At 43.5% G+C, this 288,358-nt stretch overlaps 3 protein-coding genes across 7 annotated transcripts; 1 reads left to right on the plus strand and 2 right to left on the minus strand.

Annotated features, from left to right (window-relative positions):
• Positions 1-10,973: 10,973 nt before the first annotated feature.
• HMGCS2 (3-hydroxy-3-methylglutaryl-CoA synthase 2) lies at positions 10,974-43,498 on the minus strand. The gene is made up of 10 exons (XM_029618831.1): positions 43,340-43,498; positions 37,293-37,747; positions 35,008-35,133; positions 22,864-23,028; positions 19,479-19,647; positions 17,439-17,609; positions 16,994-17,100; positions 15,411-15,536; positions 14,333-14,472; positions 10,974-14,042 (listed from the first exon to the last, which is right to left on the minus strand). Exons 1-9 carry the CDS (start codon positions 43,456-43,458, stop codon positions 14,342-14,344), a joined length of 1,569 nt encoding a protein of 522 aa, XP_029474691.1. The 5' UTR covers positions 43,459-43,498; the 3' UTR covers positions 10,974-14,042; positions 14,333-14,341.
• A 25,725-nt stretch (positions 43,499-69,223) lies between these two features.
• On the plus strand, positions 69,224-215,989 carry ABL2 (ABL proto-oncogene 2, non-receptor tyrosine kinase). 5 transcript variants are annotated; one of them, XM_029618317.1, is made up of 12 exons: positions 69,224-69,676; positions 170,224-170,394; positions 171,517-171,812; positions 183,456-183,728; positions 186,171-186,255; positions 187,788-187,965; positions 188,670-188,854; positions 191,218-191,370; positions 191,745-191,834; positions 204,461-204,634; positions 212,684-212,917; positions 213,236-215,989. In XM_029618317.1, exons 1-12 carry the CDS (start codon positions 69,505-69,507, stop codon positions 214,354-214,356), a joined length of 3,132 nt encoding a protein of 1,043 aa, XP_029474177.1. In that variant the 5' UTR covers positions 69,224-69,504; the 3' UTR covers positions 214,357-215,989. The 5 variants fall into 5 exon arrangements, with proteins under 5 accessions (XP_029474177.1, XP_029474174.1, XP_029474175.1 ...); XM_029618316.1 differs by lacking the exon at positions 69,224-69,676 and adding an exon at positions 165,919-166,119; XM_029618314.1 differs by having other exon boundaries at positions 212,684-215,989.
• Positions 215,990-243,649: 27,660 nt separating this feature from the next.
• TOR3A (torsin family 3 member A) lies at positions 243,650-281,578 on the minus strand. Its single transcript, XM_029618165.1, has 6 exons — positions 281,183-281,578; positions 272,979-273,092; positions 265,082-265,347; positions 264,359-264,531; positions 248,378-248,502; positions 243,650-246,862 (listed from the first exon to the last, which is right to left on the minus strand). The coding sequence occupies exons 1-6, from the start codon at positions 281,430-281,432 to the stop codon at positions 246,612-246,614; spliced, it is 1,179 nt and encodes a 392-aa protein (XP_029474025.1). The 5' UTR covers positions 281,433-281,578; the 3' UTR covers positions 243,650-246,611.
• Between the last annotated feature and the right edge of the window lie 6,780 nt (positions 281,579-288,358).

Genomic DNA, 288,358 nt, shown 5'->3' on the forward strand with positions numbered 1-288,358 from the left:
CACCCCAGAGTTCTGAAGGAACTAAAAAATGAAATCTCAGACCTATTAGTAAAAATTTGTAACCTATCATTAAAATCATCCATTGTACCTGAAGACTGGAGGATAGCAAATGTAACCCCAATATTTTAAAAGGGCTCCAGGGGCGATCCGGGAAACTACAGACCGGTTAGCCTGACTTCAGTGCCAGGAAAAATAGTGAAAAGTGTTCTAAACATCAAAATCCAGAACATATAGAAAGACATGGTTTAATGGAACAAAGTCAGCATGGCTTTACCCAAGGCAAGTCTTGCCTCACAAATCTGCTTCACTTTTTTGAAGGAGTTAATAAACATATGGATAAAGGTGAACCTGTAGATGTAGTATACTTGGATTTTCAGAAGGCATTTGACAAAGTTCCTCATGAGAGGCTTCTAGGAAAAGTAAAAAGTCATGGGATAGGTGGCGATGTCCTTTCGTGGACTGCAAACTGGTTAAAAGACAGGAAACAGAGAGTAGGATTAAATGGACAATTTTCTCAATGGAAGGGAGTGGACAGTGGAGTGCCTCAGGGATCTGTATTGGGACCCTTACTTTTCAATATATTTATAAATGATCTGGAAAGAAATACGATGAGTGAGATAATCAAATTTGCAGATGACACAAAATTGTTCAGAGTAGTTAAATCACAAGCAGATTGTGATAAATTGCAGGAAGACCTTTTGAGACTGGAAAATTGGGCATCCAAATGGCAGATGAAATTTAATGTGGATAAGTGCAAGGTGATGCATATAGGGAAAAATAACCCATGCTATAATTACACAATGTTAGGTTCCATATTAGGTGCTACAACCCAAGAAAGAGATCTAGGCGTCATAGTGGATAACACATTGAAATTGTCTGTTCAGTGTGCTGCGGCAGTCAAAAAAGCAAACAGAATGTTGGGAATTATTAGAAAGGGAATGGTGAATAAAACGGAAAATGTCATAATGCCTCTGTATCGCTCCATGGTGAGACCACACATTGAATACTGTGTACAATTCTGGTCGCCGTATCTCAAAAAAGATATAATTGCGATGGAGAAGGTACAGAGAGGGGCTACCAAAATGATATGAGGAAAGACTAAAGAGGTTAGGACTTTTCAGCTTGGAGAGGAGACGGCTGAGGGGGGATATGATAGAGATGTTTAAAATCATGAGAGGTCTAGAACAGGTAGATGTGAATCGGTTATTTACTCTTTCGGATAGTAGAAAGACTAGGGGGCACTCTATGAAGTTAGCATGGGGCATATTTAAAACTAATCAGAGAAAGTTCTTTTTTACTCAATGCACAATTAAACTGGAATTTGTTGCCAGAGGATGTGGTTAGTGCAGTTAGTATAGCTGTGTTTAAAAAAGGATTGTATAAGTTCTTGGAGGAGAAGTCCATTACCTGCTATTAAATAAGTTGACTTAGAAAATAGCCATTGCTATTACTAGCAATGGTAACATGGAATAGACTTAGTTTTTGGGTACTTGCTAGGTTCTTATGGCCTGGATTGGCCACTGTTGGAAACAGGATGCTGGGCTTGATGGACCCTTGGTCTGACCCAGTATGGCATTTTCTTATGTTCTTATGTTCTTAACAGACCAGATCATAGACGAAAGACATGGCGCATTTTTTGGGGTATATGCAATCATTGAATATAAACAACGATGATATCATGTTGGTTACAATGGACATTAGTTCTTTGTACACAAATATTCCCCAAAACAATGCGTTGCAGATTGTATGTCGCAATTTAGAACAGCGTCTGATCCCACAAAGGATTACAACTGATTTATTATTGAATCTTACGAAGACAGTACTGTTTAATAACTATTTTTTATTTGGGCAACAATATTATCATCAGATACAGGGCACTCCCATGGGTTCACCATTGGCACCTTCAGTGGTGAATTGATACGTTGCAGATTTTGAAGAGTGACACATTTTTCATCAAGATGGTGAGCAAAGATAGAAGGATGGTATTGGTATATTGATGACATTTTATTTATACGGTCAGGTTCTGAAAGTCTGCTTGAGGAGTTCCTTAGTTGGATTAATACAGTAGATGAACATTTACAAATCACAGCACAATTTTCACGTCATCAGGTCACTTTTGTAGATATGGCAGTGTCATATTATAATGGTCAGTTCCACACTACTGTATATCGTAAACCAATGGACAGAAATAATCTGTTGAAATTTCATAATCACCACGCTCGGAGTTACAAGATGGGCTTACCTGTCAGCCAGTTCTTCTGTATTAGAAGAATTTGCTCAAGTATGGTGGAATTTGGAATACAGGCTAAGATATTAAAAGATAGACTTTTTGTTGAGAGGATATCCCCATAAAGCAATACAACGGGCATATAAAAGGGCTAAATATAGTGATGGACAACAACTTCTCCAATATAAACCAGAGAGAGAACAGTCTAGGTTGGTTTGTTTTTTAAAACAAACCATAGCGGTGGGCACTATATCACCATGATTAAGAGACACTGGCATGTGTTAGCACTCCACAAGATTTTTCAAGAACTACCACTGATTGCTAGTACCTCGAGAGGGATAAATATCAGAGATAAAGTGGTACACTCCCAACTGGAACATTGAATCCAACCAGTGGAATGTTATGGCCATTCTGTATGTGGGCATTGCAATTGGTGTGAACATTCTATTACAGAGAAAGATTGGACGGAGTCAGTGACAGGATATAGAATTTGGAGGAAGACAAACACAGATTGTAATTCTTTGAATGTCATTTACGTGATTGTATGCCCGTGTCCCAAGATCTATGTGGGGCGCACAACACGTTCCATCAGAGTGAGGCTGGTGGAGCATAGATCATGCTTTAATACAGCAAAAACTACTGCACTGATGGTTCAGCATCTAATGGAGGCTGGACATGATTTTGCCCAGTTGAAGTGGACTATAATAGAGCAGCTTAGTGCCCCAGCCCGTGGAGGAGATCTAAACGCCAAACTTAACTATCGTGAAGCCTTTTGGATTTACACTTTAAATACCGCTATTCCGAGGGGGATGAATGAGGAACTCAATCTCGCAATGTTAATTTGACTTTGAGGAGGGAGGTATAGCAGACATAGTTGCTCCTATTGGTCAAAAGTGATATTGTGGTAGCTGATTGGTCGGCTTGAGAAGTTTAGACGACACATAAAGCAAGCTAACGTTAAGGATCAGCTGATTTTGAATGGCATACTTGTTGAACAACATGTCGCATTAAGAGAGGATGCTTCGAAGAGATATGGTTCATGGAGAGGACCTGCTGAACATCATACAGATCAACACCCCCTGAAGAAGGACAGTTTGTTTGAAACGTGGACACGTTGGGATCGTTTATATCAATATGGGACTTTAGGCAGGGTTCATTCATAATTTATGTTAAAGTGTGTGGAATAATAGAAAAAAAAACATTTAAAAAGAAAATATTTAAGAAAATTTATGCCATTCAATTGAAAGCACATTAGACATTAGAATTTAAAGCAAAATATGGAGGTGGTTGGTAGTTGATGATTATATTACAAACTATAATAGTGCCGGGGGCACTAATAATTATATGAAATTTACAACCCTTTCTAAAAAATATTTTTGTGTTTGAAAATTCTTAAAATTTTAGAATAATATTAGAACCAGATTTTCTGGTATGACATAAAAGTTGATATCAATTAATGTAAATATTAGCATAATATAGCGGTGATGGGACATCTTGGTCCAATTTGATATAACGTGAAGATCACTCAAGTGGTGGAGTGAATTAGGTGTGTCACAGAGTTTGCTACATTAAAAGAAAGGTAATCTCTGAAATGGCTGGTGGCCTGAAATAGAATGTTCTTCCTTTACTGCCAGAGATGAGAAAATGTGAAACGTATGAGAGGTATTATCAAATGAATGTTATGTCCTTGAAATACAGTATAAAGAACAAAGGACAAAGCTAGTATGTAATTTAGTTAGGTGGTTTTATTTAGTTTTTTAGATATCACGTTATAGTGAGAGAAAGGTATAACACTAGTGACAGGCTTACAACAGGTTAGGAAAAATATGGAGGAATTTTAGGGCAAGCAGAGAAGTTAGGCAGCATGAGCTGAATCTTAGAAAGCCATTTGTGTGCATAGGGCCTGATCTTGGAAAGCATTTCTGTGCGAAAAATGAGGTTTTTGAAAATTGCCCAGAAGGTTGTGAATGTAAAAGTACACGTGGAAGAAGTGATTGCACGTGTACCTTTGCATGTAGTTGAAAGAAGTCCGCTTTGAAAATTTGGGCTAAAGTCCATGTGTACTTTCTACACTTTGACTTCAGCCCTGTTTGGACTGTTGTAAAATTATCCTCATAAAACACAGTTTTACGCATGTGAATAGCTGTTCTAAAATTTCCCAGGATTTGGTGTGCATAAAGCTATGCATATAACCCTATTTTGGATGTACTGATCTTTCTTTCACAGAGCACCAGCAAGGTCGGTCCTGGCCCTTCTTGGACATTTGACTGGTTCAGCATATATAATTCCTCTGACATCTGCACATTCAGGGCCTCCAGTGGGGCTTTTGCAGCTAATGGAATTAGTTTTAGCAGTCATTATCCCACCAAATCTCAATAACCTTGGGATAAAAGCATCCCCTCAGTGGCGGATGACTCCAGAAGTTCTAAAGGTGAGCTTCTTGCACGTTCCACTGCATTAAGTGACTCTATCTACTGATGCTTCCACTAAGGGGTGAGGGGTACATATCACTTTGGTATGGATTCAAGGATTGTGATTCTCACTGGAGAGCCATCTACAAATCAACCACCTGGAGCTGCGAGCCATCAGCTATGCTCTAAGGGCTTTCTTTCACCTTCTTTTGGAAATCAAAAGCTTGATCTAGATGGACAGCCAAATGGCCTTTTTGTACATAAACAAGCAGGGCTTTTATGCATTCTGCCAGGAGATTCACCGAATCTGGTCATGGACAGGACATCACAATGCCCATTTCCAGGTGAAATGCCTTCCAGGACTCCAGAATATGTTTGTGGACCACCTCTGCAGAGTGTTACAATTGCACAAGTGGACCTTAGATTGCGGATGACTAGTTCAGTCACTGGAGAAGGCCAGTCATCAACTTGTTTGCCACAAAAGACAATAGAATGGTTGAAAAGTTCTGCTCCATGCTTCCAAGCAACTATAGATCAGCTCCTAATGCTTTTGTGCTAGATTGAAGCAGCAAACAATTCTATGCGTACCCACAAATTCCCCTAATCACCAGGACTGTCCTGAACATTCTTCAGGACAAGGTGAAGATAATCCTTATAGCACTAGCCTGGCCACAGCAAGTATGTGAATCTGTGAATTCAGTCTCCAGTTCCATTGGTAACTTCTCTGACTCCATCAGACAGGAGGAATGGAGACTTTACCATTCAAACCTATCATCAGTGACCCTCACAGTGTAGTGTTGAACATGCAATAGTTTCCTCCTTACTCCTTCTCAAAGAAATAGAATATGTTCTGATTTCTACCGGGAAACCTTCAACCAGAAGATCCTATGGTTTCAAATGGAAAAGTTTCTCAACTTAGTGTAGGCTCAACAGCTGGAACACGTCTCTTGTGGCCTGAAGGACTTGCTTCAGTATCTATTCTGCCTCTTGTGTTAATGCTACATATCACCAGCAGGTAGAAGGGGCTCCAATCTCACTCCACCTTCATAGTCTTAGTTTAAGTCATGAAACCTCCTTTCAAACTTCTCGAGTCGGTAGACTTGAGGTTTCTTACCTGGAAAGTGGTGATTCTCATGGTTGTCAGTTTGCCAGAACTACAGGCTCTGTTTCATATTCACCATACCTTCATTTTTTTTTTCATGATAGAGTGGTTCTACAAACTTACCCCAAGTTCCTTACGAAAGTTGTATCTGTATTTCACATTAATCAATCTATTGTACTACCAACATTCTTTCCAAGACCACATGTGCACAAAGGAGAATAGGCTCTTCACTCCTTGGATTGTAAGGGAGTCTTAGTGTATTACTTAGCCTCACTGTCAAACTTCTCAACTGTTTGTGTCCTTTGATCCCAATAGATTGGAAGGGCAATTGTCAAATGAACTATGTCCAATTGGCTAACAGACTATATAGCGCACTGTTTCATGCTGGCTGGCTTACAGATTACAGACACTGTCAAGGCTCATCCATTGAGAGCCATGGCAACTTCAGTATCTCATCTATGGGCCACATTTATTGAAGACATTTGCACAACTGTTACTTGGTCATCTGTTCACAACTTAACATCCCACTACTGTCTGGACAGCATGTCCCAAGAAGTCAGTATCTTTGGAAAAGCTGTTATGCACAGTCTGTTCAACCAGTAGACCACTATCCACTTAGTGGGGCCAGGTTGTCTTTAAATATCTGCTCTGATACAGTTTGCTTATCTGTAAGCAAGTTTGCTTATCTGTAAGCCGGGTTTCCCCTAGTCAGCAGAATGAATTAGCTATATTTAATATCTGTCTGCCTCCTTGAAAGGGCAATTACCTTACTAAAGCTTAAGCTCTGGAAGAGGCTGATGGGCTCATGAGGTACTATGTGCAAGCAGGAACTCCTATGCATGCTCAGTAAAGTTTTTACTGAGCTCTGACAGCTGGCTTCCTATTGACACCATCGGATGATGTCACATGTTTTGGCTAATTCATCCTGCTAACTATGAAGAATCTTATTTATAGGTAAGTAAGCTTGTTTTATTTTCAATTTGTTATTGGAACATTTGAATTTAAGGTCTTCTTCTGTTGGTGCAGTGTGTTTCAATTTAAGGTATTGGATTTTTTTTTCTCATTTTTATTATTTATTTATTTAAAAATATTTATTTCCCATTTATCTATAATCCTAAACAGGTTACAATAAAACACACATAGCTACATAGAACAAAGGACAAAGTAAAATCACTTTCCAGAATAATTACTGTACATTAAGGTACTGGAGATATTTCCCTGTCCCCAAAGGGCTTATATTCTAAGTTCCTGATTTTCAAAAGCATTTATATGCTCAAAATAACTCCTAAATCACCTTGCCGTTTGTTTATAACATTTATCTATTTTGTATACTACATTTAAATTGTATATTGTTTAACCATTTTCTATCCTCTTTTCTATTTTTCCTACTCCAAGTTTGGCCACCTTGTTAAATGTAACTGTACCTTCTGTCACCACAGTTCTAGTTCTTTGTTCTTAAGTTCTATGTATTTTATTGCACCCCCATTCTATGTAAACCAGCAAGATATGTTTTCATGATTGCCGGTATATAAAAACTCTAAATAAATAAATAAATAAATAAATAAAAATTGAGTTTTACATGTATAAATGTACTTTACCTGTGTAAGTGGGCTTTTGAAAATTGATGCAATTTATGCCATTGAATTATCCATAAGGTACTCATGTGTAATGGCACTTTACATGCATACATGGCTTTTTAAAATTGCTATGAAAGTAAGTCACATTTACACATGTAATAGTTTGGGGGGGGGGGGAGAGAGCCTCTTTATAAGGCTTTTATATTAGTCAAATATTTGTATCTCTATAGGAGGGCCAGTTAGTAACTCTGCAGATTGAGACATATGTATGAACAGCACAGTAGACCTCGGTGAAGATTTGACATGATTTGGAGTGAGGAAAGTCAGGCTAAGATGAGATTACTTCAGTGTTTCCTCACCCTAGCTTGTCAAGCTAGGGTGAGGTGTCCTTGTCTACCAGTGACACCTCTGCTCACAGTGACTCTTCTACTTGTCAAGCTAGGGTGAGAGAACATGGTAGAAATCTCATCTTTGTGTGACTTTCCTCACTCCAAATCATGTCAAATCTTCGCCGAGGTCTACTGTGCTGTTTGTACGGTACACTCTGCATGTAAAACTGGCCCCATACTCCTAGCCCACAACCAAAACCTCACCTCGAGTTACTAGCTGGCCCTCCTATAGCAGTATAAATAGTTGACTACTATGTGTACCACCCCAGAGGCTCTCCCTCTCTCTCTCTCCAGTCAGCATCTGTTATGCTATCTCACAGTGCTATAATGCCCCTCATTTTCATTAATCCCGCCCAAACCCCTCCCATTTGAATAAATTTGTCAGATTTATATTTGCGCTACGTATTGCAATAACTATCGCGGGCATTAGCACCATAACGCATTTTGATAAGAACATAAGAACATGCCATACTGGGTCAGACCAAGAGTCCATCAAGCCCAGCATCCTGTTTCCAACAGTGGCCAATCCAGGCCATAAGAACCTGGCAAGTACCCAAAAACTAAGTCTATTCCATGTTACCATTGCTAATGGCAGTGGCTATTCTCTAAGTGAACTTAATAGCAGGTAATAGACTTCTCCTCCAGGAACTTATCCAATCCTTTTTTAAACACAGCTATACCTGTTAGTTTGTACCTGAGGCAATGGAGGATTATGTAACTTTTTGGTGTCCTTGTCTACCAGTGACCCCTCTGCTCACAGTGACTCTTCTACTTGCAAATAATTTTTAGCTCTGCACATTTTTTTCCAAGGAGTTATCTTTCTCTTTTTCTTCTGGCCTTGTGTCCTTGTTGATAGGACTTTCTCAGTAATGATTTTCACCACACTGTATTGTATCTGATTTGTTTCTGTCATATCGATAGTTGATACCTTTATGTTGATCTTTCTTATCATGCTTTTTACTTTGGCCGTTAGATTTAACGTACACCGTGTAGTCTTTCCCTCTCCTGGACCTTAACTACGAATCCATTTTCACTGAGGCCAGGAGCTCAGCTGCCATCTCCTCCATTTCCCGGTCTGTCTCCTTCCTTTCTTCTTCACTTGCTTCTTGATGTGTTTTACATTGATCTCATCCTCCAGTGTTACACTTTATCGTTCACTTGCATCTCACACTTTAGCTTTTCCAGTTTCTCTGGCTGTTTCACACCTTTCTTCTGCCGCTCCATTGCTGTTCTAACACCTTTTTTCCTGGTACCTCTTTTCAGCTCTCCTTTTTCTGCATCAGCTCTCAGTTATTTTAAGATGTTGTCATTTTTGCCCTTTTTTGCATCAGTTTTCCAGTTAGAGATCTTAAATGTGCTTCAGTTGCTTTTTGCAGCTTTTCCTTTGGCAATATTGCTCTTCCTTCCAGTTTCTGGCAAGCTCTCCGTGAGCCCTCTTGATTTAAATGGAGGGTTTGTGACATAAAAACAGCAGTACATTAACTCCTTTTTTATCTTCAGGAGTCCACCTAACTGTAGTTAGTCCTCTTCATTTTTTTTTTATTATTTAATTTTTTTAAAAAATGTATAGACTGCATGATCTAAAATTCTCAGTGGTTAAGTAAAACATTCACAATATACAATGATAAAAACAACACAATGAGTATACATAAATTGCCTCCAGCAACACATTTAAATCACATTTCATGCTTTCAATATAGCTTAAGCACATACAAGATCACAGTCAATGCAAAGGGCCCTCTTTCAGATTGCATAAGAACTAGAACCTGTCAGCATTCCACTCTAAGCTTCTTTAAACAGCTATGCTTTCAGTTTCTTTCGAAATGTTTGCTTGCACTCAGTATATCTGATGTTATCTGGGCGTGAGTTCCATAACTGGGGGCCTGCAACTGTAAAAGCTCTTGTTTGTATTTCATCAAGGCGTACTAAGTGCAGTGAAGTGATAACTAATAAGTTTCACTTGGTTGATCTTAACACTCTTTAGGGTTTTTAGATTTTAAGTAACATACTTAACACAGTCTGGGGTTTTTACACTCCGTGCTTTGTGGATTAGCATTAGCATTTTAAATGTACTTCTCCAGCCAATAAGTAACAAATATACAGGTCTATCCAGTAACGAGCGGTAGGAAGAACTGCGTTAGTGCCCGGCGCACCCGCGGTTGCCGCACGCACAGTGCAGCTCACCTACTGCTCGATCCTGTATGTAAATAGCTTGCAAATGCAAGCTGCGTCTAAGAAGCGTCCGTGAAGCGTTAGGCCCGCGCAACCCATTTTACTGTATAGAGCGCCTATACAGTATCCTGGGTGCGCGGGCCTAACGCTTCATGGCCACGCTGGTATCTGTCATTTCAAATGTCATTTGAAATGACAGATACCAGGAAGTCGGGATTGCCAGTCCCCTCTCCCCTCCTCCCGAAGCAGGGCGCGAAAAGCAGCCTTGCTCCGGGAGGAGGGAAGAAGGGACTGGCAGTGTAAAGCGACGAAGCGGCGAAGCGACTTACTTTTTGCACCCCCCTCCGGACATCGGACGACCTCTCCTGCCTCCAGCTGCTCGCGAAGATGGACGCCTGCACGGCCGCTGAAGACGTGACGTCATGACGTTTGGCGTCACGGCATGTGATGTCACGTCTTCAGCAGCCGTGCAGGCGTCCATCTTCGCGAGCAGCTAGAGGCAGGAGAGGTCGTCCGATGTCTGGAGGGGGGTGCAAAAAGTAAGTCGCTTCGTCGCTTTACACTGCCAGTCCCTTCTTCCCTCCTCCCAGAGCAAGGCTGCTTTTCACACCCTGCTTCGGGAGGAGGGGAGAGGGGACTGGCACGGGGGAAGCCATGATGTCCGGAGGGGGGCTGCAAAAGTAAGTCGCCGAGCGTCGGATTGCCCGTCCTCTCCCCTCTCTCTCATGCAACTTTTTTTTTCGCTTTTTTTTTGCATCGGGAGGAGGGGAGAGGACTGGGGCTGCCCCGGAGACCAGCATCCATGGACGCGGCCAGGGCAGGTGAGCAGGGGCTGGGGGAAAGCTTGCCGCCTACCCTTACCCCTGCCTCTAATGCAGGGGTAAGGGTAGGTGGTAAGTTAGCAGGTTAAACGCAAGGCAAAACGGCAGGGTAAAATAGCGATAGTCGGGGCGCAGGTTACTGGATGCTAGGGAATAGCTAATTCGCTCGTTTGCATGCAATATACATGCCACGTGCGGAAGGGGTTGCCCGGGGATTTTAGGACGCGGTAAGGGTAGGTTAAAGGGGGTTGTGGATCGCAGGAAGGGCTAATGCAGCCGGAAAGTGAGTAGAACGCGGGTTAGGAGCGGGGTAAACGCGGCCGCTCTTTACTGGATAGACCTGATAGAGAGTATAATATTGGGGTGATGTGTTCCCTAAAATGAGTACCCATTAATAGCCTCACAGCCACAGAGCTCGTAACATCGATCCTGTCAATCCTATATAAAGTGAGTTGCAGTAGTCCAGCCCTGTAAGCACTAAAGATTCTAAAATAGTGTAAAGTCGTTGGTTGGTAAATATGGTTTTAGTTTCTGAGAACATGGAGCTTACAGAAGGCATTTTGAACTACTGCTTTCACTTGTATATTCAATAATAAGTTAGGGTCAAGCAGAACCCCAAGATTCTTTACTTGTGAAGAAAATGGAATTTTGCAATCGTCAAATTGAAAGGGTGATGGAAGATCTGCTTGTGGGTAGCTATAGAGTGAGATCATTCAGCCTTATTAATATTCAGTCTCACTCTATTGTGTGTTAGCAATTGGTTTAATTTTCTCATACAGTCAGCTATTAACTAATAAGAATCATTTAATATGCTTGTGACTGGTATGAAAACTGAATGTCTTCTGGATGTCTTGCACATACAGTCTGTAGCCTCCTGTATGTGCAAGGAGGCTACAAACTGGCACAGATAAATATTAAAAGGAGTAGCCAACAATAAGGATCCCTGAGGGACACCAATCTTAATAGGATGCTGTTGGGAAGAGGTTTGGCCAACTCAGACCTGGAAGCTACATCCATTAAAAAAGAAGCAAACCACTTAATGACTGTTGAGGATATCCCTAGATTCTGGAGACACATCAGTATTATCTGCTGACTGATAGAATCAAAAGCAACAAACAGGTTTAATAACAAAAGAATTAATTTAGTGTCCATTTCAAATCTGCGTCTAAAAGTATCGAAACTGGAGAGTGGCTGCGTCTCAGTTTTATGGGCTGGTCTAAAGCCCAATTAATATTGGTCAAGAACATCATGCTCCTCTAGAAATTCTTGTAATCGTTTATGGACCATTCTCCCAATCACTTTTGCCAAAAAGGCAGCAGTGATACAGAGCGGTAATTAGAGAAGTCGGCAGCTTCTAATCTCTGATTTTTCAGACTTGGTCTCACGGGGCTGGAAGGAGCTCCCTAAGAGGAGAATTAACAATCTCTTCTGTTCTCTGTCTCCTCCTGCAGTGGGTGCGTGAACACCGTGGCCTATAACTGCACTAGGAGTGTTGTCTTCACCTAAAGGTCTTCACTGTCGCTACTACCATCATCAGCTCTCATGACGAAGCTTTTTATCTTGGGTGATGGGCCAGTATACTTTTTTTTTTCTTTCCGTTTATACTTCAATAGTAGCAGTCACATGGCTGAGATTTGGTCTAGATGATCAGCAGGGAAGTCAATGTGAAAAGGTACTCGCTAAGACTTGGTGAGAGCAATTTCTTCTATTCTCCTCCCCCTCGGAAATGCACAGCAAGTCTTAATCACCAGCATCGCCGCCATGTGCTATGAAAGCCCTGTAGGGATTCACAAATGCTGGGAGCTTTGCATATAGAACAGCCAACAAACTATGGAGAAAATGAGTCCTCTTTTAAAAGTTATTCCCCCACCCCCAGTGCATATAATGTATTTACATGCATAACACCTGGTTTTATGCACGTAAATTATCTTTCAGAATTTCTCGGGTTGTGCTTGTTAAAGTACATGCAAAAGTGCCAGTTTGTAGACTCCTTGCAGAAGTGGACATGTACACAGTGAATTGTAACTTTCTGCATACATGTTGGCACCGGCTCTGCGCACACCCACAGATTTTTAAAGTGGATCTATGTGCATCAATCCATTTTGAGAATTCTGCTGAGACTTCAGCCTCTGTGGCCTCTTGAAAATCCCCCTCACAGGGCCAGATTTTCAAAAAGTAGGTACACACGTAAGGGGTAATTTTCCAAAGGATTTACACGTGTAAATGTAACTACTATCATAGCAATTTTCAAAAGTCATTTACCCACTTAAAGTGCACCTAGATGTGTAAAACCTATGGACAATTCAATGGCATATAGTGTAGCAATTTTCAAAAGCCCACTTGCAAGTGTAAAACCCATTTTTAAGCGTGTAAATGCTTTTGAAAATCAGGCCTATAAATTCCAGGCTTTTGAAATGGCCTGTTCTTACGCACACGCGAGATATTTTTGGGATGGTATTGGGGCGGGGAAATCATTTCTGCCCATACTTTTGATTTTTTGCTGTTCACATGTACATGTACACCTGCAGTGCAAGAGGGGTAAATGTGTGCCATACGTCTGGCAGATTTTCCAAGCACAGCCCTGATTTTCAAAGTGGATTTACACATGCAAGAAAATCGGGCAAAAGTCTGCAAGTGCTTTCTGCTTGCAGGTTTAAGCCTTATGTGTGCCTGTGTAAAATTGGGCTCATAACATTTACTTTCCGGTACTTATTTCACAGATTTATAGTCCGCAATTTGCAGACCATCAATGTAGATTACAACTAAAATACACAATGAAAAATGCTGAACTGCTGCTACTAATTATCATACCTAAAGCTCTACTAGACAGCACTGTGCGGATATACATAAGAGACAGTCCCTGCTCCATGGAGCTTACAATATTTATACCTCCTGGAACCCCCATCGCTTCTAATGCACAGAGAGCAAAAGAGACAAAGATGAAAAAAGAGATTCTAAGATTTAAAATAAGCAGAGAAGGGAGACCAAAGAGTAAGCACTACCTTAAATTCAGAAGGTGTAATTACTGAATTATTTGTTGTTAGCCACTTTGGGCATTATTTTTTACTGGAAAGGTGGAGTATAAATCAAATGTCACACACACAAAAAATCCAAAGGGAAAGTCCTGGAAGCGGGGAGTAGTACAGAGAAAAAAGCGACAACAAGACACCTTCTGCAAGAAGGCACAGGATGAGGTAGGAGCTCTAGGACAGGAATGAGCAAAAGCCGCCAAGTCATCTGCAGCTTAGTGCTGCTGCTTTATCTTCTTGTGGGGCCTGGATTTGCACTTGGTTTCCTGTGGCTGAATTAATCTCGTTTGAGATGGATACACCCATTGGGCTGACTGTTGGATGAAAAAAAAAGACAAAAGAGTGACATCTTCAATAGCATATATTGTAGGAATTTTCAAAAGCTTGGTTGCTTGACAACCAAGTTACAAAATTGTTAGTACCCAATGACAGTTGACATTCAGGGAGAAGGATAGCAGTTGAGCAGAGAGATCTGAGATTAGGTTCATGCTATATCAACAGTTTTAGCATCACATAAATCTCTTTTGTCGATCCCTATTTCACATCTGGAAGAATGTCCTGCTCTGCTGATATCCGGAAATAAAGCTGGCAGCAGAAGAGTTACCTGAGTGTGTCAGGACTTGTTGACTCCTTCCTCTGTGTGAGGATGGCGGGAATATACTCGCCGGTATTTATCGTCAATTTTATCCAGGTACCAGGTGCCAGGGAACAGATCTGTCACTGACCCCTGTGGGACATAGTTCACTAGAGAGTGGGGAGACATGGTGAGAAAAGGCCACATTAGACCAAAGAATTAATGTTGTGGGAGAGACACTGCTGGCCAAAGAACCTGAGATGAACATTATTAGTCTTCTATCTGCTCCTTAATATTATCATCAGTACTGGCTAACATTCAACAGGGTCCAGGAGGAGCTTTAAAAAGGACTGAACATTCCTACTGTAGACAAGTTCCTTACTAAGGCAGTTTTAGTTGTACTGGGAATAAATTGTCCACTTTGATAGCCATGTGAATCTCTGGTGAGAAAAAAAACATCAAAACGACAAGCTGGATCAGACCAAACTCCCATCAGCATTCTGTTTCTGACAGTGGCCAATCCAGGCCGCAAGTACCTGGCAGGATCTCAAAGAACAGATCCAATCCTTCTTGCTCATAAGCAGGGATAAGCAGTGGCTTTTCCACGTCTACAGGGCTAATAATGGTACACAGACTTTTCCTCCATAATGATGGTACACACAAAGCAGTTAATGATAAAGAATAATTCAATCAAAATTCAAGAACATAATCAAGCTAACTTAAAATATCTGCAACACAAATCAGTAGGAATTAATTTTAGAGTCTAAAAGTAGTGGACAAAACCAATTTCAGAAAAGTACTCTCTGCAAAATTTGGTATTTGTCATCTTAATGTGTAAAGAAAAAGAGAGGGTATGTTAACTTTTGGGTGTCTGTCTATCTGTGGATTTCTACATACTTAAAGAAAGGACTGCCGCAGACAATTTTTCCTTACTGACTGCAGCATAAGGAAGCTTGGCATCATTTCATTCTCATGGCCATAGCAGAAACCTGGCTCCTGTCCTAGAACTCTGACTTCTCCATCCTATCACCCACATAAACATTTCCCATTCAGGAAAAGCAGGCAACACCTCTCCTGTCATCTTCTTCCAACCCTAGGGCTAACTTACTTAAGTGATGAGTTTCCTCTCTTAGCTTCATAATCTCTTCAAACTCCTTGGGCTGAACTCTTTTTCTGGAGGCCAGGCGAGCAGGCAGGTCAGACAGGCTGGATACCAATTTATCCAGAGGTGAACCTAGGATAGACAATTCTCAAAGTGGGAAAAAATCACAGGAAGGAGTGCACGTCTCGTTAAGGGTCTTCCTACTAAGCTGCACTAACACATTTAATGTTTGTTAAAAAAAACATTTGCACGGAAGTAAGCATGGAATGCGCAATTTCCATGCATTATTTCCTGGCCCATAAACCTGGTGTAATGCAGGTAGGATAGTGATCTGCAGCACATGCAAATACTTGCAAAGCAGCTCATTACTATGCTAATTGAAAAAGGCAGCTTGCATTAAACTTTGCAAGTTGTGTTATTCGTTGAAATGTAACTACAACTCAAAGGGCCCGATATTGAAATCATGTTCAGCACTTGATAGCCAGAGCAGGCGTTAATAGCTGAGCGCATTGAAAACTGCTTTTCTGTACTTCTTTTTTAAAGTAACAATAAATAAATAAATAACTCGGCAGACTGCCGAGTTATGAAGACCGACGCCAGTAAACTTGGCATCGGTTTTCATAACCGGCCATCTGCCAGTAATGAAAATGGCCGCCGATTTTCATTGCTGGCATTATCGGCAGCCATTTTCATTACTGGCAGATGGCCGGTTATGAAAACCGATGCCAAGTTTACCGGCGTCGGTCTTCATAACCGGCAGCCGCAGTGGGTCGCATAGCAAGAAGGCGCTAAGGTCACGCAAGCGACCCTAACGCTTCCTTGCTAGCGCGACCCCCTAATTTGAGTATTACATGGTGCCCCCCTTGTGGACACCATGCGTGCGTTAGGAAAGCGGGCACTGACTTTTCAGTGCCTGCTTTCCGTGCTTTATATTGCATCAGCCCCTCAGTATCTAAATGAGTGAAAGGCAGAAACCATCAATGCCACTCATGCATCTGTAGGACACATTTCTACCAAGCATGCTCAAATCCTGCCAGCTCTGATGGGCAGGATTAGATTTGCTATTAGGCATTGTAGGCAGAGTGCTGGGGTTAAAAGTGGCAGAGTCCTGTGCATCATAGGTCAGCTGTAGATGGACAGATTTACCGCACTGAAGATTCTGCGCCTAGGGGGCGTGAGATGTAAATCCAGCTCTGCATGTTTTTACTTTACAGCAGTCTACAGCACTGATGCTAAATCAGGATTTGCACCAGAAAGATTGTTTCGGCAACACTCTGACATCACAAAGCAAATCTTCTGGATGAAAGCAGGAAATGTGGCACGAGATGAGAAAGAGGGGGATGGGGAGAAAGGATAAAACAGTGGCACAGAGGGAGTATAAGAGCAGGAGAGTAGGGTGGAAGGAGAAAGGATGAAGCAGTGACAGAGAGAAAAAGATGAAGGAGGGGACAGACAGTAGGATGACAGGAGGAAGGATGCAAGAGAATGGGATATAAGGAGAGAAAAAAATACGACTGTGGGACAGAGGAGAAAAAATGACGAAACAATAGATGGAGGTACAAATGGATGCAAGAGAAGAAGAAACTCACCTGGTGCAGAATCCTGAGAAACTCGAATGGAAAATAAAGTAGCAGCTAAACCAGACCCATAAGAGAAAGCACCAATTCTGGAACCAGCCAGCTGCTGAGCTGAATACCTGCAGGAAAAAAAGAAAATCCAGCAAAGACTCGATGCTATCTGATGGAGCACTAACATTACAAAGTTAGCGCCAAGTGTGAAAAAAATTGTTCTGCACTCGCTGGTTACAGATAATGATAAATTCTCTACATTTTCCAGCCTGGGAAAAAACCTCAGTCTTTCTGTCTTAACCTGTATCTGTGGAATCTTTGGAGATCATGGTAAAAATCTTTGGGGCTTCTTCCTGCGTGGCATTTCTATGGTAGATAGTAATATTCCAAAGCCACTGATGGTTTAACCTTACACACCAGATGCACTTGAACATCTGAACTAGCAGCAGGAGAGGACCTTACTTACTGTGCCAAGACCGACGTGAGGCAGCCGTACAAAGACGGCGTGTACATGTTGCCATTCTGGGTTGCGAGGAAGAGCGATGGTTTGGTTTTCTCATTGAAGGCTGGCTGGCTGGCTTTCAGAGTAGCCTTCTCCACATCCTTGTCAAAGTAGGTATCTTCCAACTTGTGATTCCTGGCCATGGGGGAATAGGAAAAAGTGTCTGAGTCTCCAGACATCTTACCTGCTGCCGGCTATTTACTATTAGAAAGAGCCAGTGCACTAGGCATGTTTCCCCATAAACATAAAATGAAGAATGTTGAGATTCCAGAGTTAATAGCAACAGTTAACATGTGGGGGGTTTTTTGTGGTCTGTTGTTGTTGTTTGATAGTTTCCTCTTTCTCCTTTGAGCTTCCAGCTCAATTCGAATTGGCCTCTGTTAAGCTACAGCATCACAAGCCTTCATTCACATACATTCCACTATTCTTAAATTGAATTGAACTTCTGTCGGGTCACGCCTTTTCATGATAGAACCCATACACAATGTGTGTTAAAAAAAAACCCCACCAAATAATATGAATATCATAAATAATTAACTACATATAAAATAAAGCAATAAATCTTTAAAAACAAAAAATAAACATCAACTATCATAATAACAATAAATATAGTCCCTAATAAAAATGTCCCTACCAATTTAGTTCAGCCATTGTGACGACAGTCTTCAGCAATGGCCACAAGTTGAAGCTTTCTCTGGAACCCAGCTTGAGTAAAGCCCCAAAGTGTTGCCATTGCTCAGTGATTGGGACTCACATCACAACATTCCCAGCCACAATGAACTTCAGGAACAAAAGATCTGGCATGGGAATCAAACCTAACAGGCTAATTTTAAAACAAGCACATGGGCACCCATGCACGCATGTATGGGTGTGCAAGTGAACATACGCTTGAATTTTAATTCATGCGTGCATTTACGCACATAAGATTTAAAATACACCTAGCACATGTAAGAATGCTCCTAATTTTAAGAGGTTACTCAAGCAAACCTACTTCACGTATTTTCCAAAATACTTTGCTGGCTTTAATGCATGTATGTAAGCAGATTTTAAAATGTGCTTGTGCGAGGGACATTCCCAGTTTTTCCAATTAGCTCACAAGTTTGCCCAGTCAATCTCAAGGTCATCCGGATCCCTCTGGTTCATTAACCTGCACTGCTCCCCAGTTGACCCAGACCCCTCACCCTGTTGTTTAAGCCCAAAAATGTGAGATCTGCAGACTTGCACATCAAGAGTAGCAGTAAATATATATGGTTAACAAGCAACTATACGCTGCGGCCACCAGATTTAAAATATGGAGTTATGCACATACCTGTTGACCCTGCCCCAGAGTGCTCATGCCCCTGCCCCTTTTATATATGCCCATTATTTCCAGCTTTTAAAATAAGCATCACTCCAGCACAGCTCAGATACTCGTATATATGGGCATTTTGGTGCAAGCAACGCTTTTAAAATGTAGTCCTAAGTCTTTTGCATGGTAGTTTTATTCATGATGATATTTTGGGCCACATTTAAGGATCTAGCAAAAGTATTGCAAAAAACCTGCAAGCCAGTTGAATGTACTGAATTTAGATAGTTTGCCTTTGCAGATTTCACAAAGTATTTGACAAAAATAAAGTATTTTTTCACAGTTATTTAGTTATTTTATATACCTTCGTTCCAAGGGAAGATCACAACGGTTTTCAAAAGTAACTTTTGTGAACCAACCAATAGGTAGTATGAACTTATCTTAGTAGCCCTGGGATGAGGTTTCACAGAGTGATGGAAATGAGAACATAAGTTGATATTGTTGCCCAGTCCAGTACTCCTCCCTTACTCTCTTTTCCCAGAAACATCTCCCACACTGTACACATGTACCTTGCACCGGCCATGCTTGGCCCCATCTCCTGGCAATGTATTCTCATAATTCTTCACTTACTGCTAGGCACCGTTCAGTTGGGTGCTGTCATGCTGTAACTTTCAGAAGAAGGACAAGTTTTGGTACCATACCAGAAGAGCTTTACCCACCTGAAAGACTGCAAGTCCTGGAAGATGCCATTCTGAGAGTTGGGATTGGGGTCACAGAGGAAATCATTTAGTAACAACCGAGCCACAGACTTCTGCACCAGTTTACAGAAGGGAGTGTGGAACACTAAGTGCTGGAAGTCATCAAGAGTAAAGGGCCTGTATATTCCAGCTGCAATGACAGAAGAGGACACACTCAGGAAACACGACTACTGTACGGGAAAGAAAGAGAGTCAGAGATGTAAACCCGCAGCCCAACCACACCATTCATTCCTGGAGAGGCATCTGAAAAATGACTGCTACTGCCCGGAGAAAGAGAAAGAGACGGGGGCGACATGAGCATGAAATCCAAGTTCTTATTTTATGAAACAGAGAGAGGCAGAATGACCAAAAAGCTGCCAACCATTCCATGGCAAAGGGGCTAGGCTAAACCAGTTCTGGTTTTATCCCACTGCATGCAGAAATATAGTTTTAATTTCCTTAAGGAAAGCAGCACTATGTCATCTTTTGTTAATAGGGTAAAACTAGGACTGGTTCATTATGTCCCACATGTCATGGAATGGTTGTCATCCCTATCAGCACAAAATACCAGGGTACAAATTATATCACAATCATTGGATCAAACTGGTGGAGAGGTGGCGCTATATGTTAAAGAGGGCATAGACTCAAACAAAATACAAGTTCTACATAGGAAACCAAATGCACTGTTGAATATGTAGGGATAGAAATTCCATGTGAGAAGGGGAATCTGGCCAGAATGAAGGGGAATCTGGCCAGAATGAACAGACAGATGATGAAATGCCAACAGAAATTAGGGAAGCTAACAAAAATAGCAACACAATAATAACAGGTGATTTCAAATACCCCAGTATTTACTGATCAAATATCACTTCAGGACATGCTAAGGAGGTAACATTTCTCAATGAAATAAATGGCTGCATCACGGAGCAGCTGGTACAAGAACCAACAAGGGGGAGGAGCTATTTTAGACTTAATCCTTAGTGGAACAAATGATTTGGTAAAAGAAGTAACAGTGTTAAGGCCACTTGGCAATAGTGATCATAACATGATTAAATTTGACTTGATAACTGGAGGGAGGACACTAAGGAATTCTGCATTTAATTTTAAAAAGGGAGATTATGATAAAATGAGAAAATTGGTTAGGAAAAAACTGAAAGGAGCAGCTGCAAAGAGTTTATATCGGGCATGGACATTGTTTAAAAATCACACCAAAAAGTCAATTGCAATACTCACAACAATGATAATGATATATTGTCTGAAAAAGCGTTGCCAATACAATTTCAACTAATGTCTGTCGGCAGGAATAAAAGATGAGGTGAGAGAGCGGCTATTCTAGCCAAAAGGACATCTTTCAAAAAATGGAAAAGGGATCCAAATGAAGAAAACAGGAACCAGCATAAGCACTGGCAAGTGAAATGCAAAGCATTGCTAAGGAAGGCAAAGACAGATTTTGGAAGTTCTGGGCGCACAGCAAAAGGTGTCTGGATAGCATGGGTGGGTGAGAATGGAAAAGGGACTGAGCCAAGAACTCAGCCCTGAACACAACGTGCAAAGTGGACAGTCCCGAAAGAGGCGAGTGAAAGGTAGAGAGCTCTTCCCATGTATGTCCTAAAACTAGAAGACTCCCAGCTTCCACAAGTCCAATAAGAGGAAACGAGAACATTTGTTCTCTTGCCCGCAAGGATGAGTTGGTCCTAAAGAAGTGAGGCAGCTGAGAAGGAAAAGAGAGCTCTGATAAAAAATGAGAGAGAAATGGAGCTACTAGATCAAGAAGTCTAATAACGTCACACATATATTTAAAACAGATTATTATTGGGAAATACAAAATGTGATTGAGAAAAATGAATATGCAAACTATAAATGCCATGGAAACCGATCGATGCAGAATATTGGACATTTTTATCTCAAATAATATGGCTGACGCTATATGGGAGGGTTAAATAATGTAAAAGTAAACCCTGAGAGACAAGGAGGGTCAGTAGTTTTTTCCATCTGGGTCCTCCCCATAGGAAATGCATTTGTATAAGTCCCTGGTAAGTGTTACACAGAAAAGCAACATCCCCAATCCTAGCTCAAAATAAGCTTCATTCTACCAGTAAATTACAGCAGATATGCACTTTAGACACAATTTTGCTGGGGTGCAGCAAAAATATCACATTCACAGGCTTCAGCCTCCAACTCTGAGGAAAGGGGCAAGTTTGCAATAGGAATATATATCGGACACAGGGCATTTTTATTCCTAACAGCAAATAGACAGGAAAGCCACACCTAGGGGCCGATGCAATAATGTTCGCGGAAAGCAGGCGCTGACTTTTTAGTGCCCGCTTTCTTAACGCATGCATGGTGCCCGCAGGGGGGGGGGGGCGCCATGCAATATGTAAATTAGGGGGGTCACGCTAGGAAGGAGGTGCTAGGGTCACTTGCGCGACCTTAGCGCCTCCTTGCTAACGTGACCCGCCGCAGCTGCCGGTTAAACTCGGCTTCGGTTTTCATAACCCGCCTGTCTGCCAGTAATGAAAATAGAACGCCGGGTTATGAAAACAGGCGCTGAGTTTACTGGCGTCAATCTTCATAACTCGGCGGTCAGCAGAGGTTTTTTTTTGTTTTTTTCTTTACTTTAAAAAAGAAGTACAGAAAAGCACATTTATCTTTTTGCATGCGGAGTGAATGAGTAATAGGCTCATTCACATGCATTTGCATGTGATGAGCGCTATTACATTCACTTCGCGTCCGACGCGGGTTAAATAGGCGTTAAGCCCCCTATTGCATTAGGGGGTGGATTAGCGCCTATTTATCCCGCTCAGCTGACCGCACTGTATTGCATTGGCCCCCTAGTGATTAGGGCAGAGGGCTATGAATCAGGAAAACTAGAGTTCAAATCCCACTGCCACTCCTTGTGACCTTTGGACAATTCACTTCACCCGCTATTGCCTCAGGTACAAGATTGTGAGCCCTCTGGGAACAGGAAAAACATAAAGTACCTGAATGTAATCTGCTCTGAAGTGTAGAATAGTGGAATATAAATCAAATAAATAAGCCATGGCTATAGCTTGTCGCTGTTCACCTAAGGGGAGATCCAAGAAAGTGAACAGTGAGAACACAAGTGTAATATAATTATTACAACTCTGCCTGCAGAGCAAAAGCAGGACTCTAGAGTGCCAGGTGCAGCTTTCAGTGAGTTGAGAGAGAAATGAATGCATTTAGTCTTGATTTTGACTAGGAGTTGGTGCTCTGATCATACTAAACGCTTGTTATTACTCCGATCTTCGTTTCAGAGTAGAGTCAGATCCTGAGTTTGACTTTGTCATCGGTCATGCCCACTTTTTGAAAGAGAAGTCATTCCCACCGCAGGTGTGGTAGTTCCCACCTTCCTGCCACTGAGTCTGGATTTTCTTCCGGTACACAGCATAACACTGATCCAGTGCACTTAAGTAACACTGAATGGAGAGCTTCCCATCCACCACGGGGTACTCCGAGGACAGGTCTGGTTTGTAAAAGTCGTAGACGTGCTGCATGTGGGTTCCCCGCAAACCTAAGGATCAAACGAGAGAAACATCAAAGGACAAGAGTAAACATGGCTTCCAGCAGAGCCCTGTCTGTGCCCGAGAGGGCATCAAAAAAAATTAGTTGGATTTGACCGATGATTAAATATAAGGTTACTCATCTAAGCGAATTTATGCATAAGATGAAGCCTATTATGACAGGTCATTAATATCCTGCGTCTTTATCTTAATTATGACACACTACTGGCATTTGTGATTTTTGATTTGCTGTGCAGCCATAGTAGTAAAATTGATACTATTGGGGATTCAGGTGAATTATTGGTGAGGGTATTAATCTCCACATCCCCTTAACATATTATATACTTTCTTAATCTCAATCAAAATGCCAGGAAGGGACACTCCTCAGTTTATGGTTCTTACTTTATACTTGGATCTTAGTCGAAAGGCTGAGAAGTATGAGGGAAATCTCTGGCTTGGGGTTTGATTTGCAATCTAAGATAATGATCACTGACCTACCTGTAATTTATACCTCCTATATTTCCTATTATTCTATGTACAAAGCATCATTTGAAAAATATTTAAAATGTATTATAGTGCCCTAGGGATGTGCAGAGGGACCGCATACGTTGCATTCGGTATTCGTATTCGTGGGGGGGGGGGGCAGATACGTTGCATTAGGCAAGGGGGGCCCCCGATACGTTCATGCATTCATTCTTAATCGTTTCCTGGCTAAAATTTAATTAACTATAATCCCCCACCCTCCTGACCCCCCCAAGACTTACCAGATCTCCCTGGTGGGCCAGCGGGGGTCTGGGACTTTTGACAAGCCTTGTGGGGGTCCCCCACAAGGCTTGCCAAAAGTCCCTGGTGGTCCAGCGGGGGTCTGGGAGTGACCTCCTGTACTCGGGCTGTCAGCTGCCAGTAATCAAAATGGCACCTAATTCCCAACAGCTTTCCCTTCTGATCTCAAAATTCTCCGGAATAATCCTATACAGATAAGCCTCCATTCCTAAATGGAGAGAAAAAACTTGCCAAAACAGAGGTCAGCAGTTTCTTATTCCCCTATCTTACCTGGATGCTGAGATCCTATACGAAATTATTGGAATTATTCTCCCATTGTCAGTAAATTCTAAAATGACTTCAAGATAGTAAGTTACATGACAAAAGTGACTAAGCCAAAATTACTGTCTCCTTGTTTCCATTCTTTTGGGGAAACCGGTCATATCTCACTTAGTCCAGATAGCTAATATGAATAATATAGGATACATATTTTAACTGAAACAAGCCCTTAGCATACTGAGACCATGTATCTCATAGTACGGTATTCAGATATTTTCTACAGTGATCTGTGTAAGATTGAGAAATTACTACTTATCTGATAATTTCCTTTTCTCTAATGAAGACAGGTTAATCCACAACCAGTGGGTTATGTAACTCTACCAGCAGATGGAGACGGAGAAAAGCTGATATCATGGTATATATACCTCTGCTCTGATATCAGCCTGCCAGTATTCTCTGCAAAAGCCAATTGTGGACAAACTAACAATCTTGATTATAAACATTAAACACAACAATTCAAGACTCAGTTACAGAAAACACTGAGCTAAGCCAAAGAGTGTAACATCACTAATCTAGGGTCTGAAATGACACTTACCAGTTATCCCCAGAACGCAGCCATTCAGGAGGACAATAGAACCACAAACCGAGAGCCAAGGGTGGGAAGGCAGATAAACCTGTCTTCATTAGAGAAAAGGAAATTATGAGGTAAGTAGTAATTTCTCATTTCTCAGCATTCAGACAGGTTAATTCATAACCAGTGGAATGTACCCAAGCTGCTCCCGAAAAGGGTGGGAGGCTGCCTGTGGTCCAATCAATACCGCACATGCAAAGGCTGTATTCTCCTGGGCCTGCATATCCAGACGGTAATACCTGGAAAAGTGTGTAAGAAGGACCATGTCACCACTCAGCAAATTTTGATGGGAGACAACAATCGAAGCTCTGCCCATGACACTGCCTGAGCCCTAGTGGAATGAGCCAAATACGCAGCCGTTATAACTTCCTTAATCCAGCGGGCTATTGTAGCCCATGATGCTGGCTCACCCTGTCTACTCCCACCATGGAGTACGAACAGCCAGTCATTTTTCCTAAGAGGTCTAGAAACCTCCAAATACCTCAAGAGATGTTGCTTGACATTTAAAATCCATAACAGATGATATTCCTCCACATCTCTTTCCCTATCCAGCATCAGCAAGGAAATTGATTGATTCATGTGAAAGTCTGAAACCACTTTTGGCAAAAAAGATGAAACAGCAGCTGGACTGCCCCCGGAGACACTTGCAGGTCCAGCAAGAAAGAGCCTGCAGTTCAGAAACTATGCAAAGAACAAATTGCCATCAGAAAACCCTCTTCAAGGTAGTTAACCTCAAGGAGAGGGTACACAGTGCTCGAAAGATGGAACCCGCCAGAAAATCCAGAACCAGATTAAGGCTCCACAAGGGCACCGGCAATTGCAAGGGAGGATGAAGATGCTTCACCTCTTCAAGAACCTGGCCACACCCGGATGGGCCAACAAGGATCCACCATTCACCTGGCCCTGGAAACAGGCAATAACCACCACTTGTATCTTCAAGGAATTAAGGGCCAATCCTTTAATCAACCCATCCTGCAAAAAGTACAAAATGAGTGGGATCTTAAGCGAATGAGGTTGAATCCCTCATTCCTCACACCAAGTCTCAAACCCTCACCAAACCTGAGCATAGGCTAAGGATGTTGAGCTTGAAGCAAGGTAGAAATCACAGCAGTGGAATATCCATGCTTCAGCAACTGAGCCCTTTCAAGGGCCATACCATAAGACAAAATTGAGTCGGATCCTCATGAAGAATAGGCCCCTGTCACAACAGATCTCTTTGGAGTGAAAATCAGAGAGGAGAGCCGGACAAGAGTTTCCCTAGATCTGCATACCATGACTTTCTGAGACAGTCAGAAGCACCAGAAGCACCATCTCCATGTGCCTCTTGATCCTTCAAACCAACCTGCCCAACAAGGGCCATGGGAGGAAGGCATACAGAAGCTTGCCCTTCTCCCACTCCTGCACTAAAGCATCAATGCCCAAAGACTTTGGATCTCACCTGCGACTGATGAAATGAGGTACCTTTGCATTGCGTGATGTTGCTAGTAAGACTAGATATTTTAAGCCCCAGCAGCCCACTATAAGCTGGAATGCTTCGTCTGACAATTCCCATTCTCCTGGATCCAGACTCTGCTGAGAAAATTGGCTCTCACATTGTCTTTTCCCACAATATCGGAGGCAGAGCTCTCTTGGAGATGTACCTCCACCCATACCATGAGCTGGTCTATTTCCTGCGATACTTGTTGACTCTTGATTCCTCCATGTTGATTGATGTAAGCCACTGTCATCGTATTGTCTGACATCACTCAGACCACTTGAACCTATAAGCGGTCGATGAACAGCAAGCATATCAACCAAACGACTTGTGTTTCTAAATGATTGATGCTCCAGAACGACTCTTCTGCACTCCAGTGCCCCTATACAATCAACTCCTGACAGTGAGCCCCCCAGCCTTGGAAGCTTGCATCCGTCATGAGCACCAGCCAGTTCGGAGCCTGCAAGGAAACTCCTTTAAATGGTCTGCCTGCAACCACCATTTCAGTTGGATGACGATCTCCACCAGTAACAGACGCCAAATCAAATAGTCCTGAGACTGTGGACTCCATCGGACAAGCAGAATGCACTAAAGAAGATACATATGCGCCCTTGCCCATGGAACCACCTCTAGGGTAATCGCCATCAAACCGAGCACCTGCCAGTAAGATCATACAGTTGGGCAAATTGCTTCTATCAATAGTCACTTGTTACGATTCTGCTCGCGGGCCTAGCCGCGAGCAGCATCTCATCTCTTTCTCCAGCCAGCCAGCTCCCTGATGCCACTGCCGTGCTGGCCAGGAGGCCGTTGATGCCGTCTTCAAGCGGCAGGAGCCTGGAGGCCACTGCTGAGGGTTCCCTACGGCCTGGAGGCCACCCATGTTGTCTCCTGCAACACCCATGTTGTCTCTTTGGCCGTGCTCCTATGGCCTGACGCTGCCGCTTACCTTCTTTCACGGCCAGGAGGCCGTCATTGAAGCTACTTTCTACAGCGGACAGAACCGCCATCGTGGGTTCTTCCCACGGCAGGGAATGCCGCCATCGTTGCTCTTTTCCATGGCCTGGAGGCCGCCCTGGAACTTCTCTTCCTTTGCGGCAGGAAGCCGTCTTTTCAGCTGGGCCTGTTTCCTTCAGTTCCATCTTCTCATCATGGCTGCTGTCCCGGGTCCTGCCTCCTACCTCCTTAGGCGCGAGGCCATGCCTCCTCTCTGGATTTAAAGGGCCAGTCCTTTGGCTTCTCCTAGTGATGTCATCTTGGCTGTTCCTTTTCAGCCCTACAAAAGGGCTCAGCCTTCAGTTCCTTGTCACCTTTGCAAGGAGTCAGTCATGGAGCCGACTGCTCCTGAATCCTCCATTCCAGCTCTTCGGTCCAGGAGTTCCTGATGTCCATCTCCGCTTCTTCAAGGCACTCTGTTCTTTGTGGGAATTCCTTGTCTCCCTTTGTGGTTCCTGATTCTTCATCTCATCTTCATTCCATGTTTGGTCTCTCGCCGGATCCTAAGTCCTTGTCTTCAGATGTCTTCGTTGTCTGACCCTTCTGATGTCTTCACATCTTCCTGAAGCCCTCATCTTCTGATGATGTACTATGCTTCCTAAAGTCCATCATCCTGTTGTCCTGCCTCTTGGAGCCTTCTCGCTGCTCTTGGTTGGGTGACCTGGGGGGTCAGAGGTCCAGATGTCTCAGATGTCTCGTTCTCCAGTTCACTTGACACCTCCTTGATGCTCTTGACTGAGTGTCCTGGGGGTTGAAGTCCAGATGTCCTGACGTGCCTGACGTCTTTGTGTCAAGTTGTCATCTTCTTCAGAATCCTGGCAGACTGATGTCAGAGCAGGGGTATATATATATATATACCATAACGTCAGCTTTGCTCTGTCTCCATCTGCTAGTAGAGGTGCATAACCCACTGGTTGTGGATTAACCTATCTGAATGCTGAGAAATATAGAATATGTAGATGCTAGATTGTCTCACCCCAGAGTTTATCCCAAAGATAAACTGTTCATTGGCTGAACCTCACAGCAAAACTCCCTTCCCTGGGTATCAAGGCAAACCTAAAAATGCCTAAAACCTAAAATCACATTTGTCATTTGTCAACATGCTACAAAACTCCCAAATCACATGCATTTCTTTAAACATGGATAGGGCAAGGACAGAGGGTCCTCTGTGCTAAAGGAACGGAAAAATTCCTTCCTTACCAGGGAACAACACATAGACCCCCCAGAAAATGTTGTGGGCACTTCCCACTGCAAGAATAAACACTGAACACCGACCCCAAGCAAAGAGAAAAATCTTTATTAGTAGGATATCTTAGGAGCAATGCAGATTTGCCATAACAGTATAAAACAAATGCAGAGCTTGAGAGTTTTTCGGTTATGCAATGGAAGTATACATCACTTCCCCTAAATCTACACATTAACCCATTTGTAAGCATAACATTTTTTCAACTGTTTAGTACTGTTATCTTATATATGCTAATAAAACTGCATTATTGGAAGTCATATGATTTCTTGTAAGTTGAGCCCAGAAGACAGAAGCGAAACTTAATATTAACCTTTGACATACTTTAGCATTCTTGCTAACCTTTACCATTTTTACAGCCTTGGCTATTTCCACATGTTTGATCAGTTCAATCTTATTATGTTGCTATAATCATTCTGCTTCTTCACCACCAACAACTGATCTGTCTTCACAGAGAGCTTCTTAAGCACCTTTATAACTACTTTGTGTATTGGAACATAAAGAAATACTAACTTAATTCACAGTAATTGTGTAACCCAAGTTCTTTACTAATATTGTCTTTTCATTGATGAAATGGACCTTTGGTGTATTTTATTGCAGGATAATCTCCCTTCTATGGTTTTGGTTCTACATCCAGACAGTTAATTCAAACATCAGCAAACTGCACCCCAAATGAGGTTCCATACTGTCTGACTTTATTTTCATAACTGCATTCACAAACTTAGGCCTCGATTCACCATTCTAATGCGCTACTGGCAACGATAACGGTGTTTACCTTATTGCCGCCAGCGAAAACATTGCAGCTTCTGCCTCCTCGCCACCCCGACTCCTCCCCTCGCCACCCTGACTCTGCCCCCGGCAAGCTATTGCACGTGATAAGCAATAGAAAATGACCCCCTTAGAGTCCATAAGAAATAGATTTCCAATCTTTTACATGAATAACACTCTTGAACTGTTTCTGCTTGTACACCCTGCTGAGAATAATCTCCTGAGTGCTATACCACCACTCTACTCTCTTCAAGGGCTTTGGTATTCAAAATCTATCTCTTACACTCCAATTGGAAGGACCTCAGAGTACTTGCTGATTTAGACCCAACAACTATAATACTCCAGGATGGAGAAAATCTCATATTTGCTCATAGTTGACTCTCTAGGAGCATTAGATCTGCTCAAGCAAGGGAGTCTGCACTCTGCCTCTATGTCCACCTGAGGCTGTCTGTTTCCACATTCTGCTGCCTACTCTCTGTCTTCCTGGACCTGTCACTGTGCCTCTCCGTGAGGGCTAGCCCCTCCCACCGCTGACATCATCTCTCAGCACGGGTGATAAGCATGATGTCGGAGGCCCTGTCATCATTATCCCTCCCTGAGACTGCACTCTACCTCTATGTCCACCTGAGGCTGTTTGTTTCCACCATCCTGCAGCCTGCTCTTCATCTCCCTGGACCTGCCGCCGTACCTCCCCTTGAGGGCTAGCCCCTCCCACCACTGACATCATCTCTCAGTGCTGGTGATAAGCACGAGCGTGACACCGGAGGTGCCGTGAGCTGGTACCGCCCGCCAAAAGAGCACATCAAAGGGGCTTGCCCCTTTGTGCACACAATATTTCCACTGGTAAGAATATTTGACCTTCAGACTCTGATGAACTGAGAGTAACATGGATGGAAAGCAATAGCATCAATACCATTTTAAATAACAGCAGATATGGGTCACGTTATGTGAAACAAATTTAAAAGAAATAGAACATTGAAATCTATACCACTAAATTTGAGTCCCAATTTATCATTACTTTAGTTTTAGCTTTATATTTAATTAATGCCCAATCTGGTAAAAAAAAAAAAAAAAAAGATGCCTGTAATTAATGACTTGCTTGCAGATTCTTATCCTGATATCTGTTGTATTACTGAGACATGGTTTAAGAATATTGATTTAGTTCTAACTAACCAATTCCCACAACATAGATATTCTGTTTTTTTTCTATTCCAAGAGAAAAAAAGAAAGGGGGTGGTTTGTTCTTAATAGTTAATAAGAAATTTAAAGTAGTGTATCAGACCTTAGATATAGCTTCTCCATTCAAAATAGGTCTGTTTAAAAGCAGTTTTTTTCAGATATGCCTTGTCTATGCCCTCCAGGTTTATTAGAGCATAATAGTTCTCCTTTAACTGAAGCCTTATCCGATAATATAGAGATGGATAGTCCAGCTATAGTATTGGGTGACTTTAACTTACATGTAGACTCGATCCTGCTTTCCAGTTCTTGTGAGAATTTTTAGCTACTATGACGGCACTCAGTTTACATCAAATTGTTGACTAACCCACACATAGGGCAGGGCATACACTTGATCTGATTTTCATTAATCAACATCTTAACAGTAAGACATCTCTACTATGTCTGCCGGTACCCTGGTCTGATCATGACATAATTCACACCACTTTATCAATAAACCAGGCATTTAAGGAGTCCATACACCAGTCTACCAGGTTTGAATATCATCTTTCTTTTGCCACTGATGATTTAGTTGAGCTATTGCCAGATGCCCTACTGAAATTAAGTCACAACAATATTGATTCATCTGTTAGGTCTTGGGATCCTATTCAGCCACCATTGCTAATAGTATAAATCCCATTATTAGACAAATGTTTAAGGGTAATTCTAAAGTTAATGCCCCCTGGTATAATTCTGAATTAAAGAAGATGGTAAGAGAAAAGGAAATAGTATGGCAGAAGAATTCCTCCTGTCAATCTTTAGCAGTCTATCAAGCTTTATTATCAAAATACAGAATTAATATTTCAAATGCAAAAAAAAAGATTTTTTTGGGAAGAAAATTCACAAAGTTTTAATCCAATGATGTTATTTGCATTTGTGCATGAACTTATCAAACCAGCTCAATCAAATTTCTTTCATGATACTTTAGAAAAGACATGCAATGATTTTGTTATTTATTTGAAGAATAAAATTACAAATTTAGTTGATAGTATATCAATAGTGTCTCAACAAATGATTCATCTTCCAAAGGTAATAGGGCGTGACTGGTCAACTTTCGAAACTGTTTCTTCCTCTGAAGATGAATGTTAATTAGGAAAATGAATCTAGCAGCCCACCTGATTGATGTAGGCTCATAAAATATCTCAAAACAGTATCAAATGTTATAGCAAGACCCTCTGCTGATATTGTAAATGTATCTCTTGGAGAAGGAAAGTTCCCTGATAGCCTTAAGAGTGCTATTATTAAACCCATTTTAAAGAAGAAAAATTCAGATGTATCTAATTTTAGTAATTTTAGACCAGTTTCAAATCTCCCATTTTTAGCTAGGATAATTGAAAAGGTGGTTCAAATACAATTAACAGAGTATTTAGAGGAAAACCATGTGCTTTATCCAGCTCAATTTGGTTTCTGTTAATTTTTTAATACAGAGACATTGTTATTATTATCACTGACAGATATAGTACTTAGAGGCTTGGGCTCTGGGCAATCATATTTGCTAGTGATGTTAGATATTTCTGCCGCATTTGATACCGTTGACCACTCAATATTAATACAGAGACTTACTGAAATCAATTTAGCTGGAAAAACAATTCATTGGTTTGAATCGTATCTTAGAAATTGGTCTTTTAAAGTCAAAATAGGAGTTTCAGAATCTGCACATTTTTCATTATCATCTGGAGTACCACAAAGTTCATCTTTATCTGTGACACTGTTTAACATATATATGTTACTGCTGTGTAAATTGTTAGCTGCTTTAGGACTTACATACTACATATATGCTGATGATGTTCAGATGTTGATACCAGTTAATGATTCCATTGAAAATATGTTGAAATCACTGGAGATATATATCTCCTCTATTCAAAAGCTTCTGACACACATGAAACTTGCTTTAAACGAACAAAAAACTAAATACTTTTAATCTGTAACAAGTTGGACAATAATATATCAACTAACTTTAAAATTAAGCATTGTGATTTCACTTTAGTAAATGAGACCAGGGATCTTGTGGTTATGTTAGACAGTGAGCTCACCATGAAAAGAGCAGTTAATAATATGGTTAGAGACAGTTTTAATAAACTACATATTTTTAAAAATTTAAAACCGCTTTTATATTTTCAGGATTTTAGAACAGTTCTACAGTCTTTAATATTTTAAAAAATTGATTATTGTAATGCCCTATTATTGGGACTTCCCTATAATACCATTAGACCATTACAACTCCTTCAGAACGCGGCAGCAAGAATATTAACTGGATCCAGAAAGTATGACCTTATCACTCCTGTGCTGATGAATTTGCATTGGCTGCCGGTCCTGTATAGAATTCAATACAAAGTTTTATGCCTGATCCATAAATCTATGCATAATGAGAAAACTGAACGGTTAAATGCTTCACTTCATTTAGATACCCCACAGCGGAATTTGCGGTCGAGTAATATGGGTCACTTTCTATTCCACCTCCAAAACTGGTTCACTTGAATAAAGTAAGGGAGAGAGCTTTATCCCTGGCTGGCCTGATACAGTGGAACTCGATCCCAAGTGATTTAAGGATAGAGACGAATTTTCAAACTTTAAAAAGAATCTGAAAACCAGTCTATTTAAACAGGCATTAGGAGTTTGAGCATGGTCTTAAATCTGTTTTGACTAAATGGGATGTCTGTTATCAGAATGGAGAGCAAGGAAAGGATTTTAGTATGTCTATTGTTTTATTATTTTCAATTTTATTTTTTTCATTTTAAAATCATTGGAGTGGATTTTAAAACCCCTGCGCGCGCCGGCGCGCCTATTTTGCACAGGGAAATAGAAAACAGTCAGGAATAGCACAGCACTTAGAAACATACAGTAGAGGGGTCTATGAACATAATTGTAACACTATGAATAATGAATTTTACCCATAAACAGTACCTCCCTGGTACACTCGGTCATGACTTACCTCACTAACAACTATCTGTATTTAATGATTTATTGTTACCGAACCTTTGATGGCACCTGTTAGAATGTACTATAGTACGCTTCTCCCTACATTAATTTATTTGCCAACATGTAAACCGTTGCGATGGTAGATAACTTAGCGACGGTATAGAAAAGATTTTAAATAAATAAATACTCTGAAACTCATCAAGTAAAACTCCCTTTGGAGCATACTCAGATAATTCAAGCCAGACATTTACAGTTCCAGCACAAGTTTATCTGTAATGTTCTACAGCAAAAAAATATATGTAGGATTACACTTTAATAACACAGTGCTCAAAGGTTACTCATTTTGCTACTCTTATGTGAATTCTATGTATGAAACAAGTTGGCTTGTTTCATACATAGAATGGTGAATCCTGCAAAAATGGGGGGCGGGGGGCGAAGGGAGGGGCAGGCCTTTTGAAAGCCCGCAGCCTTTGCACCACTGCGGTGCGCCAGCTGCTGGCTTTCGAACCGAATAGCGACACCATAAAAGGTGTAGTTATTCGGTGCGCTACTGCCAACAATAATGTTAGTAACATTATCGCCGGCAGCGAAAACAACGCCGACTCCGCCCCTCCCCACCCCGACTCCTCTCCTCCCCCTAATTTGCATAATATCGCATGCGAAAAGGCCTTATCGTGTGCATTAGGGCCCTAACGCATGCGATAAGGGTTTAGAAAATAACCCCCTTAGATTGGCTAGCTGCCTGGATTTGCAAAATATAAGCTCCACAAATAAATAAATAAAATGTAAAATGGTTGCAGGTCACTAACTGGCAACATTATGATCAAAATTCCTGAAGTGAAATAAGCCAGGTTTATCCTGGGATTCCAGCTACTAGTGCAATGTATTCTGTAACTTGTAGTTCCACTTGCAAATCTTTTGTCAATGACAAATGTAGGTTCTGCTATAGCTATAGATTAAGATAGGTGCGAGAGCCAAGGAGAGGCGCTCTCCACTCTTGTAAAGGTTTGACTTGGCCAGAGTCTCCTTTCCAGAGTGAGAAAGGGGGTCGAGGGTTGGGGTCTGATAGCACTCACTGAAGCAATCAAATATTTAAATGAGGGGGTCATGCTAAAAAGGAGGCGCTAGGGACAAATGTGCGCCCCTAGCCCCTTCCCTAGCAGTGGGCGCCCAGGAGAAGTGGCTATCAGCAGGTTAGGAAAATGGACGCTCATTAATTGAGAGCCCCTTTTCCTAACCTGACCACCAGCACACTTTTTTTTTTTTTTTTAAACATTCTTGTCCTTTTGGCTCCTCCGACTTAATATTGCCATGATATTAGGTTGGAGGAGATACAGAAAATCAATATTTTCTCCTTTTCTGTACACTTTTTGGGCTGCTCAGAAATGAATGCCTGCTTTGGCCAGGAGTTAATTTCTGAGGGTAAAAATGAGCGTGTCAAGGGCACATTTATTTTTTAATCGGGGAGAATAGCCAATAGCCTCATCAACATACATTTGCATGTGATGAGCACTATTAGATTCACGGGGGGGGAGGGGTCAGATGCACATTTTAGACGCACTAATCCCTTTATAGAATAAGGGATTGTGGATGCCCGTCCAAAACCTGCGTCCAACCACGGGTTAAACAGTGCGCTCGGCTGAGCGTACTGTATTGCATTGGCCCCTAAAGAGAGAACTGAAATATATGTTGCTAGCAGAACAAACCTTTCTCTAATATCAGAGGAGCATTGGGCCCAACTAGCATGGCCACAGCTCCCGCTCCTCCAGTGGGCCGAGCACTCCCAGTAGCATAGACAGCAATGTCTCCACAGACCACCAAAGCATATCGCCCTGCAGAAAGAGGGGAAAGAATTCAGTAAAAGAACAAAGAGCACAAAAGCCTGTCACTCTGTACTGAAGATTTCTATCATCCACTCCAGCTTCTTTCCTTTCCATTCAGTTCATGCACCACTCTGTCTCAGTCATCTTCTGATCAGTGGGGAACATTACAGATGTCCAGGACATTTGGTAGCCACTTATTTATACTAAGCATTCCATTTTTAAATAGCATTTTGCTATTTAGTTTTCATTAGTTTCTATCCAGGTGTACCCATTCAGTCTATTGGCCTCAAATACCACCTCTGCACAGATGACATCTCTTCTACCCCCATTGTCTCTCTGTCATTCTGAACCAGTTTTTTTGATTGTCTGTCTATCATTTCCACATGGATGTCTTTGTCATCTCACACATAACATGCCAGAACATTAATTCTTCATCTGTCCCCATGCTTTGTTCCCTTTCTTCATCATAGTACAGCACCACTGTATTAGTTTCACAAGCCCATTACCACAGTTATATTCTACTCCTTCCTTTGTTTCCCTACCCACACATATTATTTTAGCAAATTTCGTAAGTTCTTCCTCCACAGAGAGATCAAGGCTTCCTTCTTCTCTCTTTACACAGGCAAAATCTCGATCTGTGCTCTGATCAACTCTTGCCTTGACTTATAACCAAAGTAACATGGGTAGGTTGTCAAGTAATGAGGAGATATTTAATGTGGATATTCAGGGTTGATGCTTCCTTTATGTGAACTAGGTAGTTGCCTAGAGCGCCAGAGCTTAGGGGAGTGGCATAAATTCAACTAGCGCCAGAAACCTGGCCGCTGGCAGAGCCCATCTTGCCAGCAGATGAAGAGAAAGAAGAGGCCTGCCCCAGGGCAACTGGCCAAGCTTATCCCATGGGCAGCCAAAAAGAAAGAAATGCTGCCGCCATTAGGTGAGTCTTGGGGGTGGGTTGCCTAGAGCGCCAATTAGCCTTACATCAGCCCTGTGGATATTTTATTATTGATTTGTATTTTATGACTGTTTTGGATTGTTTTGTTAACTTGTAATCCCCTTTGAAGCGGCTGATAGACAATGTGAGGTGAAATTTAAATAAGTAAATTCTAATCTCTGACTTCCCCATATCCCATTTCTGCTCCTATTCAGCCTGTTCAGAACACAGCAGCAAAAATAATTTTCCTCTTCTGCAAACTATTGTTTTCCTTCTTCTTAAATCAGCTCTACTATTTCTCCTCCCTTTCCACATTAAGTTTTAGTTTTCTCTCTCTAGCCCTTTGTTTCCCCTACCTTATAACTTAGCTGTCATTATTTCTTACATTCATTCTCACAACCTCTTTTTGGCCTGAGATTTTCACTTCTCTATCTCCTGTCTCCTCGGTTCATTCTCACCTCTGTGACTTTTCACATTTATCTTCTGTCTCTGACACTCATTTTCTGTACATCGGATCCTTTTCTCTCCACCTTCAAGGTCAGTGTAGAGATCCACTCTTCAGTGAAGCATTCTCCTAGTCTCCATACAACCCATCATGTTCCCTGTGTTCTTTCACCACATCATCCTTGCAGCCTTTACCACCCTCATATCTCTTACAAGTTTATTGCATATTTACAATCAGAGAATGCAAAGTGTAGTACAATAAAACAAATACACTAACAAGTTAGGCTCCACTCAACAGAAAATTAAAAAATAACCCTTTTTTTCCCATTTAGACTACAGGTCTTTTTGGGTCAGGAATTCACTTCCATATTCTGTTTGTGTTAAGTATGTATTGTGTTTCTGTATTGATTTACCTAGTTCTACCTTGTACTATGATATATACACTGAATGTTATAAAAAAAATTAAATAATAAGTCATGATCATCATTGGTAATGAAGCTCCAATTTGCTTGCGGTCATGAAATCAAGACTAATTACTGGCTAGGAAACCCAGTCTGGTCACTGACCAGAGTTCAAGCTGATAATTGTTCATGGAGCCTCGTTCAGGAACATTTAAAATGTTTAACTATCTACTATGGCTACTTCGTTGATTCTTCGGTATAAGTGAGAAACCAATTTTTCTAAATGTAAGTAGATCACATCCTAGGCACCAAATGTAGAGGACCTTAGTACTAATTTTCATCATGCAAATCGTTTAAATAAATAAATGCTGAAATTAAGAAATAACACTTACCATCCCATGAACTAGACTCCACCCAGTTGGTTGCATTGAAAAGGGAAGCAGTACCTCCATAGCAGGCATTGGTAGTATCTATGCCCTCAATGTCTGTATTTCCTGAGTCCTCAAAGAGCTGCATAAGCACTGTCTTGACAGCTTTGGATTTGTCAATAATGGTCTCAGTTCCCACCTCTAGCCTGCCAATAGAGGCACAGGGCACATGGTTCCTCTCCAGCAATCGCTGCACTACTGTCAAACAGAGGGAGTTAATATCCTCCCGGTCTGAGCAGAAACCCATCCTGGTCTGGCCTAGACCCACTGTGTACTTCCCAGCTTCAACACCATCATGTTTCTCCAGGTCTGACTGCTCAACATACTGGGAAGGAAAGTAGATTTCCAGAGCAAGGATGCCCACATCTTCTGGCCATGGATTGGCTGTAGTCATTAGTGACCTTGAATCTGTAGCAAACCTGAAGAAATTAATATTATGTCACTTTCTTATTGATCAGCGAGGTTCATGGGATTGCATGATTCTATGTATTCTTATGGTATCCATGGCTACAAAAGTTTCTAGATCTCTCTGCCTCTCTGAGAAGAATCATTTAATCAGTATAATTGGAAAATGCTTGAGAATGGACAAAAATGTGTAAAAAATGGATAAGGTTTAGTTCCATATGCTCTTCTTATTAATAGTATACAATGCTGAATGAAAGTCAAATACTTGGTCATAAAGATATGTCTTTCAATTGTTTATGCTCTGTAATATGTAATCAGTGTTATGAAGTAGATAATAGGGGTATGCAGGAGTACAAAATTCATTTTGTTTTTGTTTCATTTTTGGGGGTTTTCCCACATAAATTTTATTTCATTTACTGTTTAATTTGTTTCTTTTCTTAAAAAAAACAAACGCAGGCGCGCGCAAGTTATAAAATCGGGGATCGGTGCGTGCAAAGGGGTGCACACTAGTGCACCTTGCGTGCGCTGACGCCCATGGGCTTCCCCCATTCCCTTCCCCCTAACCTAACCTTCCCACCCCTTCCCCTAACCTTTACCTCCCTAGCCCTACTCTAACCCCCCCCAAAATTTTTATCAAACCTTTTGCACCTGCCTAGAAGCAGGCGCAGGTTGCACACGTCGGCAGCCTGCTGGCACGCGATCCTCCGACACAGCAGCAAATGGCTGCTGTGTAGGAGGCCTCTGGCCCCGCACCCGCCCCAGACCGTCCCTTTTTGCAAGCCCCAGGACTTAGACGCGTCCCGGGGCTTTACGCGTGTCGCCAGGCCTTTATAAAATAGGCCCGGTACACGTAAGGCTCTCTATGCGCGTAAATCCACTGGATTTACGTGCGTAAAGCTTTTAAAATACGGCCCTAAATGAATTAAAAAAGGCATGGGATAAACACTATGGATCCGTAAACACTAGAGTGGAAAGGGGTGGGGTGGGGGGTAACCAGCATGGAGCAGCAGCTACTAACTCTAACAGAAGGCATGGGGATCACTACCCTTAACCAATTAGCTGACATGATTTTGACACAACTGCAGCATCGCTCTCCACTTTGTTGGCGGAGGTGGGGGGGGGGGGGGGGGGGATTGGATTCAGATGACAACCAACGCTGGGTCCTGGCTTTTACGGTACTGATACGCAGACATTAGGGAAAAAGTGCAGGACTACTACGGCCAAGTCCAAAAGCAAAGCATGTTCAAGCAGTAGCATTGTATGAATTATCAGGAAGGCTGCTCACCCTGTAAAAATGATGCTAGCAGTAACTTTGCTTGGTTTTGATTTTTAATGTTACTGCCCTTTATATAAGACTTGGGGGTAACCTGCACGGAGCATCAGTTACTAACATAAGAAGCTTGCTGAGCAGACTAGATGGACCATTTGGTACTTTTCTGCTGTCACAACTATTCTTATCATTATCATGAACCTATGCTATTATGCTTGCATAAAGAGAGAGGAATATGGAAAGAAATATGAGAGGTCTGTTTTATCAAAGCCTTTTTCCATTTTGGGCCCATAGGAAAACTTGACAATCAGGCCTGATATTTTCAGTAAAGTTACTTCAAGGGAATAATAGTTCTTTTGTTTTCAGTTTTGCATCCCTTAAGTTGAAGTGTGTTGTGTCAGAGCAGAGGCAGAAATTCCTTGTTCTGCAGTAGCACAAAGGAATCCATGGCAAAATCATAGTATATCTCAGTTTTGTAGATTATTTTCTTTCTTGTAGGTCACATATTTCAAGCTTTTCTATCTCATTTAGAGGTAGATGTAGTAAAGGGCTTTGCCCATTTCATGACTATGGTAAAATGGGTAGTACAGCTGGCCTTCCATACATGCAAATAGGCCTCTGTTCTGAAGATCTGCAGCTTTTTATAGTACATCAGATATTTAAGCCAGTTTGGAGGTCATTGGTCTCTCTTCAGCAGAGAGTCAGCTCCTGGCTGCACATTTCTGAATTTCATGGAAGAGAGGCCTTCCCGTCTCTGATAAGTATGAGAGAAAAAATGTGTGAAGCTTGCTGGGCAGACTGGATGGGCCGTTTGGTCTTCTTCTGCCGTCATTTCTATGTTTCTATATGTTTCTATGTCCTTGCCTGACGGTAATATTCAGACATGCCCACCAATTGTGTGGCAATTTTCACCTTCTTCCCTTGCAATGAATCCTGAGATTTTGAGGCACTGGGAAACTGTCCTCATTTCATCATTTTATGAACTGTTGAGGGGTTTTTGTCAGTCAGGCAAGGCATTATAAAATGATCTACGTACCTGAGAGATGTCAAACACAAGGCAAGGATTTTTCTTTGTTTTGCTTTATAGTTGGTGAGACTTTTTTTTAAAGAAATGAATAGGATGGCCTGAATAGGAATGAAATGACTCAGATTGCCAGAGGCTGTAAGCCCCCAAATACTGACTGAGAATCTACATGTTCTTATCTCTGATGATGATGGGGATGCTAAAAATGCAAACAACAACTGCTATGCTTGCTTGGCACTAACTGCAGTTTATACATTATCCCTGCTCCTCAGGTATTCCAGAGGTTTAGAAACAGCTGTGCTGATAATTTCAGGGTGGGGGGGGAGAGATGGAGGTTAATACAATTCAATGGGCATGGATTGCTCGAAGCCTAATGAGTCTAGCACTGCTATTAATACCATGAATCATGAGTCGAAGAACAAAGACAAAATGAATACAGAGGACAGCTTATTGAGTTTCTGTGAAATATCTACTCATCTGATAACATTAACTGACATTATTTCAAGTCCAATTGACTGATGGGAAAAGCACAAGATAGATTCAATGTTTGCAATCAGATTAAAAAAAAAAAAAAGGCTTGCAAAGAAGCAGAAAGAACAGCAGATTATTTATGTACTTTTATAAATCTTTTTATTTAGCAATCCTATGACTCATGCAATGACAGAACATTGCCCGGCACCATCGAATAGGACAGCAGGTTCTTAGCAGCAAGTGTTTCTAACACCCACAGGCTGCTGCTGCTGCTCCTGGCGTCTTTATAAATCGCTGTAATTAGTGGTTAGTGTTGCAGCAGAGTTATGATAATAATAACCTCTGTTGGCTTTCAGAAGAAATATTTTCTTGTAAGGTCACTTTCAGCTGTTTGATGCTGGATATACTGAATAGATGCAGAGTTTTAAACTTGCACTTAAGAGGAGAGAAACTCCCAGAGAGGGGAGAAATCTTGAAGGCAATTTTCAATAAATCAGCTGTCTGAGAACTACCCATAATGTAGGTGAGTAAAAGTACTTTTTTCCAGCCAGATAAAGTATCCAAAAAAAAAAGCAGGAGCAAATCCCTCAGCTACTTTGCATTAAAAAGCCCATGTCTGAAGAGTTTCCCATATCTGATTAAGGGTGTACACACTCCATTCTTTTCAATTGCATTTTAGATGCTCAGGCTGAGCTATTTATGTTAGTTTACTGATGGCTTAGGTTAATAGCTGAACAATCTACGTGTTGGTTGCTTCAAATTAAGAAGGAGAATTAATTACCCCTGGTTATTTCTCAGTGTACTAACAGAATTCTCATGACATAGAAACAACTTAGTTTTTCTGTATTACAGTTATGGAATGAGGAGCTCTCATAAAGATCAAGTCCTGTGCCTATAAGTGATGCCATCATAGAGCACCTCGTCAGCTGGGAGATGCAGAGCCACTCCGGGTTTTATTTGCAATGGGTGGAAAACCAGGACCGGCTCTGCTTCAGAGCTTCCCAAACCTGACTTGGTGACTCCCCAGCCTGCCGGGTTTTCAGGATACAGTATTCATAACGAATAAACATAAAATCTGTTTGCATACACTAAGGATTCAGTGTATGCAAATATCTTTCCTGTGTACTGATTGTGAGTATCCTGAACACCTGATTGACTGTGAGGTCATCAGGACAGGTTGGGGAAGCCCGGCTATAGGTGATGTCAGATATTCCATCATTCCCTCATTACAAGCTTCTCAGTGAAAAGTATAAACTCCCCCTTCTCCTCTCTTAGCCTTCCGGTACTGTCCAATGATTTCAGGGTAAACTAGGGCACACATGAGAGCTACAGGGATGAAATTAGCAAGGAGTAGTATCAGGGCACCCAGATGGCTTCCATGCCTGGAGAACCTACTCCACCCTACCTAATTCTCTAACTTTAGGCTTCTGGCATGTCCCTATTTTACCCCCAGCATTGTTAGGCATCGGTGGAAACAGAGGAAGGAGATATTTGCCTATAAGAAGGGGCACTTCATATTTTTAGGGGGCACTTTTCAGACTGTCTGCACCAGGACAGAGATCGCCCACCCATACATTTTCATCTCGCCGGCTTTGCACCAACAATTATCAAAGCAAAGAAGTGCACCCACGCTGGCTTTGAACCTCACTGCAGGTAACAAAGCTTCCTATGCTGGAAATGTACAAGTGGTGATCTGAATATGCCGCCTACTTGCCCCGAGGAATGCCTCATCTCCATGCAGCCGAAAGCCCTCACGCTCACGAGGAGCGCGCGGGCTTTTAGCCACCTGGAGGGAACATGGCTAATTAAGGCTGGTGCCTGCGTGTATCACACGGAACACTGTCCTCTTCATTTACAGAAAAGAGAAAGAAGCCTGAGATGGGAGAAGGATGGAGCGTTTGACAGATCTGTCCCAATGACAAATGATGCAAATTCATCTCACGCATATTTATTATGGATATCCTGAAAGCCTGATTGGCTGTGGGATCATCAGGACAGGTTAGGGAAACTCTAACCTATAGAAACAACAGAATTCTTTTTTCTTTTCTATTTCGATTAAAAATTGTCATTGACTTTCCGAATCAATGGTGAGAGGCAGTTTATTTAGACATTTATATGGCACCTTAAACCAGGGCCGAGCATGACAAATTTTATATAAGTGCTTTGGGTTCCTGCCCCCAAAAGCTTATAGTCTAACAAGCTCATGTACTAAAGCAGTGTTTCTCAGGCAGATCCTGGAATACTCCTCCCCCCATCCAATCTGGCTTTCAGGATATTCCCAAATGTATATGCATGAGATAAGTTTGTATGTAATGGAGCCAGTGCCTGCAGATCTGCCTCCTGCATGTTCAGTGTGGATATCCTGAAAACCTGACTGGTGAGGGGGAACTCCAGGACCGGCTTGAGAAATGCTGTGCTAAAGGTTTTCTCCCATTTTGAGTCTACGGGAAACATGCTTAGTGTATAGGGACCTAAAGAGTACCAGAGGCTTGTCCGACATCACGACAACAATCAGTGTAACAAGCAGAATTTGAACCCAGGTCTTCTTGTTTTCATTCCATTACTCTCACTACTAAGTTACCCTCCCCACCTCATCCCAAAAAAAAATCACTTCATATTTGGGCTAGATTCCAAAACTTTTGCATGTGAGATGAATGCGATAAAATGAGTACACTATAGAAACCCAGCTGCATGACAAACAAGAGAGCTGCATTCCTCTTTCCCCAGAGAACTGCAGACCCTCTGCATCTCTTAGAAAGACACCAGGTCCAGGTTCACTTCTCACTGGCTCTTGGGTCCCCGGGCTTTGCCTTGCCTTCCAGCTGATGCTATCAGACTCACCTTTTTGCGGCAGATGGGGTGCGCGTACTGAGGTGACTCTTCCATCCCTTGCTCCCTGCTCTCTTCAGCACTTGATTCAACTGCAGAAAGCGGGCTGTTTTTGAGAAAACTTGAAGCATTTCTTCACAGTTTCCTTCCAAGTCACAGAAATGGCTGAGAATCTTTTCTCTGGTGTGGTATTTATACTAATGCAGGCTCCCCTCCCGCTACCTCCCCCTGTCCAAGTCTTATCACTCTCTGTTTGAGCTTTACCTGTGATTCAGCTAAAGGTCAAGGCCCATTGCCCAACTTAGCAAATGATCTACTGTAGCCCTCTTCTCCTTACCTTTCTAGCCCTCCTCCTCTCCCAGAAGCTCACATTTTCAAGGGAAACACCCCACAGCAACAAGCAATCCAGAACGACTGGTTTCAGTAAGTCATGGAGTTTGCTGGATGACAAACTCAAATGCCTGCTTTATACTACAGCCAGACCCCTTCCCAGCTTTGCCCTTGGCACATGAACCCTAATTGCAGTTCCCTTCCCCACTATTGGCTCCCATGCTTGTAATGAAAAAGTGTAGATACTCCTAAAGTTCATGGCGGTGTTGAGTTAGGAGTAGCATGTGGGGAAGGGACATCATATGCCTTGATAAAGTGGAACAAATGACAACTTCTGTATTGCAGTGCACAACAATCAGTTAGAAAACACTTCACAGGAGGGAAAATGCCAACCTCCAAAGCCTAGGCTGAGACGGAGAGGCTAAGATCCACAGGAATATTGGAGAATTGTTGTCTTCTATCATCAAAAGTGGAACTGAGGAACAGTGACAGACATTCAAATCATACTGTAAGGCTGAGTTGGGAAGCAAAGCACACTATACAGGGAAACTTCCTGTTATACAGCACTATAGATGCCATCTGTGAAGAGCAATGGATGATAGGGAGATTCTTCTAAAGCTACAGAAGCCCAGATAATGTGCAAAGGATGCTCTGCTCACTGTGCTGTTTGATGTCCATTTTACTCCATTCCATATATGTTGCATGATAGCACCCATCAAAGAATGGCCCAATAGTCCGTAGAATCCAGACAGTGACATTTTATTGGGCACACTGCTTAGCTCGATCAATGATAAGAAATAGTGTGCTGAGACAGGCAGAGCTGATGGTGGTGAGGATGATGATGATGACCTTTGCATTAAAGGGTGATTTTATCCAGTTTAGGAAGGCATGCATGCATATGCAAAAGGGGTCCTATGTACTAAGCATCTTTCCCAGAAACACAAAATGGACAATACCCTTTTGCCCAAAAGGGCAAAGATGTGTCTTAGTCTTAACAATGTTTTCTCGTCTAGAGAGAGGATTTAAACAGGCCACGTGATACAACAAAGAAATACACTGCACTCCTAGTAATGCAATATTGTTTTTATTAAATCATAGTACCAGTATACCAAGAATATTGATCAATGTCCATCCATCACACTTTATGAATTAGGTTCAAATTCAGCTTCACGAGGCTCTGCTGATGCAGAGACTACTGAGTGTAGGGCTCTATAGCACTCACATCAGCACAAGACACTGACCTACTACTGACGTCCACCAAAGCTGTACAACCTGTATTGGAAGAATGTGCGTATGGCATCTGGGCCAGCGTTTTGACTTTTGCAAAAGGGCCACAGGGTATTTAAAGGAGGTAGGATCACAGTAGAAACCGGTATTGAAAGCTGGATAGTACTCATAATACTTTGTCAAGCATTTTGTTATATAAATTGGCTTCCCTGGAGGCTACAGAGGTCAGCGTTATGTGACATGTTCAAACAACCTTCCCATCACCAAAGAGATGTCCCAGACAGTGTGCCAGCAGAGGTCCATGCTAGACAAAAGTCTTTACGGTTCCTTACATCATGGAGGAGAGCATTGGAAAGAGCAATGCAGAGCAGGGGTCAGCACTCTGGTCCTCGAGGACCTGCTAACCATTTGGGTTTTCAGGATATCCCTAATGAATATGCATGAAAGATTTGCTTGCACGCTGCCTCAATTGTACGCAAACCTATCTCATGCATATCCATTAGGGATATACTGAAAACCTGATTCTTCAGGACTAGAGGGCCCACCATCCCTATTGTAGAGAACCTTATGCCTGCCATTAGATCTGAGGAGAGAGAGTTATAGTGCAGTTTTTAAATCACTGGGTTAGATCTAGAGAAAGATAGTCCCAGGGAAGAATAGGAGAAAAAAAAAACCTGCCGCAGTAACTTTTCTGCACTTGGGGGTATTTGACCAGAACAAACCATTACAGACTCATCCACATTGTCTGTGAGGAGGGTGGAAGACCAGGCCAAAGCTGCACAGAACGTCTGCAGAGAACTTTCCCTTCACAAAGCAGAAGAGCAGAGACTGCTGTAAAAATGTTCCAGATGCAGAGGGGTCACTGCTGGGCCTGGCAGCAAGGTCGCAGAGTTCTGGCATGGAGCAAGCTTTCTTTTACTGAATCTCAAAAAAAATCCCACCTTCTACACGACTACCTATCAGAAGACAAACCAGACTGCTGCGCTATCACCGAATCGTGGTTGAAACCTCAGGATACTGCACTAATTAACCAACTCCCTACACAAGACTATGATATATTCTCCATACCCAGACCTAACAAACGAGGTGGCGGACTGCTTTTAGCAGCCAAAAAAGAATTATGCCTTTCCCTTCAGACATCTAACTCATCAACATCACTCGAAGTTGCTATCTTCAAATCAAAACACCTACAAATTTGCCTAACATATGCCCCCCCTGGAAGCCTTGAATTAGATCCATCCCCTATAATTGAACTCATAGCCAAACACATTAACACCGCCATAATAATGGGAGATTTTAATCTCCACGTGGACCAATCACCACAATCTTCCAGCTGTGCAACATTTCTTAACACACTTAAATATATGGGCTTCAACCAAATCATCAAAGAACCAACACACAGAGCGGGTCACACCCTGGACTTAATTTTCATTAACGAATACTTCACCCCCGCATCCTCCATGATCTACACACCGGTTCCATGGTCAGACCACAAGATGATATCAGTTACTTTGAAGAACCTCCAACCATCCCTCAAAACCACTCAAAGATCCGCGATTCAATACAGGAAGCTATGCAACCCTGACACCATCAACAATCACCTATCATCAGCATTAAATAAACTGGACCTTACTGACGCTGACTCTGCCACATCCTCATGGTTCAAGATAACAAAGAACATAGCAGACCTGACTTGCCCTTTAATCACAAAAAGCTCTACTACCAATCAGAACAACAGAAAACCTTGGTACTCGCCACAACTGAAATCCATTAAGCAAGAACTGAGAAATAAAGAACTTCTATGGCGAAAAAACCCAACACAATCTAACAGGGACTCATACAAGTCGCTCATGCACCGCTACCGGACATCCATTCTACAAACTAAAAGGGATTTCTACGCCCAGAAAATTCACCACTTCACCTTCGATCCCAAAGCTCTTTTCTCTCTTGTCTCGTCGCTCACTAAACCCACCCCCCCATCCATCCCAGACGATCAAGCTGCCAAAAAAGCCACTGAATTAGCATCTTACTTCAAGAAAAAATCACAGACCTTATATCACCTTTAAAAGACAACAAAAGCCCACATGTGACCAACCTCTACTCAATTCACCCCCAACAGAACTCAACTCTGAATAAATTTGATCTTATATCCTCCTTAGAGATCGAATCAATTCTAAAAAAACTTAAACCCTCCTCCCACCCCACAGATGCGATCCCGGCTAATTTACTCATAGCTATCCCCAAAACAGTTGCTAAAGCCATCGCAGACATTATCAATTGTTCGCTACTTCAAGGATATGTTCCAGACCCGCTGAAACTTGCAATACTCAAACCACTCCTAAAAAAACCTAACCTTTCCTCAGACAACCCAGCCAATTTCCGACCCATTGCGAATCTCCCATTCATCTCTAAAATCTTGGAAAAGATAGTGAACAGACAGCTTACGGAATACCTTGATGACTACAATATTCTAGCACCATCTCAATATGGTTTTCGAAAAGAACGGAGCACCGAAACTCTCTTAATCTCTTTATCTGACACAATACTCCTGAATCTTGAAAAAAAACAATCCTGCTTACTCATACTCCTCGATCTATCAGCCGCATTTGACACGGTGAATCACTCCCTACTCTTGGAACGTCTGACAGACATTGGAATCAAAGACACTGCACTAAACTGGTTTAAGTCTTTTCTACAAAACAGATTTTACAAAGTTAGAATCAACAACAATGAATCACACCCCGTCGATTCTTCTATGGGAGTCCCTCAAGGCTCTTCTCTATCGCCGACTCTTTTTAACATATACATGTTACCGTTATGCCAGCTTTTATCCAACCTCAATCTTAAACATTTCATATACGCAGACGACGTACAAATTCTTATACCAATTAAAGAATCCCTCCAAAAAACACTTGAATTCTGGAACTCCTGCCTGTTGTCCATTAACAATTTACTCTCAAGTCTTAATCTAATTCTCAATTCCAACAAAAACGGAAATTCTCCTTGTCTCTCAAGACAATAACCATACAAGGCCAAATTTAAACCAAACAAATCAACCTTCCTTCTCTGCACAAGTGAGAAACCTAGGAGTCATTATGGACGACCAACTAAACCTAAAGAGATTCGTAAACAACACTGCCAAGGAGGGCTTTTATAAATTACAAGTCCTTAAACGCCTCAGACCACTACTGCACTTCCAAGACTACAGATCAGTACTCCAAGCAATCATTTTCTCGAAAATCGATTATTGCAATTCCTTGCTAATCGGCATTCCAGCTAACACCCTTAAACCCCTTCAAATGCTGCAGAACGCCGCAGCCAGGATACTAACCAAGACCAACAGGAGAGATCATATCACCCCCATTTTGGGGACCTACATTGGCTCCCAATTAAGTACAGAATACTTTACAAGACATTAACTATCATTCAAAAAACCATATACAAGGGCAGTCCGCTTGAACTCAACTTTCCTCTTCTACTTCATCTACCATCCAGACCAACGAGATCAGCTTATAAAAACACTCTCCAAACAACACACGTAAAAACTTCGCTTAGCAAACGAGCCTTGTCCTCAGCAGGTCCATCCTTCTGGAACTCGCTACCTTCTTCTCTCCGGACAGAACATTGCCCAATCAATTTCAAAAAAAGACTTAAAACCTGGCTTTTCGAGCAAGCGTTCAAATCATGATAATAAATCACATCAACTTCCACACACCGGCAAATAATCCATCCAAAGACTCTCAATCAAGCCCGAAACATAACACTTCACATTCAAAGATAATTTTAAGTTTCCCATTCTTCCTTTATGTTTAAGTTATTTTACCCATGTATTCTGTTCCAAGTTTTAAGTCCCTGTTCTATGTAACTTGCATTCTACATGCATGTCTTGTTCAGTTATAATGTAAACCGAGCTGATATGCAATCCTGCATGAAGCCCGGTATATAAAAATGTTAAATAAATAAATAAATAAATATATTGCATGATGGGAACAGTGCATGGCTGTTTTCTCCTTTATTAAAAAGACTTTCTTTGAGGTTAATGAGAGAGGTGAAGATAATTATAGGCATAATGCACAGCACTGACACTGATATTACAGACTATAGACAAAGAGCCTGAAGCTATAGGTAAAAGGACATATGATAAGCCCTGCCCAAAAAAAACACACTCGGACTTTATAGGTAAAAGGTGAAGACTGAAGGTAAACATGAACTGGAATTTAAACTGAAGTCACTGATTATTGAAAACAAATCCTGAAAACAGAGATAAGGTTTTCTGGTCGGGTTAGTCTGTATTTGCTGCCTTTATATCTTTACAATACCAGAAATCTCTCACAGTGTACGGAGATCCTGGAGCACTAACGCTGCAGGAATGAATGAGACAACTGCAGAATTCATAAGAGAAATGCCTGCTGTGTGTGCCTGCCAGTGCGATATAGGTAGCTGTATATGGACACCAAGTTTCACTTTATCTCATTTTGAAGGAAGTGGATGAACATCTTTGTAATGAAGAGGTGGCTATGTAGGGAGGAGGTGTGTTCTGCCTGTGATGTAGAAGAAGCCCTAGCCTAAGGCTCTGAGCTCAAGATTCCCTCTTCTGTCAAATCACCTTGGACAAGCCACGTCACCTCCCTGTGCCTCTGAGACCCAAATGAAAACACTTTATGAAAAAATATGTCTGTATATGTATGTGCTCTATACCCAGTACAAATCCCCTACTGCCTTCTCTGGCACCTTTGGGCAGCTTTATTGCTGGTGACAGTCCACTTGGACCTTTCCACAGCCTCTTGGATTCACAGACCCAGAAACCCGATTGGCAGCATTCTCCAAGCACATTGGTGCAGACTACCAAAGTGCCGGGGCATGGTTGTGCGCCTTTAATAAAGATCGTCACCTTAGTATTTCAGTGAAGTTAACAGCATTCTTCTCAGAAGTGAAGATCGCGCCGGCAATATATATAGAGATGTGAATTCCCAGACTATTCTTGCCATTCACATCTTTTTTTTTTTTACTTTACTTATGCAAGAGACAAATCTTATTACTATCACAATGTTTTGTTTTGTTTTTAATTTTCTGTATTTTCCCCTCTTTTGTAGAATTCCCTCACCAGGGCCATTGCAAGGGTGGGCAAGAAGAGTGACCACACTGGATGCTAAATTGGGGGTGGAGGACATCACATCACTCTTTTGAGTAAAGTCTGTGAGTCTGCGGGCATGCAAGCCCGAAAAGGAAGGGGGTGACGAAAATAACCCTTCCCCCAGGGTGCTGCTTTGTCCAATGACTGCCCTGCCCCCACCGTGAATGACATCACGTGCAATGCTTATCACAGTAGCCATCTTCGCCTTTCTCTCTGGGACTGAGTATGTTACTGCCATGGTTCACCTAACCCCTGTCATTCCCATTGGGCGGAAGCCCTAAGCTTAAGTCCCCTACAATGTAGCTCACAACTAAAAGCCTGAGCCACTTGGCAGCACCTAACTTTTTTCATTTATAAGATATATACATATACACACATATATTAGGACTAGAGTAAAATAAACGAAACACAGAAACCTGGGCTCATCTCTCCTTCCCATTGTCCTTTCCTGCCGCATACTACAAAATCTACTTGATCTTCTGTTTTATCTTCATTTTCCTGCAGCTAAGGATCCTCTCTGCAAATCTCAGGTATAAAAAGGCTAAATAAATAAATAAACCCTACACTCACTATGCCATGCATGACATCACATATGTTAGACAGACTAGATGAAAAGCATGTATGAAGTTATTTCCACAGAAAACATTCCTCGGCTTTTCAAAAGTTATCTTTCTTCTTCTAACATTACTTCAAAGTAGTTGGCTACAAATGCCATCTATACTAAACTATCTTATGCGAATGGGGTGGGGAAAATGTGCACACATGCTTTGATTTTTTAATTATGTGCGCAAATCTACATGCAGGAAGTTGCATCTGCTGAAGAGTAACTTTGTGTGCGTCCGTCCGCACCCGTACTGGGGACAATTCTTAAAGCAGACTTACACATTTAAGCCAATAACTCCACCTCTCAGCTGTGTGGTTTAGAAGGGGCCTGTGTAGCATGCCCACATAACTAAAGGGATGGGGAGGAGAGACTGGAGTGGAAAAGAAAAGAAAACACACAAAACTTTATTATTCCAAGTAACATGAGAAAAATCAGTGCATGCAGATTTATATATCTGCCAGCTGCAAAGCTTCTCCTAGGCAGTCTCTCCTTTCCGCCTTAACGGTCGGTAGCTTTTTATTTGAGGGTGTGAGTCCCTAACTGCACTCATACTCTCCTCCTCTGGATCGGATCTAGTACCACTGCTGCCCAGTCAGAGATGAAGAAAAATTGAGCAGGCCTTGGAGCAAAACTTTGATTTCCATTTATCTGAGGGTCAGTGGGCAGACATTTGGTCAAATGTCACAAGGTATTCATTTGAGATAAGATGAAAAGCCCTCATCTGGCTGTTCTACTTTTACATGGTATACGGGGGGGGGGGGGGGGCTCCCCACCTCCCCACCTCCCCACCTCCCCACCTCCCCAGATCTGACCAGATAATCAGTGTTACTTGCGAGAGGGGACATGGTTTACAAGGCGCTCATTTACATGCATGCTAGTCCTGTCTCTCGGAGTCTGAAGTTTGGCAAAGAGCGATAGAGTGAATTCATTGGCTTCTTGGGGCTGACACCGGCCATCACACTGGACCCTGGGGTGGGGTTGTTCTCTTGATGCCTGCATTAATAAATAGGTTTTGACAGGCTGCCAGGCCTACAGGGGGCAAATTGCAAATAGCTGCCAACTACATGGGTACTGTTAGTGGGCATGCTTTAGGGAAACATTTTCCAAAAGAAACTACCCAGGCTGTTTCTCTGAAAATTAGCAGTCAGGAAGCGAGTACATTAAAAGCTTTCACGCACTTTTTGCCTGCTGTTTGTATGAGGTAGGCAGGAAAATAGTGCGCATACATTTGGAAATTGAGTACATCAGCGCAGTTTTGTCACCCACCCCCAACTTAAACACACCCACAGAAACACCCTTTATAACGTGGTAAATGTGTGTGGTCTTCGGCAACTGCTGCTTAATTTGAGCTGGAGGCGCCTGGTGAAGGAAGGTGCCCTCGTGATTCCCTCCAGCAGTGTTGGAAGGGCGTCACAGATTGTGGATCTCCCAAGGGCAACGTTCCTGCCTCCTTACAGGCCGATGCAGAAAGGGGCGTTCAGCTGAATGCACTTTTTGCACAACCTTCATCATAGATTTTCTGCGGGCAAAACTTAAAGCCGATGCAGCAAGGAATTTTGCTTGCAGAAAATGCGCATTTCCAAACAGAGAATCATATATAAAACCTTAACCATTATCCATAAAACAATTCATAACGTCGCACCTATATCTCTACAAACCCAACTTCGTCTACAATCATCGGCCAGACCCATCAGAAGTGCCTACAAAGGCACATTAGTCGCAGTTCCCGCCAAATCAACGTTAAGAAAAAGAGCACTATCCACTGCGGGACCACATCAATGGAATGCGCTCCCACCAGACATAAGACTCGAACCCAATCTACCAGAGTTCAAAAAAAGGTTAAAAACCTGGCTCTTCAGGCAAGCATTCCAATTCCCAGAGTGAAACTAGGCACCTCCTCCTGTCTTTCAGATCCAACCATTGCAAGGTGTCACAAACACATTGACACTCAATTTCATACACGGACTTGATTATTCACAATATCTATTTATTTAAGTCATCCTTTCATATTATATTATTTAACCGATTACTTGCAGACTATTTACGCTACCAAAGTTCCTTGTAAAACGTGAACACGAATAATGTTATAATAATATTATATGTTTGTTAAATACTATTGTTACTTTCACTGTTCCTTGTAATAATGTTCAATAGTTGATTGTTATTGTTCTATGTTCTATGTAAAAAAACCCCAGTCTAATCTACCAGACCAGGGCAACCTTTTCGTTACTTGTAAACCGGACTGATTTGTATTGCATACAGGAATTCCGGTATATAAAAATTAAAAATAAATAAATAAATAAATAAATGAGGGCATTAAGAGATACTGCATCTGGCCAGGGTGCCTTTTTTAGGACCTAGTACCAGATAAATACTGATTTATCCATCTATCTGGTAGTGGAAAGAAGCTGCTAGACAGTCACATAGATCAATATTAAACAGCTATACAGATAAGTAGCAGCAACCCGTGGCAGATAGCTGTATAAGTACTGATTTATGCAGCTATCTGGCGGCTATTTCCCACTTGCAGATAGATGGATAAATCAGTATTTATCTGGGAATGTGGTGGTGGTGGCTGCCGCCATTTACCCAGATAGCTGTTAGGGATGCCTTCCCTAATTAAAATGTGCGTTCGATCTGTGCCAAACACACGTTTTACAGTTTTTACGCATCTTTTAACTCTCGATGCATTAGCATGTCATTAGCTTACTGCACAGGGAATTTAAAAAAAATCTTGGGGTTAACAATGTGTGATGAAAACCAGTGCACATTTTATTGGCGCCAAGATTATTGCATCGGCCTGTTAATGTTTACATTCTCTTCACCCTGAACTGCATACCCTCCTCTTCCAACCTAATAATGCTCTCTGGACTTGATATGCTTATTTCTGATATCATTCAAATTGTTTTTTTTATTGTTGCACTACTGCTAAGAAAAATGTATATTTTTTGAAAACCGTTATGATGGCTCTACCGAATGACGGTATATAAAACTCAACAAATAAATAAATAAATGTATTGTCTGTGCATAAGAGGTTACAGCAGCAGCGTAGAGTGCCAGAGTCCCTGCTCCTGGGGATCGGCATGCGACTGGGCCATGCTCAGAGAGAGAGCGAGAAAATGACTCCATGATACATAACGTGTACATAAACATCCTTCTCTCTCCCCCACCCCGCCAAGGTTAACCCGCATTTTCAGACCAGAGACTGAAAGCTGAAGAGATATGGGGAAGTGAACTCAAACAGAAAGAAGGACATTTATCTGTTTGATTTGTCTAAAATCTCACAATAACACAGTACAAGTTATTTACCAGTTTAAAAATTACAGCAAAAGGCAAGAGTTCAGACGGGTCAAATGCTAACCTCACACTGCTTGAAAACTGATCATAAATTAACCCCTCTGGTAGGTGATAAGGGATTAGGTCAATTTGTTTATATGTTACCATTTATGAATGCATTAATTCACTCTCTAACTCAGCTCTCTACTCTGTCACCTGGTTTTCTATTCTGTCTTGTTAATGATTAAGGCTTAATAAATGCAGTTATGGTATGAAAGAAAGCTGATCTCTTGGTGATGTGTGGGGAACAAAGGAGCACTTAACCCTGTACTGCAAACTCAACCCTGAAACATAAGAAATTCCATACTGGGTCAGACCAAAGGTACATCAAGTCCAGCATCCTGTCTATGACAATGGCCAATCCAGGTCACAAGTTCCTGAAGAATCCCAGATCCAATCCTTCTTGCTCATAAATAGGGATAAGCTGGAGCTTTACCAGTCTACATATTTAATGGTTTATAAATTTTGCTCCAGGAACATGTCCAAACCCTTTTTAAACCCAGCTATACTAACTGCTTTCACCACATTCTCTGGCAATAGATTTCACAGTTTAATTGTGCACTGAGTGAAAAAATACTTTCTCTGATGTGTTTTAAATGTGCTACCTATCAGCATCATAGAGCATCCCCTAGTCCTAGTTCTATTTTAAAGTGTTAAAAAAGCATTCCCAGTTTACCCATTCCACCTCACTTAAGATTTGATAGACCTTTATCATATCTCCTCTCAGCCATTTTGTCTCCAGAATAACCAGCCCTAACATATTTAGCCTTTCCTCACAGAGAAGCCAGTCCATCTCCTTAATCATTTTGGCTGCCCTTATTTGTACCTTTTCTAGTTCCGCTATATCTTTTTTTAAGATGGGGGTGACCAAAACTGCACACAATATTCAAGGTGTGGTCTCACCTTAGACTAATACAGAAGTTTAATGATATCCTCCATTTTATTTTCCATCCCTTTCCTAGTAATACTTAACATTCTTATTAGGATTTTACCTGCTACACAGCCTCATCCTACTTTGCTGCCTCCTGCTATGACACCTCGTTACCAGCAGAGGCCTCTAACGAACTCTGTCCTCAGCCACTAGAGCCAGCTCCGCAGTGACCAACCTAACTCAGCCTGTGGTGGAGCCTTCTCTCCACTAGGAGTCCTCAGCAGGCTTGGCTTGCAGAACTTGCCAGGCTCCTCTTTTCTGCTTGCACCACACCCAGACCCAGCTCTGTTTAGAGTTGCCTTGCCAGAACCTCCTTGTTGGCTCATTAAGTCATTCATGGCTCTTTGTCCTGGATTCTGCTTCTCGTTGCTTCCATGCCTTGCCTTGCCTTGCTTTGTGGTCTAAGGGCCTTCTTGCCCCTTGCCTTGCTCTGCAGCCTACCTAGGCCTTACTCTGCTCTTTGGTCTATCCAGGCCTCGCCTTACAGTGGCCTATCTAGGCCTTTCCTGACCTTGCCCCCGGGGCCCCTTGCTTAGTGGTCTTTGGGCCTCCTAGACTTGCACCTTTGGGCTTATATGTTCCTTGTTATCTTTGAGAAGAGGAGTTGATTATAAATGATGAAAAGGAGTTGATTTGTATACTGCAGTGTCTGCTAGCTGCATTGTACAAATCAGCTCCTTTTCATCACTTTTAAGGCCTCACATTTTTTAATGATGTCAATTTTACAATGAATACTTCTGAATGTGTCTGTAACACCCACCCCCCGAAAACTCATCCCAAATGAAAGTGCCCCCTTACAATGGTCCATATATAGAGTATCAGACTAAGCTCTCTCCCTCCCTCCCTCACCCGATGTTCACCAGACTCCTGCACCTAACGGGGGGCTCTATCAAAGTGCCATGCATAACATATGTATGCCAGCTGAGGAAAATTTAGAGTTACGCGTGTCAGGCTTGGCCTTGCCTCTGGAAAACCCATGCCCTGCCTCTTTTCCACTTACTTTTCACGGCTATTTAAAATTCATGTAGTTCCCACTCCGAGGCCCTTACGCACATATGTGGCTGTTTTTGCACACGCAAGGCTTTTAAAACGTGTAGCTCCCACTCCGAGGCCCTTATATGTGGCTGTTTTTGCACATGCAAGGCTTTTAAAATCTGCCTTTGAGGGTTTTATGCATACTGTGGATTTTCCCTAAATATGTTTACAGCAAAAACAGAGTTTTTAGAAAAATTTTCAGAAACATTAGGGGTGATTAACTTGCTAAAGCTGTCCAAGTCTCCTGGGTTTGTTGGCTATGGTCCAGAATTTTACAAAATACTAAAACAAGACATTAGTAAATCTTTACTGCTTATGCAGTTAACTAAGGCTGTATGGTCCACAGATATAAAAATAAACTGGGTATTATAATTAGTTTAGATGCCAAAAAGGCTTTTGATAGGATATAGTACCAATATATGTTTTGGGTATTACAGAAATATAGCCTTCCTATTTGTTTTTAGATTGGATACACTTACTATATCCCAACCCTCAGGCAAAAATACTTGTAAACAGTACTACATCTCCAATTTTTTATTTACAGGGTGGTACTAGACAACGATGCCTGTTGCAGCCACTGTTATATTTATTAACGATTGAATTTTTAGTATTAAAAATTAAGCAGACTCCAGGTATTGAAGGCTTTCGGTTGGGTACTTCAGTTTTCAAAATGTGTTTTATTTGCTGATGACATTTTGTTATTTTTAAGGAATCTAAAATACTCCCTATCTCAGACTTTGGCCTTGTTTGAAGATTTTGGATCTTTTGCAGGATTAAAAATAATCCTTCATAAATCTGAGGCAATACCTCTTTGACGTAGCACAATTACGAATTAGGAATCAGAGTTTCCACTAAAATGGAATACCACATCTCTTAAATATTTGGGAGTTTTAATTCCCTTTGCCAAAAACCAATTGTATAAACTAAAAAATTTCCCAAACTATTGATAATATTGAAAATCAACTGCAAACAGGGTAAGATTTGCCCCTTACCCTGTTTGGCCGATGCGCTTTATTCAAAATGACACTAATGCCAAAATTACTGTATAAATTACAAATGCTCCCTTATTGGATAACAACCAAAGATATTAAAGATCTTTAGTATCTCATATGAAAAGGAAAAGGGGCTAGTATTAGCTATTCAAATTTACAAAGAGCTAAAAATTTTGAATGACTAAATATGCCTTTCATTTTTACAATATAGCATGTCAAATGTGATATTGATGGGAATGGTATATGAAGAAATACAAATTCGATATTCCAAATTTAATAAACTCAGTTATAATCCCATATACTCCTATGGGAATCTTGCATTCTAAAGATTCATTACTTCAGAATATAAGATCACTTATTTTTATAAGGCCGGTATTATTAGCATGGCGATATATGGGTAAAGAATGGAAAATGTCTCCTTATATAATGGAATTGCTTCCATTACTGGGAAATCCCAATTTTATTGCAGGATAACATCAACAAGTTTTTCAATTATGGAACACACTAGGCATTAGAGATATTTCAAATTTTTATTGTAAAGGTCGGAAAACATTATACTCTTTTATACAATGCAATTGTCTTCTGCACAATTTTTTGCATATTTACAAACCAGGCATTATATAATGTCTTTGTTGTCCAAGAATCCTTTGCTGTATCATCCTAATTTGGTGATAAGTTCACTCCGTTTATTAAACAAACAGCAAAACAGTCTTTTTTATTGGTATAAGCTAAGAACTTTGCAACACTCCTCAATGCTCTTCTCATCGATGGCAACAACCTGGACAGAAAATATGGGATCGTTAGTTAATCTGGAAGATATGGTTGATTATTTTTTACTTGCAACACAGCTTCTTACTGCTTCTAAATATCAGGAACTTCAATTCAAGCTATTACATCAAAGTTACATTGACTATGTCTTAGCATTTAAAATAGGGAAATTAGATTATGAATTGTGTAATAAATGCCATATAGAGAAGCACATTAATGCATAATTTTGTTTCATGCATATGGCTTTTCCCCTACTGGGATACAAATTTGAAAACATTAGGAGAACTGGTAACGGTGGATCCGCCATACTCCGGAACTTTTCTTATATTTGGCTCAATGCGGTGGGCATCACAGCAACCAAAAGGATGTGTTAAATTTATGGGAACACCTGTTCTTATAGCTAAATTCTGTATACTGAAATACTGGAGCCAATCTTTAAGCCCTCCCCCAGATTTATGGTTCTCACAGATGGTGGATTGGATGCAATTAGAACGATTAGATGTAAAATTTAAAAGACGCATATCTACTGATTATGTTAAAGTATGGGAGAAATGTTATTTACTTCCACAGTCTATACAACTGGCGCTACAAAACTCAGAATACTCTACTATCTGGCTGTAATCTATATTATATAATAATGTGATAGCTCTGGTATTTCTAGTACGAATGGATAAATGAATGGTGAATGTGTGGTAAGAATCAGTGTCTGTTTGCTAGAAACAGCAGGTTTTGAAAATGTATAAAAAGACGCATAGTATGATTGTACAACTGTAAAACCTTTTCTGGATACATTATGTTGTTGAATAATTTGCTGTTTGTTGTATAATGCGCAGGTTATATATAAAGATATTTTTAAAAAACCCCTCTAACACACCAATTCTCCAGGGAAAGAATATGTTTCCCTCTCTCTCTTCAAACTGCTGGGGCAGAACTTCTCTGCTCCACTCCAGGGATCTAATTACTTTCCTAAGGGTCTCTTCATGCCTTCTGTTTCTCAGCTATCCCAGGAAAGAGCAGAACTTGCAATGTTCCCACAAAGGTCCAGGTACACCCTCTGCTGGCAGAAACCAAAATAGAAACATACAAAGAAGTGATGGCAGAAAAGGACCAAATGGTCCATCCAGTCTGCCCAGCAAGCAGTATCAGCCGTGCCTTACAGGTTACCCCGATGCTTAATAAGTTTCCAAAACCATAAAAGTCAGGGCCCTCGTTGGTTACTTGTCTGCATTAGAATTCCCTGTTACCCCTTGCCGTTGAAGCAAAGGGCAATGATGGAGTTGTGTTAACAGTATGTAGGCTTATTGGATAAAGGCTGGATTTTAAAAGGCCCACATGTGTAAAAACTGGGGTTAATGCATGTGGCTGGGTCTTGCGCACACAGCGCATTTTAAAACGGGCCTGGCCTCGCACGCAAACCCCGGTACATGCACAAGGGCCGGGCCTCTCTAAAGGGGTGGACTGGGGGTTGGGTCTGCACTGGGAGGGAAGCGGGCCAGGACAGCGTCATGGGGAAGCACACACCAGCATCTGGCCTGCGCGCGCAGATTACTTCTGCTCCAGAGGAGTAGTAACTAATAAAACAAAAAAAAAAGAACATTAGTAGACAGGAAGGGTTTAGGGGGTGGGGAGGAAAGGGGAAGAGGGAGGAAGTTTAGGTAGGGAGGTAGGGAACTGGGGGAGCCCCGGTTGCTTCGCTGCACGTATTAATGGAAAATTCACTTCCCTGAGTGCGCGGCCCGCACATGTGAGTGCATATTTTAAAATCCGGCATACATTGTGCACGCGGCCATCCGATTTTATAACATGCGCGCACCGGTGCACGCATGTTATAAAATCAGCACATCCATGTGCATCCATGGATGTGAGAAAAACAAAAACAAGACCGATGCCTTGGAAATAAAATGTATTCAATATAACAATACCCGCCTGACTCTGGCCGAGTTTCGCCCTTTCGGCTGCAACAGGGGCTCTTGAAATTGATATCATTTATAGAGTATGTACTCGGGCACAATGTGTTGTATCGGATTTGTCAATTCAGAAAGTTTTTATCCACGGTTTATATAGGATAGAGTGCTGCAGTCTTTCTATCCACGGTTTGTATAGGATGGAGTGCTGCAGTCTTTCTATCCACGGTTTATATAGGATAGAGTGCTGCAGTCTTTCTATCCACGGTTTGTATAGGATGGAGTGCTGCAGTCTTTCTATCCACGGTTTGTATAGGATGGAGTGCTGCAGTCTTTCTATCCACGGTTTATATAGGATGGAGTGCTGCAGTCTTTCTATCCACGGTTTATATAGGATAGAGTGCTGCAGTCTTTCTATCCACGGTTTGTATAGGATAGAGTGCTGCAGTCTTTCTATCCACGGTTTGTATAGGATGGAGTGCTGCAGTCTTTCTAGCCATGGTTTATATAGGATAGAGTGCTGCAGTCTTTCTATCCACGGTTTGTATAGGATGGAGTGCTGCAGTCTTTCTATCCACGGTTTGTATAGGATGGAGTGCTGCAGTCTTTCTATCCACGGTTTGTATAGGATGGAGTGCTGCAGTCTTTCTATCCACGGTTTGTATAGGATGGAGTGCTGCAGTCTTTCTATCCACGGTTTGTATAGGATGGAGTGCTGCAGTCTTTCTATCCACGGTTTGTATAGGACTGAGTGCTGCAGTCGTGCTGCACACAGTAGCAAATTTAACCGAAAAAACTTAAACTTCCTCCAAAAGCATAAGCACAATACTCTTTAAATTATTCAGTTTCAAGAGCCCCTGGTGTAGCTGAAAGGGCGAAACTCGGCCAGAGTCGGGCGGGTATTGTTATATCGAATAAATTTTCTTTCCAAGGCATCGGTCTTGTTTTTGTTTTTTCTCACATCCGTGGCTACCCTAGACCGATTACCGCTTTGTTTCATGTGCATCCATGTCCATGTTTACAGAGGTAGCATTCATAATCAGAAATTAACATCTATCAAATGAAATGTTCCAATACATATTAAAACCGCTTACAAAGATATACGACATAAGGCAAATAGTACAGGAAAATAATATAACAACTATCACATAATGATCAGTACATTGTATTGAGATGTCCTCATTCTCTCATTACATATTATTCCTCATGCTTCAAATTAATATCTCTCGTCCTTCATGATACTGTAGTTCTCTTACATTTAGATGGTTTTAAGTTAGGTTGTATTCATTTTTTAAAAGCCATGTTTTTAGCTCACATTTCAATCTCTTTCTATCTGATATCAAAGGTAACAGTTCAGGTAGAGAATTCCAGGACTTTGGACCTGCTATAAAAAAACACACGATTTCTTACTTGGGTTAGATGCATACTCCGTATTGTAGCCAGTAGTCCTTTATTTTGAGATCTTAGTGTTTGCTGCTGTGTGTATGGTTGTATTGTCATGCCACTCAGACCAGTATTACTGGAATGAATGATTTTGAATATTAACATTAATACTTTGTAACAGATTCGGGATTGTACTGGCAGTCAGTGCAGTGAAATCAGTGAGGGTGTAATGTAATCAAATTTCATAGTTCCTAATAAAAGTCTAGCTGAGGCATTTTGCAATAATTGTAGTGGTTTTAAGAGACATGAGGAAAGACCGAGTAAAAGAGAAATACAGTAGTCTAGGTTTGAGAAAATAAGAATTTGCAATACAGTATTGAAGTCCACGAAAGTTAATAAAGGTTTCAACTGATGCAACTTGCGTAAACTGTATTAACTAATTTATTGATGTGCTTTCTCATATTAAGGTTTTCATCTAGCTGGATACCTAAATCCCATACTTGATTTGAGGGAGTAATTTGGAAAGCACCCAAGTCTAGAACCGGAGATTTAAGTATAGAAGAATTTCTACTTAACCAAATGATTTCAGTCTTATTAAGGTTTAATGTTAGTTTAAATTGAGATAGTTCTTGCTGTATTGCTTTCAAATAGTTGATAGTGTTGATGCTGTATGTTCGAATGATTTAGAGAATGGAATGTAAAACTGTCTGTCATCAGCATACAGGAAGAAAGAAATTCCTAAATACGCCAGTAATGTACGCAGTGGAAGCAGAGAAATATTGAATAATGTTGCTGAGAGGGCTGAACCTTGAGGGACACCTGTATCAAATTGGAAAGTATCAGACATGTGATTGCCCAATTTGACTTGGAACGACCTATCTACCTTATAAATGGGCTCTGACCGATGGCTCGCAAATGCGCAGTAGAGAGCAGCTCTACCGCGCATGCGTGGGCGAGCACGTCAGTCAGAGCCAAGCGTGCCTGAAACAAAAATGGTGCTGGGGCCGCAGGAGCGGTGGCGGTGAGAAGCAGGAGCGGCGGCGGCGAGAAGCAGGAGTGGGAGGAGCAGTAGTGGCGGCAGCGACGACGAGCAGGAGCAGCGCCCCCCCCCCCCCCCCCCTCCTGGAGATCTTCCGTCTGCCGGTTGTGGATGAGCTGAAAGGGGAGGGGATTGGGAGAGGGAGGAGAGAGTGAGGGGAGGGGGGAAGGTGAGAGGGAGGGAGAATAGAGGGGGGAGGGAGGGGGAGTGGGAAGGAAATGGACCGAAAATTTTTTTTTTAAATGTAGCCCGTTGTTACGGGCTTAACGGCTAGTTAGATAGAAAAAAAGTAAACCATCTGAGAACACTACCATTGATCCCAATATTGCTCATCTGATGGCATAAAAAGGTATGGTCCAAAGGCGGCTGTTAAATTGATTAGCACAAGAAGATAAGATGCATCTGAATCAAAAGCTTGTAAAACAGGGTCTATTAAGGAGAGGATTAATGTCTCAGTTGAACGATGTTTCCAAAATCCAAATTGATTTGGGAAAAGAATATCTTGGTCTTCCAAATGATTCACAAGTTGAGATAACACAGCTTTTTCAAGTACTAACACTAATTTTCAACATAATCAATGACAGAAACTCCTTCTTATTGGCCATGATTCTCCAACCATACAAACCACAATGAACACTACGATCACAAACTAAAGGTCTATTAACCATACCTATACCACGGAGCACTCATCTAACGCAAAATAAGAGTCTGAATGTTTTCTATAGCAGGCCCCAAGTTCTGGAACTCTCTGCCTGAGTCGTTATGTCTGATTACAGAAAGAAAATGCTTCAAATGTGAACTGAAAACATGGCTCTTCAAAAAGGCATATGATCTAACATAAAATAACCACTTGCAGAAAATTTCATCGATTTTGTTTGATGAACGAGTGACAATTATTAAGAGACATAAAGAATATTAAGACAACCCACTGACTACCTCGTGGAGATTATTTAAAAGGAACTTATTTATCACAAATTATTATTTCAACAATATAGTTAATATGTTTTGATGTTGTGTTGATCTATAATGTGAATGTTGCTTTTGTAAACCATTGTGATCTTCTTTTGGAACAATGGTATATAAAATACCTAAATAAAATAAATTCTTTTGAGAGAAAAGACAGATTGGATATGGGATGATAGTTGTCTAAATCGTCAATTATACCAGTTTTATTTTTCAGAATCGGCTTTATCACAGCTTGTTTTAACCCAGATGAAACAGTTCCTTCTGAGAGAAAAAGATTAATTGAGGTTGTGATTGTTGGTGTGATAACACATTGTACTTGTTTCAAGGAACTGGCTGGAACTGGATCATGCGGGTGAATAGCAGGATTCATTTTAGCAATAATTTGATTAATTTCAACATTAGTTACTCTGTCGAACGTTGTCCATTTAACCAAGTCATGGGAATCTTTAGGGGCTCTTGTGAGAGAACAGACAGGGAAATGATTTTTCAACCTATTAATTGTATCTAAAAAAGACATGGCATATTAATTGCAAGCAGCCTTTGAAAAGTTATAATTTCTCAAGAAGGAAGATGACGGGTCCTTAATTAAATGTTTAACAACATCAAATAGTAATTTAGAATTAAATATTACTCCATGAATCTGTTTAGCATAGTAATCTTTTTTTGCTTTATTGCATGGTATTTTGTTAGGAGAGGTCTATATTTTCCTAAGGATTCTGAAGACGGACATTCCCACCAGTGTTTCTCTAATTTTCTAAGGGTCTGTTTAGTGCGTCTTAAATTATCATTGTACCATGGCTTCTTATGTTTGGAAGTATTCTTTTCTTTATTAATGGTTCTCTCTGGACAGCGCCGAGGTTATCAGCTATGCCATTGACAATCTTATCCCAGGAATCAAATGCAGAAGTCATTAGTTTGATTCAATTCAAGGAGCTTATTTTCCATTGATTCTGAAAGTACCTCCTTGTCTCTCTTTTACCTGAAAGTAAAAGTATGATTTTTGTCTTTACTTTTAGGAAGAGGATTGAGGAAGTTTCTTTCCACTTTTATTAATTGGTGATCAGACCAGGGCAATACAGTGTGAGAAGTATTGATTAGACCAGGGGTCGGGAACCTTTTTGGCTGAGAGAGCCATGAACGCCACATATTTTAAAATGTAATTCCGTGAGAGCCCTACTAACTACAACCCCCCACCCTCCTGATGCCCCCCAAGACCTGCCAAAAGTCCTTGGTGGTCCAGCGGGGGTCCAGGGCTCGCAGACAAATCTTTAATAAAAAAGTAAAAATCTAACAAAACCCCCACCCTCCTGACGCCCCCCAAGACCTGCCAAAAGTCCCTGGTGGTCCAGCGGGGGTCCGGGAGCGATCTCCTGGACTTGGGCTGTTGGCTGCCAGTAGTCAAAATGGCGCCGACAGCCCTTTGCCCTCACTATGTCACTGGGGTCAACCAATGGCGGTGGTAGCCCCTGTGACATAGTAAGGGCAAAGGGCCGTCAGCGCCATTTTGATTACTGGCAGCCAACAGCCCAAGTCCAGGCGATCGCTCCTGGACCCCCGCTGGACCACCAGGGACTTTTGGCAGGTCTTGGGGGGGGTCAGGAGGGTGGGGGTTGTAGTAAATTAATTTTGGAGGTCTTGGGGGGTGTCAGGAGGGTGGGGGATTTTGTTAGATTTTTACTTTTTTATTAAAGATTTGTCTGCGAGCCAGATGCAGCCATCAAAAGAGCCATATCTGGCTCCCGAGCCATAGGTTCCTGACCCCTGGATTAGACAGTTTCTGGTATTGGCAAATATTAGTTCTAAAATACATCCTGCTTTATGAGTAGCTTTGGAAACAAATTGGGACCATCCCAAAGCTTCCATTTGTCTCTAGAAACATTTACAGGCTGCAGTTCTAGATGTCTTATCTACATGAAGGTTAAAGTCTCCTACAATTAAGGTGCAGTCTGGTGATGGAAACACCTTAGTAAATAATTCAATCAGCAATCATTTTTATTTGGAGGACAGCAGACCAGTCATATGTTTATTTGAGATTTTAGATTGCCACCTTATAGGGAGGGTTAATCTCTACTTTGTAGGGCACTAAGTTAAGTTCTTTTTTACTAATTATTACTAAACTCCCACCTTTTTGTTTAGGTCTAGGAAAATGAAATACATCATAGTTAGGATGAGAGATTTGATTTATGAGAACCTTATCTTTGGCATTAAGCCAGGTTTCAGAGATGCAAAAAATAGTAGGATTTAAATCCTCTAACAGATCATTAATCAGAGGATTTTTTTTGTCACAGACTGAAAATTTAATAGGAGCAGAGTAAACATTAAGCAGGAAGAAATAACAGCAGAGTTGTTACTTATCATCGGAGAGACCAAATTTGTATTCCTTCTTTGCTTCTTTCTGAGGATACTCCTTAGATCTCCATACATACCACGGCCCAGAATAGGCTCAATAAAGAACATCTGATCCATGATTGTAACAAAGAGGACCAGGGCTCAATTAAATAAGCATTTCAGATCCGCATGAAGGGGTGCACAAAGGGGCAAACTCCTTTGTTATGCCCCTTCGTGTGTGTGCCTCACGGCGTAAGTGCCTTTGGCGTTGATGCCATGGTTAAAAGGCCCTGCACATGCTGATGATGTCGGCGGTGGATGAGGCCAGCCCACGAGGCGCTGGCTTCTCCCTCTGAGAACCAGGGGAAGCGTTCGGAGAGTCATTGGTGCCGCCGGTAGCCTAGCCAATGGAGAAGGCCAGTTAGGGGGTCAGAAGCGCTGATGACTTTCTACCTGGCTTAGTGCTGCTGACCCCTACCTCGGTATCTGAAGGTCTGTATCATATCTCCCCTGCATCTCCTGTCTTTCAGGGTATACATATTCAGATCCTTCAGCCTTTCCTCATAGGTCTTCTGATACAGACCCCACACCATTTTGGTCACTCTTCTCTGGACCACCTCCATCCTGTCTTTATCCCCCTTCAGATATGGACTCTAGAACTGAACACAGTTCTCCAAATGAGGCCTCAGTAAGGACCTGTACAAGGGCATTATCACCTTTTTCTTACTTTTATTCCTCTATCTATATAGCCCAGCATTCTTCTGGATTTAGCTATCACCTTGTCACATTATTTCACATTGTCCTGCTTGGAAGTGCATGTCACAATTTCCACTTTGGCGAGAGTAGAAGATGAACATTCACCAGGTTATCTAAATATCTGATAATTCTTCCCCAAAATCTTTTAATGAGTGAGCATTCCCAAAATAGGTGGGTAAGAGACCCTTCATCCCGCTTGCATTTTACACAAAGCAGAGAGGGTAGGATGTGTGAGTGAAAGGCCACTACCGTAGACATGTGTGCCCTCCAAAGGAATTTGTGTTGCATTTCTCTGAAATACATGTTAGGCGAGGTCGATGCTATTTTTTGAAAACTAGCCTTCAGATCTCCAGACACTAGCCTTCAGATCTCCAGACACTATTACTCCAAGACCTCTCTCTCCTGGTCCGTGCACAATAGTTAGTCTTACATCCCTCATCACATACAGCTCTTTTGGATTACTGCACCCCAGATGCATGACTCTGCACTTCTTGGCATTGAATCCCAGCTGGCAAATCTTCAACCACTCTTCCAGCTTTCTTAAATCACATTTCATTCTCTCTACACCTTCAGGCATGTCCACAGATCTTAGTATCATCCACAAATAGGCAAATTTTACCTTCTATCCCTTCTGCAATGTTGCTTACAAAGATATTGAACAGAACCGGTCCCAACACCGATCCCTATGGCCCTCCACTTAACACGGTTTTCTCTTCAGAGTAGGTTCCATTTATTATTACACTCTGTCTCCTGTCAGTCAACCAGTTTGTAATCCATGCCACCACCTTGGCGCTCACTCCCAAACTTCTTGTTTTATTCACAAGCCTCCTATCCAAGTAGACCACATTTAGCGCTCTTCCTTGATCCAATTCTTCAGTCATCCAATCAAAAAAATCAAACAGATTTGTCTGACAGGACCTTCCTCTGATGAATCCATGTTGCCTTGGGTCCAGCAACTCACCAGATTATAAGAAATTCACTGTCCTTTCCTTCAGCAGATTCTCCATTAACTTTTGACACCACCGACATGAGGCTAACCATCCTCTGGTTTCTGGCCTCCTCTCTGCTACCACTCTTGTGCAGCAGGACCACCACCACTCTTTTGCATTCCTGCGGCACCATTCCTATTTCCAGGGATCTGTTGAACAGATCCTTCAGCGGACTCGCCAGCACATCTTTGAGATCTCTCAGTATCCAGGGGTGTATCTCATTCGACCCCATGGCCTTGTCTGCTTTCAGTTTGCCTAGCTCCTCCCATACATTCTCTTCTGTAAACGGAGCTTCATCTACTCCAGTGTCTTCTTTCAATATTTCTGCCATTTCTTTGTTACTCTCTACACACCTTTCAGTTTCACTATACCGTTTCTGACATCCTTTCTTTCACTGATATATCTTTGTTCAACATCTTTTTATTAATAAAAGATAAAGGTACAGTAATTCAAATAACATTGTCATGGTAACAGTGTGCTTGTTTACCCCAGTGTACGGATAAGCTGCAGCTTTAGATGATCAGTTATTTTCTTTTTTTATTAGTCCCCGGAGATTCCCTTCCCTCCTCCCCCCCCCCCCCCCCCCATCCGTCCCTGTCCCTCTTCCCCGCTACCCAGTTTCTGAGTCAAACGAAAGTGTTTAAATAATAGTAATGAGTTACTGTGAGCATTGTAAGATCAACCAGGATACAGTTATCGGCCAAAGTCCTTCAAGAGTAGATTGCTGGAGTTTGTTGGAAGGGACTGAATGTATGGATTCCATGTCTGCAGAAAACGCCGTTTATGTTTAGATGAGGTCCGTGACACCATCTCATCCATTAGCATCATTTTATGAAAATGATTGCGCCATGCCCAAAAGGAGGGAGGGTCCGGGCTCCTCCATTGTAACAAAATTAGCTTCTTCCCCACATAACATGCCTTTCGGACCAAGAGGCGGGTCCTAGGGCTACGGATTGTCCTGCTTGGAAGTGCATGTCACAATATCCACTTTGGCGAGAGTAGAAGATTAACATTCACCAGGTTATCTAAATATCTGATAATTCTTCCCCAAAATCTTTTAATGAGTGAGCATTCCCAAAGTAGGTGGGTAAGAGACCCTTCATCCCACTTGCATTTTACACAAAGCAGAGAGGGTAGGATGTGTGAGTGAAAGGCCACTACCGTAGACATGTGTGCCCTCCAAAGGAATTTGTGTTGCATTTCTCTGAAATACATGTTAGGCGAGGTCGATTTTTGTTTCCTGAAAAAGTTACCAATTATTGCAAGGCCAGATTTAGACATAGGCACCTTGCCTATGTTGCCTATGTTTGAGCACCAAATTCTGAAGGAGTCCAAAAACTGGTATTCCCCCTCTGCTCGCCACAGGGAGAGGAAGGAAGAAACCCCTCACCTTAAGTCCTCTGCCTATGGGTGCCATCATCTTAAAACCAAACCTGCAGTAAAGCATTTTGATTTTTGAATAAGCTACAGTGCGTTTTAATTTACTGGACTATTTGCAGAGGAGCTCCAGAAAAAAAATCTGAGAGCGCTGACTGTTCTCTTTCCCCCGTGCGGTAAGAACCCGGAGTATGGGTGCTGCGATGGCCGATGATCTATTCTAGCATGAACCCCCATAGATTTTGACACAGGCTGCATAGACAATCCAAAACAGGAGCAAGAGCCTCATATACATTATGTTTTAAAATCTGCACAAAACAGGCTTTTATTCTTTCAAGCAATGATATACCGCCAGTTTCTTAGGAACCTGCCTCCTACTGCAAGTGGGTTAACCACTTTTTGTTTCCTCAAACAGTATTTTCCCAAATATATGGCTTGATTTACTAACGCTTTTCTCCTTTTCTGTGCTTCAACAGAATTAAAACAAAACTTGGCAAATGACACCCATAACATAAAACGCCAACCACCTCTCTTAAGCGAGGAAAGATCACAAACTGTAGGCTCTATAATCATGATCAAAGATCGAAGCTACTACTCGTTCTCAGGCAAGGACGCCTCTTCCACTCAAACACTGAACTACTGAGATTGCCGTGTGCAAGGAACGGCTTTAGCTCCGCCCTCGGGGGACCGGCGTTACGTAGACTCTCTACCTTAATTGTACGGTTCTCATTGGTTAAGATGCCGGCGACCTCTGCTGCGGAGGGGACGAGTTTGCCGGCTTTAGCTCCGCCCTCGGAGGACCGTATTACGTAGACGCTCTATCCTAGTTGCATGGTAATCGTTGGTTAAGATGGCGGCGGCCTCGGCTGCGGAGGGGGCGCGGAGCCGCCGAAGGGAGAGCGAGAGCCTGTGAGCGTGAAGAAGAAGAAGAACTGGCACTGACGGCGGAGAGAGGTGTCATCTCCAGGGACCGGGCCCAGCCAATTTACGCAGGGCTTGGACTGACTGAAGTAGGAGCGATAGCTTTGAAGGGAGGAATGTAAGCGGCGGCGGGCAGACAGAGTACGCGAGGCTGGGGATGGGCCAGCAGGTGGGCCGCGTCGGAGGAGAGGCTGCGGCTGGAGTGCAGCAACAGCAACCTCGGGGCAACCGGGGAAACAGTGCAGCTGGGAGGCCTAGCACCGCCGGCCGAAGGAAAGACGCAGCTGGCAGGGCCGCCGAGGCCGGATTCAACATCTTCACGCAGCATGGTAAGGAGAGATGGGGTGGGTGCGTCAGGGAGTCTCTCGGAGAAGGGAGTAAGTAACCTCCAGGGTGGTGGGAAGAGGTGAGGAGTACATCGGGGAGCCCCCAGAGGTATAGAAGAAGAGATGGGGAGGGTCCTGCAGGGAGAGTAGAAGAACTGGGGAGCCCCAAGTTCGGGATGGGGTGCAGATTAAATGAGTAATGGGACCCTTCTCTAGTAGCTGTATAGCGTGAAGCATTCATCTTATGTTTGATTTCCTGCTTCACATCTTCCCCCGCCTGAGAGAGGAAGCTGCTTGTGCTATGAATTAAACAAGATGCTGTTGGGCTTGTTTATTTATTGGTTGTGTTTTATTTTAAATGGTTCAGACTATAAAGAGCTGCTACTGCAAAAAAAGAAAAGATTAAAAAAGCAGGAGTTGAGGTTGGTTCTAATATTGCTTCTTATTTCTGTAGCACTATTAGACTTATGCAGAGCTGCTCTTCTTCTTTGGATTGCTGGCACTGAGGGTAAATTCAGGTTTGAGTTAACATATTTTTCTATGATTTTTGGGTACTGAGTGGAAAGGATGTGAAAAGGAAGGAAACTGGGAATGCAGCTGAAGGTGATCGTAATTCTTTCTTAAAACGTCAAAACGCAGTTGTGCTAATCTACTTTCATGTGAAGGCAATTGTCAGTTCAGTCCGGAATGTGTCTTTCAGATCCTAAAGTAGCAGAGGCCAGCAGTGCTGGTTGTAAGGTGAGGGAGAATGTAGGGTAATACTGAGTGATGTTACTGAGGCAGAGCTTTAGGGCACCTGGCACTCAGTGGGTTCATTCTGTAGTTTCTGCCCTGGCCCCCACTGTGTGGAAACAACCAATTAATGGGGAGGGGAGAGATGCTGAACATCCAGTTAGCATAAGCACTAGCCTTGTGACCCAGGCCACTGACAAGATCTGAAAGAACAGTGGTCAGCCAGGTTAGTTTCAATGATTTCTCTATCATCATTGGTGGGAATGTTCCACAAGGAATAAAGTGTTAGAGGCAGTCTCTTCCACAGAAAGCATGGTTGTGAACAGTGTAAGAGTACAGGATAGTTTACAAACAACTGGACTGTTTTCTTGTATGAGGTGTCATCTAAGTGTTGCTGAGCTGTGATAAGTAGAACATCTCTTCACACACTAACTGATGTTTTATTCTGTTAGTGGTATTGGTAACTTTTGTATTTTGCTCAGTGGGAAAAACAGAAAAGAGCTTTCAATGACAACAAGAAACTTGTGCACACAGCAAGGCAAAATGCCTCGAGTTTCTCTTGACTGTTGTGGAAATCATAGGGATAAGCTACCTAGACTTTCATAGCCTTTGTTTTTCTTGAAGCTTTTACATTGGTACCTTTATATTGTGTTCTCTGGGTTTGTGGTTAGTACATACCAAGAGAGGAGGAGGAGGTCAGATGTTAACTACTAGGAAGTTGTTTCTCTGCCAGATTTATGCTTCTCTTTTTAACAATACTGTTCATTTTATTTTTATTGGGCATTTGCTTCCTTATTTTATCTTGATTCTGTTTTTCATGTACTGAGGTTTTTTTTATTTTTGATTTGATTGGCGCTGTGAGTGGTGATAAAATCTGCTCTTTCGAAAGTAATTTTTAATCTGAATTCAGCAGTTCCCATTGTGGAATAACCTGTTTATCATGAGTTTGGGTTTTTATTGGTATGTGAGGCAAGGATTGATGAACAATGATACTTTTCAAGAAGCGTGAGGGAGTGGCAGTACTGGGAGCTGAAGAAACTTTGTATTCTCAGCTGTGAAAAGGGCAGAATGGGCCTCAGGCAGGAGAAGCAATAAGACTGTATTGGATTAATAACATAGGAAATAACGTCAGAAAAAGACCCAAGTGGTCCATCCAGTTGACCAAGAAGTGTTTTTAAGAATAGTAACAGCTGCTCCATTCAGGTTACCCCTTTTCTTCATTTCTGTCCTTTAACCACTAGGATTCTCTGTGTTTATCCCATGTCCTTTTGAATTCTGTTACCATTCTTGTTTTCACTACATTGGGAGGGCATTCCATCTTCTACCACCTTTTTCTATGTTCTTGAATCTAGCCCCTTGGAGTTTCATATCATGACCCCTAGTTTTACAGCTTTCTTTACATTAGAAATTGTTTTTTTATGCATTATTAATACCTTTTAGGTATTTAAAATTCTGTATCATAGCTCCCCTGTCCCTCTTCTCCTCCAGTTTATACATATTTAGGTCCTTCAGTCTCCTCTCATAAGGATTATGGTGCAGAGCCCTCACTATTTTAATAGTCTTTCTCTGGACTGCTTCCATCCTGTTGTCTATCCTTTTTGAGATAAGGTCTCCAGAACTGTACACTACTCCAGGTGAAACCTCAACAAAGACCTGTACATGGACATTTTCATCTCCTTCTTTCTACTAGTTATCTCTCTCTATGCAGCACAACATCCCTCTGGTCTTAGCTACCACCTTGACACGTTGTTTCACAGCCTTCAGATTGTCAGGCACTATCACCCTGAAGTCTCTTTCCTGCTCCATGCACATCAGTCTTTTGCCCCTCATCACATAGAGCTCCTTTGAATTTCTGCACCTCAAATTAATGTCTGCATTTCTTTGCATTGAATCCCAGCTGCCAAACCGTCAACCACTCCTGGAGCTTTCTTAGATCGCATCTCATTCTCTATTCATTCAGGTGTGTCCACTCTGTTGCAGATCTTACTGTCATCTGCAAAAATACAAACTTTTCCTTCTAACCCTTTTGCTATATCATTCACAAAGATATTAGAGCTATTCCTGGAATCCGCTTACCACTCTTTTCTCTTCAAAGTAGGTTCTATTTATTACTCACTGTTGTCTGTCAACCAACCAATTTGTTATCCATTATGACTTACTCCCAGGATTTTCATTTTGTTCATGATCCTTCTATGCGGGATGCTATCAAAAGCTTTGCTGGAATCTAGATAAATCACTTTCAGGCCGATACAGTACAGTACGCTCCAGCGGAGCGCACTGTTAACCCGCGTTTCGATGGGCGTTTGACGCGCTAGCTTTACCCCTTATTCAGTAAGGGGTAATAGCGTGTCGAAAATGCATGTCCAACCCACCCCCCCCCCCCCCCCCCCCCCCCCCCCCCCCCCCCCCCCGAAACTAATAGTGCCCGCAACATGCAAATGCATGTTGATGACCCTATTAGTTATTCCCGTGTGATTCACTAAGTAAAATGTGCAGCCAAGCCGCACATTTTACTTTCAGAAATTAGCACCTACCCAAAGGTAGGCGCTAATTTCTGCCAGCACCGGGAAATTGTAGAGAAAAGCAGTTAAAAACTGCTTTTCTGTACATCCTCCGACTTAATACCATGGCAATATTAAGTCGGAGGTCCCAAAGTAAAAAATAATTTTAAATTAAAAAAAATTTTAAATCGGCCCGCGGCTTGCGGGTTGAAAACCGGGCACCCAATTTTGCTGGCGTCCAGTTTCTGATCCCGTGGCTGTCAGTGGATTTGAGAACCGACGCCGGCAAAATTGAGCGCCTGCTGTCAAACTCGCTGACAGCCGCCGCTCCTATCAAAAAAGAGGCGCTAGGGACGCGCTAGTGTCCCTAGCGCCTCTTTTTATCGTGGGCCCTCATTTAAATACTGAATCGCACGCAAAGGAGAGCGGGCACTTGCCCGCTCTCCCGTGACTTTTACTGAATTGGCCTGATTGTGTACTCAACCTTGATCTAATTCTCTAGTCACCCAATCAAAAAAATAAATCAGATTCATTTGAGACAGCACTCTTCTGGTAAAAACATGTTGCCTCAGGTCCTGCTGTCCACTGGATTGTAGATAGTTCACTATCTTTTCCTTCAGCAGTGTCTCCTTTAATTTTTCCATTGCCAAAGTAAGACTAACCAGTTTATAGTTTCCATACTCCTCTCTGCTACCACTTTTGTGAAGCGGGATCTCAGCCGCCTTTCTCTAATCTTACAGCACCACTCCCATTTCCAAGTCTTTTTAGCGGTCCCTCCAGCACCTTGCTGGGCTCCATTTTGCTAGTGCTACCCAAATAATCTTCTATAAATGGGATTATCTACATCACATTTGTCTGTACTCTTGCCAACCAGCAGCGGTCCTCCTCGGTGAATCTGAAGTATTTGTTTAACATATCTGCCCTTTCCTCATTTTTCTGCACATGGTGTTCCTTGTCTCCTTTCTGTTTTACAATACCACCTCTGGCCTTCTTGCTCTCTCTGATAGATCTGAAAAATGTTTTGTCACCTTGCTTTACCTCTTTGGTGATCCTTTTATCTAAGAGTTTATCTTTATTTCTTTCCTTTTTCAGCTTCATCAGATATTCTTTCTCTCTGTAAATTCCTTAGTACTTTTTGAATGCTTATCTTTTTGCTTTTATTTTTTCAGCTGCCTCTTTGGAGAACCAGTATTGCTTTCCTCTTACTTTTATTTACTTTTCTTACATAAAGATTTGTCTCCTTTGTTCTAGCTCCTTTTAATCTAGTCCACTGTTATTCCACTTCTTCCATTTTCACCAATTTTACTCCTCCTCAAGGTACTTCTCCATTTTAACAAAGCGTATTTTTGAAATCCAGGACATTTTGTTTAAAATTCTTATAAACTGTTTAAAGCAAATTAAACGTACTAAGCAGATTCTCTGCAGAGAGAGCTGCTCTAACTAGTAACAGAACTCACATAGGAGGGGGAGTGATACTGGACCTGCTGCTTATCAGTATAGTGGATGATCTGGGAGCCAGTAATCCAGATGGTGTGGTTCAGTATTAAAGCAAAGGATATGAAGGTTCTTTCAAAGGTGAGGGGCCTAGACTTCAAGGAAAATAACTTTTTGTTAAAATGGGGCAGTACCTCAAGAAGTTGTTAGCTGGATGGGAAAATCCAGGGGAAGTAGAAGAGCAGTGGGCAGAACTATAAGAGCAACTAACTTTTTGTTAGAAATATAATTAGAGGAACCAGAGGCCACAATAGTTTTCTAAAGAAGTAGCTGAAAAGGTATGTGAAAAATGTTATCTTTCATAAAGTACAAGAGATTGCAGAAAGAGGAAGATAGTCGACAATATCTGGAAAAGGTAAGAGAAGCTGGGGAAGTAGTCAGGAATGTAAAGATGCAAATGGAAAAAAAATAGTAAAACAGTAAAATGGGGTACAAGACTTTTTTTGTTTGTTATGCTATGTTAGTGATAGCAGGAAATGCAAAAGTGGCATTATGAGATTCAGAAGTAAAGGGGAGAAATCTAAAGACTGAGGAAAAAGCAAAATTGCTTAACATATTTCTGTTCGGTGTTCACTGTGGAAGGGCCAGGAGCAGGACCACATAAAATGAACACACATGAGATTCAAAGTGAGGTAAACCTCAATGGATTTTCAGAAAAGTAAGTTTGTGAGGAGCTAACTAAACATAAAGTAATGGGGCTGGATGGGATACATCCAAGGGTATTAAAGGAACTTAGATAAGTCTTGGTAGCTCCACTGGCTGACCTTTTCAATATATCTTTTAGAGTTGGGAGTAGTTCTGGAGGACTTGAGAAGTGAGGAAGTGCTACCTGTTCATAAAAAATGCAAGTAAGGAGAAGGCTGGGACCTACAAGCTGGTTAGTCTGACCTCTGTGGTGAGCAGTTTAATGGAATCTATGTTCAAATAAATAATAAATGAATAAAATAGAGGATGGCACAGTTTCTGGAATCCAATAGCTTGCAAGATCCGAGGTGCATAGCTTTACAGAGATAGGTCTTGCCAGACACATCTGATCAGTTTCTTTGATTTGGGTGACCAGAGAAATGGATCAGGGGACAACGCTAGGTGTCATGTACTTGGATTTCAGAAACCTTTGACAAGGGTTCCACATAGACAGCTTGTAAATATATTGAACGCCCTTGGTATGGGCCCTTAAGGGACTAAATGAGTTAGAAACTGATTGAGTGGAAGGTGACAGAGTAGTGGTAAATGAGCAGGGGAACGTTACTAGTAGTGTGCCTCAGGGATTGGTCCCAGGACCAGTTCTTTCAACAATTTTGTGAGGGGCATTGTGGAAGGATTGTCAGGAAATATTTCTTTTTGCGGATAACAAAATTGACATCAGGGTAGCCAGCCAGGATATGTGGAAAACAGGGATCTAGCAAAGCTTGAGGAATGATTTAGGTTCTGGCAGCTAAGATTTAATGCTAAAAAAATAAAATAAAAATGCAGTTTATGCATTTAGGATGCAGAATCCCAAGAGAGAATTACAATATAAGGTGTGAAATTCTAAGCAGAAAAAGTGGGATTTGGGGCTGATGGTATCTGATGTTAAGGTGGCAAAACAGGTGATTTAAGGCGATGATAAAAGCCATAAAGATTGCAAAGGGAAAGGAATGGTCAGCAGAAAAAGGGAGGTGATATTGCCCTTGTATCAATTCCAGGTGAGACCTCATTTGGAATACTATGTACAATACTGAAGACTGTCTCTTCAAAACAAAAAGATTTGCCATACTGGGGCAGACCAAAAGTCCATCAAACCCAGTATCCTGTTGCCAACAGTGGCCAATCCAGGTCACAAGTACCTGGCAGGATCCCAAAGAGTAGATTCCATGCTACTTTTCTCAGGGATAAGAAGTGGATTTCTGCAACTTCACCTTAATAATGGTTTATGGACTTTTTCTCCAGGAACTTGTCCAAATCTTTTTTAAACATAGCTATACTAACAGCTTTCACCACATCCCCTGGCAACAAATTCCAGAGCTTAATTTGTTCCACCCCACTTGTTATTTTCTAGGCCTCTATCATATCTCGCCTCGGTCATCTCTTCTCCAAGCTGGAGCTTTTCCTCATAGGGGAATCATTTTATCCCCTTTATCATTTTGGACGTTCTTCTCTGTACCTTTTCTAAGTCTGCTATATCTTTTTTGAGATTTGGTGACCAGAACTGCACACAGTACTCAAGATGAGGTTGCATTGTGGAGGGATACAGAGGCATTATGATATTCTGTTTTATTTATGCATTTACAGATATTACTTCATATATCAACTCAAAGGTATAAGATCTAACAGTATAATATTAATTCACAAGTACATTTATTACAACATTTTGTAATAATACATAGATCTCTCATACATTTTTCAGGTAAATATTGGGACCAAGATAATATAAGGCAATAAGGAGCTCTTTCAAACATGAAAATTAAGAAATAAACCATCACATGATGCATGTACCCTTAATCATTTTAACACACCTCATCCCTTCCTATCTAAGAATCCCCTTAATTGGTCCGGTTCATAGAAAATGTACTTATTTTCTTGAACTTTTAAACATTTACAGGGAAGCTTGAGCCCCATACTTGCACCTCGATTTTAGTACTTCAGGCCTCATATTCAAAAACTTTTTCCTCCGCTCCTGAGTGGAGCATACGATAACAGGATATATCCACACACGTTGCCCATAAAAATGAGCGGATCTGTTTCTAAAGAAAAACTTCATAATTAGGTTTCTGTCCTGTTCAAAAGGAAAAGTAACCAGTAATGTGCCTCTCGTCTTAATCTCAGTCTGTATAGATTCTGAGGCATTTAAAGATCTTATTTCTTGTACTTCCTCCAGACCCGTAGATGGCATTTCTTTCTTTGAGACATAGAAAGCTTTGAAATTACTGGACTTACTTCCTTAGGAATCTTTAGACATTCTGATATATATTCCTTTAACAATTCAACCAGGGCTAATCTTTTCACCACTGGAAAGTTCACAATTCGTAGATTTAAATAATGAAGTGAATTTTCTATACTCTCAAATTTTCTATCTACTTTTGTCTCAGCTCTTATTATTATTCCTTGTCCATTATCTGTTAAGGTGTCTTTTCCCTCCAATTTTTCTTGATGTAAAATCATCATTTTTTCTGTATTTAGCCTCCTTTTATTTAAATCAAGAATGTCATAGCTTTCCATAATGTATCTAAAATTAATACGGGGGTTTTTTGCAAGGAAGAATACATTCTTAGATTGAAGGGTTACCAGATCTTGAAACGCTGTGTCCTCAATGTTCCATTCCGGTATAGCCCTTTGGGGTTTAGGTGTGGATGTAGCCACTCTCTCCCGGGTTCCTCCATACCCTCCGGACGCTGACTCTCCGCTACCTCCGGCTTGCACGGGAGGGGGCTGCTCTCTCCTCCTCTCCTCAGAGCCTCACGATGTTTCCTCTCCTTCAACTCGTGCTTGACCTCGCGGCGGCATCAGCATCTCGGGCTCCCCTAGGCTGAGCGAAATCCTCTCGGCCGATAGTGATCAACCCGAGCTCCTGGGTTCCTCCTTCAGCGATACCTCGCTCCCGGTGTCCTCAGGGTAGATTCAAAGAAGCTCTCAATCCTCGCTTGCTGAGTCCCTTCATCTTTAGTGGTTGTAACATCCTTCAATCAAGCTTTTCGCTTCGTTTGAGGCATTTTGAAGGCTTCTTCTCAAAAAAAAAAGGTAAACATAATAGCAATTTCCAAGCAAGTGCTGTGAGAGAGCTCCTATAACTGCTTCTCATGTGGTGGCCATCTTGGTCGATATTCTGTTTTATTCTCATTTTTTCCTAATAATTCCTAGCATTCTAATTGCTTTCTTGACTGTCGCCACACCTCGAGCAGAAGATTTTCACATTTCCTTTGATGCCTAGATCCTTTTCCTGAATGGTGACTCCTAATGTGGAACCATGCATTGTGTATTTATAATTTGGGTTACTCTTCCCTAAGGGCGACATTTAAATTTCCTTTGCAATTTTCATGCCTGCTCTCCCAGTTTTCCAAGGTTCTCTTGCAATTTCACACAATCCTGTGATTTAACAACTGTGAATAATTTTGTGCCATTGGCAAATTTGATCACCTTACTTGTTCCCATTTCCAGGTTGTTAATAAATATGCTGAAAAGCAGTGGTCCTAGAACAGATCCCTGAGGCATTACACTATTCACCTTTTTTCATTGAGAAAATGTATTTAGCCCTTCTCTCTGTTTTCTATCTTTTTAACCAGTTCCCAATCCAAAATAGGGCATTGCCCCCATCCCATGACTTTTGAATTTCCTAAGACTCTCATGAGGGACTTTTCAAATGCTTTCTGGAAATTCAGATACACTATATCAACTGGCTCACCTTTTATTCACATGTTTATTTACACAAAAAAGTAACAGATTGGTGAGGCTAAACTATGGCTAAATCTGTTAGCCATAGTTTAATAGGACAAAGCTATCTATATGTTCAGCTATTTTGTTCTTTATGATAGTTTCTACCATTTTGCCTGGCACAAAAGTCAGACTCGCTGGACTGTAGTTTTCTGGCTCACCACTGGATCCTTTAAAAAAAAAAATCGGTTACATTGGCAACCCTCCAGTCTTCAGGTACTATAGACAATTGTAATAACTTACAAATTACCAATAGCAGGTCTGCAATTTCATTTTTGAGTTCTTTAAACAATCTGGGATGTAAGCCATCTGGTCCAGGTGATTTGGTACTCTTTAGTTTGTCAATTTGCCCTATTAGATCTCCCAGGTATACTACGATTTGTTTCAGTTGCTCTGAATGTTATTTCTGGCATTCTCTCTTGCATCTTCATCCGTGAAGACTGAAGCAAAGAATTTATTTAGTCTCTCTGCTATGGCCTTGTCATCCCCCTAAGTGTCTTTTTACCCCTTGATTATCTAATGGTCCATAGAAACATAGAAATGATGGCAGAAGAAGACCAATAGGCCTATCCAGTCTGCCCAGCAAGCTTTCATACTTATTTTCTCATACTTATCTGTTACTCCGACCGCTGAGTTCAGGGCCCTTATTGGTAGCTTTTTGATTCTAATTTCCTTCCACCCCTGCCATTGATGCAGAGAGCAGTGTTGGAGCTGCATCAGTGAAGAATAAGGCTTAATGTTTGAGGGTAGTAACTGTCATATCAAGCAAGTTACCCCGATGTTTGTATACTCATACTGCTCAGATCAATGCCTTGTTAGATGTTGTCTGGATGTAAATCCTATTTCTTCATTCCCCCCCTACCATTGAAGCAGTGAGGTGCGCTGGATATGCATTGAAAGTGAAGTATCAGGCTTAATTTGTTAGGGGTAATAACTGCCGCAACAAGCAAGCTACTCCCACGCTTATTTGTTTACCCAGACTGTGCTACCTTGTTGGTTGTTGCTACTCCTGGGGGAATTCTGCATCAAAAAATTGAAAATTCTGCACACACATTTTCTAAATTCTGCAAAATTCTGCACATTTATTTTTCAAAATAACACAATATTTTTTGCAAATTATCCTGCATTTCAGTGCAATGCGTGTCCCTGGCAACTTGGCTCATCTGCCAGCAGTGTCAATTGCTGCTGCTGACAGATGAGCCAAGCTGGCAGGGACTGCTGCAGTTGTTGCTAACCTCTCCACCTGAATATCCCTGCTCACTGTCTCTCTTACATGATATCAGACATATGCTTTCTCTCACATGCCATCTGTCACACACATGTTCTGTCTCCCCACACACATCTCTCTCTCTCTCACTCACTCACTCACTCTCCTCCTCCCCCCCCCCCCCCCCCCCCTTACAGACTCCCAGGTAGACACCTACCCACTGGCTCACAACAAAAAAGGACTCAAACATACACTCACAGGGCCAGGGCCTCTTCTTTAGGCTCCTCTTTCCCCCTCCCCCCTCCTCTCTTTCTCTGTCCCCATTCCCCTCTGTTTCTCTCCCTTCTCTCTCTCCCTCTTCTCCTCCTTGCTTGCTTACCTCGATCTCCCGGTGCCGTGCGATGCCTCCACTCTCCGTGCGCCATCTGATATCGCTGTCCCGGATTGGCCGCTGTCCGTATGCGGCATGCTTCCGGGTTTTTTTTATCCTTTTCCGGCGCGGGAGGAAATCTGCATGGCGGCAATGAAATCTGTAGGAACTGCGACGAATGAAGAAATCTGCAAGGTGAGGGAGGGCTTCTGCGCAAATTCTGCATTCCGCAGTAGCGCAGAATTCCCCCAGGAGTAGTTGTTGCCTGAATGCAAATCCTCTTTTCCACATTTCCTCTTGCTGTTGAAGCATAGAGCAATGTTGGAGTCTCATTGTCCTTGTGAACATCCAATTGATTTCCTCGCAGGCATTTTACTTCAAATATACCAGAAACATTTTTTATTATGAATTCTTGCTTCCACAGCTAGCTTCTTTTCAAATTCTTTTTGCTTTCCTCATCAGTGCTTTGCATCTTACTTGCCAGAGTTTAGGCTGTTTCCTGTTTTCTTCATTCGGATTCCTTTTCCATTTCTTGAAAGATGGCTTTTTAGCAAATTTTTTTTTTTTTTTTTTAACCTCTTAATTCACCTTTTAACTATGCTGATAGTTTAGCCTTCCACCTTTTCTAATGTGTGTAAAAATCTGTTCTGGGCTTCCAAAATTGGGTGATTTCTGTGTTGCTGATTTTATTAGCTTCCCTAATTTTAGTTATTTCATTATCTGTTTGTTCATTCTGGCCAGATGGACAGTAATACACCCCCATTGTTGTTTTATTCCCCTTTATCTGGACTTTCTATACATAAATATTCAATGTTATATTTTGTTTCATGCAGAACTTTTATCTTGTTTTTCTCTGAGGACAAGTAGGTTGAGAGTCCTCGCATATGGTTGACACCATTGGATGAAGCCCTGCACAGAAAACTTATGTAAAAGTTTCTAGCACTTTGACTGAGCCTCATTGAGCATGCTCACACATGCAACATACCACTTGGGGTCTTTTCACTCTTTTCTGTAGAGCCTCGTGTCTCGCGGTCATGTGAGCCTTTAAACTTTATCAATGCTCTTTTCTTTGATTTCATTTCTGTGTTCCTTGCGTGGTGGACGCAGAGTCCCTCTGGTTCTCCTGTTAGCAACCTAGATAGGTTTCTTGACGTTTTTTGGTAAGTTTATTTTCGTTGTCAATCTCCTGGGGCAGCTGTGCACTCAGTACCTGCTGGTCATCGATTTTGATCTTATGTCCCTTTTCTTTTGCAATGACATGTCCGCTTCGGATTTAAAGAAGTACCCCAGGTATATGAGGACCATGTTTATCACGGACCCCCATGATAAATGTGTCCTCTGCCTTGGGGCATCGCACGACATCCAGGGTTGCAGCAAGTGCGCCAGGATGACTCTGAAGTGACGTAAGATCCAGCTCAACATGATGGCGTGTCTTTTCAGGCCGGAGAAGACTGTCATTGAGGGACACTGAGCCATCAATATCAGCAGGGATGCCGGTTCTGTCAAGGTCACTGGCTGAGAGGGACACTGGAGACTGGCCATCGTTGGGCTCCTCCAGGTCTAGGATGTCTGTACCGGGAAAGGACCGATTTGAGCATTGAGGGAAGCTGAGGAAGCATGCTCCCGGAGTGACCCCATGGCAAGGAGAACCAGACATCTATCGATACTAGAGCTGTGCCACAGTCTCCATCGGTCCAGATGCCAGCTACCTATCCTCCTCTCTGTTCCGAAAAGGATTTGGTTACAACTCCTGTGTCCCAGCCTGTTCTGGCATTGGTGATGTTCTAGGAGGAGTTGGAGAGGTGTCTACAGTGACCATGGATATGGCGATGCACGGCCACTAGCACTGTCACTCCTCAAGCCACTGCTGGAATCCCTGCGTGTGCTTATTGGCATGTACCAGCACAGCTGGTGTTGGTTCCCGGGGTGGCATTGATGCTCTGTGGGGCACCACTGCCGCCGCCAGTGAAATCCGGTTGACGTCCCTGGTTTCTTGAAGGAGGAAGCCCCCCGATACTTACAGACTGATGTGGAAGAGGTTTCTGTGTGGTGTGAGCAGAAGGCTCTAGATCCTTTCTCATGCACCACACAAAAACTGCTTGACTACCTTCTACACCTATAGGCAGCTGGCTTGAAGACCAATTCTGTTAGAGTTTATCTAAGTGCAATTGGCACATACCACTGAGTGTAGATGATACTCATATCTGAACAGCCTATACTTGTACGTTTCATTCAGGGCCTGCTTCAGTTGAAACTTCCCCTAAGGCCTCCTGCTGTGTCTTGGTACCACAACGTGGTGTTAGCTCAGCTGATGAAAGCTCTTTTTGAGCAGCTGCGCTCTTGTGACTTGAAGTACCTGACCTGGAAGGTCATATCTTTGGTGGCGATCATGTCAGCATGCAGGGTCAATGAGCTCCAGGCCTTAGTGATGTCTCCATCTTACACTGTGTTTTCAGGACAGGGAGTCTTTCGTACACACCTTAAGTTCCTGCATAAGGTGGTGTCTGACTTCCATCTTAAACAATCCATTGTCCTTTCAATATTCTTTCTCAGGCCCTATTCGCACGAAGGCAACAAGCCCTACACAGTGTGGACTGCAAAAGATCCTTGTCCTTCTATCTGAAGTGGACAGAAGCCCATAGACACTCCACCCAACTTTTTGTTACCCATCTTATCCCTATCAAAATATCACCGTTGCCAAACAGATGCTTTCTAATTAGCTAAGAGACTACATCTCCTTCTGTAAGGTCCAGGCAGGACTGCATCTTGAGTGTCATGTCAAGTCTCACACTATTTGAGTTATGGCAGCGTCGGTGGCCCACTTTCCAACAGTTTCCATGGAGGGAGATCCGCAGAGCTGCCACATGGAGTTCTCTCCACACATTCAAATCACATTGTTTGGATAGAGATGACTGACCAGACAGTAGGTTTGGCCAATCTGTCCTTTTGGAACTTGTTTGAGGTGTAGAACCCAACTCTGTTCCCACCAAGGGCTCATTTTTTTGTTCAGGCTGCCTTCCCCGTTACCAACAAAACCAGTTGTTGTGCCCATTGGCACTTACTTTGGTGTTTTGTTGGTCTGCTTTTATGTTGTGGGGGGGGGGGGAGAGAAGGATGTAGATAGGGATTCATCCATGTGTGAGGACTGACATCTTGCTTGTCCTTGGAGAACACCTGTGTCAGGTAAAATAAATCTGCTTTCTCAGAGGACAAGCAGAATGTCAGTCCACAAGAAACCCGCCTGCCACCCCGTGGAGTTGGGCTTTCCCAAGTAGACTTTCTCCTTTATTTTATTCTCTTTAATTCTATGGTATAAGACTGAGAGGACCCCACGTGGATATGTGGTATATTGCATGAGCATGCTCAATGGGGCTTAGTCAAAGTTCTAGAAACTTTTCCATACTTTTTCCATGCCATGCTCCATCTGATGAAGTCACCCTTATGTGTGGATTGACATCCTGCTGTCTTTGGAGAACACCTGTTACAGGTAAGCAACTCTGCTAATTCAGTGCCCTCTTTAATATAAAGTGTCACTCCTCCACGAATTTGATCCATTCTATCATTTTGATATAATTTGTAACTTGGTATCACACTGTTCCATTGTTTATCCTGCTTCCAAAAGATCTCTGAGATGCCAGCTACATCTACCTATTCATTTAGTGCTATATACTGTAACTCATCTTAATTTTCTCTTCTAACATTTGTATGCATGTGACTTGCATGCATTGCCTTCATTGGGGCCGATGCAATAAATATGCGCAGAAAGCGGGTGCTGAACAGTCAGCGCCCGCTTTAACGCGCCCCCAAGGGGAGTGCCATGCAATATTTAAATTAAGGGGTCACATTTAGTAATGAGGCGCTAGGGTTGCTTGCGCGCCCCTAGCACCTCCTTGCTAACGAGAACCCGATCGGTGCCGGCGGTCCGCCGGTTAGGAAAACCGCCGAGTTTCCTAAACACTGCACAGCCAGGGGGTTCAGGAAACGGATGCTTGTCATTTGAGCGTCTGTTTCCTGCACCCGACTGCCAGTGTGTTTTTTGGGGTTTTTTTTTCTATTTTTTTAAATTTATTTAATTTTGTTTTTCCTCCTACTTAATATCGCAACAATATTAAGTAGGAGGCAGTACAGAAAAGCAGTTTTTTCTGCTTTTCTTTACTGGTTTAAGGAGCGCTCAGTAATTAACTCCTGCTCCAGGCAGGCGTTAATTGCTGAGCGCTATATGTACATCCTAGAGACTTTTTTTTTTTTGCATCTGGAGTGAATGCTAATAGCCTCACTCACATGCCATTTGCATGTGATTAGCGCTATTAGACTCACTCCTTGTCCGACCAGCCTTATGGTTCTCGAGGTCCCTGCACTACTCTCCCTGTAAAGAAATTTGAGTCTAAACCCTTTCATCCTCCTCCCATGAGCCTCCTTTCCATTAAAATCGGCCCACCCCCTCTGCATGAAATCTTTGGAGGTAACTAAACATCTCTATCGTATCTCCCCTACCCCACCTTTCCTCCAGGATATATATGCTCAGGTTTTTAAGTCCATCCCATATGTTTTAGAACAAAGCCAACTGATCATTTTAGTAGCCTCCCTCTGGACCATCTACAAATGGTTTTATATCCTTTTGAAGAGTTTGCAATGAATGCTTAAGTGGCCTAGGTGCCTTTAAGTAAAGATTAAACACAAACCCAAAAGAACCACTGTTCTGTTCTGAAGCCAATACACAAAAAGAAAAGTAAAATAAATATTTTCACTTTTTACAATTACATAACAATTTGTATCAGCATTTATTAACCTGATTACTCCTAAATCATTCATACATTTTCAGTTTTACAGAAAACTTAAAAACCAGTGCATATACATTTTAATTATCCAAAAATCATTAAAAATATCACATCATAGCGATATTATACCATACTAAACAAGAAGATGAACAGATCGTTTGAAAAATGCAGATGGCAAGCATGATATGGGTTCTTTTGGGTAAATCACAGTCTATTGGAAGAAAGTTATACCACAGTCCCAAATGAGATCTCTCTTTAACTTCCGAATTATAAGTATTGAAAATCAAGCTATTTATAGAAAAAATATTGGGAACTGAGAGTCAGCAGTAGAATAATTCAAGATAAAAAGTGAAATTTAGAGCGAGTTAATACTGTGAACATGGCTAAAGCAAAGCGTAAACGTTCTGAGAAAGAAACGCATGGAAAGGGAGAAATTTTGTTTCTTGAGGAAGTGAGAGCTGAAATAAAAAGTGGAATTTGGAGCAGGTTGACACTGAAACCATTGGTAGAACATAAAGGGAAGAAAGCACTTGGTAATATTCTTGAAAGTTTGCAAATAACCATGTTGAGACACTGTTAAAGATTTTTTTTCTATAAATATCTTGTGACTCTACTAAGAGAAACTATATTGCAATGATTTTCAAAACTGTATATTTTGGAAGTTAGAGGGATCTCATTTGAGACTATGGTATAACTTTCGTCCAATAGATTGATTTAACCAAGAGAACCCGTATTGTGCTTGCAATTTGCATTTCTTCAAATGATCTGTGCGCCGTCTTGGATAGCCCGGAATAAAATCTCTGTGACACGAGAGATTTTTTTTTTTTAAATGATTTTTTGATAACTATATGTACAGTGGCTTGCAAAACTATTCAACCCCCTAAAAAGCCAGCAAATTTGTGTGGATTACAAATGATACTTACACAGATTGTTCCAGTCAGTATGTTTATTGCAAACCAGTAACCTCTTAAAGTAAATTTTAAATGTCACAATTTATTTTTTCTCTGCTGACACTTTAGAAGGGCAAATAATTTTGCAAGCCACTGTAAAATACATTGGTTTTTAAATTGTTTTCTGTAATTTATGTAAGATTTAGTTACCACTTTAATAAATGCTGATACAAATTGTTGTATAATTGTAAAATTTGTATTTTACTGTTCTTTTTGTCTATTGGGCCTTTAAGTAGAGAGCAGATGGAGCAGAAAGATTCCAAATTACCCCTGTCAGCTGATAAGCAGGTTGTTAATACTTCCAAAAACATACTTTTGAAATGTTTGTATATTCATTGTGGTTTTGTTTGTGGTTCTTGCGGACTGAAGTTGGCCACTCTTTGAGTAGTGGTTGCATGGAACAGACCCCTTTCTTCCCCTGTGGAGGTGTTGAAGACCAGGACAGTATCTGAATTCAAGAATGGGTTAATCACAGGGGATCTCTGAGGGAGTGGCAGGGATTGTAAAGCTGCATAGTTGGTGTGGATGGGCAGACTGGCTAGGCTGAATGATCCTTTTCTGCAGTAATGTTTCTGTGTTTTCGTGGCACATTTCTTGACTAGCTTTTAGGAGGAGCTAATATTTCCTTTGTCAGGTCAAAACAAATATGAAACTCAAAACAAAAGATAATGTTGCCTGCACAATCAAGTGAATCATATACAGTAGATCAGGGGTTCCCAACCTTTTGGGGAGTGTCAAACTCCAAAACTTTTGTGGACCCCGACATTTGTATTTATATCCAGTTCAATGCCATATTGCAAACCGATTGATTATAATTAAAAATGATTCTGGCCTGCATATTTATGTATAAAACTTAATATTAAAGAATGGTTTCTGATATAAATTGTGCCCTCCACTTATGGCTCTTCATGAGTGCTACTCCCTACCATCACCATGGCCCCTTCCCCCCCTCTATGGCCGATTCATGAGTGCATTTCCTTCTTCCTGTGACCCCTTTCTTAAGTGCTCACCCTCCTCTTCTGTTTACCTCTACTCTTGTCTCCTTTCAGTGCTGCATCCCCATAACCTCTTCGCCAGTGCCTTCCCTTCTTCCTTTCTTGGGTGTTCTGCCCCCTATCTTCTTCCTCTTATGGCCCGCTGTCCTGGTTCTTTCCCCCCTTCCCACTCTCCATGGCCCCATCCTAAGTATTCTTTTATTTGGATTTTTTTTCTACCTTTTTGAATAAGAAACTTGTTCAAGGCAGGGTACAGCATATTAGAAAGTTAACATACAGTTGGAGACCTGTAAATGTAGCTGCTAGTCAGAAGGAGACTTCAGTAAGAAAATGTCAACAGTGCAGATCTATAAAATCAACATAGGACTAATTAGATAATACCTACATCTCGGTACAGCAATAGGTTGTAACTGCATGTTCCAGGCATTCATAAATACTAATAGGTTTGTAAAACAATGGATAGTGGTAGCACATTTAAGGCACCCCCCCACCCCTATAAGGTGTCAAGCAGGTTATAGTATTTCCTCCTGCCCTCCTTCCTCTTTAAGGCCCTTTCCAATTTGTTTCACTTCTGTGCTATCATTGTTGTCCTCTCCTCCCTTCCTAAGTACTTATCTCACTGTGGACCCTTTTCTCCTGCCCTCCTTTCCTCTGTTTCCTTGTCATACAATCATCAACCCACTATTAAGGAAACTTCCCCAATATGTGGTAATGTGCGGATGCTATATCTGAGAGGATCTCAGTGGGTCCCTCTTTCAATAGCTGCCGACTTTTTTATTCTTTAAACAAAACATTTTTATGCTTTTTCTTTTATCTGTGTTGAACCATAAATCATATTTTTCACGTTTTGCTTTAAGTCCTCCCTTCGGCGGTCAACCCAACTCTTTACAGCGTTCCCGCTTTCTTTGTCAATACTTACCAGTTCAGACGGAACTCCTCTGCTTTCTTTGGGTTGTAACCGCCTCGCCCGACACCGGCCGTGTTTCCACGGGTAGTCTGCCTCAGGGACCTCAGGAGGGGGGATCTAATTTGTCATTCCATGGTTCATTCACCTCCACTATTTTAAAATGAGATGTCTTATATATCTCTTTATGATACACTTTTTAAAGAAGACGTGATCATAACCCATTCATACATACTTAAAAGAATACTCTTTACCACTTAATGGGGTTTTTTTTTAAAGTACTTAGTTTCTTCGTATCGCTTGTGTTTCAATAAGTGCCATCTGTGTTTTGTGCGGGGCCCTTTCTTTCGTTTGTTTTTTAACCCTCCATGTGCCAATCATCCCCTTCCTGATCAGAGCAAGGCTGCGATCACCCTTGGGTGCTGACCGGAAACATCATTTTACATTGAATTTTTCTTTTATTTTTTATTGTAGAACGCATTATTTAAACCCATTTGTCGTGCTGCGATGTTCGCGGGCCTGATGGAAACCTATTGCTGTAGTCTTGTTCTGTTATGCAACTCTCTATGAGAACTGATTCTCGGCTGCGATTGTTCACTGCCGCTAATGATCCTAATTCCTTGAACTATTTCTTATTTGCAAATATCATTCCTGTGATTTTTCTTTTTTACTGATGCTCCTACTTTCTTGATTCGTATCTTGTTTGAAACCACCATTACCGTGATTTTTCTTTTTGTAGTTTTTTTTTCTTTTATTGCACCACGGTGTAGGTTAGAAGATTTTTTTGTTTGATTATGGCTTTCGAGCCGATAATTTTTCTCACTGTGATGTTTTATCTTCTATTACACTATAGTGTATAATAATGGGTATTTTTGTAGCTTTCCATCCGATGATTTTTTTCTCTCATTGCAGTCTAAAATCTTTCCATCCGATGATGGATTTTCTCTCTCATTGCAGCCTGACATCAGATCAATTTTGGTTTGATATCAAATTGCCCCTGAAGGGAGCCTCAAGTCTTCGTGATGTGACGTCCAATGATAATCCGTCTCCCTCATTGTAGCCTGTGCCCAGAATATGTATGTGTAGCAACAGCTAGAGCACATGTAGAGTGGTCAGGAATGTTCCCTGGGGTCATCACCCTGCTTGCTGCTGCCTCTGGACAGGTGGTGGCCGCACACTTCCCTGCCTCCTCTTGGCGCAGCTTCAGGTTCCTTCTGGTGGCAATCAGCTACACTCTCCCCAGTTTGGGCTTCACGAGGCTGCAGTCTTCCTCTTCACATGGGATCAGGCAGTGGAGCTATGCAGCAGCAGTTTTAGAACAGAGCTCCTCAGAAATGAGGTTGGCATGTTCTCTTCCTCAATTAGTTGCATATTTGGTTGCCTTTTTATGAGCCCATGTGATGGTCTTGTAGACCCCAGATTGGGAACCACTGATATATAGGCACTCAGTTTTCTGTGTTTAATTCTGGAAACGTATCTCCAAAAACAAAATATAGCAGACCAGGGAGAGCTAACAAAATGATTGAGTGATCAGATTTATTTATTTTATAGAAGCAGCAGAATGTCTGGTAGCAAGTTTAAAAAAAAGTCACTATTAAATCCTTTCAAATGAATGTTTTTTTTAAACTTTACCAGACATTCTGATGCTTCTGTTAAATTATCACTTTGCTAACACATCAAGCCACCTCCCCCTTTCCCATTCATAGGACCACTGTAGCTATCTTTTATCATCCTACCAGACCAGTAATCTGTAGGGATTCTCCCTCTCACCAAAAGAGGGGGCAGAGCACAAAAGCTTCCTCGTCTGACATCACTACCATAAAGGCTGCCCAGCAGAGGGGAGGTTATTAGTCTCTGCTTCCAGCAGAGGGGACGGAGCACAGACCTTGCTGGTCCAGCAGTATGAGGAGTGACCCTTGGGCAACAGCTTTCCTTAAGGTTGCTTTTCCTAGGAGCCAGGGCCAGGGTGGGGAATCTCACGAGATGACAGTCTCTACAAGTCTGATCTTCCCTCCACAGTGCAACCAGTTGTTTTGGTCTCCTGGTGTCTAAACAGTTTATTAAAAAAAAAAAAAAAGGCAGAGAAGCAGCCTGGCCTGAAGCATCGCAGCCTGCTCCAGGTATTGGCAAGGGGAGGAAGGGTGCCAGGCACAGAGCCTGGTGGGTTCCTAGCATCACCAGCTCTTTCTGCCGCAACTGCGATGGCGAGGCTGAGACAATTGAACAGGGCGTGCCGGGGAGCGTGTCCTTTCCGCTGCTGCTGGAGCCGGTTTCAGGGTGGTCAAAGCATTCTTTCATAGCATTCGAGGGTGAGGCAGCCCCAGACAAGCAGCGTCAGAGCTCCTGGGGAGGAGAAGTCTGAGTGTTTTCTTGGACTTCATTTTGGCTATGCACCAAGCCTATCTCCAGTTGGAGAAGAGAGCAAGGCAGCTTCACTGGAGGAAAGTCACTCTCAGGCTGGGAAGATAGGCGTCCTGATGTGGAGTCCCCGGGGGGAGGGGGAGGTTTTGAGGAGGAAGAGGGTTCTTCCCAAGAAGAGATTTTAGATGAGGAGGAACCTGACTAGGGACTCAGCTGTGCGTTTTGTTTAGGTCAGATGACCTGGAAGCCCTAATTTCAAAGGTCTCTCAGGTCCTAGGTTTGAAGAAAGAAATGCCCAAAGTTAGAATGAAGGGAAATCCCATCGTAACAGGGATAAAGAAACCATACAAGGCATTTCTCATCCATTGAGCAATCCCGGACATGCTGATAACGGAATGGGAACTGTACCTAATAGAACAGCAGGATAAGGATAGGCTTCTCAGTCTGCCTAGAGTGGGCCAACATAAGAGGTCCAGTGGGTCCTGGATATAAGCAGAGGGTATCACACAGAGTTAAAATTCTCCTTAAGACTCCTTCATTTCCTCCCCACACAAGGCAAGCAGGAGAGAGGCTGTCAGGCAGACATTGGACAGGTTAATCCAGCCCCAGGCCAATATCCTGGTACCATCCAGTCAGGAAGGCACAGAGTTATACTACATTTATTTTCTAGTACCCAAAAAGGAAGGGAGCTTTCAGCTTGTGCTCGACCTAAAGCGGGTAAACAAGGTCTTAGTAGTTTCCCATTTCCGCATGGTGTCACTAGCAACAGTAAAGGCAGCAGTAAGGACAGGAATTCCTGGCAGCCTTAGATTTGTCAGAAGTGTACTTTCACATTACCAACAGGAAGGATTTCCAGCACTTCGTACAATTCGAAATAGCCGGTCAGTATTACCAGTTCAGGGCACTCCCCATTGGGCTAGCTACAGTGCTAAGGACCTTTACAAAGTGGTGGTGGTGGCCTTCCCAAGAAAGGGATGGTAAGAGCAGGCTCCCTACAGGAAGGGCAACAGGCCATAGAGAACAATTCAGGTCCTGGAAAAATTAGGCTGGATTGTGAACAAGGCAAAAAGAGTCAGTTTCATCCAGCTCAGATGCTGGTGTACTTGGTGCTTTTCAACACCAAATTAGGGAAAGTGTATCTAGCAGGACAGAAGGATAGTGGCAGCTTACATAATGGAAAACAAACCAGTACCGGAGGGGCTGAGGGCGCAATGTCTTGGGCAGAATTCAGAGCGGTTACACCTGGGGATATCTGCAGGGTGGCTATGTGGGCAGCCCTTCACTCTTTTTCAAAGCATTAGAGATGTCTCCTCTCTTTCTTGGAGGTGTAAAGTTTTAGTACAGGGGGCCTAGAAGCAGTGCGTGGGATCCCACCCGGAGCGAGTACAGCTTAGGTACATCCCACAGGTTACTGGTCTGGCAGGGCAATGAGGAAGGTACAATTAGATCTTACCTGCTATATTGGCTTTCCTCGCGTCCTGACAGACAAGTCTAGATCCCTCCCATAAAAAAAGAAAATAAAGGGTAATACGTATCCAGATAAGAATGAGATTGGAAGAAGCAAGGGAGCACAACGGATTGCGCAGGCAGGCAGGCTGTTCTTTGCTTTTCTATTACCATTTTCTTTTTTTCTTTCCTAGATTCCCTTACTGCAAGAAGTAGGGAACCAGCATTCTCCAATACCACAATTGGAATTGCTGCTCATAAATATCTAATTAGTGCTAATTCAACTCCTCTGTCAGGATTAGGCACCTTACTCCAAAGGAGATCTCATTAATGATTTGTATAGAGGCACTATATTAACTCCTGCTGACTTGTATCCAGGTCCCATTGAATGTATTGCTGATTGCAGCTAGGGCAGCCCGTCCTCTAGCCAGCAGGTGTTGCGGCCGGCTCCCATCGCAGCAACGGCTCCTGATGCTGCCGCAGAAGTGGGAAGGCAGAGGGGAAAGAGGGTTGAGTGGAGATGAAGGGAGAAGAGACTGAATGGTAGTTGGAAGGACAGGGTGTAAGGGAGAGAGAGGACAGCAAGAGGATCAAACTAATGTAACAAAAAAGGAAGGATAAACTCAGGAATGAAGAAAAGGTTACATTGAAGGTGTGGTGGTAGGTGAGAGATGAGGGACAGAGACTAGCTGTCATAAGAATGAAGGAGGCAGATAAAAAAAAAGGAAAGGAGAAAAGAAACAAGGAAGGAAAATCTATGTGAATTTTCCAGTGCTTTTCGACTTTGACCCTATTGAAAATTACCTCGTCTTTATCAGATCAAAGCTATTTTCAATAGGATGGGGGGGGGGGGGGGGGGGGGCAAGATAATGATCTTCCCGTGTTTGAGCTCTGAATTTTTGCAGAAGTTGTGTCCCCAGGCAAACAGATTGATTGACTCAGGGTTGCAGCACTTTTAGCCTTGGTTGCAAAGCATTAAAGAATAAAAAACAAAAAAAAACCCTAAAGAAATTGATACAAGAAAAATAGGAAAACAATTTTATTCTGTTTACCTGATTTCATATGCAACATTATGCATGGAACAGCCTCCCTGTGCATATGGTGGAGACAAGGACAGTATATCGAATCTCAGTTCAAGAAAGCCTGGGGTAAAGACAGATCTCTGAGGGAGTGGTAGAGATTGTAAAGCTGAATAGTTGGTGTATATGGGCAGACTAGGCCGTATGGTCTTTTTCTGCTCTCATGTTTCTCTGTTTTTATTAGTTTTTAACTATGTAAATGTATGCAGAAATGCCACCTTTTCTAATGCTTGCTGCAGAAAATGGATAGTTTTGGTTATATCTTTTCCCATGTCCCCTAATGATCGTCTGGTTTTCGCCTCGGCATTGTCACTGTTTCGCAAATGTCAAACCCGAGATCCCTCTGTAAGAGTAATAGGAACCTCCATCTATACTAATTACAGTGTTTAAAAATATGTTAATTACGGTACTCAAACTATTGATTAGAATTTTGTTTTTAATAAGAACAAGGAAACATTAAGTGTATCCAAAATTAGATATTTAATGTTTTATCAATTAAAATATAATTGATTATAGCAGTTTTAATAAAGATACATGTTTAGTAACTCAAGACAGATGGTTGCACTTTAACAATTTCTAAATTAACTCAACAGATGATTTACCAAAAGTTTGCATGGATTTAAATCTGAGAAATTACAGGCTATCTACCCCTAAAAAATTAAGAGTAACTTGAGACCTGCTTAATTAAGTTTGTTTTCTCACCACACAGACAACATTTGAAGGAAATGGATAGCTTTTCTCTCTAAGACGACATAATCTGTGTTTGTCCATGTGCAGGTCTGGGAAGCTGCTTAGCTTGGTGCTGGAATCTCAAGTCAGTGTTTCTTTGAACACCCAAGATCAGGTAGGGATGGATGCAGGCAGGCAGGCTGGCTCATTGATGCTGGTCCCGAGTGTGTTGATCATTGGTATTGAATAGACTCATGTTGGCGGTCTTTTTTGCTGCTTTGCTTCACTCACTTTTATTGACTATGGCTGCTCATGTCTATGCATATGAATGGAGGCCAAGCACAGCTTTTGATTGGAAGTTTCTCACTTTTTACAAGAAGTGAAGAGTTTTTGTTTTTGCATGGTCTCAAAACAACATTAGAGATGAATCCTTCTATCAGTGTCCAAGCTTTGTTTTGACAAGGCTGAAGATAGGCAATCTTGTGTCAATGCCAAGAATGTTTTATAACCTAGGCATAATTTTGCAATGCCTGAATATTTCTCAGTTTTGTCACATATAGAAGAATACCTATAATGCTTTGCTGTCCCTTCCTCCATCTTGTTTGGTTAAGAAAGAGCAAACTCAGAAAGTGGTGGCCTGAATTATTCCTATCCCACTTCTGTTGGTGATGATCCGTATCCCTTCTCCAGTCATGTTACACCCTTGCATTTTGACACTTCAAATAAGTGATTGCATTTTTTGTATGTATTTATTTATTTATTTATTTAGAGGCTTTTATATACCGAAGTATAGTGGGATGCCTTCACTCCGGTTTACAAGATAACAACTTAATACAATTTTATAACACTGGCACAACTTAATATACTGGTAACTGAGAAAGGGATATAGGAGAGAGGGAGCAACGAATACAAACTTGAAGGGAACATTTTACAACAAACATTAAAATCATAAAGACGGGGGGGGGGGGGCGTAGGGCAGAGCTCCTAGATAGGTGAGGGTGGCAGGAGGAATAGATGAGGCGGGGAGGAAGATAAGGGGAGGGACAGGGGAGGAGGAGGATTGGAGAAGAGAGGGGGGGAGAGGCAAGCTTTCTAAGGTCACATCTGTTTTCCACTCCATCTAGGATCACTAAATAGAGGTCATGTTTTCACTGTTTATTCTTGAGTTTTGTTATATTTACCATAAGCTGCATGTTTTACCATATACAGTGTTAAATATAGGACACTTTTCTTGTATACGAGATGCTGACTAAAATCTTGTTTACTATATGCTGTGGTAATTTCATAAGAGTAGTGAGATTAGTCTGTGTCGTGGCTGCATTCTAGCTCAGGTTGTACATTTTGGCTTGCTGAATTTCCTCTTTAGAAATAGACATTCTTGTTGACTTCTTTATAGCACGTTGGATTCCGTTATTCTACTAATGACCAATGTTCCCTTTAATTTTTTTCTGGAGGTTGTGTAGGGGCGCATAGCATTGCAGGTGGGAGTGGGAGGAGAAGGGAAGATACATACTGCATAAATAAGAGGGATGGAGAGAGGATATGTTTAAAATCAGGGTGTACATGTTTTCCTCATTCCAAAATGCATAATATAAGAAAAGCATTAGGTCAGAAACTGTGGAGATGTAGGCAAAATAGCCAAGACACTGGGTTGACTGATATTTCTGCAGCATGTAGTCAGTCAGGCTGCACGTCCCTTCCCCTACGGTGTGTGGTATCAGGCTTAGCCTTCTGACTACAGCCCTTGAAAGGTATATAACGAAACTGGCCAGCATAGGAGAATATAAACATTTAAGACCCAGAATAAAGAGATCTTATAAAAACTTGAGTCACATTTAGTTATCACTGATGCACAGTATAGGAGACACCAAAAAGGGATTGATTTAGCACAAGTTTGAAACTTGTGAGGAGTTTTGCCAATCAAGGCTTCAGCCCTGGCAGCTATCCATTCGTGCATCTTTCGCATACATTTATTCATTCTTTTTTTTTTTTTCATCTAAAGTTGCGAATATATCCATATACTGCCACTGATTCTGCTACCATCCTCATCCTCTTACTATATAAATTTCAAAGCTTGTTTAATTCTTTTTATGTTTTTAGTCTGTGTTTTAATTAAAAGTACTGCTGGTACACTCATAGCTATGCCATGAACTTAACCTCCCAGGGGATCTATTTCCTTGGATCTATAGAGAGAGTATCCTTGGTACATATGCAGATTCTACTTTATTGTAATAACAGAAACATTTGTGCACATATATTTAGACACTTGGTAACAGACAGATACTAAAAGAGGTTGAAGTAGCACAAGTTTGAAACTTGTGAGCAGTAGCGCCAGTTGTCAAGGCTTCAACCACAGCGCAGGAGTTATGGCTTCTTAGCAGTCACATTTCTTATAAAATGTTTTCTGATAACGCTTTATCGTCTGCGTGTATAAAACAATCGCCAATTTGCTGTGTGTATTATGTTTCCTCTTTCCATGGTTTTAGAATCAGATCCTTCCTGGCAGGCTCTGCTGTTGCTAAACCTTCTGTGGATCATAAATTACAAGTGGGCCAACATCGAACAGTCTGCTCACCTCACCCGATCTGGGATTGCTGCCTTTCACGTTCTTTCCAAGGCCCATTTGTAGATTTTTTTTTTTTCCTGCAGGCATGTGCCTGACTTCTTGCATCTCCTTTAGTTTCAGTCTTCTTTCCTGTGCCTCTGCTTGTAATCATTATCTTGGTACTCGGCTTTCAAGCATGCTGAGTTTCATAAATAGATGTATTTATAAGGTAAATAATAAGAATTACAGAACGCAGATGGATGTGTTTCCTGTTTACATTTTTGGAAAGTAAATGAAGTAATAACTGTTATTCAGAAGCAAAACCGACTCAATTATACAAGTTACATAGCATTCAGTTCAAAAACAGCTCTGGGAAAAGTCTCATTTGCTTGAAGAAATGAAAAAGATTCCATTTGTATTTTGAGAGGAAAGGTTTCTCCTGTTACCTCACAGTGATTTGAGGAGATTTTGATGGCCCTAGCTAGAACCAGAAAGAACCTTCTTTTCATATTTTCAAAGATATATTTATTTTCTTCTGCTGTTTTGAGTGGGATCCTTTTTTGCAGACTTCTGGTGCTGCCACTTACTATACATAGAACAGATTTGTGACTCAAATGGTCATCCTTATTCTTCCGGTGGGTAAGATTAGAAGCAGCAAAAATGATTGACACAAAGGTTAACTACGGTATATCTTAAGTGTGCATTTTGTTTTATTCCCTGTTTTGTTTGTTTAATACTATCTTTTTTTTTTTGGGAAAAATAAACCACCTCGAATTGCTCTGTATAAATTAATATAAGGTAAAGATAAAGGAGATATTAGTTTTGCTATTTATAACTAAGCTTTTCTGTTAAGACAAAAAAACCCTTTGGTTGCAAAGTCAGGAAACAGTTGATATACCACATTGGTTTGAAATGGAACACAAGCATTGCCAATTCTCTTGAATTTGCCTTTCATGAGCTTACCTAATAAGATAAAATGACATTCAGCATTTGAGGGAACTATCCAAGCTCTTCAGAAATTTGTATCTATTGTAGGAGCAACATGAAATCAATGTAAAATGCCGATTTGGGGTAATTGCATAAAATACCAAAACCTTTCCCATCCTAGCAAATTGGCTTATCTGGCAGGAAGAAGGTATTTGGTCATTGGGTTAGACCAGGGGTCGGGAACCCATGGCTCGCGAGCCAGATATGGCTCTTTTGAGGGCTGCTGTTACCGCGACCGCGGGCTTACCAGCGGGGGTCTGCGGGGGAGACGGCGTTTCCGGGCGTGGTGGCGGCAGGGCGGGTTCGGCAGCGCGGTCCCGTGCCCTTCGGGGCGTTCCCTCCGGCGGTGGCGACAGGACTTCCGTTTTGACGTCGGCACGCAGGTCCCGCGGGATTCGGGGCCAGGACACGCCCCCATGACGTCAGACGCCGGCGATAGAGCATTTGCGCGGGAACAGGGCTATTTAAAGAGAGCCTTTTTCCTTTGCTCCCTGCTTCGGCCACGAGTGTGTTTTGTGTACTCGCGTTTGGTTCTGCTGTGCGCTGCCTGCCCTGACCTGGACTGTCTTCTGGATTTCCCTGCTTGCCCGCCTGCCTGTTGGATTATCTACTTGGTTCCTGATTGCCTGCCGCCTGCCCTGACCTGGACTGTCTTCTGGATTTCCCTGCTTGCCCGCCTGCCTGTTGGATTATCTACTTGGTTCCTGATTGCCTGCCGCCTGCCCTGACCTGGACTGTCTTCTGGATTTCCCTGCTTGCCGCCTGCCTGATTGGATTATCTACTTGGTTCCTGATTGCCTGCCACCTGCCCTGACCTGGACTGTCTTCTGGATTTCCCTGCTTGCCGCCTGCCTGTTGGATTATCTACTTGGTTCCTGATTGCCTGCCGCCTGCCCTGACCTGGACTGTCTTCTGGATTTCCCTGCTTGCCGCCTGCCTGTTGGATTATCTACTTGGTTCCTGATTGCCTGCCGCCTGCCCTGACCTGGACTGCCTATCGGATTCGCTATCTTCTCCAGTTCCGGCTCCCGCCTCCTAAGGTAAGCGGTCTACAACTGTGGTTCCACAAACCTGAGCCATAGCCCTAACAGTTGGCCGAAGCCATGGAACCTGTTGATTTGACCGCATTACAAGCCATTCCTGGCATGGCTAATAAAATACAACAACAACAAGGAGTTCTGGACCAAGTAACAGGGGTACTGGATCGATTGGTCGCTCGTATGGATGCCCTCGCCCATATTCCGACTGGACCAGTCACTAGCACGGTGGTTACCCCTTCTCCTATCAGAGTACCACCCCCACCTCGTTTTAATGGAACGGCTGCCTCATGCAGAGGCTTTATCAATCAATGCCGAATGCATTTCTCACTTCAACCCGCCTCTTTTCCTAATGATAAGACGAAGACTACCTTCATCCTGTCCTTATTGGAGGGACCAGCTCTGGCATGGGCCTCCCCTTTATGGGAGAGAGATGATCCTATTCTTAATACCCTGGATCGATTCCTTAAAGAATTTCGTCTTATCTTTGATGAGCCAGGACGTTCTACCTCAGCGGCGAATGATCTGCTCCAGATCAGGCAGGGTTCACGATCGGTAGGAGAATACGCCATCCAGTTCCGAACCTTAGCGGCAGAACTCGCTTGGGGTCAGGATAGTCTTACGGCCATCTTTCGACAAGGTCTTGCAGAGAATATAAAGGATCAATTGGCCGGCAGAGATCCCCCTCGATACATCATTGATCCGGCCCGCATCCAGCTGGCCGCCACCTTCACGGTTCCGATTGGACGGACCGTCGTTCCCAAGCGCTTACGGTTGAAGGTTCTTCGTTGGTCCCATGATGCTCAGCTAGCTGGACACCCCGGGGTGTCTCGTACCAAGGAACTTCTCTCCAGACATTATTGGTGGCCTAGATGGGAGAGGGATGTCAAGAACTATGTGGACTCTTGTTCCATCTGTGCGGCCCAGAAGACGCCACGGAGAAAACCCTTTGGGTTGTTGCAGCCGCTCCCCATTCCCACCTCCCCGTGGACGCATATTGCCACCGACTTTATCACGGATCTCCCGCCGTCCAACGGTAATACCGTTATTTGGGTTGTGGTGGATCGTTTCTCCCGGATGGCGCATTTCATTCCTCTGCCGGGGTTGCCTTCTGCTTCCGACCTGGCTCGTCTCTTTCTGCATCATGTTTTTCGTCTCCATGGACTTCCGCTTAGTATTGTTTCTGATAGAGGGGTGCAATTTACGGCCCAGTTCTGGACTAATCTCTGCAAGCTCTTACGGGTCAAACTTGAATTTTCCTCTGCTTACCATCCTCAGTCCAATGGACTTACTGAACGGACGAATCAGTCCATAAAAACTTTTCTTCGTGCCTATGTCAACCAACGACACGATGATTGGGCCTCCCTACTGGATTGGGCTGAGCTTTCCCATAACAATCATGTGCATCAGGCCACCGGTACCTCTCCGTTTTTCCTGGTTTTTGGCAGGCATCCACATCTTCCCTTGCCCGTCCGTGCCTCCTCCAATTGTCCTGCGGTTAACGCCACGGTTGCCTCCATGACCGACTTATGGACTGCGACCCGGGCCTTACTGGTCAAACACGCCTCCGCCATGAAGGCTCAGGCGGACAAGAAACGGACTCCGGCTCCCTGTCTCCGAGGGGGTGATCTTGTCTGGTTGAGCACCCGCCACCTTCGCTTGCGGTTGCCATCCGCTAAATTTGCTCCTCGCTTCATCGGACCCTTTCCTGTCCAACAGCGGATCAATCCCGTCACCTATCGATTATGCTTACCACCCTCCTTGCGCATCCATAATGCGTTCCATATCTCCTTACTTAAGCCCGCCATCCTATCCTGGCCGCGGCGACGGCGGAGGACTACCTTTCCTGTGCTGCCTGATGATACTCAATTTGAAGTTCGGGAGATCCTGGATTCCCGACGACTTAGGGGGCGACTTCAATATCTCATCTCTTGGAAAAACTTTGGGCCCGAGGAGAATACGTGGGAGCCTTCCTCTAACATACAGGCTCCTCGTCTTCTGCACCGGTTTCATCTTCGTTTTCCTTCCAAACCTGGTCCTGGGGGGCGGAGCAGGGGACCTTGCAGGGGGGGTACTGTTACCGCGACCGCGGGCTTACCAGCGGGGGTCTGCGGGGGAGACGGCGTTTCCGGGCGTGGTGGCGGCAGGGCGGGTTCGGCAGCGCGGTCCCGTGCCCTTCGGGGCGTTCCCTCCGGCGGTGGCGACAGGACTTCCGTTTTGACGTCGGCACGCAGGTCCCGCGGGATTCGGGGCCAGGACACGTCCCCATGACGTCAGACGCCGGCGATAGAGCATTTGCGCGGGAACAGGGCTATTTAAAGAGAGCCTTTTTCCTTTGCTCCCTGCTTCGGCCACGAGTGTGTTTTGTGTACTCGCGTTTGGTTCTGCTGTGCGCTGCCTGCCCTGACCTGGACTGTCTTCTGGATTTCCCTGCTTGCCCGCCTGCCTGTTGGATTATCTACTTGGTTCCTGATTGCCTGCCGCCTGTCCTGACCTGGACTGTCTTCTGGATTTCCCTGCTTGCCCGCCTGCCTGTTGGATTATCTACTTGGTTCCTGATTGCCTGCCGCCTGCCCTGACCTGGACTGTCTTCTGGATTTCCCTGCTTGCCGCCTGCCTGTTGGATTATCTACTTGGTTCCTGATTGCCTGCCGCCTGCCCTGACCTGGACTGTCTTCTGGATTTCCCTGCTTGCCGCCTGCCTGTTGGATTATCTACTTGGTTCCTGATTGCCTGCCGCCTGCCCTGACCTGGACTGCCTATCGGATTCGCTATCTTCTCCAGTTCCGGCTCCCGCCTCCTAAGGTAAGCGGTCTACAACTGTGGTTCCACAAACCTGAGCCATAGCCCTAACAGCTGCATCTGGCTCGCAGACAGTCGCCACACTTTCCCGCTGACCCAGCTGCTCCCCGGTCCTCCGCCGCCCGGGCTTAAAATGCTGTCAGCCCGGGCGGAACGCGGCAGGACAGCTGGAGTCAGCGGCACCGGCGTGCTCTCTTCTTCCCGCCCCCCCCCCCCCCCCCCCGTGGCCCGGAAGAGGAAGTGGAGAGAATCTGGTGCGTGCGCGGCAAGAAGAGGCCACGCTAGTGCGCTCGGCATCGGTCCGAAGAAAAGAAGACTGCAGCGCGGCTCGGAGGAAAATGAAGAGGTTCAGCCGCGGCCGATGGGACTCCGCCTCCGCGAGGGCTGAAAATGAAGAGGTTAGCGTTGGGAGGAGGCTGCTGCTGCCGCGAGTTCCCGGGGTGGGAGAGAGAGAGAGTGAATGAGCGAGCAATTCACTCTCTCTCTCCCCCACCCCGGGAACTCGCGGCAGCAGCAGCAGCCTCCTCCCAACGCTAACCTCTTCATTTTCAGCCCTCGCGGAGGCGGAGTCCCATCGGCCGCGGTTGAACCTCTTCATTTTCCTCCGAGCCGCGCTGCAGTCTTCTTTTCTTCGGGCCGATGCCGAGCGCACTAGCGTGGCCTCTTCTTGCCGCGCACGCACCCGATACTCTCCACTTCCTCTTCCGGGCCGCGGGGGGGCCTGTGTGTGTGAGTGTGAGAGAGATTGCATGTATGTGAATGATTGAGAGCCTGTACATGTGAAAGAGAGTATGTCTGTGATTGAGAGCCTGCCTGTGAGAGAGAGAGAGAGCATGAATGTAAGTTACCATTGGGAACCTGTATGTGTAAGTTTGTGATTGAAAACCTGTTTGTGTGAAAGAGTATGTGTGTATGATTGAGATCCTTTGTGTGTGAGAGAAATCATGTGTATGTATGATTAAGAGCCTGTGTGTATAAGTAACAGAGAGATCATGTGTGTCTGTGTGTGATTGAGAGCTGGTTTAGGTGATGGTGCATGTGAGTATGTGATTGAGAGCCTGTGTGTAAATGAGAGAAAGAGAGGACATGTTTGTAAGCATGTGAATGAGAGTCTGTGTGTGAGAGAAAGACAGCATGTATTTATGTGATTGAAAGCCTGTGTGTGTAAGCGTGAAAAGATAGACAGCATGTGTGTAAATGTGTAATTAAGAGCCTATATAAGTGAGAGAGAAAAAACATGTGTATATGTGAGTACTGAGAGCATGTGTGTATAGGTGTGTCATTGAGAGCCAGTGTGAGAGAGAGCGCTGGTATGTGACTGAGAGAGGAGAAAGTTCCAAGCAAACCACCCCACCTCCTGCTAATTCAGAACAATCTCAGGACACCTGATATCAAACGTTCCCAGGAATGAGAGCAAAAAAATGTTTGTATCCTTATTATTTTTCATTACTGGGTCTTTGTGTCTGCTATTTTGAAATATGTTGTTGGTATCTGGAAATGTTTTATGAGTTTTTAATTATTGGATATTCCACTCATCAGCTGTTTCGAAATATGTTCTTTTTGTTAGTACAGTTTTACTGCTGATGATTTTATATTTCTTGATTTGTTTTATAAGGATGGGTGATGTTTCTTTTTTCCTTTGTTACACTGCATACAGAGACTCTGGCTTGTTGCAGTTTCCAATTCAGTTTTTTCTGCATGCTTCTTGTTATGCGTTTGGTCTCTTTATTCTATGTTAGGTGAGGGACAGCACGTGATTCAGGTGAGGTTTTCTGCTGGCGTGTAGTTTCTGTGTAGGACTCTATAGCAGCCTGACTTGGTCCGTTTTCCTAATAGGAGATGTATTGGTGTCTTAAGGCCTGGTGTAATATTTTCAGAGATTTATTGTACTTTAAAAGTGTGATCTTACATAAAATGCACACATTTACTTGTATTTAGTTTTAAACATATTGTATGGCTCTCATGGAATTACATTTTAAAATATGTGGCGTTTATGGCTCTCTCAGCCAAAAAGGTTCCTGACCCCTGGGTTAGACCATATCGGAGAATAAATTTATAACTTTTTAGGGATAGAACATAAGAACATGCCATATTGGGTCAGACCAAGGGTCCATCAAGCCCAGCATCCTGTTTCCAACAGTGGCCAATCCAGGCTATAAGTACCTGGCAAGTACCCAAAAACTAAGTCTGTCCCATGCTACCAATGCTAGTAATAGCAGTGGCTAAGTCAACTTGATTAATGGCAGGTAATGGACTTCTCCTCCAAGAACTTATCCAAACCTTTTTTAAACTTAGCTACACTAACTGCACTAACCACATCCCCTGGCAACAAATTCCAGAGTTTAATTGTGCATTGAGTGAAAAAGAACTTTCTACGATTAGTTTTAAATGAGCTACATGCTAACTTCATAGAGTGCCCCCTAGTCCTTCTATTATCCGAAAGAGTAAATAACCGATTCACATTTACTCATTCTAGATCTCTCATGATTTTAAACACCTCTATCATATCCCCCCCCTCAGCCATCTCTTCTCCAAGCTGAGCAGTCCTAACGTCTTTAGTCTTTCCTCATAGGGGAACTATTCCATCCCCTTTATCATTTTGGTCGCCCTTCTCTGTACCTTCTCCATCGCAACTATATCTTTTTTGAGATGCAGCGACCAGAATTGTACACAGTATTCAAGGTTTGGTCTCACCATGGAGCGATAGAGGCATTATGACATTTTTCCATTTTATTAATCATTCCCTTCCTAATAATTCCTAACGTTCTGTTTGCTTTTTTGATTGCCACAGCATGCTGAGCCGACTATTTCAATGTGTTATCCACTATGACGCCTAGATCTTTCTTGGGTGGTAGCTCCTAATATGGAACCTAACATCGTGTAACTACAGCAAGGGTTATTTTTCTCTATATGCATCACCTTGCACTTATCCACATAAAATTTCATCTGCCATTTGGATGCCCAATTTTCCAGTCTCACAAGGTCCTCCTGCAGTTTATTAGAAACCGCTTGTGATTTAATTACTCAGAAATAATTTTGAATCCTCTGCAAATCTGATAACCTCACTCGTCGTATTCCTTTCCAGATCATTTATAAATATATTGAAAAGCACCTATCCCACTGCTCACCCCCCTCCACTGAGAAAATTGTCCATTTAATCTTACTCTGTTTCCTGTCTTTTAACCAGTATGTATTCTACGAAAGGACATCGCTCCTAACACATGACTTTTTTTTTTTTTTTTACTTTTCCTGAAAGTTATATAGGATTTACCCAATACACAGTATTATCAAAGACTCCAGCTTACACATTGTATTCTTGCCAATAACATTGTTCTCAACTTGTTGATTTAGGAGCTAAAATGTATAAAAATGTGTTCTAAAATAATACCTGTGATTAAGGTGTTATTGTGCTTTAGCAAGTATATTAAAGTTGTGAAAAATGTTGGTATACTGGTATAGAGTTTGTGAGAAGGATAGTAGTGGTAATACCCTTTCACAACAAATGTAGATATGCTACTGGAATGTATTTTTAAGGGTGTTACTACTGGCCTGTATAACAGATACTATTTTTTTGTGACCCTTAAAGCTGTGTGGCTACCTCATAGGGTAGCAAAAATATCAGCCAAACATGTAACAAGTATTGATTCTGTTTGACAAAATTGGGTACATTGTCTCATTTGTTATATTGTTGAACTCTGAATACTTATTGGCATTCAGCAAGGGATAGGATTTGCAAGAAGAGTTGTCCTATAATATTACAGTCTGGGGATCTATTATATTTTCCCCATTGATAAGCAGGCTGAATTAGCCATGCTATCTGGGTGACATCCTCCGGGTGGTACTTAATAATTGGAAAGATTATTCCAATATAGATCTGAGTGTTTGATGGAATAATGTTTGTCTTGTAAACATGAAGTCGTTGCAGGCAGAATCTATTGCATTTTCAATCAGTTTAGGGACATCTGGTAATCATTAGAGATGATCTTATTTGTGTTAAGCAAACAAATTATATCACATTTCTCACAGATTGGTTACTGTTATGTATTTGCTTTGTCTATATGATTTAAACCTAAAGAATTATATTAAGAAGGTCCTCTGGTTGAAAATTCTAAATAAATAAATAATTGATATCATTTGGTCCAGGGTTCTGGCCTTGTCACAATGCTATATGCTGCATTGAATAAAACGCATAACCCAGGACCTTGACATATGGAACAAATGAGCCAAAGACATAGGCCAAGAAAAAGCAGAAAATGACGGCAAATCTGAACTCTACTGGTATTATATCCACCGCGGCATAAAGGAGTTGCCCTTTTACAGACTGTATAGCTATCATATAAGATGAGTAAGGCTCCATTGCTTTGTTTGAAATACCTAGTGAATATCTCAGGTATTTGTGACATCATTCACTTGTAATTTTCCTATGCAGGATGAAGTCAAAACAATTATTGATGGTGGCTACATTTTGTAATATTCAAAAAAGATTACCATATATACTCGTGTATAAGTCCCAAAATATGATCCTTAAAATCGCGGTTTTCTTATTCACTGGTCAAGCCACATTAATGCTGGTATCATAATGCAAGATGCATGATTGACTCATTCGTATGCTCCTCCTCCCGATCCCTTAACTCACCTGCTGCTATGAGGGCAATGATAGCACTTGCACAGGAACATCCTTCCCCCTCCCAAGCAAGGGTCTGACTGGCACACTTAGATCCATGTGATTCAAAGTACGCCACTAGAACCCTGTGGGGGAGGAGGGTGGACACGCCTGAGCAAGCACAACTTCGTCATCATAGCAGCAGCAAGCATTCGAGTTAAGGGATCCAGAGGAGTTTTGGTGAGAGAAGCTGTCCTACTGCTACACTGGGACACGACGGGGAGTGGGGGGAGGAAGGACATTTCTGAGCAAATATAAGTACCGTCATTGTCCAGCTAGCAGCGGGTGAGTTAAGGAATCAGGAAGGGGGAAGGATTCTGATGGGGGGGGGGAAGCCATGGGGGGGAGGGGGAGACAGCCATCAGAATGACATCTTACACTCAGGATAATGAGCACTGAGAAGAAAGAGAGCATCTTCCACCACATCGCTGAAATTGACAGTTATAGTACGTGCAAAGGAGGCCAATAATTATGTAGCTGAAGAGAATTTGACATTAGTGAAAAACTTGTCAGATTGGAGAAAAAATGAAGAAAAGCTGCTAGAAATGCCAAAGTAAAAAAAACAAACCCTTGCGTTTCAAAATTGTGCCTTTTGAAGGAATGGAAAAGGATTTGAATGACTTGGTAATAGAATATAGACAACATTGGCTACATTGTGACTCGCTTCAGCATTAGGATTTGTCCTTCAAATGGCAAAAGAAGAAAAGTATTCAGCGACTGAAGGTCTGAAAGAATTCACAGCATTGTCTGGTTGATGTTTGCAGTTCATGAACTGATTTGGATTGTGCCTTCACCAGCGCACAAAGATTTCACATAAACTGCCGAAAGAGCTTGATGAAAAGATCTGTTCAGTCCACATTCATTATTTGGCAGAGAATAAAGAATAACTGGTATTGTGGATGAAACGCCAATGACATTTGTTATGCCTGGCAATGACGTGAGAATGGTGAGAAGACCATACTTGTAAAATCAACTGGTAATGAAAAGACCCAGTTCACGGTGGTCCTGTCTTTCCTGGCAGATGGCACAAAACTGCATCCGGTGGTGGTAATCAAGAGGAAAACTGTGCCGAAGAACCTAAAAATTCCAGAAGGTGTAACTGCTCGGGTTCATCCTAAAGGCTGGATGGATAAGGAGGGAACGAAATGATGGCTGGGGTAGGCGATCAGGCGCTGAGCTAAGAAAATGACCATCACTATTGGTGTGGGATATGTTCCGCGCACATAGAGGATGTGAAGGACGATGCAAAGAAAATGGTGGTCACATTAGCAGTGATTCCAGGAGGTCTGACATCAGTGCTGCAGTCGTTTAGATGTCTGTCTCAACAAGTCTTTTCAAGGACCAATTGTGGCATATGCTTGACCGGAACACATTCATCATTGCCACAAAGTTAACGAAAGGAAGGGAACCTGATGACACCAGATATTGATTTGGTAGTGAAGTGGGTAAAGGATGCCTGGGAGTCAGTTCCACCAGAAATGGTCAAGAAGTCATTCCTGAAATGCGGCATTAGCAATGCTATGGATGGATCTATGAAGACAAAGACGAATCAGCATTGGGTGATGATTCAACAGATAGAGACAGCAAAGACATTTATGCTGATGGCATTTCCAAAGTACAGTTCCTTGATTTATTTGGACATTCCGATGATGAAGAATTGGACTTGGAAAAATTTGAATAAAAGAGAAGGGTTCAAACAGCAGGGAAAGCCATGGAGAAGGGAGGCAAGAATTCATACAGCAGGAACATTTTCTTAAGTTAAATATTTCTTATGAGACGCTTTATTCTGCATTCAAAAAATAAATAAAAGAGATTTTCTTAAGTTATTGGTTTGTTTCTTAGTATGATGTCACCATTTCATAAGCCCCCCTAGGTATTATCCTCAAACGTATCCACGGATGACAGATTTTGGGGCCCAAAAATTATCCTCGACTTATACAAGAATATATATGGTAGTTAAAAAAAAAAAAAAAAAGAAAAAAAGAAAAAAAAAGTGTGATTTGATGATGGAAATTCAGGAATGAATGGTTTCACAAAATTTGTGAGAAGGTGATTATATATAAAATAATGGTATGTCTACAGAAAACATGCAACAAATATATGAAAACATTGGATATTTCTTTTGGAATACATGGATAGTGTTGGCAGTGTGGTTTACTGTCACAATGTGGAACGTTTTTCTTCTTTTGGTAATATAAATGTAATTCTTCAGATAATCCTTTTGCCTCATGGCCTCTGTATGGGCAAACTGAAGATGTATCCATGTGGAACTACCGACAATGTGGAACATGCTGGAGCAGAGGGCTATGAAAATGTAATCATGCCATGGTACCTGGTTCGAGGACTATTGAGAGAAAAGAATGTCACACAGCTTGTTGCATGACCATTGAGAAAATGGAGCATGTAGGAGCTGATCCCTGCCAGGCCATCAGCAGTAAGGAGCCTGCCTGTCTGATTCTTGGCTAGGAGTGGAGGATATGTAGTTGTGTCCTAATTGAGGCCCTACCAGATGTCTGAGTTAGAGGAAGCTTTAGAGAGGAAGACTTGGGAGGGGGGGAGAGAAGGAAAGGAAGTAGCTTAGTGGTTAGAGCAGTGGGTAGCCCAGGGAACCAGGGTTCAAATCCCACTGCTGCTCCTTGTGACCTTGGACAAGTCACATTACTGTCCATTGTATCGGCTACAAACTCAGAATGTGTGCTCTTTGGGGATAGGGAAGTAACCATAGTACCTGAACGTAATCTACTTTAACTGCTTTAAAGGCAGAATATAAATCAAATAAAAAGGAAAGCAACTTTTAAAAATAGGTTAAAAATCAAATTTTGTTAAAAGAATAAACAAAAGAAAAAAAATTCTCTGGCTCCTAAAAACTTTGGATGACGCCTAACTTTTCTAAATACTTTCCCACCATTTTTATATGCAAAATTCAGGATATGTTTCAGGTTTGGTTAGGTCATGCTATTTCAGGATAAGATTGCTTAGGAAAATCAAACTTTTTTTTGGATACTGTAGTCTTAAGAATGGTTGGTTGTTTTTGCTTTGGTATTATTTTGATTATTGTAATGCTTTATTTTTAGATCTGCCTGTTAAAATTTCCTGTAATTTGCAAATTATTCAGAATGCAGCAGCTCGTATAGTGACAGGAATTATTAGGAGAACCCCGGCTAAGCCATTATTAGTTCTTCATTGGCTTCCAGTGAGTGCCAGATGTAAATTTAAAAATCTGGTTCTGGTATTTCATATGCTAAAAGGAGTAGGTTCCCCACAGTTACATAATCGTCTAACTTTGTAAAAACCCAATCGATCTTTGAGATCAATGTCAGGCCATTTTCTGAAAGTTTAGGATGTCAAAATGTTTACACTATCACATGAAAGTAAAATCTTTTTCAGGCATGATCCCAAAATTTTGAAATAAGTTACCGTCCTTTCTGAGAGAAGAGACAGATTTACTTAAATTTAGAAAAGCTTTAAAAACCTGTTTGATAGAATTTACTTAACAGTTTTAATTCTTATTTTTTCTTGTTTTTTTTTTGTTTGCGTTTATTTTATTTCTCTCTTTATTTGTTGGTATAATTATATGTTGAAAATCGCTTGGGAAGATATTTTTTCTGTTAAGCGACACATAAATGATTTTCAATAAATATCTAAAAGCTGTATAATTTGTGTCGTATCAGATATGCTGTACTGTTGCTTACATTCCCATGATTCATTGATGCCGTGAGTTGATTTTTAATGGTTGTCTCTGCTACTGTGCCATGTAGCATATAGTGCAGGTGTAAGGACGTCAGTTTGGAAGATCATAATAAGATGTTATTCATGTTGAAGCTGCTCATCTTCTCATGGTCCTTTTGTTTGAACTGCTCTGGAGGGTGCACTTGCCGGGAGCCAAGGGATAATGTGCTGGAAAGTCATAAAGTTTTCCTGTGTTCCAATGAGAAATAAGAACAGGAGGCAAGGATGATTGAAAACGTAGGTCACATGGCATCTGATGGATGCCTCTGCTCTGACCTTCCAGCTTTTCCATCAGGCTGATTCAGTACTGTGCGATCGGCTGAGCGCACCGTTTAGCACCCGTTTGGCTGCGCGTTTTCGACCCGCGTCTATTACCCTTTACAAATGCATGTTGATGGGCCTATTAGTCGCCTGGGATACTGAAGGTAAATTGTGCGGCCAAGCCACACCCTTTACTCTCAGAAATTAACCTTAGACAGCACCAGGAAAGTGTACAGAAAAGCAGAAAAAAATGCTTTTCTGTACACCCTCAAACTTAATATCATAGTGATATTAAGTTGGAGGCCCCCCCCCCCCGCCAAAAAACCCAAAAAACTTCAAGAAAAAAAAAATCTGCCTGCCGCTTGGCGGGTTCCAAAATGGACACTTAGTTTTGCCGGCGTCCATTTTACGAACCCATGGCTGTCAGCGGGTTAAAAAACCGATGCCGGTAAAATTAAGCGTCGTTTGTCGGACCGCTGACAGCTGCCACGTCCGCTAATAAGGAGGCGCTAGGGACGCGCTAGTGTCCCCACGCCTCCTTATTAGCGCGGGCCCTAATTTAAATATAAAATCGCGCACCCAGGAGAGGTGCCTGGGTACGTGTCGGGAGAGCAAACGCTCGCCTCGGAGTGCCGGCTCTCCTGCAGGTTTTATTGCATCGGCCTGCATGTGTGCCAAAGAAATCTGGAGTCCAAATGGTACTTTCATATCAAAAGATTGTCCTGTAAGTTCTCACCTGCATGGACCAGACGTTGTAGGTCAATAAAACCAATAATTGAGCAGGGATTACTGAGTTAATTTACATTCTGGGCTCCTGTGAAGGCTGGCTGATTAGTAACATGGATGGTTGAGTTTAATTGACCTTTTTTATTTTTGGCTCAGTTTCCTTTGGGTTTCCAATTGGAGTTGGTGCTTTCATAACTATGTGGTATTTCCCCCATCCCTCTCTGGCCCAGTCATTCTGGCAGTAGTGCTCAATTGGAGCCACAGATGGCAGTTCTCTGGAGTTCTGCACATGCTCACCTTGAGCTTGGCCAATAGGTGTCATTGTTGAAATTTAAATGATGAAATGCCAGTGAGCCAGTATAAATTTATTTGAGGTGTGTAAGGGCAATTTGCCAAATTGTTTGAGAGTTTTCTTGGTCTGGATTTTTGGATTACATTTAGTTGCCAGATCTTTGATAAATTTTCCAATTTTTTTTTTTCGTCCTTTGTCATTTAACATATCTGGCTTGTCTACTCTGTTGCCAATTTTGGTATCTTCTACAAACAAAACAAAATGAGATTGGCATGCTCTTGCTCTAATATACAAGTACATTACAGGTTGCTAATAGCGATGTTTGTTTTCAAAGCTGTGAGACTTGAAAAGAGATGGTGAGTGTAGGAGAGAGAGAAACCCGACAGAGCAAGCAGAACTTTCAGCTACAGGAAGGTTTTGTCTGGTAATGGGTGAGACAATGCCTGGGTTAAGTGTTTGATCATCTTTGTTCTGAATGGTTTTCATAGTTCTTTAGTTGGGATACATTTTTGGTGGTTCTCCAACTGAAGTTGCTACAGATTGCAGTTTCCACCTTGTATCATGTAGTATACATGTTTTATGCCCTCAGGGAATATTTGTGATGACTTGCATATGCTTTCACAAATCTTTTTATGGCCATGTCTTAGCTTTCTGTGAAGTTCCTAAATAGGCTTTTAGTCTAACACATGACACCTAAACGGACTTTTGTTTTTCAGTGTGCCTGAGGATAGGATGTCAAAAGGTCTCCACTTTCAGAAAAAGCTTTGTTTATAATTGTCACTGGAACTGTAGGAAAGGTAGAAGTATTTTAGGAATCTATAAGCTGTCTTTTATTATTTTGCATAATGCATTGTAAGGGCAAGTAAAATATGCCAAACCGCTCTTTTCTTATTGAAGAGGACTGCAGGATCCCATCTCCACTTTTGTGTAACTGTAGTACAATGTTTCTCAACCTTTTTGAAGCTCAAGGCACACCTACATTAAAAAAAAAAAAAAAAGTTGTGTGGCACACCAACCTCCACGGGGCAGGCAGTGTGGACATGGCGAGAACTCATATGGTGAAAAGAAAAGCCTCACCAGTCTCACTTCCAAACATGGGGCAAGAGAATGAGAGCCCTACATGAACTTGACACAGTGGGCCAGCTTCCTCTATAAACAATTGCAGGAGAAGGGAGAAGTCTCTGTAGTGCAGGCAGCTGGCTCGGTAAGTTAAGTTACCTTGGGTGCTGCATGTGGCAGCCAAAGCTCCTCTATTACTGCCCAACACTGAGACAGGCCGATGCAATACTCTGTGCTCAGACTAGCGCACTGGTTAACTCGCGGTTGGACGCGCGTCCCTAACACCTCATGCAATAAAGGGATTAGCGCGTCCAAACCAGCACGTAGCTAATAGCGCTCATTACATGTAGAATCATGTTGATGAGGCTATTAACTACTATCCACTTATGTAAAAAAAAAATGTGCCTGACGCACACATTTTTACTCTCAAAATTAATGCCTGCCCCAGAGCAGGCATTAACTTTAGGAGCTCCTCAAGGCTTAACAAAAAAGCAGAAAATACTGCTTTTCTGTAGTTCCTCCGACTTATTATTGTGGCAATATTAAGTCTGAGGAACCCAAAAAAGGAGTAAGGTTAAAAAAAACCTTTTTTTTTTTTTTTTTTTTTAAAGTCTTGCCAGCAGTTAGGTTAGAAAAATGGATGCTCAATTAACAAGTGACCATTTTCCTAACCCATGACTGTGCACAGGTTAGGAAACCACACGCTTGTAAAATTGACTGTCTGTTTTCCTAACCCGCACAGCCACTTCTCCTGGGTGCCCGATGCCGAGAAGGCACTAAGGACGCACGATTTCCCCTAGCGCCTCCTTTTAAACGCAGCGGCTCATTTGCCTATGCGTCGCGTGCCCGGGAGAGGTGGATGGGTGCGTTAAGAAAGCAGACGCTCAATCATGAGCACCTGTTTTTGCGTGCCGATATTGCATCAGCCTGATAGGTTGCATCCAGTGCTCTGTGTTCACTGTCCCCTTTTTGCTCAGCCTGTGGGTGAGATAGAGGCTGGAATGACAAAGCTCAGGAGGGGCTGTATGTGCCACAGAGGGTCTCAGATATCCTTGCCCTGCATGCTGTCCATTAATTACCACACTACAGGCATGTAGAAGTATGCAGAAAAATAAAAAAGGGAGGTGATATTGCCCCTATATAGGTCCCTGGTGAGACCTCACTTGGAATGCTGTGTACAATTCTGGAGACCGCATCTTCAAAAGGATATAAACAGAATAGAGTCAGTCCAGAAGATGGCTACTAAGATGGTAAGTGGTCTTTGTTCTAAAGCATATAAGGAATAGACTTAAAGAGGTAAATATGTATATCCTAGAGGAAAAGTGAGATAGGGGAGATGTGATACAAACATTCAAATATCTCAAAAGGTTTTCATGCACAAGAGATGAGCCTATTTCAACGGAAAAGAGGCTCTAGAACGAGGAGTCATGAGATGTGGAAAAGAGGTAGACTCATGAGTAATCTTAGGAAATATTTCTTTAAAAAGAGGGTGATAGATGCGTGGAGTGGCTTTCCAGTAGAATTGGCGGAGACAAAAACAATATCTGAATTCAAGAAAGCATGGGATAAATACAGGTGTTCTGCAAGCAAGTGGAGAGAATTAGAACGCTAAATTAACTGAATGGCTGGGCAGACTGGATGGACCATATGGTCTTTTTCTGTCGTCATGTTTCTATGGATTACACACCTTCTCCGAAAGGAGCTCCTGTATGTTTAAAAGCCACCGCTAGTGTCTCTTGCTGCTAGTGTCTCTTGCTGCTGGGCTCTGCTCCAAGTGAGAGCACTCGGAGCAGAGCCCATGTGCTGCCCTGGATCTGAGCATCAGGCAGCAGTGACTTTCCCATGGCATATCTGATCAGGTCTAAAGGTGCACCAGTGTGCCATGGCACTGGCTGGGAAACATTGCTGTAGATTGTGTTTGTGTTTTGAGTCAACACCCTTTTCTTTCCTCCTCTTCCCCTTTTACAGCACACATTAGTATATTAGGCCAGTGCTTTTCAAATATGTTTCCTCAGGACCTGGGGGGGAACCTGTCCCCATGACTCAATATCTTTTGACTTGTGGTTTCACAAAATAAAGATGAAGGTTCTGAAAGAACTCAAAAATGAAACTGCAGATCGAATACTAGTAATTTGTAACCTCTCATTAAAATCTATTGTACCTGAAGATTGTAGGGTGGTTAATGTGAATGTCAGTCTTTAAAAAGGGCTCTAGGAGTGATCCAGGAAGCTATAGACTGGTGAGCATGACTTCAGTGCTGGAAGAAGTCATAGAAACTATTCTAAAGAATAAAATCACAGAACATATAGAAAGGCAAAGTTTTACTGGGATATAGCCATCATGGGAAATCTTGCCTCTCCAATCTGCTACAGATTTTTGAAAGGATTACTAAACGTGGATAATGGTGAGCTGGTGGATGGCTGGTGGATTTTTCTAATGTGTTCAACAAATTCCCCCTTGAGAGGCACTTGAGAAAAATAAAAAGTTATGGGATAGGAGGCAATGTCCTATTGTGGATTGCAAACTGGTCAAAAGATAGAATAGGACTAAATGATCAGTTTTCTCAGTGGAGAAAAGCAAACAGGAGAACCTCAGGGATATTTACTGGGACAGGTGCTTTTTAATATATTTATAAATGATCTGGATAAGGGAACAACAAATAAGGTGATCAGATTTGCAGACAGTACAAAATTATTCTGAGTTGTGAAATCACAAGCAGATTGTGAAAAATTGCAGGAGGACTTTGAGACCAGAAGACTGGGCATCCACATGGCAGATGAAATCTAATGTGGACAAGTGCAAAGTGATGCACATAGGGAAAAGTAACCCACACTGTAGTTATATGATGTTGTGTTCCATATTAGGAGCTGCTACCCAGGAAAAGGATCTGGGCATCATTGTGGACAATACTTGGAAATCCTCGTTCAGTGTTGGCGGCGGTCAAAAAAGCAAAGTTAGGAATTATTAGGAAAGGAATGGAGAATAAAACAATAATATGACTCTGTATCGCTCCATGGTGAGACTGCAATTCTGTTCAATTCTTCTCAAAAAGGTATAGCTGAACTGAAAAAAGTATAGAGAAGGGCAATCAAAATGATAAAGGGAATGGAACAGTTCCCTTATGAGAAAAGGCTAAAGAAGTTAGGGCTGCTCAGCTTGGAGAAGAGACGGCTGAGGAGGGAAATGATAAAGGTCTATAAAATCATGCGTGGAATAGAACAGGTAAATGTGAATTGGTTATTTACTCTTCAAATAATACAAAAAACTAAGGGGCACTTCATGAAGTTAGTAAGTAGTACATAGATTTCTTTTACTTATTTTCATTTTCACTCAATGAACATCTAAGCTCTGGAGTTCATTGCTGGAGAATGTGATAAAGGCAGCTAGCATAGATGGGCTTAAAGGTTTGGACAAGTTCCTGGAGAAGTCCATAAGCTGTTATTAACAGATAGACTTGGGGAAAGCCATTACTTATCCCTGTGCATTAGTATCATGGGATCTATCGACCTCTTGGGATCCTGCCAGGTACTTGTGACCTGGATTGGCCACTGTTGGAAACAGGATACTGAGCTTGATGGACCCTCAGCCTGACCCAGTATGGCAATTCTTATGTTCTTATGTAATTGCTAGCTATAGCCACACCACACCATTTTAAATGCTATATAAAATGTTAAGAAAATCCACTTGTTTCACTTACATTGAATGTGATGGATGGACCTCCTGTTTGTCGTTTCCTTCCAGTCTGATTAAAAGATGAAAGTGGTACCTCCTATATTAGATCTAGTCTTCTCTCACTTTTTTCCCTCTCTTGTTCCCAGTGCTTAATTTTTACCATTGCTCACTCACCCCCCTCCCTCAAATCCCATTGTTCGCTTTCTCATTCTCCCCATGCTCCCATTGCTTTTTTTTTTAACCCCCCTCACACGTACCTGATGTAATAAAACCTGAGCTCAAATGGAGCTGAATTTTAGCACTGGATTCGGTTCATTCACATGGAAGAAACACACAGTAACATGGGTTGCAAATACAGCAAGTGTTTAACTTTCATTTTCAGCACTTTTTTCATTTATCTGAAAAGCCACACTAATGCAGAAAATTACTTTAAAAACAGGCATTAAGGGAGACAGGTGCTGGAAGGAGTGTGACTAAAATGGTCTTACATGCAATTTTGGCACCGTGCATCTTGATTTGTGTACAGTATTGAATACAAGACCATTTGGGCAAGGCATGTCAAGTGAAATCAAAGGGTAAGCTCTCTGGGGATGGTACCTACAGCTGAACAGTATGTGCTGGCACTGTAGCACAATGACTTTGCATGGGAGACAGTCAGGATGCACAGTGCCAATCAGGCCGATCCTTGCCTCTTCCCTTCTCTTGAATTTCAAAGGGAGGGGTTCCCATTAAGCAAAATTACAAAGGGGAGCCCTCTTGGTGATTGAGATGGAGGTAGTGGGTGGGGCCCTCCCCCTCATACTTTATCCTTTCCTTACTTTCAGGTCGATACAGTACAGTGTGCTCCAACGGAGTGCACTGTTAGCCGGCATTTGGACGCGCGTTTTCGACGTGCTAGCTTTACCCCTTACTCAGTAAGGGGTAATAGCGCGTCCAAAACGCGCGTCCAACCCCCCAAACCTAATAGCGCCTGCAACATGCAAATGCATGTTGATGGCCCTATTAGGTATTCCCGCGCGATTCAGTAAGTAAAATGTGCAGCCAAGCCGCACATTTTACTTTCAGAAATTAGCGCCTACCCAAAGGTAGGCGCTAATTTCTCCGGGCACCGGGAAAGTGCACAGAAAAGCAGTAAAAACTGCATTTCTGTGCACCCTCCGACTTAATATCATAGCGATATTAAGTCGGAGGTCCCGAAAGTTTAAAAAAGTAAAAAAAAAAAATTTGAAATAGGCTCGCGGGTTGAAAACCGGACGCTCAATTTTGCCGGCGTCCAGTTTCCGAACCCGTGGCTGTCAGCGGACTCGAACAGACGCCGGCAAAATTGAGCGTCTGCTGTCAAACCCCGGCAAAATTGAGCGTCTGCTGTCAAACCCGCTGACAGCCGCCTCTCTTGTCCAAAAAGAGGCGCTAGGGACGCGCTAGAGTCCCTAGCGCCTCTTTTTACAGCCGGGCCTAATTTAAATAAATTTATTTACTGTATCGCGCACACAGGAGAGTGTCCTGTGCACGCGCCGGAAGAGCGGGAGCTCGCCTGCTCTCCCACGTTTTTTACTGTATCGGCCCGTTTGTATGTAACGGGTGTGTGGGTAGATAGTGGTGCGCTGCAGTGGGACGTGAGTGTGTGCACTTTCTCTCCCCACTTATCTCACCCTTGTGTGTATGATTAGTGTTGTAGGTGAGGGGTGTGGAAGGAGGAGCACACGTGTCAGGGTGTGTGTATGTGGCTGGGGGCAATTGTATTGCTTCAGCTGAAACAATGCTAAAAATATAACTCCTGGGGCTGAGGTGGATTAAATTCATATTATTGATGGCCAAGTTATTCTATTACTGTGCCCTAGAGAGTTTATGCTATAAATTTTACTTCTGGGTCTGAGTTGGAGCAAACACATTTCTGATGACCAATGTTTTATTGCTGTGCTCAGTGTGATAGAAGTAGCTGGACACATCTCATGGGCACAGCTGTAGAAAACATGGCCACTAGAAATGTAAGTTAACCTAGGAGTTAAATTTCTAGTGTTAAGAAAATGTGCTTTAAGCTGTCTGCCCTTTAACGCACCTCCCTGCATTGCTGGGGAACAGGTAATGCTTTCATTAACATGGGATTTGCATGCACCAGTGCTAATTATAGCACTGATTTGCTTTTTGCCTGCTAGACCAGTCCATTACATTTGGGACTTCTCCATTCCTCAGCTGCCAGAGATATGGGGCACACTTCCTTTGTGACTTCACTCGTTGCCATAAAAGGGGGACGTGGTAGGTCATGCCAGTTGTCTCCAGCAGCTGCGGACCTCAGAAGCTGCGAGAGTCAGGCTCTGGCCCCTGCCTGATCTGAGCCTATTGAGTTCCTGAGACAAGTACCCTTAGGGCTAACTTTTCCTAGTGTAGCTGCCTCCTAGGTGGATCCTCTCCTGGTTGGAGGTTCCTAAAGTTGGACTCCTTTTGGGAGTAGAGGGTCTTAGAGGACCTGGGCCCATTGGAGGGGAAAAAAAACTTTGTTCAGGTGCCTTGAGGTTTCTCCTAGGGCAAGTAGGATGGTAGTCCTCACAGATGGGTGCATCATCAGATGGAGCCTGGCACGGAAAACATTTGTCAAAGCATGCCACTATCTGTGCATCCACGCGAGGTCCCCCTTTAGTCTCTTCTTTTCCGCGGTACATTTGCCTCACTGTTTTGGAGCTCAGCTCTTCAGAGTATTTTTCTTGGGTTTTTTTCAGTTATTCTCCAGCCAAACGCCGGGTCCCCCTTCTCTGGACGGTGCCCCCCTCCTCGGCGCGGTAGTTGAATTTTTTATACCTTCTCAGTGGTCGATTCCTGATGCGTCGCTTCTCGGTGGCCCGCTGGCCATCGACCGCTCGCTGGTTGTTCTTTTCTTTCATGGCGTTTGGTTTTCACTTGTGCCCTCAGTACCCGTGGATCATGCCCGTCACGGATCTGCATGAGATTTGTATACTCTGCTTGGGGGCATCACACGACATCTGAGGGTGTCAGCTGTGAGACCATGTGATCCCCAAGAGCCATCATGTCTTGATAAAATGGAGAAAATATTTGGCTCCAGGAAGTCTGCTCCATCCATGCCTGCGCCAGATTCATAAGAACATAACATAAGAAATGCCATACTAGGTCAGACCAAGCGTCTATCAAGCCCAGCATCCTGTTTCCAACAATGGCCAATCCAAGTCACACATACCTGGCAAGTACCCAAACATTAGATCACAAGCTACTATTGCTTATTAATTACTGTAATAGCAGTTTAAGGATTTAACCTCTATGAACTTATCTAAACCTTTTTTAAACCCAGTAACATAAACTGCTGAAACCGCATCCCCTGTCAATGAATTCCAGAGTTTAACTATGCGCTGAGTGAGAGAGAATTTTCTCTCCATGCTAACTTCATGGAGTGCCCGCAGTCCTTCTGTTATCTGAGAGAGTAAATAACTCATTTACATTAACTTGTTCAAGTCCTTTCATGATTTTGTAGACTATCATATCCCCCCCTCAGTCATCTCTTCTCCAAACTGAACAGCCCTAACTTCTTTAGCCTTTCCTCATAGGGTGCTTTTCCATGCCCCTTATCATTTTGCTCGCCCTTCTCTGCACTTTCTCTAGTGCAGCTGTATCCTTTTTGAGATGTGGTGACCAGAATTGCACACAGCATTCAAGGTGCAGTCTCACCATGGAGCGATACAGAGGCATTATGACATCCTCTGTTTAGATTTCCCTTCCCTTCCTGGGCACCGTTCCACCTCGGAGCTCCGAGGAAGTGCCGGTGACGCCTTTTCCTCCTCCATCAGTCCTGTCCTCACAGCAGTTCCAGGAGGAGCTGCACCGCAGTGTGTGGTACTTCAAGCCCTATGGAGCATTAAACCATACCGGTGCCGGAGCTCGCACCATCCATTCTCATGCCCCTGCTCAAGCGTCTGGATGTCCTGCTTGGAGCACGCCTGATGCCCGAGGGAACCTCAGGTCTTCAGTGGCCACTGTTTCCCCCTCGGTTGTAATTCCCATCATTGGGTCCTCCGAAAGGAAGATGTGCACCAACCGCCAGCGCCTTCTGGTACAGTGGTCCCGAGGCCTTCGCTTCCCGAGCCTTGCCTGGGCCGACCGGCCTCCTGAGACACTCTGTGCTCCCGGTTCCACCTCGGTGCCCAGGTCTGGGGATTTACAGGGACCTCCGCAAGAAAGAGGGTCCTTATGATCTGTGGGGAGATGACTCTTCAGAGTCGTCTTCTGAGCCTGTGCCCACAGAGGAAAGGCATCTGTCTCACCCCCAGAGGACCTCTCCTTCGCGAGCTTTGTACGGACCATGGCCGAGACCATCCCCTTCCAGCTTCTCTCGGAGGAGAATGTGCGGCATAAGATGTTAGAAGTCCTCTAATTTGTCGATATCCTGAAGGAGATAGTTGCTGTTCCTAACCACAATATTTTTAAGGACCACCTTCTTCGGATGTGGGAACACCTGATATCCATTTCCCCAGTAAATAGAAGGCGGATGCCATTTATTTGGTGCAACAGGCCTTGGTCTTCAAGAGGCGCCACCTCCCCCCACCAATCTGTGGTAGTGGAGTCCACTCTCAAACGAGCTAAACGCTCCCACACCCATGCCTCAGCCTCTCCGGGGCGAGAGCATAGGGAGCTTTGGGCCCTTGGGTAGGAAGATATTTCAAGGTGCTGTGCTCATTACCTGGATAGCCTCTTATTAATTGTACATTCGGAACTTATGGAAGCAGGTCCAAGAACTTGTGGAATATGTCCCGCAGCAGGAGTCATTCGCTATCACGCAGCAAGGTTTTGAAGCAGGAAAACACAAGGTGAGATCCACCTATAATGTCTGAGACCACTGGCAGGGAGCCACCGTGGGCATCGGTGCCCGTAAGATGTCCTGGCTCCATGCTTCCGAACTAAGTCCAGAGGTCTAGGAGAAACTGGCTGTCCTCCCCTGTACAGGAGAGAATCTTTTTGGGGACAAGGTCAGGGATGCGGTAGCGCAGTTGAAGGATCACCATGAAACCCTTCATCAGCTATCTGCCAGTGCTTCGGACCCGCTGTCCTCTGCACAGACACCTCCCCGACCCAGTTCAAGGAGGTCTTTCTATAGGCAGAGGAAATATCCCCCGGCCTCGCATGCCCCACACTGCTTCCAGGGGTTACTCCCACCAACAGAGAACTCAACTGCTACAGGGTTTTGACTGGAAGTAAGGGAGTATGAGTCAGCATTTCGTACTCCTGCCACTCGATTTCTCCCCCCCCCCCTGCTTTGCCCATCATTGGTCAATCATCACATTGGACCGATGAGTCCTCACTATTGTTCGTCAGGGGTATCAACTGAACTTCAGAGAAATCCCGGAGGACTCTTCCCCCCCCTCCCCCGGTCCATCGTGGGGTTCACCCGCCCAACAGGACATACTTCTCGCAGAGCTCTCCGCCCTCTTGCAGGTGGGAGCAGTAGAACCCAGCCCCTGTCACCACCAGGGTTGAGGGTTCTATTTGAGGTATTTACTGATACCCAAGAGAACTGGGGGCTTGCGCCCCATTCTAGATCTCAGGGTGTTGAACAAATTCCACAGAAGGGAAAAGTTCAAAATGGTTTCTCTGGGTACTCTGAATCCCCTTCTCAACAAGGGGGACTGGCTCTGCTCCCTCGATCTCAAAGATACCTTGCCTGTATCACCATCTTTCCCAGAGTCAGAAAGTATCTGCACTTTGTGGTGGGGAAGGCTCATTATAAATGCAGAGTGCTGCCATTTGGTTTTGCCTCAGTCCCTCGCATCTTCACCAAATGCCTGGCAGTGGTGACAGTGCACCTCAGATGGCGGCCGGTGCATGTCTTCCCTTACCTAGACGTCTGACTGAAAAAAAGCGACTCCCAAGCAGGAGTGCTGGATGCTTTGGCCCTGACCCTGCGGACACTGCAGTCTTTGTGATTTATCAACTACCCGAAGTCCCACCTATGCCTGTCTCCCCAGCTGGACTTCATAGGAGCTCTCAGGCAAAAGCGTTCTTACCCAGTGATCGAGCTCTTGCCCTGTCCATGCTGGACAACCTCCACATGCAGGGTCAATGGACCGCTCAAGAAGCTCTGTCAGATAAACTTCTTAGAGCTTCGGGCAATGCATTATGCACTTTGGGCGTTCCACGACCGCTTGTTCCACAAAGCAGTCCTGATCCGAACAGACAATCAGGTTGCGATATGGTACATCAACAAGCAAGGAGGCAAGGGATCGCTCTTCCTTTGCCAGGAGGCTATGCAGATCTGGTCCTGGCCTATGTCACAGGGGATGTACCTGCGAGCTGTTAACTGCCCGGGACGCTGAATATGCTAGCGGACAGTCTAAGCCACTCTTTTTTTTCACTCACACAAGTGATTGCTGGACCTGAAAGTGGAAGCCCGTATCTTTCGCCTGTGGGGAACTCCGGATGTGGACCTGTTTGCCTCCCTGTTCAACTGCAAGGTGAGCAATGGGACTAGATTCACATAATTAATATAGGTCATTGCCTAGCTAGGCTTGGCAATGACCATTTCCTATTGACTTTTCTTGTAGTGTAACGCTTATATTTCTGAGCCCCTCTATTTATTTCTTTTATTTTTGTCAGTGCTGAAGATGATATGGTGAGATGTATTGTGTACTTGCTATTGTATGTTTTCTGAATAGCACTGTCATTTCTTAAGTTTTTGCTTGTGAATTATTGAAATGCTGATTTAAAAAAAAAAAACAAACAAACTCACTCTGAGGGCTATGACAGCATTGGTGGCCCACTTACGGGCAGTCCCCATAGCCAAGATCTGCAGGGCTGTGACGTGGAGCTCCCTACACACGTTCACTGCCCATTACTGCTTGGACAAAGATGGAAAATTCAGCCAATCTGTCCTGCGCAACCTCTTCTAGACTTAAACCCAACTCTTCCTACCTAGGGCCCTCTACTTAAGACCAGGCTGTCTGCCTACCTTCCAACAGTACCTCAGTTGATTTTGTGTCCGTTGGCACCTTGTTCAGTACATGTTGGTCTTTATTGTTGCCAGGAACAGCCTGGAGCTTGTTATTCACCCATTATGAGGACTACTATCCTGCTTGTCCTAGGAAAAAGCGCAGTTTCTTACCTGTAACAGGTGTTCTAGGACAGCAGGATGTTAGTCCTCTGGAAACCTGCCCACCACCCCGCGGAGTTGGGTTCCCTTGCATTTTTCTTGTTTTCATTTTCGCTGGTATTTTGCTATGTTACAAGACTTAAGGAGGATCTTGCGTGGACGCGTGTATAGTGGCATGCTAAGTATGCAAATCAAAGCTTCTAGAAACTTTGACACAAGTTTTCCATGCTGGGCTCCATCTCATGTCACCCATCTGTGAGAACTAACATCCTGCTGTCCTAGGAGAACACCTGTTACAGGTAAGCAACTGCGCTTTCTCTTTCTCATCCTCCTAGGCTCTTGTCCCTTCTCCTTTCTCCTCTTTTTTTTTTTTTTTTTTTGCCTTTCTCTGCTGGAGGAGTAATAAAGACAGAAAAAAAAAAAAATCCAAAGTAGGAAGCAAGTAGTCAGCAGAAGGGGAGCCATGGCAGGCATTGTGATAGAGAAACCATGACCTGTGCCTCATTCTCGGTGGTGACAAGTACTTGAGGAGGGAAGACCCAGGGCAGGCCAAAGAGCCACGGGAGCATGATGGGAAAACACGATCAGCATTAAAAAGAATATTGCAGGGCCGTAGGTGCCTCTCACGCGGGAGCAGAAAACTTCCCACAGTAGCAGGCTCAATCTGCTCGGCCTGTGATGCAGACAGGCCAAGCCTCACCTGAAAGACCCTGGAGGATCCCTCAGCTGCAGGTAAGTATCACGGGGAATGGCTGGAGCAGCACCTGAATTCCTCCTGGGGGAGGATGAACAGCTGCCCTCAGGGTAATCAAGGCTGCTGCCTCCCCAAATGGAAGAAGACTTGGAGGAAGGGTCAAGCAGCAAGATGGACCTAGGATTAAACCTTGGCCCAGATCCATTCAGGGACCCTATTGGGACTTGTCCTGTTGAATCTTCTCCTGACTTTTTTAGTCATGTTCCAGGCATTCTGGACCTAATCAAGTTTGTAGTGGAAGTTCCTCTACAGTTCCCCAGAGAACATTGGTTGCTCTGGCAGAGCCCAGTACCAATGGAAGACCCAGCTCCATTCTTTCTTATGGCCTGGCCCTTGAGAGGGCATGATTGTACGGTATGCTGAAGACCTGTAAGTTATCAATCTCTTTAGCCTAGATCAGAGTCTGGAGACTCTGTCAGGAAATAGGAATGGTATCCCTAAAGGCAGATATTCCACAAATTTTAGATTTTTTTTTACAGAAGGACTTAAAAGGCTTAAACAAAAGTCTAGCTCTCAACTCACTGAAGATACAGGTGACATCCATCTCGTGCTTCAGGGGCCCGTATTGAATGCACTCAGATCGCTATTCATCCTGATGTGGTATATTTCTTACTGCAAAGGGGGCTGAGGGGAAGTGAAGCAGATTTGACTGCCCTTTATGCCCATCTTTCCCCATTGGGACCTCAACATAATCCGCAGGGCAGTAGCGAGTCCACCATTTGAGTCCTTAAAGGAGCCTCCATTAAAGTTAAAAACTGCTTTTTTAATAGCAGTCTATTCCGTTAGCCACATCTTAGTTGCAGGTGCTCTCCTGTAGAGAGCCCTACTTAGTGATATCCCCGCATTTGATTACCTTTAAACCTGTGCCCTCATCTCAAAAGTGGTGTCGTCTTTCCACATGAGTCAGGCAGTGATTCTGCCAGCTTTCGGGAGGAATGTATGTAAAGGGAGGGACAGTGATCTTCACCTGTAAGGTGCATCGGGTAGTGATACAGTACCTAAAAACAACTAACCCATTCAGGAAATTCATGCCCTTCAGGGGGCCACGGACGGGAGAGGCAGCCACCAAGGCCATGATTGCAAGATGGATTAAGGAGGTCATCTACTCAGCATATATTCCCAATGCTAAGCAAGCGTCAGCAGTGCTCCATGCTCGCTCCATGGGAGCACAGGTGTCCTGGGCAAAAGCATCATCAGTCTCCCCAGGGGAAATCTGCAGGGCCTTCAGTGGAGAATGAGTGCAGAGATGACCAAACATTACAGACTATAGACATTCAAGTGAAAGAGGAAGTGGCTTGCAGGTTGAGTGTGTTCAAAGCAGCTGTCTTCCTCCCTCTGTCTAGAGGGTAGCTTTTGTATCTCCCAAGTGTAATGGATGGTCTAGAAGGTGAAAAGGAAGGCTAAATTATTCTTATCTCATAACTTTAGTTCCTTGAGTCCTGCTGGACCAGCCCAAGCCACACCCAGAAAGCAGGGGCTATGAGAAAGCATGCGAGGAGCCACTCTTGTTCTCTCCATTCCTCCTTTCTTTCTCTGCCCTATTCACTCTCCCAGGAAGGTGGGGAAGTGACCTCAAGGGCTCAAAAAAAATATAGTAATACGATACATATAAAGAGGACAGTGGAGGTTCTTTGTCCGGTCACTCTGACAGGAGGCTACTGGCCAGGCCTATGGCCACTTCCCCTTTCCTGATGGAGTGAAGTCGCAAAGGGTGAGTGCCCACTGTCTCCAGCAGCTGAGGAACAGTTGACCAACCAGAACTGGAGAGTGACCCTTCTTTTGAAGAAGGGAGGGAAATACAGATCAATCGCCCAGTTATGCTTGTTCAAAATGAGCTATAGGGGGGCACTATAAAGCACTATTTAAGCCTCTGGCTTTTATTGATAAGTGCTGTTTGTCACTCCAGTTGTGGCATGATCCTGTTTACCCCATCACTCTGCTTCCTACCACAGTATTTCTTGGAAGTAGTTGGTTATGAAAAACATGCTAATCTCATCTGAAGTAGTTTTTAAATTTCCCTGAAAGAAAATCACTTAAGGTCAGTGGCTAGTGTTGGGCATAGTGTGGGCAGGAGATGTACAAGTTTCTCTCCCAGACAACTCTGCTAATCTTCAAGTACACAGTGATGTAAATGCGGTTAGGTGAAAGAGGAGTGAGAACCTTGAAGCAGCAGCAGAAGAGAGGCTGACAGCTGGGACTCAGCTTAACTAGAATCACAATACCATAGTATACCACTAGGGGACATTGCAGGCTAATAAAGTGCAATTTTTACAACCACCAAAAATAAAACAACCCTTTTACGATCAGAATACCAGAGGCCCCAGTGTAATAAGACATGATTTAAAAAGTGTACTGAACATCAGTATGCATTTTCTTTACTCACATACTATAAAATGTTAACTCCTGATACAAAATGCTAATGGTATGTTAATGTATTGGGAGTTCAAAAAAACATGCTAACCCAGAAATGTGCAGAAAGACTTAGCATGCATAAACAAGTTTTGCACAGAAAACAAGTGTTAAATTCATAAATCATGTTTGTGTTTAAAAAAAAACCAAAACATTATGTATGCAGATGTTTTCTGCACATAAACCTCAAGCACGAGACCTCTACACTTTAAACTCCAGGTTCAAACCCATAGACTGATACTAATTGCAGAAACTTTAATCCACCTCTAACCAGACGTTAAATTTCCAACATTAAGAAAACATGAGTTAAACTTAAACAGCTCTATGAATTGGGAAATAATAGCTAATGCCTCGAATCACATGGGATTTGCATGGAGGAGCACTAAGCATTGTATAGCGTTCTATTCATGCTTGTACGCATATTTTTTGTGTTAAATCGGGAGTAAAGTTGTATACACCAAAAATATGTGTGCAACCACCTATTAACGTGCACCTAGCCAAGCATACCGTATCACTTTGGAGGCTATATTTGTCAATATGCTCATAGAGAGGTGATTGAAATTTTCTTCCATTTTGATAATGTAAACTTTACAAGGAATACATTTTGAGGAATTATACTTTCAAAAGACAGAGCCACATCTCACTGATTTAGTGAGTTAATAACCTGCAAGTTGCCTTCCTGCAGGGACCATTTCATCTGTTCCACATTTACAGTGTGAGGCCTGGGAAACTGGTGGCTTAGAATGGATGTGTGTACATGCCCCTATGAGTGTTAGAACTATTGATAAATATGACATTCAGAAGTATTTATCTGATTTCTGTATTCCATTTTTTGGCACTTCAAAGCGGATTATATTCAGGTACTGTAGTTATTTCCCTGACCCCAGAGGGTTCACAGTCTGTACCTGGGGGCAATGGAGGGTAAAGTGACTTGCCCAAGGTCACAAGGAGTGGTAGTGGAATTTGAACCCTGGTCTCTCTGGTTCATAGCCCCTTGCTCTAACCACTAAGCTACAACTCCACTGCAGTGTTTTTCCTTAATCTCCTAGAACAGCGATTCTCAACTGGTGTGTTGCCAAGCACCAACAGGTGTGTCATGGCTCCCAGTGCTCCCTGCCTCAGTTGTGCTTTCCTTCTCCCTGGGGGCGGATTGGCTAATTAGGGGATCGATCATACCCCGGTGAGCTGATACAGTTCGTAGTGGAGTAACACTGCGTGCTGCTGGTGGCGGCTGAAGAGTGGAGAGATGCTGCATGCCGCCGTTGGAGGCCAGACCTATTGGGCCAAACAATGAGAAGAGGCTCCATGTGAGAGAAGAAACTTGCTTGTGAGTGGCAGTGTGGCTACCTAGGTGCATGAGTGGCAGCTGTGTGTGTGATTGAGAGAGAAGACTGTGTATGAGTGACTGGTTGTGGGCCCTAAGGAAGAGGACTGTGCGGACAGAGCTTCAGCAGCCACTGCTGCTTCTGGTGAGTGCTATTGGCCTGCAAGGGAAAGGAGTAGGAGAGTTGCTGGAGAGGCTAAGTAAAGGTGGCTTTTTAAGTTTATTTTTCTTGATTGACTATCGTTTAAATTATTTAGTATTATGTGATGTCTGCTGTTTTGAAATTGTATTGAAATTTGGACAATTTTTAATAATTTTTATGAGTTTTTAATTGTTGGATGTTTTGTAACATTTATTAGTATAGTTTTACAATTATTTCTGTGTGGGGATCTATAGCAGCTTGGCTTGTTCTGATTTCCTGATATGAGGTGTATTAGTGTTTAGGGCCTGATTTAATATTTGTATTGTTGCCTTTTCGTAGATAGGGTAGTTACTCTTTGACTGTGTTCCATAATACAGGTGTAACTTTGTGCGGATTAGTTTGGCTGCATTATTGCAGATCCTAGAACCATGTTTAGTGCTATATTTCTCTTTCCATTTCTCCAGGTTTTGCACTGCATGCAGAGAGGCTTTTTTTTTGTTTTTCCATTCCAGTTTGTTTCCATATTTATAATTTGTGATCTTTCTGTACTTGAAGGTCAGTTCTGGGTGTGTGACCTAGGTGAGGCATTTTACTAGCATGTAGGTATTTATATCAATCTTATTTGTTGTGTTTTCTCAATAGGATATGCATTATGAACCTTAACTATCCATTAACCGACTCTGACTTTACCTTATCATGGTAAACAATATCCCTGCGAAAGTCCATAACTTAGTAAATACCGTAAACTTGTAAATTCTTTCTCTTTGTTAAATTCCTATCGATTTTCACTGCTCCCAGTTGTGTATTTCCCTGTTATATTGTAACTGCGATTTTCGTTCCGCACCTGTTAATGTTCTTATTGTATCTTCTTTTTATACCCCTTTTGTTAATTGTAAACCGGCATGATGTGATTCTTATCGCGAATGCCGGTATAGAAAAACACAAAATAAATAAATAAATTAGTGGTAAATTACTGTCTTTCATAAGGATGGGTATTGAGCCTGGTAGTAAAGGGAGTTTGTTTTGCTTTTACTGAGATGTCATCAGAACCAGAATATCTTTTTAGTATGGTGAATTATGGGTAATGCCCTAGTTGTGCTGTGCACCCATTGTTAGGGGTCGAGGGGGGTTCCTGTGGATGCAGAGTGCATGTTTACATTTGACTCTTTGACAGTTACATATTCAGTGCATCACACATGTGAGAACCAGTGTCCTAGAATACCAAATCAAAATGCAGCAATGAGAGAGAGTGCATACAATTACCAGGAGTGGGAGGCTAGATCAATGCCTCTGCCACCTTCTGAGAGCATTGAAATGAATATGAGAGTGTGATAGTTGTGCATGTTACGCAGCTTTCTGATATTTTTCCACCAGATCATAATCATAATCCACATACTAATCTACCACATAATCATAATCCACATACTAATCTCACCCTCTCCTGCTTATGACCTTCTCTCCAGTTAGAATTTGTTTTAGTTTTTCTTTTCTCTAACAGCCTTGTTCCACACTTTCCCTGTTATAATGTAACTTTTTGCTTTCTCTGTTAACTGGTTTCCCCCTAGTTTATTGTAAACCGGTACGATAAGACCTGGTCTTGAGCATCGGTATATTAAAAGAATTTAAATAAATAAATAAATAATCTATGAGGAAAATACTGACTGGCTAAACACTGCACTACGACTACATGTCCCCCAGAGAAATCTAAGATCAGCCAATAAAGCTCTACTAACCATCCCCTCTGTAAAGACAGCAAAACTGACACAGGTAAGAGAGAGAGCACTATCCCTGGCCGGTCCAATATTATGGAACACACTACCACTCGAAATAAGACTAATGAAAGATCTAAAACTCTTTAAAAAAAAAAAGTTTAAAAACATGGCTCTTCAAAAAAGCTTTTCACAATGAGAGTGGGGAGTAAGGAATACTAGCGGACAAGAAAGAGAACTCCGGCATACTGTTAAAAGTCAACAAATAGCAGTTACCCTCCTTTATTATTTTATCCCCATACCTAAAGATTAATTTAAGAGTACAGTATTCTTGTATATAGATATCCTATTATTCATATAAATGGAATTTCCAATCCACAATCCAAATAGCGTATATTATTTGAATCATGTAACCGAAACTTTATTGGCACCTACTAGCTAATTTATAATCCTAACCAGACTTATTTATGTGCCTATCTGTAAACCGTTGTGATGGTATACTACTAAACGACGGTATAGAAAAGTTTTTAAATAAATAAGATCACCAACCAAACACAGAATTTCTTATGACTCTCTCCATTTATATTTGAAAAATGAGACACAAGTTATCAGGTGTAGATTATGCAGTTCTGGCTTCTCACCAGTGCTCCTCCCTCCCATCATGCTACTGCTGCCTCATACCTCCCGTGGGTCCTCCCTTGATGCCCTTGGTTAGAATATGAAATTTCTTTTTTTAGAAACTTAAAATAAACATGCACAGCCTAGCTGTACAAAATTGTGCTGTGCCAACTCAGAGCTTTATTATTGCAATGTATAGGAGGGGCTGCAAAAAATATTCCTTAGCCAAAGTACACTAAACAATTCTGAGAAGCATACTGAAAGGATGGACTGGAGTACGGGAAGCATATGCATGCTGGGAACTTGCACTGTCGTATCTGCCGCAGCATCTCATCTGAGGTCAGCGAGGGACTCTGTGGGGCAACTGCATGTCTCATTGAGGCTGAAGTGGGGCAAAGCAATGCTGGTCCACTTCAAGCTCTGGATTTTGGATTTAACTACTCAACTTTCAAATCTGTGCTCAAGTTGAGTTATAAATTCAACTAGCTGATAGGTCACTGCTCCTAGCGAAGGTTTACAGTCTTGTTGGTACCCGAGGCAATGGCGAGTGAAGTGACTTGCCTAAGGGCACAAAAAGAATCAGTGGGGAGAAGCAGGATTTGAACCCTAGCTTCTCAGCTCACTGTTCTGACTATTAGGCTACTGGATAGTTTCAGAAACTCTGAGCTATGCTGACACAGTTGATTGATCAGACTCTGAAAAGTGCATTTATTTATTTAATTAAAACACTTATAGCCTGCCTATATTAATCCAGTAATGCTAAGCTATAAGAGCAAATATGTGCATATGTTTGAACACATGTCGAACCCATGCAGAAAAAATGAAAGATTGTGAAAGGTGTATAAATGGTCAGTGGGTTAAACTCTCCCACCGTGATGACTTGCACAACTGCTCTTTATGTGCTAATTCAACCAATTTCAATCACTTTCTTTAAAAGCTCCTGAATAAAAGAGAGAGAGTGTGTGTGATGGAGTCCATTGGATATATAGAAATAAAAGTCAACAAATAACTTGTATCTGATACCCTTTTATGGGACTAACCTAATGTATTTTTGACCAGCTTTTGAGAGCTTTGCCCTCTTCATCTGAATAATGCAAAATAAGATAGTCATGAAATTGCTCAAATGTAAAGAGCTGGTAATTTATTTTGTAGTATATTTTTTTTTTCTGGGAGTTTCTTCCAGCTCAATAAGATTCAGTATCCATTCGGCTATGGTACCAAGAGCCTTCATTTGGTGCACATGTGTGTGTAGGGAGAAGGGGAATTGCCATATTTTATAATCCTCCCAGCCATTGCAATTTCATAGACCCTGGCTCCCTCCAGAGCAATACACATGCAGGTTTAGCCACTAGGTGTCACTGCTGAGTCATGGCTGAGACTCTCTTCCTCAGGAAATGTGAACATTACATCTGCAGCATCCCTAACCTGGGAATCTCACTCAGGTCTCCTGCATATCAATGCATATAGCACTGCCACTCAACCACTAGGCAGGCTTTAACTCTATTCTAAGTGAAAATCTTTATAAATGAAGTTTATGCTGTTTGTTTTTTTTATTTAATTTTTTTTAACATAAACATTCATGCAAAGTATATGCAAATATGTAGCAACTTCCATAAATCTTTTAGAAAAATGTGTTGCAGACTTTCTAAATTTTTTGCCACAATCTGATTTTTCTTTTCAGAAAAAAACTTAAAGGCCACCTACCGTATTTTTCGCTCCATAAGACGCACCTGACCATAAGACGCACCTAGGATTCAGAGGGGGAAAATTTAAAAAAAAAAAATTGTGCTAAACCGGCTCTGCGTCTGGGCGTCTTATGGAGCAAATTAGGGGAGTGCATAGTTTTTTTTTTCTCCCCATTTTGTTTTCGGGTCTGGGGAGGGCCATTTCGGTCCACTCCCCAGATCAGAAAATTTTTCTTTCTGTGGGAACCCCCAAAACCCCCCCCCCCCATCCCAACCCTTTAAATTAACAACCTCCACCCCCCCTGACCCCCCCCTGACCTGCCGAATTAATTTCCTGCAACCCCCCACCCTCCTGACCCCCCCAAGACCTGCCAAACGTCCCTGGTGGTCCAGCGGGGGTCCAGGAGCGGTCCGGGAACGATCTCCTGGGCGTGAGCCGTCGGCTGCCAGTAAACAAAATGGCGCCGACGGCCCTATGCCCTCACTATGTCACTGAGACCGACCAATAGCAGCGGTCGGTCTCAGTGACATAGTGAGGGCATAGGGCCGTCGGCGCCATTTTGTTTACTGGCAGCCGACGGCTCACGCCCAGGAGATCGTTCCCGGACCGCTCCTGGACCCCCGCTGGACCACCAGGGACGTTTGGCAGGTCTGGGGGGGGTCAGGAGGGTGGGGGGTTGCAGGAAATTAATTCGGCAGGTCTTGGGGGAGTCGGGGGGGGGGTGTTTGTTAGATTTTGTTTGGTTTTTTTTTTATATTCGCTCCATAAGACGCACATACATTTTCCCCCCACCTTTGGGGGAAAAAAAGTGCGTCTTATGGAGCGAAAAATACGGTACTTCACATAGCTTTTTCCCGATTATTTGATTTGAACTGTTTCATAATATGTATTTTTGAGATGTTAATTGTTTTGTATATTGTATTGTCTGATTAGTTTTCTTTTTATGTTAAATTTTTGCTGCTTATGTTTTTATGTAAACCACTTAGTGTTTTTTTTCTATTATAGGCGGCATATAAAAACATTAATAAATATAATCTACTAGAGATGTGCATTCATTTGAACTAATGCGCAATCCGCAACGTATAGGTCCCTATTCATTGCATTCGTGGGTCCGTGAAACGTATGGTGAACCCCCACGAATGCAACATATCATTAACGAATAAAACCCCCACACTCCTGACCTCCCCCCCCCCCCCCCCCCAGACTTGCCAAAAGTCCCTGGTGGTCCAGCGGGGGTTCTGGAGCGATCTCCTGCACTCATGCCGTCTGCTGCCGGTATTCAAAATGGCGCTGATAGCCTTTGCCATTACTATGTCACAGGGGCTATCGGTGCCATTGGTCAGCCCCTGTCACATGGTAGGAACAATGGACGGCCGGCGCCATCTTGTGTTCCTACCATGTGACAGGGGCCGACCAATGGCACCGGTAGCCCCTGTGACATAGTAAGGGTAAAGGCTATCGGCGCCATTTTGAATACTGGCAGCCAACAGCCCGCGTGCAGGAGATCATTCCAGGACCCCCACTGGACCACCAGGGACTTTTGGCAAGTCTTGGAGGGGGGGGAGGTTGTAGTTAAATTTAAAGGGTTGGGATGAGGGGTTTTGTTTGATTTTTTTTTTTTTTTTTCTAACAAAACGAATACCGAATGTAACTAATGGACCTATGAAAACGGATGCAACGGATTTGGGTCCCGGCACAACGAATACCGAATAGCGATGTATCTTTTCCCTCTGCACATCCCTAGAATCTACGCAGGAGCTGTTGCTGGAAAATGGGGATCTTCCTGGTAACTCTTAAGTAGTGAAATTTGGGACCGTAAAGCATTCTTCAGCATGTGCCAATCATCATTTCTTCAGTATTAGCTACTGACCAATTATCCATCTTTACTAAAAATAATTCTTTCTTAAAAGCTTCTGTATTCCCACACCTCAGGTCTAGGGCTGCTGAAGGATTTGGATTTAATTACTCGTTTTTCCAAACTTGTACTCCGTTACAGTTTCACGTATTGTAAGCCCTCTTGAGAAGGTATCTAAGTTACTAACTGGGGCAATGGAGGGTGAAGTGACTTTCCCAAGATCATAAGGAACATCAGTGGGAGAAGCAGGATTTGACCCTCAGCTTCCCTAATTCTCAGCCTGCTGCTCTAGCCAGCAAGCCACTCTTCTACTCCTACTTGATAAAACTCTGCCTATAATTGTGTTTTAGCATCACTCACTGAATCAGCTTCTTAGATACTAAAGAACATGTACCTGCCTGATACCTTCCTCTCCCCTACCCACCTGTCCACATAGGGAGAGTATCCCCTTCCTTGTATTCCTGCTAGAGACTGAGACTACTGGCAACTGCAGTTGCAGACTAGTGAGGAGACAGTCTTAGTTTGCTCCCGGGGTCCTGGTTAGTCCTCAGCCAGATTTAGCCTGTTGGCTCCTGGGGCTGTTCCCAGAACAAAGGGAAAAAAAATGTTTCCTTCCTTCTTGTGGCACTTCCCTTGGGCCCTGTTCCCTGTACTTTGAGGGGGTCTGGTTGAGCATCACTGGTAGGGGGTCTCATTCCATGGAAGAAAAAAAAACAGGGGGGATAGTAGGTCAGGAGCTGGACTCTTCCCACGATAGCTTGTTCTCTCTCCCTTTTTGCTCCCTTTACCTATGATTGGGAGGCATAAAGCTGTAAAAAATAAATAGGAAAAATGCCTTGCATCTCCTGGGGTAAGCACAGCAATTCTGGTTCCCTGGAGGTGGTGAGTACCGCTTACCTTTCCCATGGGAAATATTAAAACTGTGCTGGCATTTTTTGTTCTGAAAGTATGACAGCATTTGTGCAGCTGCAGTGGTGTAAAAAGAGGCTCTTCCTGCAACTGACAGGTCCCACATCACAGCTTTTGTTTTAGGGGGGAAAAAGACAGGTGGGCATTAATTATTCAAAGATGGTATTCACTAGAATGCTGGCCCTAGTTCCACAAGCCTATATGGCTTTTGTGTGCTCTTCTCTGACCAAGAGGGAGGCAATAAGGGCCACATTGTCGAAGCTCCAGGATCTTCAAGCCATCTTCATGGAACCACCAGGGATGCAGAGACAAGGTACATAATCTATTTCGTAATCCCAAAGGAGGATGGCTTCTTTCATCCCGTTCTAGACCTGAAAGGCATCAAAAGTATCTCAGGATACCACATTTTTGAATGGAATCCCTCCGCTCATCGGAAGCTATTGTTTTCTATAAATCTGGCAGAAGCCTATTTTCATATCCTAATAAGGGACTCACACCAAGATCTGCTTCATTTCTGTGTGTTAGGAAAACATTTTCAGTTTCAAGCCCTGTTTGTCCTTGCAACCACTCCAAGAACTTTGATCAAGGTGAAGATAGTGGTGGCTGCACCACATAAGGGCATATTGGTTTACCCTTGGTGACTGGCTTATCACAGCCAAGTCCTTTCAAGAAAGCCAACTAACTTCAAATACATTGCTAAAGCTGATGGAGCAACTGGGATGAATAATGAACTATGTGAAAAGCAATTTACAACCGCCCCAATTCCTAGAATTTTGGGGGGGAACCATTGGACCCAACAGAAGAATGGGTTTCCCTTACTTCAAAAAAGATATCAAAACTATTAATCCAGGTATGAAATTTCCAGTCTCAAGCACCCAGAATTTGGGAGTATCTCCATCTTCTAGGTCTGATGTCAACTGCAATAGATCTAATCTCATGGACCAGAGCATATATGTTCCCATTACAACTGTCCCTTTTATCCTGTTAGTCCCCAGAGCACGGGACTATGAGTTTCACCTCCCCTTACTCCCTAGAAAGAGAAGGCGTCTAAGATGGTGGATGGAATCCTGCAAACTAAGGAAGGGCATGTAATTAGATTCCCCCTCCTCTGTCACCATAACCATGGATGCCAGTGCACTGATGGGGAGCCCATTGCCAAGGCCAGGTGGCACAAGGGCAGTGGTCAAACAGGGAGTTGACTTTGTTGATAAACAGATTAGAAAGAAGGGCCATCAGATGAACCCTACTCCACTTCTGGTACTTAATAAAAGGAAAGCCAATCAGAATTCTCTCAGACAATGCAATAGTGGTAGCATATGTGAACAAGCAAGGAGTCACCTACAGCCAATATCTGGCAGCCGAAGCAAACATGTTGTTCAGGTGAGCAGAGCAAAATCTGCATCTCCTATCTGCATCCCATATCACAGGAGTTGAGAATACCCAAGCCAGCTTCCTTAGAAGGAACAGGCTGAATCCTGTAGAGTGGGAACTCAGTTGGACAGCATTTCAGATAATAAATCAATGGGAGCAACAAACAATGGACCTAACTGCAATTGGAGAAAATGCCGAGGCAGTCAGCTTCTTTGGCTGTCAGAAGGAACCAGGCTACAGTGGGATAGATGCCTTAATACACTTCTGGCTGAAGGATGTTCTCCCATGTTTCTTCCCTGGCCTTTAATAGGGAGGATTCTGAAGAGAATAAACCTGGTAACCCCGGACTGGCCAAGGAGACCATAGTACTTGTTTGAAAATTTGTGTGTCTGTCCAATAAAGGAATCCAGATCAGACATTTGGCTTCTAATTCTGTATTGTTGCCTCCACGGCCTTGTTAGACAGCCTCCCTTGCTGTTTCATCTGGCCCGTGAAAGGACACATCTGAGTAGGGAAGGCTGTTCTTCCATAGTCATTGAGACCATACTAAAAACCCAAAAAGCATTGACTTCCCTAGCATATATCCAGGTCTGGTGCCTGTTTGCCAAATCTTTAGGGTCTCTCCCTGGAAGGCAGAAGTGGATTTTATCCAGAAGGGAGAGGACAAAGGATTATCCCTTAGTTCCTCGAGAGGGTACAGGTTGTAGTCATATCCTGCTACAGGAGTCCAACTAAAAATGTGTAGATAGCCAGTCTGTTTTTTTTAGAGAGGCCAAGCACAACAGACCTCCTTTTAGGCCATTGGTCTTGCAGTGTGGTTCTTAAGACCCTAACAGGACCCCACTTTGATCCATTAAGGCAATTGTCTCTAAAAGATTTTTTTTTTTTTTTTTTAAACTACGGTCTTTCTGGTGGTCATCTATTCGGCTAGATATATGTCTGAGATACAGGCGCTGTCATGCAGGGAGCCCTGCTTGGTATTTTCATCAAATTTGGTCACCTTCTGATTGGTCCCTTCCTTTTTGTCCAAAATGATGTCGCCATTTCACCTGAATTAGGTGATATCTCTTCTGGCTGTCAAGGATGGCATGTCATGAAGTAGAAGCTCCAAACTTCACCTATTGGATGTCCGGCATATACTCTTAAGGTATCTAAAGTTTACAAACCCTTTCCGGAAGATAGGTCCATAGAAGGGATAGCCAGATGGAGTAAGGAATTATTTTAGCTTGCTTACTTATAAGAACATAAAATTTGCTATACTGGGTCAGACCAAGGGTCCATCAAACTCAGTATCCTGTTTCCAACAGTGACCAATCCAGTTCATAAGTTCCTGGCAGGATCCCATGAGATCGATGGATTCCATGCTGCTTATCCCAGGAATGAGCAGTGGATTTCTGCAAGTCCACGTTAATAATGGTTTATGAACTTTTTCTTCCAGGAACTTATCTAAACCTTTTTTAAACTCAGCTACACTAATAGCTTTCATCACATCTTCCAGCAACAAATTCCAAACATATTTTCTCCTATTTGTCTTAAATGTATCGCCTAGTAATTTCATTGAATGTCTCCTAGTCTTTGTACTTTTTGAAAGAGTAAATAACAGGTTTGCATCTCAGGGGCAAACAATCACCCATTGGGCTCCAGGTGCACTCCACCAGAGCACAGGCAATATCATAGAAAGAAGTGTCATCGGTAGCTCTTGAAGAGATCTGTAGGGCAGTCACCTGGTCCTCCCTGCATTTCTTTGCCAAGCATTACAGATTGAGCATGCTGGCCAAGGCAGATGTAGCCTTTGGAGCAAGTGTCCCTACAGCAGCACTCTTCCACTGGCCGAATGAGAAGCAACTTTGGTACTTCCCATGAGTAAGGACTGGTCTAGGAGGAAGATAAGGAAGGTGAAATGTAATCATATTTGATAACTTCCTTTCCTTGAATCCTGCTGGACCAGTCCAAGGCCCACCTGGGAACATGGTGCTTCCAGATTCTAGCACAACACATGCTATGCTATGGGATATCTCCTTTACTTTTCTGTTCAGATTCCTACCCCCTTGAAGGGGTAGAAGTTCCAGACTCCATCCCTTCCTTTCCAAAAATAAAGGAAAGGGGGAGGAAGAAAAGATTTTAGTACATACAGAGCACAGATATGTTTATATCAGTTAAACATACATATGGGAAATGAATCAGGGGATCTCTTGCTCTGCAGTGCATCCTTGGTTTTTGGTTTTGAACACACATTTGTGTAGGCTAGTTGTCTCTTTCTTGTTCTGACACAAGGTTTTTAACAACTGCCTCTTATAGCTGGAAACATCACAAGGGAAGGAAAAGGTCTTTGGCAGTTGTGGAGAGGAAATCCACATGAGTAAGAACTGGTCTATCAGGACTCAAAAGGAAATTATCAGGTAAGATTAAACTTCACTTTCCTTAACATTTCAATCTTTTATCAGTCAGAGCCTCTATTGTAATTTAGAGATGTGTGAGTAAAGGCCACACCACTACATTTAGTCACCTTATTATCAAGGTATGGAAAAGGGAACTTAAAAAAAACAACCCAAAACAACCAACATACATCATTTAACATTGAGATACTCAAACAGTTTGAAGCAAGCACAGACTTACTTAATCAAGATATTGTCTGTCTTACCTATTACCCAGACAGCCCTCCTACAGCTGAAAGTCCTACTGTCTTTATCAGTTTTTTCACTTTCCTGCAAACACATCCACCTGGCTATCGCTTCATAATTCTCACAGCTTTGAGAATCAGCATTACAATTGTAAATCAATCTTTTTCTGCTTTGTGAGGTAGTAGGGTCTGTCTTGAGTGGTAGCTAAAATGGTGTCTCACCCAGTTGTGTTCAGCTTTTTAACATAGTCTGTTTCTGTCGAGGACAGTAGCCCCAAACTTGTTTAATGGTGATATTGGGTTCTTTGGTTAATGACCCACTTGCTTTTTTCTTTCTGTTCAGGTTGTGATGTATCCTATGCTTTTTCTTTTCCAGTTGGGTAAGATCCCTAAGTACCAGCTGGAGGAATGTGTGAGAATGATCAGATCAACAGGACCCAGAGGAGTTCAGTATGATTTAATTTTGACCAGGGAGATGACACAGTTCTCAGAGATAGTGAGAACAAGTATTTATTTGTGTTTGCAAAGCATATTTTATCATAGGAATATAGGAAAGACTCATTTAGCACCAAAATATTTGAATTGGTGAAAATATCTGAGAAATGAATGACCGTGGTTTCTGATAGGACAATGACCCCATGAGCTGATGCTTCTCGTTGTTCTTAGTGGGTTTCAGCATGGAGACAATAGAAATGAGAAGCAAAGGCTGTCCCGCTGTCATGCGGTGGGTCCCCAGGTCAGCCAAGGCTGGGGGTGCTGCAGAGGGAACGTCCATTGCCCCTGACGTGGGGGGGAAAGGATTCATGATCATAGCTTATTTGAAGGGTGACACATGGTGACTGTTACAAGGTTCTGGAAGTTTCTCTGGTGATTAGCTCCTAGTCTCAGGAGCATTGCTTCAGTAACCAGACTTGGAACAATGGGGGAGTTTATTAAAACACAGGAAAAATCCCTGGCTAATTGTGAATGAAGATTCAAGGCACTGGTTCCAGCTGAGCTGGAAAAGAAAAGAGAAACTGCTGGGCCACAATAAAGAAATAGGAAATGCATGAGAGACAAACAAGAGACTTTTTCTCTCCTCCCACCTGTCCTTCCACCTTAGGAGCGTTTTCATCTAAGGGCGCACAAGAAAATACATGAAGTGGGGGGGAGGCCTGGCCTGGCCCGGCCCTGAAATCAACAAATAACACAAAAAATGGGATACATCAGTCGTTCTCACTACTTCAAAAATGTCAGTTCTAAGTGACCCTCTTTTCTGGGTCCCTGCAATTATCTCTCTTCCTCATTGTCTCCTCTTCCCCACCCTCGGCATCTGTGGCTCCCTGCTGATATTACAGCAGTCCTGGCTCCTGGATGACCTTGTTTTGTAGGTCTGACCTGTTATGCTCTAACTTAAGGGCCGATACAGTACAGTGCGCTCCGGCAGAAATTAAGTCTGAGGTCCCGAAAGTTAAAAAAAAAAAAAAAATTTTAAATAGGCCCACGGCTTGCGGGTTGAAAACCGGACGCTCAATTTTGCCGGCGCCTGGTTTCTGAACCTGTGGCGGTCAGCGGATTTGAGAACAAGTGGGGCCGGCAAAATTGAGAGTCTGCTGATAAAACTCGCTGACAGCCGCCGCCGCTCCTGTCCAAAAAGAGGCGCTAGGGCCGTGCTAGTGTCCCTAGCGCCTCTTTTTACCACAGGCCCTAACTTAAATTAATTTACTGAATCACGTGCGCAGGAAAGTGGCCTGAGCGGGCGCTCGCCCGCTCTCCCGCGATTTTTACTGTATCGGCCTGTTACTAAATAGAACCAAAGTGGTGGGGCTAGGGAGCATTAGTGGTGAGGTGGTGAAGAGAGAAAGTAGTCTGTGGCGAGCCTGAAGAGGGAGGGAGAGAGCTGAACTGGCTGCGAAGAAACTGAAAAAAAAAGTACTGGCAGCTGGGAGAGAACTGAGCAGCTGCAAGGGGGAAAGAGAAAGCAGAGGCAGCTGATAGACAGTATAGCAACCAGGAGCAGTGAGGCAGGTGATTTAACCGCAAGTGGCAAATTCTGTGGCACTGGTCACGGAGTTGCAGCAACTTGAAGGGAAGGAATGAGATTTTGCTGTCATGCTGTGTTAACTTAAAAAATGTATTTATTTTTTTACTCTTGAGTTGAATATTTTCTATTTGAAAAATAATTTAAACCCACAAATGAATTTTGGGCACATGGCAACAGAACTGACAGAGGAGGGGTTAACTGTGAGGAGGAAGTCTGCAAGTACTGGGGAGCAGGCATTTTCCTGTGCTGGAGCCCTGCCAGTCTTGGCCCTGTCGTGCCTCTTCCTTTCCCTGCTGAGTCTAGATGTCACTTCCAGCTGTTTTCTACAATGAGGGGAAGGTGAAAGGGCATTGTTGATAACTGGAAGCTTCTCCCATCACCCATTTCACGTCTGGACCAGGTCCAAACCTTTATTCTGCAGTTTTGTGTCTGGCATTTGAGGGAAACCCTATTTTTAAGCACATTTGTCAGTGGTAAAATACATATTGTTGATGATCTGTCTGGCTGTCCAACTGCATGCATGTTGTAGCAGCACAACCACTGCACCGATCTGTCTGAAATTAGGCATGGTGGTTGTTGATTGAAAGTTGAGGGATATCCTGACTTTTGGTCATATTGGTCCACTGTTGGGGCTGCATGAATCCGAAATATGCCTTTGTTATGCAGTGCATAACCTTTTTATTTTTTCCAACTTGTCTTCCCACCATGTCAGTCTGGGTGTCAAGAGCGTGGCTGCATTCACCCACGAAGCCAACCTGATTCTGTGGGCTGAAAGAGCTCTTTGAAATTTTTGCATCATTTCCTGTGTAGTGAAAGATTTTTATAAATGCTTATAAAATTCATTGGTGATTTGCAAATAGAATAAAGTTCTGCAGGGTTTTCCATAATTGATTGCTATTTTCAAATATAGCTATTTTTTAATGGAACTTCAACTATAAATCATCTTAAATATTTTCTGTTGGATGTATATAAAATGCTAAAAAACCACCTCAATTTCAGACTCCTCACACAAAGTACTGAACATAAGATATGCCATACTGGGTCAGACCAAGGGTCCATCAAACCCAGTATCCTGTTTCCAACAGTGGCCAATACAAGTCACAAGTATCTAATAGCAGTTTATGGATTTTTCCTCTAGAAATATATTCAAACCTTTTTTAAACCCAGTTATACTAACTGTTGTAACAACATCCTCTGGCAATGAATTCCAGAGCTTAATTATGTGCTGAGTGGAAAAGAATTTTATTTGATTTGTTTTAAATGAGCTACTTGCTAACTTCATGGAGTGCCCTCTGGTCCTATTATCTGAAAGAGTAAATAACCGATTTACATTAACTTGTTCAAATAAGCGTGGGGGTAACTTGCTTATTACGGCGGTTACTACCCTAAACCAATTAAACCTGATAACATCACTTTGAATGCATATACAGAGTTGCTCTCTGCTTGTACGGCAGGGGGAAATGTGGAAAACAAGATTTGCATTCAGATATCCAACAAGGCATCGATCTGTGCAGTCTGGGTAAACAAGCATCGGGGTAACTTGCTTGATGCGGCAGTTACTACCCTTAATCATTAAGCCTTATGCTCACCTTTTGATGCAACTCCTACATTACTCTCTGCATCAATGACAAGGGTTGGCAGGAAATTTGAATCCGACAGTTACCAACAAGGGCCCTGAAATAGATAAGTATGGGAAAATAAGTGTGGGAGCTTGCTGGGCAGACTGGATGGGTCGATTGGTCTTTTTCTGCCGTCAATTCTATGTCGCTATGTAAGTCCTTTCATGATTTTGTAGACTTCTATCATATCCCCCTCAGTCGTCTTTTCTCCAAACTGAGCGGCCCTAACTTCTTTGGCCTTTCCTCAAGGCAGCCATTCCATGCCCCTTATCATTTTGGTCGCCCTTCTTTGCACTTTCTCCATACTTTTTGAGATATGGTGACCAGAACTGCACATAGTATTTGAGGTGCGGTCTCACCTTGGAGCGATACAGAGGTATTATGACATCCTCCATTTTATTTGCCATTCCCTTCCTAATAATTCCTAACGTTCTGTTTGATTTTTTGATTGCCACAGCACACTGAGCCGGTGATGTCAGTGTATTATCCACTGACGCCTAGATCTCTTTCCTGGGAGGCAACTCCTAAGATAGAACCTAACATTGTATAACTACAGTAAGGGTTATTTTTCCCTATATGCATCACTTTTCTCTTGTCCACATTAAATTTCATCTGCCATTTGGAAGCCCATTCTTCCAGGCTCGCAAGGTCCTCCTGCAATTCATCACAATCCGCTTGAGTTTACCTACTCTGCATAATTTTGTGTCACATGGCATTAGTGCCTTATAAAAGATGTACATTCCTAATCGATTGTTACGCTCACAAAGGGAAAACTTGCTCGAAATACACTCGCCAAGGGCTTCACATTTGTGTAGTCAAGAAATAGAGCATTTTCAGTGGCAGGACCAAAGATGTGGAATGCTTTGCTGGGGCCTTAAGAACCTAAACAGACACACAATGCTTTAGAAAAAATGTAAAGGCTGTTCTTTTTTCGGAAGCATTTGTTACACTGTAAGCCTAGATGTCAAGAATTTAACAGCAGATTCTAACTTATGGCTACTAAAGTAAGGATAAGGATTAGCAGAGACTCGCAGCAAGAATCAGTAGTTCATCTGTTGTAGAAAAACTTGTATGCATTTTATTTGTATGTATGTTGTAACTCTCAGCTAGGATTTGAGAGAGAGCGAGTAATATAAATTACTTACATGTAAGTAATTTATATTAACTAGCAAGAAAGCTCATCATAGGTTAAAATGGCATAGCTTTTTATCCTTCCTTTCTCCCACTTTGCCTTTGGGCAGGCTGATATCTTACGGGGAAGAAATGATAAGAACATAAGAAAATGCCATACTGGGTCAGACCAAGGGTCCATCAAGCCCAGCATCCTGTTTCCAACAGTGGCCAATCCAGGCCATAAGAACCTGGCAAGTACCCAAAAACTAAGTCTATTCCATGTAACCATTACTAATGGCAGTGGCTATTCTCTAAGTGAACTAAATAGCAGGTAATGGACTTCTCCTCCAAGAACTTATCCAATCCTTTTTTAAACACAGCTATACTAACTGCACTAACCACATTCTCTGGCAACAAATTCCAGAGTTTAATTGTGCGTTGAGTAAAAAAGAACTTTCTCAGATTAGTTTTAAATGTGCCCCATGCTAACTTCATGGAGTGCCCCCTAGTCTTTCTACTATCCGAAAGAGTAAATAACCGATTCACATCTACCCGTTCTAGACCTCTCATGATTTTAAACACCTCTATCATATCCTCCCTCAGTCGTCTCTTCTCCAAGCTGAAAAGTCCTAACCTCTTTAGTCTTTCCTCATAGGGGAGTTGTTCCATTCCCCTTATCATTTTGGTAGCCCTTCTCTGTACCTTCTCCATCGCAATTATATCTTTTTTGAGATGCGGCGACCAGAATTGCCTAATCGCTCCTGCCCTGCTGGGAGTGAAATTCAAAATAGTGCCAGCTGAATGGAATCTCTCCTTTGCTGCATGTGTGAGAGGCAAAGCACAGCTCTAGGACAGCCAGTGCCATCTTGAATGTTGGCATCCTTCCCCTTAAGGGCTTGGCTTGCCAGGAGTTAAAGAAATGGGGTCGGGGGGGGGGGGGGGGGGTAGATTTTATCAAAGTTGGGTAGGAGAGGGGCAGGTTGAGTTTAGCACCCTTTATGCCCCAATGTTTCACCTGACAGCTATAAAATGGCTGTCAGGTGAAAATATAAACAGTGCAGCCACAAATTAGCAGGAAACTTCTTTTTATCTATGTATAAATAAATAGAGAAATTTGGTGTCCACTATATATAGATATATATAAATAGCTGATGTCTATTTTGCTTTATATTTTTCCTGTTGTCATTATCCAACTGCTGGTAGTAAGGGGGCTGAGAGATCATTTTACATTTATTTATGTTTAAATTGTATAGACCGCCTGTAAAATGCATTAACCAAGCGATGGTAATCTTTTAAGCTGATAATTTGGCACTCCGGGACACATCGCATACACTACGGCCGTCGGCTGCCAGCAATCAAAATGGCGCAGACGGCTCTGTCCCTTACTAGGACACTCGGGAACACCAATGGTGGCAGTAGCCCATGTGACATAGTAAGGGCGAGGGCCCTTCGCCATTTTCTGGACTGGCAACCGGCACACCTTCGCCCTTACTATCTGAGCGAGACGACTGCTCCCATTGCTCCACCCCACTGACAGAGTAAGTTCTAACAGCCGTCTGAGACAGTTTCAGTGCTGGCTGCCAAGGGCCCGGCGCTAATACTTCCATGCCGGAACGAACGCCCGCTCCACAGACTATCATTTTTGACAGGTATCAGCGTGCCTGCAGCGGGGGGGTGTGGGGATGTTCTTGCGTCCATGTTCTTGCGTCCATGTTCGGGGGGGGGGGGGGGGGGGCAGGGGGCGGTTATCCCCATTCTCTTTTCTTTCTTTTCCACTTAACCTGGCTCTGCCACTGCAACGCGTGGCCGGGTACAGCTAGTAAAATATACTTAAAGCACAAAAGTCACAGAGGCACACTAAGGAAATGTATGGGAGCTCTTCCTAAGCAGTTTCAGGTCCATGTGAGAGATCTTGTGCATTAGCACACAAAATAACCATTTTGGAGCTGTAGCATTGTACTGGCCCCTCCCATGCTCAGTTTTGTATCTCATTTTGTATTTTTTATCATGCTCAGTTTTGTATCTCACCTAGGACTGTAGATGGAGCAGATTATACATCTTTAAAGATAAATAAAATAAATATAGCTGGCAGCTGAGATGTTTCCTTGGCAGTGTGGATAGGAATAACTGGTTAGACTGGATGGGTCAGTTGGTCGATTTCTGCCGTTCATCTTTTACTAAACTTTAGTTCATCTCAACCCACTGTGATTGCGCTACCAGTTCATTTTGGAATCAACTTGGGGAGGACCAGGGCAGAGGACTGGTCTTTAATAAGGACCAACAAATGCAAAAACCAAAAGGTCAAAAAGATACCACAACCCTTAACCAAGGAGTCACAATAGTGGTGTATACAAAAATGTCTCGTGAATCTAAAACTAGAGAGATTCTAAATTTTGGGAGCACCAGTTCTGACCTGAGGAAGAGAGTATTAGCTCCCGAAACCTAGTCAAGAAATGTATTGTTAGTACAATAAAGGAAGGTATTGCTTTATATCTTTGTTTTTATTTGTTGACCTTTTATTTCTGGGTACTCAAGTAGACAAACACAGCAGCCACGCTAGTTAAAAATACAGAGGTGTCAGACATCAATCGCAAAGCAACACAGGTGCACTCATTTGATATTATCAGTGTCCCAGAGATTTTAATTTGCTATTTTTATAGCATATAAAAATGTATCTCAATGTCCATATGTTGTTCACAGCTCTAGCGCTGTGTCCCAGTCTTGCATTGAAGATGTCCAAATAATTCAGTGAAAGACAGCATTTGATGTACAAGTCCTTCACAACGTTAAACTGCAGAAGAAGCAATCAGCTAACCCAATTCGGTTAATGTTCAAATCAAATTCTGTATCAAGGGTTCAAATGACACTCAGACGTTTATGGCAGCAGGTTATTGGTTAGAGTGCTCTCCATTGTAACATAGTACATGATGGCATAGACCAACGTGGCCCATCCAGTCTGCTCAGCAAGGTGTTTAGGATTGTATCTGCCACTCCTTGGGCAGGTTACCCCTCCCATGCCTTCTGTTTAGGGGTTGTAAGGGCTGATCTGTACAAGTTACCCTTGTGCCTTCTATTTTGGTTGCTCTGATGCGAGTTCTGGCAATCTCCTGTTCTGCAAAGAATAAACTCCAGCCAAGAGACTCAAATCGAGCAAGATGTTTAAAATAAAATTAGCCAATAAAAAAAAATGGTAGCAAGGTGATACCTCCGCTCTCCTTTATTAGTTAAGCATCCTAATACAAAAAAATCAAATGGTTGTGATCTGTGAAGGACAGATGTTGAGGGATCAGGCTCATTTAACATCATAGCTGCCTGTGACATCCATACAACATGGTTTGTTTTGGGCCAAATATTTGAAAACCTCTGAGTTCTAGTACTTGATTGTGTTTTACAGATCGGCAAGGAAGTGATTGGGACAGGTTATTGTTAAGACTGGAATGACAAACAATTTTTTCTGTTTAAATACAGGTCACCCACAGGGTTTTACCTCTGAGATTGATTGGAGCATGTGGGTCTGAGAGCATCTTTTTAAATTTGCTGGCCTCCATAGATATCAGGTATAATGACTATTTTGAAATTCTCTCCTCTGGCTGAAGACTCCTAGTCAATCAAACAATCAACAGACTGTATAACCTATTGTGATGGCGTAGTCTGCCAGAGGTGTGATTCCAATGCTAAGTGCAGACAGTGCACAGACAGGGTGAGATTGACTGACTGACTGATTCTAGCTGGAGTAGGGACAGGCCGTCTTCTGCCTGCAATGATTATCTTCCCCTTTGATTGAGCTCTCAGATGCTGGCAGGACTTGTATAGGAAACACAGGGCATACACTAATACAATGTAGAACCCAAATCTGGAGACATGAAGGCTACACAGTAGCAGTGTAGGACCCCTGCAGAAACACAGGATGCATGAAACAAACTAGGAGTAAATGGAAACTCTAAACGTAGGGCCAAATCTAAGATTAAACTCTGGGAAAGTGCAGACTATGAGCCTGGAATATAACTGTCCAAATAGGAACATGATGGCTGCCAGCTGGAAGTGTGGGCCATAGAACTGGAATTCTAACCAGTGTGCCTAAGAGGCCCAGTAAGTCCCTTGCTTTCAGGAGACAAGAACTGCCCAACAGGGCCTCATATTCTTTACTATTTCTCTTATTTGATTTTTATGTATTAGGATGGCTGACCAAGGAAGGGCCTAGTAGTTGGTTAAAGTGTGGAACAGAGTAATGGAAAAATTGATAGCACTAAAGAACAACTCCAATCAGAAATATGAGTCAACCTGGACTCCTTGTATTGAATATGCTAAATATAATTTCTTGTTCTCTAAATTCGTATGTATTTTCTTTTTTTCCATTGTGACCCCTTTTTCTCCGGTTCTCTTCCTCTTTTCTCATCTTAGTTTTTGCTTTCTTTCCCAGTCTGTGGGGAGTGGTCTTTTGACTTGTTAGTTTGTACAAATGTTGAATGCAGCTGTGATACCTATTTTGCTACACCATGTGTATTTTTGTATATTTCAGCTGTTTAACTTCAACACATGGATTGTTTAACGTATGTGGGCATAGTTGGTGTTACTTGTGGCTTATTTTTTTATCCAATAAAAGCTACAAAATTAGAGGTGGGGGGAATAACACAAATGAAGTTGTGAATGACTATTCATGGTACTACAGCCCTATTAGGGACTGGCTTGGCTTCTATGATCTAGAAGCCGAAGGAGTATGAGGAAACTGCTGGACCAAGGCAAACCAGGGTAAATAAGTTCCATTTTCTTTTCTAGCCAATAATTTAGGAAATAATTGTGCCTAACCTCATCTGGACTGAATTGGATTATATTTTATACTATTTATTTAATTTATTAAGAGGATATTGTTTTGTTTGTATGCAAATAGGGGTTCTTTAAGATGCTCTGTGCATATTGATTGGCATGGTCTCTCTCTCTCTCTCTCTCTGTTCATAACCATTTGATGTTTTTGAGCATCACTTAAACCTGGTGCTCGATGCCAGTAGCTGACCACCTTGAAGAGTTTGCCCTCTTATTTGATCACTGAAGTGGTTTAATAATAGACTGATTATTTTGAGTGAGCTATTGGCATGTTCCATCCGCTTGTAGTCTGCAGTTGTGTATGGCTCCTGTGTTAGTGCTGGATTGGTCATAGCCGGCTGGCTTGTGTTCTGGTTTCTGGCACTGCTGACACTTTTGGATTTTACAGTAGCAAATACGTGATGGATTAGGCTTCTGTAATTTTCTGTGATTTTGTGCCCTCAGGAGTCAGGACGTGTTGTCTGTGGATGCTCTTTGTTTCCATGGAAAGGTATTGCAGCAGTTCAAATGAGATTCCATGGGAACCTTTTGTAAACTGTACATGGCAGGTGCGCAGCAAACCCAGCCCCTTCTCTGGATATCCAGCTTCAAATGTCTTTCAGGCTCTGTGTATGAGTCACTTTGTTTCACTCCCTTCAAAGCCCATCAGAGATTCCAGTTTGGTTACCAAGTATGAATCTTTTCCCTTTCCTCCTTATTAAATGTGGTTTCTAGGACGATTGCTAAAACTTAGTAAAAGAATCCTTTGTGTAAGATCTAATGCGTCATTTATCTGATTTTTATATTCCTCTTTTCGGCACTTCAAAGTGGATTCCATTCAGGTACTGTGGTTAATTCCCTGTCCCACAAGGGCTTGCAAGTCTAATAGCTAGATTCATCAAAAAGTGTTACTAACGCATTGATAATGCCTGTGATAACAAAAAGGGGCATGTTTATGGAAATGTTTGAATTACCGCACTATGTGGTAACTTACTGCTTCGCATCAGTATTACTGCATGGTGCGGGAAACTTAGCACGCCCTGCGCTAGGGAAGGAGGGAAGGGGAGAGAGAGATTATCTACAAGGCCCTCATGGTAGTTAAGTATTTATCTCTATAGGAGGTCCATGTAATAGGTCAAGGTGAGGTGTGTGTTTGTGGTTTAGAGTCCATCAAGCTAGGGTGAGAGAACATAGTAGAAATTTCACCAAGGTGTACTGTGCTGTTTGTACATCTCTCTACATGTGAAACTGACTCCTAAATGACCCCTAAACCACCACCAACACCTCACCTCAACCTATTAGATGGGCCTCCTATGGAGATATAAATAAGTGCACGCAGTGAGTCCCTCCCCAGAGGCATACTTGTTCTCTTACTCTCTCTTCCACGCCATTCCTTCTCCCTGCCCAAGCCTGGTCATTTTACTAAATCCCGCCCCTCCATATGGTAAGCCATTAAGGAGATAAACATAAAGCATCCAAGACAAATTTTGAGGACATCAGAGGCTGATGGGTGGTTAGACAGCAGATGATGAAACTGCGGAAGGCTCTTCACCTGCTTATATAGGAAGCTGTGAAGTGCAAAGGATCATAAAAAAAATATTTCTATCAATTTACTTAAACACATTTACAAGGAAAATTAGCCAGCAAGGAGCCCCAATTTCCAAAACCCTTGGTTTTAAAAGAAACTGCTTCAGTGTAGCCTTAGCTCCATCTAGAAAAGCTATTTTACAATTCAATTACATTGAACATCTCATTATGTTTAAGAAAAACAAAAGGACAACTCAGTATCGATCGGGATCCAGAACAAAATTAACAATTTAAATGGCCAGAATCTGTTTCTCCTCCTCCTCTCAAGAATGAGTTAAATTTAAGAAATCAAATGATAGCATAGAGTTTTGCTGCTGATCAGTTTCTCCTTGTTTTGTTTTGTCAGAGGCTGGAGGCATGAAATAAGCTCTAGAAATGGAGAGAAGAGATTTCTCAGGAATGTTTTTAACACTTTCATAATATAGCTCTTTTATATAGTTCCCAAGGTGTAGCTGTTAATATTTTCAGAAAAGTAATAAACCTTAAAGTAAGATGTCTAAACGTATTTTATTGTGCAATAATGAAGTATCTCTAATTAGGCAATCTTTATTGTCCTGAACTTTCTTTACATCATTTTCGAGCACATCCATCCTTTTACAGTTGGCACCAACTTTAATTAAACTTTAATTAGCCGGTTTCCCCATAGAATTCTGTAACTGAATAGGCAGTCTCTGCATTTCAAAAGAGACTTTTCAAATCCAGCAAGCGCATCCCAGACAAAGAAAATTGACTTAGAAAGGTCCCTCCAGACAACACTCCCTGTGGGCTCTGCTCATCTTCAGTTCCTCCAGAAGCCTGTTCTCCTTACCCTGCAAGCATCTCTCTTGTTCTGACTATGGTGGGGAAAATCTCTGAGATGGTCAGCTCCTCATCTTCTCCCAGGATCCAGCGTGCTTCTCAGAATGGAGGAATCCCTCCCTTTCCTCCTCTTAGTGGATGTCATCAGGAAGTACCTGACCTCTCACCAAGGCATGTCATCCTGCTGGATGCAATGGAGGCATCCGCTGCTCTGGGCTAAATGAAGTTTCCAGTACTGGGAGGGACAGACTGCTGTCCTTTCCCCATTGGAACCTCCAAAAGCTGGCCAGTGCACATACCAGCGACTTGTGGTCTAATGACCAAATGGTCAGATGAAACCTCTGAACAGGAGACAGCTTGGCTGAAAACACTTGAGCCTTCCGTTTGCAACTCACCATCGTGTCAAGGACGTGAAAAAGAAGAAAAAACTGCAAGTTGTCCAGAACACCTTCACCATGTGTCCACCATCTTGCTCTGCGCCCCTCCCCCGACCCCATGCTCAGCATGTATTTTTTTTACTCAAAAATGCATGTACATGTATCATGGTCATATCAGAGCTAGAGAAATCAAGGGTGCCTGGTCGACTGGGCAGCTAAAATTCAGAAAAGCAAAAATTAAAGGAAAAGATGCAAAAAAAACCCCAACCCAACCCTAAATAAAGAGTACATAACATAATGCCATACTGAGTCTACCATCAAGCCCCGCATCTTGCCTCAGACAGTGGCCAATCCAGGTCACTAGTATCCAGCAGATCCCAAAGAATAGATTCTTGCTGCTTTCACATAACCAAGGATAAGCATTGGCTTTCCCAGGCCTACATGGCTAATAATAGCTTATGGATTTTTCCTCCAGGAATTTGTCCAAGCCTTTTTAAAACCCAGCTATGGTAACTGCTTTCAGCACATGTCCTGGCAACAAATTCTACAATGTAAATGTGCATTGAATGAAAAACTATTTTCTCCGATTTTATTTGAAATGGCCTGTTCCCTAGCACAATTTGAAAGGGTAGATAACTGTTCTCTGTTTACCTCTTCCACCCCACTTAAGATTTTCTAGAACTCATCATATCTCCTCTCAGCTATCATTTCTTCAGGCTGAAGCCTTATCTCCTATGAGAGTTATTTTTTATTTACAAACATTTGCTATTCCATTATTTTCCAAGTTTAGTCCTGTTATCATTTTGGTTGCCTTCCTCTGCATCTCTTCTAGTTCTTCTGTTTTTTGGTTTGTTTTTTTTTTTGTGAGATATAGTGACTAGAACTGCACACACTATTCAAGGTGTGGTTGCACTATGGATCGATGCAGAGGCATTATGATGTCCTCTGTTTTAAAGTGAGTGGTTCCGTTGGGAAGTTTGAGAAGCACTTAGAGTGAGGAAGAGACAGCAGGCTCTGTAACTGCAAAGATGTCAGAGTGAGCATAAATGTCTACAGCATTGATAAATTGTCATTAAAATATTCATGTTTACGGGAATATGAGTGAGAAGAGCAGTTTGTAGAATGGACGGGAACAGAATAGCAGATAAGGACTGCATTTATTTCTAGGCTCATGGTCTGTGTAAACAAGGTCTCCTTCCCTTTCTACTCATTTCCTGTTTTATGTTTTGTTTTGTTTTTTTTCTTGCTCGTGTCTTTCGTTTCCACTTATCTATGGGCTGCAGACATGACCAGAAGTCAACTCTGGTAGTTTTTATGACCCAAGGATGTAATAACTTCATTTCTTCTTTCACCTCTCCCTTTATCCTGCAGACGCACCCATACTCAAGACTGTGTGCAAAATTCTGTATCAAGAAGGAAGTGAGAGAGGTTGGGAGAAAGGATAGAATTTTCCACTGGCGGGGGAGGTGTCTTTTTTTTTTTTTTTGCTTTTGGATTATGATTGGACATTTCCTTCCTTTTCTATTTAAAGTTAAGGCTTGTAAACTCTGAGTAACTGGACATCCGCCCTGGCAGAGGAGAAAAACCATTGCCTCATGAGACCATAAATTGGCATTATACCCAGTAGAGACTGCTGGTGGGGCAAGAATCCAAGGGACTTAAAGCAGCATTGTGTTGGTCAACAAATTAACATGATATGCCTCTTAGTTCAAAGGAAGTATGCCATAACCTCTTGATATGTTTGTGGTTAACTCATGAGATTGCTGTCTGTACAAATCTGTGGATACCGGAGGGTAAAATGAAGATGCTAGTTTATCAACATGATTCCCTTGACTCTCTATAGAGATGCACAACATCTGCAGACTTTCTGTAGCATCGGGAGATGGTGCTTATTATGTATCTCATCCTATCATCTCTGCTAATAATATTGAACTCCACATAGTTGTTTGTGTGTCTTGGCTCTGACCTGCAGCACCATCTAGATCAGTGGTTCTCAACCCTGTCCTGGGGACCCCCCCAGCCAGTCGGGTTTTCATGATATCCACAATGAATATGCATGAGAGAAAATTTGCATACACTGCTTCCATAACATGAAAATTTTCTCTCATGCATATTCATTGTGGATATCATGAAAACCCGTCTGGCTGGGGGGGTCCCCAGGACAGGGTTGAGAACCACTGATCTAGATCATCTTTCTCTTCTTAGACCCCCAGCACTGACCATGCACCTGTTTCTCTCCTTCATGTTATTTATCAGCTCTCTTGAGCAGCCCTTGATGTTCCTCTCATTTCCTTGTTGTCTTACTTGTTCCTATGTTAGCCCTCTCCCCCCCCCCCCCCCACCTGTTCATTGTATTTTCCTCTCTTTAGTTAAGATGTAAACCGATATGATGTCCCTACGAATATCAGTATAAAAAACGTTTTCAAATAAATATTTTCATGGCCTTATAATCCTTGGTCCTTGTACTGCTTTGCTAAATCACTTCAGTCTTGACTTGCAGCATCTGCTAATGTTCCTATGTACTGTATAGGTGTGGCAAAACACTAATCCTGATCTGAGGTACTACCGGACATTTTTAGTCTCAAACCTCTTGTAAGTAAAGAAAATAGCAGTTGTGTCAAAAGATTATGATGTGATGACGTACCCACTGGTAATTGTTTTGTGACCCTTCAGATGTGATCAAAACTGGATTTAAACCCATGATTTCTGTAGCTTTAAAGCTTGTGCACCACTTCCTCTGCTTTTCCTGACTGTTGTCAGGCCTTAGGCAACCCACGTTTGCCATCAGGAGGCTTTTATTTTCTTGTACATCTCTTAAATTGTACAGCTGTTGCATGCCTTGTCGGCTCTAGGGAGACAGCTGAGCCCTTGGATTACACTGAGTAGCATTGTAGCCTTTAGGAATGCAGCACACTGGCTTGCAAGTAGCTCCCTGGGGACTTTTTCTCAGGGCTCCCATTGAAGTCAGTCTGCCAGGTGCAAGCTACGTCATGGTTGGGAATTTGGGGAAGGAATGATGAGAGAGACTAAGCTTTAATTTGACATCCTCTGATTCCATCTTCTCCTCTAATTTTGTATACTTAGAGTGACTGTTAATCATACAACTTGAGTTAACTATGATTTTTCTTTAGTATATGGTTTCAGAAGGGTTCCTACTGCTTTGCATAGGTCTATCGCAGCCGGACAGAGGAAAGTTAACCTGCAATGCAAGACATTTATGAAAGCTATTTATTTAAAGACTACATACATCTGTCATCCTTTCTTTAAGACAGGGCATGGTTTCAATTTTAAAAATGTTAATATGTTATGCTTGAACTATGGTAGCAAGTATATTGAGTAGATTTATCCACCATGAGTAACATCCCCATAGATGTTTTTGCTCCATGAATCATCTCATTATGTAACCACTTTCTTGCATGCCTTGGATATAAAATCAGCTCAGCGTAGGATGTCCAGATGAGTGAACTGCTCTGAAATTTATAAACCTCATTCAAGCTCTTAGCATTTAGTCACTCCCAACACCTTAAACTATTTCTTGGGTGACGGGGCACTCTTAATTTTTTCAAATCGATTGGCTTTCAAAATTTGTATGTGCAAAAATAGAATAAAGTTGTAATTGTCATCATTGGTGTTATGTTACAGTACAATTATTGACCTGTTTTTACTTTTTATAACTACTTTAAATATTTGTAGCCATATCTTTAGCAAAACCTGACCTAGCTGCCACTGTGCTAATGTTCTTGAATATGTAGTTGATGGAAAGCACCTAAAATCTGTGATATTCATTATTAACTATTGTGTTGAGAGAGTTAAGACTCCTGTCTGTTCAACTCTCAAAGCAGCAAGTAGGAGGCACGAGTCAATACATTACTTTCTCCAAGGACAAGCAGGGATGGCAGTCCTCGCACATGGGTGACATCAGTCGATAGAGCCTAGAACAGAAATTTGACTTCAGAGTTTCTAGAACTTTATGCGTCGGTGAGCCTGCCCATGCATGCTAATATACCACACATCCACGCTGCAGATTGCAGTTTTGCCTCTGTCTCCTGCTTTAAGCCTCTGCTGATGTGTTTTGAAACAGGATCAGCTGCAGGGCCCTGTGGTACTGTACTTCTCTTCTAACCAGGTAATTTCCTTAGGGTTTTTGTGCATTTTTTCTGTTCTCATGTCTGTGCCTGGTCAGCATCCTGCTTGTGCTTGGTGGGCAATGATTGCTGCTGCTATAGAGTTTGATTTTGCCTCCCTTATTTTTCAGTTAAGTATGTCTAGCTGTTTCCAGCGATGCCCCTGGTGCACTAGGTTCTTGTCTATCATTAATCCTCATGATAGATGTGTCCTGTGCAGGAGGGCATCGCATGATGTCCTGGGGTGTCATGTCATTGCATGACCCCAAAAGGACACCAGTTCTGAATAAAACTGATAGAGAAGCTCTTTAGGTACCATTCATCTGATGCATTGGCATTAGAGGCATTGATATCGAGGGACATTGGAGTCGTACCGGTGGAGGAAGTATCATCAGCATCGGGGAAGCTGTTGTTTCCCTTGGTGCCAAGGATCAGTAGGGACCCAAGGATAAACTGTCTGATTCTTTCTGATCGAGGACAGTGAAGGATTCTGCCTCTTTGACACCAGTTTTGTGGCGTTCCAATGCTGGGCATAAAGGGAAATTGAAGAAGCATTGGTCTCCTATCGATGTGTGATGCCAGGAGTGAGGACAGTCCAGAGGCTGCTGAGTACCCCCCCAAAAAAACAAACCCAATTCCATAGTGAGGAGAGCTCATCCATTTCATCCCTTTCATCCCTTCCAAAGTCCCAGGATTTACTAATGAGGATGTTGGGGAGATACCAGTTCCGGAGATGGTTTTCAGGAGTGATGAGTTGGACGAATTGAACGAAATCACTGTGAACCTGGAAGATGTAGTAGACCAGATTGACAAACTAAAGAGTAGCAAATCACCTGGACCGTATGGTATGCATCCTAGGGTTCTGAAGGAACTAAAAAATGAAATTTCTGATCTTTTAGTTAAAATTTGTAACCTATCATTAAAATCATCCATTGTACCTGAAGACTGGAGGGTGGCCAATGTAACCCCAATATTTAAAAAAGGCTCCAGGGGCGATCCGGGTACCTATAGGCCAGTGAGCCTGACTTCAGTGCCGGGAAAAATAGTGGAAACTATTCTCATGATCAAAATCATAGAGCATATAGAAAGACATGATTTAATTTATTTATTTTGAATTCTTATATACCGACATTCCTGTATGAAATACAGATCACACCGGTTTACAGTACAACAGAACAGTTGCGAGTGAGCGATACATTAAACAATAAGTTAAACATTAAGTAACATTGAACATGAGAACTTTCAAAGGAAATAATTGGGAGAGCCAATTAAAACATTAGAGCATTAAACATAGGGGTATTAAGTCTTGGTTCATTGAAACTTTAGAGACCTTCGCTAACTTCAGCGACGGGTTAAAGGAATGATGATAATAAAATTAGGTGAGAAAAACGAGGGGAAAAAATAAACAGGGGGACAGGGAAAAAGATGTATTAATAAGAGCAGGATGAAGAGGGGAAGGCATGGGCGGAACACAGTCAACATGGATTTACCCAAGGGAAGTCTTGCCTAACAAATTTGCTTCATTTTCTTGAAGAGGTTAATAAACATGTGGATACAGGTGAACCGGTAGATGTAGTGTATTTGGATTTTCAGAAGGCGTTTGACAAAGTCCCTCATGAGAGGCTTCTACGAAAACTAAAAAGTCATGGGATAGGAGGCGATGTCCTTTCGTGGATTACAAACTGGTTAAAAGACAGGAAACAGAGAGTAGGATTAAATGGTCAATTTTCTCAGTGGAAAAGGATAAATAATGGAGTGCCTCAGGGATCTGTATTTGGACCAATGCTTTCAATATATATATATAAATGATCTGGAAAGGAATACACGAGTGAGGTTATCAAATTTTCTCAGTGGAAAAGGGTAAACAGTGGAGTGCCTCAGGGATCTGTACTTGGACCGGTGCTTTTCAATATATATATATATATATATATATATATATATATATATATATATATAAATGATCTGGAAAGGAATATGACGAGTGAGGTTATAAAATTTGCTTATGATACAAAATTATTCAGAGTAGTTAAATCACAAGCAGACTGTGATACATTACAGGAGGACCTTGCAAGACTGGAGGATTGGGCATCAAATGGCAGATGAAATTTAATGTGGACAAGTGCAAGGTGTTGCATATAGGGAAAAATAACCCTTGCTGTAGTTACACAATGTTAGGTTCCATATTAGGAGCTACCACCCAGGGTGCCATGCTCTGAATGGAATATTGAGAGGGGCAGCTGCTGTTATTTTTTTTTATCTTTTTTTAATTTATATTCCACTTTTCGCACTTTTTTCAGCACTTCAAAGCGGATTACATTCAGGTACCATAGGTATTTCCCTATCCCCAGGAGGCTTACAATCTAACAGGCCGATACAGTACAGTGCAGTGCGCTCCGATGGAGCGCACCTTAACCTGCCCTTGGACGCGCGTTTTCCTTTACCCCTTATTCAGTAAGGGGGAGAAAACACGCGTCCAACCCGCGGCACCTAATAGCGCCCTCAAAATGCAAATGCATGTTGATGGCCCTATTAGGTATGCCCGCCCGATACAGTAAGTAAAATGTGCAGCCAAGCCGCACATTTTACTTTAAATAATTAGCGCCTACCCAAAGGTAGGCGCTAGTTTCTGCCGGCAGCAGGAAAGTGCACAGAAATTAAGTCGGAGGTCCTGAAGAGTAAAAAAAAGTTAAAAAAAAAAAATTTAAAATGGGCCGGCGGTTGTCGGGCCAAAACCCGGACGCTCAATTTTGCTGGCGTCCGAGCCCGTGGCTGTCAGCAGGCTGAAGAACAGACGCCGTCAAAATTGAGCGTCGGCTGTCAAACCCGCTGACAGCCGCCGCTCCGGGCTAAAAGGAGGCGCTAGGGACGCGCTAGTGTCCCTAGCGCCTCCTTTTGCCTGTTTCTACCGCACCACCTAATTTAAAAACTGAATTGCGCACACCGGCAAGTGGCCGGTGTGCGTGCCGGGAGAGCGGGCTTTCGTCTGCTCTCCCGCGGACTTTACTGAATCGGCCTGTAAGTTTGTACCTGAGGCAATGGAGGGTAAAGTGACTTGCCCAAGGTCACAAGGAGCGACAGCGGGACTTGAACCCTGGTCTCCTGTTTCATAACTCACTGCTCTAACCACGATGGGCTGGATGAAGAAGAAGCCTAAAGAGGGCTGGAAACCTAATCAGGAAGCTGTCTGTCCCCCTCATCCCCCTCCTGAAAAAGAAAAATGCTCCAGTTATTGAATTAGCAGAGCTCCAGGAAACCTGAAGACGCAGACCTTGGCATGCCCTCTGCCATATCATTTTTATTGTAGTGATTTGTCAGAGTTTAAGCCATTAGTTTGCTTTTGAAGCAGTCAAGCTAGTCTTATTCAGTGATTGTGAGGTAAGGTGTCTCAGTAAGATAGCTATGGGTTTTGACTAGATTGTAAGCTCCATAGCGTGGGGATTGTCTCGTGTATCTTTACAGTACTTTGCACAACTAGTAGTACTACAGAAATGATTAGCGGTAGTAACAAGTTCACTTGCATGATTTTAGACTCTCCAATACACCTAGGGGGTAATTTTCAAAAGGAGTTACATGCGTAAATGTAGCTACTATTGTAGCAATTTTCAAAAGCCATTTACTCAAGTAAAGTGCACTTATGTGAGTAAATCCTATAGACAAGTCAATGGCATATATTGTAGCAATTTTCAAAAACCCACTTACTCAAGTAAAGTGAATTTACTCCAGTAAACCTGGTTTTTACTCGAGTAAATGCTTTTTAAAATCAGGCCCCTAATGTATTTAGGTATTGTATCTGCAGCAGGAGACAATTTAATTTTATGCAGTGCTCCACTCACGACAGATAACACCAGGGAGGTAGATTGAGGAAAGTGCAAGATTCTGAACAAAGGATAGAGAGGGAGAAGACACATTATGTAGACGCTTAAAAGCAAAGACCAGGACTTTGCACAGGAAGCAGTATTATGCAGGTAGCTAGTGAAGGAAAGCCCAGGAACTAGAAAAGTATATGAGATAGTAGTTGTGCATCTTCTGCAGTTATTGAAGAGATAATGAGGATACAGAAACTTGATTATTATAATAGCATTTTTGCAAAGTCCTGATAGAGCACCTGAAAAAGCAGGCATTGAATGAAAGGGGCGGATTGTATGAATATTAGGGAGATGAAATACTGGGGTTAGTGAGAAGTCCCTGGCAGAGTCAGAATTAGAGAATGGGGTGGAGCTAATGCAGAGAAGCCAGGAACGTGAAATGTGGTCAGTGGCAGGGAAATAAATTTCAGTTTAGGAGGTCTTTGTCATAAGAGAATGAGCACATTCATGAGACAGTAGCAGTGTGACATGAAAAAAAGAGTGGAAGACAGTGAGGAAGAGGTCTGGGGAAAAGAAGCTTGTGCTCATCTGCAAAGCTATGGTAGAAAACAAGAGGCTGGCTGTGTAAAGATAAGAGTAAAGGGCCTGACCTAGAATCCTGGTGGAGGAGAAGGGAAAGGAGCATAGTCATTAACGAGAACTTTAAAGGGCAAACTAGTTGAAGACACTCAAAGAAAAGCAGAGATGAGCATTCAGAACGATTGCGTGATTGATTTTATCAAATGTGGTGCTTAGGTCCTGGCGGATGAGAATGATAGAAAAATGAGATGATTTAGCTATAAGAAAATGGTTAAGCAAATGAAACAAGATAGTTTCAGTGGACTGAGGATTTAAAAGCAGATTGGACAAGATCCACAGAGTAGGTGGAAAAGTGGATATTTTCATCTTGGTGGTGGTCAGCATATTGCAGTACTTTGGTGAAGAAGAGGGATAAAGAGAGTGGTGATTGGAGATATAGGTACCTACTCGGGCTTCCATCACCTCTTTTGGGAGACCTCTTCATGCATTCGCCTTGCTTTCCATGAAGAAATATTTTCGAATGTTACTTCCATTGTATGCAGATATCTCATACATATTTAGTATGGATATTTATTTAAGAACAATAACGTAAGACTTGCCATGCTGGGTCAGACCAAGGTCCATTGAGCCAAGCATCCTGTCTTTGACAGTGGTCAATCTAGGTCATAAATACTTGGCAGATCCCATAAAGTAAATTTAAAAGTTTATTGAAAAAATGATACCTGCACATGTCCATGACCTATTTGTGGCCCTTGAGGACTGGAGTTGGGCACCCTTGCTGTGAATGAGCCTGTATTCCCCCTGTTACTTCTCAGCAGTGAATTCTCAAGCATGTGAGACTGGCATACCTTCTGTAATCAGCACTAGGAGCAGCTGAGTTGCTGTCTCACTAATGTGCTTTCTCTCCTTTTTCTGTCATTTACTATCAAGTCTCTAAAAACCAACGAATGAAGATCTGTGTGTTCAAGTCAGAAACTTGGCATGGGGGAGGAACCTATTCATGAAGTAAACGGCTGGAACTGAATTGAATCACATTGAAAATCAAGCATATGGGAGGAAGGGAGGTGGCCCCTTGTGTACACACAACGGGGAATACAGTGTGATATTTTAGAAGGGTTAGATTTATAGCTATCGGTATCTGATTTTTGCAGTGATACCTTCTTTCACTGATGAAAAGGTGCTTTCTTGTTAGCGTGTGGGATTGAAAATGGCTGGCTAACAGCTTTGAAAAAGCTTTGGTTAGCAAGGCATAAGAGATTGTATCCGAAACGACAGAATTCAGTTCTGGGGTATGTTCAACTTTAAAGTGAAAGGGTTCTTTCCAGTTGGTGCTGTTTGAGTGACTGGGGGCAGGAGGCGGGGGAGAGCGGCGTTTTGCCTGGGCGGTGGATGGAAGTTGGAGCTGTGTTCCAGCTGTCAGAATCAGGGCTGTGAATGAGGAGCCTTGTTTGTGGCAGTGGAGCCAATTAGGAGTGCTTGTAGTTGGCCAACAGGAAACAGCACTGCAGCCAGGCCCTAAATCTGCACAGTTCCTCACACGTAGTCTTGCTCCTATTCCCAGGAACACTCCCTGGGCTTTCTCAGAAATTGGCGCGCACATCCTCTGGTAATCGGACTGGAACAATTGCTAAACTCTTTGCTCTGGGGGAAGGAAACAGGAACTGCAGGGAATTTATTTTGTTTATTTTGCATAAAAAAACCAGGAAAAGGGAAAAATATCAAGAGAAGAGAACCTCCGTGCCAGAGGGACAGACCCTCATCTCATGTCTTTCGCAGAGAAAGATCAGATGTGGAGGGAAAGCGTTCCTGCTCCTTCAGTCTTCCAGCAGGATTTAATATAGAACAGGGACACTGATTTTCAGGTTTGGAATATTTCCCTAGCAGAGCACATGCTTTATTAAACAGAGAAAAGTGAAAGTATTGGGAGGCAATTAGTTGAGCGAAGTGAATGGCGGTTAGCACATTGCTGACCCTAGAAGGCATGCCAGTCTTGGACGTGTTCGGATCCTTTTTTTCCACGTTCTGAGGTCCTTGGAGTTGGCACAGGTGTCTGGATGTTTCCTTCCTTTCTCAAGGAACCATATAGTATGTGAGAACCCTTCAGACCCTCCTTAATGAGCCTACTGGGATTGCAGTTCCGAGGAAGACAAATGTACTGGAAGCTGAGACTGCTGCAGCTGCACTGGGGAGTCCTGCTACCTTCGGGATATCACGGGAAAGGTAGGTGGAAGGGCTGCGCAGACCATGCGGCTCCCCAAGCGTGCCGCCAGGGCAGTTAGCCGAAGATGACAAACCAAAATCCAGCTTGTCCTCTAACATTTTTAAGCTGCTCAGGCTTTGTTTACAAAACAAATGAATTACAAATTCACAAATCTAGCTGAAGGAAGGAGGCTTGCTGCTGTCTTCCATTCACTCCAGCTTTGCGGGGTACTTCACTCCTCCCAGCAAATAGTTTGTATAATTTTGTCTATAGAAGTGAGCAGATGGTAGTAAACCAATATCCAGCTGCAGCTTAAAACATAAATTCTATACATTGAATTAATAAGGGGGGACAGAGGGCTTTACATTGCTGGAAGATTATCCAAATGGTGTGATTTACATTAAATCTTCACTTAAATGTGTGTATATATGTGTGTGTGTGTGTGTGTGTATGTATATTTTTAGTGTCCAACTCCAGAACGTGGTCTTTCAGAAATAAGTTGCTTACTACTGTTTTTGGAATCTGCTTACAAGACAGGACACATTTATGGGTTCTGTGTTTCTCCTAAGACAAGCAGGATGGTAGGTCTCATACATGGGTGACATCATCAGATGGAGCCTGACATGGAAAAGTTTCTAGAACTTTGACTGGCACACTGAGCATGCCCAGCCTGCCACTATCTGCGCGGCCACATGGGGTCCCTCTTCAGTCTTTCTTTCCACGGTGCAGTTGCCTCGCAGTGGTGGTGTTCTATTCTATTTTCAGAGTTCTTTGTTTTTCTTGCAATTTTTTTTTCACCACCTTCCCATGGGGTCCCCCTTCCCTGGTTCCCTCCAGTCAGTGCGGCAGCATGGTAAGTTCTTTGCAGTCAGTTCTGGGGGATTTTGGTGTCTGTATCCGCCCTGCACCGTCTGTTTGTTGGTTCGAGGCATGGCCGCCTCCGGTTTCCGTTGATGACCCCAGTGCCCGCGGACCATGTCTTTGACTGATCCTCATGAAGTCTGTATTTTTTCCCTGGAGGCATCGCATGATGTCCGGGGTTACTGATTTTGCGACCAGATGACCTCCAAAGGTTGTCAGATGCATTTAGATAAAATGGAAAAGCATTTTGGTCCCAAGAAGTTGGGACCCTCCATGCCCTTCGTTTCAAGGGCGATCCAGTGGTGCCTGCTTCTCCTCCACTTGCCCTGTCTACGGCGGCCTTTGAAAAATAACTGGATCGTGGGTTCAATTGGCAGTGCTCTGAGCCCTCAGGGGTATTGAATCGCAGGCCCCATCATTGCGTTTACTGATGCTGGACCCACTCCCTCGATCCTAGCACTGTTGCTGGAGCGCCTCAATGTCTTGCTGGGTGTCCTCCCTATGCAGCTGGTACCCTGGGGTTCCTTAGTCCCCCGGTGGCCATCTTTGCCTTCCCCCTCGGGAGCTATACCAATTGCCGGTTCCGAGGAGGAGGAAGGCTCAGCGCTTCCAGGGCCCTCGGGACCTCTGGTGCCTAGACTGCCGCTTCTGGCTTCAGCACCGGGCCCTTCGGGGGCCTTGGTGCCGTCGGTGCCCAGACCATGGGCAGTTAGCACGGGTCCCCCGCTGCCCTCTCCTGGAGATCTCAGTGAGGAGGAAGCCCCATATGACCCATGAGGAGGGGGGCAATACTTCAGAGTCCTCCTCCGATGTCCTCTTGGAACAGTCACCCCCTAGAAGAATGGCGCCGGTCTCCTCCAGAGGACTTGACCTTTGCCGGTTTCATCCGCACCATGGCGGAATCTATTCCATTCCAGCTCCTCATGGAAGAGGATGCTAGATACCACATGCTGGAGGTGCTCTAGTTTGTGGACACACCAAAAGAGATGGTAGCCGTTCTCGTGCATGAGATCTTCAAGGAGTTGCTCCTGTACGTTTGGGAACATCCTGTTTCCGTATCTCCAGTAAACAGGAAAGCTGATGCCATCTACCTCATTCAAAAGTCCCTCGTTTGAGCAGTGCCAGCTCCCCCACCAGTCGGTGGTAGTGGAATCCGCCCTCAAAAAGGCAAAGCGGACCCGAACCTATACTTCTGTGCCTCCAGGTCGGGAATATAGGAAATGGGACACGCTGGGTAGGAAGGAGTTCCAGGAGGCAATGTTAATAGCTTGTATCGCCTCCTACCAGTTGTATATGGCCTAACATTCCTGGAACCTCTGGAAAAAGGTTCAAGAATTGGCAGAATGCCTCCCTCAACAACAGATGCGTTCCTAGTGCTCGTCCAGCAGGGCTTCAAATACGGTAAGCACGAGGTGCATTCCACGTATGGTGTTTTTGAGACCTCAGCTCGCGTGGCCAAAGCGGACATCGGAGCCCGCAGGATGGCCTGGCTCAGAGCCTCGGATCTCCGGCCAGAAGTTCAGGAGAAACTTGCGGACCTCCCTTACACAGGGGATAACCTTTTTGTGGATAAGGTCCGGGATGCTGTGGCTCATCATGAGGCCCTCCAGCATCTTTCAGCTAGCACCTCGGACCCCCCCTCCTCGGCCAGAAGGTCAGCAAAGCAAGGGGCTCGTAGGTCCTTTTACCGTCAGAGAAAATATTATCCTCAGGTTTCCCACAGACGTTCTCAGCGGGTGTCCTCTAGAGGCCGCTCTAAGCAGCCGCAGATGCCTAAACCCCAGCCAGCGCCTCAGCCGAGCCCTGCTACGGGGTTTGTCTGGCAGAGAGGGAGCATAAACCCAGTCATCATACTCTCTGCGCTGGATCCACCAATAGGAGTCCGCCTGCACCTCTTTCTGGATCGTTGGTTAGCGACCATGTCGGATCGGTGGGTCCTTTTCATCATGCGCCAAGAGTATAGTCTAAACATCTTGAGTGTGCCCGGGGATGCCCCCTGCGCCCCTCACGGGGGTCAGTCTCCCCATTAGGAAATAGTTATCCGAGCTCTCCGCCCTCATTCAGGCCAGGGCCGTCGAGTCAGTTCCTCTGCGGCAGCAAGGAGCAGGGTTTTACTCCCGATATTTCCTGATCCCCCAAGTGGACCGAGGACTGAGTCCCATCCTAGACCTCAGTCTCTGAATAGTTTTCTCAGACGAGAGAAGTTCAAGATGGTCTCCCTCGACACACTGATCCCTCTCTTGCAGAGGGGAGACTGGCTTTGTTCCCTCTATCTCAAGGACCAGTTCGCGCACATTGAGATCTCCCGCAGTCACCGGAGGCATCTCCGCTTCCTGGTGGGCATCAGACATTTTCAATACAGGGTGCTGCTGTTCAGCTTCACCTTGGTGCCTCGGGTCTTCACCAAATGCCTAGCACTGGTGGCAGCACACCTGCACCATCTAGGGGCACAAGTGTTCTTATTTGGATGACTGATTAATCAAGAGCAGTTCCCAGGAGGGGACGCAACGGTTTCTATGCTTAACCATTCAGGTGTTGGAGTCTCTCCGGTTTGTCATCTACCTGAAATCCCATCTGAGTCTGTCACTGTGCCTGGGTTTTATCGGTGCCCACCTGGACACGGCAGAGGGCAAGGCCTATCTCCCTCGTGATCCAGCTTTGGCATTACATGCATTCATAAGTTTGTTTTCGTATGGACTGTGGCCAGTGATAATGGACCCATATTTCTGCTTTGACTTTCAAGTTAGGGCACACATTTATCATCACCATTGTCCAGTTAACAAATAGAATTGTTTCCAAATACCTGTTTACTGATCATCATCCAACAGACTGACTGCTAAGGAATAGTTCCCCTTTCCAATGTTGATAACTATCATGATGATCACCTCTTTACACTCTGTCCTTCATTATGTAGGGAGCTTTTTCTGCTGCTCAGCTGTATTTACTCTTCCAGTGTTTCTGCCCGATGCCAGTTCGTTTGACAGACAGGTGCCCCAACTCTAATTGGTCACCAAGGCATGCAATAAAACCACAAAATGCCTATCCAGTAAACACTGTCTATTCAGTGTGTCACAAGCTGTGTGGAAATACCTGGCATTGTTTTTGATTCTTTGTTTTTGACTTTCTGAGCATTCCTGTGTAGTTATTTAAAAAAAATGCTGCTTGGTTTCTCCATACGGGACTGGTGTTTGTTCCAGGGCCACTCATCCCCCTCTCACTGCTAACCACAGTGGAAAGCAAGTCACAAGCTGCTTAGATCACAGATATGTTGCAATTTCAGATTCAAGGAACTTTTTATTGCCATGACAATTTGTGCATGTGCTGCCAAAGGTGTTACAGAAGAGCAACAAAGACAGTTCCAGGGTTCTGATGCTGGTCAGTTGGCCTGTAACTAGGCATTTGTGTCCAAATAAGTAAAGCATTATTGTGTTCCCTTCTACTCTGCCCCAGCATGATGTTGGTTCCTCTTCACCTCCTTTACCCCAAGAATAGTCCCTGATCCTCTTTCCTTCTCCCTTTCTCTAGCATGATCCTTGGTTCCGTCATACTATGGGAAGGAACTATATGGCGGAGAAGGCTGCATGGGCTAGCTAAGCATCCCTATCCTTGTGCCAGCTTGGTGGGGGAGGGGAGGAGAGAGAGTTGGGGATAAGGGATATGAGGAAACTGGGATGGAGGGGTAGAGAGAAGACCCAGATAGGAAGTGAGAAGGCATCAGCAAGAAGTTGCTTTTCCCGCTTTCCTTCCTTTTTCCAGGTCCGTGCTTGCATTTCAACTATTTTCCTCCTCATTCTTTTGTAGGAAGTCTTTGATTTTCTCTTGCAGCTTTGAGAAATGTGTATCTGATTTCTTTATTTTGCACAGTATAAGAGGAAATGTTTCTCTGTATCTGGTATTGCACTGCATGTAGTGTCGGGCATCTGGGGTTTCTTTCTAATTTGTGGTCACATTTTCTGTATTTGGCGAGTACCCCTCTGTTCTCTGTGAGAGACTGAGATGAGGCAGTCTGCTAACCTGTGGTGGTTTGTTTTTTTTTTTTTTTGCTGTGATTCAGTTTCTTTCTTGGCTAGGTAGCTCCACCCTTATTTCACCATTAGCAAATCAGCAGTTAAAACAAATCCTCGCTTGCTTGCATTGCTACCATACCCTCCCTACCACTTATAATGCTTCTCTGCTTCTGACTTCATCAGTCATTACAGTATGGGATTAACAGTTGCTCACACTCGCGCATATGGTAGGGAAGGTGGCGTTCTCTGAATTCCTGGTTTCCCTGCTCGGCTTCAGCTCCTCGTACGTTATGATTCTGACGCCTTTTCTGCTGTCATCCGGAGACTTGGGGAGGAAACGAGGCAAACTCCTTTTCACCCTGTGTGATGAAGCCTTGGACCCTGGTTTGGTTGATTCAACAGGTATGCTGGCAAGGCTGGAAGCTTGTGCAGGACCCGTAGGTGCTGCCTGCGTCTCCTGATAATTCCCTGGAGTGGTAAGACTAGGGCTTAACAGTTGTAGCTTTATTTTTACATCAGGAGTTCAGCCATGGTCAGCCTGTAATTTTCTACTAGTGAAGTTGCTGGCATTATCCTCACATGCCCTGTGGGGGATTTCCAGTGGAAAATTTAGATTTTTTTTTTTTCCCAATTAAATCTTTAGTGGGAGTCACCCTGCCTGCTAGACTAATGCTCTAGCTGGAAGGAGGCAACTGAAGTGCTACGGTTTGACTTTGGTTCTAATTCCTGCTTTATGCATTTGGCTAGTGAGATGTTGGATAATCCTTGCCCCCTGTTGTGCATTTCACCCGTTCCTTGCTTTGCTCTTTGTCAGATTGTTTCCCCTCAGTCCATCATGTGTATAATCAGAGCCAGTTTATTAAAACTCGGTGCAAGAGGACGTTTTGTTCCACAGAGCTGACAGTGTAATTGGGTAGAAAACAATCAGCTATGTGGGAAGGAATGTGGCAATCGAGCATCATATAGAAGTGAAGACTGGGGAGAATGGGGGAAGAGTAAAACTGAGCCATCAAGACTATGCAGTGAAGGGGTTGTGCAAGGGGTATCCTCTAGTATATAACAAGTAAATTACCAATTGGTATTTTATCTGAAAAAATTGTTACTTAAAACAGACGTGTACTAATTGCTGAATTTCTGGTCCTTAACTGGTTTATTCAATTAAGTTTTGTTAAAGCACAGGCAGATTTTACACGTTTGTATGTTGGTTACATAGAATTGTAAATTCTCCTGCCCCTGGCTCATGAATTAGTACATCCCTAAATCATGATTGCTAGAACTTGGAAGGGTATAATATTGAATGTCCAATTCTATTTCTTATACGTTTTCTCTAAGCACCCTGCTGCTTACTGTTGTGTCAGTGATGGAGACATCTAGTCCACCATCCTTTCTGTCTGATCTCCATGGGCCCTCACTACCAGAGGTAAGCAGCAGATAGAGCGAGGTGCTTGGCCCTAGTACTTGTCACAAGGGAAGTGAGTGGCTCTGGGGCGGCAGCAGGGCTTGATTCAGAGGTCAGGCTGTGTGTGCTATCAAGGACCGGGTTTCTCAAAGGCGCACAGATTTAGCATCCCTGAATCTGACATGATTTCATTCATATCGGGACCTCTGTTTTTAAAAGAACAACGTTTTTTGGTGTTTTTTTTTAAACTGATTTCGAGCAGGTTTGGATATCAGTGGGGTTCTAGGTACCCACCTTTCCATGGCAAGTTTCATTTGCCTGTCTTTGGAGCCTACTTGACAGCAGAACAGGCTTAACTTTGCTAGACTGCACACAGTGTAGGTCAGAGAAAATCTAGTTCAGACCGTAAGGGTGTGAGCCGCATGCTTTAAACATTTAAGTAAGGCTTTGGTTTTTAACCAGTTAAAATATATTTTAGCTAGTAAAAATAGAAACTACCATATGGGCAGGCTGTCCTCCCATCACAACCATTACCACATCCCCTTGTGGTCTTGTTCCTGAATTCTGATTTTCACTTCCTTTATTTTTCCTTAAGAGATTGTGTCAAACGTTGTGCTGCTTATTTTGTACTATCTCTGGATTTTTTAAGATTATCTTGGACAAAAAAGGCTTTTATAGTATTTTGTCACACCTAAAAAATTTGAGGTGTTAATTTTTGTTTTGCAAATGCCAAACACCTTTCTAGCTCTAATTCTTCAATTTTACGATGGATGATCATAATTTCCTGAGTGGTGCTGGGCACACAGGTAGTATTTGAGCTGTTCTGGATGCCACTTTTGGCATTTCCTGCTCTGTGTGTGGTACGGAAAGTGATTTGCTATAACGGCCTTTGGCCAGTGGATGGCGTGTTTTGCTCAGTCTTCTCTCGGGGAGAAGGAAGGGGCCTAGTGCTGTGTGTCAGGGCTGCTGATAGGGGTATGTACTTTTAAAAGCAGCAGCTCGGGTGTCCATGTGTAGTGCATGCCGCTGTTTTCTGTTGACTATCACTAAACCTAAGTTGTAGTTCCAGGTTGTCGTCTTCCATAACAGTAATACAAATGAACCTGTAATTCTTTTGTGGTGAGGGTTTTTATGGAAATCATGACAGAGACCTGAAGAGATTAGTTACAACACTGTGACTAATGGGGAGCATTTCTTTGAGCTCAGGTTGGTATTGCTTGTTGGAGCGTCAGCTGGAAATCCTCCCTTGCGATGGAGCCACTTTGTGGATTTGATCCTTTTCCACTCTGGAGCCCTCATGTTGAGTTGTCATGCTTGGTATTTGCTTGACTTCACTGTGTGAAAGTGGTGAGGCATGTACTGGAATACCTTGTACGTCGGTGCCAGAAGACCACTTAGTGTATCAAAGGGGGGCATTGATAAATGCAAAATGTTCTTTTGCCTTCAGTATGACCTCCGATGAATGATTCACTGTAATGGAATGCAAATCTCATACAATTGGTTTCAGGGCCTCCACTGATGATCAGGGTGATCCTTGTCTAGTGGTGGCCGCTCCCAAGAGCTGCCTCTTGAGTTTCTGAGTAGGTATTACCGTGCAGTCGCTGAATGTGTGTGGTTTTATTTTTTAACCACTGTACAGAACAGATAGGTGCTGGATGTCCACAGATATCAGTGATACTGTCCCTGAGGCTCTGAAATCTGCTCTTAGCATGGGCTCTTCCACAGGGCTAGCATTAGTTTTTAGAAAGATAAATTAAGAAGTAGCATTAGACAATTATTTGGCAGTTGGCTTCATGTTTGTTTATAAACATTTGATGTTCTGCCTTTTTTTTTTTTTTTCTTTCCCCCAAGGATGGTCTCAAGGCGGATTACAGCAAATTTTAATCAACAGATATTCGAGCAATTTACAATTAGAGTCAGAATTTACAGCTAGAGAAGCAGTGGGAACCCATTTAAGCAAAATCCTGCTTAGTGCTGGGAATCTACGTCACAATTAAAATTCAGGACCTGATAGTCATGGGCTGGGCCAGAGCCAGGGAGAAGAAGGCTTGGGTGGCTGCTGCTGCTGGGACCTATTGCTGAGACATAAGGGAGAGAGAGAGGGAGAGGGAGCAAATTACCTGGAGGAGATGGTAAGGGAGAGGGGGGGGGGGGGGGGGGGGAAACTAAAAACAGTAAAATAACCAAAAGAAAAAAGCAAAAAAATGTTTCTCCTAAAACTTTCTGGCTGGTGCCTGAGTTTCTAAATATTTTTCCTTCTCCCTGTAATCCTGAATTGTAATACCTTCTTAGGGAGATAATGGAATTGGGTTTTGAATCTGATTGCTTGCCTTTTCAAATCCAAGCTGAAGGTAAGTTGAAATCAGATGCAGCAGGTACTTCCCTGCTCCACAGGGCTTGTAGTCTAAAGAGCTAATATAATAAACCACGCTAAAATCGGAGTTACATTTTAATGTGGGTTATTTTATTCCAGTACTAAAAACTGGCATCCCTGCAGGATGCATGAAACTAGCGACATGCCAATAGACTAGGAGAGGAGGAAAAAAGGCTTTAAACTGAATAAAACATGTATTTGACGCATGATCCATTTGCATGTCAATCCTCACTAAAGAAAACATAAGGCTCAGTGGGACGCCACGTTCAATAAAGTACCAGGGTAGTGGGCTGAACCCCCCCTTGCTCCCACCAAAATAAATACTAATATATATTAGTAGCCAGCCCTCAAAATTCCAAAGACCCCCTTCTGCTGTGGAACTCCTAGGGGACCCCCCCCCCCCTCGGAAGAGAAGCTCCTACCTGCTCCCACCGTCAAGCCCTGAGCTGTAACTCAGCTTACAGTGGAGGGACCAATGCGGCCATGAAAGAGTGAATAAATTAATTTTAAATGAGTTACCACTCAGAGCTCGACAGCAGCCTGTGTGTGGGAGGTAAGCAAACCTCGTATCTTCATTAATGTAAATTTTCAATATGCAGTATGTACTTATTTCCAGTCAAGGAAGCTGTGTTCTTATCTTTTGTTAAAAAAAAATTATGCAGATAAAATATAAATAGCAACTTGGAGCATATGAATTGAGATTCGTTTTCCTTTTGTGTTCTTTGGTTCCCAGAGGCTCTCCATCGCCCCTATGGCTGTGATGCTGAACCGCAGGCACTCAATGAAGCCATCCGCTGGAGTTCCAAGGAGAACCTGCTGGGGGCTACTGAGAGTGACCCCAACCTCTTTGTTGCACTTTATGACTTTGTGGCAAGTGGAGACAACACCCTCAGTATCACCAAAGGTAAGGTAGGCCAAGGAAGGAAGAAAACTGGTATTGAATATAGAAGGGATCACTTTTGCTGTACCCTGATATTGATGCAAAACAAGTGTCTTTAAAAGGTATTCAGATGACTCGGTCATAGAGTGCCCTTCCTGTTTTACTCAGTATTAAGCTCTTTGTTGCTTTGCAGGTTTCATTCAGGATTCATTTTTTTTAATATAATTTTTTGTTTGGAATAAGAAGCATGATTCCCCAAAGCCTCTCTTCTGCTGAGGCTGTGTGCACAGGGTAGCACTGGTATAGGATTTTGATGATGCAGCCCAGTAGCCGCCTGGTTTACTTTGATCCATAAAAGTATCAGTGACTAATTAGGGAGGGCTAGATTTCCCACTTGGTAAAGTAGATAACAGCTTAGGAGTGCTGCTGCAGCCTCCATCTTAGCAGCACTTTGAGCAGAGGTGTCCTATCAGGCCTGCTCCCTTAAAAGTGCAGGGACTTGTGGACTGGCGGCATTAGCAGGGTCGGATTTAAGATGACTGTGACCTTAAACAGAGGACAAGGCAAGGGGTTCCCTTCCGATTGGAAAGCAGAGAGCAGCTGAAGGGAGTCCCAGTTTCGAACACCTTCATAATTTGGCACCAAAGGCATGTGTCTCTGTAGACTATGCCTAAATTCAGTCATGGGCATTAGCACTATAAAATAGAATAGCTGTCAGCCTGGCCTTGAGCTTTTAGAGGGGTGAATGCGATGGGATGCCATAGCACAGGAAACTGTTGCCATGAAGGAGGAAGAGGAGGGGCACCTAATGGGTAGATCCAGCCCCCATAAATTAGGAAGAATACAAAGTCTTTAACTTTTTGTATTCTGCCTCAGGGATGAAATAAAAACTGTAAAGAAAGAGGAAACATTTTTTGTTTGATTGCGTTCTGGTTAAAAAGAAAACTATCATTTCTAATGCTTTCTCCCTGGCACAGTGCAAGGAATGAAAAGTCCCCAAGGTGCCTTCATGCACCACAGCAAGGGGCAACAGCAGTTAGAATTGCAGAAAGCTTGCAGCTGGTTTGGCTGAGAACTTGCATGCCCAAGAATTGTATCCTGAGTAAAATTTTCTATTTCTTCTTTTCCATGCCTATCCTTTGACAGGTGAGAAGTTAAGAGTCTTGGGTTACAACCAGAATGGAGAGTGGAGTGAGGTTCGCTCTAAGAATGGGCAAGGCTGGGTGCCGAGTAACTACATCACTCCAGTGAGCAGCCTGGAGAAGCACTCCTGGTACCATGGCCCTGTGTCACGCAGCGCAGCAGAGTACCTGCTGAGCAGTCTCATAAATGGTAGCTTCTTGGTGCGGGAGAGCGAGAGCAGCCCAGGCCAGCTGTCGATCTCGCTGAGGTACGAGGGCAGAGTCTATCACTACAGGATCAACACTGCATCAGACTGTAAGGTAAGCTTGAGGAGGCAGCTCAGAACCCAGTTTCTTTTAGCGGGATAGGAAAAAGGAGTATTAAAGTAGCTTGAAATCCTCCATGTTTTTCTGGGGGGTTTTTTTGCTTTGTTTTTTAATTTATCTTTCTCAGCATTCAGACAGGTTAATCCATGACCAGTGGGTTATGTACCTCTACCAGCAGATGGAAACGGAGCAAAGATGACGTCACTGCACTGACATCCCGCCAGTATTCTCTGTCTCCAGCAGATGGTGGACATTAATCTCCTTTTTCTTTTCTCAACAAGCAATCCCCAGTAGGGAGATGCATCACACACCGCTTCTCCTGAGGAGATACCTTGTGGTCCCTCCCTCAGTTGAGTTCAGTCAAGTGCTTCGGTCCGGTAGCTGGTTTTCTAGTGTGGATTTGGCTGCCAGGAGAGAATCAACTGAGAGGCTAGTGGGTGCAGGAAGCCGAGCATGTCGTAAAGGCATATTCTCTCTTCTCCCGCAGCCAGAGACTGACTCTATACTTGGTCGGGATGGGCTGAGCTCAGGTAAGGGGATGAAAAAAAATAAAATAAAATAAATACATGAGAGGGATAATTTTAGGGATTCCTCTTCCCCTCGCTGGTCTGGTTTTCGAGCCTCAGCACACTTGTTCCCGCCTCTGTGAGGGGTTTGGAGAGTCGCGGCAGTTTTGGCGGTTGAGCAGCCTTTTGGCGAGGCCCTGCTCTCAGGCTTCTCTGAGACGCCGTGTGGTAGGCCCTGATGGCATTCACACGCCTCCTTCAGCGCAAATCTGCCACGAAACTGACTGACATCGGTTCGTGCCTTTGTATCCAGGCTGGGGTGTTCATCTGGACCGCATGGATTGGGTGTCCAAATTTTGGGGGTCAGTAGTTCGAGCATTCATCGGATCCTAGTGCCTAAGCTCTTTCTCCATGAGAGAGTACACTCTTATAGGACGTACTATCTCAAATATGGGTGTCCTATCTGGGCTTGCCTTGTAAGGATGTAGAGTTGGACGCACGATTGTCAGATGCTTGTTTCTAAGCATGCTGCTAGTGGATGGTCTTATCCATGGTGCTGATAGCAAAGAATCCTAAGTGCCTTGTGATTTGCACTGCTTGCCATGTTAGGGTATCACAGCTGGGTGTCCCCTCTAATCTTGTCTAGCACTGCCTGGAGGCTCAGGAAGAGTTGTCTTCCCGCTGATTTGGCTGAGCCCGGCCCTTCCCAGCAGGATGCAGGAATGGGACTGGAGAGGATCTGTCAGAAGTTTTGCCTGGTTTTGAAGCTCCCCTAACTGGAATTTCAGCAGGGGAGGACTTTAGTGTGCACCACTCTGACGCCCTCTGGTTTTGGTATGGATCATTCTGCTTTTTTCTTGGATGGAATTTTTTCAAGGGCTGAAGTCCCTTCTAATGTTCGGTGGAACCGTCCAAACCTGGAAGTTCAGGATCACAGGCTGCGGAATCCCACAAATCTGGTGCCACTAGTTAAATCCCTGAATACACCTTGGCCTGCTGCGGGTTCCTTGGGGACCCCACTGGCTTGGATGATGAGGGCGAAATCCCTTCAGGTTTGGAGTCATATAGATGGGTCGCCTGCTCTGGCACTCCCAGAATTGTCAGTGACTGGGATGTCAAATGTTGGGTCCATGTCTGAGCCAAAGAAGTACCATTTTAGTACCTTGATTGGCCTTGAATGGGGCATTGAAGAAGCTAATTTTAAAGGGGGACGAGCCTTGGTAGGGCTGTACCCCTGGATCAGACAACGAGAGAGAGCAGTTGTTTTTTCTGAAAGTGGATGTGCTGGTGTGTGCAGTCTCCAAGCAGATGATCTTTCCTGTAGAAGGGAGAGCTGCACTGGAGGATGCGCAGGGTAGGATAATTGAGGCTATCCTTATGCAAGCCTTGAGGCGATGGCAATGAATTGCAGTTAGCCTCTTGCTGTTCCCTTGTGGCTCGCGCTTGTTTCTTATCTCAGGAAGTCGATGAGACTGGTTTGAATACCAGGGTAATGATGGAACCAGCAGCTGCCTTTTTGCGGATTTGAGCTAAGCCTTGGTCCATCCCTCTGTTAAAGGGGTGGCTTCGGTGTTAGCGGCCAGGCATCTGCTGTGGCTGAGATTTGGTTGGCTGCTACAATTTCAAAATCTAATCTTATGAAATTGCCCTTAAAGGATCACATTTGTTCTGGGAATGAGTTGGAGTAAATGACCAATAGATTCCTTGTTTGCCAGAGGATTAAAAACAGGCGCCGCACTCTTTCGGCACAAGGGGCTGTGCTAGGGGTTCAGATGTTTTTTTGACCATACAGAGGAGCAACCTTTCAGAGGGCTCAACCTCTGAGTAGGTCTCAGTAATTTCGGCTCAGACAATCCAGTCGGGCCGTAGACTTGGGTGGCGATACATCCCAACTCACCTCCTAGAACTGGAGATAGGGGTTCACCTGTCTCCTCTTATTGGAGGTGGGACAAGATCAGGTCAGACCAGTGGGTTCTGGAGGTAAGGGATGACCATGCTCTGGAGTTCTGCGTTCCTCTGAACAACTTCATGATGTCTCCCTGAGACTCTCCAGAAAAGAGGCTGGCAGTGGAGGTTACATTGTCAAGGCCTCTGAGCTGATGGGCCATGATTCCACTGCTTAAGTCACAAGAAAGTAGGGCCGTTATTCCATTTATTTTATTGTACCCAAGAAGGAGGGTTCCTTTCTCCCCATCCTGGTCCTAAAGTGAGTCAATAGTCATTTTGGGTGGCTCATTTACACATGGAAACCTTATGCTCAGTGATAATGGCAGTACAGTTGGGGGAGTTCTCACAGGACAAGCAGGATGGTTGTCCTCACAAATGGGTGACATCGAGGATGGAGCCCACCACGGAAAACTTCTGTCAAAGTTTAAACAGAACTTTGACTGGCCCCTACTGGGCATGCCCAGCAAGGCACTGACCCTGCAGCCAGCAGGGGTCTCCCTTCAGTCTTCTTTTTTCCGCGCAGCAGTTGCCACGCGGTGAAAGGAGCTCTCTTACCACGTTCCTGACAGGAATTCGGTTTTTTTCTTTCCGAAGAAAATTTGCCCCTCAGGGGTCTCCCTTCGACAAATTTTTGTCACCTCCGCGAAAGCCGGTAAGTTTTTTGCCGATTTTCATCGACTGCCGTCGATTTTGGCCCTAGAGGCCTGTTGGCACTTACCAATCCCGCGGCTAAATTTGGCCCTAGGCCATGGCGACGGGGTTCCGTCGTTGTCCGGATTGCACCCGGACTATGTCAATCACAGATCCCCATCGGGTCTGTGTTCTATGTTTGGGAAGTGAGCATGATGTCCTGACTTGCACTAAATGTGCCCTAATGACACCTAAGGGTCGTAAAGCCAGGATGGAGAAGATGGGGCTCCTCTTCCATGCACCCACCCCAACGCCATCGATAGCATCGACGTCATCGGAACCGGCACCGTCGAAGTTGCACCACCATCGTCAACCCTCCGGTGACCGTCCTCCACCGATGACTTCTCGGCCGTCGACTCCTGTCCCCTCCCCGGATGGGCGAGGAGATCGGAAGGATAAGCATCGCCATCGACGGCACAAGTCTCGGCCCGTCGAGGATCCACAACCATCGACCTCTGAACAGGCCGAGCCACCGACGAAAAAGCCTCGGTCAGACCTGGCACCGTCCATGTCTCGTTCGCAGGCACCGAGGAAACCCTCACCCTCCCGGGGTGCGGGGGCCGTGATCCCACCGGTTACGGTGGTACTTCCGGCCCTGCCTCAGCCTCCCTCTCCCGTCGAGCCGGGTATGGTTACCCCTGGTCTCCGGGCAGAACTGGACCGGCTGGTCCAGGAGGCCATCGAGAATGCGATGCGAAGATTCCAGCCTCCACCGGCACCGCCTCCGGCACCGATTCCGGCACCGCCTCAGGCACCGACCTCAGCACCGACTCTGCCACCGAGGAGGGAACCGACCACCGAGCCTCTAGTGGAAGCGTTGGCACCGATACTAAATCGTATGGAGGCACTCATGCGCGCCCTTCCATCGGTGATTCCAGTAGCACCGACTACACCATCATCTCCGGAAGGACATTCATCGACAGGAGAACACCGTTCCGGATTCCCCCCGTCCGGTGTCGTTCCATCGGTGCCTTCACATACCTTTCCACCGATTTATCCTTCGGCTCCATCGATTCCAAGATCGGCACCGATTCCATCGGTACCCCCGAAGCCCTCGATGCCGTTCACAGTTCCGCTTGCAGCACCGATTCCATCGATGCCTTTGGATCCTCTACCAGGTCCTTCAGGACTGCAAGCCCTACATGATCCTTATGATACCTGGGGTGATGATACATCTTCAGATACAGATTTACCATCCCCACCATCTCCTACAGAGAGTAGAAAACGATCTCCTCCTGAAGATCTCTCCTTTATAAATTTTGTAAAGGAGATGTCAGAAATTGTGCCTTTTCAGCTGCAATCTGAGACCGATGACAGGCACCAAATGATGGAGCTGCTCCAATTTCTGGATGCCCCAAAAATCATCGCTTCCATCCCCATTCACCAGGTATTTCTGGATCTTTTAAAGAAAAACTGGGAATCACCTTCATCTGTGTCACCAGTTAATAAAAAAGCTGACTCAACATACCTCGTTCAGTCAGCACCAGGATTTCAGAAGTCTCAACTGGATCATCGCTCTGTTGTAGTTGAGTCTGCGCAAAAGAAGGCCAAGCGCCTAAAACCACACTCTTCCACTCCCCCTATCAAGGACAACAAATTCCTTGATAGTGTGGGCAGGAAAGTGTATCATGGGGCTATGTTGATATCTCGCATAGCTTCATACCAACTTTATATGACTCAATACAACAGAGCTATCCTTAAACAGATGCAGGACTACGCTGACACATTACCGGACCAATACCAGCCACAGCTTCAAGCCCTCCTTCACAAAGGATTTGAAGCTGGGAAGCACGAGATCAGAACGGCCTACGATATCTTCGATGCTTCCACGAAAGTCTCAGCTACTGCCATCTCAGCCAGACGTTGGGCTTGGTTAAAATCATCCAACCTTCGCCCAGAGGTCCAGGATCGTCTAGCCGATTTACCCTGCTTGGGGGACAATCTGTTCGGAGAACAGATTCAACAGATTGTGGCGGAATTGAAGGATCACCACGAGACGTTGAAACAACTTTCGTCTGTTCCATCTGAGGTATCCTCCAAACCACCACCTAAGAAGGACTCTAAAAAGTCATTCTTTCGGCCACGTCGTTATTACCCTCCGTCGACTAGGCCTCGTCCGGCTCGATCCTCCACCAGACCTCAGCTACGCCAACCTCGGAAACAAAGACCTGCTGTAGCCCCACCTCCCGGGCCTGCGGCAGGCCTTTGACTTCCCGATACGGAGCACATGCCATATCCCACTCCCCCACATCCCTGTAGGGGGTCGTCTGTGCCACTTTTTGCAGCATTGGATACGGATTACCTCAGACCAGTGGGTGCTGGCAATTATCGCACAGGGTTACCACCTCAATTTCATAACTCTTCCGACAGACTCCCCGCCTCTTCAAGCATGGAGTCTATCCAGCCACTTGACTCAATTACAACAGGAAGTATCCCTTCTTTTGCAATCAAATGCTATAGAACCTGTCCCTCCCTCTCAACGAGGCAAGGGATTTTACTCCAGGTACTTCCTAATTCCAAAAAAGTCAGGAGGGCTACGTCCAATTTTGGACCTTCGGGCCCTCAACAAGTACCTTCAAAAAGAAAGTTCAAGATGGTAACCCTGGGCACGTTACTCCCTCTGCTGCAAAGAGGGGATTGGCTATGCTCCCTCGACCTCAAGGAAGCTTATACCCATATTGCGATAACACAATCCCATCGCAAATATCTGCGGTTTCTAGTAGGCCGCGACCATTATCAATACCGAGTACTACCTTTCGGTCTGGCATCTGCTCCACGAGTCTTCACCAAATGCCTCGTAGTTGTAGCAGCATTCCTCAGGAAGGAAGGTGTCCACGTATACCCCTATCTGGACGATTGGCTAATCAGGGCCTCCACCCCTCAGATTGCCCGGTCCTCCCTACAATTGACAATCAACACACTCCTTTCCTTAGGGTTTCTTGTCAATTACGAGAAATCTTGCTTCGTCCCATCTCAAACCTTATCTTTCATTGGGGCAGACTTGGACACCTTACAGGCAAAGGCCTACCTTCCGCTTCAACGGGTCCAAACTCTCATGTCCCTAGCTCACCAGCTCCAGTCTCAAGATACGGCCACGGCTCGCCAGTTCCTCATTCTCCTAGGACACATGGCATCCTCGGTTCAAGTCACTCCCATGACCCGACTAGCCATGAGAGTAACACAATGGACTCTACGACACCAATGGATTCAAGCTTTTCAGCCTCTGTCCTCCATAGTCACAGTCACACAAGCGCTGCGCCTATCCTTAACCTGGTGGACGACTCAGGTCAACCTCCTTCAGGGCTTACCCTTTCTTCCACCGGATCCGCAAGTAATCCTAACCACCGACGCTTCTCACATCGGTTGGGGAGCCCATGTGGACAACTTTCAAACCCAAGGGTTATGGTCCAACGAGGAAGCCGAACACCAGATCAATTTCCTGGAACTTCGAGCAATCCGCTATGCGCTCCGCACTTTCAAAGATCATCTCTTTCATCAGATAATCTTAATCCAGACGGACAACCAAGTGGCCATGTGGTACATAAACAAGCAGGGAGGCACAGGCTCCTTCCTTCTGTGTCAGGAAGCTGCGCAGATCTGGGCGGAAGCCCTCTCCCACTCCATGTACCTCAGGGCCACTTACCTGCCGGGAGTAGACAATGTATTGGCAGACCGGCTGAGCCGTGTCTTCCGACCGCACGAGTGGTCACTCGATCCTCTGATAGCGACCTCTCTGTTTCACAAGTGGGGTTCTCCCCGCATAGACCTCTTTGCGTCCCCTCAGAACCACAAAGTGGACGATTACTGCTCTCTCATTCGGAGCCAGCACTCTCGGCCGAGGGATGCATTCTCCCTCAAGTGGACAACCGGTCTGCTCTACGCATTCCCTCCACTTCCTCTTGTGTCAAAGACTCTCGTGAAGCTACGCCAGGACGGAGGAACCATGATCCTGATAGCACCTTACTGGCCACGCCAAGTATGGTTTCCAATACTCCAGGATCTCTCCATCCGCAGGCACATTCCTCTGGGAAAGGACCCGCATCTGCTCACTCAAAACGACGGATGCCTCCTCCATCCCAACCTCCAAGCCTTGTCCCTGACGGCATGGATGTTGAAAGGTTAGTCCTTCAGCCTTTCAACCTTTCAGATTCCGTTTCTCGAGTCCTGATAGCTTCACGAAAGCCTTCCACAAGAAAGTCTTACTCATACAAATGGAAAAGGTACACATCATGGTGCACTTCTCAGTCCCTTGATCCCCTTTCCTGTCCAATCTCCAAATTCTTGGACTATTTATGGCATCTCTCTGAATCAGGTCTTAAAACCTCTTCCATTAGGATGCATGTCAGTGCGGTAGCCGCCTTCCATAAAGGTGTACAGGGTGTCCCTATTTCAGTACAACCCCTAGTAACACGTTTTCTTAAAGGCTTGCTCCATCTGAAGCCACCCTTACGGCCTCCGGCCCCATCCTGGGACCTTAATCTGGTTCTTGGTCGTCTAATGAAACCTCCTTTCGAACCTCTGCACTCCTGTGAGTTAAAGTATCTCACATGGAAAGTGTTATTCCTTTTGGCTAGCACTTCAGCTCGCAGGGTTAGTGAATTACAGGCCCTAGTTACCTATCCGCCTTACACTAAGCTCCTGCAGGACCGGGCGGTACTCCGCACTCACCCTAAATTTTTACCTAAGGTAGTTTCTGAGTTTCATATTAATCAATCCATCATACTACCTATCTTTTTTCCCAGGCCCCACTCCAACTCTGGAGAACAGACCCTGCATACCCTAGACTGTAAACGGGCTCTAGCCTTTACCTAGACCGTACAGTTTCTCACAGGAAGAGCACTCAATTATTCGTCTCTTTCCATCCTAACAAGTTAGGACAACCTGTGGGTAAGCAGGCTCTTTCCTCCTGGTTGGCGGACTGCATTACTTTCTGCTATGAGCAAGCGGGCATCCCTTTTCAAGACCGTGTCAAAGCACACTCTGTGAGGGCCATGGCTACGTCAGTGGCACACCTTCGATCGGTGCCGCTTCCTGACATCTGCAAGGCTGCAACCTGGAGTTCTCTCCATACCTTTGCAGCCCACTATTGTTTGGACAAAGCTGGAAGACAGGACTCCATCTTCGGCCAATCTGTCTTGCGTAACCTTTTTCCAACGTGATGTACCAACACCCTTCCACCTTCCCGGTAGGGTGCGGATGCCCTTTACCAAATTCCACCCCAGTTGTAGTGCCTGTTGCACGTCGTTGGGTGCATTTGGTGCAAGTCAGGACATCCTCAGCTCGGTACTCACCCATTTGTGAGGACAACCATCCTGCTTGTCCTGTGAGAAAGCAAATGTTGCTTACCTGATGTAACAGGTGTTCTCACAGGACAGCAGGATGTTAGTCCTCACGAAACCCGCCCGCCACCCCGCGGTGTTGGGTTTTTGTTTTTACTTTCTAGGCACTGCCTGTAGCTTTGAACATCAGACTGAAGGGAGACCCCTGCTGGCTGCAGGGTCAGTGCCTTGCTGGGCATGCCCAGTAGGGGCCAGTCAAAGTTCTGTTTAAACTTTGACAGAAGTTTTCCGTGGTGGGCTCCATCCTCGATGTCACCCATTTGTGAGGACTAACATCCTGCTGTCCTGTGAGAACACCTGTTACATCAGGTAAGCAACATTTGCTTTTTCTTACATCTCTGGATTTGTCAAAGGTGTATCTATGTATTCCCATTTGGCTGAAGCATCAACTGTTTCTGTGGTTCACTGTTTTGGGACGACATTATCAGTTTTCGACTGCTACCTTTCAGTTTGGCCACCATGCCCAGGATCCTTCTGTAAGGACTTGATAGTGGTAGCAGCAACGTAGAGAAAGGGTGGTATTCTGGTCCACCCGAACCTAGAAGTTTTGATAATTTGGGCCACTGTTGGAAACAGGATATTGGGCTTGATGGACACTTGGTCTAACCCAATATAGCATTTCTTATGTTCATGGAGAGAGTCTTCAGGCCTTGCGCAAGGTGGTTTCCTTGTTGCAATAACTAGGTTGGGTGGTGAACTTGGCCAAGAGCAAGTTACAACTGTCTCAGATGCTGGAGTGTCTGTGTTCGCTTCAACATGAAGCAAGGCAAGATGTTCCTTCAGGAGGCCCTCATTCAGAAATGATAGCACAGGTGTGGCTATTGACAGAAGCAATTTGCCCGCTGGTATGATCTTACCCATAGGTATTCGGTTGATGGTAACAACCCTAGAAGTGGTTCCGTGGGCAAGGGCGCATATGCATCCTCTTCAGTGCACTGCTTCTACGATGGAAATCCACAGCCTCAGCACTTCTCAATACAGCTTCAGTTACCAGTGAAGATTAGCATTCTAATGCAGTGGTGGCTGAAAGCGGATCTTCTAAGGAAGGACTTTTCCCTACGAACATGAGACAGATTGGTACTCACGATGGATGCGAACCTCCAGGGTTGGGAGGCTCACTGTCAGAAGTTGATGGCACAGGGGCACTGAACTCCAGAGGTATCTCTGGAGCATCAATCATCTGGAGGCATGTGCTGATCATTTGACATGCTTGCAGATCATTGACTGCTGGCCCCAATTACTATTAGACACTGAGATGACAGTGATGACAGTGTATATTAATCGCCAGGAAGGCACCAAGAGCCAGCAAGTATTGTAGGAAATAGTCCAGCTCTTGGAATGGGCGGAAGTACATTTTCAGGAAATCTCCACCTCCCACAATGTAAGAGCAGATTTTTTTTTTTTTTTCACCAGCCACAGTCTGGATACAGGAGAACAAGAATTGTCGGATGAAGCATTCCATAAGAACATAAGAAATTGCCATGCTGGGTCAGACCAAGGGTCCATCAAGCCCAGCATTCTGTTTCCAACAGAGGCCAAACCTGGCAATTACCCAAACACTAAGAAGATCCCATGCTACTGATGCAATTAATACCAGTGGCTATTCCCTAAGTAAACTTGATTAATAGCCATTAATGGACTTCTCCTCCAAGAACCTATCCAAACCTTTTTTGAACCCAGCTACACTAACTGCACTAACCACTCATGGTGAGCCGCTGGGGCCTACCGTTTATATGCTTGCTGGCAACATCGCACAATACGAAGGTTCCCCTCCTTTTTATAGTCATAGGGGAGATCTGATGTCCTTAGGGCATTGATGCTGTTGAGCAGGAGTGGCCAGAAGGCAAGCTTCGGTATGCTTTTTCCCCTGGCCCATGTTGGGCAGAATGATTTGGAAGATCGAAGGACACACGGGGCTGGTGCTTCTGGTGGCTCCAGATTGGCCCAGGAGGCTGTGGTATGCAGAACTGCAGAGGCTCCTGGCGGACTCTTTCCCAGTTACCAGTCTATAGGGACCTGCTACAACAGGGATCTGTCCTTCGTGTAGGTCTATCTCGATGTTGTCTTTCCATATGATCCTTGAAAGGGTTTGGTTGGTGAAGCGGGGATATTCCACCGGCTGTGATTTCCAAACTTTTGCAGAGAATACTGGCGGGCTGATGTCAGTGCAGGGGTCTGTATACCGTGATATCGGCTTTGCCCAGACTCCATCTGCTGGTAGATGTTCATAACCCACTGGTCATGGATTAACCTGTCTTCATTAGAGAAAAGGAAATTATTAAGTAAGTAGTAATTTCTCATTTCTGTTCATTCACGGCCAACCTATCCAAACTATTTTGGGTTTCCCACTCTCTGGGCTATAGTGCCATGAGCCTTCGTTTGCAATTACCTAGTGGTTTTCTCCATTACATGCACAGCCGTAGCCATTGCAGCAAAAATCCTTGGTATTTGTGCACTCTGTGTGTGGACACTGTGTGATAGCTGAGATATCCCTTCCTCTCACACTTTCCTTGGTCTGTATGGCCCATGTTTTTTCTCATCCTTTTTTTTTTTTTTTTTTTTTTTTTTAACATGAATCCTTACAGTTTTGGATCCAGTCCACTGACAGCATTTACTGGCTTGATAGACGCACAATTAGGGAAGAGAGAGGCGTTCTGCCTAAGCATGTACTTGTGCCAGAAAACTGTAGGTAGCACAAATGGGAATTACTAAACTTTCTGTGCGTTTTTTAACTGCTTTTCAAACTGTTCTTAGGAAAAGAGAGGGATGGTGTGAGAGGGGCGGGGGACATGTCTTCTAAGAAATAACTAGGCACCCATTTCCACGCAGGCTCTGTTTCAGTGATCAGAAATAATACAGCAATAATGCTGAAAACAAATAAAAGCAGAAATAATATTTCTAAAGCCACTAAGAAAATTCAGCTGCCTTAGTGCTTTTCCACCCAACTTGCATTGAAGCTGCAACTGGTTTTGGACTGCGCCTGTGCAGTGCTGAATAGGGAAAATGATGCTGTTCATTTCATGAGTAATGAGTGAAAAACCAAGTGACGTTTTCTAACTCTGGTCTCCCACTGTGGTGAAGGAACGCATATTGAAGCCTGGAGACTGTAGATAAAATGGGTGAAGGCCTTGCATTTTTATCTGCCCTGGCTTCAGGTGTACGTGACGGCAGAGAGCCGCTTCAACACACTTGCCGAGCTGGTGCACCATCACTCGACTGTGGCGGATGGACTGGTGACCACTTTGCATTACCCTGCGCCCAAGTGCAATAAGCCCACGGTTTATGGGGTGTCTCCCATCCATGACAAGTGGGAGATGGAGCGAACTGACATCACCATGAAGCACAAACTTGGAGGAGGGCAATATGGAGAGGTGTATGTTGGTGTCTGGAAGAAATATAACCTGACGGTGGCTGTGAAGACATTAAAGGTGAGTGCTAAGGGTCTGTGTGCGCGCTCTTATCACTTGGGGGCCTTCCCATGCCTTGTCTGCTTCAGCAGTGCCCGCCAACGATGCAAAAGCGAAATGCAGCACATTCACAAGAAACTGCCACTTCAACCTGAAAGAGCTGAGGTCTCTCGTCTTTTCAGGAATCTGGTGCGTTTGTGATCATGAGCTTGCCAACACACTGCTTTTTGGCAGTTTCCCAGTGTTTCCATTCATTTTGCAGCATAACTGGGAGATGTTTTTGTAAACTAAAAGTAGAGTAATTCAAATGGAATTTGACTAAAACTAAACAGTTTGAGCATGAAAATGTTGCTGGAGGTATGTTAAGCCAAATGCAGCAGTAGAACTCTGGCCTCAGCAAGTTAACACATCCATGTTTAGTTTTCAGGAGTAACTCCGTGGCTGCCTGTATATACTGTTTGAACACTAGTTTTAATCTAGACTGGGTATAGAAATGGGGTTTGAAGGCGGTCTCTTGTAGCTGTCAGGTAGTATCAGGTTGACGCTGTAACGGGGTCTTTGTGTTGCAGTAGCTTGCACACTGTGCTGTGCTAGCTGTTGCTTTGTCCAAGGGAAGGGCCCGATGCAGAAGTGCACCTCCTGCTGGAGGCAGAGAGACAGTTTGTGCAGAGTCTCCTGGAAAAGGGAGCTTTAGTAAAAACTGTCTTGTCCCCTCTCCGCTTATGAAAAAGCTTTTATGGGCTAAGAATAAACTGATGCTCTGGGCCCCTCACCACATTCTTGTAAACCACAGAATTAACAAAACAAATATCGAGGAATAAAGTGGAGCTGGTATTTACATTTAAGGACTAAGGATAATAATTAATGTTACTGTCTAATACTCCTCCACACTCTGCTGTAGGTCAACTAAGTACCACGTTCTAAAGCAGAGAGGTGGCATTTTAGAAGATTAGCTACGGTCCTTTCTACAGTGACTAGTTCCTGTCACGTGCATGGAAATTTGGAGGAGGAATAGCCTAGTGGTTAGAGCAGTGGGCTATGAACCAGGAGACCTTGTGACCTTGGGCAAGTTACTTTACCCTCCATTACCTCAGGTACAAAACTTAGATTGTAAGCCCTCTGGGGATAGAGAAATACCTCCAGTACCTGAATGTAAACCGATGTGATATCTCAGATTGAATGTCGGTATATAAAAAATAAATAAAAATAAATAAAATTGACTTTTTTTTTTTAAATCACTGTTTTGACCTCTTTGAATGTGAGACCTGTCATAGAGTAGCCTTGACTTCATGCATGGTGGAGGATAACTAGAAGCTAATGAAGACTGTTTTTCAAATGCTGCTGTTAGAGGAGCATTGGGGCAAAATTATGATCCCTGGGGAGAAAAGCGTAAAGCCATAAGAGCTTGTGAGCTGGTTAGACTCATTTTTTTAAATTTCTCAGTTTAATCAGCACAGGCCTCTGCTTGATGGGTTAAAAGTAATTTTGCACAGGGGTTGGCAAACAAAAGCCAACCTCCCCACCCAGCAAATTATTTGTGCAGGGGGTGAGGGGTTCCTCTCAATAAAATGTTGCTTCCTTTGGGGGAAAAGGGATGTGTTTTCCTTTTATAAAATGCCTCTCCAATATAGCCATCAAAGTATGTCACGTTCAGCCTTCCCCCTTCACTGGCATACTGCTGCCTTTCCCGCAAAGTGCTAGTTCTGCTTATCTCATGCATCTCCTATGAGTTCCAATAATGCTCTCAGTACCAACATTTTTCAGTGAGCGGCGTGTCAGTGAAAGCATGATAGTAGTGTGCCAAGGAAATGAGAAGTGGATATCTGAACTAATAAGTGTGTACATCCTTTGAGTTCAGTCTGACATTTACATTCACTGACTTGAAAAGTAGCTAGAGGTGTATAACAGTGCCCTTTCTCAAAGGGAGAAAATAACTTTGCAATTATTTTCTCTGAGGTTTTGGAGAAAATAGCTTGGTCCATTAAATTCCCAGTGATGAGAATTGTAAGGGCTAGATAAATTGGATGCATGAGCAGACTAGTTAGGCCATGTGGCTTTTTCTGCCGTCATGTTTCTGTGTTTCTAATTCCATTAGAAGCTCTAATGGAACTGCATGTCCTGTCCTGGCTCCACTCAGGCTTGGAGTACAGCTGAGCAGGGAATAGTACTTTCATACTAGTTGTCTGTGCTCATGGATGGATAGCAAAAAAACAAAACAAATTGCTCCCCCTTTTAAAATTTGCTTTCTTGATTAAGTTGGACATTTAAAGAAGATTTGCCATCTACTTGGACTATAATCATATACCGTATAGAAGGCAACAGTAAGATGTCCATACAGTGAAACTAAACATATTTCATCACGTATCCTTCCTTTGTATTTGCATTCTGATTCTGGTTTTGAAAACAGCTGGTAGTCGACTGAGGCCTTGTTTCATACAGTTGTTTTTTTTTTTTCTCTCTCAGGAAGACACCATGGAAGTGGAGGAATTCTTGAAGGAGGCTGCAGTGATGAAGGAGATCAAACATCCCAACTTGGTGCAGCTCTTGGGTGAGTCTGGGTACTAGTCCCTGTGAAACCTGGAGCCCTCTAGCACTGCTCTTTAAGGCTTCATGCCCCCCCTGTCATACCACCATGGCATCATCTCAGCTGCATTACATGACTTTTGGCCAATTCTGTTATCCTCAGATGCCTTTCATTGTAAGTGTGCCTCAACACAAGATCTTGAAGAGTATTTTTGTGACATCCTTGCCACCACATATGAGCCAGCTATCCCCCATTGTGGCACCTCTTGTGGCACGTGCATGCACATATGAGCTTTGTTGGGGGAAGCATTCAAGTCTTGTGAATAACCTTACAGCTGACAAGGTACAAGGAGGTTGGTGGAAGTGTTGGAGGGGGAGTTCTGAAGCCTACCCTCACCAATCATCAGTAGAGCCCCTGTTGGCCTGATTTCAGGGCCAGAGAATAAGTAAGTACAATATGTTTAGGGAATAAATCTTCAATTTGCTGATGTTCTCCATTTAATACTCTCAGATAAATACTGTATTGTAGTGAGAGTTCACAAATGAAAGAAAATACTTCTTTACCTATTTAATTCTATCTTTAGAAGAGAGAATCATGTTACATCCTCCCCACTCCCTCCTGGAATTTTTATTTCATCCCTGAGTTATAGTTTTCTGGAAGATCATCTTTACTTAACCCCTTTCACCATAAAGACTCCAAAGAGATCAGGAGGCAGCTGTGTTGACTGTCCCCAGAAACTGCATGGCATGGTCCTGATACACTCAGTGGTTCCTGCTGTATTGTAGCATCAGGGAGGGGAGGGTCCAGCCGCAAAAGGTTAACCACTTTCTAGTGTAATAAAAATGTAACATGACAAGAAAAAAACTTTGGTTAAAATGGTAACCAAGGGCTATCAAGAACTGGGCAAGAGATATTTGAAGAGTATAGGCAGTATTTCTATTTTAGCATTTAATTTAAAGTATGTGGTTTCTAAATATGACATATCAAGAAATTCCAGACTGTCTTGAACCCCATGTCTTAAGGGTATGACCGGTCCAAGAAACACTAATTATTTCTCAGTCCCCTTTGCCCTTCCTCTACCTCCATCATACTTGGATCCCTCTTTCAGGTATGCCCACTATGCTGCCCAGCATGAGCTGTGGACATGCCCACAACTGACTGTTCCTTCTTGTTTCACATATGTTGCAAGTACTTACTGGATGTAAACATTAACAATGAGAAGTACTCCAGGAATCAGAGAAATTTCTTATTCTTGTTCATAGCCCGGATCAGTCCGGATGAGTGGGTTTATGCATCCCTACCAGTAGATGGAGGCAGAGAACTAGTAAAACTAAAAGTAGTAGCTACAATTTCCTCATTTTATCGTAGGCTCTCTCTTTTTAAAGATAAATCCTTCTTCAGTAGTTTTACTTAGTGTCCTTCCTCCAGTGATTGTCAAATGTGATTGCATTATGATTATTATTGCTAAGCAGCCCCATTGAGAGTATGCCTGTCCCTTAAGTTGGTTTTGTTCTACATCTTTAATCAATAGCCTATTTCTTCCCTATCTCTAATAGGCGTGTGCACTTTGGAGCCTCCTTTTTACATTGTGACCGAGTATATGCCCTTTGGGAATTTGCTGGATTATTTGCGTGAGTGTAACCGAGAAGAAGTGAGTGCTGTTGTGCTGCTTTACATGGCCACCCAGATCTCCTCCGCCATGGAGTACTTGGAGAGGAAGAACTTCATCCACAGGTGTGAAGGGAAGCAGAAGTTGGAGGCACTGTAAGATGGCGTATGCATTGTGACCGGGTGTAGTTTTCTCAGTTCCCTACTATCCTTGACATCCTACCTTCACTTAATAGTAATATTCCAAGTGAGAGAGAGATCAACTGAATTTTAGTAACAATGGAGTGAAGGTGAGCCCATCTCATTTGTAGTATTCCTGATGAGTGATGGGGGCTTAGATCTTGGATGTGGTGTAAGTGTCCCCATCTTGAGTGTTGTCCTGAAGGTTTGTGGTGATTTTGGTTATGGATTAGTTAGGTAATGATGAATTTTGGCATTTAAAAAATGACAGAGGCAGATGACACATTTATAGACTAATCAATTTATTGAGGCATGAACATTTTGAGGACCAGAGTCCACTGATGACGTCCTCTGGTCCTCAAACATTCATGCCTTAATAAATTGGTTAATCTATAAGGTGCTACCATCTCTCTTTTTTGCTATACCAGATTAGCACATCCGCCCCTGTAAAGATTTGGGATTTCAGTGACCAAGTTTTAATTGGAGGGGGAAAGAGGATTAAGCCGCCACACCTCAGGCCTCTTGTGTGTGATGTGGTTAGAAGGGAGATTAGCAGTTTCCAACATGTTATGCTATTCTCACTTCTAATCATGACCATGTTAATATGTCATTACCACTCTGTGTGACTGTGTGCTTTGTATGCCACCCAGGGACCTAGCAGCACGGAACTGCCTGGTTGGAGAGAACCATGTGGTGAAGGTGGCAGACTTTGGCTTGAGTCGGTTAATGACTGGCGATACGTATACTGCCCATGCTGGAGCCAAATTCCCCATCAAGTGGACTGCACCTGAGAGCCTGGCCTACAACACCTTCTCTATTAAATCAGATGTCTGGGGTAAGGGCAGAATAGATGGTTCCCATGCCTTCAAAACATTTCTTGATCTAAACTAGAAATTACTCAGTTCTTCTAATACCCATCACTGTGTGATCTTGCACAAGTCGCTTAATTTCCCTGTGCTTAAATGGTAAACTCTTTGAGGCAGGGACCTTGATATCATACAAATTACAGCTATGCTTTGTGCATAGATGGCATTTTATTTAATTTTTTACTTTGTTTTTGATTTTCCAAATATACAAAGCATAAACTTTGCACAGAAATTTGAAAGAGTTATTATAGAATATATAAAAGAGCCAATATAGCAATAGAAATAAAGAATATATTTAAAAAAATCATTCTCTCACTTATGACAAAATAAATGAGGGGAAAAAAAGAGAACAAATAGAAACTTACAGCATAAAAATGAATAATAAAGATGTCATGAAATGGACCCCATTCAAAATACAACAGATAAACCTTAAGGAACCTCTGAGTTAGATGCACAATTAGTCCCTCTGGCATTTAAGAAGTCCCGCAATTGCTGTGGACTAAAAAATATAAATGTATTCGCGTTCAATTTAATTATACGTTTACATGGATAACATAGCAAAAAAACTTGCGCTTAGAAACTGAACTTCAAGGCGCATATCCAGAAAACCTTTGTCGTTCTTGTGTAGCTCTGGCTAAGTCGGGATATATCCTCACTAAACCACCAAGAAAGGAAACATTTACATTTCTGAAATAAGATTTCATCACCAGGCTTAGATCCTGCTCAGAAAAAAAGGAAACCAACATTGTAGGCCTCTCAATCACTTCCACAGCTGAATTTTCCAAATATGCAGCTTAGAAAAATCCACCGCATTTTGAGAAGATCCAGACTAAGCAGAACTCTGTTTATGAGGAAGAAACAAAAGTTTATTAAAGGCAGGAATTTTATCAGGTGGAATTTTTAAAATTTCAAGAACTTTAGGAGAGTTTATAAATCTCAAATTTAAATGCCTTAAATGATTTTCCATGGATTCCAGCCTTCTGAGAGAAGACAAGTGTTCATGAGTAATGGAGGCATTAGCAGCCTGTAAACCTTTAATATCATTCCCCAAAACTTGAATGGAGGTTGAGTGTTCCTGAAGAATTTGCCTGTGAACATGAGGAACAGAATCCACTTTCTGGGAGACAGTCTCCAATTTCCGGGACTGATCATTAAATGTCTGGAACAGACCTGCAATCAAATCCCAAAGGGACTCCAAGGTGACCGCCACTGGTTTAATAATCTCAAGAGGGGGCCGAGGAGACATGCGCTCACCTTCTAAAACATTCACAGCCTCGGACACACTCCCCACCGGTAACTCCAGGGACGAGATGCCACCAAAGGCACCTTCCTCTGCGGGATGTTCAGAACGCAGAAGCTTAGAGAAACTCTGCCCCCTGCCAGACGAGACGCAGATATCTCCCTCTGTGTGGGACTGTAAGATAAGGTCAACATCTGGCACCTCGAGGAAATCGGCGCCGTGCTGGGTGGAAGCAGGCAGCGGAGGTCTAGAATCCAGTGGGCTGAGAGAGACTTCCCCTGAGCGACAACAGGGCTCCTCTCTCTGTTCCGCCAACAGGGTTTGAAGCCTGCAAATCTGGGGTAAGGACGGCGAATTCTGTAATAGAGCGCTGGTCCAATGGGAATGAGGATTCAGAGGGAAAAATCCTCGCTCTTTCTTTTGTGTGGCATAATTCAAATAAACAAAGTAAGAAACAAGTGTCAGAGCAGGAAATAACACGTTCGCTCATTCTGCCATCTTGGATTCCCCCATAGATGGCATTTTAGAACAATTTGCATTTGCATGTGATAACATATGTATATGTGTGTGTGTACATATATATGTATACACACATGTACACAGTCTGTCTGAAGTAAACCCAAGCCAGATCTTATGATAGCTTACTCTTTATGTCCACTGTAGAAGTACAATGAGTTTTGTATTCTACAGTCTTGTCTCGGTCAAGTCTGGAAAAACCATAAGTCCTTCCACATTACCAGCCCTGACTCTTATGTGCAATACAGAGCTTTGGATTTAAGAGAGCTTTAGAAAGAACCTGCAGGAAATAAGTTGATGGTCTTAGACCTGTTCTTATGGGATGTCAGCCTATTGGGCAGGAGAAGGGCTTAAGCTTACACTCTCATCTGTATATTTAGCTGTCAGAAAGTTGTACTGCTGCTGACCTTCTTGTATAACCTTTTCAAATAAATGGAAATCTGTTTTAAAGTGCTGTCAGCACTCAACTCACTGGGAAAATAATTTATGAAAAACCTCTCAGTGGGAGAAGTGGTGCAAGTAGAGAGCCTTTTGTGAATTTCTTGTGACAAGCTTTTCTTTCCATCCTCATTGCAGCATTTGGGGTATTGCTGTGGGAGATTGCCACGTATGGAATGTCACCTTACCCTGGTATAGATTTGTCCCAGGTCTATGATCTACTGGAGAAGGGGTACCGGATGGAGCAGCCCGAAGGCTGTCCCCCAAAGGTGTACGAGCTGATGCGGTCATGTGAGTGCAGTCTTTTAATTTAACAGCTTGGAGAATTAAATCAGGAAATTCTCAGAACAAATAATTGAGTTAAGCTAAGCGTCTTATTTCAAATGGCCTATACAGAAATTCTGACCTTTTCAGTGTCTCCTGCTGGCTCAGACTTGAATTAGAGGTGCTGTGAGCTGCCCTACCAACAGCATTCTGGCATTTTACTCAGTTACTTCTGTTAGGATGGGAGAAATGTAATCAGTTGATAAGCATCACGGTATCGGTTTTTCCCCTGCAATCCCAGTCTAACCCAGAGCACATAGGATCCCGTGCAAGCCGCTCCTTGTGTTTTGTACAGCACTCCCAGCTGAGTCCTGAATGTTTGTCCTTTTCTTTGTCCTTAGGCTGGCAGTGGAATCCCTCTGAGCGACCTTCTTTTTCTGAGACTCACCAGGCCTTTGAGACCATGTTCCATGATTCCAGTATCAATGAAGGTGAGTATCCAGCTGACTTGACTGTGTGTAAATGAGGCAGGAAGGGATGATGGGGGGGAATGGAACTTAGGCAGTGGTGGTTGATTGCACATTACAGTTGGGATGACATTAAGGTAAACATGGAGTTATTTTGAAATAGAACTCAAGACGACTAAAATCACTCATCAGGAATATTACAAGTTGCAGAAAGAGAAACTTTTAGCATGAAAAATTATTTTAAAAGTTCGCTACAAACTGATTTCCATTAGTAGTAGAAAGAGGAATCTTCTAATCCAAATAGCATTAGTTCACTGGATCAGAAGGATTTGGTGATGATGAATGCTTTTTGCTCTCATTTTGTGTCCCTTCTGCTGGTGCCAGAATGCAACAGCATAAACTGTACCAACTGATTAAAGTGCCTGCAACATAATAAATGTCCTCATATTTGTATCTCAACTGGTTATTTTGTTTTGTCCTGGCAATTTCCTCCTGCTGCTTTGGGATTCAACTCCTCTAGCCTTCATTCACAGCTATGTGGTAATTTTTCTCCTCTTTTAATATCCCCTCCCCATATGTTAGTCCAATCACTACAGCAGAGCTTTCCAAACTTTTCATGTTGGTGACACACTTTTTAGACAAACATAATTTCGGGACACAGTAATTCAGTCTACTAGTAAACCAGAGGTTAAAGGTTAAACGAACGAAACATATTTCGACAATTTATGTATGTTTCCTTAAATATATACATAAATAAAATGTTTCAAGACACAACCTATCTCATGAAAACCTTAAATTTATATTAAAAATATATATTCCAAGATTCATGTTATTGTTATAATTTATGAGAAACAATAATAAAACAAATTGTCTGTCCCCCACACACTCATCTCTCTCCTCCCCCCAGCACATGTCTGGCCCCCACACACTCATATCTCTCCCCCTCAAGCACATGTCTGACCCCCACACACTCATTTCTCTCCCCCCCAGCACGTCTGTACCCCACACACTCATATCTCTCCCCCCCCAGCACATGTCTGGCCCCCACACTCATGTACCTCGTGTTTTTGATTGTTGCCAGTTAAGTGCTTCACTCCCTTCCATGATCACCAGACACTGCTGCTTGCAGTCAGTACTCCTCATGGCCAGGCCTCATCGGCAGCAGCAGCAGCCAATGCAAGGATGGCTGGGCTTGTTCCACCCACCAAGCCCCCCAAAAAAACGCGATTGACAGCAAAAATCACCCAATAATAAGCAACCCATAAACTGAAAAAAAAAAAGTGAATCTCTAGAAAAAAAAAAGCCCAAACTTGCGTCAGAGTTGACCGGGCTTGCGCGACACACCTGCACACTGCAGGCGACACACTAACATGTCCCGACACACAGTTTGGAAAGCTCTGCACTACAGTGATCATCCTTAGCCAGGGGCCACGCACTGGGCTCCCTCTGGGACCCTACCATTGTGGGCTGTAAGTCCAGCCACTAGGTGTCTCTGTTGTGCCATGGTTGGGACTCCCTCCTCCCAGGGACTGTGAGTACTGCTTCTGCAGCATCCCCAACCCAAGGATCAGAAGACCTGACCTGGGAATCTAACCTAGGTCCTCTACATGGCAGTGCACACCACCACTGGAGTATTCTTTGAAAGGTTTAACATACAAGGCACCGCCAGAAATATCAGTGAATTGCACACAGTGTGATCAAATTATGTAGTGATACAAAGGTATTGTGATAGGCATTATTAGAGAAGGAATGGAGACTAACATTCTGATTGTCTGCATAGGGCAACAGTGCCCTTTAGCCTTGGTGCATGTTGAATAAGTAAAGTGTTACACCAAAGTAACTACTAAACTATTTTAAATATTTACATACAACTTCATATTCATTCTTTGTCATAGTTTACTTACAAAAGTCAAATCAATTTTTCCACCAGCAGTTCAATTAATTTTATATCAAAAGTTGTGTTCCCATGGAATCTGAACAAATTTGCATATTTGGCAGTAAATAGTGCTGTCCTTATCTTTTCTGGTGATTCATGTATAGATCGTACTATTTAATGCCAAATGTGCAAATTTATCCAGAATTGGTATAAAAATTTGATTTAATTAGATTTTTGTAAGTATTAGGTGTGACAAATAATGGACATGAAGTTGTTTGTAAATATCTAAAACAGTTTGGTGCCTGCTTTGGTATAATACATTACTATTTTTGCCTTTTGTGGACTGTTTTGTTACCAGGGATAAGTAAAGTATCTTCAGCAGTTTCTCATGCCCGAGGCACTACAGGGAAAAAACAGGATCCAGGATCCAGGCCTTGAGTACAAACTCTTCCCCTCCCCCCCCCCAACCCTGAAAGAGCCTGTGTACAGAATCTCTCTTTTTACAGACTCCTTCCCCAAGTCTCAGTTCGTAATTAGTGCAATATTAGTTTCTAGTTGTAAGGGAGAGAATGCCACAGACTCCTGGATTATTGAAAGACTTTGAAGGTTGGTCTACAAATGCAGAGTATGCACTTCTAGTCTTAAAATTCAAATCTGGACCAATTTCATTTGCGAAAGAAACTCCTCGCCATCTGAGAGCTGTTGAGTGATCGCTGTACAGTGAGCTTGTGCTTTAGCGGCCAGGTGTGCTGGTGTATCTGAGGGGAAGGCAAGGGATGGCTGGGAATAGACTGAAATCTCATCTTAAATGCTGTTGCCTCCAGAGCAGGGTTGGGGCACATAGGTCATAGTTATGTTGTACTTGTCGGTGCATGAGTAAGGACTTCAGTTTCCAGTCTGGTACTTTTAACAAGCACTAACATTCACAAGGGAAAAAAAGCCTGGATGTCTGCTCAGTTAAATTCCTATTTACCCGAGACACAGAAACCACATTTGAAAATAAACACTTTATACCATACATTTGCCTGTTGATGGGCTAAAATTCAAAGTACTTTATTCATTTAAAACACTTTTAAAACACAGCACCTACAATCCCAGATGATCAAGCTCTCAACAAAGCGAATGAACTAGCAGACTTCTTCGACAATAAAATCACCTCACTCCTAGCCCCCTCTCAAGGGATCATCTACACATCTAAATCACGTAAACAACCACAGCTCCCAATCATCGCACTCAACCTATCAACATTCATCACACTCATCAGTCCAACAAGCATCAATCCCTACAATCAAACAATCACAACCTTCATCGCACTCAACCATCCAACAATCAACACTTTCATCCACCCAACAACCATCACATTTAACCGCCCAACAATCCAACAAAACCCTAGCAGTGCTCGCCACCTTTGAGCTTACATCTACACTAGAAATAGAGAATATCCTCAAGAAGATAAAACCATCCTCGCATCCATCAGACCATATTCCGTCAAACATACTGAGTATGACCACTAACATCACAGCCAAACCCATTGCTGACATCATTAACTGCTGTCTCTCCCAAGGCCAAGTCCCGAACCAACTTAAGCTGGCCATGCTCAAACCGCTCCTCAAAAAACCCAACTTGCCCACTTCAGACCCAGCTAACTTCAGACCAATAGCAAACCTTCCTATTATAGCCAAAATCATGGAGAAAGTTGTTAACAAACAACTTTCAGAATTCCTGGACGATAACAACATACTCACCCCAAACCAATTTGGCTTTCGTAAGACCAGGAACACTGAATCACTATTAGCCTCACTATCAGACATCATTATCTTCAATCTGGAAAAAGGCCAACCTTGCCTCCTAGCACTTCTGGATCTCTCCTCAGCGTTTGACACCGTAAACCACCAGTGCCTCCTGCAACGCCTAAATGACATCGGCATCACAGGAGCAGCCCTCAACTGGTTCAAATCATTTTTGGAGAACAGATCATACAAGGTCAAGATAAATAACATAGAATCTCACGCCATTGATTCCAAGAGGGGGGTACCGCAAGGATCATCGCTCTCTCCGACTCTTTTCAATATATATCTTCTCCCACTCTGTCACTTACCAACCTCAAGCTAATACACTTCCTATACGCGGATGACATTCAAATTCTCATCCCTATAGAAGAATCACTACACAAAGCAATGTCATACTGGAATACATGCCTGTCAGCTATCAACCAACTACTCGCCAGCCTCAACCTGGTTTTAAACACAAACAAAACCGAACTCCTCTTTATAGCACCAGAAAACTATGTATCTCCCACACCTCCTATCTCTAGTCAACTTATGGATACTTCCTTGCACTCCACCTCTCAACAAGTAAAAGACCTGGGGGTCATTTTAGACAACGGATTCAGCCTCAACAAATTCGTTAATAACACAACAAAAGAATGTTTCTTTAAACTACAGACCTTAAAGAAACTAAAGCCACTCCTGCTATACAGAGACTTCCGCATGGTACTTCAAGCCATCATACTTCCCAAACTGGACTACTGTAACTCCCTCCTACTAGGCCTACCAGCATGCACCACCAAACCACTTCAGATGGCCCTAAATGCCTCTGCAAGAATCCTCTCAAACGCCAAAAAAAAGAGACCACATCACTCCAATCCTTCATCACCTCCACTGGCTTCCGATTAAATACAGGATCCAATTCAAGTCCATAATGATGATACACAAGGCACTACACAACATAGCTCCTCTCAACTTAACGTTTCAAATTCAGCTACACACCTCCATGAAACCGACGCGAAGTGCGTATCAGAACAGACTAATCACCCAACCGGCTAAATCCTCCCTGAGGAAACGCGCGCTTTCCACAGCGGGCCCTTCACTATGGAACTCGCTACCTCCAGACCTCCGCCTTGAACCTGACCACGCTACATTCAAAAAGAAACTTAAGACTTGGTTGTTTAAACAAGCATTCCCAGAAAGCTAAAAGCAGGAAGAAAGTCATGTTTCAGACTATTCGCTCTCTCCCCATCCCACAGCATATAACTTCATAAAGAGACCAGTTGAAAAAATTGAGTCATTTATTTATCTTATACCTTTATAATCATATATATTATATTCTATCATGTTAGAACCTTATAACCACGCTATTTATTTATTAGGTATTATTTATAACTGTCAGCAATATATACTAATTCGTTAATTTAATTAATATGTTCAATGTTTATGTTCAATGTCCAATGTTCAATGTTAATTAATATGTTCAATGTTCAATGTAAACCGCTAAATGAAGCGATAGTTCTTGTTTCTTGTAAACCGGGGTGATATGTATTTTATACAGGAACCTCCGGTATATAAACCCTATAAATAAATATATAAACCCTATAAATAAATATTCCTTACAATATGTTCTGAGTAGATTACAGCATCAGCTGAACATACATTTTAAAATCACCATAAAATAAACTACTTAAAACAACATACAGCATTTAAGTGCTGCTGCCATTCACAGTAATAAAATGTTATGACTCATATGTTGGGCAAAGGTAATATGCTTTAACATGTTTCCTAAAAGTCTTAGTCATTTGGACTAAGTCGTATGGACAAAGACAAACTATTCTGAAGTACAGCCTCGATGACCAAAAAGGTACACATTTTTCACCTCTTTGAGATGAATCTCTTTCATGGTGGGAACTACTATTCAATACCATTCCATAAATCGAAGCTGACAGTGAGGAGCATATTTCTTAATCCTGTCTTTCAAATAATTGGGAACATCGTCGTGAAAAGCTGGCATTATTTAAGTAGTCCCAGTGCCATTGTTTCTGCTGTTTGACTCCTCTATTTTTAGCCCAGTTTTCTATAAGGAAGCTAATCTTATAAGATCACAGTGATCCTATTCCCTGCTAATAACTTTGGAACCATTCAGCCAATTTCATTCAAATTTGTACCATAAATAGTAAAAACACTTGGTGACCCCCAGTTCACCCTTTTCATATACCTTCAACACCCCTGAAACCTAGAATCCCTTTTTTTCATAGGACAAGCAGGATGGTAGTCCTCACGAAAGGGTGACATCAGGGTGGAGCCCTATCACGGAACACTTTTGTCAGTTTCTAGAATTTTGACTTGGCACACTGAGCATGCTTAGCATGCCACCAACCCTGCATACAGCAGTCTCTTTTTTTTCCGTGCAGCAGTAGCCACGTGGTTTGAGGAGCTCTTCTCATATTCCTGACAGGAATTTCCTCACGGAACGTTTCAAAAAGAATGACAAATTTCACCCCATTCGGGTATCGATACCCGCAGACATTAGGTAAGGCTTTACCTCGTTTTTGCGGTCTGTTACAGAGGGCTCTTCTTTTCAAGGCCTGTCACCGACTGCACCGCGGTTAAATTTTCTTAGAACCATGGCGACGGGTTTTCGTCGGTGCCCCGATTATTTGAGGACGATGTCCATCACGGACACACACAAGGTATGTCTTATGCTTGGGGACTGACCATGATGTTGCTACATGTACCAATTGTGCCCAAATGACCCCGAAGGACCGTAGGGCATGGTTAGAAAAAATGGAGTTTCTTTTCCAGGCTAAGCAGCCAACTCCATTGAAGGCCTTGACGTCATCGGCACCGTCGCCTTCCACCTCTCGACTTCAACCGGACGCCAGTGGTTCTTGTCTGACTGGATCCACTTTGAAGTCGTCCACCTCTTTGTCCTTGGCACCAGAGAAAGACCGGGCCGAGCACTGGGAGAAGCATCGGCATCGAAAGGCTCAATCTGCTGACCCAGGGAAGCCCTCGATGTCGGCATCGACAGAGCCACTGAAGAAAAGCCCGCGCAGAGGAGCCTCCATCCTCCTCCAAGGCACAGAGGCGTTCCCCCACCTTCATCGGTACTGGGAGCCGAGACTCCATTCTCACTGGTGGTGGACCCTCCAGCAATGCCTGTGCAGCCTCCTACTCCGGAACTAGTGTTTCAAGCGCCAGCTTTCTGTGAGGAATTGAACCGGATGGTTCAAGAGGCAGTCATCCATGCATTACAGGGCCTTCCGCCTCCTTTGACACCAGCACCAACTCCAATCTCGGGCTCCGATACGATACCCTCGATGCTGGCTCCATTACTGGACAGATTGGACATACTGATTGGGGCTCTCCCTCCGGTGCCCCCGAAAACACAGATATGTCCTACACACCATCGGCACAAATTCCCCTGTCATCAGAGGATGAGGAATCGTCTATGCCGGAACCGATACCAGAACCATCGGGGGTTCTTCCAAGACGTCCATCAAAGTCACAGATTCCATCGTGCCTCTTCCATCTTCGGTGCGGCATCGACCCCTGTCGATGCCTCCTCAGATACCCTCTATGCCCCCTCCGATTCCGTCGGTGCCACAACCTGATCCAGCTGGAATAGGCCTCTTCCTTCCATCAGGAGGTCCCAACCGATGCTGGTGATCAGCCATACCAGCCTTGGTCTGATGATTCCTCAGATACCCAGGATTCTGATGACATTCCCTCTGAGCCATCTCCTCCTGAAGAGAGAAGATGTTCTCCTCCAGAGGACCTGTCCTTCATAAGCTTTATAAAGGAGATGTCAGAAGCCATTCCCTTCAGGCTTCAAACAAAGGAAGACTCCAGGCACAAAATGCTTGAGGTACTCCAGGTTGTGGTTCCCCCAAGGAGATAATGTCCATACCAATTCACGAAGTCCTCCTTGAACTTCTCCAGCGTAACTGGGAACATCCTGGTACCGTACCACCAGTGAACCAGAAAACAGACGCTACCTACTTGGTTCAAACAGCTCCTGGGTTCCAGAAGACCCAGCTTTCTCACCATTCTGTTGTATTGGAGTCTGCTCAGAAGAAGGCAAGGAGACCTCAACCTCATTCTTCTACACCTCCAGGGAAAGAACAAAGATTTCTGGATGCCTTGGGCCGTCGGGTGTTCCATGGCTCCACGTTAATTTCACGTATAGCTGCATACCAGCTATATAGGACGCAGTACACAAGAAACCTTTTCAAGATGCTGCAGGACTTCTCAGATTCCCTTCCAGAGCAGTTTCAGGACCAACTCAACTCCATCCTCAAGAAAGGTCTTGATGCTGGTAAGCACGCGGTCCGCACTGCATATGACATCTTTGACACTGCCTCTAGAGTGACTGCAGCGGGGATTAGTGCCAGAAGATGGGCCTGACTGAAGTCTTCGGATTTACGACCCGAAGTCCAAGAGAGGTTGGCGGACCTCCCTTGTGCAGGTGATAATCTATTCAGGGAAAAGATCCAGGAGACTCTCTCACAGCTCAAGGACCACCATGAGACATTGCGCCAGCTCTCTGTGGTACCCTTGGAGTTTCCCTCTACTTCTAAATGGCTGTTCAGAAGAGAGGCCAAGAGGGCAACCTATAAAGCTCATAAGTATTATCCTCCCCTATCTCGCAATCGCCCAACCAGGCCATACCAAAAGCCTCAAGCCTGTCAATCCAGGCATCAAAAAGCCCAACCAGCTTCACAGCCTGGCACTGCTTCGGGGTTTTGCCTCCCAGCTAGAGAGCATCTGCCAACTTCCACTACCATCTCTGCCAATGGGCGGCCGTTTGTGCCACTTCACCGAAACCTGGCACAAGATCACTACAGATCAATGGGTCCTCTCTGTAGTGACTCAAGGTTACCATCTCAACTTCCTTTCAGTGCCGTCGGAATCCCCACCTCGGCCAGGGTGGGGTTTATGCAGCTACTCACCGCTTCTAGAGGAGGAACTAATAACCCTCCTTTAATCCAGAGCGATAGAACCAGTGCCCCCTCCACAATGGGGACAAGGGTTCTATTCTCGATATTTCCTGATAACAAAAAAATCAGGAGGCATTTGTCCAATTCTGGATCTTCGTGCCTTAAACAAACATCTACAAAAGGAAAAGTTCAGGATGGTAACCTTGGGCTCCCTACTCCCTCTTCTTCGAAAGGGAGATTGACTTTGCTCTCTAGACCTACAAGACGCATACATGCATATAGCAATAACACGTCTCATCGAAAATATCTCCATTTCCTAGTCGGACACCATCACTTCCAGTATCGAGTGCTCCCATTCGGCTTAGCATCAGCACCTCGAGTCTTTACAAAGTGCCTGGCAATAGTAGCAGTGTAACTAAGTCGGCAGAGCATTTATATCTACCCATACCTAGACGATTGGTTACTCAAGGTCCCAACCGAAAAGGAAGTTCTGGCCTCCTTACATCTAACCCTACAGCTACTACTATCACTTGGATTTCTAGTAAACTCTCAAAAATCCAATCTGGTTCTGTCACAGATCCCCTCCTTCATAGGAGCGGACTTAAACACCATACAAGCAAAAGCTTATCTCCTGAGGGATCGTGCGCACACCATTGCAACTCTTGCAAAACTAGTGCGGACGCATCGATCCACAACGGCTCATCATTTTCTAACCTTATTGGGTCACATAGCATCCTCTGTTCATGTTACTCCAATGGCTCGTCTGGCCATGAGAGTAACTCAATGGACCTTGAAGTCTTAGTGGGCTCAGGCCCACCATCCAGTGTCCAGCATTGTCCATGTCTCCAGGCAGCTCCGTCTCTCGCTAGCTTGGTGGATTCAAGAGTCCAATCTTCTCAAGGGGCTACCAGAATCTCAAATCACACTGACAACGGATGGGGAGCCTATTTCAACAACCTGAAATCTCAGGGAACCTGGTCTGCAGCAGAATCACAACATCAGATAAATTTTGTGGAGCTCAAGGCAATAAGGTATGCCCTAATGGCTTTTCGGGATTGCCTATCCAACAAGACAATCCTGGTCCAAACAGACAACCAGGTAGCGATGTGGTACATCAACAAACAAGGTGGAATGGGCTTGTACCTGCTATGTCAGGAAGTAGCACAAATATGGGTCTTGGCTCTCTCCCACTAGATTTCCTGAGAGTGACCTACCTAGCAGGTGTGGACAATGTACTTGCGAACCTTTCATCCCCACGAATGGTCCCTAAACCCTACTGTAGCAGAGAAAGTCTTCCAGTGGTGGGGTTATCTGTACATAGATCTCTTTGCATCCATTCACAACTGCAAAGTAGAGAACTTCTACTCACTACATCGCAGCTGCAAGACACCACCAAGGGATGCTTTCGCCCTCTCGTGGTCAAACAGTCTTCTATATGTGTACCCTCCACTTCCACTCATCAGCAAGACTCTCGTGAAGTTACGGCAGGACAAGGGCTTAATGATTCTCATAGCCCCTTACTGGCCACTACAGGTGTGGTTTCCCATCCTTCATGACCTCTCAGTCCATCCGCAAATTCGCCTGGGGGCAGATCCGTTGCTAATAACTCAGAACAGCGAACAGCTGTGTCATCCCAACCGCCAGGCCCTGTCACTGACAGCCTGGATGTTGAAAGGCTAATACTACAACCACTCAACCTTTCGGACTCGGTATCCCAAGTCCTGATAACTTCACGAAAGCCTTGTACCAGGAAATCCTATCATTCCAATTGGAAAAGGTTTTCCTTATGGTGCACATCTAAGGAATTAGATCCCTTTATCTGCCCCACAACGAAGTTCCTAGCCTACCTCTGGCACCTGTCAGTCTGGTCTACAAACTTCCTCCATTAGAGTTCATGTCGGTGCGGTGGCCACTTTCCATAAAGGTATAGGAGATGTCTTGATATCGACACAACCCTTAGTGGCACACTTTGGGGCAGATTTTCAAAGGGGTAAGCACGTAAGATACGCACGTAACCCCCAAAAAGCTGCCCCTTCCACCCCCTGCACGCGCAGAGCCTATGTTGTTTAGGCTCGGCAGCGTGCGCAAGTCCCGGGGCTTTCCGGGGGGGGGGGGGGTGTCACGGCCAGTGCGTCATCTGGGGTGTTCCGGGGGCGGGGCTGCAGGTGTGGTTCCGGCCCGGGGGCATTTCGGAGGCGTGACTGAGGCCTCCGAAACTGCTCCCAGGCTGGAGAATCGAGGCAGGCGTAACTTTTATAATAAAGATAGGGGGTGGGTTAGGTAGGGGAAGGGAGGGGAAGGTGAGGAGAGGCGGAAGGAAAGTTCCCTCCGAGGCCGCTCCGAATTCGGAGCGGCCTCGGAGGGAATGGAGGCAGGCTGCGCGGCTCGGCGCGCGCATGCTGCCAATTTTTGCGCAGCCTTGCGCGCGCCGACCCCGGATTTTATAAGATATGCGCAGCTACGCGCGTATCTATTAAAATCTGGCGTACTCTTGTTTGCGCCAGGTGCACGAACAAAAGTATGCGCGCGCATACTTTTTAAAAATCTGCCCCTTTATGAGGGGCTTGCTACATCTCATGCCCCCATTACGCCCTCCGTCCCCTGCTTGGTACCTCAATGTGGTATCGGCTCAGCTCATGAAACCTCTGTTTGAGCCTCTCCATTCCTGCGAGCTGCGTTATCTCACTTGGAAAATGCTTTTTCCCCTGGCTATAACGTCGGCTCGCAGAGTTAGTGAGCTACAGGTGTTGGTAACATACCCACCTTACACAAACTTTCTCCATGACCGAGTAGTACATCACACTCATCCAAAATTTTTACCAAAGGTAGTATCTGAGTTTCACTTGAATCAATCCATTATACTACCTACTTTCTTTCCAAAACCCCACTCACATTCAGGTGAGCGAGCACTACGTTCCTTGGACTGTAAACGTGTGCTAGCATTTTATTTGGAATGCACGGCAGCCCAAAGGAAATCCACCCAGCTGTTTGTCTCCTTCGATAAAAAAAAAACTGGGAATTCTGGTGGGCATGCAGACTCTATCCTCCTGGCTAGCGGACTGTATTTCCTTCTGCTACCAACAAGCAGGCCTTCCGCTACAGGAACGTGTGAAAGAGCACTCTATAAGAGCCATGGCAACATCAGTAGCACACCTTCGTTCGGTGCCTCTTACTGACATCTGTAGGGCTGCTACATGGAGTTCTCTCCATATCTTTGAAGCTCATTATTGCCTGGACAAGGCTGGCAGACAAGATTCCATTTTTGGCCAGTCTGTCCTGTGCAATTTATTTTCAGCTTAATAACCCAACTTCCTCCCAGCGACCCACTGGGAATTTCAGGCTGCCCTTGTAACCAAACCCACCCCTGTTGTTGTGCCTGTTGCACGTCATTGGGTGCTTTTGGTACATTTACTCGGGCACCCTCAGTTCGCTATTCACCCATATGTGAGGACTACCATCCTGCTTGTCCTATGAGAAAGCAGAGTTGCTTACCTGTAACAGGTGTTCTCATAGGACAGCAGGATGTTAGTCCTCACGAAACCCGCCCGCCACCCCGCGGAGTTGGGTTCGCTTACAATTTATTATTTTATTTTTTTGCTCGTATGTTTACTACAAACAAGACTGAAGGGTGACCTCTACTGGATGCAGGGTTGGTACCATCCTGGGCATGCTCAATGTGCCAAGTCAAAGTTCTAGAAACTTTGACAAAAGTGTTCCGTGATAGGGTGACATCATCAGGATGGAGCCCTTTCGTGAGGACTAACATCCTGCTGTCCTGTGAGAACACCTGTTACAGGTAAGCCTTTCTTTGCTGTAGAGAAACAAGCTAATTCAGTTAGTTTGAAATCTCAGATAAGCTAAAACATGTGATGTCATCAAATTTTAAAGCTCCTCTGCCATTGGTTAGTTCATTTCTTGCTTATTTTCTTATATGGAAAAAAAAATCTCTAAATTTTACTGAAGTACTCACTACACAGAAATTCACATACTAAACCTAGCAAATTTCTGTGCCAAAGAAGGAATCTAGGCATCCTGAAATGTTCATACAACTTGTTCTTTCAGAGGTAGCTGAAGAGCTTGGGAGGACGGCATCTTCTTCATCAGTGGTTTCATATCAGAGTCAGTTACCTGTGTTGCCATCCAAGACCCGGACTATGAAGAAACAGGCAGAAAATAAGGAGAACATTGAAGGGACAGACGATGTAACTGAGCATTCAGCCTCCAGCTCAGCACCAGGTAAAAATCCAAGAATACTTTACAGACTGTAAATCAAAATAAACTGCATACTTTCCTATTACCAGGTGAGAGAGAGGAAGAGCATCGCACATTTGTATAGTGTCCCTTCTTTATGGAGGAGTTGCATTTGTTTGCACTGAGAATTTGGAAGCGGAGAAAGAGCTGCTTTTTTCAGCATAAAAATATTGTTAATGTAAAGGGAGAAAGAAAATAATTGGTACATCCAACAAGGATCTAGTTATTCGGAGTAGCAATAAAGTGGTTCCCTGCCTTATCATTAGAGAGGTGACACTTCCCTTGACTTAAGAGGACTTATCCACCATCAATAGCGGGTGCTACCTAGGGGTACAACAGTAAGTGACTGGTTACTTAGAAAAGAAAACCACTTCATGTTCCAAAGACACTATTATATATCTGAGACTCATAAAACTCAGGCTGGTTGATTTCTTTTAAGTAAATAAAAAGTTACTGGTGTGTATATCACATAAGAGATGCCAAACTGGGTCAGACCAAGGTCCATCAAACGCAGTATCTTGTTTCTAACAGTGGCCAATTCAAGTCACAAGTACCTGGCTACTACCCAAAAAATTAAATAAATCCCAAGCTACTAATGCTGGTATCAAGCAGAGGTTATTACTTGGTGATTAATAGCACTTCAGGAACTTATCCAAACCTTTTTTAAACCCAGCTACACTAACTTCCTTAACCACATCCTCTGGCAATGAATTCTAGAACTTAATTGTGCGTTGAGTGAAAGAATTTTCTCCAATTTGTTTTAAATATACTATTTACTGACTTCATGAGAGGTCTAGAACGGGTAAATGTGAATCGGTTATTTACTCTTTCAGATAATAGAAGGACTAGGGGGCACTCCATGAAGTTAGCATGTGGCACATTTAAAACTAATCGGAGAGAGTTCTTTTTCACTCAACGCACTTTTAAACACTGGAATTTGTTGCCAGGGGATGTGGTTAGTGTAGCTGGGTTTAAAAAAAGATTGGATAAGTTCTTGGAGGAGAAGCCCATTACCTGCTATTAATTAAGTTGACTTAGAAAATAGCCGCTGCTATTAACAGCAACAGTAACATGGGATAGTTTTTGGGAACTTGCCAGATTCTTAGGGCCTGGATTGGCCACTGTTGGAGACAGGATGCCTCCAACAGTGGCTTGATGGACCTTTTAGTCTGACCTAGTATGGCATGTTCTTATGTTCATGGAATGCCCTCTAGTCCTTCTATTATCTTAATGAGTAAATAACAGATTCACATTTACCTGTTCAAGTCATTTCACCATTTTGTAGACCTCTATCATATCCTCCCTCAGCCATCTTTTCTCCAAGCTGAATAGCCCAAACCTCCTCTTAGGGGAGAAATTCCTTGCCGTTTTATCATTTTGGTTGCCCTTCTCTGTACTTTATCCAGTGCAACTATATATTTTTTTAGATGCGGCAACCAGAGTTGCACATAGTATTTAAGGTGCAGTCTCACGATGGAGCGATACAGAGGCATTATGACATCCACCATTTTATTTCATTCCCTTTTAAATATTTCCTAACATTGTTTACATTTTTTGACCGCCACAGCACACTGAGCTGATGACTTCAATGTATTCTCCTAGGACAAGCAGGATTGTAGTCCTCACACATGGGTGACATCATTGGAGCCTGGCACAGAAAACTTATGTAAAGGTTTCTAGAACTTTGACTGGCACACTGGACATGCCCAGCATGCCTTATACCACGTGTCCACACGGGGTCCCTCTTGGGCCTTTTTTTTTTTTCCCACGGAGCTTTTGCATCGCGGTTTCTGAGCTCGTATTTCTTTTGATTATTCAAAAGTATCTGGAAAGCTTTTCACCAATATTTTCAGGGGAGTTTTCTTGCGTCCAGGTCCCTCTCTGTTCCCCTGAATCCTAGTCATTTTTTTTTTTTTGGAGGTTCGGTAAGTTTCTTTTCAATCCATCCCCAATGGTAGCGGTGCATCAGTGCCCGCCGGCGTTGACCACCTAGAGCATCTGTTGTCATTTTTCGCCCCTTCAGTTTGTGTCATCATGGCGTTGGGTTTTCATGGGTGCTCAAGGACCATGTCCATCATGGGCGTGCATGATGTGTGCATCCTCTGCCTGTGGGCATCGTATGATGTCCTGGGGTGCCCCTATGCAACCAAATGACCCCGAAGGGATGTCGCACTCACCTAGACAAGATGAAGAAGCTCTTCGAGGTAAAAAAAATTCCAAGCCATCAGCATCTGTGGCATCGACATCAAAGGACTGAGGAGCTGCACCGATGGACACTGAGCTATTGACATTGGCAGGGGCCATCTGCTCCGTCAATGCCACTGGTGGATAGGGGTGCAGGAGACTGGCCTCTGTTTGCCTCCTCCAGGTCAAGGACATCGGGTTCATCGTCTTCGACCTCTGCACTGGGGAAAGACTGGGCCGAGCACCAAGGGAAGCTAAGGAAGCATCGTTACCAGACGCCGTCAATGCACGGTGCCAGGTTCAGGTAGGCACCAGAGCTTGCTATGATGCCCCCAAAGCGACTCTGTGGCAAGGAGTACCTATCCTCAATCTTTCCAAGCAGTCCGTAATGGTTTTCACCAGTCCTGATGTCTGTCGCCAATCCACGTCGGGCTTCCAAGGAAAACCTGTCTATCCCTCCTGCCTCCCAGTCCGTTTTGGCATTGGCAACTTTTGAGGAGGAGCTGGAGCACAGAGTCCAGCTGGCGGGCGATCGGGCATTGCGAGGCATCGCGCTTGTAGCACCTGTGACCATATTCTCCCTATTGGAACCGCTGCTGGAGCGTCTTGATGTGCTCATTGGGGTATTACCAACCCCAGCTGGTGCCGGTTCCCAGGGGGCTAGCGATGCCTGGCGGGGCACTGATGCTCCCTTGGCCCGATGCGGTGGTCGTTGCCAGTTCCTCCGAGGAGCAAGCTCCAGTGAGGCAGGCGCTGACAGCGTGTCCTGCAGCCCTCCCCCGGTCCAGCTTTGTCTGCACTGGTGCCACCAGTGTCTAGGCTCCTGGATGAAGGCCGAGTACCCAGTGCCCCATCCCCTGTGGATTTCAGTGAGGATGAGGCCCCATATGACTCCTGGGAGGAGGACAATGCAGAATCCTTCTCAGAGGACTCGAAGGGAACCATCTCCTCCGGAGGAACGAAAAAGGTCTCTGCCTGAGGACCTGACCTTCGCAGGTTTTGTGAGGGCAATGGCGGAGTCCATCCCATTTCAGTTGATGACTGAGGATGCCAGGTACAAGTTGCTGGAAATCCACCAGTTTGTGGAGGCTTCTAAAGAAATTGTGACTGTCCCGGTAAACAAGGTCTTTAAGAAGGAGTTGAGGATTTGGGAGCACCCCCTCACAGTTCCTCTGGTGAATAGGAATGCAGACGGGGTTTACCTCATCCAACAGGCCACCGGATTCGAAAAGCGTCAGCTAACACACCAATCGATAGTGGTCGAATCCTCTCAAGAAGGCCAAGCGCTCTTGGACCCAGGGAAGGAACAGAGGGGACTGGATGCTCTTGGGAGGAAGGTGTTTCAGGGGGCAATGCTCATTTTCTGCATTACCTCTTACCAACTCTATATGAGCCAATACTCTCGCAACCTCTGGAAGCAGGTGCAAGAGGTGGCCGAGTGGCTGCCTCAACAATAGCAAGACACCTTTCTGTCACTGGTATATCAGGGCCTGGAGTGCAGAAAACACGAGGTGTGTTTCACCTACAATGTTTAAGAGGGCAACGAGTCTCTGCAGCAGGAATCTGCACCCGCTGAATGGCATGGCTGCGGGCCTTGGATCTCCAACTGGTCTTGCTGACCTGCCCTGCACAGGAGAAGAATCTCTTTAGAGCCAAGGTGAGGGACGGTGTGACCCAGTTATGGGACCACCAGGAGACCCTCCAGCATCTCTCCACAAGCACTTTGGACCCTCTCTCCTCAGCCAAGAGGTCTGCGAGGCAGGGTCAGAAGAGGTCTTTCTACTGCCAGAGGAAGCACTATCCTCTGGCCCCTTGCTTCTGATCACAGAAGGTGATCTCCCGCAGCCGTCCTATGTAGCAGCGAGCTCCCAAGTCCCAACTGATGCCCCAGCCAAATCCCGGGTCAGGGTTTTGACTGGATCATAGGGAGCTTAAGCGAGCCGTCCATACCTGAGATGCTGTTCCCCCCCCCCCCCCCCCCCCCCCAATTCAGGGGCAGGCTGCAGTTCTTTGTGAATCAGTGGCCCAGTGTAACCTCAGACTAGTGGGTTCTGTCCATTGTCCGTCAAGGGTATTGACTTGAAACTAATGGGTGTCCCACCAAATTCTCCTCCATGCCCATTTTGGGGGCTGTGCATCAGGAGGTACTGTTAAGGGAGCTCTCTGCCCTCTTAACGGCCAGAGTGGTCGAACCTGTCCCACCAAGGCAAAAGGGGCAGGGATTCTGCTCCGGTACTTCCTGATTCCAAAGAAAACAGGGGGACTCTGTCCCATCCTAGACGTAAGGTCCTTGAACAAATTTCTCAAAAAAGAAAAGATCAGGATGGTTTCCCTGGGCACCCTGATTCCCTTCCTGCAAAAGGGGGACTGGCTATATACTCCTTTGATTTAAAGGACACATACACTCACATCGAGATCTTCCCAGGTCACAGGTAGTATCCCAGATTTTAAGTGGGGAAAACAGCACTTCCAGTACAGAGTGTTGCCATTTGGGCTAGCATCGGCCCCACATGTCTTTACAAAGTGTTTGGCCATGGTGGGGGGTGCACCTCTGCATGCTTGGAGTGCATGTTTTCCCCCATCTGGACGATTGTCTGATCAAGAACACCTCTTAGACAGAGTCAGAATGGTCCCTGTGCTTGACCATCTGGGTGTTGGGGTCACTAGGGTTCGTTATCAACTACCCGAAGTCCCATCTCAGCCCTTCAATTCAATTGGACTTCATTGGAGCCCTGCTAGACACAGTTCAGGCAAAAGCCTTCCTGCCATGCTCCAGGGTGGTCACTTTGGCATCCATAGCAGAGGTGATTCAACAGAGCCAGCAGGTATCAGCAAGGCACATGTTGAGGCTGTTGGGCCACATGGCCACAACTGTCCATGTTACTCCCTTAGCGTGCTTACACATGCGCAAGGCCCAATGGACTTTGAGGTCACAGTAGCATCAGAACACCCAGGACTTCCAGGCTCGCATCCTCATCACTCAGTCTTCTGGGACTTCTTGTCCTGGTGGTGGGTTCTCTCGAATTTGGAGCGGGGTGTAGCATTTCAAAATCCCCCTACTCAAATTGTCCTTAACACAGATGCATCCACCCTGGGGTGGGGTACTCATATAGACAGGCTCTGTACCCAGGGCCTGTGGTCCTCCCAGGAAGCACAATGCCAAATTAACTTCCTGGAGCTTTGGGTGATCAGGTACGCTTTCAGAGATCGCCTGTCCAACAAAATTGTCCTGATCCAGACAGCCAAGTAGCAATGTGGTATGTCGTCAAGCAGGGAGGCACAGGGTCATACCTCCTGTGTCAGGAAGCAGTCCAGATCTGGCATGGACTCTGTCCCATGGGGTGGTGCTTTGTCTGGCCGGAACAGTGAATGTGATTGTGGACAGACTGAGTCGAGCCTTCAGACCCAAAGAGTGGTCCTTGGACCAGGGAGTGGCGAACCGGATCTTCCACCTCTGGGGAAGCCCAGATGAGGACTTGTTTGCATTCCCCTGCAACAGGAAGGTGACTCAGTTTTGTTCCCTGTACAGGTCCAACGGCAAACCAGCCTTGGACGTTCTTGCCCATCATTGGGGCAAGGGTCTTCGGTACGCATATCCTCCGATTCTGCTAGTGACGAAGACTCTCCTGAAGCTTCGAGAGGACCCAGGGACTATGATCCTCATTGCCCCTCATTGGCTGAGACAGATCTGGTTTCCACTACTTCAGGAGTTGACCCTCCAGGAACCAATCAGTCTGGGGACTTCCCCAGATCTCATTACGCAAGATCAGGGCAAGCTGCGGCATCCCAACCTTCAGGCCCTGTCGCCACAGCCTGGATGTTGAGAGGTTAATCCTGCAGTCGCTGGATCTTTCAGAGGATGTCTCTCAAGTCCTGGTAACTTCTTGAAAGCCTTCCATTAGAAAGTCCTACGAACTGAAGAGGTTTTCCGTGTGGTGTGAGCAAAAGGCTCTAGATCCTTTCTCCTGCCCCACACAAAATCTGCTTGATTACCTTCTGCACCTCTCTGAAGCTGGTTTAAAAACTACCTCCATTAGAGTTCATCTGAGTGCAACTGGCACATACCACCAAGGGTATAGATGGTATGCCCATCTCTGTGCAGCCTATAGTGTATGTTTCATGCAGGGTCTGCTTCAATTGAAACCTCCCCTAAGGCCTTCTGCTATGTCTTGGGACGACAATGTGGTGCTAGCTCAGCTGATGAAAGCTTCTTTTGAGCCTCTGCACACCTGTGATCTGAAGTACTTGACTCTGGAAGGTCATATGTTTGGTGACGGTCACGTCAGCAAGCTCCAGGCCTTAGTGACTTATCCACCTTATACCAAGTTTTACCATGTCAGGGTGGTCCTGGTGATGGATTTCCATCTTAACCAGTTAATCGTCCTGCCAACATTCTTTCCCAGTCCCATTCACACCAAGGCAAATGAGCACTGCACACTTTGGATTGCAAGAGAGCCTTAGCCTTCTACCTGGAGCGGATAGAAGCTCCAGGCTTTTTATTTCTTTTGACAGGAATAGGTTGGGAGTTGCCGTTGCCAAACACACTTTCCAATTGACCAGCAGATTGCATCTCTTTCTGTTATGCCCAGGCGGGACTGCATCTTGGGGGTCATGTCAAGGCTCATTCTGTCAGAGCCATGGTAACGTCTGTGGCCCACTTGCAAGCAGTTCCCAAGGAGCAAATCTGCAGGGCTGCGACGTGGAGTTCTCTCCACACATTTGCATGTCACTACTGACTGGATAGAGATGGCCAGTGTGACAGTTTCGGCCAGTCTGTCCTCCGGAATCTCTTTGAGGTAAAGGATCCATTGTTTGGGTTCAGGCTGTCTCCCCATCTGTTACCAACAGCACTGTGGTTGTTGTGCCCGTTGACAACTGGTTGGTGCTTGTTGGTCCCCTTTTGCGTTGGAGAGCAGCCTGTAGCTAGGGGTTCACACGTGTGAGGACTACCATCCTGCTTGTCCTAGGAGAAAGCATAGTTGCTTACCTGTAACAGGTGTTCTCCTAGGACTGCAGGATATTAGTCCTCACAAAACCTGCCCGGCACCCTGCGGAGTTGGGTTTCTCCTGTGGTTTATTATTTTATTTTTATCGTAATTCTATGTTACAAGACTGAAGAGGGACCCCAAGTAGACGCGTGGTATAGGGCATGCTGGACATGCCCAGTGTGCCAGCCAAAGTTCTAGAAACTTTGGTATAAGTTTTCCGTGCCGGTTTCCATCCAATGTTATCACCCAAGTGTGAGGACTAACATCCTGCTGACCTAGGAAAACACCTGTTTACAGGTAAGCAACTATGCTTTACCCCTGATGCCTAGATCTCTTTCCTGGGTGTTAACTCCTAATATCGTGTAACTACAGACAGCAAGGGTTTTTTTCCCCTCTATGCATCACCTTGCACTTGTCCACATTAAACTTCATCTGCCATTTAGAAGCCCAATCTTCCAGTCTCACAAGTCGTCCTGCAATTTGTCACAATCCTTTTGTGATTTAACGACTCTGAATAATTTTGTGTCATCTGCAAATTTTATCACCTCACTTGTTGTACCCCAACATCCTCATTAGTAAACATGGAAGCAAAAAATAAATTTAGGCTTTCCACAATGGTCTTATCTCCCCTAAGAGCCCCTTTAACTCCTCGATCATCTAATGGTCCAATCGACTCCCTCGCAGGCTTCCTGATTCAGATATATTTTTTTAAAATTTTATTATGAGTCTTTGCTTCTATGACCAACTTATTTTCAGATTCTTTCTTAGCCTGTCTTATCAATGTAGAATTGGCTTGGACATTGTCTGGAAGACTTATAATCTGCCATTCTGCTTACTCCTTTTCTAAATGTTCTCATTTTAGGATTTATTCGAAGCACACAACCAGCTGGTGGCTCTCCAGCACTTCCACGCAAAAAAAGAGACAAATCTCCCAGCAGTCTCTTGGACGATGCCAAAGAGACCACTTTCACCAGGGACAGGAAGGGAGGTTTCTTCAGCTCCTTTATGAAGAAGAAGAGTGCTCCCCAGCCTCCAAAGCGTAGCAGCTCTTTCCGTGAGATGGAGAACCAGCCCAACAAGAAATGCGAGCTGACTGGTAACTTTGCATCAGCCGCTTCCCTGCAGCATGTAGATGGCTTCTCATTTGCCCCTTCACAGGAGGATGGGAACCCTGCCCCACACAAATGCTACGGGGGTGGCTTTGCACAGAGAAACTTTGTTGGCGATGATGGTGTTGGTGGTGGTAGCAGCTGTGGAGGTGCAAGTTCTGGTGGAGGGTGGTCGGGTATCACAGGGTTTTTCACACCACGCTTGATCAAAAAGACATTGGGCTTGCGGGCAGGGAAAGCACCTTGTGGTGAGGAAACGTCAAAGCCTTTTCCAAGGTCAAATTCTACATCTTCCATGTCCTCAGGGCTTCCGGAACAAGATCGAATGGTAATGACACTTCCCAGAAACTGCCAGAGGTCAAAAATCCAACTGGACCGAACTGTATCTACCACATCGCAGCCTGAGGAGTGCTCAGGGAGGCCTCCAGACCCACAACTTAGGAGGTGTGAGGAGGGAATTGCAAGACCAAAAGCCAAACTCTTGCCTAGAGGAGCCACGGCTCTTCCTGTGCGAACCCCTAGTGGGAATCAAGCCATGACTGACAAGGACTCTCGAGGCAAAGAGAAAAATGATGGGGTACGGCTAGGCATGGTAGGTCCCTCAGTGGAGGATGGAGTCCGGCAAGGACGATCTTCTCCCGCCAAAGCCTCAGTCATTCCTCCAACTACGCATAACCACAAAGTGCCAGTCCTCATCTCGCCCACTCTAAAACATTCACCAGCTGATGTGCAGCTGGTGGGCACAGACTCTCAGGGGAATATGTTCAAGCTCTTGTCAGAGCACCAGGTTACCTCGTCTACTGAAAGGGATAAGCCCAGACGGGTAAAACCAAAGTGTGCACCTCCTCCACCACCTATGATGAGGCTCCTTCAGCACCCTCCGGCAAGCTCAGACTCTGCAGATGAATCTGGCTTCGTCACAGTGTCACAGCAAGGACAGGAGATGAACGAAAGTGGCAAAAGGACAGCAACAGGGAAAGCAGGGAGGCCCCTTCTGCCTCCTCCCCAAGTGCCTCTGTCATCACCTTCCAGCACCTCACCGGCAAAGATGGCTAATGGCACGGCTGGGGCTAAAGTAGTGCTGAGAAAGACCAAACAAGCATTTGAGAAAATTCCAGCAGACAAAATCAGCAAAGAGGCACTGCTGGAGTGCGCTGGCCTTCTGTCAAGTGCTATCGCCGAGCCCATGCCAAACAGCCAGCTGGTGGACACAGGTCACCAGCTGCTGGACTACTGCTCAGGCTATGTGGACTGCATCCCACAGACACGCAACAAGTTTGCCTTCCGGGAAGCGGTGAGCAAACTGGAAGTCAGCCTGCAAGAACTACAGGTGTCTTCGGCATCTGCCAGCACCTCTGGGGCCAGCCTGGTCCTCAATCACTTATTGACATGTGTCCAAGAAATCAGTGATGTGGTGCAGAGGTAGCTACTGGTAACTTGGTGAAACTGTAATGAAATGGACCTTCCTGTCCTACTGTCCATCCTCCTTCCTCAAAGCTATTTTGTGGGTGAAGGATGGTAGGAGAGACTTGGTTTCCTGTTTCCCTTGGGGAAAAGGGGTTTGGATGCTTGTACGTTTATGTGAAGTACTTTATAAATCAAAGTTCTTGTTTACAGATTCATCTCAACAATCTGGGGGTGGGGGTGGGAGCAAAGGGAGGAACTGGTAATCGATCCTAGTGCACAGCTCGGAATGTCTCTGGCACAGCCGCCTCTTGGGGTGGCACAGGTCCATTTGCGAATCAGAAGGGCCTTTCCAGTTTTACACTCAACTAGAAAAAAAAAGTGTTAACGGTGTTTGGTGGAGAAGAAAGCCATGTTGGTCTTCAGAAGTGAGTGGTGGTAGAAAGGGCTCAGAATGGAAGCCAGAGAAACCAGTGATTTTGCTTCAGTGGTGCTGGGGACTTGAAGGGTTTTTGCACAGCCAGTATATCTTCCAGGTACGAAAGGGTTTGGGACAGGTAGAATGCTCCAGGTCACATCACATGTGCTTCCATCCTTTCCACGCTACATAAAATTCATTTCTGGTTGTAATGTTTTCAAGAGCAAAGCATGCTGAGCAGGTTAGTCATGAAACTGGGAAAAAAAGAAATGAACATCAAATTATTGGACTGGTCTGATGCTGTGTTCAGTATTAGTGCAGCTTAGGTGCTCTGCTCTTCCCGGGTCTGTAGGCAGTAGTTTTAAACTGGCTCCCTGTTGTCTTTTATGTATAAACTATGTGTGTGTGTGTCTGTGTGTGTATGTACATATATATATATATTTATATATTTGTATGTATGTAATGCAAAGCTGGGTACCTCTTCCGGTTTCTTTTCATCTGTCCCACACTGGGAGGATGCTTGATCTTCCTGCTATCCAAAACGTTTGTTCATCCTCATTTCTGTACTTCACCGTCATGAAAAACTCTGAATATTAGGAGTTTGATCTGATATAACCTTCTTAAATGGGGTGATTTTACAGTCCCTGGGCATTAGTTTTAGCTCTCCTGTATCTCATGCTTCCAACTTCAGGGTCATGTACCTTCTCACAAAATCTCATAGCCTGACTCTATCTCCAGCTCCTATTCCCAGGCTATGATTATAATGTAACCCTTTGGAATCTGAGCAATTCATGGTCATATGTTCACACGGCTGGTTTGCTGCCATTACAATCTGATCTTTCTGTCCTGTAATACATGGCTTTAACCCATATAGAATTTTGGGATCTTTACACAAACATTGTAAGACTGCAGGGCTCTTAAATATGTTTGTCTCTCATACATGGTCAGTAGAGTACTATTGCTGTTTGAGAATTCATTCATAAAAAAAAAGCCCTTAACAGGTAGAATTAGATTGTCCAGCCAGTCAAATTGCTGCCCTTGATGTCTGTCTCAGCTGAAAGTTTTTATAAGCAGGGCTGTAGATGAGGCACATTTTTAATTTACAAGCTCTCTGTGCCCATTGCTCACAGGGTAGGACTGGACACTGGCCTGTTGTAAATGGAAGGCAGAGACTTAATTCATCAGGAGGGCCTACTGCTCCAGCACCAAGAATTTAGTAGTTTTATGAAAATTTTTACAGAGAATTTTTTATATATATATATATATATATATATATATATCTATATCTATCTATATATATATATATATATATATATAGAGAGAGAGAGAGAGAGATGTCTCTCTATCTCTCTAGATATAGCTATGTGTGTGTGTATGTATATATATATGTATATATATATATAGATAGATATATATATATATATAGATATAGATATGAGTTTTTGATTGAGTTTCAGCGTAAGAAACTCTGGAGCAAATAGTGCCAGAAATGAGGATCAATATTGCTCAAAATCAAAGGCTGAGGATATTTTTTTTCATCTCAAAATCCAAAATAGTCTCATGAGGAAAAATTCCAGTCCTTGTTTTATTTGTGGAATCTTATTGAATTGTGAAACCAGACAGACCCTGGTGTTGAGCTACTGCATTGGTTCACATTGTGTTGCAATGGTTCACTTATTTCTACATCAGTGAGAGAGGGGATGGGGAAGGGCATATCATCTGCACCTATGAAGTTGTTTTTTCCTAGGACAAGCAGGATGATAGTCCTCACACATGGGTGACATCATCAGATGGAGCCTGGCACAGAAAACTCATGTCAAAGTTTCTAGAACTTTGACTGGCACACTGAGCATGCCTAGCATGCCACTATCCGCACAGCCGGGCGGGGTCCCCCATCAGTCTTTCTTTCCGCGGTGCTATTGCCTCATGGTTTGTTGAGATCTGCTTTGTTTTTTCAGAGTTTTCTTCTGCTTTTTTGTGGCTTTTTTCCTTCGCATCCGCACCGGGGGCCCTCTTCACTAGTCCCCACTAGTTAATAGGGTGGCATGGTAAGTTTTCTACCTTATTTGCGGTCGGTTTCAGGGGCCTTTTTTGGAGTCTGTGTCTGCTCTGCACCAACTACTGGCCGGCCCAAAGCATGGCTTCCTCTTGTTTTCGTCTGTGCCCCCAGTGCCCACGGACCATGTCTCTGACTGATCCACATGTAGTTTGTATTCTTTGCCTAGGGACATCGCATGATGTCTGGGAAAGGTTCTGCGAAAGGTCGTCAGGGGCGTTTGGATAAAATGGAGAAACGTTTTGGCTCCAGGAAATCGGGGCTGTCCATGCCAGCATCCAGAGTGTCGATGCCGTAGGGTCAGGGGGAGCCCTTGGACACCGAGCCATTGATGCCCACCCCCAATGGGTTCCCCTCCTGAGACGGGCACTGGGGTTCAACTGCTGTTTGTCTTCACATTCCAGGATGTCTGATTCCTTACCCTCCTCGGCGCCAGGGAAAGACCAGGCTGAGCACTGTGGGAGATCGAGGATGAACAGTCACCGGTCACCATCTGCACATGGCACAGTCTCCAGGAAGGCACCAGCATTGGCTGTGTTGCCCCTGAAGTGGCCCCGTGGAGATGAGGCTTCACCCTCAATCAAGCCCGGGAATCCGAGGCACTCCCCACCGATGCCCATGTCGGTGCTGGGCACCGATCCCCCTCGTTTCGAGGGCGATCTGATGACGCCGGCTCCTCCATCTGCCTTCCCTGCTGCGACCTTCAAGGAGGAGTTGGATCGCAGGGTTTCAGTTGGCGGTGCTGCGAGCCCTCGGGTATGGAACAATCGGCCCCATCGGTGCCACCACCAATGCTGGAGCCTACTCCCTTGATCCTAGCAACACTGCTGGAGTGACTCTATGTCCTGCCAGGCATCCTCCCTATGCAGCCAGTGCCCATGGACCCTTCGATGCCCTGGCAGCCATCGTTGCCTCCCCCCTCCAGGGCAATACCCATTGCCGGTTCCTCGACACTTCCAGGGCCTCTGGTGCCTCGGCTGCCATTCCTGGCTCCGGTGCCAGGGTCCTAGGGAGCTTTGCTGTCAATGCCCCCAGGGCCCAGGCCAAGGGCAGTGAGCATGGGTCCCCCACTGACCTCACCTGGGGATTTCAGTGAGGAGGCTCCATATGACTCATGGGGGGATGATTCTGAGTCTTCCTCTGATGTCTGTTGAGGATGACCTCTTGGAACTGTCCCCTCCAGAGGAGTGGCACCGGTCTCCACCAGAGGACTTAACCTTTGCCAGTTTTGTCTGCTCCATATCAGAGTCCATTCCCTTCCAGCTCTTGATGGAAGAGGATGCCAGACAGCACATGGTGGAGGTGCTCCAGTCTATGGATGCACCAAAAGAGGTGGTAGCCATTCCCGTGCATGAGATCTTCAAGGAGTTGCTCCTGTGCATCTGGGAACATCCTTTGTCCTTGTCACCGGTAAACAGGAAGGCTGACGCGGTCTATCTTGTACAGAAGTCCCTGGGTTTTGAGCAGCATCTGTTCCCCCACCAGTCTGTGGTAGTGGAGTCTGCAGTCAAGAAGGCCAAACGCTCCCGAACTCATGCTTACGCGCCCCCTGGGTCAGGGGCATAGGGAATGGGACGCTCTAAGTAGGAAGGTGTTCCAGGGGGCAGTGTTAATAGCCTGTATTGCCGCCTACCAGCTATATATGGCCCAACATTCCCGGAACCTCTGGAAACTTGGCAGAACGCATCCCTCAACAGCAGGGTGCATTCCTGGTGCTGATTCAGCAAGGCTTCAGGTGTGGTAAGCACGAGGTGTGGTCCACTTATGACGTTTCTGAGACGTCAGCTCATGTGGCCACAGCAGGCATTGGAGCACGCAGGATGGCCTGGCTCAAAGCTTTGGATCTCTGCCCAGAGATCCAGGAGAAACTGGCACAACTTTTTTTTTATCTGCTTTTCACCCTTTTTTTTTCAGCATTTCAAAGCAGATTACATTAGGTACTGTAGGTATTTCCCTATCCCCAGAGGGCTTACAATCTAAGTTTGTACCTGAGGCAATGGAGGGTAAAGTGACTTGCCCAAGGTCACGAAGAGCGACAGTGGGACTTGAACCTTGGTCTCCTGGTTCATAGCCCACTGCTCTAACCACTAGGCTACTCCTTATACAGGGGATAACCTTTTGGGAGAAAAGGTCCGGGATGCTGTGGCTCGGCTAAAGGATCTTTCATCTAGTGCCTCGGATGCCCCCTTCTCAGCCAGAAGGTTGGTGAGGCAAGGGGCCCATAGGTCTTTCTACCATCAGAGGAAGTATTACCCTCCAGTTTCCCGCGGACGTTCTCAGCGGTTGTCCTCTAGAAGCCGCTCTAAGCAGCACCGGATCCCTATGCCTCAGCCGAGCCCTGCTATGGGGTTTTGACTGGGAACGAAGGAGCGCAAGCCCAGTTTTCACACTCTCTCCACTGGACCCTCCAGTAGGAGGCCATCTGCGGGTTCTTTCTGGATCGCTGGCTTGCGATCACCTCATACCGGTGGATCCTCTCCATCATTCGCTGTGGGTATCATTTAAACTTCCTGAGTGCGCCCGGGGATGCTCCCCCGTGCCCCTCTTAAGGTCAGTCTTCCCATCAGGAAATACTGCTGTCCGCACTCGCCACCCTCATGCAGGCCAGGGCTGTTCCTCTGCGACAGCAGGGAACTGGATTTTACTCCCAATATTTCCTGATCGCCAAGAGGACTGGAGGACTCCACCCCATCCTAGACCTGAGAGCTTTAAACCGTTTTCTCAACAAGAAAAGTTCAAAATGGTCTCCCTCAGTACTCTGATCCCTCCCTTACAGAGGGGGACTGGCTTTGCTCTCTTGATTTCGAAGACGTGTATGCTCTTGTTGCGATCTCCCACTTCCTAGTGGGCACCAAGCATTTTCAATACAGGGTACTGCTGTTGAGCCTTGCCTCGGCACCTCGCATCTTCACCAAATGTCTGGCACCGGTGGGTGCGCACCTGCGCCGTCTGGGAGCGCAAGTGTTCCCCTACTTGGACGATTAGTTGATTAGGAGAACACTTCGGTCTCCCCGCTTGACCATTCAGGTGTTTGAATCTCTCAGGTTTTTCATCAACTACCCAAAGTCCCATCTGACCCCGTCGATGTGCTTGAATTTTATTGGCACTCGCCTGGATGCATAAGAGGCCAAAGCATATCTGCCCCACAGCTGGGCACTCATGCTGGTGGCTTTGGAGGGCTCGGTGCACCGGAGCCAGCAGGTCATCAACCGCCTCATGCTCCGCCTTTTGGTTCATATGGCGGCCACGGTCCATGTCACACCCTTTGCTGGCCTGCACATATGCAGGGCACAATGGACCCTGCGGTCCCAGTGGCAGCAAGCCTTCTAGGACCTCCATGCACATATGTGTCACGCCACTGCTCCAGACCTCCTTAATCCTGGTGGGAGGACCTGGCCAATTTGGAGCAAGGGGTTTTTTTTCTATCCCTGTCCCTCCAGATTGTTCTCACCACCAATGCATCCACCCCACTTCGTGGGGTGCCCATGTGGAGGGGCTCTGCACTCAGGGCCTGTGGCTAACTCAGGAAGCTCAGTACCAAATCAACTCCCTAGAGCTCTGGGCAATCCTTTACGGTTTATCAGCATTCCAAGATCACCTGGTGACCAAATCGATCCTAATCCAGACCGACAAGCAGGTGGCGATGTGGTACATCAAGAAGCGGGGGCACAGAGTCATTCCTCCTGTGCGAGGAGATGGTTCAGATCTGGTCCTGGGCCCAGTCTCAGGGTGTATCACTCCGAGCGGTGTACCTGGCGGGGACAGAACGTAGTGGCGGACCGTCTCAGTCAAACTTTTCGGCCCCACAAGTGGTCCCTGGATCAGGCGGTAGTGAACATGATCTTCCGTCGCTGGGGCATCCCAGACGTGGGTCTGTTTACCTCTCCCTGCAACAACAAGGTGGAGTCTTTTTGCTTCCTTTACCGGAAAGAGGGCAAACTGGCCTTGAATGCCTTTGCCCGCCATTGGGACAAGGGGCTTCTGTATACATATCTTTTGCTTCCGCTGGTGATGGATGCTCCTGAAGCTCTGGCAGGACGGGGGAACCATGATCCTCATAGCCCCCATATTGGCCGCGGCAGGTCTGGTTCCCACTCCTGCAAGACCTCTCTGTCCAGAACCCAATCAATCTGGGGACCTCTCCAAACTTAGTCACACAGGATCGGGCAGGCTGTGCCATCCCAACCTCAGGGCGTTGTCTCTAACAACCTGGATGTTGAAAGGCTAGTCTTGCAGCCCCTGGCATTGTCTGACGAGGTATCTTGAGTTCTGGTTGCCTCCAGGAAGCCTTCGACTAGAAAGTCGTACAGCCTGAAGTGGAGACAGTTTGCTGTCTGGTGTGAGCAGCATGGGATAGACCAGTTTACCTGCTCCACCCCAAAGCTCTTGGACTACCTGTTGCACCTGTCAGAAGCTAGGTTAAAGACAACTCAGAGTGCACCTCAGCACCATTGGGGCTTATCACAGGGTCTCAGTACAGCCCTTGGTGGGACATTTCAAGCATGGTCTGCTTCAGTCGAAGCCCCCTCTGTGTTCTCCACCTGTATCCTGGGACTTTGATGTGGTCTTAGGCTCAAAAGGGTCTTTCATGAGGCGAGCTAAGTGCATGTGTGACCTGAAATATCTAACCTGGAAGGTTATATTCTTGGTTGCAGTCACAGCGCATCGGGTCAGTGAACTTTCAAGTGTTGGTGACGTACCCACCTTATACGAAGTTCTTCCACGATAGGGTGGTTCTCCGTACTCACCCTAAGTTCTTGCCTAAGGTGGTATCGTACTTCCATCTGAACCAGTCTTATCGTTCTGCCCACCTTCTTTCCCAGATCTCAGGCCATACTCAGGCGAACAGGCTTTGCATACTTTGGATTGTAAGAGGGCCTTGGCATTCTACCTTAGGAGGACGGCAGGCCATAGGCAATCCATACAACTCTTCATCTTGTTTGATAAGAACAGAATGGGAATTGCTGTGACCAAGCACACGCGCTCTACCTGGCTAGCAGACTGCATCTCTTTCTGCTATGCGCAAACGGGACTGCAGCTTGGGAGCCATGTAAAGGCTCACGCCATCAAAGCTACGGTGACATCAGTGGCTCACTTGAGAACAGTCCCCGTAACGGAGATTTGCAATGCTGTGACATGGAGTTCTTTCCACACGTTCACTGCTCACTATTACTTGGACAGAGATGGCTGCCAGAATGTAGCTTCGGCCAATCTGTCCTCTGTAACTTTTTTCAGGTCTAAACTCAATTCTTCTGCCTAGGGCCCTATTTTTCAGGTTCAGGCTGTTACCAGTGCCCTTTGGTACCTGTTTGGTGTCTGTTGGTCTGCTCCGTTCAGAAACAGCCTGCAGCTAGGTATTCACCCATGTGTGAGGACTACCATCCTGCTTGTCCTAGGAGAAAGCAGAGTTGCTTACCTGTAGCAGGTGTTCTCCTAGGACAGCAGGATGTTAGTCCTCATGAAACCTGCCCGCCACCCTGCAGAGTTGGGTTTCATTTTCAGTTTGTTTTTTTGTGATTCTCTGTAACGAGACTGAAGGGGTGCCCCCGTGTGACTGTGCAGATAGTGGAATGCTGGGCATGCTCAGGGTGCCAGTCAAAGTTCTAGAAACTTTGACAGAAGTTATGCCGGGCTCCATCTGATGATGTCACCCATGTGTGAGAACTAACACCCTGCTGTCCTGGGAGAACACCTGTTACAGGTAAGCAACTCTGCTTTCTTGCAGGGATAAAATTGCACCTTCTGCTTTTAGACTAGTATTCTTACTATTTGGGAAGTCTTTAGTTGCTCTTCATAACTGTTTCAGAGGGCTGAAGAAGGCAGGAGACAGCTGTTTCATCAACTGCATACAATAGATAGCTGTGATGAGAGAAGAGTAACATTTAACATCAGAGTATGGTGTGTATGGGGAAAAACTGATGCCTTTGGTTCCCTACTGTGCTTGCCTCATTTGCTTTTATCTTGCAGACCCAGAAGTATGTAGGGTAACACTTTGCTTCCCCCTCTCTGTAGGACTCAACAGGATAGGATGATATTGTGGTACTTGAGTACCAGCACTTATTTATTTAATGCACTTGTATATTGTTTTCCTGGTCATAAGGTCATTCAAAGCAGTGAACAGAAATGGACTAGCTATATTGAAAACAAGAATACCATGCACAATAAGTTGAATTAGAATAACAAAAATACAGTGTTTCCAGCTGCAGCTCGTCGTATCCATTATAAGGATTAAGAAAATTAGGCCTGTGTAAAGACTCAAGAAGTTTTAGATAATTTAGGAAGAGTTATGCCTGCTCTGAGACCCAGGCCATCCATCCTATCGCCTAAAAATGTCCCGGTTTTTCCCATGCTGCCTTTACTGCTTTTAAGATGAAACAAGTAGAGACCCCACATTAACCCTCTGGCAGCAGATGCTTACAAGTTCTAGGCTATACAATCTTAGTGGAAAACTACTGAAATCTCCAAGCTCCCTGGAATCTTGCTCCTGCTGTCTATGCAGGTGCTGCAGCCCTGATGCACTAGCAACACTCCTAGAAATCTGCCTGAGTTCTTTGCCAAAAACACTTGTGTCCTAGAGTTACATGGGAGGAGAACTTGTATATCACAGAGAGAGAGAACCAAGTAATAGGAAACTATGAGTGAGAAATCAATCCAATTTCATATTTGTATATTTTAGAGTATTTTTTAATAAAAGCTTCTTAGAAGCACAAGAATCCTAGCAAGAAAGCTGTCACTAAAACCAGTTTTACAAACTGTTTAATATTAAATTATCATTTGTGTATAACTTCTTACCCATTACTTTTGTTTTCCCGTGTCCTTAAAAAGAGAGTTCTGCAATAAAATATTGCCTTCTGTTCTCCATTTTTTCCTGATTCCGTATTACGTTGCTATAGGACATAATACAGTAGCTATTTTGCAGTATCCTTATTAAAGGGACATTGCTAATTTATAGCATATGAACTAGACCAGTTCTACTGCATATCAGACTGTTAGTGTGCCATCTATAATATTTTGAAGAATGCACCTAAATGTCCTACACTTCCACATCAAACAATCATTGTTCTGAAAGTTTAACATTTTAACTTTTATAGACTATTCCCACCCTACCTTGATTTTCCATTTTTAGCTCTCCTTTAGTGCATGGTGTGACCCAATACTTCATCTCATCCATAACATATCAGCCTTGTCTGACCTGACCTATTCTTTCTAACCAGGAAATCACTGTACCCAACATCTACAGTTAGTGAATCTGCCCTAGATGCTGACCCCCTGTTCTGTAGTCATTATTTGAGGAGGTCTGGCACATTGTAATGTTCTCACAATGCATATGCCTCTGAGTTGCTAAACAGTCAGCTAAACCATTTTCCCTTTTCCCAGCTTCCCAATAGAGAAAATTTGGTTCTTATTACCATACATTTATTGAATGGTACTCACTGCAAATGGAAGGATATCAAGAATAGCTTCACAGATAGACCTGGTGCAATTGTGATGAGAATCTCTGAAAGCACAGTCAGAGGCACACAACTGCAGCAGTAGAAGAAGCTGCAATGACTAGTTCAGGGACTAGCAGTGGATGGGAAATAAAGGTGAAAAGAGCAATACTGCTATGAGCTTGTAGAGGACATAGAGCTGTTAATTTATCAAGAGCATTTTACCAACTGAAATCTCTGCAAGAACTACACTCTCCCAGGCATTCCTAGGGGCAAGGGACCAATAGAAGCAAAAGAACATAGAGAGAGGGAGCAAACAAGAGTAGATCCAATAGGAAGCTCAGAATCATTAAAAACTAACCAGGGAAGGGAGCTCTACATATGCAGAAACTCTAAGCTAAGCAATATCATAAGTTGATGCAGGTGGCAGTGTAACAAAAAAAACATACATACACTGGAGGCAGAATACTCCCCACTTGATATCGTAGATACCATGGTTATAAAACATTATGTAAATCAAATAATTATCAAAGCCTGAATTGATCTATAATATTCAACATTCTCTGAGTTTGAAACAATAATATCTGTTGGATATCAGCCATGATAGCAATAGGCTCTTTTCAGAAGCAAACTAAAACTCCCAGGAGATAATTGGTTAAGTTGGGTCCAGTGAGGAGCAGATTGTTCAGAGAGATTTCTTGAAATTGAGCACTTGAATCAAATACAACTCTTATTTGACCTGGTTTCTCGGGATGGTGTACACCAAAATCAGGGAGATGCCAGCATTCTTCATCTTTCTTCAGAGGTGGGGCCTTCTCTGTATGGCCATTATTGCATATGTCCTTCATAAAGATCACAAAGTATTCCTTGGTCTCTGGTTTCCTTTTCAGGGACCAATGTGAGGCAAACCATGAGAGGGCCTGTTTTTTGTTGGTAAGTCTCTATGTCTGGATGCTCATAATGGAGAGAACTACCCAACTGTTTGACTCATCCTTGGCAAATTCTTTGTCTATTATCTTCAGGAATTTCTTGTCCTCCATGGAGTGGGCAGGTTGTCATCCTTCATAGTTTGAAATACTATTTTTCCCAGATGGGCCTCTCAGTCTTTTGGTGTGAAGGTTTCTACGTAGGTATGAGGATGATGACTTAGTCACCCTTTATCAACAGGTATCTCTTTGTATGGAGAAATGGTTTGGACTTGGCTTGTACATCTTCCAGTACATTAGTGGTGAAGATATTAACACTGTCCAGTTTATGCATTTTGTCAATGCAGATGTCTCCTATCACCCATCATAGGTTGAGGTGGTAAGCAATAGGGGGTGTTACGTGGACCATTACACAAGTGACAAACAGGGCATTTCTACTAAGGAGGAGTAGGATTTGAGCATAAGAATTCAAAGATGGGAGATGTTTAGCTATAGGCCTCAGATGGGGATGTTGCCACACTACTTCTAACATAGGAATTTCTCTGCTGCTGTTCGGTAATGGATTGTATTCTAAGAGTGTGGGAAGTGGTAATCTGATGCTGCCATCTATGGCTTCTATCACAAATACCTTTGCTCTTCCCCCTGTTTGTCTCTACCTCTTCTGCATGTATTTTGAGCATGTATGGGAAGTAGTTCTTATGTTAGCCAGGTCAAAGAACTCTGACCTTGCCAGGGACTTGGTGCTTTGATCATCCATGATAACTTACATCTTTATTGACTTCTCAAGCTGTCCTTTGGTGTATATTATAAGTAGTCATATCTTAGAACATAATCTTATATCATTGCACCCTTCACAAACTTCAGTACATTTGACTGTGAATTCAGGTACCACTGTCTTCCCTGCTAGGTTTCAACATGAGGGTATCAGCATTCTGGGAGCTTAGTTTTGCAGCAGCTGGGTGGAGGGCTGTGACATGTCTGTCACTATTACACTTTGTACACTTGATAACTGCTTTACTACAGTCTTTAGAGAGGTGGCTTATTGAAGAGCATTATCTGTAAAAGGTTCCATACTCTGAGCAAGTTTTTACATTCTGTTAATCTTTTCTTTAAAGCCACGGCATTTCTTTAGAGGGTGAGGTTTTTTGTATATAGGGCATTGTTTACAATCTCTGCCACCTTGTTTGTTATAGAGAGGAAAGTAGGAGGTACAGACAGTAGTATTTGACACTTCTGTCTTGTATACAGATATGAATCTTTGTGTTGTCATATCTTTTAATTGATTTTCCATCTCAAGTCATGTCTGTGATGTCATCTGATGCACCAAGCTTAAAACTTGAATCATTTCTTATGGCTTGGTCCTGGTTGAACCTAGAAAAAACTGAATGGAGGAAGGCAATGCTGTTTCTACTTTAGAGCCTAGGGAAACCCATTTTTTCTGTAGGCTATGTGGCAGTTTTTGCACAACTGACTTTACTCCATGACCAGTGACTAGAAAACTGAGGTCTGGGAGATATGGATCAGCCTTGACCTATTCCTGTTCTAGAAGCTAATCTCCAAGTTCTTGCAGCTTATGGTTGTTTTTGTTTGAGAGTTTTAGAATATTCTCCAGTCTTCTGAAGAGAATATCTTCAGTGACCTCACTGCTGCCATAGTATTGTTCAGTTCTTTGCTACATCATCGATAGACCTGCTGAGGAATTATCTATATGCACTGGCCTTAACCTCTTCAATTTTCTGATGACTTGCTCTCCAGCCATTTCACTAACAGGTACATTCCTTCACTCTCTATGTTCAGATCTTTGATGTTTTTGAATGTAGATCTCCATGCTCTGTAATTTTCAGGACGATCGTCAAACTTAGTGAGCCTTGGGTAGACAAACTCACAATGGGCCATGTACTTGGCCAGATCTGACCTGTCTGACACTTCAGTTTTCAGTTGATGAAATACTTGTGGGATGCTATTTGTGACATGTCTGATTTCTTCTCTATTATGTCAGTCTGGGCATTGAAATAGTGTGAGGTTGATCATGTGCATTTGGTTCCTTTGGAGAACATATGGCATACATTCTTGCTGATGTCACACTCTCAGCCATATCTTGTACCCAGTCCATATAGGATGCTGACCTGAAGCAGACTGTCTCTTTGCACATGTATACCTGAATCGTGAACCAGTTGAAGTGCATCCGTACATGTACAAGTGTGTGGATCATTCTAGTAGTGATTAACATCCATGGCAGAAAGTGCATTGAGTTAATCTCTGATAGGTTTAAAGTCTCCTTCACAGATCGGCTGCATTTTTTTTCGGCATCTGTAATCTTTCCTGCCTACAGGTGTGAGGATTAAGCCACCATGCTCAGAAGTGCTAGGACATAATCTCTTGTATGCTGAACAGGATCCTTTGAGAGAACCTGATCAATATGGTGCTCTCCACTTTCCTGTTCCACGGTTGCTTCAAGACTCTGTGGCTGCTGCTGCAGCAGCTGCTGTCATTTCTTCCTCTTCATTTTTAGCTTTATAGCAGCTTCTTATGATCGAGCCTTTTCGATTTCTGGTTCAGGTTTATGGAATTCCTCGCCAGAATTCCTTTGATTAACTTCTTGTCCCAAACTGTTTAAGAAGCAACTGAAAGCCTACCTCTTTCGTGTCTCATTCAGCAGTGCAACCCTCTTCTCCCCTGCATAGTGTGTATGTGTAGCTGCAGTCTTTTGTGTCCTCATCTGTGTTTGATTATATTTGTGTTTCATTTGTATTATATACTTTTATTTAATATGTATGTGTGATTGTATTCTGCTGCGAACTATGGTGCATGCTGACTAGACATTTTTTTTTAAATAAAGAAAAGCGTGTACTACTTCTGTACATGCTTTGGCAGCAGCCACCACACTCACTGAGGACAGGTTTGAGCGTACTGATCTCAGTGACCTTGATGTCCTTGAACATTTGGAAAGATTGGAATATTGGGATGCAGGCTTCTTTCAAGTTCTCAATTTTTTGTTGTACTTGTGTAATAGTGTCCTGCACCAAGTTTTCATATTCTAAATCAATGTCCCTATGAAAGTCTTCAATATTTTCTCTATTGGTTCTTGTAAGACGTGCAAGGTATCTGTTTGCCTGAAGTTGGCTTATAGTTTTAATTTCCTCCATACTGGTAACATTGGCAAGCTTAAATCTGAAATTCTAACTCTTCCCATGCTTTGTCAAGTCTCTGTAAATGACTAGTCTTTTTGGATTCATAATTATTTGAGGCTTTGGCTGTTAAAACATGTTTTTACTTAGCAGCAATAGTGTCTGGGAAAACACTCATTTGCATTTTCACTGAGAATGTTTTCAATAGGAACAGCTCCTGCCATGTTTTGTGATAATGGTAAACACTGGCAGTATCATGTGCAGGTCAAAAGTAGTAACAATGTTTGCAAGCTTTTCCAGGTTACTAAGCAATCACAATTGGAGGGAACAGCAGAATTTGAAAACTGCTCTCTGGCAGAGCTTGCACAGCAGAAAGATTTTGAAAGCTCCAAGCAGTAAACCACAGTCTATGCTTTATTTTGGCAGAGGGAAATCCTCTAAATTTACTCTGAAGACATCTATACAGCCAGACCTCCAGTACATCCCTGATTAATAATCACTTTAATTCTTCATACTGTTCTCATAATTCTTATGCTTCTGCTTGTTGCTAAACAGCTAAACCATTTTTCCTTTCCCAGCTTCCAAATATCAGAGAAAACTGTTCTTAATAGCAACATTCATTGAATGATTACCATTTGCAGTGAGTGTTAAAAGTGTTTTAGTATCAAGGATAGCTGCACAGATAGCAGACCAGGTATAGCTGTGATGAGAATCTCTGAAAGCTCAGTCATAGGCAGACAACTGCAGCTGTAGAAGAGGCTGCAATTACTAGTGTATAGCAGGGACTAAAGGTGTCTGGGAAATAGATAAAGGTGAAAAGAGCAATGCTTCTAGTAGCCTGTAGAGGAGATAGGAGAGCTGTTAGCTTGCCAAGAGCCTTTTCCCAACTGAAATTGCTGCAGGAAGTAAACCCTCCCAGTCATTCCTAGGGGCAAGGGACCAATAGGAAGAGCAAGAGAATACAGAGAGAGCAAACAGGAATAGATCTAATAGGGAGCTCAAAATCATAAATAAATAAATAAATAACCAATCAGTAAAGGGAGCATTCTAAAACCCTCAAACCACCAGCTGCTAATTAATCATAAGATTTCTTGTAAAGGTGGTCATATTGAAATTCACTTATTATCCTACTGATCTGTGTTAGCAAGAATTTGATGTGTACGTTATAATAATTGCCGGATAATAGAGGGAGATTTACTTGAAAGAAGCCCCATATATTCTGTTGTAACTTCTGTTAGGATGAAGCAATCTGAACCAAAAAATTACGCTACAAACCTTGATGTATGTGTAATCTTTTGCATTATATGCTATGCTGGAAGTGATCACCGTTTTCCGCCAGACACATTTTGACGCGGCGCTCCATGTTCCTGAATGTGTCTGCGAGCATATTGGGGGGAACAGCAGCAATTTCACGTTGGATGTTTTCCTTCAAATCTTCCACAGTGTGTGGCTTGTTCTGATAGACTTTCCCTTTGAGCATACCCCAAAGGAAGAAGTCTGGTGGTGTCAGATCTGGTGGCCAAAGCCCCTTTGAAATTACCTGTTGCCGAAAAAGAACTAAATTTCTGCTATTCTCTTTGCCGACGTGTGACACGTAGCTCCATCTCACAAATGGAGGCTAAACGTCGCGATGGCTGCCTGCCTACCTCATCGCTCCGATGCGGGGGCATCCCGGCTTGTTCGTAGCTCCATATACTGAGGAGCACATTGCATGTTTCGTTCAGGTTGCTTCATCCTAGTGAGTTATTACAGAATATTTGTGGCCTCTTTTGAGTGAATCTCCTTGTACAATGGGAGATAAGTCCACACTCAGTGTATAATAATAAATCAAAGAGTGCAGAAAAAGTGATTGTCCTTACAAATTCATAGAAATTATTTTTATTCAAAGGAACTCCTGAATCTTGAAAATATTCATATTTTACAAATCAGAATGCCCCCTGACATGGACACCGTGTTTCGCCACAAAGGCTGTGTCGGGAGGGACAAAAGGGGGCTTTAGCTCATACACTGTCACAGATGCATTCATGAGCTCCTGACATTTACTGAATGCATCTGTATCTCAAGGTTCAGGAGTTCCTTTGAATAAAAACAAGTACTATGAATTTGTAAGGACAATCACTTTTTCTGCATTCTTTGATTTGTCATCATAAAAACTGGAAATTATATATACCTTTATATTTTCTAAAATGGTTGTCAATGAAGATTTTCTGTGTTATGGAAACAGACAGCCAGCTTTCCCAACATGAGGCCAAGGGTTCCTTAAGATTTGCAAATTGTAGTGGATCAAAAGGAGCAGCAATTTGCACTGCATACTTTTACATCTTTTTCTCATCCTTACAAACCAAGCATAGAGTACAGGTCATTTACTTTACTTCTCAAATTCAAGACCATCTTTGTTGTAGATCAACCCAGAAAAAACTGTTTATAGGGAGAGAGGTCTCTTAGCAAATTATTGAAAGGGGGGGATTTAGTTCCGAAGTGCAGTAGAAAGGAGCAGAGATGGATACAGAATGAAAGCCCTAGAGCTGATGCTACAGAGAAAGCTTGCCTGCGACAGGAAGGAGGGGCAGACGCCATCCTTTTGGTAGTGAGCTAGTAATAACGGACAAACCTCTTTGCTGCTTTTGACAAGAAATTTAAATCCCCATCTTAGCTGACTGCGCTTGATGTACTTGCCACCACTTAGTCCCTCCTTGCTTTTGAAGTTTGTCGGCTATAGGTCTTTCACACAAAATTAATACTACACTATATATATATATATAAAAGAAGCTCTGTTGCCAGCTAATTGGGTGGATCTGATTGCATAGGGGAACTAATTTTAATTCTGAGCCTGTGGACTCGGTTAGAGAAGAGTACCTTCCCTTACTGAGACTTCCTGTGCACAGGGATAGGACCTAATGTTTTTGACAGCACTCACTGGTTTCTTGCTGTGGTGATCTCTTTGTAATTACAATTTGTGATGACTGGAAACTTTTTGCACTATCACTAAAATGCAGTAAATATACACTTAGTGTACAAGAAGTGAATGTTGGTAAGAAAAGCACACACTGTATAGATTAATAGAAGTGAACACCTGAGGCCTGTGGGTTTGGGCTTTTCTTGTACTGAGTAGCCCACTGACAGCATGGAGCACCTGGATGACTGGAAAAGGTTAAATTGTTGCACAATTTCTATAAAACTGAGTCTGACAGTCCTGCCAAGTAGCCTTGCATCCTGTTAAAGATTTTGGCTTTTCTCCATAAAGCTTTTTCATACAATTGCACCTTGGCTCTGACTCCCATCCTATAGCAATCCCTCTCACTATGACAGCAACTCAGTTCATTACATTCCTTGGCTCCCTATCACAACCATACAGTGTGCCCCCAATATTTCACTAAAATGGTCATCTGTTTGTTAAACTGAATGTTGTATTTCTTCTGGGAGCATGACATCTGAAACAAGTGCTTGAAAGTCTTTTAATTTTCAGTTTTGTGCTTATTGGTCTCACTCTGGGCAGAAACTCCATTCTCATGCTCCACTGGGAGATTTCAGGGCATCTAGACCAAGCTCATGCCATGGACCTTTATCAAGGCCGATCATCCTCTTTTATAAGTTACGACAGTAACCACACCATTCAGTTACTCCCTCCATTCCATCCTCCTGCCTGCCCTTGCTGTGTTACAACTTCTGTGTTCAAGTAAATGTAATGTGTCCATGGCATTGCTTAGACTTCGCTTCAGCCCCTGTTTTCTGTGCTGCTGAAAGGCCTGTAACAAATTACAGATAAAGCAATGCAACTGCTGCATTTTTTTCGATGTTTGGTATAGATATCGAGTCAACCAGATTTCTTAATGTGTATGCAGTTGTAGCATGATTTAAGTTGGAAGTTGTTGTTGGAAACATGGCATATCACTAGAAGAAATCTAGTGAACAAAATAGTGTTATTGCATAATATCGACGTACATAAATATCTTGCAGTAACATTTACTTTCACACACCTTCCCTGTGCTTGGATTTGTAACCAAAAACACTTGGGAGCAAGGCCATGTTGCACATCAGTAGATCCCAGTATATGCCAACCCACTTTTTGGCCACTTGAATACACCTTTTTTTTTTTTTCCCAGTACCTAGTTTGCCAATTTTAAAGGGATCAAGACAGAGCACACTCAGAAGCCTGATATTCATTTTTTTTCTCATTTTATGAGAACTTGCTAAAATGGACACATTGTCATGATCAGATCTAAGCTCAGCAGGCTACTTTGCTCCATGTTGGTCTTCTATTTATATATTTAAGAATGAGACAGCTTCTGTATGCAGGAATCAGGAATGTCGGTATTAACTGACCTTGGTTTATCATTTAAACCCGTGAAGTCCCAGGAAATCAATTTATTTAAATGAAGGATGGGGGGGAGCCCTCTGGTTTTATTTTGTAAACATTTTAAATTGAAGATTTTAAGGACCTGTTCTTTTCTTAGGCTCTTGTTGTCATTGCTGTATATAGGCTGGTTGTGCCTGTGGCTAACAGCTGTGAAAGAAAGGTGTTGCCTGTTCGGTGACGCGCCTGTCATGAGATTTGACGATGGAAATAGCTGTTTAAGCTGTATAACATCCAGCTCATCTGCAGACAGCAAAGACTTTAAACTAATGTGGACAATTGGAGCCCAATAGTTCGGGAATAATTAGTGAGAACTGAACGATAAACTCGGGCGGTATGTTAAAAATCAAGTTCCAAACTTTTAAAAATTTCAATTGAATTCCTGAGGACTTTGGGTCTATGAGTAAAAACTGATTTTGCATGCAGAAAGAAGGAAATAAGTACAGAACTAGGGTCACGACACCAAAGGTTACACGTCTCATGTTCAAGAAGAAAGCCATAGCAGAAGGCGGAAAGACCAGTGGAATTTCACGTGGACTGTTAGAGGAACACTACGCATGTCACTCAGTGATTTACACTACCAGTGTTTGGGTTTTGTTTAATTATTATTATTGTAATATATTTTGGTGGGGTTTTTTCTAATTTAATTCTCACTTTTATTGTCTGACTGTGAACTGCTACCAGTGTTAAACTTGATGTAAATAAGGGCCTCGCAGGGGCCCACTCTGCCTGTTGTTCTACAGAGAATTTTGCCAATTTGAATTTTGTTTTAAATGAATAAAAAAAAGTTGCAATATTATTGGCAAAATAAACTTGAATTGTCTGCCTTCCCTTGTCTGTATACTAACTCTCTGCTGAGGGGGCGGGGGAAGTAGGACAGTAGTGACTTTTTGTTAGTTGGCTGTGGTGGCTTTTGAGAAATCTGTTGTTTTGGTAGGATGGCCTGCAGGTCAGTATATGCTGCTTACACCGATTAGATGACACTTCCTTTACCCAGGAACCTCAGCCTTTGGAGTGTCACCCTTCTGCAAGAGCAAAACATTACTGTCTTGTGTGAAGTACCACATCGGGATAGGAGTATGACACTACAGAGGTTTGGGCAAGATCAGTACAGTGAGGTAAACAGACTTGTTTTCTCAAATTTGTGCAAGGTTATGGGCTAGCAAATGCATAATTTATTAATTTGAAACCACAAGCATAAAAACTTGCTTACTTCATTTGTTCAATGTAAAAACTTTTTTCCTAATTCTGTTCTATGTAAACCGCTAAATGTAGCGATAGTTACTGTTCCTTGTAAACCGGGGTGATATGTATATTATACAGGAACCTCCGGTATATAAATTATATAAATAAATAAATAAATAAGGACATAAATGCCATGCTGGCTCAGACCAAGATCCATCGAACCCAGGGTCCTGTCTCTGACAGCAACCAATCCAGCAGATTCTATGTTAGATTGCTGCTTCTCCATAATGGAAGCAGTCTTTTTTTTTTTTTAGCCCAAGATCGGACTGGTCAGTGGTGCTCACTGCCTTGTGGATGTCTGTGTCCATTTTTAAAGCCCATATAGTCAAATTCAGCCTTTGAATGCAGTATTATTTATTTAGATTTATATTCCGCTTTTTGCACTTCAAAGTGGATTACATTCAGGTACTGGAGGTATTTCCCTGACCCCAGAGGGCTTGTACCTGAGGCAATGGAGGGTAAAGTGACTTGCCCAAGGTCACAAGGAGCGACAGTGGGACTTGAAACCTGGTCTCCTGGTTCATAGCCCACTACTGCTCTAACCACTAGGCTACTCCACCATATGTTTTCCTGTTGGCAATGACTGATGCCAACACGTGAATGTGACAGATAAGAGCTGGCAGCACAACTCTAGCTGCACTGCCATTGACTAGATCAGAGTGCTGCATGCAGGCAGACTTGGCAAAGAAAGAAAGCACAAAAAGGTGACACAACATTTGAGTACACAGACTCAAAGCCTGTGTGGGCATGTGTGCATTGGTAGCCCCATGCTGTCTGTCTGTGTCTCTAAATGTGAGTAGGATAGTAGTAGTACCAAGTTCTGGCCTACACAGTGCACTGTACAGTATGTTTTTATTATCTGCTGAGTCAAAAGCCATTAAACTTTTTGCCCTTGCTCTGCTGAGCTGTTGACAGCTTGATGCTTACCTCAGACTGCAAATAGCATTTTGTGTAGTAACGTTACATAGAACTGAGCTAAAGGCAACAAAGGTGAATGTAGGTCTTCAAAATGCTTTTTTTTTTGACTGAGTAGACTGTTATTCTGAGTAAGAAAATTTACAGAAGTCTGCAGCCATTTCCTACTACAACTTTGAGATGTTGACAGCCTGTGTTCCTTTACCTACAGTAATCCTTTGGAGTTTGGAGATACGAGCTACCACAAACAAACACTGCTGTAACATTACTTCAGTAAACCTGTAGGGCCAATGTAGTAAAGTGCAGTAACTGCTGCCCTGTCTACTAAGCAATTACTATAACTGCAAAATTGCTTTCACCATGGCTGCTTATTCAAATACGAAAACAGGTATGGTAATGAAGAAAGACCTTTTTCTCTTCAGCCAGCCAGCCAGACCAGTCCAGATGAATGGGTTATGTACACCAAACAGTAGATGGAGACAGATTAACAGGTTTGCTGCCATCACCCTTTATAGGTTCCCATGCTGACCTCAGCCTGCCAATATTCTCTGCCTCCAGCAGATAGTAGAAGGATATCCCATGCTATGAGCCGAGGCCTGATTAGGCTGAATATAGAGGAATCGAATTCAGTAGCAGCAGCTGATGTGAAAGAAGTTCTCCCTCTCAGTTGAGCATAGGCCTGGGCCAGTGGCCTTCTAGTATTTCTGGACAGGGCTATGGATGAGGTGTGATTTTCCACTTCCCCTTCCCCCTCCCCTTGCAGGTTCCTTTAGGTATCTTGTCCTTGCCAGTAATTTTTTTTCTTAGTTTTTGTTTCCTTGACTGGGCTTGTAAAGGTTTTTTTTTTTGTTTGTTTTTGTTTTTAAAGGGGGTTTCTGGAGGAGCTCCAGCAGTGCTCAAAATGGGGTTTTCCTGTGGAAGGAGACTAGGAAAATTTGAGGCCACGGCATTGAGTAAACGTTTGTGTTCTGGTGAGGCAGAGTGTCATAGTAACAGTGGAGTGTGGGAAGAAAGCCATGCAGTGTATTGCATGTGGAGCCTAGCGCCAACAGGCAGGAGAAACCTTTAAAATGCATAGAGTTTGTGCCGAGAAGATGGGTTGAGAAGAGCAGCAATTCTGTTGCTCTGGTGGAGCCAATCACTTGTTCTGTTTCCACCAATGGGATTGTCAGCACGATAAGAAAGATGGTCATCTTACAGCCGTGGCTAAGAGAGAGAGGGAGAGCTGGAGCCTCCAATTCTAAGTCCTGTAGTGCAGGGTGTTGCTATGCCTGCATTTGATCATATGCTGGCTGTAACCTTGAAGGGACCAGCATCTCCCTCCTCACTTTTGGAAGCTTCTTTAGCCTGGGCTTCAGTTTCAAGGACTTCCTAATGTGCACAAGGCCTTTTGTATGAGAGAGAGTTTTCAGTTCCAGGATCTGTTCTGGGGGGGGGGGGTTTCTTCCATCCCTGGGGAATTCAGGAGACGAGGGATGATGAGAAATTGCCCATTTCAAATGATTCCCTGGATGGTTGTAAAGGTTTGCAAGATGAGGATAGTGTCAGGACCTGGAAGAAGGGGAATATCCTCCTGAGGAAGGGGATGGTTCTTTCATGGTGCAGTTCTTTCATAAGGAGGAACTTTCTTCCTTAATTTCTCAACACTTATGGGTGTTGAACATTTCTTTAGGACAGAGCTTTCCAAACTGTGTGTCGTGACACGTTAGTGTGTCGCCTGCAGTGTGCAGGTGTGTTGTGCAAGCCCGGACAACTCCGCGGGTTTGGGCTTTTTCTTTCTAGCGATTCACTTTTTTTTTTTTCCAGTTCTTGGGTTGCTTATTATTGGGCGATTTTTGCTGTCAATCGTGTTTGGGGCTTGGTGGGTGGGACTTGAGCCCAGCTGTCCCTCTCATTAGCTGCTGCTGATGAGGCCTGGCCACCAGGAGTACTGACTGCAAGCAGCAGTGTCTGGTGATCCTGGAAGGTTTTATGCAGCACGGCAGGCTTGAACCCTGAAGGGAGTGAAGCACTTAACTGGCAACAATCAAAAAAGAGGTGCATGAGTGTGGGGGCCAGACATGTGCTGGGGGGGAGATATGAGTGTGTGGGGCCAGACATGTGCTGGGGGGGGGGGAGATATGAGTGTGTGGGGCCAGACATGTGCTGGGGGGGGGGGGAGATATGAGTGTGTGGGGCCAGACATGTGCTGGGGGGGGGGGGGAGATATGAGTGTATGGGGCCAGACATGTGCTGGGGGGGGGGGGGAGATATGAGTGTATGGGGGACACTACTGCAATGCCTTCAGCTGTCGTCCATAGCTCTCATTTTGCACACTTTGTTCTTTGCTGGCATAAATGTCTTACTAGACTCTGCCTCTGGGAGTGGTAAGCAGTGTTCCAGTGCTAGGTTTGAGGAATGACATTCTGTACATGGAAAATAATGTTGCAGCTCCCGGGTCTGGGGTTGCTGCTCTGCTCTCAGCATTTCTGGACAAGAAGGGAGCTTCCTTTAGACCAGAGGTTTTCAAGCTCAAGGCAGGCTCTAGGTCAAGTGGCACTATGAGTTAGGTGGGGGGAGAGGCATGCCTTACCTCTACAACATGAACCCTTCTTCAAGCCTCGCCCCCACTTCTCATCTTCCTTTTGGCCAAAGATCTTCAGATGTGGTAGCAATAGGAAGAAAAATCAGAATGGGACTTGTAGTGGCCTGACCCCTTCCTCCTAGACTGGATTCCTGCCACCAAAGAAACCATTATGAGGGCTTGGGGGCTGCTCACAGGCCCTATCCTGATTTTCCCATTGCAGCAGTGCCTTGGTACTATCTGCTTTTGTGCCCCAGGTCATGCGTTCCCAAAAGTCCGGCCCCAGCAAGTATCTGGCTAGTCTGGTTTTCAGGATATCTACAATGAATAGACATGAGCTATATTTGCTTATGCAAATATGTTTCATGCGTAATCTGAATCTATTGCAGATATTTTGGACTAGTCTCTGAGGTCGAGTTTCAGAAGCACTGGTTTAGACTATCTTGTTCCCTATCTCCTTTTCATTTTCCTCTTCTACCTCTGCTCTCTCTCTGCAGTCTTCTAGCACCACTGTCAAGTAGTTTTTAGCAGTCCAGATGGGCTGCTATTTGACAAGTTCTGTAGCTTCTGTTTTACCAAGGGTCAATTTACTTAGTTGCTGTGGTGTTACTGCAAGCAAAAAAAAAGAAAAAGTACTGTGGTCAACTTTTGTATATGATTCTCTTGCTACCACTTTGCTATATGCAATAAATGTTTCAGATTATGCATAGTAACCTTCCAACTATAGTGTGGTTTAGCACATTGCCTTATAATGGGAGAGACGTGAGGCTTTAGCTCAGTGCTAGGATCAGATCTTGGACACATTCAGAATGGTGCTTCCCCTCCTCCCCTTCTTTGTAATTGACCCCTTGCCAGGCCCTTCAATCAGGGCAGTGGCTCCTCTCCATAAAATAAGGCTAGGTGCATTTACAATCCCAATCCTTGATGTTTAGGGTTACCCTCCCCTCCCCTACAATCTAAATGTGCAGAAGGCCTTGTAGTAGTGCCAGCTACAGGTAGAGCTGAAACAGGCCCTCCACTGGGGGCCAAGTCAGGAAAGGTCCAGAAAATGAACTAAAAAGTGCACATGCAGACGGTACCATACATTTTTCCATGGTGGGGGTAGGGGAGTCCATCACCATGCAATAACTAATCACCTGCGGCAGCGATGAGCACAAAGGCAGTATGGAGCCTGGTTATTGGGGGGGGGCAGAGGACATACTGCGGCCCCCTCTTCCTTTTGATTAGCTTCCTGTTACCAAAGAAACCCTGCGAGCGCTGGGGTCATGGCAAGGCCTGTGGAGATGAATCCTCTGACAGAACCCAGTGCTAACTTTCTCTCATTGCTACTACTGGGCCTCAGACCAACCAAAGGAGAAGCCCCAAATAGGGGCTATACAGGGAGGAGGGCAATGCTAAAGCTTGGCCCAGGGCCAGCAATGGTCTAGGAATGGCACTATCGTTTGGCCTCTTCCCCTTAAAGACATCTACCCTCTTCAAGCAGTATGAGGAAGAGTGTGCTGATCCGACTGCACGGTTTCAGGCACTTCCAGGGCTTAGGATTGGTTCCACCCCCCCTAATGAAGACATTAAGGTGCCATTTTTAAATCCTGGTATGATGCCCATACACAAGAACTCAGTGACTAGTCTCTGCATTTGTTCCATCTGTGCCCTATAATCTGCCTTCTTTCTCTGAAAGTGAACTTTTTAGTTTTTTAGTGTTTTTAGTGTTTTTTTAGCTTTTTAGTGTTTGGGGGGATTTAATTGAAGTATTTTAGGTATTTATTTCATTGGTTATTGTTTTGTTTATAAAATGGGTGACTTGATCCCAGTTATTCTTGTCGAAAGCCTCATTATTTTCCTGCAATTGAAGGGTGTATTAGGTCCTGTTCTTAGAACACTTCTCCTTCTGCAGTTTTTGTCCATGATATTGATCAACTGCCAAGCTATTTGGAAGAAACATCCAGTTCTTGTTGATCTTCTGAAAGATAAGTGTACAGATCTGCTTTGTAGCACTGAAACTTAGCTGCTTGATACTGGTGCTGTGCTTTTGAATTGGCTATCTTTGCTTTCTTATTGTTGGTTTTTTTTTTTTTGTTTGTTTGTTTTTCTCAGCCTAGTTCGAACAGAAGGGGAAGATGGTGGCCTCTTAATTGTTGCCAAAGATTCTTTATGGCTCAACTTGATTCTGCTCCTCATCTTGAAGCTTTGGCTCCTGCTGCCACATGAGAGGTTTACAGTCTGTTGAAAATAGCATTTCTGTGCCATGTATTGAAGGGGATTGTCAGACCCATTAGACTGCATTAATTATCCAGTTTCATCACCACCATTTCTGGCTAAAGTTTTGGAAAAGGTGGTGTTGAAGCAGCTACATCATTTTGTTCATCGATTAAAATTTTCTTGATGACTTACAATTTGGTTTTCCAACAGCGCATATCTGGTTCTACTAGAAATATCCACCATTTGTGATATGTTGAACCATCCTATTTTACTTCACCGATTGAAAGAAATTGGTTTATCAGCTATTATATTAGATCCTTGGGTCTAAGTCATCCTTATGCAAATTGGAAACCACTATACTGCAGGATTTGGCATTATCTGCTATTCTGTTTTAATATGCATCTCTTTCTAATCTATCAGCTTCTTGCAGACGACATCCGGTACAGACTATATGTCAACAACATAGTTTTATTTTCCAATTTGATTTACATTTACTGATACTTTGACAAAGATATCTGATTGCCTTTGTGTCATCAAAACGACAAATTATTTTTTGTCAATTTCCACCTCTTGACATTCCTTCTGACTTTCACTTTGATGGAGCAAAGATTGATTTCAAATTCAAATTTAGGATTTTGCTGTATAAAACTTTGTAATCAGGTTAAGAATGTAGTAAAAAATGTAATTTTATAAGCTGCTTGTTTCTACAATTGAAATCTTTCAGAAATTGATTTGAAGATAATGTATGCCTTGGTAATTTTTATGTTTGACGCTGCAATGCTTTGTATGTTGGTCTGCCTAAGAAGTTAGAGGCACTGCAAATAGTACAAAATACAGCTGCAGGAGTTATTACTTATGCAAAAATTTGACCAGATTATTTCTGTTTTGTTTGTTATAATGGCTACCAATTAGAGGGCAAATCAAACTTTAAGACCATTTTATTTGTTTTTAAAGCTATTCATGGCCTGGAAGACAGCTGTTTTAACTCTGTGCTGAAGATTTACCAACTGGTTCCCGTTTTGAGATCTTTCTTTCAGAACCTCTTGGTTTTACTGTTTTTTGTTTTGTTTTTGTTTTTTTTAAGAGAGGTCCGCTTCCCAGAATCAAGGAACAGGTTGTTCTGTGTGGCTGGTCCTTGCCTTTGGAATAATCTGCTGGATGACTTTAAGGCTGAAGAGTCTGTTAGGGTTCAAAAAATGCTTAAAATGTATATTTTGTAGCATCTAGTCAGATGAATCCAGAACCAGTGGCTTATGCACCTCTACCAGCAGATGGAGACAGAGCAAAGCTGACATCACAGTATGTATATTCATGCAGAGACAGCCTGCCAGTATTCTCCATCTCCAGCAGATGGTGGACATGTATCTCCCTGCTGGGAACTGCTTCAAATTTTAGAAGGAGTAATAAAAGGAAATTTAATTTCCCCCGCTCTCCTGCAGTGATACCAAATGGTCCCTCCCCCAGTTGGTGATTTCCGAGGTCCCTCAGATGAGTGCCACGGTCCGTTAGCTGGATTTCTCAGCCTGCATGGACTTAGCTGTTAAAGCAGTTGAAAGGCAGTGGGTTCAGGAAGCTGAGCGCAGCGGTGACTGTATATGCCCTCTCTACCCACAGCTGGAAACAGTCTCTGTACTCTGAGCTCAGGTAAGGCTTAAAAAAAAAAAAAAAAAGAGAGAGAGAGAGAAAGTAGAATGGTTGTTTGTAAGGCTTCTCCTGTTTCCTTGCTTGGCGCACCATTTCGACGTTCATTCCTGCCCCCAAGGGAGGTTAAGGGACTTGTTCTGTGCATTGAATTTCCGAGCTACAGGCCTTGTCTTGCTGGGAGCCATTCTTCTGAGTGACTCCAGGGGCAATATAACTGCGTACTTTTCCTTCCTTTTTGCCAAAAGTGATCTCAGATTTTCACGTGAATCAGTCCATTTCCCTGCCATCTACAAATAGGGAAAGAGATGTGGAGGAATATCGCTTGCTGTGACCCTTGGATATCAAGAGACATACTGTGAGGTATCTGGGGGTTTCTAAACCTTTCCTGAAGACGGATCGTTTGTTTGTGCTCCACGGTGGTAGTAAACAGGGCGAGCCGGCTTTGCAAGCTACAATAGTTTGCTGAATTAAAGAGGTGGTCATGGCCACGTATGTAGATACTGAACAGCCATTGCCTAGACAGGTTAGGGCTCATTCCACTAGGGCTCAGGCAGTGTCATGGGCGAAAGTTAGATTGTTGTCTCCCGTCAACATTTGACAAGCTGCGATGTGGTCCTCCTTAAAATTACCTTTTCCACGTATTATCATCTGGATGTGCAGGCCCAAAAGGACACATCCTTTGTACATGCGGTTTTGACTGGACCGTGGGCAGCCTCCGTCCCTGTTTGAGAGTAGCTTGGGTACATTTCACTGGTACTGGATTCATCTGACTAGTCGCTAAGAAATTAGAAATTATTAATTTACCTGATAATTTCCTTTTCTTTAGGATAGTCAGATGAATCCAGCTTCCTACCCTTGGCTGCTGAATAATTGTGCTATGGTCCTCCTGCATGGCTACATGTTCCAGGGGTTACTGGTAAGTGCTAGTGCAGTCCCTAGACTAGTGTTAATACATTCTTTGTTTCCTATTGGCTAAGTACTGAAATGGTTATCTGTTATTGATCAAGTTTTTGCTAGTCTGGCCACAGTTGGCTTTTGAAGAGAATACTGGCAGGCTGCTGTCACTGCAGAAGTTTGTATAATGTGATGTCAGCTTTGCTGCATCTCCATCTGCTGGTAGAGGTACATAACCACAGGTTCTGGATTCATCTGACTATCCTAAAACACAAAAAGGAAATTATCAGGTAAGTAGAAATTTCTCATTTGAGCAGGCTTTTAAAGACCTGATTTGAGTTTGCTATTTATTTAGGGACCTTCAGTTTTTATTTTATTTTGACTGGGAATTTCAATGTTAGAACAAAAAAGAAGTCAGTAGAAACATGAATTTTCTACTTACTTTTCGCCTATGTGTTATATCAAAGTCAGTTTTCCACTGATTTTTTTTATAATGTTGAAATTTGCAGGTAAAATAAAATAAAAACTGAAAATGAAGGTCCCTATATATATATATAAAAATCTGCTTGTGGGCTGAAATGTAGCTGATTTTGTTACAAAACGGTGCTATTTATTTTATGTACATTTGTTTTATCTTGTTTGTCTATTCTTATAATTTAATTGTGTTTGTAGGACTGTGATAGCATTGGCTATAAATATTTTAAATAGTGTATATTGAGGGGCCCACCAGAACTCAATTTCGGGGGCAGGCATTGGGGGGGGGGCAGGGCCCAGGTCTTTATAAATTGACTTCCTGAGTGGGTACATCATACTCCCTCTCTAGCCGTTTTCAAATCCAACTTAAAACTCACCTTTTTGAAGCTGCTTTTAAATCCTAACCATTTTTCTACAATAAACGCACTTCCCATAGCTTCCTGTTTGTCTTGACTAGACCGTCCCTTCTCTGTGGAGCTTGGAATCTCAATTGTCCAGCACTGTTGATGTTGGTTGGTGCTTTAGAAATGATAAATAGTAGTGAAAGTAGTAGACTGGGCAGCTAGGATGGAAGAGGGGTGATGCCCAAAAGCCCCGTCAAGCTTTTTAAAAAATGATTATGATGATAAAATAAATTATTTTCATATTCTATTATGTTCAAATGTGCCAGGGTTTTAGCATTATGCTGGGGCAAATACCTTGTTTGCACCAGCCCTGCTCTGGTTTCTCAGCTCCACTCTTGGACGTTAGTCCTTGTGCTGGACAGTTTTCTTTAGGACAGTGAGTTGATGTGCAGAAAAAAGTGTTGTACCACAGATAATTTTTTTTTGTTTGTTTTTTGAAGGGTAGAGAGTAGTTTCACTTACACAATGTCCTGTTTGAACAAAGCTTTAGGGAAGAATGCCAGCAGGACTGCAATCCTTCCTCACACACGCTCCTCTGCATTGAGCAATCTGGTTTTGATTACAAAGCAGGCCTGAGAGATGGAGAAAGGTGGACTGCTGCAATATCCTCTCTCAAACTGACCTGTGTCCCCAGAGCTTGCACTTTGAATAAACTATTGCAAAAGTAAAACAAAATAAAACCTTTAATCTTCATAGTTCATGAATCTTACTATATAAAAGAATCAGGCACACATCAGAAAGAGGCAACAAAAATACAGAGTACAATTTAGTAGTCTGTGACATATAAGTAACATAGACTCAAAGTCAGAAATGGATAGCGAAAACCCATGTTTGCAGCATAAATTTACTTCAAGGAGTATGCTGTGGAGCTAGGCTTTGAATCCTTTCGCTGGTTAGAAAGATGTATGGATCCCACTATCCTAAAAGTGTGTGGTAATGGTAGTACTTAACAATCTGTGAGGGTTAAATTAGGAAATGTATGATTTTGAAAAGGAAGAAATGGACACAGAATCTGCTATGGTAGAATCTTATATCACATAATTTAAAAAATATATACATATTTTTTTTTTATCTTAAATGTCTTATTTTGCATTGAAAATGTTTGCTGTATTTTAGGTTGATGTTCCCATTTAATAGAAACTTAGGCAGGCAAGCTGACCAGCCAGATCAGCCATAAACATATTAACAGGATGAAAAACATCTTTTGTCTTCTGTAAAAGAATTAGCAAAGAGAAGATCCATGGATGATTTGGTGACAGCAGTAGGTCTGAATTCAGCTGTTTTGCATAGACAGGACCGGCGCTACTGATTGTGCAAACTGTGTGATTGCATGGAGCGGCACACCCGGGAGGGCGGAGCACCAGGAGCAGTGAGAAGCCTCTGCAGCCGCTGATGGACTCAATGCCACCGGCGGCAGAAGAAGACAAAGATCCGCATTCCAGATGAAGAAGAAGCAGCTCATTTTGCGGCTTCTCCTTATAAGCCAGCTGACCAGCCCGGTGGTAAACCCTTGCGGTGGTAGCACTTCCTGTATGCTCATCTTGTGCATTGTGAGGGTTGAATACTGCAGGACCGGCTGGCACACAAGGAGGAGCCATAGGAAGGAGTTCAGCAGCAGTGCAAGCTCTCTTATCTTCTTCCAAGGAGTAAGGCACAGGTGGTGTCGGTAGCAGAAGAGGAATAAGAGACCCGTGGACTTTGCGTGTGTAGAGGTTTCTTGTATGTGTGAATGGGAGTTTTGGGGGGGGGGGGAGGGAGGGATGGTTGTGTGAGTGTATGTGTCTGAATGGAAGCCTGCCTGCCTGGGATGGTGTGTGTGAATGGGAACCTGTTCAGGGGGATGGGTGTGTGAATGGAAACTGGCATGGGGGTATGTGTGTTAATGGGACCCTGCCTTGGAGGGAGGATGTAAAAAAAAAAAATAAAATTATGCCACCCCCACTAATCCACCTCAAGCTCAGGGTGACTGGAAATCAAAAGTTTTCAGGTTTGGAAAGCGGGGCATTTTTCCCTTCTTGCTTTAATTATTGGGTGTTTGATGTGTCTGCTATTTTGAAATATTTTATTGCTGTTTGGAAATTTTTTAAACTTTTTATGAGTTCTTAATTATTAGGTGGTGGTCTATTTGTCTTCTATTTGACAATATTCTTTTTATTGGTATGGTTTATTATGATTGATTTTATATTTCTTGATTTTATTGTTTGATACACATTTTTATTTACACTTTGTTCTCTTTATTCTGTATTTGGTGACTGAGTTTGTCATGCATAAGTCAGGTGTAGTTTTCTATGTAGTAAATCGGAACAGACTGGTTTGTTCTGCTTTTCTAATTGGAGGTGTTTTAGGGCCTGATGTAATATTTACCTTTTCATAGATAGGGTTGTTCCTGTTTGAGTGCTTGCAGTTAGTACTGTTGTGTTATGGGAATTTTCCTATATTGCTATCATTCAATTTATTCAAGGTTGTCCAAGGAACAAACCCACATCTAACACACATTACAATAGGCCTAATGCTATATGGGTTCCAAGTTTCTTTTTTTGCAGGGTTTTCTGGGTGGCACCATATCAGTGCATGTTTTTCTGTACAACAAACTGGCGCCGGCTACAGGACCCAGCCAGCACCAATCTTGTGTACCAGTAGGTGGGGCAGGAGCACCTGGGGCTCATTCCTGAACATAGAAATTATGGACCTGTAGATGAGGTCAGATATGTTCATGGGAGAGTTTCAATTTTGACAGTTTGATTTGTAGGAGGAAATAAGGCTTTTTTCAGCAGTGACGAGATCTGGGACAGAGTGTGAGACTGACAATTTCTATAATGCGTTGGTTATCGGGGGCGACAACAAAACATTTGTGTTTAAAAAAAAAAAAAAAAAAAGTGGGGGGAGGGAGCACAGCACTTTTGCGCACAAGGCAGCAAAAATGTTAGCAGCAGCCCTGTGAACAGAACATGGATAGGTTTGTTTAACAGGGGGAAGTGTCTGTATGGCATTAAGTGCAAAGCAATGGCTCTGCACGGAGTGAGCACCAAAGACAGATTTTAAGTAATGTGCTTACTTTTTCTAGTTATAAAATAGTATTAAAATGTCTTGAATATATAAGCAGAAAGGATGCCAAGTGATTTTCTTTCTACTTTTGGTAGGCTGGTGTATTTAAACACAGTAGCAGGTCACTGTTATATTATACTAAAAATCTATCCACTGAAATTAAGAAACCTTGGCCTGCCATGCTTGCATGGCTCTGGCTCCACCTTCCCTGCGGTTGCTGTGCTTACGGTGAGCTGAAATTCTAGATGGGGGGAAAAAGCATTTACTCTGCTCAAGTCACTACACTGTCCCTTAACACGCCAACACTGTCCTTTTACCACAGCCAACATCATTCTGGATGGGACTGCTTGGGCACCTCTATTCTCCCTATTATGGTGGAGGGCATTGTAGGAGGCCTCTGAGTGTAGGGCTGCACTTTCTCCTCTTCATGTGCATCCCATCAGCAGCAATGGAAGCTGCCCTGCAACGTTCAGTGCTTGTGCCAGGCGCATTCTAGTCTTCTTGTGATTTCTCTTTGTTTATACAGGACCATGGCCTTGGTGGCGCTGATTGTTGTCACCCAGGGTGTTCTTGCCATCTGTTCTAGGGCAGAAAGTAGTTGATGCGCTGGGAGACAGACTTACAGCCCTGGGCAGAAAACAGCCTTTCTTCCTTTGGAACAAATACCATCATGCTGGCTACTTCATCTAACATTTCCTGGGTGTATGGAAGTCCCTGAGAGGTAAAGACATCACGTGCGCACAGTTTCACATGTCCATACTCCAGAGGTAGAAATGGCACAATGAAATCCACCAGGCCGCTGGTAAAGAGTTGGCTATGTGCAAAACCACTGCCTGCAGAGATTAAAAAAAAAAAAATTAATTATTTGTTTGGAGATCTTAAGCTGGTTGCTAGTGTATGCTTTAACATTTTATTTCAAACTCTTCCCTTTCTCACCAGATTCAGCAAGTTGGAATAGTAAGAAGCTTGAAGCTGCAGTGGCAGTGCTATGTAACATGACATTTTTAGAAAAGCGAGTGGGTGCTGTGGGCCAGTGTTGTACTATGCAGCCCTAGTGCTGGAATATCAGAGAAGCTTTACTGGGCTGTGGACTTGCAGGTAAGGACTGAGGAACATTGGTAGGGTTGCAGAGGACTTGTACTCTGCCAACCAGGAATGTTTCAGGTCATTGATATGAGGCTCCTGTAGAAACGGATGTAGGAGTGCATTAGACAAACTACAGTGGAGCTCAATCCCTGACCCGCAGGAGATGCTGTTGTGAAATGGTGGCAACCACTCCTTTACATTATTAGGTTTCTGACCCAGGCCAAGTTTTGATACCTGATGATAGAGAGAAAACTAAAATATGAAAGATGATTTTATCAATCCACCAAGGAGCTTGTGAAACATTGGCAAAACTGTATAAAATGTATTTTTTTCCTCTAATTGTAATTTTTCTGGTACATTTATAACTTGCCTGTGCTAAACCAGATTCTAATTAATGATGTAATGGTAAAGATTCCCTAGGCCTGCACCAACACTAAGTAATGTAGTCCCCAGCATGACTACTAATAGTTGCTAACAGATGTACTCCTGCCATCCAGTGATCAAGTCATAGGAGTGAAAAAAATCCCAAGTCGGGACTTGGACAGATATCAAACCGAAAAGACACATGGGTTTTACTAGGAATAAGTGACAATCAACTGCCATGGAGCAACTCCTGCCCATTCAGCCACCCTAAAAACATAAGAAAGCTCTGCAAAAGTGTTTCCCAGTCTCTCATTGTTCAGGATCTCCACCATAAATAAGTATGAGATAGGTGTGCATAGTATTGATCTAAGAATAAGGTTAATGTGTATATTTTGCCTTCTGTGACAACCCCATCTGTCTTGGTGGGCAATGGGGCAGAGGGTGATCTGTCTCAGAAAGCAGAATTTGTAAGCACTTCTCCTTAAAAGGGCATATTGAGCTGACCCACTGGTTCAATGACAGAGCTGCACACTGCCATGCAGAGGACCTGGGTTAGAATCTCAGCTTAGGTCTTCCATTCCTTGGGTAGGCTGGGGCTAGTAGGAAAACAATCCTCAAACAGCAGTGATGCCAAGTGAGCAGGTGCTGGGCTTGTGATTGCAGGAATTCAAAATGAGCATGTGCTGTTACTAACTGCCTCACAAGGCTGACGTCTGTTGGTGCAATGACTGGACTAAGTGAGTTGACAGGGGATACAAAACAGGGGAATGAAGGCTCATTGTGTTGCAGCCCAACAGTGGCTGGTTCTAATTGAACTGGATGCCCAAAGAAACAGGAAGAACTTGATGGATCAAAAAAAAAAAAAGAGAGGATGTATACAAGCCCTGTGAATGCAGCACCTGTGGCACTTGACATTTCAGCTCTTAGGGGTCGCTCCAAATCTTCCAAGGTGATCTCTCCTCGAGGCCGATTGGCTCTCCAGAAGTTCCATGCCACCTCATTAATGGCACTGCTTCCGATATTGCTGCAAAGGAGAAACATCTAAATGAACATTGACTTCTGAGTGGTTTTAGAAGATAAGATCATAAGAAGTTGCCATGCTGTGTCAGACCGAGGCCCAACATCCTGTTTCTAAGTACCTGGCAAATACCCAAACAGTAAATAAATCCCATACTACTAATGCTAGTAATAAGCAGTGGCTATTTCCTAAGTCAATTTGATTAATAATAGTTTTACTTCTCCAGGAACTACTCCAACCCTTTTTAAAACCCAGCTGTGCTAGCTGCCTTAACCACATCCTTTGGCAATGAATGCCAGAGCTTAATTCTGTGTTAAGTGAAAAATAATTGTATCCAATTTATTTTAAATGTGCTACTTGCTAACTTCATGAAGTGCCCCCTAGTAAATAACTGATTTACATTTACTTTTCTAATCCTCTCATGAGTTTATAGACCTCTATAATATCCCCCTTCAGCCATCTTTTCTCCAAACTGACCTTTTCTCAGCAGGCTCACCTTTATCCACATGTTTATTAACCCTGTCAAAAAAATGTAGCAGACTTATGAGTCAAGACTTCCCTTGGGTAAATCCATGCTGGTTGTGTCCCATTAAACCATCTCTGTCTATATGTTCTTGATTTTGTTCTTTAGAATAGTTTCTATTATTTTTTCCTGGCACTGAGGTCAGGCTCACTGGTCTATAATTTCCCAGATCATCCCTGCTGCCCTTTAAAAATATTGCAGTTACATTAGCCACCCTCTAATATTCAGCTACAATAGATTATTTTAATGATAGCTTACAAATTATTAGTAATAGATCTGAAATTTAATTTTTTATTTTTCAGAAGCCTGAGCTGTATACCATCTGGTTAGGGTGAGTTGCTACTGTTCAGTTTGTCTATCTGGCCCTTAGGTGTTGGAATGGGGTAGGCTACAGGGGCCATGGCCCCACCGAATTCTGGTCCTTCCTGCAAAATCACTGCAGGAGATGCAGGACTGGATTGGCAGGCAGCAGCTATTCTGCTGCAAGAAGATGAGTTGTAATTTGTAGCCTGTATCCTCCACCTCTGGCCCAGACTGCTGTAAACTACATTGGATTCTGTACGATTGCATGGTTCAAACCAGCAATCAGGCTGGGCAGTAGAGGACGAGGATGGGGCTGAGGCACATTCTCCTCTTCCTGCCACTGATCAATTGGGGAAGGGGATCCTAGGTGTGGAGAGAGAAAGGGAGGTGGGGCAGAGCAAAAGAAAAAGGACGGGGGTTGGGGAAGGAGTAAAGGGAGAGGGAGGGTAGAGGAAGACAGCAAGAGGGGTGGGGCAGGAGAAAAGGAGGGGTGCAAAAGAAAGGAGAGTAGGGCTTAGTGGGCTTGGCCTCCCCCCACCCCAATCAAAAAGGCAATCTGCTGCCCCTGATCTGGTCTACTACATCTTCCAGCTTCATCATGATTTGGTTCAATTTATCTGAATCATCACCCTTGAAAACCATTTGTGGAAAGGGTATCTCCCCAACAGCCTCATTAATAAACACTAAAGCAAAGATAAAGGTATGACGACATAGAGAAGGGATAAGGTTCCAGATCAGAAAACTATTTCAGTTCTTGATATATTGCCAGAAAATTATGTTCCTTGTTATTTATTCCCTCTTCTGGTCCTACAGGAACTTCTCAGCAAAGAGCAGCTTTAAAAACTCACAGATTCCAGATGTTCTCTGACAAGCACTGAATCAGAGTCAGGGAGAGAACAAACAGGAAAGAGAACCACAAAAGTTTTCAATGTTTGTTGTTTTTTTTTAACTTTTTAATTAACAGATTTTCCAATATTCTGGAATATAAGACAGAGTAGATACTGTGTCAGTAAACCATCAATAAACATTACCAACAACAACAAATAATGACTCTCCCTTTAAGCAGAACAGTGAATAACCTTCCTGGTAGTAAGCATGATAAGGGCCCCAAATATTTTGAGACCTGAAGTTTTCATTTTTGGAGGCAAAATGCAAATGTTCTATATCTGCTATTTCCTTAACTTGATCCCAGCAATGATGTAGCCCAGGACTAGACTTCCAAAAGGTGGCTATGGTAAATTTGGCAGCCAACAGAAGCTGACCTACTAAGGGTTGATACTTCCAGAGAACCATAGAACCCACCGACCTACCAAGTAAACTTAGTGTAGGAGTAATACCAATAGGGAAGCCCAGTATATCAGCAACTTCCTGTGTAACTTGACTCCAAAAATAATGCACACTGACATTGCCACCACATGTGCATATATGATCCCACCTCACCACAACTACACCAAACACAACACTGTTGCATCCCCTTATATCTTCCCATAAAGGGGCATCCGGTTGGTCCTGTGCAACAGCTGGATCATAAGTTCCACCCATTTAATACAGAAGGAGCTATATGGTGTGCCACTAACCAAATGTCATAAGCAGTCCCCAGATCTGTGTTCCATTGCTCTAACAATTTCTGAGATGTTTCTTCACCAAACCTAAGAAGGAGTATACACCAGTCAAGTGCTGATATCCCCTTAACAAAGGCATCGGGATCACCCAAATATCTCTTCAATTTAGACAGAGACCCCAATCGTGAAGAAACATTCAAATGAACAGCCAAGGCCTCACACAATCTCAGACAGTGGGCCCTCAAGGAATCTGGTAATTCATATTTGTCACACAAATCCTCAAAGGATTGAAAACCATTTTCATCCTAAAGTTGCATAATCATACACAGGCCCATATTTCTCTACAATATCCCGAAACACATGTATTCCCATAAATTGATGCAATGGGTAATAGCTCTCCACTAGAAACCTTGAGGAAGTTCAAGACCTAAGACCAGAGCTTGAGAAATGGGGTGACATTTGCTAGTCCGACATCTCACTGGAGAAGCAGGAGGGAGAAAGGGCAACATAGCTAAAGAGCTACCTTCTAATTGCATGTACTCCAATGTTACCCCATGGGGTGCCTCTGTGGCCTGCCCACGCCTTGAGACACACCAATCTAGCCGCCCAGTAATAAACTTTTAGATTCGGTAGGGTCATACCACCCTGTCTCTTGGGCATGCATAACTGGGCAAAACCAATTCGTACCTGTTTATGCTGCCAAATAAACTTCAGCATACAACTATGTATGTCATCAAACACTTTCAATGGAATAGAGCAGGGGACATGTTGAAGCAAATATAAAAGCTTGGGCAATACATTCATCTTAAGTAAGTTAATCCTCCCAGCTCAAGAAACAGAGGTCCGCCCAGTCCAATACATTTTTCTTGATTGTGCCAATAAGACCTGCATAATTCTGAGTGTAATGCCCAGACTAGTCTTTAGGTATGTAGACACCTAAATATTTGAATCCTTCTGTCGCCCTCTGAAAGGTGCGCAAACAGTCCGGAAGACAAACTATCCCGCCCTAGGAAGACCTCAGATTTATCCCAATTTACCTGGTAGACAGCAAGATCCCTGTAGTGCTGTATAAGCTCTAACAATGCTGGGGCAGAGGTCCTCAGTGAGGTTAAATAAATCAGGATGTCGTCAGCATAAAGAGATATTTTGTGCTCTATACACCCTGTCCTGACCCCCTGAATATTCAGACTTATGCGAATAGCCGCGGCCAAAGACTCTAAAGCCAAATCAATAAGCAAGGGCGATAAGGGACAGCCCACCGACTTCCATGCATTATGGGGAAAAAGGAAGAAAGAGAACCATTAATTAAAAGCCGGGCTCTAGGATTAGCATGTATCCAGTCAAGAAACCGAATGGGCAAACCAACATGACAAAGGACCGCAAATAAAAATGGCCAAGATATCTGATCAAAGGCCTTTTCCGCGTCTAAAGACAGAATGACCCCCGAGACACCCTGTTTCTTAGCCAAATGGATATTAAACAATTGTCTAATATTAAAGGTAGAAACTCACCCTTTTACAAAGCCAGTTTGATCTCTATGCACCAAGGAAGGAAGGACTGATTCAAGACGGAGCTATAAAACTTTAGCTAAGATCGTCAAATCAGAATTAAGAAGTGAGATAGGCCTATAAGAACCACATTCCATGGGGTCTCGCCCAGGTTTAACTGTAAGGGAGATTGTGGCATCCTTTAAGGTACCTAAACTAGCTGCTGGATTTCCATCAAAATTATATAAAAGGTATTAGGAAGGGAACCACCTCCGATAAGTATTTAAAAAAAAAGTCAATAGCATAGCCATCCGGTCCTGGACACTTACCACCAGGCAACAACTTAATCATGTTCTGTATCTCAAGAGTAGTGATCGGGGCCACCAATAATTCCCCCTGAGCAACAGACACTTTAGGAAGCCTGAGAGTATCCAAGAATTGAGAAATATCATCAAGGGAAACAGACGTGGAATCAGTATATTGTCGAGAGAAATAATGCAAAAAAGCCTTTTCAATTCTTTTAGGGTTAGTCAGGTCCTCACCTCGGTCACCTTTCATTCGCAAAATAGGAGATCTCCCAACTTACTTCCGTACCACCTGTGCCAAAAAGGCACTTGCTTTGTTCCCGTGCTTATAGAATTTAAGTTTAACCAACTTAAGTGTGCATTCAACCTTACCGATCTCAAGGGACTGTAGTTCCTTCTGACAAGCCTCTAACTTTTTATAAGTACAAGATAGACAGTCATGCTTATGTTGATTTTCCAGCCATTTAATCTTTTCCGTCAATGCATGAACCTTAACCAAGTACTCCTGCTCAAGAAAGCTTGCAAAGCTGATCAACTTTCCCCTAAATCATGCCTTAAACATTTCCCACCTAAGAACTGGGGAATAATCTTCAACCGGGTTGAAAATATTAAACTCGGATATTGCTTCTTTCAATAAAGTGGGGAACTGGGCATGCCCCAACAGAGTCATGTCCAACCTCCACAGAGCGACCCAAGGTTGCACTTCCCAGAGAGACAGAGTAAGTTCCACTGGCAAGTGATCAGATAATGTGCTGACTATCACTCCCATGAATTTTAGACCCAGAGAAGAGCAGAGAAAATAATCTAATCTACTATACATGTTGTGCCTAGGAGAATAAGAGGTATAATCCCGAGCCGTTGGATATAAAAATCTACATCTATCAGTTAAAACAAGCATGTCTATGAGCTCCCTAGTAGCTGGTATCCCAGGAAGTCCAGCAATAGGCTGTGACGATGTGTCCAAAATCGTCTCTGGACATACATTCCGATCTCTTCCAATATACAACTGGGTGACTCCAAAAACTGCAAGGGCATCCATCAATCCCTGACAGAACACCGCTTGATCGCAGTTGGGACCATAAGCAGTCGCCAGAGTGAAGGAATGATGAAAAAGCTCACAGTCCAGAAGCACATAACATCCATCTGAATTCTTTATGCTGACGACGCACTATGAGAGGTAAATTTTTGTCTGCAAGAATTGTAAGACGAGTAATAAACCGCCCCCACCCAACCCTGCTTCAATTTCTCATGTTCCGCATTCATCAAGTGCGTTTCCTGGTGCATGAGAATCTGAGCCCCTGCCTCCGCACAAATTTCAGAATACGCTTCCACTTGACAGGAGAGGAAATTCCCTGAACATTCAGGGAACTACACTTAATTAAATTCACCAGGGCTTGGGCAAATTATGAGGAACAAGATATCGATGCCAAGTATAACAAAAAGAAAAATGTAAGGGCAGATGAGGAGAAAAATTGAATCTAGTATGGCAGGGCCAGCCAAACAAATAAACCATCCCAACCATATTAGAAACAGTAGAAAAATCTGTCATCAATAAAGTAATACAAGTGAGAAACGTGAAATCCTGCAGCTTACCCGTAAAACACACCCAAACCCCCCCTTCCACTACCCCTCGCCACCCCAATATCCAATTCAACCTTAAACCAAAAAGATCCCACCCCCTTCCTTACCCTAAACCCAACCTGATAATCAAACAGGAACATCCCCCCCCCCCCCCCCCCACACACACACACACACAACTAGCCAGCACTCATGCCAGTGAAATGACCATCTTGACTAAAGGAGACCAGCCATAAACCCATAAAATCCCAATGACCCACAAAAAACAATACTCCCCCTCTCCCATGCCAAACTACTAAACCCTGGCAGGAGGAAACCAGCCAAAGCCCTTTCAACCCCCAACAAAAACCACCCAACTACCCTGACACCTCCATAGCACCCTCCCTGCGCATCAGCCAAAATAAGCCACATTTTAACAGGAAAGAAAAATGTAAAATATACACAAATACAAGGAAGAGAGTAAAGCAAGATCAAACACAGCAAAGGAAAAAATAAGCACATTATCAAAAACCGCCCCCAGTATTGGTTTAATGACAAAGAAAATATATCAACCAAAGTGAATGATCTTATTGAGTCACAAAAATTATGGGGAGAATGACAATTATCCATCAGAGAGAACATTGTACATCCCAACCAGGGCACTGAGAAAAGTTGCAAAGTCAAAATTAAAGAACTTAGAAATAACTGAAAATTAAGTCCATCAACTGAGGGGTGCAGACCAATGCATATGTAGAAAAGTGTTCACAAAAATTGAAAGCACTGCCACCAAAAATCAGTGATAGCAGCAGAGCAGGAACAAGTCCAAAAGAAAATAAAATGTTAAAGCAAAGGTATTGGGAGAGGGGAGGGCTGGGGGGTGAAGCTGGAACTTTTGATCAACACTGCATGAAAACCCCATTGACATTAGCTCCTATAAAATGTGAAAAAGGAGATCGCCGCCATTATGTTGGAAAAAGGAAAGTCCCTCCTATCAAGTGGAGGCATTAGAATTATTGTCTTTTATCCACTTCTCGGCATCTTAGACCGTGTTCATGACCACTGATTTGCCCGGGGCAAAGATCTTTAATTTCGCCGGGTACAGCAAGGCATACCGCAGATTCAATTTCTGTGGGTCTTTTTTGACCCCTGCAAAAGCCTGCCATTTATGTTGAAATTCCATAGAGAAATCTGGGAAAAACAAACAATCTTGCTGCCCTGAAAGCTAAATCTTTTAAGTCTTGAGCAGCAGCAGCAAGGATTCTGCGTTTATCCGTGTAGTTATGGAGCTTTATGATGACCGCCCGCGGGTGATTTCCGTTTGCAGGCTCAGAGACCAAAGCACGATGCGCCCGGTCCAACTTAATGGTACCTCCACTAGCCTGGAGGTGCAGAAAGGTCAGCACCATGTTGAAAAGAAGGCTACCGCATAGGAGCCCTCTACATGCTCCAGAATGCTCAGCATGCGAATATTACATCAGCGTGACCGATTTTCTAAATTGTCAACTTTTTCAAGGATAGCCTTGTAATTGCAGTCCATTTTGTCGACTTTGGTGCTCACTGATGACACCATCATCTCAATATCTGCCATCTTGGCCTCCAGCTCCTCAATTTGTGCCGCATTTTCCTGGCCTAATTTGACTAAATCGGCCACCTTTTCCACAATAATACCCAGATGGGAGTCCAACTTATGAGTGATTTTCTCTGAAAATTGCTCCATAAGGTCTCTGAGAAAAGCTTCATGCTCTGATTGCATTGTCAGTGAAAACTCAGCATCACTCTCTGAGGCCGAATCCTCCGCCTCTGAATGCCAACCTTGCCACAGCTTTGGGACAGTTTTAGAGTGATTGGTACCTTTTTCAGCCCACAACTCTGGAATAGACTGCTTGCATGGCTCCTTAGCTGAAGACATTTCGGCATAAAAAGAAATAATTGTGGCAGCGATCTTAATAAATATAAGCACCAAAACAGGAGCTAAGTTGACACGCTGCCTTTTTTTTCTCAGTGCATGACCAGAAGTCAATGTTATATTTTTAAGACATATCAAGCTTGTTTTTCTCATATATGGGATGCCTGACTACTTACCATCTCCACACTTGTAAAAAGACAAAGAGTGCTAATATTATATAATAATAATTTGATTACTTACATCTCAAATCTCTGTCCATCTCCACTATCCACTTCACCACCTCTATAAAGCCCAGGCCACTCTTATTTTTGAAGTTTGCCATCTTTTCCTGGCTGACTACTGCAGAGGTAGTCTTGTTTGGTCTTCCGACTCCTCTCTCAGCCTTCTCCGGATTCTTCAGAATTCCACAGCATATTTTTTTTTGGCACCCCCACTATTCTGTGTTACTCCACTTCTCCTCTCACTCCAGTGGCTCTCTTGCATTTTAAGCTTTATGTCTTCACTTCAGATGTATCCATGGTCTTGCACATTAATAATCTTCTCTTGTTTGAGGCTATGCCCTGCTTCACTATTATTGCTTGGAGTCACATATTAACAGGCCTGCCTTCTTCTACACACTTTTTCATTGGCATAAGCTCCCTTTTGATGTCCAATAGTTCCATTAAAAACTCAAAAGCCATTTCTCCAAAACAGGCCTATCCTAGTACAAAATTCCTCGGCTTTCAGTATCATTTACAATGTACCGTATTTGTCTTAATTTTGTCAGGTACTCTGGATAGGAGGCCATATAAAAATTGAAAGTAAAATACTGTACCTTCAGATTCCCAAAAGGAACAGTGTGTCATTACTAAAGATGGCATAGTCTGAATTTATAAAAGCTACTGAACAAACTGAGATCAGCAACAGGACAGTTCTTCCCATTACACCCTTGTTGTCATTGTTGTCTGAGGTTCTTATCTGTGTATCACTATACAGGTGCTCACAAGTTACCCCTAAATTCTAAACCACTTTTTATACCACCATTAATCACTGCCTCTCTTACAGCAGCTAGATTAATTTTTTAACATAGAGGAGGCTTTCGGCTCATTCTGCCCAGTCAGATAAGAGGCTGCTAAAATAAAAAGCACGTTCTCTTGCATTTTGTATTCTGTTTTCTGTCTTTTTCTTTTTTGACAGGTATGTATTTGCCTCCAACATTGTTTGTATAGTACGAAAAAGTTAATAAAATTGTTAATTAAAAAACAAAAAATTAAGTTCTCAACTTGAAGGTAATGTAATTGATTATCGGCAAGCAAAGAATTTGTTCGCCTTCTCACCTTGATCTCCAGTCTAGTCTCCCATCCCCCTCCCTCCCCGGCCATCTCTTGATAACACTTAGTCAAAGTAAATGCCCAGAGTGCAGACAGAAATCAAAAAGGTCAGGAAAGTTGGCACAGATCCTACGAGAAGCAAGGTTCAAGTCAACTTGCTGAACTTCAGCAAAAGGGCTCAGAGAGACAGGTGCCCAGGCACTGTAAACTTCTGATTGCTTAAAAAGGGAAGGCAACTAGGCCCTTGAGGCACTTGCTCCAGTCATGGATGAGCACTGGGGAAGGGGAGATGCTAATGTAGGAAGACACTGGGTGAAAAACTTAGTATCCACACTCATTAACACAAACCTAAAAAGATGCTAAAAAAAAGTGTAGAAAAGTGGACAGAGTAGTTTGAGAGTGTTTGGTGGAGACCTCTTTGAAGTGCTTGAAAAAGTGGTCTATAAATCAAATAAATAAAAATGATTAAACTGGCTGCTAGTCTTAAAGTACAGAATAGTGGGTATAAGCCTGAAAAAGAGAGAGGCGAGGAGCTAAAGATGGTAAAGGATAGAAACATTAAAATATGTAGCAGGCTTCAATATAAAGTACTAGAAGATGACACTGCTGCTAGAATGAGAAGTTCCAGGACAAACCGCAGAGAGGGAAGCAGAAAAGGAATGAGAAAAAACACTTTATCAAGAGGATGGAGGTTACAGGAGCCAAACTAGTTACAATTAAAATCTGCGTTCTATACAAACACATTGTCTTTGGGTTTCTATATTATGGTGTTCCTCGCAGCCCAGCCATCCCATGCTTACCAACTACACTGCATATTCACATTGGGCCAGATTTTATAACATGCGCGCGGGCTTAGATTTGTGCGCACAACCCGTCGCGCACAAATCTACGCCCGATTTTATAACATGCGCACGCAGCTGCGCACATGTTATAAAATCCGGGGTCAGCGCGCGCAAGGGGGTGCACCTTGCGTGCGCCGAGCCCTAGGGAAGCCCCGATGTCTTTCCCCGTTCTCTCCAAGGCCGCTCAGAAATTGAAGCGGCCTCGGAGGAAACTTTCCTTCTGCCTCCCACCCACTTTTGTTGCAGTATTTACGCCTGCCTGAGGCAGGCATAACTTGCATGCACCGGCCAGCTGCTAGCGCGCGAACCTCTGGCACGGCCACTATGCCGGAGGCCTCGGTCCTGCTCCGGACCACCCCCGGACCAGCGCCCCGCCCATGACTCCGCCCTTTTTTCAAAGCCCCGGGACATACGCGCGTCCCGGGGCTTGCGTGCGCCAAAGCTCGGCGAGCGCAGGGGCAAGGTTTTGGGGTTACGCTCGTAACCCTTTGAAAATCTACCCCATTGTATCATAGAAAATGACAGCAGCTAAAGACCCAAATGTTCTATCCAGTCTGCTCAGCAAATGTTTAGCGTTGTAACTGCCACCCTGTTACAGTTATAACTGCCGCGCCATACAGGATACACCCATGCTGCCTCCTTTTTCTTTAGTGGATAGCACCTTTGATCCAGTTGCCTTGGCTTGGATGCAGCAGGCTTGGTCTATCAGTGCCTGCAGCCCTTGGCACTGGCTGTTGCCTCTATGCTTAACATGAACTGAGTCTGGAAAAGTCCATTTTATGCTTTATTAATTAATAGGGATCATCTCTTAACACAATGATTCTAAAGATGCAAACAGGGTTTTACTGTGGGTTTTTATAATGTAAAGAGCATCTATTAAAAATCTGAGGAATTAAGCATTTACAAAATTCACAACAGAAACCATAGGAGAAATGTTAGGTCATGAATCGGACGTGATCTGATTTGATGTTTGGTCCTGTGATATCCAAGCTGATCCTATGGGACGTGCACTGTTAGTCTTCAGTCATCCCAAGTTGAAGTCAGAGTTGGGCTGATGGCAATCATAGATAAAACAACTGAATTCACAGAGGGTTTTGGAGGCAAGTTTCCTTGAATATGTTCTAGTCTGCACAGAATACAAGTTATTACAAGCTAAAGCAGAATGTCTTATGGCTAGTGAGGTCTGCAGGGGTTATGGGCATTAAATACTACAGTGACTGGAGAAGTGTGACCTACTGGTTAGAAAACTAGACTCATGTCAAGAGATCTCTCCTATTAGCTCTGTGTAACCAGAGCAAGTCAATCACTATGTGGGAACGAGTGGCGATTCCCATAGGCCTGGAGGCAGAAATTCAGTCTGACTCCAGCCTTTCTTAAAACATAATCTTATTCACAGCTTCAGTCGTATACACAACAGTAGACTGCCTTTACCTTCAGACAGTGGTCTGTCTCTACTCACGGTTTATACTGCTTCGACTCAGCTCAGTGTTGGGACAGTGTACGTTACAGGAGCTGCCCTCTTCCTGGAGACCTGGGCCTGGTCTGCTTATCCCCACCTGGATCCCAGCTTATTCCCCAATCTCTGGTTACGCCCTCTGAGCCCCACCTGCCCCGCAGGATCCACCCATTAAGCATCCTCTCCTTAAGGAATTTAAGGTGGACCAGGCTAGACCTGCACAGGCACATAGGGGAACACTAGGGCAGTGCCTCACATGCCCCTCCCCTCAGCTTGAACCTGTCAGGCCAAGTGTCCCTACTCCCGCCTGGATCCCCATCCACGAGAGAGTCCAAAACTTCCCAGTCCCATTCCTCTGGCTTCCCACCAGCTATGCTTGGGAACAGGGACCTCATGACATGCTCACCTCCATCTCTTAGGGTTACTCTCGACAGAGTCACGACCACCATGTAGTGCGCTGTTCACACAGTGCACATCCCCAGTCCTTTAAATCCTATGCTGGCTCCAGGTTCGAATTCCACCCCAATGGAGCTTCATGGACCAACTAGGGAACCAACAGTGCTGGTTCCTCTATAACCAGCTGCACCCACTTCCTGGCATCTGGTATCTCTGATGTAGAGCCCCCTCGACTCCTCCGCAATTTCCTCATCTGCAAACTCTGTAGTGCCTCACTCTGGGCTCTCCATAGTTTCTACTTCTGTACACTCTGGCCACTCGCTCACATTGGTTGCTGGCTTCTCCACAGCCTCGCTCACTGGGGTCTCTGCAGTGCCACCCTCTGGGCTCTTCATGGCATCTCTCTCTCTCGGCTTCTCACAGGAGTTGTCTCTGGACTCCCAGTAGTGTTTGGGCACTCTCAGGATCTTCCTTGGGACCTCCTGTAGCACTGACTTCCATCTTTCCAATACTGCCCCCCCTCCTGGGCAGTCTGTCACCCTCCCTAGGGCTCACTGTGACCCCTCTCTCAGGGCTCTTCATGTGAGCAGGCTCTGGCCTCCTGGTAGTGTTTGGGCACCCTATAGATTCTTCCTCAGGACCACCTGTAGTGCCAAACTCAGACTGTTGCCATGACTTGGTCAGCTCACCAAACCCATCGGCCAGCCACTCATCTAGTTCCTCCATGAACTGTTGGTACTCCTTTGTCCAGCCAGTCAAGGCAATCACACTTTTGCCTGGCCTGGATTCTTAGTAGTGAGTTCCCTGGCTCGATTATCATGGCTGACCTCTCCAGCTGCCAAACCTTGAGCCTCAGGGTCCTCCCTCTGACCCAGCTCCTGGGATTAGGAAACTCCCAGCACACAAAAATCCATACTGTGTTTCCTTCCAGCCCTCTGGCTGCTTTTGCTTTGCTGGTTGCTGCAATAAGCCGACTGCTCCACTCCACGTTTTCCTGTGGCTGCAGACCTTCTCTGCAGAGTGGCTTGCTCGCTGGAAGAGGGCCCCACCCTGTTTCCATTCACCGCACTCTCAGCCCACTCTGGCAGCTTTTCCAGGGCCCCACCCTCTTCAGCAAAACCCTACTGCACACCAAAGTTCCTTCCTCTTTTCAAGGCAAACCCCCCCCCCCCCTACATAACCAGCAATAACTAAATCACTTTTAATCCCCTTCTACCTCCAGCCGGGCTTCTCCCGTTAACCAGTGCAAACCTGTCACTTCCTGGCTGTCCCTGCCACCAGGCCCACTCACAGTTTCTTCTCTATCTGAAACTTTTAAACTTTGAGTTGGTTTTTTTTCTTCAGTGCAGCTTCTGAGCCACACCCAAGCTACTGTGCACCCCTGTCCTTTATTTTAGAGCCACAGGCCCCCCTGTGTTCTGTACTCTCTTTAGAACAACAGGTGCACTTCACAACTCTTTCTTTCTTCCAAACAGACACTTTCTTGGAGGCTGGGATTTTTTTTCTGTGCATAGCTTTAGAAAAAAATCCCATGCATGACATCATATGTGGGATGAGCCCTGGAGGCAGAAATTGTCTATCTCCAGCCTTTCTTTAAACATAATCTTTATTCACAGTTTCAATCATATACACAGCAGACTATCTTTACCTTTAGCCAGTGTGCTCTCTCTACTCAGTTTGTACTACTTTATCTCAGCTTAGTTGTTTGGGCAGTATTTCGTTACAGGGTTATGTTACAGGAGCTGCCTTCTGCTCAGAAACCTAGGCCTGGTCTGCTTATCCCCACCTGGATCCTGGCTTATTCCCCAGTCTCTGGTTACGCCCTCTGAGCCCCACCTGCCCTGCAGGATCCTGCCCATAGAGCATACTCTCCTTAAGGAATTTTAAGGTGGACGAGGTGTCTAGCCTGGTCTTGCACAGGTACATAGGGGAACAATAGGGCACTGCCTCACACCTCACTGTAACCAACTCCAATGGAATAAGATTATTCATTCCCCCTTTTTTCTTTGGAAGTGTTCAAGCAAAAATGTATCAGGCCTTCTACCCTGGCAACTGACCCCCTTTGCTTTTGAAGTATTAGCACTGTAAAATTATACTGAGATTCTATTCAGCTGAATGGTGCTTCTATACAATTAAAAGTGAATTTTAAAAGCCGGATGTAAACTAAAATCAGGTGATGCGCGTATCCACACGATTTTATAAGCCACCCATATATGTGCACAAGCACTGATGCATGAATATTTCGCATCAGGGGGAAAAAAAGGGGCAGAACGTGGGCAGGGCCAAGTGATAAGAGCGCATGTAGCTGTGCACATCCAGACATAGTGCAGCATACTTTTACTTCTGTTATAGATGAGGTATCAGTCAAAATAAACATTTCTAGCCACGTATGAAATGTTTGAGGTGGTCTGGGTTAACTGAGGGGAATGCAAGCTAAAGAAGCAAGGGAAGCTTTGAGGACCTAGCTACAGACTGAGCAAACTGGCGGCCAAACTGGTCATGACTTGGACATGCACCTGTTATAAAGGGCCAGATTTTCAAAGGGATACGTGCGCACCCCCCCGAAAACCTGGCCGAAGTACCCCCTGCGCGCGCCGAGCCTATGTTGAGTAGGCTTGGCGGCACGCACAAGGCCCGAGACGCGTGGGCGTGGTTCCGGCCCAGGGGCGTGGCCGAGGCCTCTGAAACGGCTCCATGGCCTGGGAATTGTGTGCTGGTGGCCGGCCGGGCAGGCGTAACTTGTACAACAAAGGTAGGGGAGGTTTAGATAGGGCCGGGGGGGGGGGGGGTGTAGAAGAAAGTTCCCTCCCAGGCCGCTCCGATTTCGGAGCGGCCTGGGAGGGAACGGAGGCAGGCTGCGTGGCTCGGCACGTGCAGGCTGCTGATTTTGGGCAGCCGTGCATGTGCCGACCCCGGATTTTAATGGCTACGTGCGTATCCATTAAAATCCCGCGTACTCTTGTTTGCGCGAGCGCAGATTTATTAAATCTACCCCAAAATTCCCTCACTTGCGCGTCTCAAAGCCGAGGTTGCTCTGATGTACGTGCACACGCACAGGTGCACGTATAATGTACAATTTTCAGCACGTCTGACCACATGCCCATGTACACATGTATATGGGCACCCACACATCCCTTTGTTATAAACAAATCTTAAAGATCACTTCATATTCTGTGAGGAGGGAGGACAAGGAAGTCCTCCCAATGTTACAGTTTTAGGTGCTTTTAAAGAATTGCTATCACCCTCGTTTCATCTACACAAAAGCATAAGAGTCAAAAAGTGAGAACGTCCAAGTCAGAGGGAGTCTGCCATCTGTTGTTTACAGTCTCTTGTTTTTAAGGGGAGGACATGGACAGCATTGAATACTAGGGGCCTCTCCATACACACATCCTTATTAATGCTCCTGAGAAAGCTCCAGCCCAACTGCTCAGAGAAAGATTGCGAAGGCGAGGAAGCTATCAGATTCTAAACTTGAGTTTCAATGATATCTCCAACGGTGTAAGGTGAATTTTCATTAGCACAAAATGCTTTTTTTCTTTTTGCTAATTTCAAAACTGAGTTAGGAATAAATTTATATATTTATGCTACAGAAATATTTATGTGATAGACAGCTTTCAATAGAGCAAACTAAGGTAGAATTAGCCTAAGCCCTACTCTTCCTCTCCCCCTGTCCAGTTAACTACATAATACTGAGGTCAATGAAATTAGAACAGTGGACAATACTGAAAATGAAAATATTTGTTGGGAAGAGAATCAGTCTGCCTTCTAAAATACGATGAAATCCAGACACAGTGAAGGGGGTACTAGGCTAGGGTGACACAGTAGAATTATTGCACTGATAATTTTATTTGGAAATGCTAGAGAAAGAATCTAGCACATGTTCTTAGGAAGAGTCAAAAAGGTTTATGTTACTCTAAAAAGTAGCTGAAATCCTTCCATTTCCAGTTTATTTAATGAGCATGATGCACGCTGTTCATTAAGTTGCTAGTCCTGGAGTCACCTCTCATGATTGTGATGGTCCACTGAAAGTGCCAAGCCAATAGGGACACCTAGAACTGCTATGGACTCCCCCGCAGGGGTGCAGATTGACAATCTGAGCAACAGGCCCCAAACTATGTGCCTTTGCTGAATGATTAAAGAAAATCAGATGCACATCTCTCAGCCCTGTCCCCTTCCAGGATTTCTCAGCAACATCCCACCTCCATCGAACATTACCTGAGAAAAAGAAAGATGGATCTCCGGTAATCTTCGCCTGCACCATCGTAATGATCCACGTAGGGCTTGAGGGTATCCACCAAGTCCAGATGGAGCTTTTCGGCCTCATCGAAAATGAAGAGTGGTTGTTTACAGTGGCTGGCAGTTTCGCTCAGTTGCTTCTTCAGTTGTAACTGCTCCCAAAGAGAAAAATGAACATAAACTACCCAGCAGCCTGGCTGTATTTGAAATCAGAGTGTGGTAGCTCAGGCATTTATCCCTCTGTTACCAACCCTCTAATCATTGGGGTAAACAGGGCATTTTTCAATGTTGTCTACTTTTGTACTTTGGTTATAAGTTTTTTTTCCTTTTCTTTCTTTTCCAGTTTTACTGCTTTCAGAATTTAAATAGCCAAAAGCATTATTCAGTCTATTCTTTATAAAAGCCTGCATTAACCCTTGAAAATACATAGCCCAGTCCAATATAAATCATTATGCTACACAGTACAACCTATTATACTCAAAATGCATCTTCTCTTTTGTAAAGTTTATAAATGTATTTCCAAATCATCAGATAGGGGAGGCCCTAGCTGTTATGAAAGGATTTTAACAAAATTTTTCTTTCCACCTAGAAAAGGGAAAGTTGCAATAAATAATAATTCTGAACCACAGCGAATGCCTGTCTTGAATTAAAATCAGTTTGAAAACTTTCTGAGCTTTCCAGACTGCCTGCCTGTTAACTCACCTTGTAGTGATCCACATAGCTTGAATGGGGGAAATGAAGCTGTGAGATGAAGATCCGCACACACTCACTCTTCATCCCATCTCGGTACAAGTTCTCAGCCATTAGGCGGGCTACGAAGTTCTTGCCAGTGCCGGACCAGCCATGGAATGAAAGCGTCAGAGCTTTCTCGGGTTGCTGAGTCTGCAAGAAACTCTGCACAGCTCTCAGAACCACTTCATGGGCCAAATGCTGCCCATGTAACTTCCTGCTCAGGTCCTGCTTTAGCCCTAAGGAAGAGAAGGATGGGAGCCTTCGTCACTGTAGATCCCAGAGTTTCAAGTCAGGTTCTCACTTGTGGTATTAAAAAGGAAGAACCCCCCCCCCCCCCCACCTTAGTATATTAAATAAAAACAAGACCGCAGTCTTTACAGCAAAAAAATAAAAGGGAATACAAAATTTAAAGGGAGAGTAAGGAAGATGATAGCAGAAATCAACAAGCTACACGTCCTCACCCTCACTTTCAAAATGTTTTCCAAGCAAAATAAAACACTGGGTTCGTGCATGCTACCAGTCAGGCATGGTTTCTATCTATTTACAACTTAGGAACGCACCTGAACGTGATCTGTGGCCCCTGCCTGAGGACTGTCACTGCAATGGCTGGGCTAATTACATTGGGAGGGGAAAAAATCCAGAGAGTTGCACATGAAGGCTTATGGTACTATTGCCCTCCAAAGGTGGTTCAGGTGTCTTCTGAAAGAGTAAATGCCATAGATTTGCTGAGAAATAGTGGGGTTAACTGAGGGGAATGCAAGCTTCTTTAGCTTGCATTCCCCTCAGTTAACCCAGACCACCTCAAACATTTCATACGTGGCTAGAAATGTTTATTTTGACTGATACCTCATCTATAACAGAAGTAAAAGTATGCTGCACTATGTCTGGATGTGCACAACTACATGCGCTCTTATCACTTGGCCCTGCCCACGTTCTGCCCCTTTTTTTCCCCCTGATGCGAAATATTCATGCATCAGTGCTTGTGCACATATATGGGTGGCTTATAAAATCGTGTGGATATGCGCATCACCTGATTTTAGTTTACATCCGGCTTTTAAAATTCACTTTTAATTGTATAGAAGCACCATTCAGCTGAATAGAATCTCAGTATAATTTTACAGTGTTAATACTTCAAAAGCAAAGGGGGTCAGTTGCCAGGGTAGAAGGCCTGATACATTTTTGCTTGAACACTTCCAAAGAAAAAAGGGGGAATGAATAATCTTATTCCACTAGCGTTGGTTACAGTGAGGTGTGAGGCAGTGCCCTATTGTTCCCCTATGTACCTATGTACTAATTCTAGGGTAGCTAATCAATAAAAGAAAAAAAGAAAGGTGTTTGCAGTGACTTACAGCTACTGCTCTAAAAATGGCAATTGCACTCATGTTAGTGTGGCGAGTAATGTCACATGAGCATGAAAGAAGACAGAAGTTGGCCCATGTCACAGAGAGAAAGCTCAGGGCTGGGGAATCTCCTCCTAGGACTTGGCACAAGAAAAGAGGAATAGTCTGCATGGGGCCAGTGGTTCATCTCCCCAAGACCCTGGAAAGAGAAGGATAGCAAGTAGTAAGCCAAAATTTACAACAACAAAAAATAGTAGGTCCATCCAAATGGTTCAGTAGTAGTGCAGTGTCCTGCCATGAGAAGACCTTGGTTGAATTTCTGGACCAGGTCTTCTACTCCCTGGGCTCGCTGTAGCTTGGGATGCTGCGGAACTCTATCTTGGGGACCCTATTGCCAGTTGGGTTTTCAGGGAATTAATATGCATATACTGCATCTCCAATGAATGCAGATTTATTTCATGCACATTCATTATGGATATCCTGAAAAACTGTACCAACTGTGAGGGCCCAGGACAAGTCTGGGAAGCTCTGCTTCATAGCACCTGGGGCAAAGGTATGTTCAGGACATCACTTAATGGCGACACCTAACAGCCAAACTCAGGATCCATATTATTGCGTTCCAGGAGTAGCTATGGTCTGTGGCTCTTGTCTATGGAATGTCTGGTCTAAGTAAGTTGGGAGGGGATATAAAAATAAGGCAAAATACCCATAGTAGTTGTAAATAAAGACAACAGCTCTCTAGCTCAGTAGAAGCTAGTTTCAATTGACCTGGAAGCCCAAAGGAGGAGGGGAAGGAAACTGCTGGTCAAAATATTAAAAACTCCTTCCACAATTTATTGCTGGTTTCTGCTTGTTAGAAAACAAGCACTCCAAGCCTGTCTTAAACAGGCATAAAGGTTCATTCTAAAGAGAAGCTCTAAACTTCAGGAAAACTTACAGGATCATTCATCAATTTGCAATAAGCCATTATCACGCACGATAACGCCATAACGCACACCATAAACAGCATATCGCAAATTGTGTATGCAAATTTAACATTAACATAAAAGTAGGCGGAGTGTGGGTGGGATAAATGTAAAATAGGGCTGGTCAGCGCTTCCTGCGATCCCTTTCGCACATTATCGCAGATAATAACTTCACCTTTTTTCTTGGTGTTACGGGCTAAAAAGTCATTATTGTACCCAGTATTGCACCGTGCGGTATTATCGCGGTGCATATTGAGCACAAAAAAAACTCCAAACATAACAAACACACCTACTGCACCTTCCTGGACCAATAAAAATGCTTGTTTTTAGCAGGTCAACTCTACTAAAGCCATTTTGTTTGTGTCAAGTGTACTTGTGGAGGCATACATGATGCCTTGCCAGGCTCGCTGCAGACAAGAACACGTGGATGAAGAACAAGGGTTCATGGTATGAGGGTGAAAGGGTAGACTCAGGAGTAATCTAAGGAACTGTTTCTTTACAGAGAGGGTAGTGGATGCATGAAACAGCCTGGTGGTGGAGACAGGGACAGTATCTGAATTCAAGAAGGCATGGAATAATCACAAAGGATCGCTGAGGGAGTGATAGGGATCAAAAAGCTAAGTAATGGGCAGAATGGATAGGCCATAATGGGTTTTTTTCTGCCATAATTTAACTCTCTGCTATCGCTTTGTGATCCCTAAGTGTTCCTTTTACCTCTTGATTATCTAATGAACCAACTGATTCCCTCGCAGGCTTTATACCGGAACATTTGAAGAGAAAAGCCTGCGAGGGAATCAGTTGGACCATTAGATGATTAAGGGGTAAAAGGATCACTTGAGGATGACAAGGCCATAGCAGAAAGACTAAATGAATTCTTTGCTTCAGTTTTCACCAAGGAAGATATAAGAGATACCCAAACCAGAAATGATATTCAAAGGTGATGATTCAGAGGAAATGAAACAAATCTCATCATACCTGGAAGATGTCATAGGGCAAAACTGACAAATTAGAGTAGCAAATCACCTGCACCAGATGGTATACATCCCAGCATGCTGAAAGAACTGAAAAATGAAATTGTGTACCTGCTATTGGTAATTTATAAACTATTATTTATTCATTTCAATTATTTATAACACGCTGATCCTAACTAGACATTCTAAGCGAGTTACAATAATCATATGAACAAAAGAATTAAAATAGTCTATGATACCTGACTGAAGGTTTGTTAATGTAATGCCAATTTTTAAAAAGGGATGCAAGGGTGATCCAGGAAACTACAGACCAGTGAATCTGAAGTCTGTGCCAGGTAAAATGGTAGAAACTACCATAAAGAACAAAATTACGGAACATATAGATAGGCATAATTTAATGGGATAAAGCAAACATGGATTTAGCCAAGGAAAGTCTTGCCTCACCAATCTATTACATTTTTTGAGGGTGTAAATAAACATGTGAATAAAGTTGAGCCAGTTGATATAATGAGAGACTTCTTAGGATTGGGAACTGGTTAAAAGATAGAAAACAGAGAATAGGACTAAATGGTAAATGGTGCATAGTAGAGTGCCCCTCAGACTGTTCTGGCACCACTGCTTTTTAATATATTTATAAAAGACCTGGAAATGGAAACAGTGAGTGAGGTGATTTGCCGATGACATAAAATTATTCAAATTTGTTAAATCACTAGAAGATTGTGAGAAATTGCAAGAGGACCCTGCATAACTGGGAAACTGGGCATGCAAATTAAATTTAAATGGGGACAAATGTGAAGTAATGCACTTAGGGAAGAGTAACGCAAATTATAGCTACACAATGCAAGGTTCCATATTCGGAGTACCATTCAGGAAAAGGATCTAGGCATCATCATTGATAATATGTTGAAATCTTCTGCTCACTGTGCAGCAAGAGCCAAGAAAGTGAATAGAATGCTAAGAATTATTAGGAAAGAATCGGAGAATAAAACAGAATATCATAATGCCTCTGTATCACTCCATGATGCCACCTCTTCTTGAGTACTGTGTGCCATTCTAGTCACTACATCTCAAAATATATAGCAAAATTAGAAAAGTTGAAGAAAAAAGCAACCAAAAATATAAAGGGGATGGAACGATTCCTCCATGAGGAAAGACTAAAGAGGTTAGGACTCTTCAATTTGGAGAAAAGACAACTGAGGGAGATAGGATAGAGGTCTATAAAATAATGAGTGGCGTAGAACAAGAAAATGTGAATCAGTTGTTTATTCTTTCAAAAAGTACAAAGACTAGGGGACATACAATGAAGTTACTAAATTGTACATTTAAAACTAATAAGAGAAAATATTTTTTTACTCAACTCATAATTAAGCTCTGGATTTCATTGCCAGAGGATGTGGTGAAAGCTGTTAGTGTAGCTGTGTTGAAAAAAGATTTGGACAACTTCCTGAGGAAAAGTCCATAAATCATTTTTATTAAGGTAGAGTTGCAGAAATCCACTGCTTATCTTAGCTTAGAATCTATTGACCTTTTGGGATCCTGCTAGGTATGTGTGACCTGGATTGGCAACTGATAGAAACAGGATACTGGGCTTGATGGACTTTTGGTCTGACCCAGTATGGCAAATTTTATGTTCTTATGTCATGTCTCTACTGTACACAGAGGTGATTTTGCAAACCGATTGCCTAAAGTCACAGCATGCCAAACATAACACTGGTAAACAAATTTCTGGGAACATTTTGTTTCCTTCAGAACCTTCGATGAAACAAGTAGATTTTAACAAGCTGAACACAAATATGCATTTATTATGCCTGTATCACTTACCAATTGCCAGAAAAGTGCAATATACATTAAGCATTGTTACGTGTCTGTAGCGGCATAAGCTATAATGGCAATGTTGGCACCAGAAAACAAAACTAAAAATGTTTTGCCGCAGATTTTCGTTTGTAATCACTGTCTGACGCTTCGGATGAGAGTCCAACAATAGTCACCCAGCATGGAGGGGTTCCACTTGCCTTGATACCATTTCTCCATTTTGACAATGTCTTGATGAAACCTTTCACCATGTTCATCACTCACAGCACCAAGGTTGTCTGGGAAGAAGTCCAAGTGGGAATGAAGAAAATGTATCTTCAATGACATGTTGCACTTCATCAATTTGTATGCCTGAAGCAGATTTTCAACTTGTTCGACATAGTCTTCTGCCTAGAAAGTTACAAACGACATTCTTGAAGGCTGTCCATGCAACATGTTCTGTACCTTGCAGAAGCCCATCAAAGTGGCTGTCCTTCATCACAACTCAGATTTGTGGGCCAATGAAAACACCTTCTTTTATCTTGGCATCACTTATGTGTGGAAACATTTGCCGCAAATAATCAAAGGCTTTACTTTGCTTGTTCATTGCCTTAACAAAGTTTTTCATCAGCCCAAGTTTGATGTGCAAAGGTGGAAGATATCTCTTACTTGGATGCACCAATGGGTCGTGCACAACATTCCTCTGCCCTGGAACCAACTTCTTGCGGAGAGGCCAGACTTTTCTGATGTAATGTGAATCTCTTGCTCGACTGTCCCACTCACAAAGGAAGCAATAATACTTGGTGTAACCAAGCTGCAGACCCAGTAGAATTGCAACTAACTTGAGATCACCACACAAATTCCAGATGTACCTCGAGTACTCAATGTGGTTCAGCAGTAGCTGCATGTTCTCATACATTTCTTTCATATGAACAGCATGTCCAACAGGTATTGATGGGTAAATATTGCCATTGTGCAGCAAAACAGCCTTCAAACTTAAGATTGATGTATCAATAAACAGTTGCCATTCTGTTGGGTCGTGGTCACATCCGAGAGCACAAAACAATCCATTGATGTCACAGCAAAAAGTCAGATTGTCTACTTGATTGAAATATTTTGTCAAATCTTCATGACAGCTGAGAAATACTGAAATTTTCATATCAGATGACAAAAGATTCCATCCTTGCAGCCTTGACCCAAGCAGCTCCTCCTGACTCTTCGATAAAGCCAAATCTCTGACCAGATCGTTCAGCTCTGACTGAGATATTAAATGAGGATTGCTCAAGGATTGCTTGCTCATCCTTGTCATCAAATGTCCATACCTCTGGCGGTTTTGGAACAGGAAGACTGTTGTCAAGCAGCACTGGTCTCATTGCCGATGCAAGGTTAGGGTACCCAATGAACTTCCTGCTCTTTGAGTATCCTGACACATTCGTCATGCAGAAGTAACAGTCAGTTATATGATTTATCTGTTCCTTCCATATCATTGGGATGGCAAACGGCATGGATGGTCACACACCTTTCAGCCAAGCTCACAGACTACTGGCACAAGATGCGCAATATATATGAGGAGCCCATGCTCTGTCCTGGTCACCAATTTTTCACCCGAAGTATAACTTGTATGCCTACTTAATGAGCGCAGTCATACTTCTTTTCTGTGCTTTCAGAGTAAACTCACCACAGATGTAACAAAATGTATCACGGCTATTAAACATTGGTGTAACATTTCATAAAGTATATGAAATTAAATCCACAAGCTTTAAACTCAACAGTTTTAGTGATACAATTTGCTCATCCACACAGATGTTGCATAGGAAACTACTCAATGCTGCTGTTTATATAAAGCTGCATCGTCATGGAAACAAGTTGGAATCTTGCAGCCGAGCTGGGGCTTGCCCAAGCAAGTTCTGGCATGATCAGGCAGAGTTTCTTGGTGTATTTTTTTTAAAAGTTAGTCTCTGTTACATGTTACGTTGCTTATGGCTGTCAAAAATACGACATGAATTTTAAAAATCATAAAAACTACTGTCCAGCAAGAAAATATATGTACGTGAGATTGTTTTAAAATTTCACAATTACTGTAACACAAAATTGGCCGTTTCTCAAAAACCTTATGTGATGTACAAATTTCAAAGTAATATCTGTGATCAGCATCAAAAAATATATTTGGAACACCAAAAAGCCTGAAGGAAACAAAAACTTTGTTTACTAGTGATAATCAACAATGTCCATGTAAGAACATTGATCTTCTATCAGTAAACCTTTAAACATGGAAAATTCATACCAATCTAAAAAACATACAAGATATGGTACTTGAGTTTTGGAAGACTTTTATTCATATGTGAATATCTTCATCCTTATTCTTTTGACATAAGCCTTACAATCTATAATAGTAGTGAGGTAATCCTGGGCATACATTTTCTGACCACCAGATATCCAAACCATGTTGTAATGGCAAATGAGTCACTCCATTTCATAATACTCAGTTTGATTATACTATTTCCCATTTATAGAGTGCCAACAGTGCACAAGGTGCTCTCTAGTGTAGTAATATACAGAAGTAAAACAGCCTCTGTTCAAGCAGGTTAGAAGGTAACTTTGTTGTCATCCAGTTACGGCTGGGTAAACTAGGGCACATGCAGATAAAGTTACTTTTCCAAAACCAAAGTGTGAGGCAAGAGCCTAGAAAGGACTAGACAGACACTATGACTGGCTGGCTGTATCCTCAAGTACCATTCCCACGATTCTACCCCTTCTAGATCGCAATGCCTTCCTCAAATAGCTAGAAAGTGCTGATTACCTGTAATATTATTGGATATCCTACAGTCCCCCATTTCACAACACGTTCTGATGCTGCAGTACCAGTTGGCCAGAATCTCCAAATACTCTTGTCCAACTAAGGGTAGGCTCCAACCTAAAAAAGAGGAATACATGATATAAAATCCTCAAGAAATCCCTCCCTGGTTCCCACTTTTGCTTCAGATTATCAAGCCATTTCCCCTCTCTTCTTCTCTAAAATCCTCAGCCATACAATCTATGGCAGTGGTTTTCAAATCAGATTTTGGAACCCTCTTTTCCAGTCTGGTTTTCAGGATATACCTAATGAAAATATATATAAAAGAGATATTTGCATACATAGATTAAAAAAAAAACAAACAAACAGGCTGATGAATGCAAATATATCTTGTGCACATTCATCATGGATAGCTTGAAAAAAAGACTGGCTAGGATGCTGTTGAGGACTGGTTTGACAACTAGCATACGGTCAGATCCTTAATTTTCTTCTGCCTACCAATGCAATGCATCATTTTCAACTGGGTTTCCAACCAACTCATTCTGCTAAATCTGTTCTCCTTCAATTGATCAATCATCTTCACATGGCTGCAGTTTCCTGCTCTTCTGGTTCTACAGGATTGTTTGATAGTATTCAACATTGTTTTTATGTTTATTGAAGAAGTTTTATGCTGCTCTATAACAGTAGCTCTAACTGGCAAAAAAAATTAAAATATTCAAAATGAAATAATAAAACAAACTAAAAACAGATAAAACACAAAGCTGGACCAAGTATCAATGACCCATCACACCTCCTTATAACTCAAATAAAAGGAGATTGTTCTAGTTTAAAAGCTGCTCTAAGGGGAAAGCAGACAGTCACTCAGCAGTGCATGGTTTGGAAAGAGGTATCTTCAAAGGATAGTTAAATCACAAGCAGATTGTGATAAATTGCAGGAAGACCTTGTGAGGCTGGAAAATTGGGCATCAAAATGGCAGATGAAATTCAATGTGGACAAGTGCAAGGTGATGCATATAGGGAAAAATAACCCATGCTATAGGTACACAATGTTAGGTTCCATATTAGGTGCTACTACCCAAGAAACAGATCTAGGCGTCATAGTGGATAACACATTGAAATCGTCGGTTCAGTGTGTTGCGGCAGTCAAAAAAGCAAACAGAATGTTGGGAATTATTAGAAAGGGAATGGTGAATAAAACGGAAAATGTCATAATGCCTCTGTATCGCTCCATGGTGAGACTGCACCTTGAATACTGTGTACAATTCTGGTTGCCACATCTCAAAAAAGATATAATTGCAATGGAGAAGGTACAGAGAAGGGCGACCAAAATGATAAAGGGAATGGAACAGCTCCCCTATGAGGAAAGATTAAAGAGGTTAGGACTTTTCAGCTTGGAGAAGAGACGGCTGGGGGATATGATAGAGGTGTTTAAAATCATGAGAGATCTAGAACGAGTAGATGTGAATCGGTTTTTTACTCTTTCGGATAACAGAAAGACTAGGGGGCACTCCATGAAGTTAGCTTGTGGCACATTTAAAACTAATCGGCGAAAGTTCTTTTTCACTCAACGCACAATTAAACTCTGGAATTTGTTGCCAGAAGATGTGGTTAGTGCAGTTAGTATAGCTGTGTTTAAAAAAGGATTGGATATGTTCTTGAAGGAAAAGTCCATTACCTGCTATTAATTAAGTTGACTTAGAAAATAACAACCACTATTACTAGCAACGGAATAGACTTAGTTTTTGGGTACTTGCCAGGTTCTTATGGCCTGGATTGGCCACTGTTGGAAACAGGATGCTGGGCTTCATGGACCCTTGGTCTGACCCAGCATGGCATGTTCTTATGTTCTTAATCACCAAAAGCCAGTTTGAACAAGAAAGTCTTCAGCATTTTCTTGTAGGAATTTATACAGAAGAAGTATTTCGCTACTATAATCATATATCAGTGTTTCTTCTTCCGTTTCTATATCAGGACAATTCTAGTGTATAAATAACAGTGAAAACTCCACTAACAGCAAGATTAAAGTCTACTGCTACTTATTTTGACTGTGTTTTAGAGGTCCAGTATGGACCCCATTTTCTGTCACATAGGTTAGATTTGTGTTTTAGTAAGAAAGTACATTTTTCAAGATTTGCAATGTTCTGTATTTTCCTGTGCCAATGATCTATCCTGGGGACATATTTCTATAAGGCAGCTATTGTAAAACAAGCCACATGTACTAGTTGAGCCAGCAACTTACTCTCCTCTTTGGTAAGGGATGTTTCCCAATAGACAGCTCCAGCCCAAAGGATTTCTGTTTATGCAGGAATTTTTGAACTTTGGCTTGGAGCTCTTTCCAAAAAGTATGAACATGTCTACAGGACCACCACATGTGTATGAAAGTATCCTCTTGGCCACAACCCTTCCAGCATATGCAGGAGGATGCAGGAGAACATTTGGCATAAAAACTTGGGTATGCAGAAATTTATATAATAATTCCACCCTTCTGCTACAAATGGAGATTTTTGACACCCTGGTCCAAATCAGCTACCACTGTTTCCATTCAAGTTCAAGACCCAAATCAGCATTCCATTTGGCTCCCTTGCCCCAAAGGGCCCTATACAGTTAGGTAATTACTTTTCATACCAGACCATCGTCCATGAGCACCATCTCTAAAGGCAATGGTGATCCTCCAGCCCACCCCATCCTTTCCAACTTGATCAGTGCCTCCCTCAGATAAGTATATAGCAGCTGGGTGGATGAATCTATGGCATAGTCTTCTTGAAGGTGTTCAAATGATAGCCACCCCGTTTCATCCCACATTTGACTCAAGTGTCGCAATTCCATATCCCACCAGTCTTGCATTTCTGGACTAAAGGTATGAATAGATAGCTATGGATTATTATATATTAAAGATACTGGTGACAACTTGGCATGTGGAAGGTTTAAATATTGACATATTTCCCCTCCAGACTTTGAGTGTGTGCAATCAATAGGCTCGAGCTAGTTATTTTCCAGACCACCTGTGAGGCTGTAGAGAGGAAGAGCAAGTTGTCTAACTCTATGCTCTCTTCAGTCCCTCTTTCCAGTGGCAGCCTTGCTACATGCAGGTCACACTTCAGCCAGTCCTTGTCGAAGCTGAGTCTAGCAGCCCAGTAGTATCCCTGTAACCATGGTAGGGCCATGCTTACTCTTTCTTAGAGCGATACAGGGTCTTCAGTTTAATTTATCCCTTCTGTATAAATTTAGTCATACAAATTTCCAATGAGGTAAACAACTCCCTATTTAAGAAGTAGGTATTATAATCTGGGAAGGATATTCATCTTGAATACACTCTGCCTCCCCATAACATCAAATCATTCCAGTCCTTAAGATCGGTTTGTATCTTATTCAGTATAGGTACATAATTTAATTTATACATATATAACCGCTAATTTTCTAGGGAGAAATACACCCAGATATTGAAACCCATCCTGTGCCATCTGGAAGGGCATTTGGACCCTCAGCACAGGATGTGTAGCTTAGAATTTAGAATTCCACAACCTCTAAGAAACTGCTAATGAAAAATATATGGACCACAGAATAGTTATGGAAACCTTTATCTTATGTTGCCCCAGCAAAAATCAAGTGGGGGAATGCAGAGATGATTCAGTGAGGATAGGTCCACCCATGCAATGCAGACTTTGTAAATTTATGGATTTCTGACAGTTTGTTTTGCTGTATATCTTTTTAATATTTTTGTGTAATGTATATGTTGTGACTTTTCCTTCTGTAATTTCTGTATTTAAGGATTTTTCTGCACTAACTGTAAATAATAAGCAAATATACAAACAGAAATAAAGATCATAAGAACATAAGAAACTGCCATGCTGGGTCAGACCAAGGGTCCATCAAGCCCAGCATCCTGTTTCCAACAGAAGCCAAACCAGGCCACAAGAACCTGGCAATTACCCAAACACCAAGAAGATCCCATGCTACTGATGCAATTAATAGCAGCGGCTATTCCCTAAGTAAACTTGATTAATAGCAGTTAATGGACTTCTCCTCCAAGAACTTATCCAAACCTTTTTTAAACCCAGCTACACTAACTGCACTAACCTCTTCCTCTGGCAACAAATTCCAGAGCTTAATTGTGCGTTGAGTGAAAAAGAATTTTCTCTGATTAGTCTTAAATGTGCTACTTGCTAACTTCATGGAGTGCCCCCCTAGCCCTTCTATTATCCGAAAGTGTAAATAACCGATTCACATCTACTCATTCAAGACCTCTCATGATTTTAAAGACCTCTATCATATCCCCCCTCAGCAGTCTTTCTCCAAGCTGAACAGCCCTAACCTCTTCAGCCTTTCCTCATAGGGGAGCTGTTCCATTCCCCTTATCATTTTGGTTGCCCTTCTCTGTACCTTCTTCATCGCAATTATATCTTTTTTGAGATGCGGTGACCAGAACTGTATACAGTATTCAAGGTGCGTTCTCACCATGGAGTGATACAGAGGCATTATGACATTTTACGTTTTATTAACCATTCCCTTCCTAATAATTCCTAATATTCTATTTGCTTTTTTGACTGCTGCAGCACACTGAGCCGACGATTTCAATCTTTTTGTTGGGTGGTAGCCCCTAATATGGAACCTAACATCATGTAATTACAGTAAGGGCTTCGGACGATTGAAAATATCGTCTGAAATCGCGGGGCTCCCCCGAAACGATAGGATATTGATCGTGGGGGTTCTCTTATCGTTTTGGGGGAGGGCGGGAAAAACGGCACACCTAATCCCACCCCGACCCTTTAAAACTAATCCCTTTGCTTCCCCCACCCTCCCGACCTCCCCCCAAAAACATTTTACAGGTACCTGGTGGTCTAGTGGCATAAAACCAGCAGGTAAATACTTAAGCGTACAAGCACACACTGGGGTCCCCTACCACGTAACTTTACTTCTATGGATGGTGTGCAAGTCCTAAAACAAAAGAAAACTAGGCTAGTCAGCGGGGGTTTAAGGGTGGGGCTAACAGGGTAAAAGGGAGGCTAATTAACTAGGGGGTGAGGAAATCCTAGCCTTTACCTGAGCAAACTGGGGAAACTGGGAATTGCATCAGGGCACATCTCCTAAAATCCCCTCACTTTCACAGTAGAGGGGGCATTTGTGTACACCTGCGAGCCTCCACATAAAAGTGTGCACACATGTACACGCATAACAGCCTATTTTATGCCATGCATGTATAACATGGCTGCATCCTTTGGCGCGAGCCAGCATACGTGAGCCCGTGTGGCTGTTTCAAAGTTACCATCCCTGCTATGACCTGAGGAAAATAGTGTTAGTTCCCAGAAGCTAGTCAACGGGTGCATTAAATTAATACAATAAGATGGATCACTTTTTCTAATCTCTTTTGTTTACTGATTTTTATTTCTATACATTCAAGTGGACTAACACAGTAACCAGCCTACTTTATCCAGGAAATTATACAAAATTACCTTTGGTCAGAGATTTTTTTTTTTTTTTTTAAGGTACTATCGAATAAGGTACATTATTGTTTTCACTGTAGACTTTCTAATTAAAAGGTTAGTCTTGCACAGAGAATGTGAGGATTATGATAGGAGATCTGAGGGAGCAGAACAGGTAGCTGGACATAGAAACGTTATTGCAATTTCTACTTCCTAAGCTCATTAGCTACCAATCACATAGGAGGGCAAGAACTGGAAACTACAAAACAGGAACGGGACCTAGGAGTAAGCCTCTCCAATGGCCTGAAGACCTCCAGTCAATATGATGATGAAGTAGGAAAAGCTCAGGCATATGGCGAGAGATCCCCAGCAGGATAAAGGAGATATTAACTCTTGTACTGATCATTGGTAAGGTCAATGCTGGAGACCACAACTTTGTAATGACACAGAGAATGGAAGCAGTTCAGAGAAAGGCTACCAAAATGATGCAAAGTCTACCACATAAGCCTTAGAAAGGTCCCGATGTTATGAGGAATGATTATGAGCTTCAGTGCACATTTTGACTCTGTTTTTACTAGTATATGAGTAAACTGATGATGCAGTAAGCTAATGATATGCTAATGCATCAAAAGTTAAAAGTATGCTAACTTAAAAGTGCATACGTATACAATTTAGATGCATAAGCTATTTTATTAAAGCCTGCTACATATTTGAACATTTATATTATATTCCCCTTTCCCATCTATCTTCTAGAAAGTACATTTATAAATGCTTAAGGCTTTCTGTAACCCCGATGTAATAAAATGCACGCTGTTGTTTAATGCTGGAACTTTAACTCATGGTCAAAGGTGTAGTAAAGTTTCTGGGACTGAACATGGAGTTCATGGTGCTCGTAAAACACGATTTGTGCACAAAGCATGTTCTCTTTAAATCAAACAATATAGGCACCTTAATTGTGTTTCTTCCATACAAAACTTAATTTATGTGCAAAACACATTTCCTGGTAGAAACCATGAGTTCCAAAGAAAGGAAAGCTGAAAGACAAGGAGTCATATGAAAAGGGGAGACATACTTCTATACATGAGAGGATGACTGATGTCTGGAATCACTTATTAGCAGAGTGGGTGGTAGGTAGTCAAAACAGTGATGGAATTAAATCAGATACAGAAAGAAGTAGCATTGGCAAGGAAGGAGATGATGAGGGTCTATGGTCACCAAGAAGATAATTTTCAAACCTATTCTCAGTAGAGCATTTATGCCCATAAGTGGACTCATGGGGATTTACCCAAGTATTTTATAAACTGTGCGGTGGGAGCTGCGCAGTTTTATAACATAGCGCAGAGTCCTGCTCTGAACATACACGTGAATATTTGCAATGCATTGACAGCACATATATTTTGTAAGTTTATAAAAGTACGTACACATAACACCGATTTATACTTGCAGACTGGTATATTTTAAACTCTAAGTACGTACCCGTTTGCCAATACTTCTGCTAGAAAACCTAGAACCTCTAGTCCTTCACCCAATCCTCTGACCCAAAAACAGCAGATAACAGACGAGTCCGATTTCACTTGTGCTAGCCAATTGGTAGGTGTAAAAATGTATGAATAAGTTGTCTCATGTATTCATGGAAATCTCTTATAAAATAGCATCTCCCATGTGTACCTTTTGACCCTGCCACAGAATCCCCTAGACTCTCTTTTTTGCTCTGGCAAATGTGTACATGAAACCAAAGTTATGTACATACTTTCAATGCTTATAAAAGAGCGTGCATGCAAATACGGGCTCCTCTGGGCATATATGCAAAGCTTTTGTTCATAACCTCTTTGAAAATGTACTCAATAAGGTAGAAGCAACTGTACAAGACTGGCTGGGCCAAGTAGTCCTCACTTACCAATAACATTTATAATCACTCACGTGAACAATTCCTAAACAGGGCAGAATTTGTACAATGAGATCAGGTATTCTGTTCTTCACATAAATGTGTCCCAAGGACATGCAGTGACATTGTCGGGCCTTGTTCTGTTCTTATTAAAGAGTTGTCCACTGGACCCAGCACCCCTATTACCCACAATGCAGGATGTGAGACTTCAAAAAGATACTAGTCTTGGAAATGCCTTTGGCTGTATAGTCCCACATATGAATAGCAAGGATCAGGAGCTTTAAGTCCATCATTAAGATTCCTGAATAATGTAGTGTGGTTACCATGTTAGTCCACTTAGATACATTAGAATAAAGATAAACCAACAGATTGGAGGTGATATCTTTTTATTGGGCTAACTTTATATTTTTTTGTGACTATCTTTCAAGAGTAATAATCACGTCTGTGCAAAGTGTGCTAAGCAGGAAGATGTCTGAATGCACAAGGTAAGGCATGTGATATCTGGAATTCCTGTAGAAGACAACACCGGGTCCCTTTCAAAAAGGATTGTCACATTCTTCTTTGAGAAAAAGAATTATGTTTATATTAAATTAGAAAAACAGTATGCACAAGAGAGAAAATGTGCATGAGTGAAGATGTGGGTGTGTGTGTGAGAGAGGGAAAGAAGGTGGGAGTTTGCTTGTTTTGTCTGTGTATCTTGACAATATTATAAGGGCTGGACAGATACTAAGAAGCTGTGGAATAAACAAAATTTAGTTAAATAAAAAATAAGCTCCAGTAAAGCAGGGACCATCTCTTAAGTGTCTCTGCACAGCGCTGTGTATGTCTAGTAGTGCTCTACAAATGGCTAGTAGTAGTAGTAGTAGTAGTAAGACAATGTGCATGCAGGTGAGGCAAGGTCTTACCCTGCGGGCTCCTGCTGTCCTCTCTCTCACAGTTCTCGTGCCACAATCTGCAGGTTAGATAGTACCAGTACTTCTTGGAGAGATCAGTCGCCACCTCCAGCTGCCTCTGCACATCTGAGTAACCAGGGGGGACCCACTTTCCCACCATCTGATTCTCTACCTGCTTCTCTCCTGTGTGGCCAGCAATCCCTGCCAGCACCAGCAGCAAGCAGCAGCCATGCAGTAAAGGAGAAGTATTGCAGCCCAGCATCGCCAGATTCCTGCAAGCCAAACCGAGGCACAAGAATGGAAACAGTTTCTGCCGAGGCGGAGAGCTGTTCTGCCAGCCCTGGCATTGCTGCTCCACACCCTTCTCAGTCTTTTTCCAGCTCCCCTGCCCGGGATGTCACTTCCTGCCCGAGTTGCCTAGGAGACATGGCCTGTTTGTGCAGACACACACCTAAGAGTGAGTCAGAGCATGGCTGGGCTGCCACCACCCCACCCCCTTCTGTCAGCTGAGCACCAGGAAGAGCTAAACGCTGATCCATCCTGGGATCTTTACAGAACGGGTGTACAACAGCAGTTGATTCAGGGCAGTTCAATTCTGCATATGCATTGTAGATAGCCTGAAAACTTGACTGTGGAGTAATCGGGACAGCTTTCAGAAGCACTGGCTTCTCTGATTGCCCTAGCTTTCACTTTCCTTTTTTTTTTTTTTTTTTGTTAAAAGGGGGGGGGAGGGGGGGGGGGGGAACGGACACAGGCCCACTGGCTGATTTCTCTATTCACTTTCAGGGAAGGAGGCGGCCATGGATATGAGGCAGTCCTTTATTTTTTTTTTCCACTGGTGCTGCTTAACCTGCTATATTCTTTTGAATATAGCTGTTAAGCCTAAAGTTATCCAGCTACAATAAGGCGAGATTCTGACAGGAGGTCTACTGTTGTTGTCTTGAGAATGCTAAATACGTTATTCAGCTAACAACTCCACGCTGGAACGCCACTTACTTATTTCGCTAAATTTTAGCCAGATAAGTAGTGGGAATATTTAAACCTCACTCTTTAACCAGTTAACAACTTGTGAGTTATGTAGCTGAATGGCTTTGAATATCAGCTTCATTGTATATACTGTATTTCAATTGTTAGTTTACCAGGTCTTGGTTTCCACTGAGAAGAATATCTCACATAGTTCCCCCTTCTCATTGAGTCCAGGGTCAGATGCTCCACAAATCAATCATTTACAGCAATCTTTCTCAGAAGCAGCACCTGCCCTATGGAATCCTCTACTAGAACTGATCCGCCGCTTCAGGCAGCAAGTAAAAGCCCAGCTTTTCCACCAGGCTTTAATGCCAAACTAATAACTTCCTCAGCTGGGAAAGCAGAACCGGGAGTACCTGTTTTGCTGCCCCCACTACCAAACCCCAGCATTTTCTAATGGAGCCATTCATAGACTTCTCTTTTTCCTAACAATAACTTTCAGGCCGATAGGGAACGGTGCGCTGTAAGGGGTAATAGCGTGTCGAAAACGCGCAGCCAACAAATACAGATTCTGTAAAACAACTGGAAATGATTACACCTCTCGTCATGGGATGTGATGTGCTGTGCTGACATCAGAAGGCCTGTATACAGAAAGGCACAACAAGATGGTGTAGGGCTAAGCCATTCACCCTAAAAGGGAGTGCGAACATGAACCAAACTGCATGGAGACCTGAGGAACACAAGATGGAAGTTCAGCCACATGATGGCACTCACAGTTTTTATGTGAATGCCTTTGAGATCTGCACAGAGAAGAAGTAGCTTCTATTGTTCTCCATATTGAGTAATCTGTCTTTGCCTTACAATTTAGCTAGTACCACTGAAAACAAGGCTGAGCTTGTGGCCTTGACAAACTTTGTATCCGGTTATGAGGCCCAATATTATTCACCAGATGTCTTCCAACTCACACCAACAACCACTTAAGAATATGCATATATATATATAACAGCTAAGAAGTAATCTCGGAAGCCCACCAATACTATGCCAGTGGATTGTGGCAATCTCCAATATTGACTTTTGGATCATATGCATAATCATGAAGTCCTGATTAAGAGAAAGATTTTGGACTTACAGATTAAGGACTCTACTCACGCAAACCACCTCGACTCACTTCATGCAAACTTCACACCCTGAGACTTTTAACGAAGTCTTGTACCAAAGCTTTGAGACTGAGCTCCACTCAGCCCAGTCGTGCTCCATTAACTTTGCAATACTTGCAGATCTTATTCTGGTACAAGTTTTTACAGGCCAAGCCAATCTTTGCTCTTGTCCTCTGCACAAATTACATAAGCTTTTGAAAGCTTTGGGTCTGCCACCCTGAGACGGTGGGGTTAACTTGTCATTTTCCCACCAGAGATCCATCTGGCTACCCCTCCATGACTCATGATAGGCTGGGCAAAGGACTTAAGGCAACCCATCATGTATAACCCTGTTGACTCGCCTCCTAGTGGCCCTGGGCGCTGTTTGATGGTTTCGAGGTCTGCCTTTTTCACTGCGCTCTCTCTTTAGCATTCTATGCGGTGCTACGCATAAGTGAATTAGCCTAGTCAGCCGCGAAGACAGGCGTAGCTAGTTTACAGTGGGCCGATTTAGCACTAGAACATAAAACAATTGTGCTGTGCATTTGTAGGTTGAAAACTGACAAAAGCACAAAGGGTACCAAACAGTCTTGCAGGAATGTGTCGGTGAGGGCTCCTGCCCTCTATCTAGGGTTGCGCCCTGCTCTCGGCGGGTAGCTGCCGATACATGCCAATGGTGGCCCGATTACTTGATATCAATTCTGGAAGGTGCTAGTGACATATCCACAGAAGGTTATGTTACTCATTCCTTCTGTACTAGGGCGGCTACCACGGTGGCCGAGCTGGGTCTCTTACTTCCTAAGGAGTTAATGTCCATTGGCAGATGGCATTCAGGGAGGTTCAGTTTATGTTAGGCTGGAAGAATATTTTTGGTGTTAATTTTGTGTTGTCTATTTCAGGTTCGATGTCACATTCTACTCTGACCCTCAGACGTCTGAACTCTCAGTTATAAACCTCTTAATACATTCTCTTCACCCTGGACTTGATATGCTTATTTCTGATATTGTTCAAATTGTTTTATTGTTGCACAACTGCTAAGAAAATGTATAACGTTCACATTGTTTTTTCTGTTACACAACTGCTAAGAAAAATATATTTTTGTCAACCATTATGAGGGCTCTACCGAATGACGGTATATAAAACTCAACAAATAAATAAATAAAATGTACTTTGTCTGGTTACTAGGGCATTCTTATGTGCAGTGGGCACATAGGAGAGTCATTGATCGACCTGGGCATGGCCCCACATTGCCTGTCACTGATCTGGAAAGGGATTCCGGGGATGAGGTGGGACCAGGTGATGCCGACCATTCTACACATGGTAAAACTTTATCTGCCTCCCTTCACGATGAATATTCAGCTGGGTAAGCAATGACTTAACAGCTACACATAGCGTGCAGCTGACCCAAAAAAATACAAAAAGATTTCTTCAGTATGTCAGGAATGTTACACAGCCAGTCATCATTTGGTCTTCCCCCCCAGGCGGGTTTGGAGGAGGGAACGGTCACATCGGATGGTGGATAGAGCTAGAAGGAAAATTAACAGGTGGATGTGTAGATTTATGCCCACCGTTCAGGGGCTCTCCACCCAACATGAATTGTTGGATGAGAGCCCAGGTTTGTTGCGGCCAGACAGGGTGCATTTGTCCAACATCAGCTGAGATATCTTTAATAGCGACTTACAGGATGTGTTAGAGACACTGCTAGACAGATTGGCCACAGCTAGGAAAGTTTGGGTCCCCTGGCAAACAGGATACATTACCAGGGTACAGTGGCATGGTGACCAGCGACTTAACAGGGCCCCCTCCTAAGTTAAACCTCCTGTTCATGCTACGGTCGGGACCTTGGTAGGCCAGTGACCCTGGCAATGCTTTGGCTTCTACAGGTGGGTGTATCTTGTGTTGTCAACGGCTTGTTGGCTTTGTACATTGGTCATCAGGGTTTATGCGATAGTAATGTTAATGTTTTTAGTATATAATTATAGTTTCATTGTTACTAATTTGCTTTGCTGTGAGGTTGCGGCCAAATCTGTCCAATAATAAAACTTCGTTCTTTCTGACTGCGTGGTGGTAATGAATTCAAGACACAAGGGAGCCCGGGGGGATTTTAAGGCAGGGGGGAGGGGGAACAGGCCTAAACCCTGCCCATATTGAGACCCTGTGACTAGAATGAGGGAGCGAGGCACAATAGGGATGGAGTGGCCAGAGAGGGTCAGGGAGGGGTAACCCATTAGGAAAATGGGGTAGGGGGTCAGATAGTGGGGCAGAGTTGGGTGGAGTTAGGGAGAAAGAAGGAGGAGAGAAGGGTTGGGCAGCTCACGATTGACCGAGGCAGGGAATTCAAAAGGGTGCCTCACTAGCAAGGGCTTGCTGCCCAGCCAGCATCCTCCCTATCTTAGCTTTAAGTTAAGATACCGTCACAGTCCATTGCATTAAGAACATACCATACTGGGTCAGACCAAGGGTCCATCAAGCCCAGCATCCTGTTTCCAACAGTGACCAATCCAGGCCATAAGAACCTGGCAATTACCCAAAAACTAAGTCTATTCCATGTTACCATTGCTAGTAATAGCAGTGGCTATTTTCTAAGTCAACTTAATTAATAGCAGGTAATGGACTTCTCCTCCAAGAACTTATCCAATCCTTTTTTTAAACACAGCTATAAGAACATAAGTACATTGCAGCAAGTTAATAGGGCATTGCAGCCCATGGCATTGCAGCAAGTTAACAGGGCCTCCTCCTAAGTTAAACCCCCATTCACGCTATTTTGACTTGAGGGCAAGCTGCCCGCAGGGGAGAGCAAGGTGGAAGGGGACCAGGGACATGACAGGGTCAGCGACCCAACAGATTGAGATTCAGACCCTGACAGGGCCAGCAGCCTGATACATCGAGATCCAGACACCTGGTGCTTCGATGGCAGCCAGGGGAGAGGGAAAAGGAGCACAACAGGAGCAGCATTCAACCAAGGCCAACTGACTTATGAATGTCCCTTTTCCTAACCTGCACAGCCACAGGTTAGGAACATGGATGCTCGTTAATTGAGTGTCCCTTTTCCTAACATGACTGCAGGCACACTTTATCTTTTATTTAAATATTCTCCTTTTTCTGTTCCTCTGGCTTAATATCGCCACAATATTAAGTCGGAGGAAGTACAGAAAAGCAATATTTTCTGCTTTTCTGTCAATTTTTTTGGCTTCTCAAAACTGCACGGGGCAGGCGTTAATTTTTGAGGGTAAAAATGTACAGATATACACATTAGACAGTCCCTAACCAATACAGACAAGACAAATAGTATTTGGGGAGAATCAGTGATAATACTGAAAATCTCAAAAGTGGGGAATTTAGTCTGAGTTAGTTGAGATTCTATGATTGTATAGTAAGGGAGTTGTTGAGGTCAGTCTGGAGAGATATATGTTTTGGGGTTTTATATTTTGTATAATGTAGAATGTTATTGTGCTGTGTCAGTTGCTATGGGCTTGGTTTGGATATAGTGATACAGAGGTGTAAATTATAAATAATTGAAGACAGGGACCATAATCTACCTGTGTGTTCGGGTAGTCCGTGTAAACGAAAAATTTCTTTGAAGAACTGACGTGCTAAATTAGCTGCTAAAGGCAGAGATAGTAAAGGAATGAAGTGACTCAGGTGCACTGTATGAAAACAAAGCAGACTTCTTATAATATATCAATACAAACAAGCATGAGAAGAAAAAACAATCATAAAAATGAATCTCATATCTACTACCTTGTATTAAATTGTAGTTGGACACAGCATCAAATCGTTAGTGCTAAAAAATTCAATAAACTGTCATTTGCCACACAATGGGCTGCAAGCAGTCTTCTTAAAGACATAGCACTATACAATTCATTCATTTCCTGATTCACTACTTCCACATAACTAAACACCCCCATCACAATCTTGAATATACTTAGCTTGTATTGTTTTCTTAAAACATAATTTCCAAAAATGCTCAGGCACTGTCATCTATACTCCCCTTAAACAACATATCCAGCATAGCTCTCTGCTTCAACAGCAGGGGAGAAAGTCTGATACTTCACTTTCAATGCATATCCAGCATAACTCTCTGCTTCGATGGCAGGGGGAATGAAGAAAAGTGGATCTAATTACGGACAACAGCCAACAAGGACTGAATTACATAGTCCTGGTAAACAAATAAGCATGGGTGTAGCTTGCGTATTGCAGCCGTTACTACCCCTAACTAATTAATTAATTAAGCTAGATATTTCACTTAGATGCAGCTCCATCACTGCTCTCTACATTAATGGTGGGGGTGGAAGGGAAATAGAACCAAAAGGTTACTAAGAGCCAAGAGTAACAGATAAGTATGAGAAAAAAAAAAAGTGCGAAGCTTGCTCGTTTGGTCTTCTTCTGCCGTCACTTCTATGTTTCTATAATCACTAAAAGGAAGTAAAGAGCCATCTTTAATCTTAAGTGCAGCATCATCAATAGTTGTAACAAAAAAAAAAAAAAAAGGCATCCCACAACACAGGCAGAATTCACTACCTATGGAAAGGGGCAAATAATATTAGCAAATTCCTTAGTGCAGTCCTTGTGTGCCCTTACTGTAAAACTTGTCAGGTAATTCCATTCACCACTACTGAGCTTTCTGGTCAAAGAGAAGCATCTCCATTAGGAGGGCTACAAGAACATCTAGAGGTGACAGATGGTACTACAGCAGGGTTTGTTTAGTAATGCAAATGCACACTGATTCAGTAGGACAAGCAGCAGGGAGCCAGACATTTCAGTCTCCAGTCCCCCGAGGAAACAGCACAAACACCATTACCATCAGGCCGATACAATAAAGCTGCGCGGAAAACAGGCGCTCAGAGTTGTGCGCCCAGCCACCTCTCCTGGGCGCACAAAAGAATATTTAAATGAGGGGGTCGCACTGCCAAAGAGGTGCTGGGGTCAAAGGCAGCTGGACCAGGTCGCTGCATTGTCCTGGGCTTGGCCTCCAGTCTAGGCACAAAATTCGGGACCCGAGGCCCAGTCTTGCCATCAGTTACCCCTGATGGATCAGGTAAGTGACTCCTGTGTTGCTCTCAGGCCTAGGCCACAGCCCCTACTT

Source organism: Rhinatrema bivittatum, chromosome 10 (genome assembly GCF_901001135.1).
Source record: "Rhinatrema bivittatum chromosome 10, aRhiBiv1.1, whole genome shotgun sequence".
Classification (NCBI taxonomy): Eukaryota; Metazoa; Chordata; class Amphibia; order Gymnophiona; family Rhinatrematidae; genus Rhinatrema; species Rhinatrema bivittatum.

Coding starts and splice junctions, on each gene's coding strand:
- HMGCS2 (XM_029618831.1), bottom strand. CDS start 43,458: ATGCTTCAAGTTTTCTCAAAAACAGCCCGCTTTCTGCAGTTGAATCAA. Junction 37,748..43,339: donor ACCCCATCTGCCGCAAAAAG/GTGAGTCTGATA, acceptor TAATTTCTTCAG/GTTTGCTACAGATTCAAGGT. Junction 19,648..22,863: donor CCAGACTCAGTGGCAGGAAG/GTGGGAACTACC, acceptor CTGTCATTGCAG/CTGGAATATACAGGCCCTTT.
- ABL2 (XM_029618313.1), top strand. CDS start 165,942: ATGGTAGGGAAGGTGGCGTTCTCTGAATTCCTGGTTTCCCTGCTCGGC. Junction 170,395..171,516: donor CACCCTCAGTATCACCAAAG/GTAAGGTAGGCC, acceptor ATCCTTTGACAG/GTGAGAAGTTAAGAGTCTTG. Junction 183,729..186,170: donor TGGCTGTGAAGACATTAAAG/GTGAGTGCTAAG, acceptor TTTCTCTCTCAG/GAAGACACCATGGAAGTGGA.
- TOR3A (XM_029618165.1), bottom strand. CDS start 281,432: ATGCTGGGCTGCAATACTTCTCCTTTACTGCATGGCTGCTGCTTGCTG. Junction 248,503..264,358: donor TCCATCTTTCTTTTTCTCAG/GTAATGTTCGAT, acceptor TCTCCTTTGCAG/CAATATCGGAAGCAGTGCCA. Junction 246,863..248,377: donor TGAAATGTCAAGTGCCACAG/GTGCTGCATTCA, acceptor TAATCTCTGCAG/GCAGTGGTTTTGCACATAGC.